The sequence below is a fragment of the Maniola jurtina genome, chromosome Z, assembly GCF_905333055.1.
Source record: "Maniola jurtina chromosome Z, ilManJurt1.1, whole genome shotgun sequence".
In the NCBI taxonomy this organism is placed as follows: Eukaryota; Metazoa; Arthropoda; class Insecta; order Lepidoptera; family Nymphalidae; genus Maniola; species Maniola jurtina.
This window is the reverse complement of record NC_060058.1, coordinates 16,581,180-16,864,780: the sequence shown is the minus strand read 5'-3', so window position 1 is coordinate 16,864,780 and position 283,601 is coordinate 16,581,180. Positions and strand designations below refer to the sequence as shown.

Genomic DNA, 283,601 nt, shown 5'->3' with positions numbered 1-283,601 from the left:
GTTGACAAGGATAGCCGTAAGAAAACACCGGCGTGCGTCCTCTTAACAGCGGTCTCTCCGTTGCTCGCTCCATACAGACGTAGTTTGGTTATCGTTTGAATATTGACCAACCAAATTCGATGTCACTTTGTAGACACGTTCTAGTAACTTATAATATCTACATCTGTGCCAAAGTCCCGTAAAAATAACTAGTTTTAAAATTACACGCGTTTTTTAATGTAAATTCTTGAGATCGCGTAACCTTGAAACTGAATATTTTAACGGAAATCTGGAAAACCACAGATGTTAACTATCTTACAGGTCTATAAGTATGCGTTGCCTGGAAGAGATCAAGTGATAAGGTCGCCCTTTGTGTTTAAATCTATCCTGTATTTTATTCTTTGTCATAGCATTAAGCAATAAAGATATTTAAGTAAATAAAATAAATTAGTTATACCTAAACTGAATATTTGAAGAAGGAAAACGCCACGTTTTTGCTGGTTCTTCTCAGTAAAAATTACATTCGTAACCAATGATCACTTGGCGATTTAAACACTTGCAAAAGTTTATTTGAATAAAATGTATTTCAATTTGAACCTACGGAGGTGACATAGTCATTTTGGACTAAGCCCCCACCAAAAAATAAAGAAAAAAAAATTAAATGGTATTTTCTTAATATAGCAAATAAAGATGGCAGTTTGTACCGCTTCAGAAACTAGAGACAGACGGATATAGAAATGTGCGACCACGATAGTCACGATTACTAACCGATGTAATATTATATACATGTTAGGTAAGTATCCACAAATCACACAAGGTGTGAATGTTATAGTACATTACATTACACAAGTCTAAACGCAGCTTTATGTCACGATTAAACCTATATGTTTACGCATCTAAGTAGCTTGCGTAGTTAATTGACAATGCGGTAAATATACGAATGTTTACATTGGTAAATTTTTCAAAAATTAATCACATTGATGACGGATCCACGCACCTAAGCTACTTACGCGAATAAAACTTAACACACGTGTAATTACGGCTTTAAAACATGGAACTCTAAGCATGGAATTATTAATCAGCTTAGTTCATTAGAGGATGTTGTTTACCCCAAATCTCATCAACTGTAGTAGATAAACTTTGGCAAGTGAATGCAGCACAGTCAGAGACTATAGAAAAACGGTACATGGAGTTGTAGCAAACAAAATTGTTAACACAACTGTCACCCAATAAATAAATGAAACAATAAGTAAAAAATTAATTTAACCAATGAATTAATATAATCAACTTTAAACAACGTGACTAAAATATTAGGTTAGTTTAGGGCTTAGAGGCAATTTTCAATCGCCAATTAATGTTTAACGCGGAAAAATTGATTTTTTGATTTTGTTTTTATTATTAAAATATAAAATGTATTAATCAGTTAAAATTTATTTTATGATTGAAAAACCAGCCCGTATCATATAATTATTGATTAATGACTACCTAAATACCGAACACACACACTCACAGAGTGAATAAAAATAATTTGAATTTGAATTTGAACCAGTGGTAGATTATTTTGACGATTCGAAAGCACTTGTAAAAGTTTACTTGAATAAAAATAATTTGAATTTGAATTTAATTAAATGAATTATTTGCATTTTTTTTTTTTGGTTTCATTTCAAAATTCATTTGATCGCCTCGTGGCCATCTTGTACGTTGATGGTATGCCAGAAACCTTCACTTAAATTTATCATTAAATTACCAACACAACCACTGTACAAATTTTCAACTCAGTCGAATGAACTTTACGCGAACGCATAGAACACGAACAACCAAACATTATTTTTGTGGGAAATAATTCTAAACTAAAATTCATTTCTTTAAAATTGGCTTCTTCGTATCTTTTTTTAATTTATAGACTAGTGCTTGGTTGCAATCAGAGCTGATAGCAAGTGATGATGCAGCCTAAGATGGAGCGCTAATTTTACTGTACAAGAGTACCTCAAATGAACTTTCGTACTGTCTATTTTCCCCTTCATCTGTGAATTGTACAACTTTTGTACGACACATTCCTGTATGTTGATGTATAATTGGTTTGTTATCACACATCAGTTTTGCCTCGTGGATGCATTGCGACATTGAGAACTTGGATAATTGGCAAAGTTAACGCAGAATATTTGTCGCTCCGTCGCATCGCTTCTTAATACCTTAGCCACGTGTACGGTGTAACTGAGCACGTGTTGAACTTGTCACACACGGGACATAATACCTATAAATATTTGCACACCCACATTTATTAATAGTTCATACTAGCGAACTAATTTAATTAGATAATATTATTACTGCTACCGGAACACGCGCCTGTTCCTGTATATGCTTCTATATGCTTCCATATCCATATATGTATATCCATTTTGATGGATGGCACGGAGTTAGCTTACATCCCGGGGATAGACATAGGCTACTTTTTATCGGGAAATTAAATAGTTTTCACGGGATTCTTAAAAGCCCATCCGTTTAACCAATTTATATGAAAGGTACAGAGGTAGCTTGCGTCCCGAAAATTTACATAAATAACTTTATATCCTGAAAAAGCTGAGAATTCCTGTGGGATTCTTAAAAACCTAAATTTGGAACTGCAAATATCCATGGGGGTAATCACTCAACATCGAATGAAACGTTTGATGTGTGTGCTTGTTTGCTCAACTCTGTCATGTCCCGGCCACACGCCATGGGTCCCGTTAAACGTAGATGTAGCCACGATCAACTACAACGGCATTCACGATGCCGTTTGGCATTAGACGATTTTAATCCCAATTCAATTGGCATTGGACGTTAACCGTTCAAGTGTGGCCACTCAGTTTAACGCATTGATTATAGCGATAAATTACTATGGCGTTTTTTGGCATTGACGTTAACTCTAATGTAGCCACAACATCAGAGTGAACTTGAGTGAGGAAACTCTCGGTTTGATCCTGAATCTATGATACGTCAAATATTAGGCTCTGGTGACGTAAAATCAAAGATAATTAGGACTACTTTAGGGCTACTTGCGTCAAACGCACTAACATTTGACGCCTGCCAGTGACGACGTAGATGTTTTGCTAGAAGTTCCCTAACTGCCATGAAGTGTGACTCTGTCACTATTCTAAAAAAGCTATCAATGTATAATCACAATTATTACACCAGTACTGTTCCAATAAATTCGAATGTCCAACCTAATCGACACAGAGTTGGTAACAATTAGCTTACTACAAGCAATGGTTAAACCAAAAACCAACCTAATACTTAGATATAAAAGACATATTGCAATGATGGTGCCTGTGCAGTGTAGAGGATCGATCAATTTGCTTCTTGTCAATATCGCTAGCATGTATCGATGATACTACTTTATTGTTATCAAACTAGTTTTATTGTGTTCAACCCTCAGAATAAACAAACTATTCCACTATTTGTTCAATTATAGTTGAATCGAAACTTTTTTAACTTAACCGTGTATATGTACTTAGTACGGGCACGAATCCTAAAAATCCTATACCCTATAAAAATACCCTATCTACATCTTAACACCCCAACGTCTATAAGTTTTTTGAACTATGTGCCTTGCCCATTGCCACTTCCGCTTCACAACCCTCTAGCTAAGATGATTACTCTGGTTGTCCTATACGGATCTCCTTATTCCTGATTTAGTTACGTACCTAATAACTCCAAGCATAGATCTCTCTTTCGGCCGAGTGTGCCTGGGTGCTGCTGGTCCCTTTTGGAGTCATCCGAGGGGAAGAGCTTAGAGCAGTATTCGGCCGGTTCCCGGTGGAGGATGTCGCTGGCTGGGTCGCGGTTGCTTGCTTCGGCGTTCCCGTGACTCAGTCGCCAGGCGACGCGCAGTAGCGCCGCTGGGGTTTAGTGGGTATTCCGGTCGCCTCTCGGCCGGTAAGTCCCACATACCCTCCCTCAGCTGGCTGGTTGGCTGGTTGGTCTACGGCTGGCTGGCTGGCTTCCGGGGAGGGATGCGTAAATGCATTCCCCAGCGATAAAAAAAAGGGGTACGGGTTTAATTAAACTTCCATAGCTCTTCCAAATTAACCCCTTGCAATGTTAGACTGCATTACCACATACTGCCCAAGTGAGATTGCAGCCTCGTGTAGAAATGTGGAAACATTATACCTGGCTACAAACTAGGTAGTCCAAGCATTTTTTTAATATCTCTCTTGCAAATTGGAATAGCTTATTTATTATGCAAGAAATTTTTTTCATGCTTTCAGAGGCATTCTCCTGTGTGAACGAGAAAACAAAAAATTTCATTAAAATTATTGTAATTTTTATAAGATAACATATTTCAGTATGCTTAGTACGAGATTTTACATCTCACCAACGATGTTATAACTCGAGAGGCAAAACATAGCAACGTCAAAAAACCGATTTTAATTTCGCTGTATAATAAATTTACCTCAGGTACTAGATTTAGGTTTTGAAAAATGGCAATTCTTTGAGTTGAATGCATGTGCCGTGAAAAGCTAGCAGAAAGACAGACACACTTTATGATTTAATATGGAGGATTAATTAGATATTATAGGCAAGCAGTCGATGCAGCATAATTTCTTGTTTCTAAAATCTTTGACATGATGCGACTTTTTACATATAAAGAACAAAATTAAATAACAGTGTGAGAAAGCTCACGATCTAGGGTTCCGTAATCACTGTACACATTATTTTTGCCAACTGTGTTCTTTTTTTCTCAAGTTGGGTCATCTACAGCCATTAATTCACGCATGACGTTGTGAAATTAAAATTGGTGGACTAAATTTTTAACTCGAAATGAAGTCCATTTACACTTTTGATTACTACATTGACGTGGTTGTGTTTCGATTCGATTTCTATCAACATTGGTGAGATGTAAAATCTCATACTAAGCACAAAGGATTTCTTGTTTTACTACAGAGACCCAAAAAGCGTAATGGAATATACGAGTAAACTGTAGCAATATCAGCCGAAGCCGACACGTGTAAGGTGGAGACCTTTATCTTTATAGAGGTGAAAGCTTATAGTGTCAGAGATGACGGACAAATCGTTGTATCCTACGAATAACGACACTATTACAAGAGGCCTGCATTTCAGGAGGACCGTTTTTATGTAATTAAATACTAATGAACATGCGATCTTATAGTTTAAATCAGTATTAGACGCATCAAAATCAGTAAAGCCGTTGAGTAGTTTCGAGCAGACATAGGAACTTTCATACGTATTTATTTTTTTGATTGAAATACAAACAAGTTAAATACATAACCTTCCTTTTGGGCTTCGCCGTAGTTGTAAGCTCTTAGAAGTCTGCCAATCAAGTCGGCACCGTTGATATACTCGTAGTTCATGGCCAAACCCTTCTCATACTGACAAGCGACCCGTGCTCATTAAGCTGGCGATGGATTGATGAATGATGATTCCACGTTAAACAAGAGAAAGTGTTTTGCTGGGCTCTCTCTGGTGCAGTGGTAAGCGCTGTCTTCAAGGTGTTATTAGTAGGAGGTCCCGAGTTCGATTCCCAGCAGGAGTTAGGAACTTTATAATTTCTTGAATCAATCACCTCATTCATCAAAATCGGCCCAGTAGTTTAGACGATACGGTGGTACACACAGAATCTGGATAAAAACATGCATAGTGACATACAAACATACACACACATACATACGTACATACATACATAGACTGCTAAAATCATAACCCTTCCTTTTGGCTTTGCCGTAGTCGGGTAAAAACATCCTTCTCTTAAACTATAATAATATAAATGTTCTTGCAATAATAAAGTCAGGTCGTGCTTAATATTAAATTAATATGAAAGGAAGAGAGGTATGGAATGAAAGTAATTCGCCTTTGTTTACAATGTCAACTTTATTTGTAAAGAAACAAGGTTTAGACTTGTTCTATTTCAAGTAGAAGTGGCCTTAGATATATAAATAATTTTATACACCATTTACAAAATAAAAGATAACACGAAACAATCACAGGACATCGGGTTATGAATAATTACTTAATTATAAAATACTAGTTAGTGCCAGCCGTGCAATGCAATGCCTTCTTAAATTTCATAGGTATAATAAAACGACAGGTCGAGATGGCAATCAGAGTGAGAGACGTCCCGCTTATAAGACCACAGGCCAGTGCAAAAGATGCATGACGCGAGCTAAAGTACGCGTCAATAGCTTATGTTTCATATACCTATTATTTAAGTACTTGTATGTATCTATTATATCTGTTAAGTCTTTTGTAATAATTAAAGTTTACTGGCGCTCTACAAAAATGTTGTGGACGCTAGTTATTGATATACATATCGGTCATGTAATAGTTTGTAAGTAAGTATATATAAAATGTTAAATATGTATATTGTTAGCGTTCCTTAATAAATAAAATAAAAATAAAAATAAAAATAGCTGTGCTCCATACTTCCCACAGCTACACCACTTACACATCTATCCACGGAAAGAAGTTAATAAAGGGCTCTCTCTGATACTTTAACCCATACAAATAACAGAGCCAAAGATCTCAGTCGGCGTTAACCATTTTGAGTGACCAACCAATCACTAATATGTTTTCAAAAACGTTCCAAATTCAATACGAAAATGTTTTCAAGAAACATTCGAAAACAAAGTTTCTATTGTGATACTGTTTGTGTGGCTCTGTCATTTGTAAGGGATTACGTAATTGTCAAAACTTACAGTAAAAAAAACTTAGCTTCTTTGTACCCCTTTCCACATGTATTAAAAGCTGTGAAAATAAAGTGATTGTATTTGTAGGTTTGACACACTTCGGTAGCTTAGCAACGTAGAACATCTCTGATGGAAACGCAGCCTTACCAGAGCCACCAGAGCCGTATACCACTGTTATACATGCTTTATAGTCTCTTCAGGAACTGGGCTGTAAAATGTTTAGGTTCTGCTAGTAAGCCTATCATTGGTTCCGCAGATGGTGGGGGCCCATTGCATACTATCTTGTACTTCTGAAGGATCCCCACAAGCACAATGAATATGAAGGACTTTGCAAACGACTCGCCCAGACATCGTCTGCGACCTGCAAACAATAAAGACTTTAAAAAAACTGGCCAAGTGCGAGTAAGACTCGCGCACCGAGGGTTCCGTACTCGGGTATTTTTTCGTCATTTTGCACGATATATCAAAAACTATTATGTATAAAAATAAATAAAATTCTGTTTTAGAATGTACAGGTAAAGCCCTTTTATACGATACCCCACTTGAAATAGTTATCTAACTTTGAAAATTGAAACACATTTTAATTATTTTTTACAAACACGACGGACCGACGGACGGACGGACGGACAGACAGACAGACAGACAACAAAATGATCCTATAAGGGTTCCGTTTTTCCTTTTGAGGTACGGAACCCTAAAAAAGAACCTTTTTACAGCGCCACCTATGCTTAAATTATTGAATTGTTTTGCAAAGCCTTACCGCCCTACTATGTACACATCGCCTGAAAAAGATTTGAAACCTCCGGTACAAAATTGGTTCAAAGAGTTCACACCAAGCCCGCAATCTGGCATGGTGTGACGAATTCAAGGCAAAGTCCATAGTATAAGCTTAGATTAGAACATTTCCTCCCCTAGCACATTGGGTTTTGCTGTAATATGATGAATCAGGCCTTCGCCCTCACTATTACGCTACTTTTGACCACACAAATCAGAATTCAAATTCAATTCAAATTCAAAATATTTTTATTCAATTAAACTTTTACCGAGAAGAACCAGCAAGAAACTCGGCGGTTGCACTTTGAAGAGACCGGCACTTTGTCAGAGACAGCGCAGTACTGCCACTTTTAAGTTTTATACTAGTAAGGCAAAATTCGTTTGCGCAAAAAAATTCAACATAACGCCGTCTTAAACGAATGGCCACCGACATACAGACCTTACTGCTTGACGTTAACACTTTAAACACAACAACACGCAGATAAGCGAAACAATAAAAACAGACATTCTTGCTATCTCACTCATAATGTAATAATGTATATAAAATGACTATGATTATGGTATCAGTTACCGACAAAATGTCGCTGGTCTGAAAGACTAAAAAATTGTCGCAACATCCAAAATATGCTGTGCTTCTGTACATTCCCTAACAGTTCTGGCTTTGCACTGCAAATTGCAATATAAAATTACTTAAGATCATGAAAAAAACTTACCCATACTAAATGGATACACATTGGTAACAGTCTTCAATTTTCCATTTTCATCAATAAATCGTTCTGGCATGAACTTATCAGGCTGCAGCCAAACATCCGGGTCTATATGCAAGTCGCCCAAAGACACGAGCACAGTTGTTCCCTTTGGTATAACATAGCCATCTAATTCGTAGTCGGTTAAGGCTCTTCTTCCGCCAGCAAATGGAGCAACTGTGCAACATCTGTGCACTTCACTGATGAAAGCAGATGTGTAAGGTAATCTAGAACAAGTGTAAACTAAAAATTTATAACACCCCCGACAAGTGAAGGCTACAGTAACTAGAAAAGAGCTGATAACTTTCAAACGGCTGAACCGATTTTCTTGGATTATAGCTATGAACACTCTTGATCAAGCCACCTTTCAAACAAAAAAAATTAAATTAAAATCGGTTCATTATTTTAGGAGCTACGATGCCACAGACAGATGGACACGTCAAACTTATAACACCCCTATTTTTGGGTCGGGGGTTAAAAAGTTATGTTAGAAAATAATTAAAGTCCATAACTAACATTATGAATGCAATAGTGTGTCTATATGTCTGTTACTTTTTCAACCGCTGAGCTGATCTTGACAAAATTAACACACAGATAGGTTATATCTTGAATACCATGGCATAGCATAGAATGGAATATATTTTATTCAAATAAACTTTTTCAAGTGCTTTTGAATCGTTGGAATATTTTACCACTGGTTTGGACTACCCACACCATGCTCTTCCAACATCAATGGGACTATCGTTCCTACCGAGAAGAAACTCGGCAGATGCTTTTTCAATTGACAATTATACTATGCAATACGGTATAACTCACACTATATCATTGATTTTAGAAGAGAGCCAACCCTTATTCTGAGCTGTATATAGTATTATAAAAGTGAAAGTTTGTTTATATGTGTATGTGTGTATGTTTCTTACTCTTTCACGAAAAAACTACTGAACAGATTTGGCTGAAAAGGAAATAGTTTACTCTACTTTTTATCCCCTAAAAATCCCACGGTGACCACTGGATTTTTAAAACAATATAATATTCACGCGGCTGAAATCAAGTCTATATTATATAATCAAATCTATTTATAATATTAGTATGGTTAAAGACATAATTACCTTGTACTGTCAGCCCAGGTGGGTAATTTATCCCCTAAGACATTTTGGATCTCCTTATACACTTTCTGCTGCACATCCGGATGACGTAAGAGCATGACGATCGCGAAGTTCAGAGCACTGTTTATGGTATTGGAACCCGCGATTATAATATCCAGACATATGCCTGTTAGTTGATCCTCTGGAAGTAAAATAAAATATATTCGTCCAAAAATCGCTCCGAAGAAAAAAAAGTTATCCGCCTAATCCGATTCGACTGGGCAGCGTCAGGAAGGCCAAAGTCTTCGAACAATGCGTGTGATAAACGAACCCGAGACATTATGGTATCTATAGACCCTTAAGAAAGCTCAGAGTGATTTAGCGGGAGATGAAAAAAGCCATGTTCGGATTCTCTTATACGAAATCAAATTAGAAGAATACTACGATGACATAGCTTAACGGGTTGCGAAATTGAAGGCAAAGTAGGATGGGGAGCGGGGGCATATAACTATCTTCCTCCAACACTACTCACCTGTGTATAGTTGTTTATTTTCATACATTTCTTCTAAAAATGAGTGAATTAAATCATTTCCTGCAACAGTTTTGTTCTTGTGTCTTATTATAGAATCCTGGAAAAAAAATAGTTGTTACCTATAAAAATGAAATTATAGCTCAAAATTTAAAAATTCCCGACACAAAAACCTATATAAGAAAACTAGAAAAGAGCTGATAACTTTCAAACAGCTGAAACGATCGAAACGCTCTCGATCAAGCCACCTTTCAAAGAAAAATTTGAATTAAAATCGGTTCATTCGTTTAGGAGCTACGATGCCACAGACAGATACACAGATACACAGGACAAACTTATGACGCCCCTCTTTTTGGGTCGGGGGTTGATAATTATTAACTCAACCATTAAATAAAACCGGAATATTATGGGCATTCAATCCAGGATGCTTTGGAATGCGCCACCACCCACTGACCTCTTAGCTATACAAGCACGCTGGACGTCTATGAAAATGAAAAAAAAATGAAAAAATATTTATTAACCAAATACAAGTTATACAATTTTTCTCTATCCAATGGTAGCCACACTAGGTAATCCTGTGTCGTGGGTACCTCTTTTCCAAGTAACTTCATTTTGACGCTGATGCAGTAGTGGGTGTAAGGTGAGAGTCATCAGCGTCATGTCAGCGTACGTGGAACTGCCCCCCTATCGGCTAAAAATATATCAATCATTAAAGGACACTATCAATGTCAAAACATCGTTTTTAGCCAATGGGATTGGTCAAAAACCATGTTTTGACATTGATGCTGCCCTTTCATGATTGATATATTTTTAACCGATAGCTCCCCTGAATGTCAATGATGAGACATTTGTCAACATAGTGTCAACACAAAAGTCAGATTATGACAGTAAGTGTCAATCTTAATTCCCGGTACGCTTGAAAGGAGGCTTCTATCAGCACAAAAAATAACTCTAATTTAGCATGCCACACCATTTCCAGCATACTTGTATAATGTATATTAATTTCAGCGTCACCGCCTCTTGTAAGAGGTAATAGTACCATAAAGGTGAACGCACACTTATCCGAACCGAACGCGTCGAATGAGCCGAACGAAACGAATTTTAGAATCCTGTATATGAAATCTCATGAAACCTTGCACACTTCCCCGCGTCGAATCGTCCGAATCGGAAGTAGATTTCATATAGAGAATTCTAAAATTCGTTTCGTTCCACTCCTTCGACGCGTTCGGCTCGGATAAATGTGCGTTCACCTTAGGCGGTGAGAAGGTTTCTGAATTTAAGCAGGCTTTAAATTGATGGTTGATCCAATAGAAATACCTGAATAATATCTGCTATCTGTGTGTTCAGCTTCATGATGATGGAGTACCCTGTCCAGTTGGGTAAGATGAACCTTAGCCATGGCCATTGGTTCAAGTACCCGCCAGCCATGGTGAAAACTTTGCTCCTCAAACTAATGGAATGAAGTAGTTGCTTTATCTTGTCCTCTTCTATGTGTTCACCTAAACAATATTATAAAAACTTTTAGTTTCATACTTCACTTTCTCAGGCTAGGTACTAGCTTATCTAGAGGTGTAACATGTATTAAAACAACCTGAAAGTGAATATGAACTCATACGTTACTAGAAAATATTAATGCTAGTTGCTACACCTCCAAATGACTACTTGGCTCTATGGGCTCTACCAGCATCTCTCTCTCTCATCGCCGGCCCACTTCTAGAACGAGTTCCTCCTCAGAATGATAAGGACTTAGGCCCATCATACTGGGCAAGTACAGATTAGCAATTTTCTTTTCCGTTCAACCTTCAAAAAAAGCTCAAAGCATTTATTCAACTTTATGATTTTCAATTGTTGACATTTATAAGATAGTGATTATAATTAATTTCGTAATATTTAAAGTAAAGTTATGAGGAGTACAAAAGCGGGCAAGTCTGAGAAGAGCTCACAACAAACTCAAGCGGGTGTAAAACTCTAAGAAAAATGATAACATTATGGGCATACCTGCCACATATTTCCATAATACGTTCAACACGGACATTGCGATAGAGGTTTTGACGCTTATGGAATTGCCTTGGCTTCTCTCCAAAATGTTCAATAAAACATTCAGTTGCTCGTGAATATTATCATCTTCTATTTGTGGTCTCCCGAAACCATTGCTCTTAAGACTTTTCAACGTAAAAGTTCTATGTTCCCGCCATAAAGGTCCATCGACAAATGTTATACCTGTAATAAGATAATTGGGGTAGGGGGAGAGGCGATTTAGAGGGTCTAAATAATAGTTATTTGTTATGCAAGGCTGCAAACATGTTATTTTGTCGCGAGAGTTTTTGTTGAATTCCGAGCCAGCGAAGGATTCTAAGGTTAATAGAAGGTTAAATAAGGTTAAGAAAATAGAATCCTGAGCGTAGTGAGGAATTCAAAAGCTCAAGCGCAAATAAATTTGCAGCCGTGTGAAATACACAACTTTGCATCTCACTACAGCGAGGAAAACGCTAGATGCTTTATACAAGAGGCGCCAGCACCATGGAGTTTTCAATAAGTATTTCCATATTAATGGGGTGCAAAATTCAGAGCGTGAAAGAGGTTCTACTTTAAGAAGATTATATTTTATGAATAAAGTTTTTTTTTCTTCAGAATTAAAAAAACATTATTCAACGAATATCATTATATTGTTTACTCAAAAAATCTGAAACGGAATAGGTAAGTACCTATTTTGTTTGATTTGATTTAATAATATAAATTTATTTTTATTTAATTTAATGAGATGAAAATAAAAATAAAGTGTTCCAACAGCTCACTTAATACTTATAGTAGTAAAGACCTAAAGACTGTAAGGACGAACCGAATTTCATGTATTTTTGATAGAAAGAAAAAATGTAAGTACATGTAAGTAAGCCAACCATTGAGCACAGTTCGTCACGTTCGAATATCAACTCGTACCTTGCACGCTAGTGAGCAAAATTACTACTTTCCACTCAGATTTCAAAGGGCAAACGAATCTTTTCCGAGCGAGTGAGATGAAAATTATTTTTTACAGTTTTTGCATTCATCATTTTTTTTTGATTATTAATATCTAAAATATTGCACCTGCAAATCTGCATTTTAGGTGCAGGTGCTCCTTTAAGTTTGTGAAAAGATTCACAAAAGTGGCATAACACCCTGTAAGAGATTTTATAGTGTAAACGCAGCTCACCTGTCCGCTTCCCAAAATTCCTCAGTCTCAAGAAGAAACTATCCGGTCTAGCGTCAAATTCTTTCTCCGTAGTAACAACTCTTATGTTCTTCTCTCCGTACACTACTACAACCAGTTCGCTACCAAGTTTCAAGCCGAGGACTTTTGTCGAGTATTCTTTTGCCATTTCTGAGAGGACTTTCCATTGAGAACCATGTTTGCTCATCCGGTTGCTTATGATACCGTTGCAGCCAAAAAAGGGATACCATCCAGGACCTGGAAATATGGCAAGTTAGGTTTCAATAGATTCTTAGACGTCTATTCGGTGATAGATTCCGCTTCAATCATGGTTCAAGAGTGATGCTGAAAGAAAATCATACTAAGAATATAAAGGTGATTTCTGTCAGTATCTGAATATAAAGGCCTTTCTGTCTGTCGGTCACCTTTCAAAGCCATACTGTTTAAGTGATTTCGACGAAATTTGGTACAGAAGTTGCTTTCATTCCGGAGAAAAAACTTTTATCCCGATATGAAATCAAAATAACTAAATTGAGCCCAGTCAACCTCGGGTTTCCAACATGTGGTGATTTTGAAGTCAGCCTCAACTGGTATACATTTTTTTTTATTTTTAGGGTTCCGTACCTCAAAAGGAAAAACGGAACCCTTATAGGATCACTTCGTTGTCTGTATGTCTGTCCGTCCGTCCGTCCGTACGTCGGTCGTGTCTGTCAAGAAAACCTATAGGGTACTTCCCTTTGACCTAGAATCATGATGAATTTGGAGAATTCGAAAACCATGATTTGTGGTTACATCATTAAAAAAATTAAAATGTGTTTCAATTTTCAAAGTAAGATAACTATACCAAATGGGGTATCATATGAAAGGGAAACCTGTACATTCTTAAAACAGATTATTATTTATTTTTATGCATAATAGTTTTTGATTTATCGTGCAAAATGTCGGAAAAAATACCCGATACGGAACCCTCGGTGCGCAAGTCTGACTTGCACTTGGCCGGTTTTTTCGACTTGTCGAAAACAATTAATTCAGCCATTCGGCCAGCCTTTTATTTCCTTTCTCGGAAAAAAGTGCACGTACTTTTTCCGAGATAGTTAATTTTTTTTTTAAGTAGTGTTGGAATGTTAGTGACCGCCATCTATCAATTTGTAGTGCAGAGCAAGGTGGAGGGCACCAGAGGGCGAGAAACGCCGCCCATACGATGAACCGATCAAATTGAGTCTACTGTGGGTGGTCCCTCTGTGTACCTGAGTGTCGATACGTGCCTCAAAGACTAGTGATGGCTCGACATCTATGCCAGGCGAAGAAAAAGTGCCGGTGTGTAGTAGAGAATTGGCCAAGCTCGTTTAGTTGGGCCCACATGACAACCACCTCTATGTACTATGAACTAGATGGGTCGATCTGAACAAAATCTTCTACGAAGCTGCCAAAATTAGTAACCCTGGCCATCAAGAAAGAAGCAAAAACGGATTGCGGCAAGCTAACGTTTTTTTCGGAAGGGTCCTTCCGGCAATTTTGAGGTGGCTGATAAAAAATTAGACTCGCCGTCACGGTAATTAAATTTTCCTCATTGCATAATCTACAAGATTTTAATCTTTGACAGTAAATTCTGGTAAAGTCATCAGTGTCCCAATATCCGTCAGATTGTAGAAATGGCCAGCTATTCATTCTAGAGTGAATCAGCACAAGCAGCTATATGTATATTTAATTTAATTAATTAAAATCACAACTTGGAAATGAAATTAACATAAACCTTATTTCTAAGACAATAGAGTTTAAATTGTTAAAAATTGACGAGTTCTGGGACGTATTGACGATAATTAGGACAAATCTGACGAATACTGGTACAAATCACTCATTTTTGTATTTTTAATTATCTAATGACATTAATTCCAAAATTATATTTAAAGAAATATTCGAATATCAGCTCTCTTGTCGTATAATTATTTGTTTTGCTCTAAATTCACTAACAGCAAGGTGGCAAAGCTGCAAAGACAGCTAAGTTGAGAAACCGACGAGTATTGGGACTTTTCCCTTATTTCTTTAGGTGTGTGCATCCATCATATCAAACTGATCTACGTAAAACAGCATAATATTTATCTAATTCTGTATCAGTGACGTCAGACGGTTCTGTTTTTCGGTATTTTTTACCGCCTGGATTTTTTAAAATTGAAAATATTAATGTGCTAAGAATATTGGCTACATTTCCACGCTAGGCTAAGCCTTCGCGCAAAAAACGATGAGGCTGTTTATTAAACGCGATGTTTCGTAAATTGTTTTTTTGCACTAAGATATAAATGACTAGAGGATGCCCGCGACTTCGTCCGCGTGGATTTAGGTTTTTAAAGATCCCGTGGTGATTGATTTTCCGGGATAAAAAGTTGCCTATGTCAATTACAGAGACGGTACCAAATTTAATACAAATCGGTTAAGCGGATGGGTCTTTAGAAATCCCGTGGGAACTCTTTGATTTTCCGGGATGAAAAGTAGCATATGTCCGTCCCCGGGATATAAGCTGACCCTGTACCAAATTTCGTCAGAATCGGTTAAACTGCTGGGCCGTGAAAAGGTAGCAGACAGACAGACAGACACACTTTCGCATTTATAATATTAGTATGGATAATGGAACCCCAGTGTGGTTTAATATTTTTTCCTACATAGACGCTTTAAATCGACTTCAGGTAAAATGTTGTATGAACTTTGCCATTAAAGGAATAGGTACGTACTTAATTATCATAAAACTACTAACAAGTAGGTGTAAATAACTATCAAAAACCGGCCAAGTGCGAGTCAGACTCGCGCACCGAGTTACTATACCAAATGGGGTATCATATGAAAGGAATTTTTTAATACAGTTGCTCAAAAAGTGGCGTATTGCAGGGACGTATAGCGTTCGGGATGTGGGCTATTACATACTCGTGCTTTTTCTTTACCTTTCCCGCACTCGTGCTTTTTCTTTCCCAACTGTCAAAATATTAAAAAGAAAAACCAACCATGAAGTTTTTACTAAAAAAATTCATAGAAGTTTTTATGATTCATGCAAATACGTATTTCTAATAAGAAGCTACTAATTTGTTTCAATATCAGATTTAATGATTTGATTGAATGAGTTTGGTTAGGTTTCATTTCATTTCATCTCATTAAATTTCATTTTCATTTCATATCACTAAAAAACTTCTACTGAAGATTTGGCTGTATGGCATAGTTACCTTTGCCTACCAGAATGGGTGAAGGAAAAAAAACTCTGCTTATATTCTACGGTTGGCGCCATTTTTCAGAAATTTTCTTTGCGAGTTTAGTTGTTGGTTGCCTAAAATGAGTAATTTCGACCCTAGTTTTTTATATCTATTAACAATAAAGTTGTTTTAAATTAAATTAAATTAAATTAAGTTAGTTGAGTTTATTGTGTTTTTATTATTTTATTAAATTGCTTCATTTTTTCGCAACTGTATTAAAAATAGTCGTTCAGTACACGTGCGGAACCGTCATTGCAACTCGTTCCGACTGTCAACCCTCGCCTTCAGCTACGGCTCGGCTCGGGTAGACATTTGTCGGAACTCTTTGCAATGACAGCCTTTCCGCACTTGTAATGAAATATACTATACCTGTACATTCTAAAACAGATTTTTATTTATTTTTATGCATAATAGTTTTTGATTTATTTTTATTTTTTTTATAATTTTTTTGGACTGGACAACTTACACAGGCGAAGCTTATAAATAAATAACTTCCTTAAATACCCAAAGCCAAAGCGAAGTTTTAGTGAAAATCTAAAATAAACACTTACCGGGTGGGTATTTCTTCGGCTTGATGACCGACCTGACCATGTAAGTTAATATCAATAGAAAAATTAGAAACACGAAAGCTAACATTGCAAGTCGATTCAAGTATGTTAAATGTGTAATAGCGAGCCGGTAAAGCCTTCGTCTTCACAAAACATTCGAAACTTTGTTGCAAAAACGCCTTTGAACCACTGATTTATATATTCTTGTCTGCCTGCTCTTTGCAAAAACCCAGCCATAAAAAGTAAATGAATGGTATTACGTGCGTTATTATTGGTACCTATCGTTTTTTATCTTTAATTTTTGAATTTTTCAATTCATTCTTCTCTTGGAATGTGTCACTTTGTGAGATTTAAAATTATATACTCAGTACGCGTCTTGTTGGATTTGAAACAATTATTTTCCGTAGTTTTTGGAGATTTTAAAACTAGTTGAAATGTAAGAGTTGAAAACACTTCATAATTATAAAGAAATTTCACCAGTATCATTATATTTTTTATAGTTTACCTAACTAGGTATCGCACGTATGTTTAAAAGTACGAAAGTGGAAGGTATTCATTCAACATGTATTAACCGTATTCCTAAAATACGTCATAATAATTATAAAAAGTAATTTAACTAATGGTAATAACCGAGCCGATTAAATAACCAAACGACATTGGTAATTAATTTTTATTCTTCCTTTTCTAGTGCCATTTCCTATCGGAGGTTGGCAATCATTAAGGCTAACTGGATTTTGTTCACCGCTGCTCTAAACAGTGACCGTGCACTCATATTGAACCACTGGCGAAAGTTCTTAAGCCAGGATGTTCATCTACAGCCATGTCTACGTTTGCCTTTTATCTTGCCCTATATTATAAGCTGTAGCAGGTCATATTTTGAGTTGCGCATTATATGGCCCAGATATTCGAGCTTTCTCCTTTGCACACATTTGAGTAACTCAGTGGACTTTCCCATTCTCTGCAACACAGTGGTATTGCGAACACGATCATTTTTATTAAGGCTTAAAATATATAAAAACTTGAACCTTAATGGATTTCTTAATATTTTTGCACAAAAGCTCTAAAAAAAGAGTCCCGGACAAAAACCCCTGAATTAAAAACCCGAGGAAAATCCCTGAGGAAAGAAATCCTTGTGGACAATATGGCCAAACCTGTATGAAGAAAGCAGAATCAAAGTATGTCATGTTTTTAATAGGCTATGTCAGAAGACTCACTAAGTCTGCCCTTCATTCAGCTTCACATATTTGACATTCATATTACATCATCGACTTGTTTGGTTAAAAAATTATAATATAGGGCTTTTTCTTAAGGGGGTTTTTCTTTTCTAGATCTGGCTTTCCTCATCACCATGATCAACCCACCACCGGCTCACTACAGACTACAGAGCAGCGTCTTCTCTCAGAATGAGATGATCATAGTCTACCACTCTGGCCAAGTGCAGATTGGCAGAATTCACACGCCTATGAGGGCTGGCTCATTTTTTGCGCAACGGATCAGCCTGGCTGTCCAGCGTGGAAATGCAGCCAATATTCTTGGTAACATTCCACGCGGGCATGATTTGTATAGTAATTAGATAAGGCTAGCTTGTAATATTTTCTCCCTATGAGAACATTATGGAGAACTCTCAGGCATGCAGGTTTCCTCTCGATTTTTCCTTACGTGATTACGTGATTAAGTGTTATTAGTGATACTTGAAACGCGCATAACTCCGAAAAGTTAGAAGCCTGGGATCCCCCGATCTCTGATTAAAAGTCATATGGATGTCATAACCATCAGTGGTATGATTTCTAATAAACGTGATTGAAGGACAAACCAATAAACCAACAAACCAAAAAGAAACACGCTTTCGCATTTATAATATACTAGCTGTACCCGGCATGCTTTGCAATGTTACTTAAAATAAAAAGTGTTCCCTTGTATATTTTATTTATTGAAATGCTTTTTTCTACACAATATTTTTAGTTTCTCCGTCTGGTGCATATGTGAATGAGACGCGCGGTGTCCCGAAGCGTGAGAAAGCCACATAACAGTTTTCCATGTGAGAAGCATGGATTTTTCATACTCAGAGTACAGTAGGTACCTCGCAGCATCAAAATTGAGGGCTTGGATTTCAACGATGTAGTCTTATGCTCGATATTTGTAATACTATTTCACCTGGAAAAGTTCCTGAATCTGTATGGTTTAGGAGTGCATCAGGGTTGAAGAGTTGGGACTTACGAGTTTAATTATAAATAGGAACTCAGCACCTTGCAGCATCAGGATAACAAAGTTGGGACTTAGAGTTCAATGATGAAGTCTATGCTCGATATTTGAAATATTATTTCACCAGGAACAGTTCCTGAATCTCTATGGTTTAGGAGTGCTGTATCCTGCATCATCAGGGTTGAAGAGTTGAAGCCTTTGTGACCGCCCTCGCATATTTGTGTAGGACTGCGTAAATACTTACACGAGCGGTAACATCGTTCGACATCAAAGGCGTTGCGCAAGTGTAACATCGTATATTAGCTTTTACTATAAAACTCCAAACATTGATTAATCACGCTATATTAACTAAAATATTCCTCTACTACCAAAAATCCTACCCCGCTCAAAAGACACACCTCCCTATCCAAATATAATCCTACTCTATGTCCCTATCCTATCTCCAGTGTTGCCAAACATTCCCCCGAGTGCAAGTGTTGCCACGTTTTATTCTTATAAAATTGCTTCTTTAAATATCTCGGTGTCTCTCAACATAATATTTTACATAACCTTCGATGACTTCAAAGTAATTGAAAATTAATGGAATAATAATCGAACGTTACAATCGAATAACAGTGATATGACCCTGTTAGAGTGAACGACCCTGTGGCATGCCGCAATGTCAAACTAGTATGTCGTTTTGGCGTACATATACGTATATGGAATTGACTTTTATAGTCTCTTCACAAATTGTGCGGTAAACTGTATTGGTTCTGCGAGGAGACCGATGACTGATTCCGCGGATGGTGGAGGCCCGTTGCATTGGAGTCTATATTTCTGGACGATTCCCACTAGCATTATAAATATGAAGCATCTGCCTAAAGGTTCACCCGGACAGCGTCTACGACCTGTAAAAGATAAAGGAATACATCACATAAATAATTATTTATAATATTTTCAATAATAATCTCTACACTTTTTTACATGTTTTTTGATGACTCAAGAGGTAATCAACTATAAGCGTCACTCAGAATAACAGTTAAGTAGGTTAAATAAAACCGTTGACCTAGAAACATGAAAGGCAGGTAGGCACGAGTAGGTCTTATAGCAGAAGTAAAGGAAAAAACCATCAATTTCCAAAAGATAATCCGAAAAGAGTGAATTTGTGGTTATACAACAAAAAAAATTAAAATGTGTTTATGAACAAATAAAATTAGTATTTTCAATTTTCAAAGTAAGATAGATAACTAAACCAAGTGGGATTTCATTGCAAGGGCTTTACCTGTACATTCTAAAACTGATTTTTATTTAATTTTATGCATAATTAAATTAATTAATTTAATTAGTGTAATTGGACTTAAGAGGTCCGTTCTAATTAAATAATTAAATAAATAAATAAATAAATAAATAATAGTTTTTGATTTATCGTCATGACAAAATGTCGGAAAAAATACCCGAGTACGGAACCCTAGGTGCACGAGTCTGATTCGCACTTTGCCGGTTTTTTAAAAATAATCTTACACAACAAATGCTTAAAAAGCCGGCAATACATAGGTGGTTCTTTTAGTGCTGCAAAGGTTCACAACCCAGTCATCCGCCTGTTGTTTATTTGTTATCCTCGTCTATTGGTAAAAAAAGTTTCACATACCTAGACCAAATGGATAAAGATTCGCCGGAGTTTTTAGGGCTCCATTTTCGTCGATAAATCTTTCTGGCTTGAAGGTGTTCGGTTCATCCCAAAGAGTCTCGTCTTGATGCAAGTCTCCTAGCGATACGAGGATAGTTGTCCCTTTAGGTATTAAGTACCCCTCCATTTCAATGTCAGTCAATGCCCTTCGTCCGCCCAGGAAAGGTGCTACTGTACAAAGTCTATGGACTTCGGAGAGGAACGCAGATGTGTAGATGAGTCTATAACATTGGATTAATTTGATGATCAGCTTTAGATTCAGTTACCGATTAACTATTATTAATAATATTTTAATACATTCATCATGATCAACCCATCGGCTTTAGTACTACAGAGCACCATAGTCCAAACTTCATAGTCGCTGATCGTTCCTCCCTTTGTTGCACAGAACACAAGTGGTCTGTGCTTTGTTGGGAACAATGCGCGAAGAAACTTTCAATTTTTATAAAAATTAACGAAGGTCTGGCACGCGCTGGCTCTCTCTCTATTATTTAGTAGGTACCTAAATAATATATTTTATGAGTGACGTTGACTGGAGGTGTCAAACTTTAGCTCTTAGCATTTGAATGGGTTTATAGTAGGTATACCTTCCATTGTCCGACCAACTTGGTGTATCATCACCCAGAACTCGACTGATCTCTTCATAAACTTTATTCTGTACATTTGGGTGACGTAAGAGACAGATGAAAGCGAAGTCCAAAGCACTGCTCCCTGTGTTAGACGCTGCGATCAGGATGTCAAGGCACACGCCCTTTAATTGATCCTCTGAAAACATGATTATAGTCATATTCATTCCTATGAAGAGATGGCGTCAGCTACCTTTAACTAACGTCCAGCCTTCGAACAGTGCGTATTGCTAGTGATAACATACGGATCTCAGACATACTCGCTAATTTGGCGTAAAATAAACTATGGGACGCGTCCTAACAGCTGCAACTTGATAGGTGTACACTTTTGATTATAGACAAGAAAATTGTATGTCTATGATTATAGAAGAGGGCCGCTCCTGTGCACAATCGCCTTGAGAGATGTCTGAGATGTCCGCGGACGTTGAGCGGTCAAGATTACGTCTGCGACTTACCTCTGTCAGTCTGAATAGTTCAATGAATTAGATTGTCTAGAAATCTATAAGCCATAAGCAATCCGGGTATCTTTAAAACAAGAGTGAATAGGCACCTTCTAGGTAAACACGTCCCATCTTAGACCACATCATCACTTTCCATCAGGTGTGATTGTGGTCAAGCGCTTACCTATAGGGAATAAAAAAAATATATATATATATACTTTGTTTCTGCCTTTATTGGGCCTCATTGAGGAAAGCTCAGAATCATTTAGCGGGAAAAGGAGGGAACAATGCTTGCAGTTTCTTTATTTCTCTACGTCATCAAATTAAATTTCAGAAATGAGGAGATCCGTAGAAGAACCAAAGTACCCTACATAGCTCAACGGGCTATGGAGATGAAAATTTGGTAGTGGGCGAGCCACACACAAGAACCGCTACACGTGGCGATCCCAAGGTGCTACAAAGGGGTTTTCAAACAGGAATACACATCCCTCTCCACTCCCACTAAGTGGACAGATTTGAGCCACGGGATTCAGCGACACAACCCCATGGCCTATAAATATATACGTTCGTCGTCCAGCAGTGGATGTTTATCGATTGACGATAATGACAACGACGACAATGACCAAAACGATGTGAGCGACGACCTTGAACCTGCGCAGTAAGCGATTGATCTATTTATTTGATAGGTACTACCAAATAAGCGTCTGCTCTAAAAGCATAACGATGGATTCTAAACATCGATGTATAAGGATAAGTCATTCCCATATAAATCCGTTTACAAAAATGAGCCTATAAAAAAATAAATATTACGTCATTGAACTCGTCAGTGAATTTGACGCGAGCGTCAACTCTCTACTATAAAAAAGAACAAGGATGGAATGGAGCTGTTTTGTGCAATATTTCGTCAATTTTATCTGCAAAATCGCTAAAATATAGCTACGTCGTACGTACGACGTATACATACAAAATACACACATCGTAAATACATACATAAACATACATAGTTAAATACATAAAAAATACATATAAGCATGTATACACTCAAACATACATATATAGTTTTCACGACTTGCAACATCCGCATCCGCGTGACTATCCGCATTGATTATTATTATTGTAGATGCAGATGTGGATGCCCAAATCAATGCGTAAGCTTCACAATTGCGGGTGAGGATGCGAAATATACATACATAGTAAAACAGTTAATTATATACAAACATACATAGTTAAATACTTACAAACATACAATCATAGTTAAATATATTCATGACTAGCTGATACCCGCGACTTCGTTCGCGTGGATGTAGGTTTTTTAAAATTCCCGTGGGAACTCTTTGATTTTCCGGGATAAAAAGTAGTCTATGTGCTAATCCAGGGTATAATCTATCTCCATTCTAAATTTCAGCACAATCCGTCCAGTAGTTTTTGCGTGAAGGAGTAACAAACATACACACACACACACACACACACACACACACACACACATACAAACTTTCGCCTTTATAATATTAGTGTGATCATAAGTAGTCTGTCATACGCGAATAAAAAGTTTTACTTCAAAAAAAATAACACGACTCCATTCTTTCTGTATTCCAATTGTACGATATTTTTGCGGCAAAAATTTAATCATAACAAAATTAAAAACATACCCAGCTTATACGTTAAATTAAATGAGAAAACGATATACTTACGAGTGAAATGTTATTCCATCTTTTTTTTGATGGATTTCCGTACGGTTTTTGCAAGATTTGACCGCACATGACGGCATTTTCGACAGTCAAAAACACGTGCGATACGATAAAGCGTGTGCGGCCGACTGATGCGTGATGCAGAGACTTTTGCCAATTCTCTTTAACTTGTGAGCGCATTTTTTTTTCTCATCCATATACATCGATGATTCTAAAGCTGTAAGTACAAGTATATAGAGACTTACCCGTATACGTATCTTTGTTGTCGTATATTTCTTTTAAGAATGAGTAAATATAATCATTGCCTTCAACGGTGCTGTGATGTCTCCATATAGCATCCTGAAAATTCACTTCTTCTAAATAATATATAAGTAAAAGGAAGAGGCAACAGACTGACTGACTAATCAACTAAAGCACAGCTCATACTCATGCTGGCCGGATCGGGCTGGGCATACAGATAATAGTCATAGATATCCGCCAAGAAAGGATTTTTGAAGAAGAAGAATTTTTGGATTTTTGAGAGTAGCTACGCTACAGTGGTTTGCGCAGACGAAGTCACGGACATAGTCATATTATGAAGTTATTATTTTTAATAATCACCACTAAGTAAGTAAGTAAGTGAATAAGTTACTAAAGTATACCAAAGGCCAAACGGATGCATTTTAGTAATTGAAAGTGGATTTTCCAGAACTCTACTTTGTCATTCTAGTGGAAGTCAATTAGTAATTTTATTATTCTAGGAAATAAGAATAAGAAATATGTTTTTCCCCTAGTTTAAGTACTAAATACATTATATGAAATGAGAATCTGGCAATAATCATAATCATCATCATCATCTACATTAGATGGATCGCCTGAGTCTACCCTGGTGACGGTGCGCTTCCGATGTGAGGTCGCCTTGCTGCACTTTGCACACAATACCTCCTCAAAACTTCAAAAAAAAAGGAGGAGGTTCTCAATTCGAAACCCCCGACCCAAAAAAGGGGTGTTATAAGTTTGACATATTATGTATCTGTGTATCTGTCTGTGGCATCGTAGCTCCTAAACTAATGAACCGATTTTAATTTAGTTTTTTTTTGTTTGAAAGGTGGCTTGATCGAGAGTGTTCTTAGGTATAATCCAAGAAAATCGGTTCAGCCGTTTGAAAGTTATCAGCTCTTTTCTAGTTACTGTAATCACTTGTCGGTGGTGTTATAAATTTATTGACATTACGCGATTACTCCGCCAATTATGAGCCGATATTGATGATTCTTTTTTGTTTGGTAGGTCATGTAACCGACATAGCTCAACGAATCTGCAAGCTGAAAAGGCAGTGAGGAGCCATGTCTGTCACAGAACCGACGGCCACACTTGCTGTACGTGGTCTGACGCTTTAGAAGGTAGGGAGAAGTGGGTGGTTGAGGGAGACGACAAACCGTGTGTGTTGGTGGGCTCTCGGGAAGGCCTACGTTCAGCTATACACGCAAAAAGGCTGATTGATTGGTTCATACCTCAATAATGTCCAATATCTCTTTGTTCATATTCTTTATAATGTTATAGCCAGTCCAATTTGGGAAAATGAATCTCAGCCATGGCCATTGGTCTAGATAACCTCCTGCTAAAGTGAATGCTTTAGACCTGGCACTGGAGAACTGCAGAAATTGTCTCAACTTATTTTCCTCTATGTGCTCACCTGCAAATATTCCACCATCATTTTATCCATACCTTCTTCTACTTCTTCCTTATCAAACTTTTGGCAAAATGGTCGTGTTTTTCGAGGACAGATATTACGTGCCTCACGAGCATTCGACCACTTGTTTTATATTAATAACTAGATGATGCCCGCAGCTTCGCCAGCGTGGATTGGTCAGACCCTCTGTAGCATCAGGATTGAGGAGTTGGAATCCAATTTTTTTATGGAACAATGTCCCAAAGTTTCTTTATCGATGAAAAAAAAAATTTGCAAATTGGTTCAGAAATCTTGGAGATATCAGTGTACATAGGTAGAAAAACACAATTACTCCATTTTTCAAATTCGGAGCCTAGCCTGTGAAAGTCCCGTCAAAATAGGTTTAGCCATTTCGAAGATTAGCCCGTTCAAACAGACAGACACTTCAATTTTATTTATTAATACAGATAGTAAAAGATTAACTAGCTAATGACTGGCATGCGTTTGTAGCATTGATTTTAGAGCCACGTTTGTAGGGTACCGTACCCGAAGCGTGCCAAGGGTCCTCGGTCAGTCTGTAAGTGAGCTTTTTTTTAAAAAAATTCTTTTTTTAAAAAAAAAAAAAAAGAATACTAGCCATGCTAATCATGACTAATACTCCCCTTTCCCCTCCAATTAAGCGTAAATCTTGTCCCAGGAGTGGGTACGACAATAACGCAACGGGTTAACGGGTGGGGTTTGAACCGCCGACCTTTCGGAAGTCAGTCCGCTCCTCAACCGTTGAGCTATCGAGGTTCTATCGAGGAGGCTTTGTAGCGTAGATATAATTTTGGCCATTTAGTAACGAATGTAACCCTCACTGACCGTTGTGCCGATGCTGCCGGGTGGTTCTCCGTATCCTTGGGGTACCACGTTGAGGAATCCACATGTCTGTGGCGTTGTTAAGTACTGGTGGCTTCAGTTAAAGTGCCGAAATTGAGAATTCACACCGCGCCGCATTACGAGTAAGTGCGAAATATACTTTGATTTCATAATAATTAGGTACGTTGCACGCAAGTTGCACGTGTTGCAGAAAGGTAACAACTGACTTGTTTTGTTTTGATAGTAGGTAGTTGTGCTAGACACTCGTTCGGAAATTGTGACATAAGGATAGGTACACATTGTTTGTTCTCGTGAACAGGTAGAGCGTTGAAATTTTCACAGAATGTGTATTTTCTTTTAACAACAAGTACCTATAGTTTCAAAATAGTCATCATGTAATTAAAAAAAAGTTTTGGTAACGAACAGACAGACAACCAAATATATTTAACATACCTATAAGATACTAGCTGATGCTTGCGACTTCGTCCGCGTGGATTTACGTTTTTCAAAATCTTTGATTTTCCAGGATAAAAAGTAGCCTATGTGTTAATTCAGGGTATAATTTATCTCCGTTCCAAACAGCCAAATCCATCCTGTAGTTTTTGCGTGATTGAGTAGCAACATACACCACCAGTTTCCAAATATCCACACCTTCACATTTATAATATTAATAGGATTATACCTGCCACATATTTCCATATGATGTTAACCAGGGCAATTGACATAGGAGTTCTGATGCTGATCGAACTGCCATTGCTCTTTCCCAAAACATCCAATATATTGTTCAATTGTGCTTGAATGTCTTGCTCCATCGGCGGTTTTCCAAAACCTTGCTTCCGCAGGTGCTTCATTGTAAAAGGTCTATGCTCTCTCCATAGCGGACCATCTACGAATGTTATACCTGTAATGATATTATAAGGCCTTACCATCGCCACATATCACTAGCTATCTCTAATACTGGACTCAGATGTAATAAAAAGATCTAGGAAAAATAGATTTATCTTTTTTTAGAGTTCCGTTCGTCAAAAGGAAAAACGGAACCCTTATAGGATCACTTTTTTGTCTGTCTGTCTATCTGGCAGGCTGTCCGTCTGTTGTCTGTCAAGAAAACCTTTAGGGTATCTACTTACCGTTGATCTAGAATCATAAAATGTGGCAGGTAGGTAGGTCTTATAGCACAAGTAAAGGAAAAAATCCAAAAAAAGTGAATTGCTGGTTACATCACAAAATAAAAATTCATGAACAATTAATAATTTATTGATTACCTATTTTCAATTTTTAAAATAAGATAACTTTACCAAATGTGGTATCATATTTAAGGAGATGTTAGGGGTGTGACCAATAAATAATTAATTCTTCAAATGTTTTACTTTACTTTTTATTGGAACGTACCTAGCGCACGTGCAAGCGACCCGATTAACATTGCATACGATTTCCAATAACGGACATAAGTAGGTAGAAACATTTTTGTGTTTTATTATATTAAAAATTATGTACTCCGTAACACAGTCATATTTTAAACACGATTCGTAGTACAACAAAATTACATAACAGTTTATACAGGTCTCCTGAAATTAAGATTAACATAAAAGTTTTTACCTACACGTTTACCAAAAGTCCGTAATTTCAAAAAGAAGCTGTCTGGTCGAGCATCGAACTCCTTCTCAGTTGTTACTTGTCGTATGTTCTTCTCTCCGTAGACAACTACAACCAATTGATTGCCAAGTTTCAAGCCGAGAACTTTCGTGGAGAATTCCTTCGCCATTTCCGAGAGCACCTTCCATTGAGAGCCATGTTGCTTCATCCTACTATTTATGAGGCCAAAGCAACCGAAAAATGGATACCATCTTGGACCTAAAAAACCAAATGCATGGAACTGGACGTAGGTAGTACCTACCTACTTTTTGTATGAGGGATAGATCCGAATTTTGTTTTCCGAAGCCGATAATAAAGTCTCATTGATGGCGCAGTTTCATGCCCTTCCAAGGAAGTAGGACAATGATGTTACTTATTATCCCGAAAAATGTAAGAATACCACGGAATTAATCCCTCGGAATTTTTAAAAACTGAAATCCAAAAGAAAGAAGTCGCAGGCATCAACTCTACCGCACAAAGAATAGTAGAAGTACATCGCTCACTTAGTTACGTAAAACTACAGATTGTAGAGACAAAAAGTTGAAAACTAAAACCCGACTGCGATCGTCTTAGTAAACTTTGAAATCTTAGAGGAAAATTGTTTTTCAATCGCTTATAGTATAATTTTTAATGTTGTTGTACATTTATATTCGTGAGCTCAGAATTTTCTCCTCTTTCATTTGACATTCCACTCGATACAATAGCAAAAAAAATTTTTGTTGATCTCCGCTTTTTTAACCCCCGACCCAAAAAGAGGGGTGTTATAAGTTTGACGTGTGTATCTGTGTATCTGTGTGTCTGTGTATCTGTGTATCTGTGTATCTGTCTGTGGCATCGTAGCGCCTAAACGAATGAACCGATTTTAATTTAGTTTTTTTTGTTTGAAAGGTGGCTTGATCGAGAGTGTTCTTAGCTATAATCTAAAAAAATTGGTTCAGCCGTTTAAGAGTTATCAGCTCTTTTCTAGATTCTTATACTTTGGATCGTCGGGGGTGTTATAAATTTTTAATTTACACTTGTTATTGATGTAACATCCGTTAGGTCAATTTATTTCGTATAAATATATCCACGTCACCCGGACCTTTACAACGAATCAATTGACACCTTATTCGTCAAACTCGGCTCAGTAGTTTAGTTAGGCACTACGGTGGAACATACAGAATTCGGATACAAACATAATATGTACATGCATACATACATAGACTGCTAAAATCATAACCCTTCCTTTTGGCTTTGCCACAGTCACGGGTAAAAAAAATATCTTCAGTGATAAGGCTCATTTCTGATTGAGTGGTTTTGTTAACAAGGTGAATCGCCAGATTTAGAGCGACGAAATCTAAGGGGAATTCATCAGATGCCACAACGAACTACGAAAATATCACTGATTGGTGTGAATTTGTTGATTGTGCCTCAATTTAAGCGAAAATATCGTTAAAAATTGGTCCAGCAGGATACACCACGTCTGCAGTAGAGATGCGGCAGCCATTCAGCCATATCTAATGTCACTAAATGTCCTTTAAAATTAAACAAAATTGTGGTAATATCACTTACACAGGGTGTTTTATTTGATTTCAAAGTTCGAGCGTTCCCTTTATTTACATAAAAAAAAATTAGTTACTTTTGTAACTGTTTTGAAAATAAAATTCGCATGAAAATTAACACGACACTAATTAAAATGGGTAAATAATGACTTTCTAGTTTTTAAAATTAGCTATTAAAGCAAATGTTCGTCGACTAACGTTCGTCATTAGTAATAATCAATTAATCAGTCTAATTTTGTTATGTGTATGATAATAAACCACTTACCTGGCGGGTATTTCTTCGGTTTAATGACAGTGCTGAAGATGTAGACAAATATTAACACAATACTGATAAATACGAACATTGGGGAATATAATATTAATATAGAAGTTAGTACACAGAAGACCAGTCAAGTCAGGCAAGTCTTTGCAAGAGATGAGATTTATAACTGAGGAATTTCGTGTCAATATTTACCTTTATACCATTAATTTATATAAAAATTATTTACATTATTATTTACAACCTTTACAAGATTTCTCATTGCGAAAAAGTCATAATCCTTGTAACTAATGTGTGATGTATGTATAGTAATGTATGGAATTAAAGTAATGTACATTGTACATATAATATATAATTGTACTGTGTTTCCATAAAATAAATAAATTAACTAAAAAAAATTAAAAAACTAAGTAAAAACTAAAAAAAAAATCAAAAGAAAAAAAAACTTAAAATGTTTTACCCTTTCAATTCTATTCCGGGATAGAAAGATGTTTATTTTGAAGATATAGGTCTTCACGTCTGCAAATCCCTAAAAGCTAAAAAAAACTTAAGCTTCTTCATCATCGTTGTCAGCCTATAATAATATGAAAAGGTCTCCCTAATGAGCGCTACCACACTCCTTCCTCATCCAACCACTTCCTACCACTCTTTTCATAATACCGTCAACCCATAGGTAATAGGTAAACTTCACTTCTTATAAAATTCGTCTGCGCAACACTGGCAAAAAAAAAATGATTAAAAACTTTGCTAAATAATAATTCACTAAGTCTAACAGATCTATTTATTTATTTAGAAGCTGATGCCCGCAACTTCGTTCCCGTGGATATAAGTTTTTGAGAGTACGACATATCACATAACCACTGTGCTCCCACGTGGCCGGTGGTATCCATGAAGGATAAATCTTAAAACTGAATATTTTAACCACATAAACTATGTTTTAACTGTGTACTGAAAATAAAGAAATATGTACAAGTGTAAATTAAAAATTTATAACACCCCCGACAAGTGAAGGTTACAGTAACTAGAAAAGAGCTGAACTTTATTTTGCTAAGACTTAAGTTTCAATTAAAACGAGACAGATTTATGCCAGCGGTACAAAACTGAGACAGTTTTTTAAGTGTCTTAGCAAATTCAAAGTGCCCTCTATAGATCTCAACCTAATTGTCACGCGAGCAAGGATAGTGTGACGATCGCAATCATCTCTAATTGGCCGACACTTGCTAACTATTGGCTACTATGCATTGTTGCGACAAGAATTCCATAAATTCAGCCAATCACAACAACCAATCGATCTGCTGATTTTGCGTATAGCGTTCTCCTGGTTGACTTCGCTCAGAGCACAGCCCTTCTGAGTTACCCTTACTCACCTTGTTCTTATGCGGACATGGCGGTGTTCCAGTAGTAGTAATAGGTAAAATTAAATCTGTTTGCTTGTACGGAGTGTCAGAGGTGTGATGAAACTGTATAGCTATATAATTATTATCAAACGAAAATTTGATCAATAAACTACTAATTCGATCGACAAAGACAAGACTATTATATTATTATCGGCTTATAACTTTCTGCAGATTTCCTTGAAACAAAAACTTGTTAGAGATTATGAGCAATAAGGTAATTAGGTGGTAGGTATACCTAAGCGTCTTAATATGTACTTAAAGATATTTTTCGAGATGCTGCGACGTTCGTGTTTGTATTTTAGTTTGCATATGTAGTTGTTCGTGTTTATATAGTGGATTCGTGAAAAACCAGCCAAGTGCGAGTCAGACTCGTGCACTGAGGGTTCCGTACTCGGGTATTTTTTCCAACATTTTGCACGATAAATCAAAAACTATTATACATAAAAATAAATAAAAATCTGTTTTAGGATATACAGGGTAAGCCCTTTGATATGATACCCCACTCGGTATAGTTATCTTATTTTGAAAATTGAAACACATTTTAATTTTTTTTAATGATGTACTTAACCACAAATTCGCGAACGGACGGACGGACGGACAGACAGACAAACAGACAAAGTGATCCTATAAGGGTTCCGTTTTTCCTTTTGAGGTACGGGACCCTAAAAAAATCATAAATCGACAACCTTGAATAGGTCTAAGAATCCATACTAATATTATAAATGCGAAAGTGTTTTTGTCTGTTTTTCTATGTGCTAGCTTTTCACGGGCTTTTCGTTGGAATGATTTTGGCGGAATTCGGTATAGAGGATTTACATCCCGGGGAAGGGCATACGCTACTTTTTGTTTCGGAAAATTAAAAAGTTCCCACGGATTGTGATATAACCTAAAGCCACATGGAATAAGTTGCGGGCATCATCTACTTGATACAGAGATGGCTTGCATCCTGCACTACCACTACCACGGATGAAGTCTCTGATGATCCCGGTAAGCTAGTCTAAATATAAAAGGAAAAGCTGACTAACTGACTAATCTATCAACGCACAGTTCAAATTACTGGACGAATCGGGCTGGCATGCAGAATAGAATAGAATAGAATAGAATAGAATAGAATAGAATAGAATAGAATAGAATAGAATAGAATAGAATAGAATAGAATAGAATAGAATAGAATAGAATAGAATAGAATAGAATAGAAAAGAATAGATTCAAGTAGACTTTTACAAGTGATTTTGAATCGTCAAAATAAATTACTTACCGCTGGTTCGGAATGCCGTCCCTACCGAGAAGAACCAGCAAGAAACTCGGCGGCTGCTCTTTTCAATTCTTAAATTTACGATAATATTCCATACTATAGAAGCAATTGCAGCCCCGCGCATTGCTGGAGCGAGTCAAATCCATGCTTCCTTATCATTTACATAAGTAATCTTCGATTGTATAATATACATAGTTTTTATGGATTTTTAAACTTTGTGAAGGCAAGTCAAATATTGACTGTGGAATTTTATTATAAAATATTACACTCATTTTAATAATAATGTATAAGACAGAAAATACAAATCGCAAGAGATAGAGAACGCTCTACAAATGTGACCCAAGTGTCGTGGTTTTGCTTTAGATACGCATGTTACGCATATCTACTTCTTTTTAACCGACTTCAAAAAGCAGGAGGTTCTCAATTCGTCGCAATTTTTCGATTTTCGATTGATTTTGATTTTTTTTTTTTTTTGGATGGGTATACTTTCCAGGTGGTCCCATATAGATTTCGTGAGGATCTGATGAATATCTTCGGAGATGGAGAACAGAAATCCTCAATAATAAAAAAACATGGTAAAAACAGTAGGTTTTTAACTAGGCATAGCATATTTTAGTACACTAAATAATATAAATAATATACAATAATAAGTGATTAAATGTTGTAAGTGATAATAATACCTACATATTTCTGAAATAGAGATCAAAATCGTAGATAATTAATTATTGGCTGCCGAAACGAGGGTTTTGAAAATAGCGGACTTGTATGTAGGTGCCAAGTATAGTGCGCGACAGGTTGAAATGGCAACAGGGGTGGGGACGCACCGCACACCCGCACAGCCCCCGCGCTGACCCGCTGCGGGGTATGAGGCGGGGCGTCCCTCCTCCTCATACCCCGATTGCCATCTCAACCTGTCGCGTACTATAAGTACTATAGTTTGATAGAATCCTATTTTTGTAATGAAACTATAAAATTATTTACATAACATTTATTTATTTACAAACTTACCAGCTACTTAAGAAATAGAAATAATAATATTATAGCCACAAATGAGGTTTCTTCCTTTAAAGCAAAATTAATGAAATTTTTAATAGAACAAGGTTACTACTCCATTAATGAATATATAACTGACAAGGTATAAGAAATGTAAAATATTTAGACTAGAATTACTTAGTACTTCTTAAAATATGTAGAAATAATATTTTAATAACAAGACATGACTGATTGATGATGAATTGTATTGTATTGCACTGTGATCTTGATATTGATCATCGACGATGCGCATTACTTTAAGTGATGAAGTTAATAGACTCAAGAAACCTGAGGTCAAGCTTTACATGAAAATGATTTATATAATTTGGAAGAGGAATACCGAACAAACGATAATACTGCTTTTGGTGCACTTCCCTTTACAGCTCCACAAGTTGTGCCAATGATGATTTTGTAATAAAATTCTATTTTGTTGTGAATTAATAGTATACAGCTAATGGTAATGGGATAACAGATAAATCGATAAATCCACACCAGGTGTTAATCTTTTAGCCATAGTTTCACCGGCTAGGGCCTTGTCTTGGCTTATGGCTTTAGTGTCTGACAACTAAAGTTATTTGCTGTGAGCGTAGTTGACTCTATAGGCGTAGGTTCGAGAATTGCGGCATGTGTATTAGAATTACAACAATTTGTTACGTTCGGTCACACACACACATACAACTAAGGAGGAGATGGTGTTACACATTATGTATACGTAACAATACTACCAACGTCCATACCATGTTGAACACACCGGTTCTCGTCCGATTGCCGAAGTTATACGTAACAATAATATTACTAATAGTACTTCTTAAAATATGTAGAAATAATATTTTAATAACAAGACATGACTGTATTATTGTATTGTTGCATGCCGTAAGGTAGAATTTGGCAGAACACTAACAATATATATTAAGATCTGTAAACTAACCCAAATTCGCAATAAAGAAAATTGAATTGAATGGACGAATTTACACGTATAATTTGACATTTGTATTGTATTGCACTGTGATCTTGATATTGATTATCGATAATTTAATGATGATGATGCACGTTACTTTAACTGATAACGTTAATAAACTGAAGCCATAATTTCACCGGCTAGGGCCTTAATAGCAATTTTATATATTATAATATTAATAGCAATTTGAAGCTACAGAAATAACCTACAAAGTGATTTTGAATAGTCACATAAATCTACCAGGATTCCCTAGCAGCGGACGAGGGGACTGGAGGCCTGACTACTGCACTGACCACTATTAATAGCCATACGCTTGACCACAATCCACCTGACGGGGCGTGATGATGTGGCCTAAGATGGGACGCGTTCGCTTAGCTGCCTGCGGTAGGGTGCTTGAGATGCGTGGATATCCTTGGGATACCTACCCCGTTCAGGTCTCCACAGGTCTACGGCGATTATAAATAGGTACTGGTGGCGGTGGTAATGGCATAAACGATAAATCCACACCAGGTGTTTATCTTTTAGCCATAGTTTCACCGGCTAGGGCCTTGTCTTGGCTTATGGCTTTAGTGTCTGACAACTAAAGTTATTTGCTGTGAGCGTAGTTGACTCTATAGGCGTAGGTTCGGGAATTGCGGCATGTGTATATAGAATTACGACAATTGGTTACGTTCGGTCACACACACATACATACAACTAAGGAGGAGGTGGTGTTACACATTATGTATACGTAACAATACTACCAACGTCCATACCATGTTGAACACACCGGTTCTCGTCCGATCGCCGAAGTTATACGTAACAATACTATTACAGTAGTATGGCGGACGGACGGACACACTTTCCCGTTTTCATCCGTTCGTGTGAACGACTATCGCGCCACCTGCCAGTATGATGTGCCAGTGAAATATATTTCTTTTAGTGGTATCTTATTGTCTTAATAATATTTCTTAATCTAACCTAAATTTCGATCGCCTTTCTTCTAATTCGACCCGTTTCCAGATTGGCAATCTCACCCGGAAAGTGCAGCGTTGGAAGACGTAGGGGACAGAACGGAGCCACGAGATTCTGACGAGCAAGACCGTGCTATCGACTGACGATGATGATTGTGGTGAGACTGTTTAACAGTTGATATTGTGATAGCATTCAGGAAACAATCTAACACCTGTAGCCGCAGGCAGCGTCGCAACCACTGAAGAGGACCAACGCCCTAATCAGTTAACCTGGGACTCGACAGGATTCCCGGATGACCTGACATCCTTTCAAAAACACTTAAAAACACCGAGGCGAAATTACCCGGCCGGTAATTCCTATATTTCGGGTTTGTTTGGATTGGATTGATCGTGAACGTATCATGAGAATTGAAAAGCTAAAAACTAGCAATAACTATATTATTACGCATGTTCTTCTTCTTTCTTCTTCTTATTTCTTCTACATTCTTCTTTTTACAATTTTTTCGCGCGCAGATGAGTTGTCTTCTGTAAAAAAGGAAATATAGTGTTAGTTATGTAAAAGCTCCATTAATATTTTTATCTTGTAATGACCTTGTATTTTTTTTCTCTCTCTCGTCGTCTCGGCTTTACAAATATTAGCCAATGTCAAGTTTGTAGTTATTAACTATACAGGTATGGACCCCGTCTGTGCCGGCGCTCGCCGACACACGCACGGCACCTCCTTAGAGTGCTTTCCAGTCAGTTTTAACAAAAAACAACACTCCAAAAAGGCAGAGCACGCCCGCCAGCTAACACCAATACAGACGAAGTCCGACCTTGAATTTTAAAAGTGAGGAAGAATCAGAAGAAAACCCGATCCCCTTCAAGAAGGGTTCCGTACCATCGTAATAGAAAGAGCATTTTTTTAATTTGCATGTCAGCCATTTCAAATTTTTTAATTTTCAAAAAATACAGCCCGCTGACAAACGGCGAACAGACAGACAGACAGGTTTAGTAATAGGGTTCCTTTAGCACCCTTTGGGTACGGAATCCTACACAGGCCAGATGATGCATGTCAAACCAGAAAAATAATGAAAAAATTATTGTAGGTAAAGTTGGTAAAAAAGTATGAGAGGAAAAATATTCCTGAATTATTTCGAATATAATGTAAAACTATGAAAAACTGGAACTTTATTTACCTTGTTTTTTACAACTTGTGCAAAGCGCCTTTTCTTATTAGATCCTCTTTCTTCTATTTTTTCTTTCTTTAGTATCTTTTTCTTCTTTATTCTATTTTTTTCATTCTACAGTACCTATATCTTTTGTATATCTTCAGTATCTGTAGTATTTTCACAGGCTTTATGGGGCCTTAGGATCCTGTGTCAAAGTGAGAAATTGTTTGCCCTGAGTGTTTCGACGCAGAAGAGTTGTCTGTAAAAAAGAAGATAATATAGTGTTAGTTATGTAAAAACCTCTGTCAATGTTTTCAAGGTAAGGTATTTTTATTACACATTTTTTGTAGGTATTTAATTTTAAAGTTTGAAAAAGTTGAATCATCAATAACACTTCAAACGGCAACCAGACCAGAAAGAAGAAGAAGATCACATCAAACCATTGCCAGCACACTACTAAGGATGGGTCTCCTCACGTAAGGGTAAGGCCATAGTCTGCCACCCTAGCCCAGTGCAGTTTGGACAAATTCGCATATCTTTTAGAGTATTATGGAGAACTCTCAGGCATGTCGGTTTCATCACAATGTTTTCCTTCACTGTTAAAGCAAGTGATATTTAATTGCTTAAAACTTCTACGAAAAGGCGCCTTAGCCACTAGACTATCACGGCTCCTCCAACATACCAGTTGGTAATAAAGCGCGCTGTGTATTTTGAACCACTAAAACAATGCATTAATTTTGAACCACTACGGCAATGCATTAGGCAATTAGGGTTCCGTACCTCAAAAGGAAAAATGGAACCCTTATAGGATCACTTTGTTGTCTGTCTGTCTGTCTCTCCGTTCGTCGTGTCTGTCAAGAAATATATGGGGTACTTGCCATTGACCTAGAACCATGAAAATTGGCAGGTAGGTAGGTATTATAGCACAAGTACAGGAATAAATCTGAAAACCGCGAATTTCACAGTAAACCATACAAATGTGAGCTTTATATTATGTTATCGCATTTATAATATTAGTATGGACATACTGTTACTATGAAAAACTATTACCTTATGTAACGTGTACCTTAGCGGTCCCGTTACATCCTTTATTTAGATCGCATATTTTTATTAACATAACCTGAAATCTGTTAGTAGACCTTTTATACGTCATATGTCAGTGTCCCAAACTTCACCATGACGTTTCTAAGGCGTGACGTTTGGGAATGTAATTCAACGATCTGTCAAACCTTCTTTCATATTGGAAAAAAAAAACTAGTAACATTTTTGACAGCTCGTTTACCGAATGAAGTTGGCATCTTTCGGTGGCCATTTTGAAGGTTCACTTTTTCTTCCTACATAGACACGCAAACATTTGCTCGTCAATTATTAATTTTTAAAAATGTGAAAGTTAAACTAAATAAGTATAATACATATTTATGGGCCAGAGGGCTATAGAGTGGTAGGACACGGCGCTTTTAGCGGTAAGTGTTCATTTTTCTACCCAATTTCGCCATTAGAACATTGAATTTTCCAACAAGAAAATGAATGAAAATTTTAACCTAACATTTCCTTGTTACAGCCGTTGATCCTAGATCTCCGTTGATCCTAGATCGTTGATCCTAGATCGTTATCATTTAACGCCTCATTTGAGCATTTATCATGAGGATTTTCCCGTAAATTTCATTTTGGATCGTACATGTTACGTTTTATATCGGATTCCATCCCGGAATTGGTGTGATGGAATGCAGTTTTCGGCCTGTGGAATTAGTTAGATATTCGACATGTGCCTAGCTTATTCTCTATTTTAACAAATTTTGTGATAATTTGGACTTTATTTTTTTTATAACCTAGAGTGTGGCCATGTGGCCCAGGTACTATAAGTTTGTTTATTTTTGATCATTGTATCTATATATATGACATATAAAATTAAGACAAGAACAAAGGGGCGATACCTATTATAAATTGTCATATTTTTTTTTCCTCTTTAATAAATAAAATTTGTATAAAACTTTAGAAATTTAATAAATTAATTTTTAATAATAATCTTTGTTACAATTGGCAGCCCCGAACAGGGACTGATTTTTATTTGGGAACCTAGTTGTGTTGATTCTCATAGTATTAGTGAATAAATATTTTAATTGTTCTCGTTCTTGTCTTAATTTGTATTTTTTGTAATATTTTAAGGTGTATTGTATTCTTGTAACTTATTTTTTTTATTGTATGCCTAGATACTAAGATGTTTGTTTTAGCATAGCTAATTTAAGTGTGCTCGCAATAAGTTAATAAGCGTAGTTTATTTTGAGGCTTATATACATTTTTGTTATATACAATATCAGCAAAAATGGATGATAAACCTGAAAATGTGTCCGTTGACCCCGACCACATGATAACTTTAGATCATGATACACCGACCATGTCTAGGAACGATCATAGCCACTTGTCTCATCAAACTGTGAGTAATTACTATGTGAACAAGCGTTTTGACTTCTCGAAGCTTAACTTAACATTTAACGGAAAGACCTGCCCGATAGAATTTTTAACCCGCATCGAAGAGTTAAAACCGGTGAAAGGTTTTACAGATGAACAATGTCTCTCAGCATTACCAGTTCTATTGACTGATGTTGCTCTTAAATGGTTTCGTGCCAGAAAACCATACTTAAATAACTGGTCTCATTTTAAATTAGAGTTTTTAGATCACTTTACCCCCAGAGATTTCAATTATCAATTAGAATATCAAATTAGGACCCGTAGACAGAAACAATCTGAAAGTTTATCAGAGTTTATAGTAGAGTTGATGGACATGTCTGCCAAATTGCAAAACCCTTTACTAGAAACAACTTTGTTGGACATTGTTAAACATAACATGCTTCCTCAGTACTCTTACCACTTAATTGGACGAGGAATTTTATCATTGAATGAATTAATTCAATTGGGAAAAGAAATTGAGTCATATAAAACTAGTTTAAAATCTTCTCATGATTATAATACCCCTACGACAAGCATAAAAAAGGAAATTAGTGTACCGTCTGGCAGTAATTCAAAAATTAAACCCAATGTTTTTCAAAATCAGAAAATTATATGCAAAAAATGTAACGGTAGTGATCACATATTTTTGAATTGTCCTGTTTACCCTGGAAAGCTTTGCTTCCAATGCAAATACCCGGATGTGACCACAAAAGATTGCCCAAAATGCCACCCACCTAAAAAGGCCATTTCTTTGTTAGAAACGGAGCCAAAAAACTAAATAGGCGTCGCCGTGGCCGGTTTTCTTCAGAAAATGACAGGTGCACGACGACAGAAGACTTTGAATATTTTTCTAAAAACCCACTACATGTAAATAGTAATAATTGTAATTTAATGATGCAAGTAGCTTCCCTATTGCAATTTAAGGATTCTGATAATCGCCCTTACTTAGCATTCTCTGTGAGAGGTAGAGAATTCCTAGGCTTAATGGACAGTGGAGCCCAGATAAGTGTTTTAGGTAATAACTCTCACTTATTATTTCAAAAAATGGGATTTGACATGACACCTTCATCCTTCTCTGCTGCTACAGCTGATGGAAAGCACCAAAAAGTAATCGGTTGCATGGAATTGCCCATCAGGTGTGCTAAAAGAATCAGGCAGTGTAAGTTTGCAGTCATTCCTTCATTTACCAGTGACGTCATTCTTGGCATTGATTTTTGGATTAACTTTGACATTTTGTCCAAATTGAAAAAGGAAATTTCTATTATTAATTGTATAGAGAATGATTCCCCTTTTGAAATTTCATCAATTACCCCAGCGTCTAGTCTATCTGTCGAAGAGAAACTTAGATTAAATAAAGTAACTCAATCCTTTGAAAATATTTCTTATGAACAAAAAGGTTTGGGAAAAACAGATTTAGTCCAACATAAAATTGTAACTTTTGGTGAACCTATTAAACAACGTTATTATTCATTAAGTCCTGCTAAATTAAAAGCTTTAAATTCAGAAATCGATAAAATGTTAGCGGAAGGTATTATTCAACCCTCTAGATCGCCATGGAGTAGTCCGTTGGTTATGGTGACTAAAAAAGATGGTAGTCTTAGAGTTTGTTTAGATTCCAGGAAGTTGAATTCTGTAACTGTTCGAGATTCTTACCCTTTACCTTATATTTCTAGAATATTAGTAAACCTTAGGGATGCTAAATTCCTTAGCTCTATTGATCTCTCTAAGGCTTTTTATCAAATTATGTTAGAAGAATCTTCTAGAGAAAAGACAGCGTTTGTAGTCCCAGGTCGTGGTCTATTTGAATTCGTTAGGATGCCATTTGGTGTGACAAATGCGCCCGCCGAATTACAAAGACTTTCTGATCGTTTGTTTGGACCAGAGTTTGATAACAAACTTTTCTGTTATCTAGATGATATTATTTTAGTTTCAAAAGATTTTGAAAGTCATTTAGCATTGTTGGATAAAGTATATCAAAGATTAAAAGATTCTGGACTTACAATTAACCTAAGTAAATCTGAATTTTGCAAAGAAAAACTTAAATATCTTGGATATATTGTAGATAAAGATGGTTTACATACTGATCCTGAAAAATTAGAAATAATTAAAAATTATCCTCAACCTAAGTCTATTAAAAATGTTAGAAGTTTTATTGGTATGTGTTCTTACTATAGGAAATTTATTCCAAACTTTTCTCACTATGTAGCTCCTTTGACTAAATTGACTAGCAGTAAAAGAAATGTTAAAACTACCTTTACTTGGAATGATGATGCACAAAAGTCTTTCGATTATCTTAAAAATGCTTTAGTGACCGCCCCAGTTTTACAATGCCCTAACTTTGAAAAACCCTTTTCTATACATTGTGATGCCAGTGGTTATGCAATTGGTAGCGTCTTGATGCAAGATGATGACTCAGGTCAACAACATCCTATTGCTTACTTTTCTAAATTATTGTCTAAAGCTGAGCAGAATTATAGTGTTACTGAAAGAGAACTTTTAGCTGTTTTGTTGTCCATAGAACATTTTCGACCCTACGTAGAAGGTACTGAATTTACAGTAGTCACTGATCATGCTAGTTTAAAATGGTTGATGAATTTAACTAACCCCTCTGGTAGGTTAGCTAGATGGTCCACTCGTTTGTCACAGTATAAATTTAATATTATTCATAAAAAAGGTAGTAGTCATACAGTCCCTGATGCTTTATCTCGTATAGAAATTGCTGAAATTGTATCATGTCCAGAGGATATCCATGATCCATGGTATTCTAAAATTTTTGTAGAATGTCAGAAACATCCTTCTAAATTTAAAACCTATAAAGTAGATAACGATACCTTATATAAATATGTAAAGTCTAAATCCCTTTTGAATAGAAATTTAGCTTGGAAAATAGTAATACCTAGAGAAAACATTTTGGAAACTATTAGAAATAATCATGATGATTTGAATTCTGGTCATTTTGGTATACATAAAACTATTGGCAAATTGCGAATGCATTACTTTTGGCCTAAAATGTTTAAAGATGTTAAAGATTATATAAATAGATGCGATAAATGCAAAGCATATAAACATTCCCCTTCAGCTCCTTTAGGTCTTATGTCTAATCCTAAGTTGGTCGATCGCCCTATGACAATGCTGTCCATCGATATTGTAGGTCCATTGCCAAAATCTTATTCTGGATGTGTTTATATACTTACGGTGGTAGATGTTTTTTCAAAATTCTGTTGGATCTTACCCATGCGTAGAGCAACTACAAGGACCATAATAAACTTACTACAAAAAGAAGTCTTCTTAAAATACGGTGTCCCAAAAATTTGCATCGTTGACAATGGTGTCCAGATGACATCCAAAGCTTTTAAATGTTTTGCTAAAGAATATAATATTCCAAAAGTATTTTATAACACTTTATATACCCCTCAGAATAATCCAGTAGAACGCTTTAACAAAACTATTGAGACTTGCTTAGCATGCTATGTTGAAAGTGACCATAGAACGTGGTCTAAATATTTACCCCATGTTCAGGCAGCTATTAATGGCACTATTAATTTAGTTACAGGATACACACCTAATTTTCTTATGTTTGGTAGGGAAGTTTTCCTTGATGGATCCTTACATAAATTTTATTCTATCTCTGACCCTTCAGAGTTAACTATTGGTAGTCGTTCAGATTATTCGGACGCACTTCTTACTTTGAGTAATATTTTTGATAAAACTGTTAGTAATCTGGCCAAGTCATATAGACGAAATGCCAAATACTACAATGAAGGAAGAAAAAGCATTTCTTATTGTGTTGGAGACACAGTTTGGAGGCGCAACTTTGTGCAATCCAATGCTGCTTCTTTCTTTTCCGCAAAATTAGCCCCTAAATTTGTTAAATGTAAAATAATAAAGAAAATTTCAGATAATGTATATTTATTAAAAGATTTGGAAAAAAATAGTACAGGTAGATACCATATAAAAGATATTCTTAAAATTTGACAAAATTAAAACTTAAAATTAATTTTAACAGGAAAAGAATCTAGCAGAAGCTAACACAATAAGGACTCATTATTATTTTGTGTAGGATTTTTGGCTCCTTTGTCAGTCCTACCGATTTGTAGGTTGCGGCTATGCAGTTGCTCCGCATCACCTCCTTTTTTTTTGTATATATTGTATATTTTTGATTTTATAGTTCTGTTTATAAGAGATCTTTTGGTAGCGGTTATGCAGTTGCTTCGTTTTACCAGGCTCTTGAAGAACTCATTTTTGGTTGCGGCTTTGCCTTTGTTTGCACCGTATTACCTAATTTTATTGTAAATATGTATAGTTTTCTTTTAAGGGATTACGGTTTAGCACATGCCCCGTATTATCCTCCTGCTTGTTCTGCTATAGTCAGTCAGGTAGTTTTGTAAATATGTACAGATCTTTTGTGGGATCATGGTTGGCACATGCTCCATGTTATCCTCCTGCTTGTGTCTGTTTTATCGGCAAGTAGATGTTTATATTTTTTTCTATGTGGGTCTTTAGTACTCATCCTTGGCCTTGTCTCACACATGTGGACATGTTCGCTAGGTCCTTGCTTTAGGCAGGACGATGTTTTAGGTGTTGCTCTTTTGTAGCGCATCTTTATTTTGGATGGTTCGACAATGCGCGGCGAGGGTGCCTGAGTGCTTTGTTCGGTTGCATACCATTCCGAAAACCCCTTAGCTAGGTTAGTTCGTCAATACGCGGCGAGGGTGCCTCAGTGGATTGATCAGTTGCATACTAACTCTAGACTCTTTTTATTTTGGCTTATGTTGTGTTAGGTTGGTTTGCCATTTCACGGCGTTGATGCTTAGTGTCTTGGTCAGTAGTATACCAATCCTAATCACACACTCTTTAGAAAGTTTTCTTCCCTTCTTCGCTAGTTTGGTTTGCCATTTCACAGCGTTGATGCTAGTGTCTTGGACAGTAGTATACCAATACTATGCAAATCTAGTTTAGGAATTTTGTTTTAATGGATTGCTTCTCAATCTGTATTTATTAATGATTATTTGGTTGTTTTGGCTTACATAAATTTAGATATTTAACTTTCCTTTTGTTTGGTAGTTCCCTTTGTTTTGTCTTATAGAATTGTTTAGGGTAAAGAAAAAAAAAAGGTTTTTTTTCTTTTCTCTAGAAAGGGGAAATTGTAACGTGTACCTTAGCGGTCCCGTTACATCCTTTATTTAGATCGCATATTTTTATTAACATAACCTGAAATCTGTTAGTAGACCTTTTATACGTCATATGTCAGTGTCCCAAACTTCACCATGACGTTTCTAAGGCGTGACGTTTGGGAATGTAATTCAACGATCTGTCAAACCTTCTTTCATATTGGAAAAAAAAAACTAGTAACATTTTTGACAGCTCGTTTACCGAATGAAGTTGGCATCTTTCGGTGGCCATTTTGAAGGTTCACTTTTTCTTCCTACATAGACACGCAAACATTTGCTCGTCAATTATTAATTTTTAAAAATGTGAAAGTTAAACTAAATAAGTATAATACATATTTATGGGCCAGAGGGCTATAGAGTGGTAGGACACGGCGCTTTTAGCGGTAAGTGTTCATTTTTCTACCCAATTTCGCCATTAGAACATTGAATTTTCCAACAAGAAAATGAATGAAAATTTTAACCTAACATTTCCTTGTTACAGCCGTTGATCCTAGATCTCCGTTGATCCTAGATCGTTGATCCTAGATCGTTGATCCTAGATTTTCGTCTCTAGATCGTTGATCCTAGATTGTTATCATTTAACGCCTCATTTGAGCATTTATCATGAGGATTTTCCCGTAAATTTCATTTTGGATCGTACATGTTACGTTTTATATCGGATTCCATCCCGGAATTGGTGTGATGGAATGCAGTTTTCGGCCTGTGGAATTAGTTAGATATTCGACATGTGCCTAGCTTATTCTCTATTTTAACAAATTTTGTGATAATTTGGACTTTATTTTTTTTATAACCTAGAGTGTGGCCATGTGGCCCAGGTACTATAAGTTTGTTTATTTTTGATCATTGTATCTATATATATGACATATAAAATTAAGACAAGAACAAAGGGGCGATACCTATTATAAATTGTCATATTTTTTTTTCCTCTTTAATAAATAAAATTTGTATAAAACTTTAGAAATTTAATAAATTAATTAATAATAATAAATTTTAAATTCTTTGATTTTTATTCACCAATATTTATTTCTTGAGGACATTTGGCGTCCCGGAATAGAGAGCACGGCTAGGTGGACCGAATCTCTGACTTGCGATTAAAAGTCCAGGCCTCGGCAAGTCTATCTGTGGAGATTTCTATCCAGCTGGCTGGCGCCCGAAGGTTTTCCCTATATCCATTTTATATATATATATTTTGTCAGCTGGAAGTAAAAGTAAGGAATTAATTCTATTGTTTTGATTTTTTTAAATAAATTTTATTTTAAATTTTTCACCTATTGGGTGGTGAAAAATTTTCTTTGTTACACTTATTTTTTTACAACGTGTGCAATTTTTAATCAAATCTTCAGTATCTGTAGTATTTTTCATATCTTTAAAGGCTATACAGGATCTTATAGGGCCTTATGTCAAAGAGATTTGATCAAAAGACTGTTCCCTCAGTATCCTTCTTCACAGACAACACGCTTGACAAATATAATTCTACAAATGTTTTGTCAGACACCAAAAAAATGATATCTATTGATAAATCGTGTGCTTCTTTCTTCAACAGTCAACAATCTTGCGGCACAGATGAGTTATCTGTAAAAAGATGTGTTATAGTTATGTAAAAGCTTCTGTCAATATTTTTATCTTGTAATTTGAACTTCAAGGGTAATCTTGAATCATCATCGTGATCAACCCATCGCCAGCCCACTACTGAGTATGGGTCTCCTCTAAAATCAGAAGGGTCATAGTAGTAATCTGCCACGCTGAACCAGTGTGGATTGTCGACTTCACGCAACTTTGAGAACATTATTTTATTTGCAAAATAAATATGATTGTGATTCTGATTAACTCTCAGCCATGCAAGGTTCCTCACAATGTTTTCCTTCAACATTAAAGCAAGTGACATTTAATTGTTTAATCTTAACCACCGGACTATCACTTACAGAATATCTACAACTAACTCTATACAAATTGGATTAATTTTGAGTAACTAACTTTCAATTGGTTCCCCTATAGTAATAAGCTTTATATTGACTTAAATATTAAAATCTAGTAGGTCTGTTTTTCAAAATTTTGAAAATGAAACCAGTAACTCATCCGAAATTTACTAGAGGGGAAAAGTGCATTCTAGTCCATTTATTGTTAACTATTGTCATTATAATAGTATTACTAATAATATATTTGATACATATACTAGTAGTTGATCATAGTGCTCATAGTGTTTTTGACACACGGCGCGCCTTGTTACCAACTGGTACGTTGGAAGAGCCGAGTGGTCAAAACGGTCCTTGGCACGCAACTTTAGCTCTTTGGTTGCTTTAACGGTGAAGAAAACCATCGTGTGGAAACCTGCATACGTGAGAGTTCTCCATAATGTTTTCAATGGTGTGTGAAGTCTGCCAATCCGTACCTGTCCGGCGTAGCGGACTATGACCTAAGCCCTTCTCATTTTGAGAAACTTGTCCTCAGTAATGGGCCGGCAAAGGGTTGAACATAATAATGATGAAAGGCTGATGATTTTTGTCAGCCCTAGCACAGACTATGGTCTATTTGGACTGCAAATTGCAAACACCAGTCTCAGTTTGTGTGGTTTGGCCTACTGTAAAATGTTAACTTTTTGTTAAGTCTGTAAATAAATAAAAAATAAAATAATAATGTTGGGCATAGGATCTTGCTTTTCATCAGGTGGGATTGTGGTGAAGCGTGTGCTATCACACTTAATATTACAAAGCCGAAAGTTTGATGTATGTGTGTGTATGTTTATTACTCTTTCACGTTAACTACAGCTGGACGGTTTTGGCCCTTCGTAATGAAGGTAGATTATACACTGGATTAACACATAGGCCATTTTAATCCACGTGAACGAAATCGCGGGCATTATTTAGTAGCGAATAAAACAAAAAGTTTACAAATTGTAAACAGCAAATTAGCCACACTGTACAACCAAACCTCCATTATTACAATTACAGACTATGGGTTACACAGATTCCCAGTTGGATTATTATATTATGTAAATGTAACACCAACAAGAAATATTTGTAATACCCTCCTCTTAACTCAAGAATGGTCAGTCAGTGCAGGACATTGTGTGGCTATGCGAGCTGACCCAGATTTATCCAACCTGTTATATGATTGGAAAATCAAGTATCCTTATGATATTCAAGGTATACAAGTTTTTCAATATTTTATATGTTTGCTATACCATACTGAGTCTAAAATTGGTTTAATTAATTTGATTTGATGTGCGGCTGAAAAAGATGCAGATGCAATGCAAAGTGCAGTTGGGGTTTTCCGAAAACTTAGAAAATCAGAGCAAACACAAAGAACTATAGACCTAAAATATAAAGATTTTACACTAAAACTAAGTATGAATTTGTTACAGGAATTAAAATCATAAGGAGCATCATCCATCCACATTTCAATAGAGACACATTTGCAGATAATGTAGGACTGGTTCAGCACAATCCAGTTCCAAAAATACAGAGATACAAAAGTAAGTACCTTTAAGATAGTAATCCGAGCAATGTTGGAGACTGCAGCAATAACTCAAAATTTAAAAAACCCCGACAGAAAAACCTCTATATGAAAACTAGAAAAGATAACTGATAACTTTCAAACGGCTGCACCGATTTTCTTGGATTATAGCTAAGAACACTCTGGATCAAACGACCTTTCAAACAAAAAAACTAAACAACAACCTTAACACCGTTTTCAATTTTTTGTACTAAGCATAAATTTAAGTAATCATTGACTTTCAGCTCCTAAAATACACATTGATAACTTTTACAATGGTGATATAGAGAAGAAAAAAATGATAATTATAAGTTGGGATCATGGTTCTAAAGGTTATTATTCTTTGTATTACATTACCTAACCAAATCCAACCTGGATTTTTAACTATGTAGGTACATACTATGAACAAACTAAATAGATAGAAACATATATTTTGGAATAGTCTAAAATTTATTTAAGACTCACCCTTTTTCAGGGGGAAAAGACAAAATAGAGGTTCATAATGTTCAATCCATGGCAATGGAAAACTGTACATCGTATGTTGTTTCAATTAGAGAACTGAGGACATACGAATTTTGTATTGTATTGAAGAAGAAAATTGACATTACTTTAGGTAAGTAACAGAATGCATTACTGTTTATGCAGCCCAAGAATGGTTAAGACGAATGACAATGAACATAAAAGGCAAGGTGTTCCACATAACTGACACATTTCTCCCTCGCAGCAGTCTCATGTCAAGCTGTAATGTGTTAAGTATACTTATTTCTATCACAAGGTGGTCTTACTTTTTTACAGGACACGGAGCTGTCATTGTAGACTCAAAGGATTTTACTGTTTTCGGAATTTTTGCTTGGGGAGAAAGGCAACAGAAAACTTTGCCATTGACTGTGCTAAATTTATCACACTTCAAGGAATGGATAGAAAGTGTTACATTGTTCATGGATACCCTTAATTAAATACACTGTGATCACTTTTTTGCGGCGCCAGAACAGTAATAATAGTTTACCCAAGAGAGCCCAATTAACTGGTATCGGCAACGAGCCCTTCTTGCTCTGCTGCTACCTACTGAACACTGAGTGGACCCCTCAATGGTCCTGTTAGGAGTTCCACGACCCCTACATTCCTGCCCATAACCACCTTGGCAACTCAGTGCACTCACCCAGATCTCGACCCTGCAACCCGAGCCCAAATTGGGGTGGCGAGGTTACCTATCGCGTCGCCGCTACGACACAATTACAGGCAAATAATATATACATTAGAGGGTGACTTACCAAGAAAATAATCTTCCTTGATCCGAGAACACAGTCGAGATCGTACCACTAACGATCAAGTCTTACGCGCCGCTCGCTATTTCTATCGGTTGACAATGACATGGAAAAAGGCGGTTAGCGCATAGAGATAGCACAGAAATAGTTTTTTTTTTTTTTTTTCTTTAAATCTGGCTTTACTCTGATTTGCCAATGTCAAGTTTGTGATATTTTCAAGTTATTGAATTTATACAAGTATGGACTCCGTCTGCGCCGGCGCCCGCCGACACACGCGCGGCGCCCCTTTAGAGTGCTTCCCAGTCAGTTCCACCACCAAAAAACACCAACTAACACAAAAACCAGCCACTCTTAACAAAAAAAAACACTCCAAACAAGCACAGCACGCGCGCCAGCAAACGCCATCGCAAACGAAGTCCCAGAAATAGTTTAAAACCACGATAATAAAACCCAATAAAACCGTGGCAGGGTAGTGCCAACTTCAATGTACTCTGTGATGCACTTCGCCAATGTCGAGTAGCTAGGGAGGCGCGTAGGAGATTCGGTCGATTATAATCCTTCATCCAAGCGGTCGATAAAAATGTGCCAGCCAATTTACTTTTCTGTAATACCTAGTTAGGGTTTAAATATTTGTTAGCATAACATAATATAATATTATTTAAATAACACAACACGGTCAACACACATAAAATTAAGTTTTTTTTTTTTTTTTTAAGTTGAAAATATTACAATAAAACTTAAACAATTTAAAATTAAGATATTGTTTTGACATGGTTTTGACCATGACATATTGACAGCTATTACGTATAATCTATGATCACAGACCAATAAAACACATAATAAAACATGTCCATAGTCTATGATTGACTTTGTCTGTGGTGGCGTTTGTTGGCGCGCGTGTTGTGACTTTTTGGAGTGTTTTTTTGTTAGAAGTGGCCGGTTTTTGTGTCCCGCTGGTGTTTATTGGTGGTGGAACTGACCGAGGAACTGACTGAGAAGCGCCCTAAAGGGGCGCCGCGTGTATGTCGGCGGGCGCCAGCACAAACGAAGTCCATACTTATACATATAGTTTTCCTAACTTGTAAATAACTACACACTTGACATTGGCTAATCAGTGTAAAGCCAGACGAGAGAAAAAAAAAAAAAAATCTATGATTGACAGTGTGACAACCATCAATCAACCACCTATCCACAGAGTACATTATTTATACAGTCCGACAAAGCTCTCTTGGCACTTGAGTAGGGCGCAGTTGTAGTTGTAGCAAAGGCTGCCAGTAAATAAACTCTTCTCAAGTTTAGGGAATATCTTGAAAATACGAGTTCCATCGTGGCACCAGTGCTGCAGAAACGGCTCCAAGGATTAATAATGTATATAGCGGCGGTGTCGCAAAAGAAAACACAGTGCGTTTTCGGTTCCATTTTCGTTCTGGAACTTTTAACCTACAGAACAAGACCCGTGGACGGCAGGAGACCAAAGTTGATTATGAAGAATTGAAGGCTATTGTGCCAACGCACACTGCACGACAGACGGCTATCAAATTAGAGAAGCTTCAATAATTGGAATGTCACCGTACTCCCCGGAACTTGCTCCAACAGATTACAATTTTTTTTAATTTGGATAACTCCTTGCAAGGGAAAAAATTGAACTCCAATGGGGCAGTCCAAAACGCTTACAAAGATTTTATCAATTCCCGTCCTAATGGTTTTTTTATTAAAGGGATCAATGAACTAACTAAATGTATAAGAAATTAGCTCTAGCATCGACTAAAATTTGTGAGAATAGTCGATACTAGACCTAATTTCTTAAACTGGACCCTTTCAAGTAAAAATTTTTTATATAAACCTGTGTGGATGATACTGCCATTGTCGCAATAAAAATACCTTAAGCCTACGCTGTCGTATTATTTTACAAATTGCTAAAAACCAAATTAAATTTAAGTTTTTCGGGCAGACCCGTCGCTTCCACCTTATGCACAGGATGTAAGCAACACGGCAATTTTATGTTTTTCATTTATAAATATACGGCAATCTAAAGTATCGGATAGGGCAACAGTATCAAAAATGATGGCAATACTGCTCCTTCTTAAAAATACAAAACAATACAAAACTTTTCAAAACCTTTTAACGTAAAATAGAGAAAAACAAAATATTATTGATTTTAGACAATTACAAGCCCAAAATTTGTTTGCATTAGTATACAGCAAGTTATTATCAGCGCTAATCCTGTAAGATATCAAAATAATTTAATAATAAACATAAATTTTAACAAAGTTCAAATTTGTATCAGCAGTATCAAAGGCGCGATTATGTTGACCATTGACATTCAATATGGCGGTATGTCGTCAGTGCTGTGCTGTGTCGTGGTGAGATTTTATAATTTTATAGAATGTGTTTATGTACTTCCGCGATCATTTCTTTAAATTTAATTGAATATACAACCGATCAGTGATATGATGTGTGCCACAGAATTTGTCCTTCTTACGTCGATTGCCGTCGGGCTGTAGGGTTACAACTTTGCTCATCGCCGCGGTCGGGACGGGCCGATACCTACCTAGATAGCAATAATAAAATGTGGAACGATATTCCGATGCATCACTTTGTGGTAATTTCTCGTGTAAAAGTGGAGATAGCTCGAAATTTGTGATCAGTACAATTCAAGAATGGGTATATTTCGTGTGGTATACTAATAGTTCTCTCGGTTCGATATTTTGATTAGGTAGATTTTATGTCGCTGATCGGGACTGTTGATTTCAATTGAACAGTGCCGTGTACGTATACGTCTGAGTGAGCTAGTTGGTGCTAAAGGAAATACTATCAGACGTACTACGACGTTCGTAAGCTGAAATACATTCGGAGTTATAAAGTATGTTCCGGCCCGCGATTGCTTGCACTTTAAATTGTTGACTCCGTTTCGATAATAATTGCCGATGTGTAGGGATGACTTTATCCAATTGAGCGCGCAACTCTTTGTCAATATTGTTGTTAGTTGTTCATTTGTTTGTTAGTCAGAATGTGAAATAATAAGTAATCATATTTGCAGTAGGTAGTTGGGAGGTACCAGCCAACAGTAACCAGCCACAAACAAAAGGAACCCATGCATGGCTGTGCTCCGAACCAGCGAGCATTGAGAACATCTGAGGATATAGTGTACATTATTGCATATAAGTAATTTTATTTTGCAACATATAAGTCTTATTTTGGTGTTAAAATCAGTGACCTCTGGAGTGTAATCAAGTGCAAAGACGAAAATGTGATTTTGACTTGTAAATTTGTACTCCCATTGGAAAGGAAGCTTCAACGCAACACACACTTTTTCTGTGATAATATATTGGTACATAATACTGAGATTTTCGACTTATATACAAAGTGAGATACTGTTGGAAATGTCAAGCAATCCTCAGTGGAAGTTGTTCCAGCCGCCAGATTCACACTCCCCTTCACATGATATTTTAGATATCCAGCCTTCTAATATGCAAACAAAACAAGTTTATCGTAATGGTAAGTTGTCTAATAAACTTTTCTTAGTATAAGGTTCCTTAAAGTAGAATACTGAAACATTCTAAAACAATGAATGCCCTAATCACAGGATTACTGTTTTTGTTGTATGAACATTATGTGGTATAAAGATGTATTTTTTTCTTAATGAACCTGGCTTTAGATTTAATCAATTTAGATTTAATACATAAAACAACATATCCATAATATATTTCACTATTCAGCCATTACTTCATTAAATATTATAGTTGTTAGCACTAGCTTTATATGTTTCATATAAGATCTAAGAACTAAGCTTTTGCTGGGTTCATGGTAGTAAAAGGATAATTAAACACAATGTTTAGACCATTCAACATTGAAAAATACTTTTGAAAAACACAAATCCCATTTTCATTTATTTTCCAGGATTTTCCTATGTGTTAATCCAAGGTGTAATCAATCCAAATTTATAATACAATAGAGAGATTTTTAAAATGATAGAGAGATAATACACAAATGAAAACCTAAATATATTTAGATTAGGTTATGTTAATACTAATAAAGAACAACTACTTACTTACTTACTATGCATTTCAACTGAGACAGTGAATAAACCATCACCACGGTTAAATATGGCAATGTTCTTCTCATCGTTATTATGTTTTAACCCATCTACTGAAAACAGCTTTCTTCTCAGAATGAGAAGGGTTGAATGTTATAGTACTCTACATTGGCCAAATGCTGACTTCAATACATTTGAGAACATTATGGAAAACTTTCAGGCATGCAGGTTTGCTGATGACGTTCATTGTTCACCTTCAATGTTAAAACAAGTGACAATTTAATTAGTTGATTAAAATGCAGATAACTCTGAAAAGTTAGTGGTACATGCTTGTAACTGAAATCCGGACCCCCCAAATAAGGCTAAAATTTGAACCACTAAGCTATTATTGCTATACCCAAATGAATGAAGAATGAATTATTTAAATTTGTCCATAGGTACGTTTAGTAGTGAGTACCCCAGTTCACCGAGAGAGAATTTCAATAATGTGCCCAAGTCTAATGGTGGCAATAGATTCAACCTCACCAACTATAACCTGGATACGTGCCCCATTGGTGACTCAATCGGCGTATACTCCTCTAGCTCTACCAATAATCCACCACAGTACGATTCATTGAACCACCCACCAATAAGGGAAACAGGCATCATTGAGAAATTACTGGTAACTTATATAATATCATCTTTTCTTAAGGACATCACTCAAAATGAGCTACTCTTGTATTGCCAGTCAACAGGAAAGTCTGATATTGTTATAGTACTTTGCAATTATAATGTACATTGTTTAATATTACACCAATATTTTAAATTAATTTCCTGTAACTAAAGTTATTAGAAGTAAAATTTCTTTGTAACTTCTATAAAATTTCTTTGTAACTTTTGTAGGTACTAAACACTTTGTGGCATTAGTTTTGCTTGCTTTTCATTTAGGCCGCTGTTTTCATTTTTAAAAAAGCCTGGAGATATTGTACAGTAACATTAAAAATAAGCAGAACACTAAAGAAAAGTCAATTATAAATTGACATTTGTAATATAGTGGCACTCAATGATTTTTAAGTACTTACATATATTTGAAACATACAATTAAGTTCTACATTATCCCACTAAAAAGTTTAAAAAAAGATTATATTTTTGATAATATCACAGCACATATGAATAAAGCTTGCAAATCAAGATTACTTCTCTCAGAAGAAAATCTAAATTCAGATAACTAATAAAACATGCTTAGAAAGGTTTAGTCTAATGTAAAATTTTATTTGCTAGCAAAAAGTAGGCTGTACTTGTATGAATTTTTAAATGATGCCCTCTTGTTATCTTGTCTATATTGATGTATAATTTAGCCTAAAATTGTTTGATTCCAATTGAATTCACTTTTAGCATTCCTATGGCTTTATACAATGCTGTGAGAGGCAGGCTCGTCTGTTCTTCCACTTCAGCCAGTTTGGGGGGAACATTGACCATTTGAAGATAGGCGACCCTGTCGAATTTGAGATGACTTACGACCGCCGCACGGGCAAACCTATCGCATCGACTGTCACCAAGATAGCCCCTGAGGTGGTGCTCAGTGAAGCCCGGGTCACCGGCGTCGTGACCACAGAGGTCAAAGGTGAAGGCTCCGGAGATAATACGGGAAGGATCTCATATGAGAACAGAGGCGAATGTTTCTTTCTGCCTTACACAAAGGACGATGTTGAGGGAAACGTCACCTTACGGACTGGGGATGCAGTGAGCTTTCAAATTGCTACTAACCAAAGGTAAGTTTTGATAAAATGTTGTACTATAAGCACCTTTAGGCAATTGTCCCACCAATGTGATATATAGTACAAGTAATATTGATCATACAGTGCCTTTAAAAAATCAATCCACCAATCCATTTTCATTTCAAATTCTAAATTCTAAAAAGTTCGACTGGTATTTTTCGTAGTATGCAAACGTCCGAAAGCGGTCGATCGCTTTGATCCCCTTTATTTGATTACATCATGTAGAAGTATGCTAGATATGGACTATGCAGTATGCGCGCCTCTCGACACACCCTAGGGATGTAGGGAGAATCAAAACAACCAATTTGTTTACTTTGATAGACAGTTTAGTTAGATGTTATTGTTATAAAAAGTAACCTGTGATAATCCCATCTCCATTCAAATAGTTAAATGCGTCTAGTAGTTTTTCCGTGAAAGAGTATCAAACACACATACACAAACAAACTTTCGCCATCATAATATCACACACAGTGTGATCGTCCTAATCTATAATACTGATATGTATTATGAATGCGAAAGTGTGTCTGTCTGTCTGTTACATTTTCACAGCCCAAACTAAAACAAATGATACATAACGTCATAACATAAGCTACATCTGTGGAAAGTTTGCCTCGGTTTACTCCTAGATACTAATAGAACATTCGTCCTCACAACTGTTTCTGTGTCCTAATGGGGTATACAAATAATGATTATGTATAAAACACAAAAATGTTTCTTCCTATATCCGTTAGAGACTTTGAAACCAAAGGCAATAATGCGAACTTTTTTTAGCGTAGTAACACACGCCGAGTATCCGCTTTGTTGAATGAATTAAGTAATACTAGAGGATGCCCGCGGCTTTGATTTTCCAGGATAAAAAGTAGCCTATGTCCTTCCCCGGGATATATCCCAAGTCTGTACTACATTTCATTAAAATCGGTTCAGTGGTTGGCCAGTGAAAGCGTAGCAGACAAACAGACAGACAGATAGACAGACACACTTTCGCATTTATAATATTAGTATGGATTGGAATGCATGGAATAATGAGTAAATATCTTATATTTGCCTCCATGTGTTGGTAGGCACTCATCAGGATCAACCCACTGAGTGTGGGTCTCCCCTCGGAATGGGAAGGGGCTTTGTAGTGACTAATGAGACATATAATTCCAGAGGCACCCTCGGGGCGTGCCACGTACGCTTCGAGAACCCCGCACACCCGGTGAAATACCACGGAGTGGTTTGCTCGAAGAAGGAGAACTTTGGCTTTATCGAGCGCGCGGACGTCGTCAAGGAGATCTTCTTTCACTACTCCGAGGCGAAAGTCAAAGAGGAACTAGCTCTGGGCGACGACGTCGAATTTATCATTCAGACTCGAAATGTAAGCTCATTTATTCTATTACCAGACTGAATTACAGTTAGGAAACTCTCGGTTTGATCTTCAAATATTAGGCTAGGGGTGATGTGAAATCCAAGCCTACCTAGCGTCAAATGTAGGTAACATTTTTACCTGCAGTTTTTAATTTACAAAAGCACCAAAACAGCATACCTAACATTCGTGAACTGTGCTTATGTCCAAAAAACAACCTGAGTTACTGTAACTGTCAAGTCATACCTTAACAATTTTAACTTTAAAACCAGGTTATTCTAAAAATACTGGGAGCTCTGTATTTCTCAGAAACGGAAAAAATAAAAATAAACTGTTGTTTTCTAGTTACATAGCTCATGCAAGTCCATACCCTACGGCTATTTGCTTCGATATATTCGAAATTTGAATGAAAGCATATCCATTAGTCCAAAATACCAAAATCAATTTTCAAATCCACAGAATAGAGCCAACCGGCAAAGTGGTTTTGTTTAAATGTAACTAAATGTAAATATAGCCTAGCATTATTATTAATTCAATAAGCTTTGAATTCATTTCAACTATCCCTAAGTTCTATGTAGCCTTGTAACATGTCCTTTTTTCACTGATTAGTATATTCTCTGCAACATAGTTGCCTGATAGAAGTTGCTTCTAAATAATCAGCCCACCAATTAAACTTATAGCTTTTAATTTTATCTCTGTCTTTATATTTCATGTTCCATCTTGTTACATGACCTAAAAAAAGTTCCTTCTCATAATATGAACAGTTAAACATTTTTCATTATTAATTTCATATTCATTCATGTCCGAACTAATTCCAGGCTGGATTTTACACATACAACACACATGAAATTCCACAATGCCTTTTAATTATCCACAAATAATATTATATGAAATTAATCGAGTATGCGAGATGAATGTTATGAACGCCCGAGCTGTGCTTAACTCATAACAATGAACCACCCATATGCATGCGGTTATACACCACCGTGTAGCGAACGTACAGTTGAGATACAAACACCTGCTCAAAGCAGAGGGACACCTTTGGTGGCATCCTTAGCGCAGTGGTGAGCGCTGTGCTTTTACAATGGGGAGAACCCTTTTATTTCTTGCGTAATAGGCTTGCCCATGACGTATATAATGCTAAAAAAGTTGAAAACTAAAACCCGACTGCGATCGTCTTAATAAACGCTGAATTATTATACAAAAATTGTTTTTCAATTGCTTGGTATATTTTAATGTTGTTTGTACATTTCTATTCGTAAGCTCACAATTTTCTCCTTTTTAATTTGACATTCCACTCGAAATAGCAAAAAAAATTTTGGAGACCCCCACTTTTCTTGATGTAACATCCATTAGGTCATTTATTTCATATAATATATTGCCTAAGTTACCTGGACCTCTACAAAGAATCAATTGACACCTCATTCATCAAAAGAACTTGTAAAAGTCTAATTGAATAAAAATATTTTGAATTTGAATTTGAAAAAATCAGGCTAGTAGTTTAGGCGCTACGGTGAAACACACAGAATCTAGATACAAACATACATACATACATAGACTGCTAAAATCATAACCCTTCCTTTTGGCTTTGCCGCAGTTGGGTAAAAAAAAATTATGAGGTATGTTTTGGTGCGCGCTTGGCTGGAAGATGCACATTCACTCGTGCCCTGAAAGTACTTAGGTTGTACGTGGCCGCGTAGTAGAAAATACGGATGGCGAAAGGGCATTCCACACCACCACCTCATATGGAGAAAATTGCCCTCTTCACATATATATTTTTAAGACCATGATCCACTACCCTTTCTATTAACGTTACAGTGTGTTATATGCTTGCCAAACAACATGTCGGCGGGCATTCATTTGCACCGTAGTTGCTGCACTGTACACTCGCTAAACTGCGGTGCACAGCAGCGTAAAGTATAATAGATAGCGTATTAATTCATTACTTGTTAATTTCACGTTAACACGTCCGAGTACTTCCCTGTTGTTACGATAATATTCATAAAATGGTTAATTTTCAGAATATATTAATACTAATATTAGCTGTTGCCCGCGATTTTGTCCGCGTCCCGTGGGAACTTTCACGGGAAAACCCGTGAATTATTATTTATTCATGCTAACTTTTTAATTTTTTTGTGATGTAACTCTCACGGTTTTCGGATTTTTTCCTTTACTTGTGCTATAGGGCCTATCTACCTGCAAAAGTTCATGATTCTAGGTCTACGAAAAGTACATCCAGTGTTAGACACTGAGTTAGCGAATCTTACTTAGGAACTTAAGACGGCTTAAGTTGACGGCTTAGATTTGAAAGCATACACTTGTAAAAAGCTGCGTTTTTCCCAGGGCAAAGAGGTAGCGTGCAATATCACAAAGCTGCCCAGTGGCTCAGTGGTGTTTGAGGACGTCAGCCCTGAGATGATGCGCGGGCAAGTACTGAAGCCTCTCGAGCGCGGACCCGTTTACCGGACGAGCGATCCGCTGCCGGGCCGGATCCGGTACCGTGCGGCGGATCACTCTGAAGTTGAGGTGAGTAATTCCATATTATACATTAACATGACGATATACTGTTAATAGATACAGCATAAATGAATCTGCATCTTATAACTTATATTTAGCACTACGTAAATATAGTATTTGAGCAGGTAAACATGACAGGTTGCAAGTCCATAGCTAATCTATGGTTTTTGTTATTCTTTCCCGCTGTGGAAACAGAGAGGTCTTTCCCAATTTCTAATTCAGTTCAAAGTAGATAAAACTCACTCGGTTTTCAACATTAACATTTTCAACATATTTATTCTCTAAAATTGAGGATATTTTAATTGCTGGCATCCATTTTTTTACAACTACACCCACCTGACAATGTCATTCAAGTGCCAAAAGATCCTTGTCGTACTGTATGTAGACGTAAGTCGCGAACTACCCTCAGCGCTCGGACGTCCGAGAGATATCTCGAAAGCCGTGTTTCAAATGACTGTGCACACCTTTTAGGCCAATTCACGCCAATTGCGTACACGTGACACGTGCGTAGTGACGCGCCTAAACCCCTAACATACCGCGTTACGCATACGTCCACGCTTTACGCAAGCGGTGTGCCATGTTTCATACAGTTCCATACATTACAACGCAATGGTACGCGCTATGTCTACGCTTACGCAGCCTTTGTGAACGAGCTGTTCAGCCACGGCTAACGCGACACAAAGATTGTTTTACGCTTCAAGGTCTACTTTGACACTATTTGGTTGCAACCAGGTGCCTTTCGGCGACAAAGACCAGATCGGCGAGTTCACACTGCGCCACGGCGACTGGGTGCAGTTCCAAGTGGCCACGGATAGGCGAGACCAGCTCAAGCGCGCGACCAACATATCGCTGCTCGACGAGTCCTTCAATGTGTCTGGAGAAAGGTAACAATGGGGAGTTACTAACATTTTTTGGAGTAAAATTTCTTGAGGCAGGCTTGAGTAACTCTTATCGCATCGTGGCCGCCAAACAGAATAGCTGTTTTCAGGCTGCGATGCAAGGAATAAAGAACAGTCATTTTTCCTATAGAAAAAATGTCAAAATCTCAAATTTATTCCACAGATAAAAATTATTTGACGATTGAACTGCACTGAAGGCTCCATTTTTCCAAAATTTTGCACGATAAATCAAAAACTGTTATGCATAAAAATAAATATAGATCTGTTTTAGGATGTACAGGTAAAGCCCTTTCATATGATACCCCACTTGGTGTAGTTAGTTATCTTACTTTGATAAATGGAAACACATTTTAATTTATTTATGTTACATAACCACAAATTCACGGTTTTCGGATTTATTCCTTCACTTGTGCTATAAGGGCTATCTACCTGCCTGCTGGTGAAATTCATCGTGCCTCTCACCGAAAATTCGACTCCGCGCGGATGGTAGAGGGAAGGGCCAGCCGGGCATCTTTATACCGGGGATCTCTTTCTCACAATGTTAGGTGAAATAGCAAACAGATTACCCACGTGCACCGGCATTTCGGTCGAGCGTACAGCGTCACCTTAAGTTGTCGTTTGATTTGTGACAGGAGGGAGCAAGGCGTGGTCTGCCTGCTGCGGAACGGATTTGGGTTCATCCGTTGCGCGGAGCGCGACCAACGGATGCCTTTCCAATTCCACGAGGTTCTGCGCCAGGGGCAGGAGCTAAACGTGGGTGACGAGGTATGCCGCTAACTTCTTCTTTCTTTACCAGCGTTAGGAGACGACAAAATTTAATAATTAACTAGCAGATACCCGGCGTGTGCTCTGCGCTAAAAAAGGAATACATTTTGTTTAATTAGTCTTAAACCATCTTCACCTTCTTTAGCCTTTCTAATGAAACCCATTTTGGGGCACATCGGGCGGATGGTTTCAAAATCTATAAAGAACATAGGTAGAAACAAATTTATTGAGGTGAGAACTGCTTTAGGCGATTTTGGTATGGGTAAAAAATTCAAAGTCGTTTCAACTATATGCTAATGTCAATAGTGGTTGAAGCGCCGATAGACGGTCAAACTAAACGAAAAATTAATTTAGTTTTTGAAATTGCAGTAATAAATGGAAATAGTAAAAAAATTGGATTACAGCTATTAATGGCGCCGATTCTGTTGTCTTACTCTTAAACTAAATTTAGGTTACCAGCATCATTTTAATATTGCTAAAAAAGTACGGAACATGTTTTTTTTTCGGATTCTTAGATAGCCGGGTGTACAAACTTGTAATTGGGCCGCTGGCTTTCAAATCAATTGTGTATGTGTGTGTGTGTGCGTGCGTGTCTGCGGGCTTACCTGCGTGTCTGTCTGTGTGTAAATACAATATTTCAGTCACGATACTTTATTAGTATGGATGCAGTCAAACGTATGCGGTGTCTTAGACAGAGATCTATAGAGCGCACTTTGACTTTGCTCTGAATAAGACATTGTTAAAACGAGACAGCATTGTACCGCTGCCATAATTCTGTCTCGTTTTAACTGAAACTTCAGTCTAAGTAAAGTCAAATAATGCTCTATAGATATCAACCTCACTCTACGGAACCCTAAAAATGTAATAATCCATCCATTTGTGTGTTAGGTGGAATTTGCAGTACACCCAGTGACGACGTTCGCCAACTCGAACACCAGTCAGAGCGCCATTCGCATCAAGCACCTCCCGCCCGGCACGGTCAAATTCGAGACTTTGGTGGAGCGGGGCGTGCGAGGCATGATCACGAGGATGCCGAATGCATACCCGAAGAAGACCAGCAGCCCCACCAGAGTTGACCCAACCGTGAGTACTGGCCCTTATCTCTCAAATCTTCTTTCTTGTTTCGAGTTTCTTTCTTGAGTTTCTTTTTGGTTCTTTTCAGTAGGAACGGCATTCCGAACCAGTGGTAATTATCTTGACGATTCAAAAGCACTTGTAAAAGTTTAATTGAATAAAAATATTTTGAATTTGAATCTATCAAGATATAAAATAGAAACCAGGAGACGTTCTCCACAGTGAATACCATTATCTATCTCTCGCAATAAAGAAGGCATTTATTTTACTGATCGCTTCAATTTTCGAGTAGTAGAGTACGATTATATATTTTTTCTATCTTAAAAGAAATAAAAAAATGAGGGGCCGTCAAAGTTGGCAGTTTCAGACCATTTTTGCGACTGGGGCTAGCTCAAAAACTAAACTAGTTAGGGATATGAATTTTTACGCACCTACCATATACGGTTTTATACAACAAATACTGAAAACAAAGATTTATTAAATAATTTGTAAGCTGTGATCAAAACAAATGAACATATTTTGGGGTTTTTGTACACGATTCACTGCGATGTTCTAGCTCAGAAAAGAAATATTTCATACACCCAAAATATGATGTTCATAATAATGTACGGAATTTTAAGAGTTTATCTTTCTTCTTCTCTTTATTGTTACAACTTTATGGTACAGATAAAATAAAAAATAAACAGACAGACACAAAAAAAAATGCGGATGAAGCTGCGAGCAAAAGCTAGTATAATACAAATCGATGGCTCTTCCGCTCTAGATCAAGTCCTGTGGGCGTCGACTGCTATCAAATTCGCCTTTGAAAGCAACCATGTTATTTCTGCTTATCTCGTTTCTACGGAAGTATGGTCCGACGGATTGCAGACGTGCGCAAAGTTGGCCGACAATAAGGCTTACTTAGAAAATAAATATATTGAATGAATTTCGCATCTGTCAGTAGGTATAAAATTCAAAACGGTATCTTTAATGTTGGAATATATGTATTCTCTACATAGTATATTTATGTTTTGCTTCTTAATAACTGAATATCATTCTCACAAAGTTTCAAACTATTGTAAAAATCTGGAAAGAAACTCAGCAGCTAATTTCGTATAAACAATTTGATGACAAATTAGAAAATAGGTGACTGACTGACTGATTGCGCACAGCTCAAACTAGTGGACTGGTTAAGCTAAAATTTGGAACTTAGATAGATATGACGGAGACATCCGCAAAGAGGGGATTTTTGGAAAACAATTCAACCCTTAAGAGGTGTAGTCCACGCCGACTAAGTCGCGGGCATATCAATACATATCAGGGGATGTCTGTCTGTATTCGTAGCAGAAATAGAAAAATTCGACGTGAGAAAGTTCGCTCAAACATTAGGTACGGGAGTAAAGTTTTAGGTCACGTGCCGTGTGTCAAGAGCTTGTTCTACAATACCTATGCTTCTATGTTCCAGATTGAGACCACTAACAGTTCACTGAAATACTCTACTGTTACCGGCTTCAAAAAAAGGATGTTCCCAATTCGAACCATCTATAATGGTATCATTTTGAGGGTTCACGCGCTATTTTAGCTCTATATGTCAACTGTCATGTCAACCGTTCATCATTAATTAAGGACTAAAAATCGTACTTGTACGACAAAGTCGCGGGCAAAAACTAGTGAAGTATAAACTTGGTAGTTTCCATCTTGGACACATCGTTATTTATTTATCAGCAGTTGAGATCGCGGTCAAGGGGAAAGACTGTAATGAGTTGCTTTTCCATACAAAATTGTTGGTTAAAATTATGCTTACACATTTGAAAATTCTGTGATTGACAAAAGACCTTGAAATAAAATTGCGTGTACGGTTTTTGAAACAATTCTGCGAAAATAGGCACCCGCAAAGTTTCGCAAAAGAACGACGTGTTTGCTTTATATAACAGTTCCGGCCTTACCGCAACTACGATTCTGCTGGATAAATAGACCAAATGGTCAATTTAAGTATGCGAAGAGACTGCGATGTATGCGTGATTCATTTCAGGCATTTAATTTTCACGAGCTGAGCGTTAACGTCCCTGAAAACATTGTGTACTTACGCCTTTCAGAATAAGTGTTAACAACTGAAAGATTTTACATAATATTATAGGCTCTCTTGTGTAAGGTTGAATTCAGATTCACGCATTTTTAACGTCTATAATTCTTACGTGCGAGAATAAATTCGGTGTCAATTATATCGTATCTATTGCAAATTTTATGTCACATAACTTTTAATCATCTTTCCTTAATAGCAAGGGTATTAACTACCATACTATACTTCTTAGCTATTGCTCATTTAGCGAACTGATTCACAAAGAATGAACAAAAGCCAAGGGTAAAAGATTGCGCAACCCTGTACTGAGGGTATACCTATTGCTCATTTATCGAACTGTGAATTTATGGTTCAAAAAAAATTAAATGTGTTCACGAAAAAATTAACTTACTAAATCACATTAGAATAGAATAGAATAGAATAGATTTTTATTCAAATAAACTTTTACAAGTGCTTTTGAATCGTCAAATAATTTACCATTCATTAACTTGCAGTGTTGTACATAAAAGTCTTAAGTACGTATATCTTGTACGAAGGTACGGGACTCTTGTTGTGCAAGTCCAACTCGCACTTGAACAGTTTTTGCTGTTCAGCAGCTATTTTTTTAAAGCTACGACTAGCGTCTGATACGATGCCGTGTAGAAACCGATCAGGGGTATGGGCTTAATGAAACTGTCATACCCTTTCCAAGTTAGCCCGCTTCCATCTTAGGGCCGGCGCACATATGGCGGAGCGCAGCGCAGAGCATTTTTAACAGTCAAAATATTATCGACATTGTGCTCAGTGAAATAATATCTAAAATCAATTGTGCATCCGTGCGGATACTCGCGCATCTGCGCGCAGTCCCGCGCGCACTCGCGCATTCTCTGGTAGAAATTCGCGTAATGTGTCACGCGATTAGAAAACTTCGCGGGGATGCTCTGCGCTGCGTTCCGCCGCGCTCCGCCATATGTGCGCCGGCCCTTAGACTGCATCATCACTTACCATCTAAAGTATAAAAAAAATATGAATAAAGAAATGTATAGATTATTTTTCTGTTTCAGGAAACTGGTTTAATAACTTGCCAAATCAACAATTCTAATAAAAACGTCCCGTACACCACCAAGGCGTGCGGGGGCACAACGGGACCACGGGTCGGAGTTAAAGTAATCTTCGATCTATACCAAGTAACTATCTACTACACTATTTAAGACCCAATTTCACCAACAGTGGCGTTATCCGAGAACACCTATGCCAAGAATAAAATTAATACTCTTGGACAACTTATAATACGTTTTACCAATTTATTCATACCTTAGATTAGCTACTCTTTGAAATAGCTGTTTTTAGTTGTCTATGGCAGGTTTGAGTGAGTCAAAAGAATGAGTAAACAAAAACTAAGATTACATATACGTCAGTTTGAATAGGTATCTATCAATGTCATTGGTTGCCTTGTTAGTTGTCACCGTTACGACGTCAATTTGATTTTATCCAAGGAATATACCATCTAAATTGGCGATATCGATCTATTCTCGTATATCTTTGCTTTGGTGAAATGAAAATTTGATTATCTGAGAGTAACTTACGACTTTATCTTGGGTATAAAAATATGGAAACATTGAGGAAACATTTCTATCAATGTAGACCACAAAACAATTTTTTTTAGATTTTTTGTCTGTTAGGATAGATTTATTTATAATAGCTGTTAAACTACTTAAACTCTGTGGAAGTCACCAATGCAACATTTGTATGAGATTTTGCATTTCATCTAGGCCTAGTGCGTTTGATTTTAATACTTTTATGATGACCCGAATACTGGCAAAAACAATAAAGTAGATTGTAAGCTGTGACCGAAACATCATTATGTACGGAAACCTAAATCTTTGTGCTGAGTGACGGTGCACCACGCAGGCGGAAAATGGCGCATTAGGGCCGGTGCACATGTGGCGGAGAGCAGCGCAGAGCATGCCCGCGAAGTTTTCTAATCGCGTGCCACATTACGCAAATTTCTACCAGAGAATGCGCGAGCAAGTGCGGGACTGCGCGCAGATGCACGAGTATCCACACGGATGCACAATTGATTTTAGATATTATTTCAAAGAGGACAATGTCGATAATATTTTGACCGTGAAAAATGCTCTGCGCTGCGCTCGCCATATGTGCGCCGGCCCTTAAACAAATATTCGACACGTTTGAACCTGGCCGGAGTCCAAACGAGCGCACACTCCCCCGCGTGCAATAAGGACAAGTATGGCGTGTGAACCCGCCGGTGGGCCGTCGTTCAGGACGCACACTAAAAGAGCGAGCTCCACTCCCACTTAGCCGGTTTTTCATGATGTGTTCCAGGTAAAAAGGACTAAAGAGCTGATTGCTCTGAATATCCAGTGCGACTTTACCAACGGCACATCCAACGAAGCCACCAACCAAAGGCCCATCCTCAAGGGCTTCATCGCGGCGCTCAAAGACGGCTTCGGCTTCATCGAGACTGTTGACCACAATAAGGAGGTCTTCTTCCATTTCAGGTATGAACTATAAACATGTATACAGTATTACCACTTTTATAAATCGGCAAATTGGTGGTACCATCATATTGTGGGCAAAACCGAATGTACGCCAAGGAAATATATAGACTTTATTGCTTAAAGTTAAGATTTTAAACACAAGAACAATAAAGACTCGTGTTGATAATTTATCATATCGCTCATAATTCGCAACTGGTGTATCTTATAAAAGTGATAGTATTGTAACTCCTTTTTACACTAACATACAAATGTAAGACTACATGCAAAACGCATATTACACCCGTATTCACAAACGTTACTATGAGGTCTCATAGTGTGCTCGAACGCACAGGGTACAGAAAACCTATTCATAAACAACACTTGAGGGTCGGCCGATACTATGCGTCCGTCAAAACGAGCGCACAGCAAAAGTAGCTCGCTAGCTATTTTAACCTACGCATAGCAAACGTCAAACCGTAGTCAAACTAATGACAGGTACCTAATATAGGTTACGTTTGATTGTTTTTGCCTTTTTTAGGGAGTAAGTACTTATTTACCCCATTTTCGGTCAAGATATACTATAAGGACATGCTAGGAATTTAATTTGTGATGTAAAGACGACGACGAAACTAGATTTGTAATACAACTAAAAGAAAGAGAATATAAAACCTTATCAACTACAAATTAAAATTGTCTTGAGTAATATCAGTTGACAATTTTTTTGACGTTTGTATCTATTATCTGACCTGTCAGTCGACTCGAGTGAAGTTGCGACACAACAGTAACCAATCACAGCGCTCCATTGAATGCTATGCGTCCGCATAGCAAAGAGTCCTTTAAGTATTGTTTATGAAATGAATGGCTTGGCATACCGAACGCATAGCAAAATATCGTACTTAGCATAGCATTGCTGCTTCATTCAAGCAAGTAACGTTTGTGAATACGGGTGTTTGTATAGTAAGTAGTATCTGAAACAATGGGGATGACGCCTATGTCAAAAATAAATTATTTCTTGATAATTATTAAATAGAATGTCTTCCAAAATTCGTAAAATCCACATACGATGCTAGTTTTAAGTTTGCTAACCATTTTAAATGATCGATTTAAACAAAAAAGGTACGCCAAATGTTATGACGTCACATCTGTGACATACAAGCTCCCTTACTAAGAGAGTTTTGACGTTTGATAAAAAGTCGCTCACTTGACTAGTAGTCATCATCTCTATTGTCACAGAAAAAATTTAAATTTAGAACTAGTTATAAGATTATACTAATTGCTATGAAGATTTGTGAAGGTTAATATTGTGATGTGCAATCAAGCACGTAATGCGAACATGCCAGCTCTTGTCAACCGATGTTACTTGTGACCAAGAGAAAGCCCATCCATTCATCTAAGGCTGTGATCTTATATTGCGTCTTTGACTTTGCTCCGACTTAAGCTTCAGTTAAAACCAAACACATACATACATATATAAATATCAGCGATAACGCTGTCTCGTTTTAACAGTGTCTTGTGTCAGCAAAGTCAAGCTGTGCTCTATTTTGAGGTTTAGTGTGAGAATAAATCTGCTCTGCGTTTATATTTGATTTCTTTGTGAACGAAAATTTCACTGCTGTGGTCTTTGCAAAATTTCAAATGTTTTGTTTTTTGTTTTATTGCTGTGCGCTGCAGTTTTATCATTGACATCATAGAATGTATGCTTTTATTTTTTTGTTCCGCCATCACTTTATTAAATCAAAGTTTATAATTTACAGCTACCACCCGTATTCACAAATGTTACTTGCTTGAGTGTCAGCAATGCTATGCTAAGTACGATATTTTGCTATGCGTTCGTTATGCCAAGCCATTCATTTCATAAACAATACTTAGAGGACTCTTTGCTATGCGAACGCATAGCATTCAATGGAGCGCTGTGATCGGTTACCGTTGTGTCGCAACTTCACTCGAGTCGACTGACAGGTCAGATAACAGATTAAAACGTCAAAAAATTATCAACTGACATTTCTCAAGACAATATTATTAACTGACTTTACTCAAGACAATTTTTTAATTTGTAGTTTATAAGGTTTTATATTCTCTTTCTTTTAGTTGCATTAAAAATCATTGCGTTGTCGTCGTATTTACATCACAAATTGGTTTCCTAGCCTGTTCTTACAGTATGTCTTGACCGAAAATGGGGTAAGTAACTACTTACCCCTTAAAAAAGGCAAAAACAATCAAACATAACCTATATTAAGTACCTCATATTAGTTTGACTACGGTTTGACATTTGCTATGCGTAGCGTAAAAAAGCTAGCGAGCTACTTTTCCTGTGCGCTCGTTTTGGTAAGTAAAACGATCACAAAGTATTAACCATAGACAATTAACACCATGAATTACTGAATTCCGTCCATAGACAATTGAATTTTTATACTGATCTATGACACGCTCCGTTGTTATCCATTCCATCCGATCGGCTACGGAGCAGACCAAGAAATATACAAATACCTACTTATCGCTCTCCCACTTCGACTAACCAATTAGAGCGAGAGATCGGACGGCGGACCCCAGTAAGGTGCGGTCTCCTGTATTAGGTTTTGCTTAAGTAGATGGATAGATAGATAGATACATAGAGAACTTTATTGCACAAATAATCAAGACAATGAATACATAAAAAATTAAAAACTACAAAATGTTGTATGCAAAGGCGGCCTTTCAACCTTCGGTGAAAGGAGAAACTAGGTGTGTTGGATAGTACTAATATAATACTAAAGTAACAGATATTTTGTATGTGTATAAATGAACTAGTATGGCGCGTGGGTGCTCATGCAGAATTAGTTATTAAAAAGCGGACCTTATCTGAATTCGATATTTTTAATAGATTGGTCTTTCATATTGAACAATAGATTGAATTTTTGATATCTTGAATTTTTTCTATTCATCGCTCGTAGAGCTTCAGGTCCTGATCATCTTTTGTCAGAAAACCACTCATCTTTCATGCTTTCTGAGATTCAAAAGTTAATACAAAATACAGGAGAGGTGAGTCAGTCAGTGTTTCAGCATGAACAGCTATATATATATTAATCAATAGGTTTTACAAGTAAGATATTCCAGTATAAGATTCATGGAGCAGATCGAACCCACAGTGCATTCAAATTATCCTTATTGGCAGTGGCACCATCACAGAGTAGCGAACAGAGGCAAAGCTTCTAAGAAGCGAGCAAAATTTACAACTATTTTAGTAGGTTTGGCACAGGAGGATACAATTTAATAAACAATAGTTATTTGTTCAACAAGATGGCAAAGTTTGTTTTTTTGTGATTGCCTAGTTTAAATATCGATCTTTAAATATCGATCGATAGATCTAAATATCGATTTTGAACGAAATCGGTCAATTTACAAAGAATTGCAAAATGGTACCAACTGTTTTAAATTTTGGTAACAATTTCCTGTTTTGTTATCCTAGGGATCCTCAGATATCGATTTTGAACGAAATCGGTCAATTAACAAAGAATTTCAAAATGGCGTCAACTTTTTTAAGTTTTGGTAACAGTTTCCTGTTTTGTGATCCTCAGATGTTGATTTTGAACAAAATCTATGACAGTTCAAGAAAATAGGTTTTAAACACTATTTAAATTATTATCATTAATATTAAATTAAATGAAAACACGACGCGCGACGTATACTGAAGCCCCTGAGCTTGAGCATAGACCGAGCCGGTATAAACCGATTTCTCTCCGTACGTGACGTAGCGCCTTTGCTTACGCACACACGCGCCACAAGCTTGTAGTAGTGTACCTATCGTTCGCTCCTCATGTGGCACGATTACGCTAAAATGATAGCTACAATGTCGCGATCCCAATCACCTCTGATTGGTTGACGCTCGCTAACTAGCTATTGGCTGCAATACGTTGTAGGGCCACTGTTAAAATGAGACAGCGCTATACGGCTGGCATGAATCTGTCTCGTTTAAACTGAAACTTATGTTTAATAATTAAAACTAATAACGCAAAGTCAAAGTGCGTTCTATAGAGTTGAATGTAGAAACGCTTTGCTTGTGGTCCAGCAATAGAATTCTAAACACAACAAGGAATTCAAAGGCACGAGACGCAAATAATTTTGCAGCCGTGCAAAACACAATTTATCATCTCAATACAGGGAATAAAAATCTAGTGAGATAAAAGTTACTTAGTTGCTTTATATCCTGAAAAGTAAAAAGTGTGGCGGATACGCCTCTATGGCTCAATGCCCATGATATGTGTTTAGGTGTCTGCGTAATCAGCGCTCATTCTCTCATTCCAGTAATCTGGAAGGCAACCCAGACGGGCTGGAGCTTGGCACGGAGGTGGAATACAGCCTGGGGCGCGCCAACGGTTCGGGCGGGGGCTGTGCGAGCGCGGAGTTCGTGCGCGTGCTGCCGCGCGGCACCATCCCCGTCGCTAAGCCGCTAGAGCCCGAGCTGCACGGCACCGTCACGCGCACGCTGCGGGCCCTTAACCCGGACCAACTCAAGTATTCAGGTGTGTGCTCCCTTTAGACTCATTCGGGGAGATGCGGGGCCTTGTGCGCCCTCAACTCGGACCAAGCCAAGTACTCAGGTACTTGCCCGCTTTAGGCTCATTCAGGGAGATGCAGGACCTTGTGCGTTCTCATCTTAGACTAAGCTAAGTACCCAGGTACGTGCCCCTTTTAGGCTCAATTTGGGAGATGCAGAGCCCTTGCATCTTCGACCCGGACCAAGCCAAGTACTCAGGTACGTGCACTCTTTAGTCTCATTCAGGGTGATGCGGGGCCTTGTGCGCCCTCAACCTGGACTAGGCCAAGTACCCAACGTGCACCCTTTATGCTCGATTAGGAAGATGCAGAACCTTGTGCGTTCTCATCCTAGACCAAGCCAAGTACCCAGGTACGTGCCCTCTTTTGGCTCAATTAAGGACATGCAGAGCCCTGTCCACCTTCAACCCGGACCAAGCCATGTACTCAGGTATGTGACCGTTTTAAGCTGATTCAGTGAGATGCATTGCTTTGTGCTTTCTCATCCTTGACCAAGCCAAGTATCCAGGTGCATAGCACCTTTAGGCAAACATGTTTTAAGCTGATTCAGTGAGATGCATTGCTTTGTGCTTTCTCATCCTTGACCAAGCCAAGTATCCAGGTGCATAGCACCTTTAGGCAAACATGTTTTAAGCTGATTCAGTGAGATGCATTGCTTTGTGCTCTCTCATCCTTGACCAAGCCAAGTATCCAGGTGCATAGCACCTTTAGGCAAACATGTTTTAAGCTGATTCAGTGAGATGCATTGCTTTGTGCTCTCTCATCCTTGACCAAGCCAAGTATCCAGGTGCATAGCACCTTTAGGCAAACATGTTTTAAGCTGATTCAGTGAGATGCATTGCTTTGTGCTCTCTCATCCTTGACCAAGCCAAGTATCCAGGTGCATAGCACCTTTAGGCAAACATGTTTTAAATATGAAGTGTAATGAAAGAGTGTAATTTGTTCATTATGCAATGATGAGAATGGTTAATTTTTTTAACAGAAGACGTTTGGGTTTATTGAATTTAAAGAGAATATAAGGTTTGGTTTGGTATGCATATGCAGTTGGAATTAAAAGATGGAAAAAAATTGTAGCGTAATATAAATGTGAGTTACCGGTCCTTCTCTTGATCATGTTGTACGCTAGTACTGTGTGAAAGACTGGAGCAAAAGGTACGAAGTAATGAAAATAATATATGAATGACTGAAACAAAGGCATTTGGGAATGGTATTATGGAAATGGAAATGGTTTGGGAAAGGTGTAAAATATTTGTGAAATGATATGGTATGAAAATTATTGAAGATAGTGTTATTAGATAACACATGGCAAAAAAAAAATAGAAATGGGAAAGTGTCAATAAGTTTATCGATTTTACGGTTCAACATATTTAACATCACGGTAACTTACCGTGATGTTAAATATGTTGAATAATTGTTACAACTAATTTTTTTTACAAGTTGTTGTGTTTGGAACAGTAGTTGTCTGGGTGAGAGTAATTGAGTTTAGGGGTATAAAAATAAATAAAAAATGAAAGAAATGAAGTAAAAGGTAACTAAGAAGTTATGAATAAAATAATTATATGATGAAAGATGGTTATGCCATAATTATCATTAGAGTAAGATGATAATAAAATGAAATTAAAAATATGACTTACGTAATAGAATAGTGCGTGTGTACTTGGATAGTCATGGTTAGTGGAGAAATGGAAAAAGGATTTTGATTGATTGACTTATTAAATGCATGGCCAGCATGTGACGGAATGAAACGGATTAATTGAATTTTTCACCTCTCGGACTTGACTTATTTTATTGCTTTTCTTTTTGTATTTTTTAACTTGTGTATTTTTTACTTGTGTATTTTCAACTTGTGTATTTTTACTGTTTTTTTTACTTTGTGTAATTTTTTATTGTGTTTATTATAATCCAAAAAATCGTCTACGTACCAGCGGATGGTTTACCAGAAGATGCGTACCTCAACCCGCACTTCCGCTTCCACGAAATGGGGTACCACGTGTATACCACGGTGTGAAGTTACTTTTTATAATTGATTTGAATTGTCACGGCGCTTGAAGCACATAAATAATGTTACGCACCATAGACTAATATCAGTACAATTATTAAGACCCAATTTCACCATACTCTGTTTGTTAATTTGATATCCTGTTAAATGGTCACGCACTAATAAGGCATTACTTGCTTAACAAGGCATTTAATCACAGGTACAGAAGTCCGTTAACTTTGTTACAGACTATTTATTATGTCAATTGACAAATTTGAAACTGTCAAAATGGACTTTGACTAGATACGTAATTATTTATTTGAAAATGATGTTTTGGAAAACTCAGGTACTTTCGTAGGCGGGGAATTTCTAATTTATAAAATATTATATTCACAGCATTTACAGTTAACCGAGAAAATATCAAACAAATTATAATATCAACGGTCAACCAAAAGTCACAAACAATCAATCCAAACCATAGTCAATCAATTTTTAGGGTTCAGTAGATATGTTTAGAAAAAAAGGAACCTTTATAAGATTTTGACTGTTGCAGTCGCGTAGTTGTTATGGCACCATTAAATATCGTGTGATGCGACGCCCCCCGCGCGGCTGAGGAACCCGCTTCGTAGTCGCTTTGCTTTGGTCGCGCAGGTTGAACGATGCATTAGGCACATCGTTTGTAGGTTTTCAAGATCTAGTGAAATGGCACCGCGCCTTTTATAAAACAAATAAAATGAAAAACGAGCCAATTTATTCCTTATTTCATCGGGTGAAAGTTGATTTCAATTTAAACGTATAACTTATCAAACGATATATTATACAGCTACGTAAAATGTATATATTTTTAAAGCAACAACAGATTAGAAACATTTCGTTTTGGTTGTTATAAATTACTGTGAGTGAGTGCTTTGTGAGTTGTGAGTTTGATTTATTGATGACCTATCCAAAATATTTCATAAAATGTATATTAACATAACAATGCTGTTATTTTTGAAGAGACATTAGCTAATGCCTTGTTTAGAATTGTTTGGTGAAATTAGGCCTGAAGCATGCTCTGCACCAACAACATTTTTATTGCTTGAGCCTCCAACATTACAGGGCGATGCAGAGTGCCATGCATCGTGCACTGTCCGAATGAAGCAAACTTATCAGGTACGTGCCGCCTTTTGCTCATTTAGGGAGTTACAGGGCCTTGTGAGTGTTCAACCCGGGCCAAGCCAAGTACTCAAGTATGTGGCCCCTCGCCAGTGTAAGTCCTTAATTCCCAACAAGCCGAATACTTGGATATGTGCTGTCACGCTTCATTCAAGGATTCGCTCGGCGTTGTGCACACTCAATTCTATGTAAAGTACTCAGATAGGTACCTTCTGAAGTCTCGCTCTGGGAGACGCTCGCCGCTTTGCTGGGGCCGATACACGTTTTTAAAAAAAAATGTGTTTCAACTGTTTTAAGTCTTCCCACCACTACAAAGATTATTTTCTGGTTTACTATTGAGTTAAATGAGGTTTCGCTCAGTTATTTTATTATATTATAATATGTGCCATAGTAATAAATTTTCTGGTCACCAGGTCTCATCCAAGTAGGCGGTGGGATGTCATATGAGTTCGGAATAATGGGATTGGCCTGCAAGCGCGAGATCCTGCAAGTGGGCGACCCGGTAACCTTTCAGTCGGACCAAGAGGGCCGTGCAACTAACATCGTGCCTATCCGGAAGAAACGACGCGCCACCGTAGATGCTATCAAAGGTATTTTATAAAACACTAGTTTTTCAAAATCCCGTAGGAACTCTTTTATTTTCCGGGAGAAAAAGTAGCCTATGTGTTAATCTAGGGTATAATCTATTTCCATTCCGAATTTCGTCAGATCCGTTCAGTAGTTTTTGCGTGCAAACATGCACAGATAAATACATACCCACAAACTTTCGCCTTTATAATATTAGTGTGATAAATAGCGAGCAAATAAGCAAGTGCGTCAGCTACGGGCTGATTCACTAACTCAGTCTTCAACGATGAATGATAGCCACCAAGCTCATTTACCATTGGTTGGTTCTACATTGCTGTTTCACTCAGTGATACTAAAATGATTTTTCATTAAAACCTTCAATGGATTAAAAATGACAAATAAGTTAGGTGACCACTGAGTTAGAAAATCACCCTGTTGATGTTTAGTGATTAGCGCCACCCAAGAACCAAAAGGATCACCAAGGTATTGTCGGCTTTTCAGGATGTTAAATGAAAGCGGAGAAAATTCAGAGTTCATGGATTTACAACAACATTAAAATATACAAAGCGACAGAAAAACAATTTCACTCTAATATTTCAGTGTTTACTAAAATCATCACAAGCAGGTTTTAGTTTTCAACTTTGTCTTGTATAGTAACAAAAATGGATTTTATTCGACAGGTGGCTTCGGTTTTCTGTCCATGGAGGCGGAAGACTCGAGGCGACTATTTTTCCACATGTCTGAAGTGCGTGGCAACCCTGCGGACTTACAGCCTGGCGACTCGGTGGAGTTCGTCATGTTGACCAACCCTAGAAACGGCAAGTCCTCAGCTTGCAACGTCGTCAAAGTCGCGTAAGTAAAAATAAATCTCTATTGTAATATCTTTTATTATATGTTATATATTTATATTATAGTCCGGGAGCCACCAATCCTAAAAGCTCCGTGATCACGGATTCTAATATTTTTAATAAAAATAAAAATTTTATTTATTTTAAAAAATTAAAAAAAAAAGACGAACAAGATTTGCTTGGTTGGTGGATTTGATTGGCCCGAAATATTTTAATTAAATTATTTATTATTAAATTTCCATATTTTTATCCGTCATCACGGATTTTGATCAATCTTATATAGAATTGTGTGAAATATTATGTTCAACAAGAAAAAATCCGGCCGACCAATGATTTTTAGCCGGAAAGGTCACGCATACCTATTTGAATGGTGTGATAAGGGGTAAAACTTATCCATTATCACGGAAACCTCTTTTTTTAATTCACGCGTTTTAATGTCACATTTATTATTTCATTTGTAAATCTTTGGACTAAATCTGTCTTTTCTTTATCATTTATGCCTTCCGGATTTGTCAAATGCTCGAACATGTTCTGATATTCTTCATTTTGTAACAGGAGGTTGTTGGCTTTAATTTTTCCTTTACGAACAAAAGCCGCTGTATAATCACAACCTGGAAAAGCATGGAAGCCCGGTAGAGCTCGACAGACTGATGAACCTAGCTTTTCTGCGAGTTGTGTACAATTTACGTAATTTATTTCGAAATTGGGTTTGGTTGTGATCCGTACTTCTTGCTCTTTTAATTTATGTATGTTTCCGAGACAAATAATTAACACGTCAGTATCTAATGATTTTATGAGGATTTTTTGTTGAGGCGAACATTTGTTTAAGTGGAAAAAAAATCTTTTATCAGCTTCTTCATGGTAGCATTTATAATTTTCATCTAGTATTCGAGTTATTATTTCATTACTATGAGTGTACACAAAACACTTGTCTTCAACTGTTAAAAAAACTTTTTTGTCTTTAATAATTGAGCTACATATGTAGTGTCCGTCCAAAAATCTGCCTCACTCACTCTTTACAGAAATATAGAAACCGTTAAAAAGCGAAGAGTTAAAATTTGGTATGCGCGATACTTTTGGCAGTTTGTAAGCACGCATACCAAGATAATTATAAATGTGACATTAAAACGCGTGTATTAAAAAAAAAAAGATTTCCGTAATAATGGATAAATTTTACCCCTTATCACACCATTCAAACAGGTATGCGTGATCTTTCCGGCTAAAAATCATTGGTCGGCCGGATTTTTTCTTGTTGAACATAATATTTCACACGATTCTATATACGATTGATCAAAATCCGTGATGACGGAAAAAATTATGGAAATTTAATAATAAATAATTTAATTAAAATATTTCCGGCCAATCAAATCCACGCCGACCAAGCTAATCTTGTTCGTCTAAACGTTAACTTTTATTTTTTATTAAAAATATTATAATCCGTGATCACGGAGCTTTTAGGATTGGTGGCTCCCGGACTATTATATCTTTTTTGCCTTACGTCCAGGTTTCATGCTGAGCCCATGATCTTTGATTCTTAATATTTTTACCAGACTACGGCAAAGCCAAAAAGACAGGTTATGATTTTAACAGTCTATGTATGTATGTAGGTTTGTATTTATGTGTGTTCCACCGTAGCGTCTAAACTACTGAATCAATTTTGATGAATGAGGTGTCAATTTTATATTTCATATGAAAAAAATCGACCTGACGGATATTACACCCAAAAACGTAGGGGTTTAATTTGACAGCAATCATACTGGTGATAAGTGTTGATGCAGTCTAAGATGGTAGTGGGATAATTTAGGAGTGTGGCAGCTTTACTTAACCTGTTCTCCTTATCGTTTTTTTTCTTATCTCTTCTATCTGCGATCAGTTCTTGGACTATAAACAGATTTGAAGTCCGTAAATGTGTTAGTTAACCATTTAGGCTTTGCACATGCGATGTGGCATCCCTCAAGATGAAGTGTTTTATTTTTATTTTATTTATTACATGAAAATCTACAGCGAAATTATTCTAATAAATTTCATTTAAAGCTAATTACACAAATATCGCCAATTATCGATTTTCTCTTAAAAATTTACAGTTTATGTGAGTAATTTAAAACATTAAATAAGAATGTTTGTGTGTGAGAGATAGTGATCATGAACGTGAATATGTAAGTTGCGTTATGATGTATATATTGATGATAGTTTGTACGCGTTTTTGACGTGTGAATGAATGCTGTCCAGTAGCAAGCCGGTGAAGGCGCGCTGCGAGCGGCCGGAGCGGCTACTGGCGCGTCTGCGCACCTTGTCGCTGGAGGACGCGGCGTCGCCGCGCGTCTTCGTTGTGCGGCCACCGCGTGGCCCCGACGGCAGCCGCGGCTTCCGACCGCGGCGGCCACTAGCCGGTGCGTTATCAACCATATTTTTTAGAATTCCGTACCTCAAAAGGAAAAACGGAAACTTAAGCCCTAATTCGCGCGAGCGGTAAGAAAGCGTTGCGTTAAAACCCGCCGTTGCGCTGACAATACAACAGTGCGCGATAAAAAAGCGTTGACGTGTGAACAGATACTTGGGAATTGTTCTATTTGAACGCTTTTTTAACGGACGTTAAAAAAACTCTAGTGCAAATTAGTCTTTATAGAATCACTTTGTTATCTGTCCGTCTGTTCGTCTGTCGTGTCTGTCAAGAAAACCTACAGGGTACTTCACGCTGCGCTAGAGTCATAACATTTGGCAGGTAGGTAGGTCTTATAGCGCAAGTAAAGGGAAACATCTGAAAACCGTGAATTTGTGGTTATATCACACAAAAAAAATATTAAAATGTGTTCACAAAAAATTTAATTCACTAAATCATTAGGTATATCTTGTACGATGGTACGAAACCCTTCGTGTGCGGGTCCTACTCACACTTGACCGGTTTTAATTCTGATATAAGCCCTTAACTGCAACTTCGCATTTTATTTTATTTTTATTCCTATACAAGTTAGCCCTTGACTGCACTCTCACCTGATAAGTGATGGTGCAATCTAAGATGGAAGCGGGCGAAGGAGTACGGCAGTTTTTATTAAACCCATACCCCTTTGGTTTTTTCACGGCATCGTACCAGAACGCCGAATCGCTTGGCGGGACTGGCACAGTTCACAACAGTTAGGGAACTTCTAACAAAACGTCAAGGCTCTGAGGCTCTGATAGGTGTCAAATGTTAGTACATTTGACACAGGTAGCCCTATTTTTATATGGTTTCACGTCCCCATAGCCTAATATTTGATGTATCATCACTCACTGTTCACTCTGACACTGGTATGTACGAATAGCACGGGCCCACAGTGTACTGGCAGTTACCTTCATGCTTGCTTTTCTGTGTTTTCAGACCAACTTGGCGAGTAAGAAGACAATGACGCAACAAGGCCTGAAAAAAACAAAGCTATTTTACTGCTACGTAGGTAAACATCCTAGGTTTGATTTAAGTTCAAGGAAAGGTAAACTATACAAAGTGCGGTACACTGCAAGTACAGACGGTCACTATGCGATGTAAAGGCGGTGATAGTGCTGGCATTCTAGACACTGCCAAGCTGGTATGACTGATACTGATATTCTTTGTCGCAATAGTACACATGCCAGTAGTTTCCATGCCAGACATTGGCAAGCTAGCGTTCTCTTTTCACTTGTTTGTAGTTGGCAAGCGGGCATTTGATTCCAAAGATCATGTTATTACAAGATTCCATGTAATATCGACTTTATCCATCTGTTAACCAAATCAAAATTATTTTTCATCACTAATACACAAACTTTAACTTTTAAATGTTTTATTTTTACTTAAAGCAAATACGTGCCCATTATATTATCACGTTCTTAAAATATGTTTGACAACGATGTCAAAATGATGAATAATAAATCACAGTCCATTGAAATATATATATATATATTTATTAAAAACAGATATATAATAACTATTAAATTTTCAATTATGACATTTTATTAAGGATAGTCTTGATCTGATTTCATGCTACCGATTCGCGGGGTATGTTCGTTGATGTGTTATGTTTGATAAAAAATACTTTTGTATTGTTTAACAGATGGTGTGTAGGTCGATACTATGGAATTTTGGATAATGTGGTTGATCCCCTCCCCATTTCCTTGAAGGGGCAAGATCAAATGGTTTACAATATCCAAAGTATTAGCTCATAAGAGCTACTAGCAACACTTGCACTTGCCAGTATCTGGCATGCGAGCTACATGCATGTCTACTGTGTATTGCCGTCATACCAGAGCGCAATAACATTTTTAATTAAGAGTTTTTATAAATCTTTTTGTTGACCAAACTAGTCTATGAATGGCGTATAATGTTGACTTCTTATGTTATGTTTGTATAAGTATATTTTTAGCGAACCGGCGCATTCAAGGAAAAGAAAGAAAAGAAAAAAAACTTTGAGGCTACTAAGTAAATTATGCATGGTATCAGTTATTTATGTTTATTTTATATAAATTAATAATAATCTATTCTATCCGTAATCTGGAGATAAGTTAGTTGGCAACGTTATCATTTTTTAAAAACACCATACTGTTTTGAGAAATAACAACATTGCTAAGTAACTTACCTCCAGATTACAGATATGTTAAATGTTCAAAACGGACGTAATACAATAAAGGCGTACCGTGTGCGAATGCGTTGGTATGCTAAACACGTCAAATACGCTTGAAGTTACTGTTACATTGCCTTCCCTTGTGTAGTTTACCTCGATCGTCATTTTGTATTCACGAGAGACTGAATTTCTCTCGAATTGACTTCGAGAGATCTAAATTTTGATTTATTTCTTTACCAGCATTTAGAAAATTGTTTTGTTAATAGTTCTCAAACTGTGAACTATAACGAAAGTTCCGTGGTCAGACTTAAAAAGATTCAAAACGGAATAAGAAACGCTGATTCTGTGAAAACTTTATTTTTATGTTCGCTAAATTATAGTTTGTAAACGAGCAAAGAACATATCAAATGTTTACCCAGTATGATAACATACATTGCTGGTTATTGTTTTCTTTTTATATTACATATATTTAATTGAAATGTGCGTGAGGTTCTTTTTCGCATACACGTTGTTCAAAATTCCGCAACCATTCCTTGAAAAGCTAATAGGTATATGCACAGCTCGCCTATACACGTTATATAAGCATACATCAAACGAAGTTTACATTTATAGAATACTATACCCTATCGGCGGAAAGAAGTGAGTATACCGCCCTCTCTGTTACGTAACCCATACAAATGATAGAGGCTAAAATGTCAGTCCATCTCCATTCGAGTCATCAGAATCCGAGAAAAGCGGTGGCGCCAACCGTGCCGTCACAGCTGACGTAGTTGCACATACTACATCTGGCACAGAAATGGCCAAGCGTGCCAGGCCGGATACCTCACCATCGTGGTCTGATGACCAGGAGGATAAGGGAGTGAAACTTAGTCACGTTCCCACTTTGCTGCCACCCGAATCCGCCGCATCGCAGAGCCCGGCGAGAAGCCTTCCACCACAAGAGGCACCTCCCATGGCACTAACCCCAGAAAAGTCCCCATTACTGGAAGCGCCCCCCTCTGCTTCTGTGTACCTCACCACACATCTTGAGCCTCCCCGCTCCCCAACAGCACAGTCAACTGCACACTTCGAGTCCTCTAGCTGGCCAAAAGACTCAACCAGCTATGCAGGACTCGCCTCACCCACTAGCAGAGACGCCAAGCCTGGGGCTCGCGTGTCAATACCACGACCGGAAGGCAGCTACTCGAAGACAGTGAGCGCCACCATTATGGTATTTTAGGACCAGGATCACCGACCAATATACCATCCAACCATCACCACCAGCCCGACGTCTTGGACGTCGTGTTGCCTATTATTTGTATCAGTAGGGTGTTGATGATGCGTGCGACGTCGTCCGCAAGGATTTAGGATTTATCGTTTTCATACAACACGTAAATTTTGAGAAAGGAAACCAACATCATAAGTATGGTTCACTGTATCAAATCGTACTTTTGACTTGACAGTTGACACACAGCAAATATGCTGGTATCTCTGCCATGCTGTCGACAGATATTGTACAAATAAGTAGTATTTTTGTTGAGCAAAAAGACCAGTATATATTTACCGGCAATATTTTTTTGTGTTTAATGAATATTGCTATAATGCGTAAATTTTGAAAAAGGACTCGCCATATTTGCTATACATATGTGTCACCTATCTGCTTCGGTTACCCAGATCTTGGAACAAAAAGAAAAATTCAAAGAACAAAGATTTATATTTAGATATTAAACGTTATCGGAATAGAGAATTAGGCCGCAATTATACCTGTAAGTTTTACTCACGTGAATACAGTACGTCATTGACAGCATATTTACTAAGTGTTTACATTAGTAAAGCCGTAAGTTAATCATGTAATTTACTTATTTGAGTAAAACTTACAGGTGTATCTGCAGCCTTAGATCGCCCCTATTATGTTCGCATCAAAACCGTCGCAAGCATCGAAATTTCTGCAAAATCGTAGCGTGTGTACTGCGGGTTAGTGAGCAATGTTGCTTATGCTTCGAATTGGGGAAGTCCGATGCGTACGGCGCGTTCGATTCGACTTGTAAGCTTAGTACGAGTTTGCATATCTCGCCAACGGTGCCAGATTTCGAGTAGCGAAACAATATGACTTCAAAGTAAAATGGACCCAGAACCAAATTCAACTATTTGTCAAAAAGAATAAACATTGGCTGTCAATGGTATTAATTTACACTTTCCAACGCTATAATAGTAACTACAAATGTCTATACTCTATCATGCTTGTATTTAAAATTGAACCTTATGTCACCGATGCGACCTTGAAGTTGTTCTGCCCACTTCACAATTGCGATTTTAAGATGAGTAAAAAAGTTATCATTTCAGAAAGTATGCTCTCTAGATCTCAATCTAAATCTGTCCCTTCTTTTTTTTTTTACTTTCGGAGAGCATAAATATATTTATATGTATTTGGTTTCATCACTTTCTTGAGATCGGCCCTTAACGATTTAGATATTTTTTTTATCTTTGACTTGCCAAGTTTATATATTTCTCATTGAAAAAAAAAACGAGAATGTTGGAAAGGTAATAAAATAATTTGGGGATAATTATTACTCTTGCCATTATATCGTTTCGATGCTTGAAATCTATTGGAGTTATCAAGATATGCCAACTTGTACCAAGGGTACCGATATGCGATCAGTTTTAAAGTTATGTTATGTACTTGAATGGAACCAAAGACTGAGATAATATTTATTGCAATAATAATATTGGTATTAGAAGAATTTAATTAGCGGTACGTTTAAAATAGTCGTGATGTTGAATGTTTGCGTAGCCATTATCAAGTCCTCAATATATATTTGACAATCGATATCAAAATGACGAATAAAAAATCAATGAAAAAAATCAATCATGAATAAAAGTTTTAACATTATAATACTGTTTACATTAGTAAATTTGCCGTAAGTTAATCATGTAATTTACTTATTTGAGTAAAACTTATAGGTGTATCTGCAGCCTTAGATCGCCCCTATTATGTTCGCATCAAAAGCGTCGCAAGCATCGAGATAATATTTATTGCAATAATAATATTGGTATTAGAAGAATTTAATTAGCGGTACGTTTAAAATAGTCGTGGTGTTGAATGTTTGCGTAGCCATTATCAAGTCTTCAATATATATTTGACAATCGATATCAAAATGACGAATAAAAAATCAATGAAAAAAATCAATCATGAATAAAAGTTTTAACATTATAATACTGTTTACATTAGTAAATTTGCCGTAAGTTAATCATGTAATTTACTTATTTGAGTAAAACTTATAGGTGTATCTGCAGCCTTAGATCGCCCCTATTATGTTCGCATCAAAAGCGTCGCAAGCATCGAGATAATATTTATTGCAATAATAATATTGGTATTAGAAGAATTTAATTAGCGGTACGTTTAAAATAGTCGTGGTGTTGAATGTTTGCGTAGCCATTATCAAGTCCTCAATATATATTTGACAATCGATGTCAAAATGATGAATAAAAATCAATGAAAAAAATCAATCATGAATAAAAGTTTTAACATTGAAGCATCAGTCGGGCCAGGAAAAAAATAAGAACTGTAGATTATAAAATATAAGGTTTGGGTCCATTTCTGGGTCCTCAAATTGTAAATAGGTAAACAAAAATTAATTTTCATATCAAAATAATAATTAATAAGAAAATGAACGAAAAATCCACGCGTGTACTAAGATCGACACTAGTCGGCAGGAGTTGTCTGAAATATATAATTCACATGTACATCGACATATTACTCCATGAAAAAATCCACGAAATAAAAAAATCGCTACAAAATACATCACATTTATTTCATAGTTTAAATTATTTATTTGTTCGTATTAGGGCCGCCGGTTTTTCAATCGCCAGGTAATTTTAAACTGAGGAACAAATTTGAAGATTACCGTTTTTGTATTAGATCAAAACTTCGATTTTATTCCTCAGTTAACAATTATTTGGCAATTGAAGAATTAACAATTAGGTAATATTGATTAGTTTCTTACTTTATTTGCAATCTATTGACGTGAGTATAATCAATCGCTAACCGAAGAATTTCCCGCATATTGCGACATTCTCACACACGGTCGTTAATTCTGTGAAAAGGAAATTAAAATAAAAGTGTTTATTAATTAATTATTATTTATGAATAATTCCAAAGAGATAGGAATTTTGAACAAACGTCATATGCTTGTACGCTTAACGCCACATACTGTTGTCGCTTGTATCATATATGCCCATGTAACCATATAGATAATAGTGAAAACAACGATATAATAATCAGGATATTTGATGTTGTAGTGTTGAAAACAAAGTATGACCCAGATTGTTCGGGTATAAAGTGGATACCTATTAATTTTGTCTGCAAAAGACTGTACAGTGGCAGCGCGGTGACTCTTAATTAAAAAAGAAACCTGACTGCGCAGAAGCCTGCGAAAAAAGTGAATAAAATAAGATTATACAACTTCATTAAACTTCAGTAATAAAGATTATCTGAGCCAGTGGCATGTAAAAGTTCAAACTTGATTATTAAAAAAGCCCATGCCTGCGACTCTTTAGCACTGAAGTCTATAAAGTTGTTATAATGTAATTTTTTTTAAAAAACTCAACTATAAGATTCGCACTCTTCTGCACGATTCAATTTTTGTTTTTTTTAAATAATTTAATATGGATTCTCATATAGATTTTTACGGTTTAGGAAAAAATAACAGTAAAAAGTACGCAACAGGTTGAAATGGCAATCGGGGTGGGAACGCTCTGTGTGCCTAGTGGGAGATTTTTAACCTATTCTATCAGCTATTGAAACAGCGCCATCTTCTTGTCACTAGATGGCGCTGTTTCAATTCCATACAAAACGCAGTTAACTTTTACGCGATCGAATAGGTTAAAAATCTCCCACTAGGCACACTGCACACCCGCACAGCCCCCGCGCTAATCCGATGCACGTGAGCGCGGGTGACGTGCGGGTGTGCGGGACGTCCCCCCGCCTCCTACCCCGATTACCATCTCAGCCTGTCGCGGACTATAGTAATGTTTCAATATTGTTTTGACATTTTCATATTAAATCTCGTATGGAAATCTCAAAGCAATATTAAGACATTACTACTAGTAAGGCTTCTGAAATATTTTCTATGACGTCACGTTGTCGCAGAAGGACATATTATTGTCTATTTTGTTATTTTTTTTTTTTTAATTATTGAGTTCAGTTGAAGTTATCGGCTGTGTGCGATCTTGATTGCCGTACTAGCTTTGTTAACCATTTCACATAAAGTTGATCTAACTCGAATCATTCCGGTCGATTACGTATCTCGTACTTTTAAATGACCACAAATTAAGTATTTACTTTTTAATTTTTTTAAAATAAGTCTCGATGAAGGTAATAACTTTAAAGAATTTCAGAAATATCATGATACCTCATTGACCGGAATAAAATCATGATTAATTGTATTCTATTAGAAACGTATGAGAATAATTGTAAACTGTCTCAAATATTAATTGAAACGAAGATTGTATATACAATTCTGCGGCAACGCGAGCTAACTTGGCTTGCATAGCATTATTGTGAACCTCCATAAAAGAACTTTTCAAGCAGTGCCTAAAAGAACCTCGAAGGGATAAATTCGTGAGAAAAGTGATAATAAAACAAAAAAGTGAATTTTTTTCTCATAAATACAAACTTTGGAATTACTATAAGAGTTTATTTATTTTTGAGTTGGTTAGTTCATCGTGTATCAGTAATGCCTCCACTACACGTTAGAACAACGCTCTCGACGTTGTTATTAAAACAAAAAAAGTGATTTTTTTCTCATAAATACAAACTTTGGAATTACTATAAGAGTTTATTTATTTTTGAGTTGGTTAGTTCATCGTGTATCCCTAATGCCTCCACTACACGTTAGAACAACGCTCTCGACGAGTGCTGGTAAATGTGTGAACGCTGTTTGTACTAAAAAACCACGATTTACGTTTCTCCGATACTAATCGGCAAGCTGGTGCCGCGTCATCTGAATGCGTTGGCCTAACGTGAAGTGGACGCTGAGGCAGAGTTATTTATGCCAAATGTTTATAGATCCTTGTACATTTTTTAATGATTGTGATTAAATTAATCCTTCGACTTCTTCCCGCTGTTAAGGGGCGCCTTCCATCAAATTTACTGAACGAGATTTTGGCAGCGTTCACTGATATGAATATAAAACATAAGGCTTCCTTGGTGCTAGCGCATACATGCCATGGGCAAACGAAAAAATCTAATACTATTTAGTCTGATTGTTTGGTTTACATTGTACCTGCTACGTAACTTGATAACTACTAAGGAAATTGTGCAATCATTTGTATCCAATTCGTATTTGCTGTCGTAAAAAAACGATTCAAAGTGGCCACCATACAAAACGTACGTACGCGTGTGCACTCATTCGTATTTTTACGATTCGTATTTGATGTCATTTTATTTTAAAAGGTGTGTGTACAGGTATTACCCCGTTCTGTAGCATGTGTACACTAGTTCAAGAGATAATCTTTTTAGTTATGTGATTTTGATCTAAAAGTAAAGCATTTTTTTTTTGAATTTAAGTTAGTTTCCTGAAAACTTGTGATTTTCCACATACCGGAATTTTCATACGCAGCGACGTGATGCACCTTCGCGCCACGATACCGCCTCGTCTTTGAGCTAAAATATTATATAGAGCGTACTTTGATTTTGTTCAGGCTTGAGACAGTTAAAAAGAGAAGAAAAAGAAAGAAAGACAAATGTTGCTTCAAGTCAGCAATGTCAAACTATGCTCTATAGCATAGCTCTATAGGCGTTGGTTCTGTGAGCGATCAGAGTGAAAACTCTACTGGTGCTGACTATATTAGTTATTAGCCAAATTTATTTGAATACGCACTGACCGCTGCCGAAATGTCTCTATAATTACAACTTGCGGTTCAACATTTGTGATACGTCGGTTTCTAAAGTATATGTGTTACGCTGGCGACAGTCGACCGACTGATTGCCGCCATATTATAGCTATACGATTGCAATAAAGTTATGAAACATATACTAATAAACGATGTCATTATATCATTTGAAGGTTTTCTATTTTTTTCTTCATTTTACGCTGCACGCGTAAAACGCAGGGCGACGATCAATACACTTGCACCCAGAATAGATACCCTTTCAAATGCTAAATAGGTAATAGCTACAGCTACATATTGCCAGATGCTGATAATAATTTCAAACTTCTTCGGTAAGTTGCCAATCATTTAAAGAATGTGTGTGAAGTTAGCACGACATTTTAGGCTGAGCTTATTACAGGCCTAACGCATAACTGAATAGGTTCCTGCTGCAGCGGAGTGGTAGGGGAGGGTGTTTTAACTGACGGAGAGCTGTGACTGGTCAACCTGTGACAACTGTCCCCCTCCCGCACCGCTCCACTCACTATAACTAAATAGAGCAACATCCCATTGCCGCCAGAGCTCCCTTATTTTCTGAGCAACACAAGTGTAAATTAAAAATTTATAACACCCCCGACAAGTGAAGGGCACAGTAACTAGAAAAGAGCTGATAACTATCAAACAGCTGAACAGATTTTCTTGGCTTCTAGCTAAGAACACTCGATCAAGCCACCTTTCAAACAAAAAAAAACTAAATTAAAACCGGTTCATTAGTTTAGGAGCTACGATGCCACAAACAGATACACACGTCAAACTTATAACACCCCTCTTTTTGGGTCAGGGGTTAAAAATGAGTGGGATAGAGTAGTCCTAGTACGTACTTTTGATGTACGTACGCATATTTGCTAGCTTGAACCGTGGGCTAATTTATAGGTATCAGCAACTGAAAGTACCTATTTAAAAAATTTACTCACTTTTATTAGTCTATTCTAGACTGCTGATTTTTAACTCCCGACCCAAAAAGAGGGGTGTTATAAGTTTGACGTGTGTATCTGTGTGTGTATGTATCTGTCTGTACCTTAATGTTATGTACCTTAATATCATCCAGCTATAGGTACCAACTAAAATGCCACAAGCTACAGAACTGGCTTTAAAAGCCAAGGACTGCTCTGTGAATATCCTCAGTGACTCCAGGTCTTTAGAAATACACCCCTTGGCATTTGACATCAGGAGAAATTTAGCTCTTTTGAAGGCAAACAACAAGAGGGTCAGCCTCTTTTGGGAACGAGCTCACGTAGGGTTGGCTGAAAACGAGAGGGCTAACTTCTTGGCCAAGGAGGCTGTCACAAAACTCAAGACCGCCCGAGATCGTTGTGTCTGATCCGGTCAGGATACCTGAAGACACTCGATACACGTCCGGCTTTTTCTGAACTCAGTCGTTCCCAAGTGATCGTCCCGAGTGCTTGCATAGGTACGGACTTGCGGAGCAAAAAGAAAATAATATGGACGACGAGTTACTCATACTTAGTGCGTATCTACTCGTGTTGACGCGAAAGAAGAAAAAACCTTCCAAGTGCGAGTCAGACTCGCGCACCCAGGGTTCCATACTCGGGTACTTTTTCCGACATTTTGCACGATATATCAAAAACTACTAAAAATAAATAAAAATCTGTTTTAAAATGTACAAGTAAATCCCTTTCATATGATACCCCACTTGGTATAGTTATCTTACTTTGAAATTTGAAACACATTTTTATTTTTTTTCCTGTAATGTAACCACAAATTCACGGTTTTCAGATTTATTCCTTTACTTGTGCTATAAGACCTACCTACCTGCCAAATTTCATGATTCTAGGTCAATGGGTTTCTTGATAGATAGACACGACGGACGGACGCACGGACAGACAGACAACAAAGTGATCCTATAAGGGTTCCGTTTTTCCTTTTGAGGTACGGTACTCTAAAAATGTACGTATCTACCTACGGTTTTGCTATCAGGGTTGAAAAATAAAAATAAAGAAAGCGATTTTCAATAAAAACTTGTTGAAAAGAATTTATTTAAGCTGATTGTTTATCTTTCAGGATTCCCCTGAATGAAATTATCGACCTTTGCTAATATGGCTAATCGAATCAAATCTAATCTACCTATAAAACGTATCTAATAATAATAATATATATTACAACTAGTGTAGTGCGTGGGTGCGTGCACGCATACCCACATTGTCTGTCTTACACATTTTTATATATTTTTGGGTTTTTAATAATAGTTTTTGAAGGGGTTTGATTTGTGTATTTTTAACGGTTCACCAATTTCCACATTCGAGTTTTCGTATATAATCGCATTGTTCTACCTATTTAAAACCTTTAACAGAAAATAAGTTTTAAAAATAAATCCAGTACAAAAATTAGGATAGACTGACCAATTTTATTTAATTTAGTATAGGAATTATTTAATGTTTCAAACAGTTATTTCAAACACGCAGACTATAAAATCTACAACATTCTCTATTCCTAATAAAACTGTAAATATAAAGTTTCATAATTGCGAAAATGTCTCAAATGTGAATATAAGTATTTAGTTGTTTGATTAATAGTTAACTATGTACTGTATACTATTTAATTTCAATTTAGTGTTACTCTGTTTTCTTAAATAATAATAATAATACAATAAAATATGAGGCTCCTTTTATTTCCTCATAGAGGGTGATGAAAAGTAGAGTGTATCACTCGGGCGCTAAATATTTTTTGGCTCGGGCGACGTACTTTGAATCCCTCGCTACGTTCGGGATTGTACTAAAGAATCCCTTGCTACGCTCGGGACTCTACTCTGTAATCCCTCACTTCGCTCTGGATTCAAAAAAGCGCCCTAGCCAAAAAATATTATTTTGCTCCCTTATGATACAATCTACTATTTTTCATGTGTGTACAAAAACTTTTTTCTCAATACATTATAATATGTATGGAAGTTTGCTGTTGCTCCTAGTTAGTTATTAGGCCTGAGAGATCATCTGTAAAAGCCCGTCCCCGGGATGCAAAATATCTACATACCAACGTAAAAAACATTATTAAACGGATGATTAAAAATCCCGTGGTATTACCAGGTTCTAGGAATCCAATTCCTTCCTTAGAACATCAGGGTTGGGAGTTGGGTCCTCGAGGTAAACGACAAAGTTTTTAGGCATAGATACCTTCAATATCAATTTATAACCGACAGTTTCTAAATCCCATCAGCTTTGGTGGTAAGGTCATCTGCAGCATCAGGATTGAGGAGGACCTTGGATTAACACATAGGCTACTTTTTATCCCAGAAAATGAAAGAGTTTCCACAGGACTAAAAAACTTATATCCACGCGAACGAAGTCGCGGGCATCAACTAGTCTATTAATAAATAATTTGATTGACCTGCGCCCATCTCTGTTTTAGTGGATACCGGGCTATAGTCTCGTTTCTATTTTACTCCGTAAGTGTGCGTTGCGCCTTAGAATTATCTTATGTCCTAGTATGTGCTAGTAGGCAAAGAGTATGTAATCTAGTAGGTAGTTATTCTGCGAGACAAAACGTACGTACATCTTCCCTTAGATATCTAGCTTAGAAAACGAATATCTGTATTATTCTAATTTGTGATATTGCTCTACGTATTATAATGTAGATAACGGGTACATGCCAGTTATGATTAATAACCATCGATGTATAGTAATATATATGATTAATTTGATGATGATTTTGTCCCTACAAGGAACAAAATACTGGATTGTACTCCTCACCCCCCGAGTTCTTTCCACGCCACAGTACACCCAGGTTAGTGCGCGAAGCGACTGAAATTCGCGAACACCAGGATTTCAATTGGAATTATGCAAACCAGGACAGCATCGTGCAGCATCCAAAATGAATAGTGACGTTGTGAGTGTATTTTGCCGGACAGCTCGTAAAGTTCCAGCAAAAAGAACAAGAAGGAAAATACTGCCCATGACAGCTCGAACTTCATCTAATTTAATTTAACAAGGCTCTCTCCGTCACTTGCTCCATATAATCGTAGTCCCAATTTCATTTGAATATTAAGCAACCAAAGTCCATGAAATTTTGCAGACATATTCTAGAAACTAATATCTGTGCCTGTGGTGTTTTAGATTTTTCTAAAAATGTAGTTTTAAAATTACAGGGGCTCAAAGATTTGTATGTGAATTTTTAAGACCGCGTAACTTTGAAACCGAATATTTTAACGGAAATCTGGAAAACCACAAGAATAGAGTTTCCGGAACGTTACTACAAAATTCCATTGAGTATGATTGGTTAGTATTCTAATGAGAGACGAACTACTCTTGTATGGAGCGAGTGACGGAGAGACCCTTCTTCCTCCAAGTAAAGATTTTTATATAAACCTGTGAAGGTGATACTGCCATTGGCATTATTAGAATGCCATAAGCCTACTTTGTTGTATTAATTTACAAATTACGAAAAACCAAATTGGCAGACCCGTGCTCTGCACCCTAAGTGCAGTCCCAAATCAAAATCATCAAATTAATCGTGATATGTATCCGTTATAGTACATTATAATATTGCTCTACAGTCTACAGTTCTACATTCCCGTATTTATCCTGTATTTGTTCACAATTCATGCCCACGAATCGATTTTGGTGGTCGTAGTTGTCCCATTTTCTTATAGCGTTGTAGAGGTTAGAGCCTGGACTAGCTGTATCGCGGAGATCCTTTGCTCCAACGACCTGGAAGAAGTAGCATAAAGTAATATATCACTCTAAGGGCACCTACGCACTATGCGGTTAGCTGGAATGCGGCCAGCCGTTCGGCTGACCGTAATCTAATATTTGTACAAGAAAGTCGTTTTTATACGCACTGCGATGCGGCTGCCGGCTGACCACAGGCTGACCGCTCCGGTTGTTCTGAGCGGTGCGGCCCGCCGCCCGACTGACGGCCAGCCGGACGGTTGCCCTCATAGATATGTGTTGCCCTACAGTACACACTTGACACTACGCGGATAGTGCTAGTTTGCGGTTGCCCGCCACTGACGGTGAACGTGTTTATCGACGCTAGCGCATTAACTATGGATTTCGATACGGAAAAATTTATAATTGAAATTCAAAATAGGCCCGCTATCTGGAACACAAAATCCGCATAGTATTTGGATGAAAATTTACGTTCAAAAGCACCAAAGTTCAAAAGCTCAACATGAGTCGACCCAACCGCATACCACGACGGTTTCTAACCGCACATTCCGGTTCCGGTTGCGGCCCTCCACCACCCGGCTAACCGCAAGCGCAACCGCGTCCTGCGGTCAGCCGCACGGCTGGCCGCATTCCGGCTAACCGCATATTGCGTAGGTGCCCTAAGTCAACAGAATTACCCACAAGGAAAAGTTTAAGGAATCCTTGTCCTTTTCCTGTCAACCCTGGAATAAATAATTTGTCTTAGCGAGAATACTATTGCAATAATTATTGCCATCAGTTGTACCGTTTGTCAATAAGTAAGCCAGCTTACGTACCTCCAACTGCTAAACCGAACTTGGTCAGCGTTAGATGTGGAGAATATGAATCATTTATTGAAATGAACGTATAACAAATCATCGAGGCTTCGATATCACTGGCAGGCGTCAAATGTTACCTACATTTGACGCTAGTAACAGAATAATATAATAGTACTCTATACGTACGCTAGGTAACAAAGACTTGAATCTAGGTAACCTATAGAACCACCATTTTTCTTCATTTCGCCAAAGAATTATTACTTAGTACGTCCATGGAGTTCACGTTACCACTAGCAGGGTGAACTAGAGTGAGGGAACTCTTGGTTTGACCCTGAATCGATGATATGTCAAATATTAGGCTATGGCTGTCAAAGAAAAAAAAGGTTGAAAATGCCGTGTCGTGTGTATTTCTTATCCGTGATGATTTTATTTGCCTACTAAATTAGAATGTTTTCTTTTTGCTATCGATAACGCACGACCACGGCATTTGTATTGAATCTTACTCAAGATGATGATAGATAGCACCTATCTTGTTTCTTTCTTTTTAGTTTATTTTACTTGTACCAAGTCGGGTTCAAGTTGTTTCATTCTTCCGTAGTCGGGTTATAGTTTTCCAACTTTTTTTTTTTGAAACTTTTTCCGTTTTAGTGTAGGTTTAAAATGATGCGACGACTAACCGAGGTCTCGTGAATGGCAGTGCCACCAGGTGGCGTTAGCAGTATGAATAATAATTATAGAATTAAACGTATTTTGAAATCCAGTTAGTATCTTTTACTAATATAAGTATTATATCTGTTAATTAAGCTTATTTTCATCTATTTAATGGTCAAATAAGACATAAACATCCTTTCTTAAATGAATTTATTCTCATACTGCTAGCTCCACCAATAGGTGGCGCTGTATGATAAATTATAAAATTATAGTAAAATGGGGTCTCTGTCGCTTGGTATATTTTAATAATAACTATATTTATATTATATTTGATTTGAAATAAATAAATTTTCATTTTTCATTTCATTTATAAACTCAAATTTTTTTCTTCTTTTGTTGGACATCCGATTCGAGTCTCGATACAATAGTAATTAAATTTTTTTAAGACATTTTTTTCGTATAAAATATAGCCTATGTCACTCGGGCCTTTACAACGAATCGATTGACACCTCATTCATCAAAATCGGCCCAATAGTTTAGCCGCTATCGTGGAATACACAGAATCCTGATACAAACATACATACATACATATATAGACTGCTAAAATCATAACCCTTCCTTTCAGCTTTGCCGTAGTCGGGTAGAAAACGTTTTGTTACAAGTTCCCTAACTGTTATAAACTGTGCCCCTGGCCTAATATTTGGCAGATGCCGATTCAGGAGCGAAACCGAGTTTCCACACTAGACAACTCGGACGAAGTGCCAATGCGATGTCTATCGGTCAATGAAAATGGGCCTTAGCGCCAATATTGCGTATTTTGGGAAAGTCCACCTGAAATTGTACCTACCTTGAAGTCTGGCCGAAGAAAACCACGTCGAACGCCTTCGTCGAACATCATCCTAGTCCGGTTCAACTGGGATGCAGTTACGCGCGCGTGGTTAGGTATCTCCTCCCTATAATCACCTGTAAAAATGTAAATGAGCCATTATTAGGGTGCTCGCATAAAGAAGCAGGTTTCCGGTACCGACAGGTTGGTGCGGGTCTGGATCGCTTATGTTGTCTTATACCTATCACCTGTCTCTTCATGAGAGAGCTCATAAGATAGTATGGGGCTACCTATTATAACCGCACCAACTAGTCGGTAGCGGAAACCTGGCTCTTTATGCCAGCATCCTTAAACCTGAAATACATACTAAGAGTAATATTATAAATGCGAAAGTGTGTCTGTCTGTCTGTCTGCTACGCTTTCACGGCCCAACTGCTGAACCGATTTTAATGAAATTTGGTACAGACTTGGGATACATCCCGGGGAAGGACATAGGCTACTTTTTATCCCGGAAAATCAAAGAGTTCCTACGGGATTTTAAAAAACCGAAATCGAAGCGAAGCCGCAGGCATCTTCTGGTTTATAATTAACTAGAGGATGCCGCGACTTCGTCCGCGTGGATTTAGATTTTTATAGATCCCGTGGGAACTGTTTGATTTTCCTGGATAAAAAGTTGCCTATTTCGATTACAGCGACGCAAGCTACTTCGGTACCAAATTTCATACAAATCGGTTAAGTGGATCAAATACAAATCTGTTTTCTGAAACGTTGATAGTCATGACTTATTAAACTATCATGGCTGTTTTCCATTACCTTTTTCATGTCACCTATCTTTCTTGCCATCGATGTCAATTCATCATGATCAAACCATCGCCGGCTCACTACATAGAACGGGTCTCTTCTCAGAGTGAGAAAGATTTTGACCGCAATCTACCCCACTGGCCAAGTGCGGATTGGCAGACTTCACACAGTTTTGTGAACATTTTGTAGAACTCTCGGTCATGCAGGTTTCCCACGATGTTTTCCTTCATCGTTAAAACTAGTGATATTTAATTGCTTAAAACACCGAAAGTTAGAGATGCATCCCGGGATCGAACACCCGACCTCGCGAATAGAAGACCGACGTAGGCATTGCCGCTTAGGTAGGTATACATATTTATATTCACCACCAAAAACGGAATTTGGACATATTTATTTTGACTACACACAGTCCTGAGGAGGCGTTCTGAGGAGCGAATTCCAGGCCGAATGGTTTAGGACTAGGCCATCATCATCCTGATCTTTCAGGCCTAGGCCTAATAACTAGCAGTGTTTCAATATTCAAAAAATCAGAGATGTGTGCCTGGAATCGAGTCCCGACCTCCGGATTAGGCTATATTATCAGCTTTCAACAGCAAAATGACAATTCAAAGCAAAACCTACCAATAAATCCTATGCCAAGCGAGCAGCGGTTGTAGCCGAAAGTATGAGCACCTTCGATGTTCCACCCTCGACCTTCGTAAACGCGTCCGTCATTACCAATGAGGAAATTGTATCTGCAAATGGAGTTAATGAAGCATCACTAATGTGCCCAAACCTGCTCATTTTGTGAAAATTTTGACTCCCTGCCTATTAGTACTTAGACGAGTTCACAAGCGTAGGTAATAGTTATGCCCCAACCACAATAATTATAATGTGCAAAAGTTTCGGGATTCTTGGCTTCAAGAGTCAAGACCTACATATTTTAAGAGATTAGCTATTGAAAGGACTACTCTGGGTAAGTAGCAAAATGCAAATTTTGTGGTACGATTTTAAGGAGCGACTCCATAAACCAGAGTTTATAATAACAATACCTAACTCTACCTTAGTAATATTGAAAGATTTGAAATCTGGGACTCCACTGACAACAACCCCATGAAGTCACAAACTTGAACAATGACGTGATAACGACGACGGCACAACTCACGATCGTATTCCACGTCTTTGACGAAATAGCCCTGCGTGGGAAGACCTCCGACCCGCTGGACTGAGGACCTTAAGAGAATAGTGGGAAGTGGGTGAATGAGGAAGGCGGAGGATCGTGTGTGGTAGTACGCTCTCGGGAAGGCCTTTGTCCAGCTGTGGACGCAAACAGGCTGATTGATTGTCAACGTCGACTCACGGTATGTCGTAGTCCATATCTTTGATGTAGTAGCCCTGTATGTTCCTCAGCTCTGCAGCACACTGCGAGTACCCCGTGCACTGAGAGCTGACCGTGTGCTGGATGATCGCCAGCATCACTGGCGACATGTTGTTTGCTATCTGCGTGTGGTTGTAGGGTTGCGCGAGCCACATGTCGCGGGTGATGTTCCACTCGTGAGGCGCTGGGAAAGACAACATCATAGACATTATCACATCACACTTCACACTAATATTATAAAGGCGAAAGTTTGTATGTGTGTGTGTGTGTGTGTGTGTATGTTTGTTACTCCTTCACGCAAAAACTACTGGACGGATTGGGTTGAAATTTGGAATGGAGATAGATTATACCCTGGATTAGCACATAGGCTACTTTTTATCCCGGAAAATCAAAGAGTTCCCACGGGATTTCGAAAAACCTAAATCCACGCGGGCGAAGTTGCGGGCATCGGCTAGTAGCTATAAAAAAGGCGTGATAGCCTAGTGGTCAACACGTCTGCCCCAAATCCGGAGGTCGGAGGTTTGATCCCGGGCAGGCACCTCTAACTTTTCGGAGTTATGTGCGTTTTAATTAATTAAATATTTTTTAATAACTTTAACGGTGAAGGAAAACATGTTGAGGAAACCTATACATACCTGAGAGTTCTCCATAAGGTTCTCAAAATATGTGTGAACTCTGTTAACCCACTCTTGGCCAGCTGTGGTTGAGTGAACGGTTAGGCTGCAACGCATGCATCGTCAAAGATATATTATGTTCTACGTGAACGGGGAAAATGAAATTATATGATTATTTGAAATATGTGTAGTCCACGCGGATATAGTTGCGGGCATAAGCTAGTCTAAATATATAAAAGGAAAAGCTGACTGTGACTGATCTATCAACGCACATCTCAGACTACTGGACGGATCGGGCTGCAATTCGGCATACAGATAGCTATAATTATGACGTAGAGATCCGCTAAGAAAGGATTTTTTAAATTCTATCCCTAAGGGGATAAAATAGGGGTTTGAAATTTGTGTAGTCCACGCGGACGAAGCCGTGGGAATAAGCTAGTATGGTATAATAAAACAAAAAGGTGACTAACTGACCAATCAACGCACAGCTCAAACTACTGGACGGATCGGGCTATTGGCATGCAGATAGCTATGACACATCCGCTAAGATAGGATTTTGGAAAATTCGTATATTCTAAAATACGTAAGTGGATACTTAGGTATTTGGTGGCTTAAGTGGGTTACCTATACCAGTTTGGTTCAGACAATTGTATTAGGTATGCACTTTACAATCAGCATATAATTATTAATATCTAGAACATCTAGAATGATATTTACCAACAAGCAAATTTCTTATCGTATTTTGTTGATAACAGTTATTTTTAATTGCTAGCTCTTATCTGTATTAAATAGGCATTCGAAATAGACAACAAAGGAAAGGCTTTCTTAGTTCCAAGTAAATTGTGGTTAGGTAGGTACTGGTAACCTATAATGCTTGTGTTGTGGCATTGTTTTCTCTACTAGAACTAAGTCTACGTTTCTCTACTACTTTTGTCTACTTTTAGAATTTATTTTTTCATTCTCATGTAGCTACGATGTTATATGCATAAATATACACTTATTTCACCAATATTTTTTGATAATTTCCGAGGTTGCAGAACAGAATTCCGGTTTTTTTTTTGCCGTGATGCGCATTGTTAGATCTAAAAGTTCATTCAATGCTGTACCTAACATTGATACTCGAAAATAGCTCGAAAACAACATAAGGAGTTAAGTATTAATTATTAATATTTATTATTTATTGAAGTACCTACCTAAGTAGGTAAACAGTAAGATTACGCGTGACCTTATTTTGCCCTCACTGCCGTACTGTATATACTTATAGTAGGTACGTACCATGTAATGAATTGGTAGCGGTCTCAATATTTCATAATAACTAATATGTAATTCGTTTTACATAATGTAGACTATTGGATACACATGGTACGCGACAGGTTGAAAGGGCAATCGGGGAGGGAACACCCCGCAATTCCGCACATCCCCCGCCCTAACCCGATGCGGGCGAGCGCGTGTGAGTGCGGGTATTAGACTACAGGCCCATGTTCAAAAATGGATGGGTCATATGAACCACCAGGTGACGTATACAGGACGATATAAGAGCATAAAATAATAAGATTCAGCACTATGCCGTAGAGAAAGAGAGGGGGTTGCTACCCTCAATTTTTTCCCCTTGTCGCATGATTTTTGTACGGCGTTGCGGAATAATGGATTAGAGGCTGTATTGAAACAGTATGAAACTAGTGCCGTACAGAATTAAATGACCAAATTTACCCCGGAAATTGTCAGAAAATCAAACAATTTACTGACTTTGTGGCGCACCATTTTTTTACGGCACTGCGCGCTTTCTTATTATTTTTCATGGATCTATCGATGGTAAAAATGCCGTACAAAAATATATGACCAAAATGTACTCACTCTACCTGCACTTTTGAATTCTCACCAGCACTCTGTTGGACAGCTTACAAGTGACGGCATAGTGCTGAATCTTATTATTTTATGCTCTTATATCGTCCTGTATACGTCACCTGGTGGTTCATATGACCCATCCATTTTTGAACATGGGCCTGTGGTCTATATGCCTCATACCCCGATTGCCATCTCAATCTGTCGCGGAATTATACTTCACTCTGCTTATACCTACTCTATACCTATTATAGCCAGAACGGATTTCACACGCCATGTAATAATAATAAGTAGGTATGAGTTTTCTGCATTGAGTCTTTAGTTTTAATAAAAATTTTAGTAAAAATATGGATGGTTGAGTCCTATCCTATCATTGCGCCACAATGACTGAATGAATAAATCGGCATATCCTACGATGACGAAACTGTTACACTGTTACTTTTCAGTAGGAGCATTATTGTCACAAATACCATACCATAGTGGTAGGTACTAGTAGGTACTCCGCGGAGTTGTGCAAACCTATAAGCGCTAGATTGAATTATAGAAAAAAAATCGTATAATCAGAGTTCTCGCGGATATTTAAAAACCTATATCCACGCGAACAAAGTCATAGAGCTCCGCAAGTAACTTGAACATTGACGCCATTGATTTCTTCGTGCCCTAGGGCTCACTCCCACCCGTTGACGCTGTGGTAGAAAAAAAAATTTGTAATCATTTAGAATAGATAGAGGGACTTACGTCTATCTCCGAAGCCACTCGCTTTGCTGCTCTTAACAGAGAAGTAGACGATGAGAGTAATGCAGACAAGGAGAGCGACAAGAGCCGCGCCGCAAGACAGCCTCTCGGTCCGAGAGCTGTTCTTGATTATGTTCCACAGGTACAGCGGCAAGGGCAACTCTGGAAATGACGCGACAACTCGTGAAGTATAAGGTTCAAATCCATAGAGCGCACTTTGACTGTGCTTAGACTTAAGTTTCAGTTAAAGTGAGACGGAATCAGATATATGGCAGCGGTATATCGCTGTCTCGTTTTAACAGTGTCTTAAGTCTGAGCAAAGATAAAGTGCGCTCTATAGATCTCGGCCTAAGGCTTTGCTCAGTCGTAGGATTGGCGTAATAAGACCTTTATTAAAGGAACAACAAGCTTAATTACTACCCATTTTATAAATGAGAAAGTGTTTCTTGTTGGTTTGTCCTTCAATCACGCCGCAATGGAGCAACGGATCGGCGTGATTTTTTGTGTGGATATAGTTATCCCGGAAAACGTAGAGTTCGCAGAGGATTACAAAAACATGAATTCACGCGGACGAAGTCGCAAGCATCATCTAATTTGCTGCTAAAACAGACAAATCTGTATCAACTGTTAATATGTATGTAGTTGTGCCCTACCTACGCGATATGCACCGCCCGCTCTGCCACTACTAAACCTACAGGAAAAACGAGCGACTAATTACAAATCTTTTGAAACATACTCAGAGTAGTTACGTACTTAGGTTTGCATTGTATTTACTCTAATGCACAATTGTAAAGTAGCTTCCCTGTATGTTTACTAGGGATAAGGTGGGCGGTGCATATAGATATGTCGCATGCTGTAGGTATGTTGTACCTACCTGCTATACAGATTTGTCTGTTTTGGCGTATTGTTTTTCCTTGTATATATAATAATTATCATGGATTTCCGCAAAATAACGCCTGTTTCTATCCAATGCAACAGCTCTGGACAACAGTCCTAATAGGTATCTACCTTTGCGGGTACAGGAAGCGCAGAAAATATTGCCTGCGCATTGGTACTGCTACTTCATATTGCGTGCGAAAGCTTGACTGATACACCAATCGCGCGGCGGAAAGCATAGCTTAGCAATGACGCGTGGTTATCAAAATTTGAAAGATGTTTAGGGTTCCGTACCCCAAAAGGAAAAAGGGAAGCCTTAACACTTCGTTGTGTGTCGGTCCGTCTGTCAAGAAAACCTTTAGAGTACTTCCCGTTGACCTAAAATGCCAGCTAGGTCTTATAGCACAAGTAAAGGAAAAAATCCGAAAACCGTGAATTCCTGGTTCCTACCACAAAAAAGTGTCATTTTTGTACGATGGCACGGAACCCTTCGTGTGCGAGTTCAACTCGCACTTGATCGGGTTTTTTGTACAAAATAAGATGTGTAATAAACAGTACGTCAGGCGTGAAAACCCGATGCTATTCGACTGATTCATTGTACATAGCTGTTAATGTATTAAGTACGTACCTATCGCTTGAATTGTAGGTAGCTTAACTTACACAGAGTCACATAGTGCGATGGAATATGTTGCAAAAAGGTTTCCATTCCACTTCCATAAGGTAGCATGCCGCATTGTCCAATGTTGCCGGCGTAAAACAATTTTTAAGCAATACTAGTGATAATAGGTATTATTTTAATTATGTTGGTAATTATGGTGGTATGGCCCAACCTACCTGTACTTGAGCTATTACTTCATACAATTGTTCATCATCATCATCACCAACCCATCTCCAAGGGTCTCCAACTTTCCACTCAGAATGAGAATGGTTTGGCCATAAACCACCACACTGGCCAAGTGTGGATTAATAGACTTCAAACTCCTTTGACCACATTATGAAAAATTCTCAGTTTACGATTACAATTCTTTGAACCGTGCGCTTCGTACTACGGGCATGGGCCCTTCTAGTTCTTAAGTTAAATTAATTAATTAATTGATAGACACATTACACTAATATTATAAAGGTCAAAGTTTGTGTGTATGCTTGTTACTCTTGGCTTGGCTGCAATCAGATCTGCTGGCAAGTTATGATGCAACATAAGATGGGGCGCGCTTTCCTAGAAGATGACTATTTATTCTTGACTTGAAGGTAGCCATATTAAAATTGAAGGTAAAAATGATGTACGAAGGGCTTTGCCTACTATCATAGCGGTTCAAATTAAAAACGAGAAGGCAATCGGTTCGTAGGTACGTGAATAGAGACTATTTTTAATGATTATAACATGATTATATATTATTTTGCTTGCTAAAGCAGATGTATTATATTTTTTGAACAATGAGCTAATTCATTTATAATATTTATGTTGGCTTGTATTTATAAGTTCCTAATAGAGGAGAAATGATAGAAATTATCATTTTAATATTGGAAAAAAATTTATTGGTGACAGTACAACACATATACAGTTAAACATAAAAACCTGTTATTTTTATGTTTAATAATTTTTTTCTTATAATAACACTTCTAATACATAATACACAACATACCTACTACTTACACTATTGATAACAGTTTATTATAAACTGAGAATTGAATTGAAAGTTATTAAATATTCACATTAATTTGGCAGCATAAAAATAAATTTAGAATTAAAGGAATAGATTCTAGATATTTAGTTTTTGTCTTTGTCATTAGTATGGAATTACGTAACAGAGAGAGCCCTATACTAACTTGTCTCCGGAAATTGAGTACCTATAGCTTATGGCTATTGTATATCTGTGACGGCTCTTGGTGCGCCCTGATCAGCTTTACAACACATCTATATATTATGAAAAATTTGAAGTATGTCAAAATTCCTTGTATCGAGACTGTTTGTTGTTATTGTAAGTACCTATACAGTATAATCAGAGATTAGATAAATGTAGGCCGATAGTATATTATATACCTAATATAATTAACTAGCTAATGTCCGGCACGCCACTGTGTCACTTCGTATGAACGACTCTATGTCAGAAACTTTCCTGCAAGTTCAAACAAAAACTGTACAAATTTTCATCGCGATCGAATGAACTGTATTAGAACGCGGGACAAACAAAATAAAGCTACGTTCTATTAAAAAGAGTGTACCTAATGTGTTTTGTTTTAGTGGTCTAAAACCATCTTTGCATTATTGCCTTTCTAATGAATGTTGGATGGTTTCACAGTCTATAACGGACATAGGTAAAAACAATTTTTGTCTTTTATACATATAATATTAGGATTATAGTATATAGACAAAACTATCTCATCGTCATCTCATCCCACGGTTGATCCACTACAGAGAATGGGCCTCTTTTCAGAATGAGAAGGGTTAGGTTGTAGTCCACCTCGTTGCCCAAGTGCGGATTGGCAGACTTCACACACCGCCGAGAACACTGGAGGCCTAAGACTAGAAATATTACTAAGACTAGGTACACATAAAATTAAAAATAAATCAGACCAACAGAATTCTTAATAGGTATAGAAATGGTACGTCTCTCGCTGTCTAAATGTTTAATGAAGCATCAGCAGGTTGGTCCCACTTGGTCACATGACCCGAGATATATGCCTTATTTACCTACATAATTTAGATTAGATTTTGATTTGTATGTTTTAAATAATTACTGAAATGCCTATCTACGTGGTCTGTGAGTAGCTTAAAACCACCGACACGCACGGTATTACCAAAAAAGCAGATACCATTTCTATTATAGTATTTAGAATTCTATGTTCAGCCCAGTGGAAATGGATTCATAAATGAATCAAGTTAATTTAAGGCACTTTTCAAATAGTAAATCTATATTTCTTATTGACTACCCAAAGACTTTTAAGCTGTAATACCGATCGCTATCTACGAGTACCAACACCGGCGAAACATCATAGTAATATAGTTTTGATTCGATTTACAACACTTTTTGTTCCAGTGCTTTCAAGACAGCTTTAAGTAATATTTTTTCTTTAAGTTTGAGTAAAAAATCTTCACCTAAATATTGACAAAGATGGGGTTCACTTCAGTTTTTCTTAGTTTGCTTAAAAGATCGCAGTAACCTCCTCGTAGAAACGCGTAAAGGACGCGATACTCCCGGCGCTTTAGACCTTCTGGAGCTAGTATTGTAATTTCGCGGTAACAAGTCATATGGATAGCGTACAGTGCGCCATTTCAGACAAAAGCTACTTGTTTTCCTTTTAAGCAAAGTAAGCAGAAGTAAAGTTAACATTACACTATTATAGCAACTATTTATGACTAAATAATATCCCACAGTATGCGGAAAAAACGAGATTAACATGATATGCGTAAGACTAAGGCCTGAGTGGGGCATTCAAGGACGTGTAGCGTGTGTTTAGCCAGAGACTCAGACAAAGAATCAAGGTGGACTTGTCAGACGCGTATACCCGAAAGGACAAAACAACAAAACAAACCATACTTACGAATAAAAGGTTATGTTTTTCATTTGCGCTCGCTACAACTCTTACAGCTATCACGTAGCAATGCACATAATATAACTTTCTAAACACCTTCAACACTAAATTTAAAACAGAAAACCAAATAAGGACTCGTAATATTCACAATAAATTAATATCACAGAAGCTTGTTGGGCACGGATGACAACTGTGCCCAGCAAAAAGCTAAATTATGACAAAGACAAAAAATGGTTTTCACTCTTCAGAGCTTTCCCATACACTTAGCTTGCTCTAACAAAGTTATTTCGATGTCGAGTCCATCTTGATCCTTTGTCTGAGGCAAAAGAGTTTTTAGGGTTTGGATCTGGATGGTACTGCCATTTAGGACGCTTAAAGTGCACAAGTAGGCTAAGCGTATAATGAGACGCAGGTCGGAACACATTATAGTAGGGTGTAACCAGAACACTAGCAAAACCGAAGACAGGTGCTACTACTGATGTTACTAATAAGGTACCACAAAAGAAACGCGAAAAGTCTATAATTAATATTATAAATGCGAAAGTGTGTCTGTCTGTCTGCTACGTTTTCACAGCCCAACAGTCTAACCTATTTTGACAAAGGTATAGAGTTAGCTTATATCCCGGGGATGGACATAGGCAACTTTTTATCCCGGAAAATCAAATAGTTCCCATGGGATCTTCAGAAACTGAAATCCACGCGAACGAAGTCACGGGCATCCTCTAGTAAAATATAAAAAACCTGTATTTTTAAAAGTTTACAATATATTACAATTAAAACGTCTGACTGACGCTAAAGGTCAACGAACGTTACGTAAATAGGCAGTGGCCTATCGAAGTCAATGCCAATGCCACGTTGTAAGTGCGGCATTGACCCTAGTTTTGCACGCTATACACTATAGGTTTAAAAAATATTAAATCACCAAAACTAATAACTAAGACAAATGGTTATTGGCATTAACAAACCTAAATTTTTACTAGCGTCCTGGTTACACCTGTATTTTGTGAGCAGGGCAGTTGAGGTAGACATATGCTGCAAGCGTATGCTACGACGCAGCTCAATGACACAGACTCTTTTTACTCGACTGCGGCAAAGCCAAAAGAAAGGCTCTTAAAAATATCTGCTCAGCCTGCACTGCTCTGAACTACGTCATTTGCGTCTCAGCATACGCTTAGCGTTAAGAGCCGAGAACGCTGCATGTCTCGATGCGCCTGACCCTCGCATGGGCACTTAGGCCTTACATTTAAAGTTCGCACAAAACACTTGTTCTTCAACCTGGTAAACAACCCTCTATTCCAGAGTCGTTCCAGTGGGAAAAACGCTTCAACTCAGCAACCAAATGAGGCCCAGGACTGACCGTTAGCGGTACCAATTGACACTGGCCGAACAAGATATAATCAGGTCGCAGCACACCTTCATTCACCAGCGTGTCGAGCAGAATGATTGTATGATTGAACTGCGCTTCATCAGGCCTATTATTAACGTAGTTCCCTAAAAACATGATGGATATACTCCTTCTATTCCATGAGGTCACCATAGCCCCAAAAACATTCGCGCCTCTCCCTTCGAAGACATATCCGTTGCCGCCAACCAAAAAGTTTGGCCCGATATCTGCGAAGCCTCGTCGCATATGATCTGCTTGGATGACGAGTATTTGCTCTACACATCTGTATCGTTGGTTGCAATAGTTGGCAGCTGAGTGACCAATGACTACGTGGCCAACTGGCAGCCTCAGGAAGTCTTCGCCGTAAGAAGGCATCGCCATCCATTCGTCCCGGCGCAGGTACCAAGTCTCATTTAAACCTTGGACAAAATAATTTCATGTGAGGACTGCGAATGGTTTCTTATTATGCTATACTTTAAACGAGCGATTTTTTTGAATAATTCTTATTGTTTAGTTGGCATTTAATAATGTTTTATTTTCCAAGTTTATTAAGATAGGTGTCTGAATCTCTAAGTTCCCGCAGGAAGAACTCTGAGTCGTACCCAGATACTGAAATACAGAGTAAGCTAAAGCTCAAAATTAATACATGAGAGCGTTTCTCTGTCAAATTAACTAAAATAAACTGTTACAAGTGCTATTGAATCGTCAGGATAATTTACCACTGGTTCGGAATACCGAGTATTAACAATATATACTATCTACCTATATAAGGAGGCCTTATCACAAGTAAAGTTATCTCTTCCAGACAACCTTTAATAAAGGATTGTTTTGCTCACTGTGAAGATACATTATGGTCAATATGTACCTATTTCATTTACGTACATTCTGTTCCATCTGATATACCTACTGTAAATAAAATTTAGAGGAGACCTTTGAGAAGGACTGGCGCTATATTTATCGTATCATTGACCTTATACCGAAGTACGAAATAAAGCTTAGATTGAGTTGTTATCAAAAACAACGCCACACCTCGGCCCCGCTCCACTCTGCAAGTGCGCGTTGCACTAAAGTATATTTACCTATGTCTTGTCGTGTTTCTTTGGGTAACGCGATATATATGAGGTAAAGAATCAGGCCCGATGCGACCAGAAACGCCCAACACACGAAGACGGCGACGCTGCAGCGCAGCCTTCGAGCGTGTTTCGTGGACACCAGTTCGAGGCCTAGGAAACGGCCTGAAACAAGGAAAAACCATTTCAATTGGTAAAGAAAATGAATTTCTTACAGTCACAACAATAAAAACAATTCGGAAAAAACAAATGTCTCAAAACAACAATACAAGAAACAACACCAAAAATATTGAGTGAACAAAATAATTTAAGTATTAAAATGGCAAAGAAAAAATAATGCTTGTTTGAGAAAAACATCTTACAAAAATGTTACAAATGTATGTAGAATAAATCATTTCTTAAAACAATTATTGTATAACAATAAAATTGCGTTTGGTAGAGAAAATTAATTATTTCTTACAGTATCTCGCTACGGTGATCTGGATGAGGTTTTAGATTTAATTATTTCAGTTTTAATTTAGATTTAAGTTCAATTTATAGAATGCATTGTTTAATTAAATTAACTATCCCTTAGAACACTAATACAGTGTTGTAAGGAACACTGTCACAACTTAGAGTTTATTAGGCGAAGTTTTGGCTTTGGACTAAGAGCTAATGGCGATATGCCCGCAGTTCAGATTTGGACTGTAACATGTTCACGTAATATACTTGGAATGATAATATAAATAATATTGTGCTTTATATTATTTATCTTAGGAAGTTAAGTACGAGTTCTGAGAAAAAATATTTCATGGAATAGGGGTTTGGTTTTGATGTAAACAACAAGCCACAAAATAAATAGGTAATAAGTAGATGGAAAATTCCATTAGGTCATTAGGCACAGAATCAATTAATTGCCTTAAAGTGATGGAGATAGATATTTACTTCAAAAACAGCTATAGTAATATAAAAATTATTATGATGATCCATACTAATATTATTTATGCGATAGTGTGCCTGTCTGCTACGAGTAGCTTTTGACGGCCTAACAGTTTAACCGCTTTTGATAAAAAGGTACAGAGTTAGCTCATCCCGAGGAAGGACATAGGCTACTTTTTATCCCGGAAAATCATAGAGTTCCCACAGGATTTAAAAAGAACTAACTCCACGCGGACAAAGTCGCGGGCATCGTCTAGTATTATTATAGTTAATTTAAAGTGTGTTAATAAATCCGAGAGGCTATGCGAAATCAAGCCCTTTATCACAAATCCAAGGGTTAGGACGCGTGTTTATTTTAAATCTTAGTTTTGCCCGATAATACGGGTCATTGAATAATGAGTAGATACAACGATTCTCTAAAAAATTTGCCAAACACATTTTACATATTAGCCGTATCCCAATAGTCAACCTATCAAAAGAATTGCCGGAAATCGGATCATTTGCCGTATCCCAATTACGGAGCCGCACCATAAGGATCACAAAACATTGCATTTGAACTCGTACGTCCCCGAGTTTCCTTATCATTGTTTTCCGTTGTCGTCTGATGCGGATACGAGAAGATTTACAACTGAAATACGTTTCGCGTTATAAAGTAGTTGAGCAGTTTTTTTTATTAAATAATAATATTCTCAAAGGTGATTGAAATCTCATGCCAATCCGCACACTTTTTTATTTTTTTACTTTATTCAAATACCAGTTAGGCCTTGACTGCAATCTCACCTGGCGGTAAGAAACAATGCATTCTAACTTCTAACTTGTAAGGACTATGGCAGTTTTTATTAAACCCACACCGCTTTGGTTCCTAATTTCTTAAACTGAACACTTTCAAGTAAAGATTTTTATATTAACCTGTGGAGATGATACTGCCATTAGCGCTATTAGAACGCCATAAGCCTACTTTGTCGTATTAGTTTACAAATTGCGAAAAACTAAATTAAATTAGAATTTCGCGGTTAGACTCGTTTAACGAACCTTAAATGTGAAGTAGCTTATATTATTGACAAAAACATTGTATAGCTACCTAATCTTAGTTTAGAAGATAAAAATGGCGAGCATATTATAAGCGAAAGTGAATATCAAAACAATCAATCGCACGAGAATAAGGCATTCTGATAGACAAAGATAACAAACTATGTTATTTAGTATCATGAATTTGTGAATCATGAGTGACACATATCAAACTGCATGTAAATAGAAGTAGAGGTTACATTAAATAATGATACAACGAAATACAGCAACAAGTGTAAATTAAAAATTTATAACACCCCCGACAAGTGAAGGTTACAGTAACTAGAAAAGAGCTGATAACTTTCAAACAACTGAACCGATTTTCTTGGATTATAGCTAAGAACACTCTCGATTAAGCCACCTTTCAAACAAAAAAATTTAAATCAAAATCGGTTCATTAGTTTAGGAGCTACGATGCCACACACAGATACACACGTCAAACTTAAAACACCCCTCTTTTTGGGTCGGGGGTTAAAAAGATGTGAGGTAGATATGCGGTATGTTAGTTCTATCCAGAAGAAATCCAGAAGTTCTATCCAGTAGAAATTCTATCCAGGTAGGTCCCTACAGCTTACTTTGTTTTGTGGCGTTTTATCGCCACGCACGCGTTCGTATCGTTTTACAATACGCTCTGGGAATCTGTTGTTACGTCAGTAAATAAGGAAAATCTTAACAATATGGCGCTAATTTGTATATATGTTAGACCACCAACTCAACTTGATTTCTCATAACTATATAATCATAAAGTCTTTGGAGGTCAAACTTATAATTCATATCTACTTCGTTGTACATCTTTCTATAATAATAAATTATTTGGTATAGGTAGGTGCATATCGTGTAACTTACACGTTGACAAAATCTCATAATTGATATTTTCGATAAGATGTTGAACTAGCTGATGCCAGCGACTTCGTTCGCGTGGATATAGGTTTTTAAAAAAGTCGTGGGAACTCATTGATTTTCCGGGATAAAAACTAGCCTATGTGTTAATCCAGGGTATAATCTATCTCTATTCCAAACAGCCAAATCCGTTCAGTAAGTAATTTTGTGTGAAAGAGTAACAAACATTCATCAATCCATACATTAATACAAACTTTAATGTTTATAATATTAAGTAGGATTAAAAAATAGGATTAAATTAATTAGTGTAATTTAATTTAATTAGTGTAATTGGACTTAAAAGGTCCTTTCTAATTAAATTAATTAAATAAATAAATAAATAGCATAATAATAATCTGCCTAGTTGAATTTAGCACACCACCTTATTTTATGCCGCCATCCGCATTCAAAGTTCAAACGCGCTATCTTGCCCAACAAGGCAATCATAGTTTAGACTTTAGGATCATGAAGTTTTAGTGCAAAAAATAATTATGAGACATTTCATCGTGATTAATAGCATAATTTGATGGAAGGACTGGCTTATTTTTACCCGACTGCGGCAAAGCCGAAAGGACGGGTTATGATTTTAGCAGTCTATGTATGTATACTATGTATGTGTGTATGTTTGTATACAGATTCTCTGTGTTCCACCGTAGTGCCTAAACTACTGGGCCCATTTTGCCATTTTGATGAATGAGGTGTCAATTGATTCGTCGTAAAGGTCCGGGTGACTAGACTATATTTTATACGAAAAAAGTTGACCTAACGTATGTTACAGCAAAAAAAGTGGGGGTCTCCAATTTTTTTTTATTGTATCGAGTGGGATGTCAAATGAAAGAGGTGAAAATTCTGAGTTCATAAAATATAAATGCACTACAACATTAAAATATACCAAGCGACAAAATAATATTTCAGCGTTTATTAAGACGATCGCAGTCGGGTTTTAGTTTTCAACTTTATCTTGTTGCCACAGGATCAGCAGAGCGGTTCAGCGCGGAAATGCAACCTGTATTCTTGGCACCATTGCTCGCGAGCATGATTTGTGTAGCAATTAGATAAGGTTTAGCAACAATTAGGCAAGGATTAGCAAGCTTTAAATTTTAACTGTTACAGTTTACATTTTTAATAAAAGAAGCTTGTATCCTGGAAAGAAATTAAAAATAGATAACGTCAAAAATTTGCGCAACGGTTCAAAGAATTAGTTATTTACACACATAAGTGGTTAGATCACTAGGGAAATATGTTTGCATAGCACGCTTATCACTATGTAAACAGCTTCGTCCTATACTTAGCTATATATATATATAGACGTGTATTTTATATAGATATTATGTCATTTAAATGTGAATTCGCAGTGCGCTTTGCTCTATAACCGTGCATTTACATATTCGCGACATGTCACGCATAGTGCTTTCTACACTGAATTGGCTATCAAATTGCATGCATATAAATTAGTTGGTAAATTGCGCTACGATACAACTTGATCGCAAATTCGGGTAGATTGTTAAGTCGCCAAATTAAGCTTGCCACTGTGTGATTACGAGATGAGGCCGGTCACTCCATAGTAATATGTTATCAGGAAGCTGGCGTCCTGTCTTGTCGAATATGTAAACGCGCTTTAAAACATTTACATAGATTGTTTGATTGTAAATGATTGCAGTTTTTTGTTATTTAAACGCAAGCTGCAATACTAGCATGTATACTTAATGTATGTTTTAACGTTAGCGTAGTAAATGAAATGATAAATATAAATATCGCTTTAAACATTTAATAGGTATGCTATGAAAATAAAACATGCAGTTCATTGTTTATAGGAAAATTTACGGCTAAATCTAAGTTTTTATAAGTATAGGTTATTATTTGACTGAGATTGCTCGTAGGGTAAGATTCGGATTGCGGGACAGTCTGGCGAAGATTGATTTTTTCTTTAACTGTCACCCTCCCGCAATTCACGCCCTACCTCACGAACCATTTCAGTGAAACATTGTTATTATATCTAATATCTATAACAGCTAAGTTTCACTTATATAGACTCCAGAACGAACTGCAAGAGTTGTTGACCAAAAATAATAATATAAATCGTTGGTTCCAAAGCTAGAAGTAGAGATAGCTTTTCTACGTTCCGAGTGTGATGATATCAATACACAACAAAAGTTGCTAATCGTGCAAAAGCAATTTGACATAGGCGTGCTTGATTAGTTAGTGACTTTGGAAGACCCTACTCAGAACTCTGGGATCGCCGCCTTAAGAAAGGACAAAGGCCTGCGCCTGCGATTACCTTTAAGCATTTCCTTGTTGTGAACATTCTGCGTAATTGATACGACTTTTGTACCAACGTGTACTTTAGATGACTTTGTAACGTTGATAGTCTCTATGTGAGAGGGCGGGAGTGCCGCAGCTATTGCCCTTTCGTCCACCACCGCGACATCGGATACAGGCTCAACCCGATGTCCTCCATTCGAAACAACACCGTTGGAAACCCACATCACTGCACCACTTGTATATGTACCACTTATATATTATATGACGCAATCAACACAATCGGTTCGAGACGGCAGCGCGCGGCGATGTCCCTTGTGTGACTAACTTCAGCACTAGTAAGTTTTTTGTACCAACTTCGTTAATCGAAGTACATTACACGGTACATACTACCTCTTATCATGAACCGCAGATTTGCGACCAAAAATAACCTTATTTTTTTGGCTCGTGCATTCAATAAAAGAAGTGATAATATCATTACTCTACTTAAGAAGCGTGCTACAATAATCTATTGTGAAATTGCCGTCTCTTGGTCAAGAGACAGCAGTCTTGACTACAATTTATTATACATGCGACTTTTTGAAACATTTAGCCAGTTTTCAGAACAGTTTGAGGACAATTATTCCGAGCTGATTTGCACTTTCGAATCCCTAGAGCACCATGAAGACGAGAGCTCTCTATGTGTGTGCTGTCGACTCTACAATGGGCACCGGGGCAGTGCCCTGACGAGTTGTTTGAACTGATACCTAACCACCTTTCCTGTTCTCTGATCGCTCTTTCATCATTCTTGTCACATAGATGCTTGCTCAGATTAATCGGCACTTGGTATAGAGTGTGCAAAGCAAGTAGTCCAATCTGAAGATAGTGGTTTGCTCAAGTCATAGACCAAGTACGTATTTAAATAGACAAGCTTGGCTAAGATCTGTTCTTAACTTCTTATACAGTGCGCATACAGCTCGTGTACAGATTGAATAATAATAGCAAAAAACTTTTTAACAATAATCCATACCTGGCAGCCAGGATGCAAAAAGCGGTGTTGCTAGACTCGGCTGGATAGTCCGCCTGTCGCCCTGACCCCTGGCCGTTTGGTCTCCCTTGCCGGGGTGTAATCCTCCGCCCGGTACAAATATTATGTATTTATGTAATGTGTATGTAGGTATGTAAGTATATTATTATTAGTCTTCTCTTAGTACAATTTATCGATAAATGACAATGACTGTTCGCCTAATTTACCGTAATCTCTTGTAAATGTTACAATATTTGAGATATCTATTGTCTGATAACATTGTTAGAGCATTGATCGATTGTTAGAGGTATTTGACTTCGGCATATCGGTAATCCATTAGCTACTACCTAGGCAAATATGTAATTTGCGTCCGGTGACAATCGGTGGTCCTCAATCCGTCGAGGCGCCAAAACTCTTGGTTACCTACTTCTTCATCGTTAAGGCTAGGTTTGTGATTTCTTCTATTGTAATACCTATAAGTAGGTATTTGTCATACTGTTTATTAAAGTTAATGATAGTTATAATAATTGTTACTAAAATGTAAAATAATTTTAAGTTCATTCGTCAATACAGCTTCATTGATTAAATTTATCATTTTGAACATTCAGATGTCGATACAATAACTTACCTCCTAGCTTTTAAGAGGGCTCTCTCCGTCACTCGTTTCCACTCGTTTCATACAATCGTAGTTCCAATTTCATTTGAATATTAAGCAACCTAAGTCCATGAAATTTTGCAGACATATTCTAGAAACTAATATCTATGTCTGTGGTTTTCCAGATTTCTGTTAAAATATTCGGTTTCAAAGTTACGCGGTCTTAAAATTTTCATACAAATCTTGGAGCCCCTGTAATTTTAAAACTACATATTTTTAGAAAAATCTAAAACACCACAGACACAGATATTAGTTTCTAGAATATGTGTGCAAAATTGAACTTGAAATTGGAACTGCGATTGTATGAAACGAGTGGAAACGAGTGACGGAGAGAGCCCTGTTAAACTAAAACTCCTACGCCTATTTATTAGCATGAATAAAATGTTACGAACACCTTATTGCATATCTGTTTCAACAAATAAATAGATTTTGATTTTGAAGGGATTCTTAAACCTAGTCATGCTGTGAGAAATCTTCCTTCCACATACGACTTGACTGACTTCTAGGGTCTGATTTACGCTTCGTGAAGTGCAGGTCCGGGTGACAAGTGATTAGTTTAACAGGATCACTTAACCGTGTCTGTGTACACCCTGATTTTACTGATCACTTCACATTTGCACTTATCACCTGCACTTACTTCATGACAAAGTGGAAAATCAGATATATATAGATACCTAATGTACGATTTCGACTTAAAGTAGAAACGGAGATACGATTTCGGCTTATAGGTTATCGATTTTATATCTACTAGCTATCACAATTTATGATAATAACCGGAAGCAAAGGCTTATTGTGCTCTCAGAGTCACGGAGGACAGGTATTTGGCAATTTATTAAACGCTGATCATCGTTAATAAATAGAATAGATTAGATATATAGAAATACAAAGTTTTTTATTCAAATATAAACATTCAAAAATGCTTTTGCCTTTTTAAAGTCCATTCCTTCTGTTTTGAACTTGGGACTAGGTGGTAGAGTTACAGGCGTAGCATAGGAGGCACTAGGTGTCCTGTATCAAAATAAATAAATTTTGAGTTTTGATATACCTAACTACTTACCCAAAGTAAGAACTAAAACATGTTTGCAAACATAATTATAGAATAGGTTAGCAAACTGTAAGTAGGTATCTATATTAATTCGGCCATGGCCGCAAGATAAACTGGATACAACATGGATAAAACACAAGTGTATGTAAGTAGCTGTACAAGGACATATTATGACACATCAAAATTATTTATTAGTGTATTTTCACTCGGTAAGATTTAACACGGACAGTTAATGCAAATGTACTTGCTATTGTTTCAAAATATATATATTAAGAAACTAGCTGTGCCCACGACTTCGTTCGCGTGGAATAGTGACTTTCAGCGCGCTTTATATAACCACCGACGCTCAGGCGCGAGGCGTGTAGTACGTACTCTGTACGTTAAAAATGTTCGCCGTGATTCTTTAAATTGACATAACTTTTTTGTTTATGAACCGATTGACATGAAATAAACACTAAATATTAAGTGAAGCTTACTACAATATATTAGTGAAAACCGTATCTAAATCGAATAAGCCGTTTCTGATATTAGCGTGCACAAACACACAGACAAACAGACAAACAGACAAAAAAAAATTAATTACAATTTCGGGTTCGGCATCGATATAATAACAACCCCTGCTACTTTTTTTTATATATTTCCATTGTACAGACACCACTTTTCTACAATTTTATTATATGTATAGATTGTATTACTTTAGGTTAGTGTTAGATTAGTTATATTCATAAAATGCAACTATAATTGACAACCGTACTAAAAATTATTTTGTAAACTTTATTGTCTTATCTGTATGGAAGTTATTGGTGAAATAAATAAGTATAAAAAAATCGCGTGAGACGCAACAAAACGCGTTTATTTTTAACCAGCCATCAAAGGTTTATTATACGTATAAGTTACATTTTATAATAAATTAGACTACTTTTTGGGTATTATTTGGTATTATATTATCAACAGGTAACAGTGGTTCAGTCCATGCCCGCACCGGGTTAGCGCGGAGGCAGTGCGGGTGTGCATCCCTCCATCTAGATCTGTCTCGTATTATAGGTACCTACAACCAGGTCGTCGCTATAGACTATTAAATAAAACAAAATATTGACCAAACATCTAAGTGTTTATTTTCATCACAAATTCGTATATAATATTATAATTAATTAGTATACTTAACTACTTTTAATCTAATTCATAAATGTTATTAGATAAAAACAATGTGTATATATTTTACTCATAATATAATAGCCTTAGATTTACTTAAGAACTAGGTACGTTTCAAAATTTAATTTACAGTAATAATAAAATAAGTTTACGTTTGTTTACAGCTATAATGTTATCACGTGGTTTATTTAACCTTACAACAATAAAGCCGCGTTATCATTATGCAAGTGACTTGCATGCAAGTTGCATGCAGCTTTATTAGTTGAAAAGTAAACCTGCAATTATTGAGTTGGGGCGTAGGTACGCGTAAGTAGTGTTTTACGTGTAAATAATTCGAGTAACAGACTCACTTGCGTGTAACCGTTATGCAAGTGATTAAAAAACTGGCGTACTAGTTTTGGCGCACTAATTTGCACTTAAGAGCTTGCATGCCAAGTACAAGCTCTGGCAAACATATTTCTAATGCACGTAACTTGTAAAGCAAGTAACTTGTAATGCAATTAATGTAATGGGATGTCACGCTTGTACGCAAGGACTTGCATAATGAAAAAGCGGATTAAGGGCGGATACATACTTAGAAAGAGCAAGCCGCCCCGATGTCACACTATTAACGCTTGACGTCGCTGCACAGAAGTTTAGGGTTGGTCTTCTTCTCACGCTGACCATCAGCGTTGATAGGTCAATAAATTCACTCAATATGCATGCATTATTCTGAAGCGTTCCTATAATTAACGCTAACCGGCGCCGGCCGTATGCGCTTTATGCGTCATTAGACGATGCCCACGACTTTATCGGGGTGGATTACGTTTTGGGAAATCCCATGAGAGTTCTTTGATATTGCAGAATAAAAAGTGGCCTATTTCCTCTCATGGATGCAAGCTATCTTCGTCAAAATCGGTTAAGCGAATAGGCCGCGAAAAGGTAACAGACAGAGTTACACACTTTCTAGTATGGATAATATAAAATACATTATCGCAGTTTATTGAAATAACAAAATATGAAGTCCTTTCAATACGCTTCATAATTGCCGCTCGGAACGTTTATGTAAATTTTTTACTGTAAGTAAGAATTTATTCTTACTGCGCTTTAACACACTTGACAATAAAAGATGGAGTAAGCACGTATAAAAGCTTTAAATTTCCGAATTATAATTTTTTTATTACTGTCAAGTTTTTTTTAATATAATAAATAAGTAAGCTCCACATTATTTTGTTATTTTAAATAAATAATCATACAATATTTTTAAGTAACATAATTACTAAAATATTGACGATATAATTTAATAATTAATTATCAATTACTATCAGATCAACAGTTTATTAAACTATAATATTAAAATATATAATATAAAAAAATGAAATGGTCCAAATATAAGTATATACCTACCTAATAGAAGAATAATACTTAGAAAAGATACACAAGTATTTTTGATATTTGAAAAAGTAAAAAATATATTGAAGTCTATAGCTGTCAAAATGACATACCTAAGCCATAGCAATAATGCATAATATAATTATTAAAAATCCATTGTGCGCAAATGCCCTCTAAGTTTGAGTTTCGTATTTTACTATAAAAAGAAAACTGTCAATTACATATATTATGTATATTGTTAAAAATATTATATTTTACTGAAAATATTGATAATATATATATATATATATATATATTATCTATTCTAACTTATTTCCTAAATATTTATAATCTACATTAATTTATTTGATCTAACTGCCTTATAGTGAATCTGCTGCCTCAATAATTACTATGAAAATATGCTTATTGCTAACAAATTCACATTTATTTATAATATTTCATTAAAAAAATTAACACGTTTTTATAAACACGATAACTCTATGTAATTTCTCATTTTTGTACGAATAATATGCTTTAGGTGGTATTCAATATTTTAATATTTTTATTTATTATAATATATTTTCAAGTCTAGGACAAATAAAGTCAAGTTTAGGATAATATAAATAAATAAAGGTCAATAATTATAAAATATGAAATATATAATAATTTCCCTATCTAAAATAAGTGTAACTACCTATTACTTAATTCAAAAACAACATCAATTCTCATCGGTAAAAAATGTTCAATTTTAATTTTAATACGTCCATAAAACGGTAAGTACCTAAAATACCTTAAAACATTGGTGTCATAAGATTTGTTGTTATTAAAAATATTAAGGTAAGTATAATAACTATATAGTATAAATATTTTACTGTAGGTATATATATATATATATATATATATATATATATATATATATATATATATATATATATATATATATATGTAGGACGGAAAATGTTTCCTGTACCGTATCCATATTATTTTTATACCAAACAAAGAGAATAAAATTCCAAACACAATTTCCAACTGACAATACAAAGTGATTAATTATTATTATTTATTTATATTGTATATATAGCCATTGGTAGTAAACTAAACACAGGTGTTTTCATCAAAGCTAAATTATTTCCATTTTAAATTTTTTAGGTTAAAGGTCTGTAGGTTTTATAGCAATTATGTTGTAACTTAAAATTAGTAAACTTGGTTTTTAAATGTTAATTTTACCTTTGTTGTATTTCGTTCAATAAATATAAAATGCATCAATGGGTTAGTCTATTTTTTATATGCATACATGATTTTTAATAAACATGATTTTTTAATCCACTTGACAGGGCTCTCTCCGTCACTCGTTTCATACAATCGTAGTTCCAATTTCATTTGAATATTAAGCAACCAAAGTCCATGAAATTTTGCAGACATATTCTAGGAACTAATATCTGTGTCTGTGGTGTTTTAGATTTTTCTAAAAATATATAATTTTAAAATTACCGAGGCTCAAAGATTTGTATGTAAATTTTTAAGACCGCGTAACTTTGAAACCGAATATTTTAACAGAAATCTGGATAACCACAGACATAGATATTAGTTTCTAGAATATGTCTGCAAAATTTCATGGACTTTGGTTGCTTAATATTCAAATGAAATTTGAACTACGTTGGTATGAAGCGAGTGACGGAGAGACCCCTCTCAAGGCTGTGGACAAATGTAGAGGAATATCGCGCGCGGAATTCTTCATTTGCTCATTAACATCGTAGGCGCAAGGCTGGGTCTAGACGTGGCGTCTTTCTCGATGCAACAAATCAATCTAAGCTTTATTTACTTTGGCATAACGGCGGCGACGCATACAACGTTCCTTCGCACGCGACATTCCGCTAAAACATTCCCTGTCTAAAACGGCACATTGATAACATCAACCTATTTCTATTACATTGTAGTTTTCTATGAGAAGCTACGATTTGTCATAAAAACTGCTTGTAAAAATACAATTTGTCATAATATTTTTCCCGACGTTTCCCCGAGTGTATATGTCATTTACCTGACAGACGGTTTAAGTTACGGTTACTGTTTGACCACCAATAAAAAGCAAAGTGGGTTGCTACTAGGCATACCTCTATGATTAAGGTAAATCATCTAAAGTAGACCAGACTCATGAAACCCATTTTGCTTTTGTTTAAAGGTGAACGTAAGTAATTTTAATCGCTTGTCATTCAATTGTATCTCAATTACAGATTTACGCAGGGTTAACGTTAACTTGATAGTTACTCAAGAGTTGTTGAACCTTACATAATAGGTTTGGTTGAAGTCCTCATAAAGCAACCTCAATATAAATAATAAGGGCGCGTTTCCACTGACGGAGTGGGGATTTCAAGCAATGTAATTAACCAATTTACGGGCAGCTCCCCTCCACTCCACCCAGCTCCACCTCCAGTCTCCATCAGTGGAGACGTATCCTAATGCTCCTAAATATGAAGCCTAAATAACTATTGGATACATATTACATACTCGCATTTTTCAATCGCCAATTAAACTTTAAGGCTACGTTCAGACGTAATCTCGCAATTAATTTTCTCTCGTATTAGACTCCTTTTAACGTACGTTAGGATTGAATGGAGTAGTCGTGTGAACGACTGACTCGTATACGGTAAAACTTTATACGTAAAATCTATTCAAATGAACTGCCGTATGAACGTAGGCTAACTGACGTTTTTTTTTTGATATTGTGTTTATTTGGTTGTAGGTATACAATCTTTATAGTCATAAGACCAATGATATTATATATGTGAAAAATAATATATGTTCCTTTAATTTAGGTACGTGTCTAAAATGGAGTATAAATTACATCGTAGCCTTTGGGTCACGTTCCTTGATAGTTAGGTATAAGGTATCTCACCTATTCTCGTGCGTTTTGTCTTAATCATCGGCGAGAGTGGATTTTATACTCCTTGAAGTATAAAATCCAATATCGGCGATGAAGATATCGCTGGTAATATGACCATATACCATATCTATGGTATAATATCACTGGACAAGTCTATGTAAACGTATTACATTTTCACAATAGTTGATGAAAATAAGAACTAAAATCGTACTTTTGACATGAGATTTGACACATAAAGTTAAAATGGCGCGTGAGACGTCACTTTTCATGCATCATAACGATACTTGATCAAACTAGCGCCTTTTTGACAGATTTGTAACAAAACCTGACAATGCGTCAATTGGCGATTGAATAATTGGGCCTAAATAGATTAAATTCGAGTTAACAACTCGAGATTTTGTACCTAAAAAGTGGGTATGGCAAATTTTTGGCGCTTTAAAAGCGCTGGATTGTCGTCCGCTCGATGCTTACAGATGCGTGATGATCAGGTCATCATCAATATCGTCCTTCTCGTCATCCTCTTCTGGTGGCTGCTTGGCGGCTTCGGCCGCTTCTATCGGGTTCTCGGCAATTGCTTTTAGACGGAGGGCCTGGAAACAACAAAATAAGTATATAAAATAAAATATAATAAGTGAGTATATAATATAAATAAAACTCAACAGCAATGCATGTAAGACAGAAGATAAAAACGCATGAGAGTATAGAAGAGTCTTCTCTTTAGGTCTTCTGTGTTTCCTACCAATTACAATCCGGGTATCTTTAAAACAAGAGTGAATAGGCACCTTCTAGGTAAGCGCGTCCCATCTTAGACCACATCATCACTTTCCATCAGGTGTGATTGTGGTTAAGCGCTTGCCTATAGTGAATAAAAAAAAAAAAGATACGTATGTAATCAGACCTCAGCTTTACCGTCACCCACACACAGAAATTGTATGCGGACACGCCGGTGTTCCGGTAGTAGTAATGGGTAATTAAATCAGTTTCTTATATTATGGAGTGTGTAATTTGTTACCTAGTACGAACGGGCAATCGTCGCGTTGTGATTCGAAAACTTCATATAGCAGACTAGTAATCGCAGTAAGGAAAAGAAACTTGTAAAAACAGTCTCGCAAACTTTACGATAAGCGGTATATTTAATTTGTTCTCTATCTGTATTTTTTTTTTTCGTGTAAGTGTAAGCAACTTAAAGGCAACAAAGTTTATGATGAATGATGATGATGATGAACTCACCTTTCTCTTGTGCAATATCTCAACGATGATGTACCCTATGACTCCGAGGAGCAGAGCGACCATCAGCACGTAGAGCTTCATTCTGGCACAGAGGTGGGTGGAGTAGGCGTAGGCAACCACGAAGCCGGCGCTCTCCCACAGCCTGTAGTTGGAGAAAGCAGCTTCTTTGTTGCGCCTAAACAGCACGCCGTACAACCCTGGAACAATTATACAACTTATATAATCCATTAGGTTAATGCCTGCTACTTCAACCGCGTGGACTACACTTTTGAACCCCTATTTTTAACCCCTGAGCCAAAAAGAGGTGTGTTATAAGTTTGACGTGTGTATCTGTATACACAGATACACACGTCAAACTTATAACGATATATAGCTACATAGCTATATAGCTACATAGCATAGCGATTATATAGCTACGATGCCACAGACAGATACCTGTCTGTGGCATCGTAGCTCCTAAACTAATGAACCGATTTTAATTTAGTTTTTTTTTTGTTTGAAAGGTGGCTTGATCGAGAGTGTCCTTAGCTATAATCCAAGAAAATCGATTCAGCCGTTTGAAAGTTATCAGCTCTTTTCTAGTTACTGTAACCTTCACTTGTTAATTTACACTTATACCCCTTAGAGGTTGAATTTTCAAAAATCCTTGTCTACGTCATAATAGATATCTGTATTCTGCATACCAAATTTCAGTCCGATCCGTCTAGTAGTTTGAGTAGTCACCTTTTCCTTTATATATTTAGATTAAATACTTAACACGAAGACATTAAGTACTTAAATGATGAATACACTCCAGACACTCTAGAAAGATAGAGTTAGGAAGATAATTTTTAACAAAGCTCAGAAACCCCAGTGTGTACCTACCATTCAGCAAGACAAAATATAATGCAGGTATATAAAAGCGAAAGTATGCCAATCTGTCTGCTAGCTTGTTTCGGTCCATCTGTTTAACTAATTTTGACGACATTAAATAAGACAGAGATAGCTTACATCCCGAGGATAGACGCAGGCTACTTTTTGTCCCGGAAAATGAAAGAGCTTCCACGGAATATTTTAAAAACCGAAATCAATGAATCATTTATTTGGAACAGAGATAGATTGTACTTATTTCGGAAATGGAAATAGGATACTTTTTATTCCTGAAAATTAATAAGTAAAACGGGGTTTAAAATAACAGAAGAACAAAGAATCAAAAGCTTGATTTGCTATAGTTCGCTGAAAAAGGCAAATCTGTATGGTACAACATGCAGCATGCGATATGCACCGCCCGCCCTCCCACTGCTAAGCGTGCAGGAAAGGCCAGCCACCACACAAAAACAAATCCATGAGAGCATCCTCAGGAGATATTATACCGTACAATGCACAATTGCAAAGACTTTTTTGGATTTCTTTGAAAGACTGAGCGGATTTTAGCAAACTAAGCTTTTGATTCCTTGTACCCCATAATGTGCTCAAAAGTGTGTGAAGTCTGCCAATCCGCACCTGGTCAGTGTGGTAGATTACTCAAAATTCTGAGGAGCGACCCGCGCTCAATAGTGAGTCAGCGGTAATGATGATGATAGACATTCGACGAGAACAACTAGGATCCTAGTTTATCATGGTTACTGTTATACATATATCTGTGCGATGTTGAACGTGTTACTACCCGTAGGGTAATTATTATCGAGTGCGATAAAAACGTGCCTACAAAACCGCACGTGACTATTCAGTATTGCTAGATAAGTTATCGAAGCGGCGAAAATCTCTATGACTTAGCTCATGGAACTAGGAATCAGCTTAGCTTACCAGCTTTGCAGTAAATACTTCAAGCAAAGTTAGTAATATTAACTTATAAGTATAATTTATTTGGGCTATGAGATGTGAGTCTCAATCGCGACGCGCAGCGAGCTGAGTCCCTGTGAAAAAGGACCCCGGATGGATTCGAAATTCGTCGGACTTGCATTGACTAAATACTTACGTGAGTATAGCCGTAACAACCTATACTTATAATGGTAATCACTTACGATAGTTTAAACGTTAAAATATTAACTTAACTTGAAGTGTTTGTATTCATCTTGTGTTCGGAGTAATGTGAAGTACGGTACAATTAAAACCAAAACACCACTCACTGACTAATAAGTAGTCACAATATCGCAGGAACTACAAAGTCCACAACTACAAATTCACACTAGGTACATAAGTAACCCATATTATAAAAGAGAAAGTGTTTTTGTTTCTTGGTCTGTCCTTCAATTACGCTGAAACGGAGCAAGAATCGGCTTGATTTTTTAACCCCTGACCCAAAAAGAGGGGTGTTGTAAGTTTGACGTGTGTATCTGTGTATTCGTGTATCTGTCTGTGGCATCGTAGCTCCTAAACTAATGAACCGATTTTAATTTAGTTTTTTTCTTGTTTGAAAGGTGCTTGATCGAGAGCGTTCTTAGCTATACCTAATCCAAAAAAATCGGTTCAGCCGTTTGAAAGTTATCAGCTCTTTTCTAATTATGTAACCTTCACTTGTCAGGGGTGTTATAAATTTTTAATTTACACTTATATTGATATCCTTAGGCGATATACAAGACACACATTAATATCTAGAAAATTAAGATCTAATTGAATGCCATCCATGTAAGTATTCCAGGCAAGCACCCGTAGGGACTAAAATAGCCAGGCCGCTAATGGCTTCTATTCTCGGACATAGGCTTGAGCCGGTCGCCTACAGTTATAATAAGAACTTAGCAACTCTATAAAAGTTTTCTTGCCGTGTGATTGCACTGGATGATTTATAATAGCTGTGGTATTTTATATGCCTGCTTATCTAGCTAGGGACATACCACGGGGTAGATAAAGACGTTTAGGGCCGAAACATTCAGACGAAATGGAGCGGAGCGGAGTCTTTTTGATAATAACTTAAATTCAGCTTTATTTATATTGACATACTGTTTTAATTGATTTAATTTAAAAAAAAATCGGCGAGCACCCGGAGAGCGCGCGGTGCGCATTTTTGGATGAATAGGTACAGACTACAGAAATGTGCAGATAAATTTAAAAAAAAAAATTTTTTTTCGTTTGCCAACAGATAATACACATTAATAAAATAGAAAATACAATGCACAGAGATAAAATATGTGTCGTGACGTGTGGGCGTGCGGGGCGTCCCCAGTCCTCACCACCTCATACCCCGATTGCCATCTCGGCCTGTCGCGTACTGTTTGATACACGCTTGACCATTTATTTAATTGTTATCGTATAGACGACTTCTATAAAAACGAGATGTTACAAAAAACACTGAAATTAAAGCAATAAGCACCAAATAGCGAATCGCGAGTAGTTAGGTATAATTATTTTATTAGCGTGAGCGTCCCGAGTGCTATTTTTTTGTTTGTTAGTTAAGTACTTTTTTACATACTCAAGAATATGTGAGTAGTTAGAGCATAATATTACGTTGTTGCAAAGATTTTCTGCTTGTACTCATAAATCGGACAATACGAAGACAACTAAAGGCTTATGCTTCGTCCGCGTGGATTTGGATTTTAAAAATCCCGTGTGAGAAGTTGATTTTCCAAAAAAACCCAAAAACCACTGGATGGATTTGGCTGATATTAGAATGGAGATAGATTACACCCTGGATATGAGCTACTTTTTATCCCAGAAAATTAATGAGTCCTACGGGATTTAAAAAAAAACTATATCCGCGAGATCGACGTCGCGGGCATCAGCTAGTACAATATAATTTGTACGAAGCCACATGATAACATCAAATAATATAAGAATATTTTTATTGCGGTTGAAACATGTTATAATATTTATTAAGCGCAATGTATGTGTAATTGAAGATACAGGAAACCCGGAGATAAGAAGGTCAAGTCGTGTTTCTATGATGTTATTTATTTGTAATACAATTTCATTATAGTTATTTATTTACCTGTATATAATATGATGTATGATTAGATGCATTATGTTATGCTACGTGTAACAAGCGTAAATTAAAAAATTATAACACCCCCGACAAGTGTAGGTTACAGTAACTAGAAAAGAGCTGATAACTTTCAAACGGCTGAACCGATTTTCTTGGATTAGGTATAGCTAAGAACACTCTCGATCAAGCCACCTTTCAAGCAAAAAGAAACTAAATTAAAATCGGTTCATTAGTTTAGGAGCTACGATGTCACAGACAGATACACACGTCAAACTTATAACAGCCCTCTTTTTGGGTCGGGGGTTAAAAAAGAACATCGAAGGACGTATGAGACATGGCCGGTACGTATGAGCTCAGAATCGCTAAGCGAGCGATAGAGAGCTATGCTCGGAGATTATGCCTCTACATTCTAACAGATTTTTATTTATTTTTATGCATAATAGTTTTTGAGTACGGAACCCTCGCTGCGCGAGTCTCACTCGCGCTTGACCGATTTTTTAATAAAAATGCTCCTACAAATTCCTTACCTAAATGCTTAAAAAATCTAGGTAAAATCTAAAAATGTATATCAGGTAGGTAGGTCTAATGCAAACAAATCGTGAGCTACGTTTGATTCTTTCCGTGTTGATTAAATGATTACCCAGTATTATAACGATGTTATAAATAAAACAAGGTTCTCCTTAAGTCAAAAATATAAGCACGTATCATTAATAAACATTTAGCAAGTGTCTGAGTGTGCTGACGAGCAGGATAAAAACGTATTCAAAGTATAGAGTATTATTTGTTCTGTGTGTAGAGACAACTGAAGTAGAGTGAGTGAGTTTGATCTCTCTCGGTTTGTTCCTGAATTGACATGCTGACAAATATCAGTTATTTCAGGACTAGGGCTGAGGTGAAATAATAGATTTAAAAATGTTATAGTATTTAATAAAACTCTTTACGCTGTCCCGATAATCTTTGTCACATACCTAGTCGTTTCATAGCCTATATCTGACAAATGAAGCCTCGAGGTTTTGTTACAAGTTTCAAAAGTTTCGTGAAGTATGGTATAGTCATAGGTAGATAGCATTCAAAACTTACCGTTAACTTGAGTCTGCCAAACGGCATCACCAACTCCCCACAATCCGGAAATCACGAAGAACACCGTAGGAGACTCAGGGTTTGGTCTCCAGATGAGGAGCCAAACTATGAGACCAAGGTGCAGGGCCGCCCCCATCACTAATATCGGGAACCGTCCGATGTACTTCATGGCTGATCCGAAGAGAAGAGAGCAGAGCGCATTCACTACGCCAAAGCAGATCATCACGTAGCCTATGGAACGGATGCCGAGGGCGCACGAAACGTAGGCCTACAACAAAAAGATGTTCATTAAAATTTATTTAAAACAATATAATACTACAAGCTGAAGCCCGCGACTTCGTCCGCTTGGATTTAGGTTTTTCGATATCCAGTGGGAACTCTTTGATTTTCCAGGATAAAAAGTAGCCTATGTGCTAATCCAAGATATTATCTATCTCCATTCCCAGCCAAATCCGTCCAGGAGTTTTTGCGTGAAAGTGTAACAACACACACACATACACACAAGCTTTCACTTTTATAATATTAGTGTGATATTCCTAACCGAATTTCGGCCTTGGCGGCCAATCTTGATGGAGAATTCCCTGCCATGTACCTATTATCTAAATACAAGTACCTTCAAGGCAAGAGTGAACAGGCATCTGCTAGGCAAGCGCTCTCCAGCCTCTAAGTTAGACCTCATCATTGCTTTTTATTAAGTATGATTGTTTTCAAGCTATAAAGAAGAGTAGCATATAATAAATATAGCGCACAACTTTGTGCACAATCATAATAATATATTCGTGCCTATCTTTCTCTATGTACCCCCATAATTCTATGATATGGCAATCCCACGATTTCTGCTCTGAACACCCCAATTGTTTTAACCTAAAAAAATCTCACCTGGAACCATCTCAGTTAAATAGTAGGCCCACAAGATAGTCTTTTAAATATTTAAAATTATTAAGTGGATAGAAAACTCACTTGCGTATAGTCAGCGCCAATAAACGCTTGCTCCATTCCAATCCACAGTGTGATCGGGATGAGCAACTGCTGATTCGGTTTCTTCAGTTGGTAAGCCGTAGCAGACAGGAGTTGGATGCCTGTCAACTTGTTCGACTCCGATGTTCTCTGCTTCTCACCATACCTGAACATAATAAAAGTCTAAGATCGAGCAGGCTAACCTGTAAAGAGTATGGGTTTATTAAAGCCATGCCCAATCTATACAATATTACAGATGTGTCTGGTTGGTATTTTTTAACGGCTCATCCGATTTTCATGAGTTTTGCCACAAAGATAGCTTGTATCATATTCATGTAGGTAGTTATTACACCGTAAAATTGATCTCGAATAATAAGAGTTCCTAAGGAATTTTTTAAAGACAATAAAATTATATTCACGCGTACGAAGTCACTCAGGTAGATCTAAATATTCTATTGCCAAGTTTGGTAACAACACCAAAATCTCTGTTTTTTTGCACAAGATGATGCGGTTAGTGCTAGACTAATATATCAGGCACAAGTATACCAAAATTACTATCCGAATCACGTACCCAAACTAATGATTCAATGGGCCACTTTATATCAACGGTTACCACGTGTCTCTACCAGAGTAGATCGCTGGACAAACATGAAATACATACAAATATAACTTTGTAAAGACTTCAAAACTAAGTGGTGAGGTTGAAATCGGTCAATTAACAATTGAAAAAAATTCTAAAAACGACGATGCGTCAACAGCAGTGCTTACAATTTTGTATTGGGCATGAAATTAATTTTCAAGGCAGTAATTACGGTACTTTTTCTTCAGACTTCTAGAAATATAGAAGGATTTTCATAGTAGAATTCAATTTAGCTCCACAGTTTAAATACTTAGGTACATAAGAAATGAAAACGGAAGCATAGCAAATTATGAAGAAGGGCTTGTGATCACTTCGTTGTCTATCTGTCTGTCTGTCGTGTCTGTCAAGAAATCTATAGGGTATTTCCCGTGCGAGTCTGACTCGCACTTGGCCAGATATTTTGGTATGTAACCACAAATTCACGGTTTTCGGCTTTCCTTTAATTATTGTGCAGTAAGACGTACCTACCTGCCAATTTCATGATTCTAGATCAACGAGAAGTACCCTATAGGTTTTCTTGACGGACATGACAGATGAACAGACGGACGGACAAACAGACAGACAGAGAACGGTGATCCTATAAGGGTTCTATTTCTCATTTTGAGGTACGGAACCCTAAAAATGATATAATTTGATCAGCTCTCAGGGCTCACAAGCGCACCAAGTAAGTAGGTCATCAAAATGATGATGAAACGTTGAGGTGGAAACGATGGTACGTATGATGGTACATAAACTAACCTTGAAAGAGGATCAACCAGAAAAGCAACCATCAACACGGCGACGACGACACAAGCAAGGTATATGGCACTGATCTCATATATCTCGCTTTCTGGCGGCCGGTGCAGATTCCTGTTGTCATGGTGACCACTTCCGATCACGCAGAAGTCTGCCCCACAAGCGAGAACTGCGCTGCTGACATTCTCCTTGGCTGTGGCTCCGCTGTGCACTCCCGAAGAGAATACTGTGGAAGAATCGGAAATATTAAACAAGTCGGCCAATGCGAGTCCGATTCGCACATAACGTACCATCAAGGAATAACACTTATTAATTTTCTTTGATTTTCATGGCAGCAATTTTGAAATTTTTATTATATGTTTATTTGTTCATAATGTACTGTCCTTACAGGGAGTCCTAGTCTAATTGAAAATTTCAATTCACATATTATATACGGTTCACGAGATACAGCCTACTGACGGGCGGACGGACGGATGGACAGCGGAGGTTTAGTAATTGGATCTTTTTGACACTCTTCATGTACGGAACCCTAAAAAAGATTTTCAATGTATTATCAGTCAACTTCACTGAACCGCTAAACCGATCTTGACAATGCAAGAGAATTGTTAATTTTCATAATACAATACAAATTTTTTTAACTAAAAAATGAATCAAACTGGTTAAAAAAAAAAATGACCAGAATATCATAATTGTATATGTTAATAAGGTTGTAGTATTTATCTTTACAGGGCTAGTCTCGTTGCAAAAATAATATTCTATACAAGCTAGCACCATGTTTTACATCACATTGAAATTAACTTAAGCGTGAACGACTCACCTACTCGCATTATCATAAAAATTAAACTAAGAAGGTTATTGCAAGATAAAAAAACCTCATTTTATATCATCAGAACGGCGAACCCGGATGTTTCGGTAAAAACTTATTTATACTAACGACTGCAGTAACGACTAACATGTTTAAGCTCATGAAATTACATCGTAAAGTTATGAAGGTAAGGTCTTACCTAAGCTGGAGATGAGATTTCCCCATAGTTCAGCAGTCTGCCACGCGAGGAAGAAGAAGCCAAAGAATCGTACAATAATGCCGTCTACGGCTTGATCAGTCAGTTTGGCGTAGACACTTCCCGCTTGAGTCAAGTACGTGGCTTTGGATGTCCACATGGGAGCTGCCCCCAAGCCGACGACGACTCCAGCCGGCACCAGCGTGTAGAACTTCGGGTAGAACTGGGCGGCAATGTATGGCGCGTAGCACATCATGGAGAGACACAAGGTCCATTTGACCGTTAGCCTCTTGATAAGGAACGTAGGGACAAAAATACATGATACTACGAGCGCAGCGTAAATGGAACTAAGAGAGACCGTGCCGAGGCCATCTGCGGCGTTAATCGAGGACTGGAGGTTAGCAGTTCCCTGGAAGGCGGTGAACTGGACCATGAACGCGCAGCTGACGGCCGCGACGTTCTTCAGTATTCTCCATTTCTCGTTTCTGGATAACTTCACTTTCCCTGAAGCGTATGAATCGTCCTCCGTGGGCAGAGGCGGCGGTTTGACGATGTCGTCGTTCGAATCCTTCTCGTGCTGGTATCCGTCGTTCTTGAAGCCTGTCTTGATAGTGTATACTGAATCCTTATCCGGCCGGTGATCTTCACCGCCGCCTCCGTGCGTTGCTGTCATGCCGTTTTCTCCTTTTGCCCTGTTAAAGAAAACGACTGTTAGATTATCCTGAATAAGGGATGGGTTCTTATAATCTATTCTAAAATAATTTATTTGAGCAGGTCGTCTCTCGTCATCATGATCAATGCATCGCCGGCCCACTAATGAGAACGGTATCCTCTTAGAAAAGAAAGGGTTTAGGTTAAAGTTTACCTCGATGGCCGTTTACCGTTTAAGCAATAGATATTGAATTGCTTAAAATGCACATAACTCCAAAAAATTAGAGATACGTGCCCCCCACTCCACAATTGAACTTGACCCCCTATTTTGGGTGAATTGAACCCCTTCCCAAGTACAAGGCTGAGGTCTTAACTTTTAGGCTATCACCACAATTTTATGCATTTACGTAGGTAAGTCATAATGATCATGTTGCACTTGTATTACATCTTTCAAGAACCTCGTAGGAAGCATTTTCACCGCATTGTGTTTTTTAAGCTGAACAAAAATGTCCGCAACGCTTACGTTACATGGTTATCCAATAGAAGTTTCCCAGAAATTTCCACAGTAGGTACTAGCCACATTGCCATTGTCCCCCGCGTTTACAAATTAAAGCGTAAACAAACTGGTAATCGACAAAAGGTGCCAACACATCGTTACCAATGTAACAACATCGACGTACATACATATTAAGTTACACAATGGAACATTGAATGGCTGTAGGTTTTGGATGTGTACTCGAATAGAATAACTATGCTCGAGTTTCAACACGGTAGGCTTCATATAATACTGTCTTCCCACGGTGCATGTTTCTGCGGATTCTCACGCACGACCGATAGCCATACACCGCGCACAAGGCTCGGACGACGGTGATGACGTATCTGCGCTACCACGGATCTGCGCTGCGGATGGCTATTGCAATGGTGCGACGGTACGGGTTGATCCGCGTCCGTCCGCCATATCACGCACCGTGGGAAACCGTTATAATATGATGCTGTCTTTCATTGTATTTCGGTATGTATGGATATTGGATAGTGTATAGCATCCAAAATATGAGAAGGATGCTACTCGTATGTTATCTTTTATTTAGGACATGAAGACTTAATTGAATTATTGAAAGTATTCAGATTTTGTAAATTAAACATTTCAATAGAATGAAAATTTTCAATAAATAAACTGTTGGATTTTTTGTTGGTTCTGCTTGTTAGGCATTACGACCCAGTGCACAGTGGTAGATTTACTTGATGAGTGAAAAGCACTTATAAAAGTTTATTTCTAACAAAAATCTTACTATTTCTATTCTTACAGAAGGAAGGGAGAAAGTGGGATCGATTTAAGGAGCATCATATCTAGGAAAAACTTGAGATCTAGTCTAATGTTATAAAAACCAAAGTTTGAATGTGTGTATATGTATATTTTTTACTCTTTCACGCAAAAACTACGGACCAGAATAATTAACGCATAGGCTACTTTTATCACGTAAAAATCAATGGTTCTTACGGAATTTTATAAACATATCGTACGAAGTCGCAGGCATTATCTAGTATGTATTATTGTAATTTCAGTGTATTACTAATGAGACAACATAAGCATTGAAAAATATGTATCGCGAAGGTCTCAACGCATTGTGCACACATAAAATATAAGGTCGGTTGTTATATTATGTAGAATGAAGGCTGGACAGTAAAATTTATAATTGCTACACATTTAGCACATACTGTGTTTTCTCTGAAGTGTTTGTAACTCTTCAATTAAGCCTGAAGGAACGACTTTGTGAAATCGCCCACTTTGAGTAACAATATGGCTGCACAACCCGAATGGACGTCTAATACCACTTCCCACGATGCGTGATATTACCAACGGACGTGAAGTAGCCCATAGCACCACTGACGCACCATGACAACAGTATGGTAGCGCAGGCAAGTCGTCATCGACCGAGCCTTGTGGGCGGTACGTGATTGTCCGTAGTCATCGGCCGGCCGTGCGTGATAATCTGCAGAATCACGCACCCTGGGATGCTAGTATAACACTACAGACTGGTATATTTTGATGATCGCAATCACACCTGATTCTCTTCTCTATTAGATAGAATGCAAGATTGCTGTAAAAATTCAAATAAATTCAGCCAATTACAACAATTCTGATTATCGCTATATCATAATCCCGCGGACACTTGCGAAAATTAGTCGTCGAAAGTTCGACGGCTAAATTTTCTGTCGTATACACTTTTTGTGAATAACGCATAAAAAAGCACGCGACAGAATTTTATGCAGCTTCTTTTTCAGCGCACTATAATATTATATTCCGCCATGTAGTGGAAGTCAATGCACTTTGGCGTAGGTGCACCGGAAGATACGGATGGCTTATTTTCGGACGCGTAGCGCAGTTTTATGCAAAATACATTGAAATCAATCAATCAATCAGCCTGTTTGCGTCCACTGCTGGACATAGGCCTTCCCAAGAGCGCGCCACCACACACGATCCTCCGCCTTCCTCATCCACTCACTTCCCGCTATATTCTTAAGGTTGTCAGTCCAGCGGGTTTGAGGTCGACCCATACTGCGCCTACTGATACGTGGTCTCCACTTCAGAACACGTCTGCCCTAGCGGCCATCAGTTCTGCGGCAGACGTGGCCTGCTCACTGCCCCTGGCTATGTCGGTCACTGTGGTTCTTCTACGAATTTCCATGTTACAAATTTAGTCGCTCAGAGAGATCTCCAACATAGCCCGCTCCATGGCATACTGAGCGACTTTAAACTTGTGGACAAGTCTAACTGTTATTTGTCCACGTCCCGTCGCTGAAATATGACCCGATAAAAGGTAGAGGTTACGCCGAACACGATGTTGATTCCGTTCCGTAGATGGGTCATAGCCAAAAACATTTGCGAGCAAAAAAATCGGCAACGTGATTACGCAGGTGTGTCGCTACTCTGAGCACCCTGGAAGCGCTATCACATAGTTCTGACATATAATAAATTCTGCCTTTTGAGGTCAGTCTACATGCTTACTGATATCAGAATAATAAGTCGTTACGTCTCAAATTGACCATGCCGTGAATCGAACCCTTGGCCTTCCATTTTATAAGACCACGCGGTCACCATAGTAGGCCTTCAAAGCACTGGCATTGCAACGAACACCTAAACTGGGTTTTGAATTCTATCCCGCGAAGATAAAACATTCGGTAGTAAGGCCAAAGAAAAATCACGCGTTAAAATTCATACGCTGAAATTTTCTTCAGTATTCATTCACTTTGCAGACTTATCATCCATCATCACTAGCCACTAAGGGAGGGGGGAGGTGTGGAGGAGGGAAGGGGAAGGGAGGTGGTGACAAATGTATTATGACCAGCGGTCACCACACTCAAACTTATGGTGGGTCCAAATTATTTCAATATTGTGTTGCATTATATTTTATTCAATGGATTGAGTATAAATAAAGGGGGTAGCAGGAAGTGGCTGGATGAGGAAGGCTGAGGATATGATGTGGTGGCATTCATTATAAAAGGTCAATGTTCAAGAGTGGACATCCGTAGGTTGATATGATGATGACTGTGTTCCACTCAGGGGATTCTGGCCGATTTTCCGCTAGACTTGTCCCTGACCTAAACTGTCAAAAAACACAAATAACCAACCTCCGGATGCTGCGTCAGCTTTCCGAATATTGGCAATTTGGTGGCCTCCAAAAGCCTATTAGGCTACGTTACCGTGGGGAGCTGACAGGAAGTGGCATGACACCGTGGGAAACCATTGCGAATTGCTCATTTGATTTAGTTACGCTAGCACGAAAACGCTTTGCCGCTAACTGCAGCGTCAGTGCGTGTCCACGTCCACTTGTGGGAGCGATGGCAGCTCGCTTGCCAGTTTTACTTTACTGGTAAACCACAATCATAGACATTAGTTTCTAGAACGTGTCTACAAAATTACATCGAGTTTGATTGCTTAATATTTAAATGAGAACTAAACTACGTTTGTATGGAGCAAATGGCAGAGCGTCCTCTGCTAAGTCTTGACCGCTATTTGTTCTGGCAGCTCGTTTAATTTACTGTTGCGAATCTAATATTTTATCGCCTTGACAGGATAACTAAAGGTTATGTATCCACGCATACCTATACTGTACGCAATAAAAGGCATAATTCAACGTTTGCATGTAAAACACCTACCTGTAAAACGGATCAGCATTTCGTATTATTTTGGTGTACGAGATGCAATACACCGAATTTATACATAAGAACAGGCATAAGTGGATAAAAGTTGTTTTTAAAATGTAGAGACCACTATGAAAAGCGGTGGTAGCCTAGTGGTTAAGATGTTGGCTTTCTATTCGGGTGGTCAAGGGCTCGAGCCCAGGCAGGCACCTGTAACTCTCCGGGTCTATGTGTATTTTAATTTTAAGCAATAAAATATGACTTGCTTTAATCAATTAATCAATTTAATCAAAAACATCTGCCTGCCTGAGAGTTCCCTATAAAGTCATCACAGGTGTGAGAAATCTGCCAGTGAATTATGGCCAAACTCTTCTCATTCTGATAGGACTGTCGTGCTCAGTAGTGAGCGGTTGATAGATTGATGTTGATGATGGTGAAAAGCTCTAGTTCCAATACAACGTTCCATTACAATAAGGGGCACAACGAGTATTAGAGCGTCCCAAGCACTAAAATCTGCAAAAGAACGAGCTAACTGATATTGATTTGAAAGTGTCCAGATCAAATACCAATTGCAACCTCACGAGCTAGGTGCCTGGTGCACTTCGACCGCCTGTTATGCCGTATCCTTTTTTCCACGCACATGCAAACTGTGTAACCAACTTCATCGGTGGTGTTCCCACACTAAATTGGGGTGGTTCATGGGGTTATTCAAGGGGCGGACTGACAAATTTCTGAAAGGCCTGCAATGCATCGGCGGTTCCTCTAATGCTGCAAATGTTCATGGGCAGCGGTAATCACTGATCAACAGGTGACCTGCTTGTTAGCTCGCTATTTTTATTATAAAAAAGATGGTCAGGGCATATCTTTAGGACTGCACATAGCCGATGGACCCGTTCGCTGCTAGAATGGAGACCACGAATCGGAAAAAGAAATGTTGGAAGATAACTATCTCGTTGGTCCGACGACATCGCCAAGCTTGGGGATAAAGTAAAGAAAAAAGTATGAGGAGCCCTATGTCTGAAAATAGATAAATAAAGGCGAAGAAGAAGAAGAATACAGATTGACTTTCAGAAATTTCTGAAAATCCAATTTCTTGTATAAGGGAGAATCTATATCATAGAGAGAGAGCCTATATGCAACATCATAAGTTCCAGTCGTTTGATTTGTATGTTGATATGTCCTTAAAGGCATCCTTTTATATGTATGTATAACAATTAAACTAAATATAGCCCACACTAATGTTGTGCAATCACTCTTCAGAGCTGACAACACTGATTGTCACATAAATGAGTGTTATTTCGGTCTTCACAACTGGCAATCATAGGCTCAAGGCCGCGAGCAAAAGCTTGTACACAAAGTACCCACCACAAATGTACATAAAGTACAAAGTGCGGCCTTTGGGATTAGTTCAGACTTCAGAGAAGCGGAAGAACCAGAGACTGAATAAAGACAAGGATGGCAACTATTTTTTTTGGGAGGGAGACTTTGGCAGTGGCTAGTTCACACCCTACTGGCAAAGCCGTGCCGCCTAGCGATTTAGCGTTCCGGTACGAAGCCGTGTAGAAACCAAAGGGGCACGGGCTTAGTAATTAATGGGATTAAAAAATCAAAAATAAAAGTGATAAAGGTCACCTTAACCACTAAGCTATCATAATAGCCTAGTGGTTATGAACTCGGTCTTTTTCAGGAGAGTCCAGGGTCTGGTCCCGATTTCCGGAGTTATGTGCATTTTAACAATTCAATATAACTGAAATTAGTTTGATGGTTAAGGAAAACATCGCGAGGAAGCTTGCATGCCTGAGAATCCTGAGAATTCTATATGATGTTTTCGAAGGTGTTTTAGCCGGACTCTTACCGGCCAAAACCCCTGCTGTCTCCTTATTGGCTGTGTACCCGCCTTGCAGCCTAAAACACAGCTCAGCACTTTTGCCCCTTCACCTACTTTTTCCCCTCCTTTTCCTTCATGACTTCGGCGTACTTTGCAACAGAAATCCAATTTTCTTCTTTTGCTAGCATCTTTTTAACTAATTTTTTTGCTGTTACATTTCCTATTTTATTTACCATTTTCAACTATAAAACAAGTTTAAATTAATAATTTATAACAGCGCCGACAAGTGAAGGATACAGTAACTAGAAAAGAGCTGATAACTTTCAAAGAGCTGAACCGATTTTCTTGGATTATAGCTAAGAACACTCTCGATCAAGCCACCTTTCAAACAAAAAAAAAATTGAATTAAAACCGGTTCAGTAGTTTAGGAGCTACGATGTCACAGGCAGATACACAGACACACGTAAAACTTATAACACCCCTCTTTTTGGGTCGGGGGTCAAAAAGTATCTCATAGTAAGTATAGCATCTATTTTTCTATACCTACATAATACAGGGTTGTCACAACTGGTGTTTTGGAGAATAATGCACATACAATTTTTCATACCGGAAATAATGGATTATTAAATCGTCGCAATTTGTATCAATTGTCCAAGGTTGCAAGACAATGTCTCTCTAATTGTCACATTGTACAATCTAAAGGTATAATACGGAATCTATTTAAAACCCCATATTAAGACATGGTTATACAATCGTGAATATGAGGGTACAGATTTTCATTACCCACTCATGGGCACATACACACAAGCATAACAACTTAATGTTATCAAAGAATACTAACTACATATTACAGGGTAAAGAAGCGACACTCACTCCCCCGTGCTTGCAACGTAAGGTTAGGCTTATTAGTATTATGTAAAGCGCTGTCCTTGTCCCGCCCGATTTACTCATATGCAATGACAAATACGACGCAAAGAAAGAAACATGTTTTTAGGAACTCAGGGAAAACCAAAAAACAAAATTTCACGTGCGTCACAGCAGTAAGCATTATGATTTAAGACGGGTCTCTCCGTCACTTGCTCCATACAAACGTAGTTCCAATTTCATTTGAATATTAAGCAACCAAAGTCCATGAAATTTTGCAGACATATTCTAGAAACTAATCTATGCCTGTGGATTCCCAGGTTTCCGTTAAAATATTCAGTTTCAAAGTTACGCGGTTTAAAAAAATTCACATACAAATCTTTGAGCCCCTGTAATTTTAAAACTACATATTTTTAGAAAAATCTAAAACACCACAGGCACAGGTATTAGTTTTTAGAATATGTCTGCAAAATTTCATGGACTTTGGTTGCTTAATATTCAAATAAAATTGGAACTACGTTTGTATGGAGCGAGTAACGGAGCGCCTCTTAAGGCCATTTGTTTTCACCTATCCAGTTTTCGTAATCTGTAAATTAACGGATATTTTACCTATACCGGTAAACAACCGGTCCAACCTCCGAAACAATTTCTTTATGATAAAGTTTTTCCCCGTCAGCTTAATTTGAATATTTGAAACATTGAAATAAATGTATGGAATAGCTAATCTGATCAAATATCATGTTCCGTAAGCCGTCTAATTTGTTGTTTTATTTTGTCATAAGTCCGAAATTATAATCACTAGATGATGCCCTCCAGTTAATTTTTAGATAAAACTGGCCAAGTGCCAATCAGATTCGCGCACCGAGGATTCCGTACTCGGCTATTTTTTCCGACATTTTACACGATAAATGAAAAACTATTATCCATAAAAATAAATAAAAGTCTGTTTTAGAATGTACAGGTAAAGTTCTTTCATATGATATCCCAGTTGGTAGTTATATTACTTTGAAAATTAAAAAGACTAATTATTTGTTCATGAACACGTTTTAATTTTTTTTTTTTGTGATGTAACCACAAATTTACAGATTTTGGATTTTTTCCTTTATTCGTGCTATAAGATCCACCTACCTGCCAAATTTCATGATTCTAGATCAACGGGAAGTACCAAAACTGTAAAGGCTTTGTTTGACAAACAACAACATCGCTAAGGTTATAATGTGTCGGTATAGCTCACATCAGCCTCGACCACTGCTGCAATCATCAACATTTTTTCGATCTGCCTGATGCAAATGAATCTGTTATATTCATCTGATTCAAGCCTTTTTAGAACTGAAAGTTTTGCAAAACTCGTTAATTTTTTATCGATACTAACAAACATTTTATGTTTCCTCAATCAGAAGTACCTGAGTTGTAAACTGGCCATTATCTATACTTTATGTCACGGAGGTATCTGCTAACTTCCATTCACTAGTTTTTATGCCCATTTCGTACGCCATTCATACAAAACCTAAGATATTATACCTATCTATTATCTATTTTTCCTTAAACTAGCTGATAGGTAAACAGATGATTTCTTAAAAGAAACGTGGCAACGATTAAACACTCTTACTGCGAAAAAGCACTGAAACCGTGGTATAAGGAAAATAGGAAAATTCTGACAGCAAGTGTAAATTAAAAATTTATAACACCACCGACAAGTGAAGGTTACAGTAACTAGAAAAGAGCTGATGACTTTCAAACGGCTGAACCGATTTTCTTGAATTATAGCTAAGAAGACTTTCGATCAAGCCACCTCTCAAACAAAAAAAAAACTAAATTAAATTCGGTTCATTAGTTTAGGAGCCACGATGCCACAGATAGATACACAGTTACACAGATACACAAATACACACGCCAAACTTATAACACCCCTCTTTTTGGGTCGGGGGTTAAAAACTGAGATGACGCCAAACTTTAGGCTTTATTTACCCAGCAATAAAGAAAGTAAATTATGATGTTGTAGAAAGAATAGTTGAGCTGCCCTGATGGCACAAATGCTTCTATAAAATTTTTACTATTAATATTAAACTTTTAAAGAGCCAATGTTATGTTTTACTTTTTAGAGGTGTTTGTGTCGGGGGTTTTAATTTTTAAATTTAGTTTCGAATGTAGTCCAATAGTTTGAGTTTCTACCAAGAAATAGATCGCGCTGCCGGTGAGCATTGTTTAAAAAACACCGCGACAATCTATCTATGGCGTGACCTGCGAATCATATTTACCTTTTGCTTGATGACGACAGCGATGATAACATTTTTTACTGTAGTTGTAAATAATATGCTCGCAATTGCATTTGCAATAGTATCTGAATGAATGATATTGTTTGCTGAGACTGAAATCGACACGACGGATATTAAACTTTATTGGTCATAAAACAATACAAAGATGCAGGGCATAAAACTGAAGGAAACGGCACTTAAATTATTAGTCTAAATAAAAAAGATATTTTATGTTTTTTAAGAAAACAAATTTACATTGACTATTGATCACGAGAGTTTCCTGTTTTCGGCCTCTCTGGTGCAGTGGTGTTCTGGTTTTACAAGTGGAAGGTCTCGGGTTTGATTCCCAGCAGGGAAAGTTTTCCATTTGTAATTTCGATAAGTCTGTTTGGTCTGGTCTGATGCAAGGCTTCAGCCGTGGCAACCACGCTATCGGCATGGATGTGCCAACATTATGATGCCTTGTATAAACCGATTATTATAAGGCTACTAGATGATGCTCGCAATTTTGTCCGCGTAGGATCAGGTGTTTCAAAATCCCGTGGGCGCTTTTTGATTTTCCGGGGCCAAAAGTAATCTATGCATCTTTTAGGAACGCAAGCTATCTCTACGCCTTTTGTCAAAACCGATGAAAAGGATGGACGATGAAAAAGACACACTTTCGTATTGATTTAATTAAATTTGAACTATTAACGAACTATCATAATTAGCAGAATATTTATAATGTGTTATATCGTTCAGAGTGTAATGTTCTGATGCGATTGATGTACAATAAAGAAACAGTTTACTATGAGAAAACGACTTGAATAGATCTTTGTTCCACAGACATACAATAGGTGATGTCGATATTGTTTTAAAACAACTTAGACCAGGTTTGGTATGGTATATTATGATGATCAATTTTTTTACCAGATTGGCACTCTCTAACTACAGTACCTATATGTATGTGGGGTCAGCGATAAAGCTAGGTCTGGACCCCTGGACATCGCTTACACTGGCGGGTGTTGTCGCTGTTTGTACATGCACCACCTACCTCTAATATCTATAACTAAGTGGTTTTCATCTTCGCAACATTATAGAGAACTTTCAGGCATGCAGGTTTCTTCACGATGTTTTCAGTAAGTGGTATTTTAATTGCTTAAACGCATATAACTTGGAAAAGTAGCCCGGGATGGAACTCTGGATCCCCAGGTCGACATCTTAACCACTAGGTGCCTGAACAATTAGTAAGTGGTGACAGAAGGGTTGGCTCATTTTTTGCGCAACGGATCAACCTGACTGTCCAGCGCGGAAATTCAGCCAGTATTCTTGCCAATACTTCACGCGGGCATAATTAGTGTAGTAATAAGATAAGGCTAGCTTTAAGTTTTATTGTAATATTTTTGATTTAAAAAATGTAAGTAATTAGTTTTGGTCATAGCCGTAGCCAGGGGGGGGCGGTGGGTTGGAGGTTCAAACTCGCTAATATTAATATGGATTTTCTGTAAATACATCAAAAATTTCGCGCTCGCTTCGCTCGCGCTTTAATTTTAATATATTAAGTGATACCCGGAACTTTATCCTCATGGATTAATCTTTTTGAAAAACCCCTAGAAACACTTCGTTTTTCTGGGATAAAAATATGAAAAAAGTAGTGAGTGAGGTGCTTTGAAATATGAAATTTGGTTATGGCTGCGCTTGTTAATCTTTCGCTTTTTTATCTGTACTAAACAAAACAAATTGCGCTCGCTGCGCTCGCGCTCCTATTTTTTCTTGTGTTCTGTCTTGCTATCAAATTGGAAGGTAAAATTTCACTAACCAACCAGTCCACTAAAAGTCAAGTTGAGTAAAAGTTTTTTTCTCATGAAAAGATTCGGTTAAGACCCGGATAAAACCCCCCCGAAACCAATTCCTGGCTACGGCCTTGATTCTGGTCATAACGAATCACTTTTTACATTATTGTAGGTAAGCCAATTCCAAGTAAATTCTTCCTCTTCGAAACTGGTTCACCGAAACCTGTATACGCTTTTTTCTCTACACAGAAGCACTTAGTAATATTCTTCAAAGTGACATTTTAAAAGGTTTGACTTGGCTAATTAAAATGTAATAATAAACTTAAAACACGTAGCCGCTACGTACTTTTGTTTATCATAGGTAATTTAAAAAAGTTGATGTTTTACAAGCTTTTGGACGCTCGAAATTTTAATTTAAAGTCTGCGCATCAATTATTTGTTATAATATATCCAACGAACTCTATGTGCTACGCACTAGATGGGTTATTCTGAAATATTTTTGCGGGCAGCAACTCGCTTTTACTTATGACTTGATGGCTAGTGTCCTACTAATTTTGACAGCTCCATAGAATATTATTTTTGGTCGGAATGACCCATCTCGCTCGTAATAATAGAATAATTTTAACATGAATATTTTTAATACTAGGTGAACCGCCAATGCATAGCCGGCCTTTCAGGAATTTGTTAGTCCACCCCTTGAATATCCCCATGTTGTAATCTAATCCTTCTAAATCCCTTCTGCGATGTACCCAACATCGCAGAAAAGAGATGATTCCACAGTTTGTTGTGGGCTTCTCAGACCTGGGCGCGTTTGGAACCCTCATTTAGTTCTAAGTTTACGTAATTAATTATTATCACCACTACATTAACATCTTCCAAGTCTAACGATCTGACCATCAAAGGTATACAATATTAGGTACCTACTTTGAATAAATGATATTGAGTTATTTTTAATTTTTTGTTTGCATGTGCGTGGAAAAAAGTGGTTATAGTATTCAATTGAGAATGAAACTACGTTTGTATGGAGCGAGTGACGGAGAGTCTCTGTTACCCATATAACAATCTACGTATATCATATCTCCGCAGTGGTCAGCCTGCATTTAATAGCCGTGGGTTCGAGGCACAAGCTCTTGATTGTCGCTTAAAATAACCTTAGGGCAACGACTCATCATAACCGATTCGATCCCGATTAACCGTCCAGCATCAGATTTATTTAGTTCCAACCAGCTGTGGCCGGTGGATTAATTGCTAACAGGAATTAACGATGATATGGCGTGATGATACGACTGTATTCTTGTGGAACTATGTTAGTGCCTTAGCGGCTAGCTCACTCGGCTACGGATCACGAGATACCGGGTTCGAGTACCGTTTGTCATCAAAAAACCGACCAAGTGCGAGTCAGACTTGTGCACCGAGGATTCCGTATTCGGGTATTTTTTCGACATTTTGCATGATAAATCAAAAACTATTATGCATAAGAATAAATAAACATCTCTTTTTAACCCGCGACCCAAAAAGAGGGGTGTTATAAGTTTGACTGTATCTGTCTATGGATCGTAGCTCGTAAACTAATGAACCGATTTTAATTTAGTTTTTTTTTGTTTGAAAGGTGATTTGATCGAGAGTTTTCTTAGAATTCAAGAAAATCAGTTCAGCTGTTTGAAAGTTATCAGCTCTTTTCTAGTGTAACCTTCACTTGTAGGGGGTGTTATAAATTTTTAATTTACACTTGTAGAATGTACAGGTAAAAGCTTTTCATATTATACCTCTTTTGGTATAAAACTAAGGGAAGAACCCAGTTATTTGAATGGTATTTTGTTTGAAAAACTCAATACACTTCTCGTTTGTTTCACGAGTAAATTGCACCCGTGCGAAGCCGGGTTGGATCGCTAGTAGGTACTAATAGCACTCCTATACAATTCAGTACCTATAAATACATAATTAAAAAAGCTATATATACATAGTAAACATTCAATACGCATTTATGAATGAAGTTTTTTTTTAATTCGCTTAGACTTAAGAAATTATATTGGCCATTAAAATGTATATTACTCGTCAACATGCACATTGCACATGTTTATATATTATGTAATGTGTATATAAATACGCCCATGTGCTTCAAATCTCGCACGATATAAGTTATATTCATTCATTCAATCAATTAGTCCATGCAAATTATACCTACATGACTCATTTCTTAAAGACGCTCATAAAAGGGCTAGATTTTCTATAATTTCTAGACAGAATCGACGTCAGACATAAAACTTGCGAAATAAAATAAGCCTATATATAAGCCATAATAAATATGTATCTACTTTATGATGCCAACGACTTTGTCCACGTTGACTTAAGTTTTTGAAAATCTCACAGGGTTTTCTGGGACAAAAAGTATATCAGTGATTGAAATGTAAGCTATGTCAGTATTTCACATAAAATGTGATACTCGCGACTTCGTACACATGGATTCAGAGTTTTGACCCCCGACCCAAAATGAGGAGTGTTATAAGTTTGACATGTGTATCTGTGTATCTGTCTGTGGCATCGTAGCTCCTAAACTAATGAACCGATTTTAATTTAGTTTTTTTTTTTGTTTGAAAGGTTGCTTGATCGAGAGTGTTCTTAGCTATCCTAGAAGCCATAGCCTCGATTACAAACAATGATTACAATTATTGTTGTTGTCACACCATAGAGCCAGGTCCCAGAACTGCCAGACCTTACTTATTTTTAACCCTCGACCCAAAAAGAGGGGTGTTATAAGTTTGACGTGTATTTGTGTATCTGTGTTCCTGTTTGTGGCATCGTAGCTCCTGGGCTAATGATTTTAAATTAGTTTTTTTTGTTTGAAAGGTGGCTTGATCGAGAGTGTCCTTAGCTATAATCCAAGAAAATCGGTTCAGCCATTTGAAAGTTATCAGATCTTTTCTAGTTACTGTAACCTTCGCTTGTCGGGGGTGTTTTAATTTTTAATTTACACTTGTTGAAAATCCTGTAGGAACTTTTTGTCTTTCCGTGGCAAAAAATAGTCTATGTCCTTGTCCTTGGACATGTGTTGGTGGATTAGTTTGCAACTCGAATGGTGACAATGTACGGTTAGAGAAATATAGGAAGACTATATGGCTGGTTTGGCGACGTGAGAGGTTTTGGCATAATACCGGAAAGTCTATATCCAAGGATATCTATCGATGGACGATCAATAACAAAGAAGAAAGCTTCTAACCAAAGGTAGATGCTCTTTCCAAGTAGAAGATGAATCAATTTAAATACGAAACAGATGTACAAACAAAAAAAAATGAAACACTTGTTTTCCACGGAATCGCCACAAGTGTTTCAGTACGTCTAATCACTACCATGTCTTAGTCTGCCCCATTCATTGCTCGTGTTCTTATATCTATATACAAATATATCATATAAGGAATAATTGACTGACGACGTTATTAATCTTAATCTAGCTTAAGCTAAGCTTAATTCATAGCTATGAATTATTGTATGGAGATAACTTATACGCTTTTTTTTCTTTTCGTGAGGAAAATCCGTCATGGATACCACCGGCCACGAGAGAGCACGGTGGTTATGTCGGACTCCTACCGACTAAAAACCTCACGAAGTTCCATCCCACCGCTGATGACGGAGCACAAGGAACCCACAACGCCTCGTTACTCCCAACAGTCCCACCAATGGACACGGTGCCCCCAAACACCGTTAGAGGCATGCCGGAACCACAGCACGGCAACAAACCCGAGGACCACACTGTGAAATACGGACTGCCCCGTGTCTATGATCCACAGGTCTTCCTGAGGGCTAGAGTTCGCGGGGAGGGCTCTCTACGTTCCCCATCCCCAACATCTCCCTCGCCTGTTAACAAACTGGAGAGGCGAGAAACCGGTCGGGCGACAGTGATTGAGATAGCTCATACCCTGAATTTACCGAAAGATAAAAAAGTCTAGATTCTCTGAGCCTATTACGTACTTAGCGCACTAAGTAAGTACTTAAGTAATGAATGAATTGAAATTCCAGCATAGTAGTGACAAAGTAGTCATTTCTAAGTATTGTTAGTTTAAATATAAGCCTCCATAGCTGTAGTCTACCTATTCGTGACTAAATTATGCTGTTAAAGGATTAAATTTAGACATTGAAAGTTTAATATGTTAAGTAGACACGTGCATTCGGAATCTGCCACGCCCTGGGCGCGTATTCAGGTATTTACATGAATATTTTAATAGTCGTCTCAAGGAAAAATAAATGCATAATTTTGTCGACGAGCTTATTTTGTTAAATAATATGACTTTTTTGGAAGTTTCTTTAAAACTGAACTTTTTTGGAAGGTTATATAAAAATAGCCACAAACGGATTTTTTTTTTAATTTGCTCTCTAAGGCGAGATTGATAATATTCAATTTTTAATAAGTGTCTAGTGTGTTATTAGTCATTTAATAATGTAGACATTGGAAAATACACCACTATCAAAACACCAAAATATGCAAGCAAATATGCCCAAAAATGGTCCAAATATGCACAAATTATGCATTATCCGATATCTAATAAAGACAAATATGCTGCTCGAAGTTATTAGCTTTACAAGTGTAAATTAAAAATGTATATCACCGCCGACAAGTGAAGGTTACAGGAACTAGAAAACAGCTGATAACTTTCAAACGGCTGAACCCATTTTCTTGGATTATAGCTAATAAAAATACTCTCGATCAAGCCACCTTTCAAACAAAAAAAAACTAATTTAAAATCATTAGCTCAGGAGCCACGATGCCACAAACAGGAACACAGATACACAAATACACGTCAAACTTATAACACCCCTCTTTTTGGGTCGGGGGTTAACAAGTGTAAATTAAAAATTTATAACACCCCCGACGATCCAAAGTATCTGAGTTTTCCAAAACATCATTTTCAAATAAATAATTATGTATTTAGGCAACGTCCATCTTGCCAGCTTGACATTTGTCTATTGACATAATATTATGAACCTAACGGTTATCTAACCTTCTTTTCTACAAGAAAACTAGAAAAGAGCTGATAACTCTTAAACGGCTGAACCAATTTTTTTAGATTATAGCTAAGAACACTCTCGATCAAGTCACCTTTCAAACAAAAAAAACTAAATTAAAATCGGTTCATTCGTTTAGGCGCTACGATGCCACAGACAGATACACAGATACACAGATACACAGATACACAGATACACAGATACACAGACACACAGATACACACGTCAAACTTATAACACCCCTCTTTTTGGGTCGGGGGTTAAAAATAAGTAAGGTCTGGCAGTTCTGGGACCTGGCTCTATGGTGTGACAACAACAATAATTGTAATCATTGTTTGTAATCGAGGCTATGGCTTTTAGGATATTACATAATTACAACACGCAGGTTCGTTCACATTTACAATATTATTTTATGTATAAATTAATCTTTAATGTAAACATTATTGTAAAATCATGTATAAAGGTCGTGCGAAAACTGGTAGCTTGTCTAGTATGGATTTAAATATTTTAATTAGATACTAGCATTTGCTCTCGACTTCATCCGCGCTTTTATAAACCTATTCACATGCCGCTACACATTTTCTTCATAATGTTATATCTATATATACATTTCTATTACTGAGATTCCGAACAAAAGCTTTGTCTCTCATCTTCTTTTCCTTCCATTTTTTTGTATTCTTGTTAAACAGCGCAGTAAATTTTTGAACAAGTGTAAATTAAAAATTTATAACACCCCCGACAAGTGAAGGTTACAAGTAACTAGAAAAGAGCTGATAACTTTCAAACGGCTTGGATAAAAGCAAAGAAAACTCTCAAAAAAACTTTCAAACAAAAAAAAAATTAAATATTGGATAGAATCAGGCGTTACTTTGCGGAAGTTCATCCTGATGCTCCGGTGTCGGGGCGAAACGTGCGTCGAGAGTAGTGGAAAAGTCTTGTGTGGTGTTGCATGTGAATGGTGGTGGCAGTGCTTGCTTGGGAACTTGGCTTTATTGCTTGGTTGGGGAGGTAAGCGGTGCTTAGCTTGTAACTGCATGTTTGACCATACAGATTTATCCTGTTGGCGGATTATAGCAAAATAATTTTTAACTGTTTCTTGCTAAAAAAAAATTAAATTGAAATCGGTTCATTAGTTTAGGAGCTACGATGCCACAGACAGATACACAGATACACACGTCAAACTTATAACACCCCTCTTTTTGGGTCGGGGGTTAAAAAAGTAGCTAAGTACCTTGTGACGGTGTTTGTCAATAGAAGAGATACAGTTTCCGGACCAGTGGTTGAGTCTTGACTTATTATTCAATAGCAGGGAAGCGTTTTCTTCCGTGCCACAACCGGGCAAGGAGGCTACGTCTCGAGGCCCATACCCCCATATTGAGCTAGGCCAAACGGTGAAGCCCCCGCTACAGACCTATAAGCCGTGACAACCGTACATAGTATCAACTCAGTCGGATGATATAAGAACACGTAAGGACAAACACACAAACAAATTAAATAATTTTTATAGACAAATTGTTGTTGATAACATGTATGTAATTGTATAAATTATTGTAGTTAGGTATAACGAATATCTAAAAAATTTACTATGGGAAATTATGGAAATATCCAAATTAAGTATGAATTCTATACTTTGCGAATTAATAAATTAAGTAATTAACTTGTCAGCTTAGCATTTAGCTTGTGGTTTTTAATTAAAGATAACATTATCTAATAGTAATACTGTCTTGTTATTTAACTATAAAACATAAAAATTAGCTCTATATTATATGAATTACTGCTCAGGTGCCATTTATCTAGTTGTTCTACATCAGTTTTTTAATTACAATTACTTATTCATAATTTAAAATAATTATAACAAAACAATTACAGATTATGTTATTTTGAACCACATATAAAGATTTTTCTTAGAAAAATGCATTACTTATTAGAATAATTAAAAATTGGTCAACACACTGCCCATGTGAAGATCGGCAGACTTCACGCACCTTTGAGAACGTTGTGGGTAATAACTTTATAGTTATGCAGGTTTCCCCAGGTATGAAGTTTTCTTTCACCGTTAAATCAAGTGATATTTAATTGCTTAAAACACACATAACTCCACTAAAAAGTTATAGGTGCGTGCCCGGGATCGAACCCCTGACCACACGAATAGGAGGCAGAGATCTATCATGCTATCATGGTTACATTACCTATTTGTTACTCCTAATCGTCCCACACCCTACCGCTAGTTTTATAAGGCTTCCGCACCTCAAAAAGAGAAATGGAGCCCTTATAGGATCACTTTGTTATCTGTCTGTCTGTCTAGAAAACTTGTATTGTACTCCCCGTTGACCTAGAGTCATGAAAGTCAGGTAGCTAGATCTCCAGCACAAGCACAGAAGTAAAGGAAAAAATCCGAAAACCGTGAATTTGTGATTCATCACAAAAAAAAATTAAAATACGTTCATGAATAAATAAATAATTAGTATTTTCAATTTTCAAACTAAGATATCATATACCTGTAGGTACATTCTAAAACAGATTTTTTTCCCTTCTCTTTGATTTTTCGTGCAAAATGTCGGAAAAAATACCCGAGTACGGAACCCTCAGTGCGCACATCTGACTCGCACTTTGCCGGTTTTTATTTATACTCGTTCAACCACAGTATCTTGACTTGCGAGGTTTAAATGCGAATCAGTCTATTTTTAAACCACATTACTTTCTTACAGCAAATGCAGTTCAGACGGACGCTAACTAGTTTGTCTAGTTTCCATAAGAGAGCTAACGCTCATATACAGGCTGTAACAGTTATAAATAAATAAATAAATAAATGAATCTTTATTAACTTAACAAAACGTAGTGTTTACAAGCTTTAGTGTGAGGCCCTGCCGTCTGATGAAGTAAAAACTGTGTTTCAGAAGGCAGTGCTTTCCCATATTATATTGTAACAACACACAACCACTTATTATATGTATATTCATTTTAAACAGATAGAACTCATTCTAGTTAGAACATTCTCCCAAAACTCGACTAAAATCCATAAAAGCATTTTGATTAATTTTTAGGGTTCCGTATCTCTAGACAAAATAAAGAACCTTCATAGTTCGTTGTTTGTCTGTCTGTCGTGTCTGTTAAGACCAGTCAAAGGAACCAAAACCTATAGAGTACTTCCCATTGAACAGGTTATAGCACAAATAAGTAAGGGAAAATACGAAAACCTTGAATTGGTGGTTACATCACAAAAAAAAAATTAAAAGTACGGAATCCTTCGTGTGCGAATCCGACTTGCATTTGACCACTTTTTTAGACTGATTGATAGATAGGTTGCAAAGGTGACTAGTGCCTGTTATTTCGTCCTAGTTAAATAAAACTAAAACTGAAACACTCTGTATAACAAAGGTGGAAATTGCGTTTATTTACGATTTTTAGTACATCAAGTCAGCGTTTAACTAAGGCCGTGCTTATTATGCTGAAACAGCAAAGCTTTGAGTAGGTATACTGTGCACATACATGGTATAATGCAAAACTTATATACCCGTTATCCAGCGTATCACTTAAAAATACAAAGAACCAAGCAAAAAAATGTGAGAAGAATATATTATTTATTCACTGAGAAAGAAATGACAATAAAAAAATGTTAGCCGCCCCGCGACCAAAAATTTTTAAAAATAAACTATGTAAGTAAACAAAAACAAGTGCGAGTTGGCATATGAAGGGTTCCGTACAATCGTACAAGAAATAAATTTTTTTTTTTGAGATGTAACCACAAATTCACCGTTTTCGGATTTTTCCACCGATACCTGCCAATTCATGATTCTAGGTCAACGGGAAGTGCCCTATAGCTTTTGATTCCATTGCCGGGTCTTAACAGACACGACAGACAGACAAAGTCAAAGTCAAATCATTTATTCAAATTGGGTACCATTGTATAATTTTTGATGGTTGAATTTGTAATATGTAATGAAGACAATAAATAAGTAAACTTAAAAGTAAAGCTATGAGAGTTCAAAACTCAGCCGAAGTCGAAGTGATCCTATAAGGGCTCCTATTTTATCTGGAGATACGGAACCCTAGAAACTATTCGTTACGACAGCGGCGGCGCCGGCGCGGGCGCAGTGAAAGTGTCCCTGGTAACGCCTTACTTTATGAAAGTCTATTCGGCTGCCTTTGAAGAGGAGACTTTTAAAGAGATTTTTTTTTATAATATCTAAATATCTCTTTTGTACAACTACTCCGAAACTACTAACATTACAAATTAATACGAAAGTGTGTCTGTCTGTCTGCTAGATTTTCATAGCCCGTACGTTTTGACACAAAGATAGCATGCGTTCCAGAGATGGATATGGGTACTTTGTATCCCAAAAAATCAAAGAATCCCTTCGACAAGTTTTGACTGACATTCCCCTTTCCCCTCCAACTAAGCGTAAAGCTTGTGCTAGGAATGGGTACGACAATAGTGCAATGGGTGGGGTTTGAACCGCCGCGCCGACCTTTCGAATTTCAGTCCGCTCCTATAACCGTTGAGCTATTGAGGCTCGCTGGGGGCAATGTGTAGAGAAACTTCCAGTATTTGGTTTGATTTGGGCCCTCAGGGTCCAAATCTAACGATGTCTCGCTAGGTAAATTTAAAAATCAAACACAAAGGTTGGCATATTATTATGTGCACTGTTTGTTTACCCTTTGTGCAGCATCTAATGAATTTTATGTATTTATGTCACGTTTTCTTTAACAGTCTCCAAGTTAAATTCCTTACGGCGATAATTATTGGCCGGCAAGGCCATTCCCTTCAACGGCTGTTTCAACTCTAAACACTTATGTATGTGGTGAATTGTGTTTCATACATATATTAATAAAATTATACACGTGATTATTTTTTACGGTCTACGAATCTATCTATATACTTTCAAGTTAATAATATTATAAATACGCAAGGGTCTCTGTCTGTTTGATAGCTTATCATGGTATCATCCGTTTAACCGATTTTGACGAAAACCTGCATCCGGCGTCGGACATAGGCTAATTTTTGTTTGGGAAAATCAAAAAGTTCCCATGAGATTTATAGGAAACTTAAATCCACGTGGAAATTTAATTACTGGTCCGATTAAAACTAAAAAACATGTAGTTAATTTTAGAAATTTTCAGTTTATTTTTCTATTGAGAAAATTGTACCCAAGCATACTGCTGTTTCATGACGAATTTAAATTAAAGACCTAATAATCACATGTGAACACAAAAAGAGAACGCTATTTCAAACTTTCTCTGATGCAGGTTTGCTTATGGTGTAATCCGAATATTTAATTTTATAAACTGCGAAAAATTAAAACTCAAACTATAAACTCAAATCAATAATTCAAAATACGCGATTACATTTTTTGATTGTCATTTTTGGAATTTGTAAGATAATGATGTAATGGTGTTGGATACGCGTGCCTGGGATCGAACTCCAAACCTTCAAGGCTGATGACATAAACTCTTAACCTTTAGGCTATTGCCCCTTTATCCGATCAATTCGAAAACAATAGTCGCTAATTTAGAATGGCGATTGTAATTAGGACTGCGACCCGCAACTGACACCTCGGATCTGTAATGCAAATACATTAATGATCGGGCAATACTTGATAATGCATCGGCTTGAATTGTTATCAAGTCGTGATGGCTAATGTTGACTTTGAATTTTCCTTTTTGAACGGAACGCGGCTAGAATTCAATTGAACATCGTTAAATTAATACTCGTTATTTCTTTGCAAAAGGGGTTAAAGAGGAAGCGCACACATACGTTCAGATTGTCTTGAATTCAAATTCAAATTCAAAATATATTTATTCAATTAAACTTTTACAAGTGCTTTTGAATCGTCAAAATAATCCACCACTGGTTCGGAATGCAGAACCAGCAAGAAACTCGGCGGTTGCTCTTTTCAAGTATTCAATTTACAATAATATGCCATACTATATACAAGCAATTGCAGCGCCGTGGAGCGAGTCAAATCCAAGCTTTTTTGACATAATCTTCGATTGTATAATAAGCTTTGAATGAATTGCTTGAAGCCTATCATCGTTACACGACTCCCCAAAAAAGCATATAACATTTTCTCAGTTATGTATGTATGCAGGTAATTATGTGTGTATGTACGTATGTGAGTTTCTTTATTCCATTACAACTTCTTAATGCCTGAACAGATTTGGATGCATAAGCCATGCATCGTTAGAATCCTTACATCATCGCGAGTACTACTGGCTATGAAATTATGGAAAAGAAATCAATATGGCAGATCAATCGTGTTTTTATTTTAAACTATTTATAACTTATATACCATTTTTTAGAACTTATATTATGATTCTAAAGAATCTGTCATTGCCAAAGTTGATTGAAAAGAATTGTTATGTTTGTACCCTATGCGTATCGCTGGCGTTGGCGCTACGCGAGCACTTTTGCATACCTGTGGGAGCGCATCGTGTAACCGGCCGGCAAGGCGTCAAATGATGGAATATTACACGAACTGGAAACCCAATTTCTACTAATCCTAACGTCTGTGAACTAAATATTTCACACACTCTAATTTATAAGAGCGTATAAAAATAAATACAATTATAGAACAATCCGGTTTTATTGTCCATTGCGAGCTTCCGTAATTGGGTATTAAATAATAATAATAATATGTTCTCACTATAATATAAGTATAAACAAGCGTCAAAATCAGCATGACTAAAATTTATGAATATAAATGCAATTTCATTAACCTTTTATCGCGCAACACAGAGGAAAGTAAACATGAGACAGCCAAAGTTTATTCATCTGTTTCTAATTAGGCCTCAGCTGTGACGTCGTGCCCGCGTCATTATGACGCAGGCCGCTGAATATGCATTACGACGACCCCAAGTAGATAAATGGCGTAAACGACTAAATATGGTTCAAACTAATGGTCTGGTGCAATGTGACTGAAGTAGCTACCGTTTATTTCCTTATGCGCTTTTTCAACATATAAATACATATAGAAATACTTGTTCCTAGTACTGATCTATCAACGCACGGGCACAACCTATACCGCTGGGGATAGAAACTTTGACAGGAAAGAACTGATTAAGAAAGAATTTGGAAATTTTACCTCTAAAGGGTAACATCCTAGGATGAAAGTCCGTCATTTTTCAAGTTATGCCGATGAAAATTGGCTATAGGTGAAAAGTAAAACATTAGGTACGTGTTTCACAATTTTTGAGCATTCCACCCCCTTACTGATTTTCAAAAATGTGTAATTTTTGCAAATCGGCGAGGGCGTCCAGCGAATCGCAGCTAAGGTAGTTGGCAATATGTCGTCTCTGACAGTCGACAGTCTTGTCGGACGTGTGCGCACGCAGAGTCATTGTTCTCTTCTTGTAGTTGATTGTGTTAGTATTGCATTCGCGTAGATCAATCAATAATCACATTGCATTTTCACTTTTCGTTTGACTTAAATGAATTCCATGACCATAAATTTGTCTGTTGTCGTCAATATGGCTTCGCTGTCGTTAGGTGATACCTATTAATTTTATTTTAGCCGCCTCGCTGGCTCTCTATTCACGGAGAGGAGTAAGTATAGAGCTCTCCCTGTTACGTGCTCCCATACAAATGACAAAGACAAAAACAGTGGGCGTAAACCATTTAAGTGACCAACCCAATACAAACGAACCTACGTTTTCGAATTGAATTTCCAATGTGTTTTGAAAACATAGGTCTTCTAATAGAGCAGTACGAAAAACTCGTGAGGTTTTCCTTCACCGTTAGAATAAGTGATATTTGATTGCTTAAAATGCACATTACTCCGAAAAGTTAGAGGTGCATGTCTAGGATTGAACCTCAAACCTCCCGAATAGATGGTTGTTATGTGCAGCTAAAAAGCTACGTTTGATGAAATTCTGTTCAATTGTTTGGGGGCTATCAGTCATTTTCTCAGCCAGGATCTCACTCATACAATTGGTATTTATTTTACACTTATCAAGTATACTTGGTATTTTGTAGGTATAATAAGTAACCCAAATAACAATAATTCAAAATTTAAAAAACCCCCAAATTTTTTTAATGTGTGAAAAGGCATATTATTATAATTGTGTAAGGAAATAGCCTATCTATAGGTTTAGTTTAGAGAAAGCAAAAATAATAGCTAATTCATGACCCTTATAATATTTCAAGACTTTACCACTGTTTGGAAAGACAGTTTCATTAAGAAGAGACGGAGGAAAACTGCTGTTTTTGAACTTTTTCTTGTTTACTTGATGGTAATTTTTTATTGTTATTATATTGTAAGAATATTTCCCAATAGCTCGGTCAAATGGCCCATTGTATGACATTGTTGAAGTTAGTAAATTTTTTGCCGTAAACGTAGCTACCATGGCAAGTAATTGTATGAGCCGCGACGATGCCATTGTTTTTTAATTGCGGTAATTTCCGTAGTAGCTGTATCATCATCATATCACGCAAATGATACCACTTGAACGAGTAGTTTAAATCCGAACAAAATTATATTATTATCAAAGTCAGTTGTATCAAGTCACTTGATAAAAAAAAATTGACGTGTCAGTCAGGACTGCCGATAGAAATGAAAACTACAACTATGAAGGTAGAAGGTTGCTTTTATTCTGATATAACTGTAGTGATAATAGGCTGCCTTTGTAACACTATCATTTCTTCATGTTTTTATGTCTATGTAGTTTATAGCAACAAATATTTATATTCCTACTAATATTTAAACTGCACCTAAATAGTTTTAACAATTTTAACTTACTTTAGAGACAAAATAAGCAACATATTTTATGGCAATCGTTTTAGATTGTGAACGCGATAATAGTGTTAATATTAGCAAATAATGGAACGACTAAACACGATCGTGATTGTTGGTAGGTACATAAATATTTACCATCAGAAAAAAACTGTGTATTCAACTCAGTTATTTACTCGTCCAATTTTGAAGATTTGAACAAATGTTTGTGCCATTATAGACCCAAGTCAAGTCGTCTATGAAATGATGAGGATTTTTAGCATTCCTTAATAAAACAAGGATTCCCAATAGCTTTGATTGTACTAAGTAGTTGTAGGTACACCTAGTTGGTATCACATAAATCGCGACTATGTATACTTTATCCACGGGAAAAAGTTAATATAGCGCTCTGTCGGTTACGCAATCCCATACAAATGACAAAGACAAAAATCTCAGTGGACGTTAAACATTTTGTGTCACCAACCAATCACAAACATGCTTTCAAAAAAAAAATGGGAATTTTTTTTGAAAACAGTTTCGTTAGTGGTTGGTTGGTGCCCCGAAATGGGTAACGCCCACTGAGATTTTTATCTCTGTCATTTCTAGGAGATTGCGTAACAGAGAGAGCGCTATACTAGCTTCTTTCTGTAGATAGAGTATAGCTACTACCTACATCATAACAGGTATAAATATTTGTCGCACCAGTTCACCGCACAATATTACAGTGGTGCTAATTTATCTCGACAATATTTAACGACAAGCGATAAGTTGATCATTATCGCCAATTGCCTTCACTTATCACTTCATATGTAATTAATTTAGCTAAGGGCTATTTACATTATGATTAAGTATAGTTAAGAGGGCTTTGTTCGTAGTACGCTCCAAACATTCAATAAATAATAATCAAACACGATGAAGTTTTGTAGATGTCTTCTAAGAATCTCTATCATCTATCAAACTCTATCTCTATAAATACATAAGTATTTATATTATATGTATTTATGTAATTATAAATTATATGTCCGTAATTTTCCTGATTTCCATCAATATTAGACATTAAAATCCGCGAACAGAGGGACAGATGGCGGGAAGTGACTGTGTTCGCTAAGAGATATAAAGCTCAGGTAAATTAGATGAATAGGTGTTCCTTTAATGCGTAGCTTAATATAAAATGGTACGTACTACGTGTTTGTAGGTTGCTCGGTCTTCGGTAGGAATTCCCCGCGGCTCGTCGGCGGGTCCCTGGCGAGTGGCAGGCCAGCCCTCGGCGGCTACAAACCAGAGCATACTGTGAGTGCTGCGCCGTCACCTCGCTTCGCAGCGCAACGCACAGCAAAACACAATCGCTCGCAAAAAATACGCAATCGCAATGCATAGTGTGACCTAAGCTTAACATTATACAGTGTGTTTTTTTAACTGGGTCAGTTAAAAAAATCGCAATGCATAGTGCAACTTAAGTTTAACATTATACGGTGTATTTTTTTAACCTGGTCAGTATAGGTAAAACCAAAACCGTAGAAGGTACAAGGAAACTGTCTTGTGAAAACAGTTTTGGTATAGGTAGCAATTTTTTTGTCAAGTGTGAGTTGCCTATAAAATAAACTGATTATTTTTTATAATGCTGATCGACTCAATTTCGGAGAAATCGGAAGAAATTATTTCATTGTATTGGAAGAAGAAAATCGGGACAGCAGAAATTGGTCTATAATTTTTCAGATAGTTTCCCTGCGTCTCCTATGGTTTAGAATTTCCTCATAATATCCCAGTTAAAAAAACACACTGTATAAATGAAATTGATGTATGTAACGAATATATTCGTGTACTGCCATTTTATAACAAAACACAATTTTATTAGTATAGAGATGTAGAGAAATTGTGATAAACAATAATAGATACTATTTAACCTTAATGAAGTACCTGTACGTCAAAAATAAACAATTTAAAATAATAAACGGATTGTAGAAGATTTTTTAAAATGCTAATGAGAGCAATACATAAATAATAATATAATATACTACACAACGAAAGCATGAAGTTTTGGAGTAAAATATAACTTTGTAAAATATACGAAGTGCGAGTTGTGATATCAAAAGTGAGTAAGTGCCAATAACACTTAGTTGATTTTATAACACACTACATTGTTATACTATCTAGAATACGATGCGACATTCCGTAATCATAATAAAAATTCTAGACATTTGTGGCAGTAGTTAATGTCAGACTTGAAAATTAACATAATTATTATCGTCAATAACTTTACGAACAACATCAAAATAATTTATGTGTATAATATTTTAATTCAGTATTTAGTTTTCTGTACCAAGGACAGTACACATAAAGGAAGGTTTGAAATGCACTGGTCGTGGTATTTTGTATTAGTTGGTAGTAATTACTGAGTATACCTGCATCCATATTTGCTTGGGGTGGAGCTTAACGAATAACATAACATCCACGATATTTTAAGTTTTATGATGGTTATACAATATCTTACACTTTATACAAACTCTTCTGCCCTCATTTCAATATTATATTTTTTTTTTATTTGTATGCCAATATAATTCTCCATGAACGATTCATTGTACCATAACAATATCTGTACTGTAGTGATGTAGTGTATGAACTTAGATTAGTAATAAACGTAGCTTGGAACTTTACACACGTGTCTCATTTAAATATCCACTCTACGGCCATCACCACAGTACAAGCGATTCAAAAATACAAAAGTTTGAACTGGGTAAGGTGACTGACTTTTTGACTGATCTATCAATGCACAGCTCAAACTACTGGACGGATCGGATTAAAATTTAGCATGCAGATAGCTATTGTGGCATAGACAGCCGCTAAGAAATAAATGTTGAAATGTTGAACGCCTTGGAGGGTAGAATTGGGGTTTGAAATTTGTCTAGTCCACGCGGATCAAATCACGGGCATACGCTAGTTTTAGTCTATAATTAATCACAAAGAAAATATTATAATATTTTTATTTACAATATAAATGTTTATGCCATGATGTTGACATTTAATTTTTCCTCATTCTTGCGTCCCGTTTGATTTAGCATAAATTGTGCCACATTTATTGACGGCTGAAATATCTTGGAATATATTAGCATTTAAGCTTCGCCCGCCTTTGAGACTATACACACGTGACCAACTCTACCAGTATCATGTCAGTCATATTATAGGTAGGTAATTATAACCACGCCTGTATTAGTATATATATATATATATATGAGAAATCAAAGGCAAAATGTTTTTGAACATGCGTAAACTCCTGCACATTGTCACGCGCTGCTTGTACGAGCTTAGACACACTTAGCTCATATACACGCGAACCGTAAAGGACTTTAATCCATATTACTTCTAACTGATCCACTGGTTCGAACAAATACGCAGGAATTAGTTTTATCGAAGCGCATAATGTAGAGCGCGTGTTAACGAGCAAAACGCGCAGAACTTGGAACAAAAAATAGTCTGAAACCACCATTACATGATAGAAAGTCCTCTTCACTTATAATACAACCAAACAATAGTAGGTGATAATATTTATTTTGGCTTCCATTCGGAAGTAAGTCGGGTCAATTGGGAAAAGGAACGCTGCGAATCAGGGCAATTGGTGTCAATGTCGGACATTAGCTTCAAAACTCAGTTTGGATGTGATTTGCGCTTGGCCGTCTTGTTGGTACCATGTGTAGCGAGTTTTTGCCAGGAAAAGTATCATTAAGCATGTTCCACATTGAAATACAAAAATGTTTTTAAATATTGACACTAAACGGAATAGAGTAGGTATGTACCTACTACCTAGTTAGGTTAGTTTATCTAGCAAAGAAATGAACTTAGTATTATGACAAAAAAAAATCATAATAATATTATTATTAGCTCAGTTTGCAATGTTTTTAGTATTTTCTTTAATTTATGCGTGTTGTGACCGTTAGAATCAGTAATTTACATGGAAGTTGCCGTGTTATGCGCACGGAGGTGCGGCGACTCCATGCGCATAGACACAGCGACTTCCATATAGGCACGGCGACTTCTAAATTGCAGATTCTTACGGTCGCCGTCAACTGAATTGCCGGGCGACTAGTCGTCCGTGCGTAATGGGTCTAAAGTAGTCGTTGGTTAAAACATTTTGCATGTCATGTAGAACAACATCAAAGTCTCGGCCAAGGATTTAGTTTGTGTGAATAAGTCGCGTCATGTAAATACCATTAAATAATCAATATTCATTGTATTGGGAATGCGTTGAAATGTTAGAGCCTACGCAACTGTTCCGTCATTTAATAATACCCACCGCACTTTATTATATTACTAGCTATTGCCCGCACCTTTGTCCGCGTCCCACAGAACTGTTCTCCCGTGATTTTTCTAAAAAAATCTTTCATGCAAATCTTGTCCTTATAAAAACGAACACAAAAACAAAAGAATTATCCAATTTGGTGCAATCGTTCGAAAGTTATGCGCGAACATACATTTCGGCCATCCATTTTTCTATGTGTAGATATCTTCGTAGGTATATTTTAATTTAATAATAATTTTACATAGGGACATAATTCATAATATACAGGTACATAATATAGGACATAAGGTAGGTAGGCTACCTTCCGAATTTCATGATTCTAGGTCAACGGGAAGTACCCTATAGGTTTCTTGACAGACACGACGTACGGACGGACAGACAGACAGAATGCCAGACAGACAGACAACAAAGTGATCCTGTAAGGGTTCCGTTTTTCCTTTTGAGGTACGGAACCCTAAAAAACGCATAACGTAAGTATTATGATCAGTGTGCAGGCATCTTTAACACTTGAACCTCAAGAGGTCGTTCTTTGGCACCGCGGCTTTTGTCAAGGTCGCAGACGAATCCAAGCAATGAGAACCGAAACCGGATCCAAAATGTTAAGTTTTTGCGTTACATCACCCATTCAAGTGCTTCGTTACAAATTAGCACATTTTAGCAACATAAATGTAATCTTTTATTCGTCTTTGATTGACTACTGAACATGAAGAACACATACATATATGTAATTACATTAAAAAAACCGGCCAAGTGCGAGTCAGACTCACGCACCGAGGGTTCCGTAGTACAGAAGCAGCAAAACGGTAAGAATCACTTTTGTTAACGAACCGCGTAACTAACTTTGTTTGTAGAGGTAATTGTTAATATCAAAAAATTATTATTTAGAATTGGTAACTTCAGATCTAAGAAAGTTCGGAGATAGTGGGGGGCGCTCTTGGAAAGGCCTTGTCCAGCAGTGGATGCATACAGGCTGATTGAATGGAATGAAACATACTATGATAACATTATGGAGATCTCTGAGACATTCCAACTTTCTCACGAGGTTTTCCTTCGCTGTTAAAGTAGGTGATATTTAATTAAAAGGCCAAAGTCTTGATCACCAGGTTAACACCGTTTCAGATGGCAGTGTTAATTTTGTACAGATACAATAGTGTTAGAGAATTATAAATCAATTTCAAATTATAAAAAAAAGTTAATCATCATAGCGTCATAAAAAAACTAAGTATTCAATCGCAAAACCTAGCAACAATAATTATAGTAACGATTTTTGACCACAAACTCATAAACTCGAGTTACGTCACTTTTGTTTTCTTGTGTCGATCCATAAAATATCAAGTTTTTTGATGCATCAAATTGGATTTAGCAACTTTGCGTTTTTTGTCGATTCGGTATTTCCCGTAATTGGTATTTTATGCAGCTATACTTAATTAATCTGTCTTAATTGTCAAAAAAGACCATAAACCAACCATTACACTTCATTAGTAACAAAGATGAACAATTTTATTCACTTTACGATTTATTTTTAAAAGACTTGTCTTGACTGACTGACTGATTTACCAATGCACAATCAGTCAGCACCGGGTAAGCGGGTTACATTTTACAAAGTTCAATTTTGACGTAGGCATGTCATACGGCCGGTAGGCATGCCATACCATTCTCATTTTGAGAGGAGAATGGAGACATACTCCTTTTACAATGAGAAAGGCTTAGGCTACGTCCACGATTGTGACAAAGTGTGGATTGACAGATTACATACACCTTTGAGGATATTATGGAGAACTCTCAGGCATGCAGGTTTTCTCACGATGTTTTCCTTCTCCGTTAAAGCAAGTGATACGAAAAGTTAAACGTGCGTGCCTGGGAATCGGACTACTACTTTTTAACCCCCGACCCAAAAAGAGGGGTGTTATAAGTTTGACGTGTGTATCTGTGTATCTGTCTGTGGCATCGTAGCGCCTAAACGAATGAACCGATTTTAATTTAGTTTCTTTTGTTTGAAAGGTGGCTTGATCGACAGTGTTCTTAGCTATAATCCAAAAAAATTGGTTCAGCTGTTTAAAAGTTATCAGCTCTTTTCTAGTTACTGTAACCTTCACTTGTGGGGGTGTTATAAATTTTAATTTACACTTGTTATTATAACTGTCGCTATCTATCGGCAGTTCGCTGGTAGTAGTCGAGATTTAGTTAACGTTTTGATCACATGAATGTTCCGTTCATTATTTTTCGAATACGGAAAACCATGGTTACAGTGATAATTGTTTACTTATGCACATTGCGATCGCGGAACAAGTTCAATAGCGAAACGCATAACGCCCAACGCATCGCTGATACAACATCTCCAAGACAATTTACGACACCACTTAGTTCCGCTATAACCTCCACAATTATACGTGCTTTATGCTTGTTTACTTTTAACCTGCCTTCAGACTTCCGCTACAAGACGTGCCTATTACCTAGGCACGAATGATAAGAGTCGTGGTTCATAACCAACCACAAGCTTTCTTAATTATCCGTATTTTCAGAAAAAAAAGAAGCCAGGATTAGATCATTGTCTGTCTGTCTGTCTGTCAGGGACAAGGGGATCAAAACCTATAGGCTACTTCCCTTTGACCTAGAATCATGAGATTTGGCAGCTAGCAATGTTTAGCACAAGGAAACGAAAAATCCGAAAACCGTCTATGTGTGGTTACATCACTGAAAAAAAGAGTTTATTTAATTATATTATATAGATTTAATTATAATATAATATATTTATACATATATTATGTAGTATGTACCTACCTCTTAGAGTGTAGGTTTATGTATGTAGGTATGTTTACTCTTTGTAATTTTGTTAACTATGAAGTTTTTTAAATAAAATAAATAATAAAAAAGATAGTACGGAATCCTTCATGTGCAAGTTTGACTCGCACTTGGCTGATTTTTATTCAGGACATACATACTTGCGCTCGACGGTAATCATGCCTAAGGAGAGCAATGATGAGGTCTAAGTTGGTTGCCATCTTACCTATCGCGTACTATAGATATATCAATCACTAAGACAGCTATGTTCACAATAGAAATAGCTAATTATTCCGTCTATAATAAAATATGTACACTTGTCTAGATAAGGACGTTGTATCTCTGGGTCATTTGCTATGCAAATTTAGTTTGGCTAGTTAGCGGAAAAACAATTATTTTAGATTGAATGATCTTCACTCGAAGACCTCTAATCTAAAGGTCATGATCAAAGTCTTTGGAAGTCTTAATAACTCAGTGTTTAGAGATCGAACTGAAATCTGAAAGGTTTAAAGATTCAAATTTCACTCATTGAACTTTGGACTTAACTACAGTACCTACGCGACAGGTCGAGATGGCAATTCCGACACACCGCCACCCCACACACCCCCCACGTGGGGGTGCGGGATATATCGGTTGCAGGTGTGCGGGGCGTCCCCACCCCGATTGCCATCTCGACCTGATGCGTACTATAAGGTACTGCTGATAAACTATTTTCCTAGCTAAGTATGTATAACAAGTATACATTAATGTTGTCTGTCTGTTCCTTCCATGTGCGCATCAAATTGAAGCTTCACTTAGTATAACAAGTGTAAATTAAAAATTTATAACGCCCCCGACAAGTGAAGGTTACAGTAACTAGAAAAGACCTGATAACTTTCAAACGGCTGAACCGATTTTCTTGGATTATAGCTAAGAAGTTCTTAGCTATAATCCAAGAAAATCGGTTCTTAGTAAAATTCTAAATACTTCGAAAAGTGTTCTTAGTAAGAACACTCTCGATCAAGCCACTTTTCAAACAAAAAAAACTAAATTAAAATCTGTTCAATAGTTTAGGAGCTACGATGCCACAGACAGATACACACGTCAAACTTATAACACCCCTCTTTTTGGGTCGGGGGTTAAAAACATAATATAGTACGCGACAGGTCAACAGGGCAATCAGGTTGGGGACGCCCCGCACACCCGCGGGGCGTCCTTCGGGAATTGAACCCAGGACTTCGTCATCTGCAGTCGAACATGTTAACCACTAGACCAATGAGGCGTGTAGAAAATACGAAAGCGATGAATGAATATTCATTTGTGAAATAGAGATAAGATAAGATGTGACTGACTATTTATCAACGCCTAATAAAATGTTTATCTTATAACGGTTTTCAAACAAATAATTAATTTAACGCCAAAAGAAATAACAGGAAATCATAGATTAACATAAATAGATAAGAAAGAAAAACGCTACTGTTAATTTACGGTTTTTATATGTTAAAAATGATTGTGAAGCTGTTTGTGTTTGCGTTCGGACATCGTTCATCCGATTGAGTTGAAACTTTGTACACTTGTTTTTGGCACTTGCACCAGCGGAATCTTCGTGGTTTGGCCTAGACCAAACGATACATGACACTAAGTTAAAAGTTTCTGACATAGTACCGTCAACGTAAAATAAGTGTTTAATTTTTCCATTCCATCAGCGTGTATGCGTCCATTGCTGGACATAGGCCTTCCTAAGAGCGAGCCACCAAACTGCGTCCAGCAGTTTGGTGGCTAATTATTAATGGGTAATTTTAAGTTAGTAAAAATATTCTCTAAGGCTCTGACAAAGCGTGAAGAAGCAACATGCGACATACTACACAGGCAATACGTCACACGAAACCGTGGGTATGCATTTATCATTATCATCTTCTTCATATTCTTCATCTTTATCTTCTTCATCTTCATCTTCTTCATCTTTATCTTCATCATTATCATCATCAACCTATGATTGGCTCACTGTTAAACACGGATCTCTTAAAATCCCTTGCGACTTGGTACTATCCAACCCTAGCACTTCTCCTTTCAGCAAAGGCGGCCTTATGGCTTCAAGCAGTAAGGCCGCCTTTGCACACAATTGTTTTTTTTGTTTTCTTCTTTCTGTGTTGTGATCCTTTACATGCGTTTTTGTGTGCAATAAAGTGTTTCTATCTATCTATCTATTTATCTCTTCTCAGAATTGTAAATTGTAATACACTCTTATCTATACATTGTCTGTTTTGGTTTACCTAATTTTCAATCCGGCAAAGCTAAATATCGCCAGACGCCAAGTAATTTAGTTTTTTTACTCGTAAGTAATTATCCTGGTATATTTTATTATCAAAAATCTTATTATCTTACCTATTACGATTTTATTATTTTGGCTATATTTTCCTGGTTGGGTAGGGTTGTAGACACTTGTAAGTTTACCAGATATTTTTCAAATGATTGATAAATACTTGACTTCAAGATGAGTAAATGTTTGTTATTTTTTTTTTTGGAATAATTTTAACTCAGTTTCTTGCCGGCTTTTAGTAGAATTTGCTTACCGAATCAGTAGTAGAGTCACATAAGTGAACTTGTCATAAAAGCTAAAAAGTTTGCCTATCTACATAAAATATCCATATAATATTATATTATAGATGCAAAAGTGTGTATGTCTATCTGTCTATCTGCTAGGTTTTCACCAATTTTACTAAAATTTAGAGATAGCTTGTGTTTCCTGGGAACGAAGTAGGCTACTTTTAGTCCCGGAAGACCATAGAGTTCCCACGGGATTTTCAAAAAACCTAAATTAGTAGGTAAGTATCAAAGTCAAAGTCAAAATCATTTATACAAAGTCGAAATTGTTAAATTTGTACGATATAGTGGTGATAATTAATTACGTAACTTAAAACTAAAGCTACGAGGGTTCCAAACGCGCCCAAGTTTTAGAGAACTATCATCTAGTTTAAGAGAACTACAACAATGTGGAAATTGCAATATAACCATTGAAAATATAACCAGCTACATAGGGCTGATGTGTGTAAGTAGATACTTACCTACTGAGTTACTTATCAACTTTTCTCTTGATAGAATAATTCAAAACCGGTTAGAGTCATTCATCAGATACCTTGATGATAATAATATTAACGATTCTACAATTCTACAATCCATTCAAAAGATCTTTTTTAAGAGATAATTAGCTCCGCCCAGACTTCACTCGCTTGATTTTTCTCAGTAAAAATTATTAACGCAGGAGTCTACATTTTATCTTAACCTATATGCAAAATTTCAAGTTTTTAGACTCACCGTTTTGATCTATATAGACATTACTCAGTCCTCCTGAATTTTGTTTTCAATATACCAAATTCAACGGTAATATATGCAAGATCTCCATCTGATCGTGTCGGATTGTGGGCTATGAGATTGAGGGGATAGAATATATTTGCGAACATACTTGTACATTATAATATTTCCCGCGCAGTACCTATGCTGAAGAAGGCGGAGGACCGTGTTTGTTGGCGCGCTCTTGGAAAGGCCTATGTCCAGCAGTAGACTGATACAGGCTGATTGGAATGGAATGGAATGGCTGTGGAGATTGACCACCGCCGTGGCCAAAATTCGGCAGATAGTTCACATAGTTCCCTATTTTCTTGTAATGACATGCATACACGTGCTTTGTGTGTGGCCTACTGTACAGATTCCGTCGCGCTACAATGTTGCCACGCGATCAGTTTATTTCAGCCTTAACTATCAACGCCTTATAGGATGTGCTGAGTTTTTGTACCATGCCAGAACAATAGTCAGTTTGTGAGTGACTACGACTTCGTGTGTGTCCAATCTCGGCCCAGGCGCCCTTTAGACGATACTACATCAATCAATACAGTCAGTCAGTCAATCAGTTAAAAGTGATGAAAGATTGATGAAACAGACCAAAATCTATCTTATAAGATCGGTTAATCTACGATACGTTGGAATTTGGAAACACGTGTGGCTTGGATGACAATAGATGATTATGGTATCATGAGCGTCTCTAACGCGCGTGGAGATTGGAGATAGATATTATCAGATATCTTTAAGTCTAATGGCATATGGCAGAACAGTTCAATTTGGACACGCTTCAAACACTATGATGATTTCAAAAATATAATGATAGCCTGATGATGAAGATGGAAGATAGGCACTTCAGACAGGAACTTCCTAGTGGCCATATAGCGGCGCTGCAGTCTTGCTGCGCGTCGCGGCATAGAGAATATTTTGATGCAAAGCGACGCGCCGCGCGACGCAATTGTGTGGTCCGTCCTTAACTCATCGCACGTTATCACACTAATATCATAAAGGCGAAAGTTTGTATGTGTGTGTGTGTGTGTGTGTGTGTGTGTGTGTGTGTGTGTGTGTGTGTGTGTGTGTGTGTGTGTGTGTGTGTGTGTGTGTGTGTGTGTGTGTGTGCGTGTGCGTGTGCGTGTGCGTGTGCGTGTGTGTGTGTGTGTGTATGTGTGTATGTGTGTGTGTGTGTGTGTGTGTGTGTGTTTGTTACTCCTTCACGCAAAAACTACCAGATGAAATTTAGAATGGACATAGATTATATCCTGGATTAGCACATAGGCTACTTTTTATCCCGGAAAATCAAAGAGTTCCCACGGGATTTCGAAAAACTTAAATCCACGCGGACGATGTCGCGGGCACCGGCTAGTTTATTATGAAGGCGAAAGTTTGTGTGGATGTATGTGTGTATGTTTGTTTCTCCTTCACGCACAAACTACAAGACGGATTTGGCTGAAATTTGGAGTGAACATAGATAATACCCTGGATTAGCACATAGGTTACTTTTTTATCCCATAAAATCAAAGAGTTCCCACGGGATTTTGAAAAACCTAAATCGACGCGAACTAAGTCGCGGGCATCATCCAGTAACAAATAAAGTTAAAGGTGCGTACCGGGATCGTACCCCCGACCTCCGGGATAAAAGGCCTACCTCTTAACCACTAGGCTATTACGGTTATTTTATATTAACGGTATTCACTGATAAATAACCTATCGTCTATTGAACCCTATGGACAATGCTCATCGACAATCATTAGTTTTTGCAGAGCCGTCAGCACACGAAACGTGTCGAGGTGAAGCGAATTATAATATAATGAGCTCTGTCTGCGCGCGTTGAGATGTTCAACATTATCGGTTTTATTATGTACCTACTAGCTGATGCCCGGGACTTCGTTCGCGTAGGTATAGGTTTTCTAGAAATCGCGTACGAACTCGTTAATTTTACCGGATAAAAAATAGCCTACGGTTAATCCAGGGTATACTCTATCTCCATTCTAAATTTCAGCTAAATCTATTTAGTATTATCTGCGTGAAAGAGTAACAAACATCCATACATTCATCCACCCATACATACAAACTTTCACTTTTATAATATTAGTACGCGACAGGTAAACATGGCAATCGGGGTGGGGCGCAAAAAATCGCACAGCCCTCACGCTAACCCGGTGCGGGATAGCGCGGTGAGCGAGGCGTCCCCCGCCTCATACCCCGATCGCCATCTCGACCTGTCACGTACTGTACTTGTAAGGCCCTGCCAGGAGCTTTAGTATGGTATACACTAGAATAATTATATTTTGAACAGTTTATTAGATTAAAAATAATAAAAATAGAGATATACTCAGCATTCAGATCAGATCAGACTCGCTCCAGTATAAGTTTTCAAGTTCGTTCAGTTTTTGTTAAAAAAATTAATAGGCTCAGGGCTCAGTACAGTAGGTACCTACAGTAAATTGATAGGCTCCCACTTTGCTATAGGAGTTTCTGATGCATACAATTTTAATTACTTATCATAAAAAATGCTATAAAAACACAAGTGGTCAAACACAAACAAAATTAAATCTAAAATGCTTACGTTATATATTTTGCGTTTACTTGTCTAGTTGTGATGCTTACCTGAGAACAATAAAAGAAAAATATTAATAACATAACATTATCTTTAATTTAAGAATACATAATACTGAATACATAATACATTCTATTGGTCATTATAGTGGTTTTTATAGTTTTATTACATATATTATATTAGGTTATCGCGGTGCCCAGTAAAAACGACTGTGGTTTTTGTGTAAACAAAAATTATGCCATGTACATTTTATTACTTTAGTAAATAAAATATAATATAACTCATCGAGAAGCGCGGCTGCAGCGCGGGTGTAGCGCTGCTGTCGCGCGTTTTTAGGGTTCCGTAGCCAAATGGCAAAAAACGGAACCCTTCGTCATGTCTGTTATTTATATGGATTTACAAAGCAGCGCTGCAGCCACGCTGCCTCCTCGCGGCGCTTTGCGATTTTGAAGAGACCCTAAGAACGCCATTTTTTAATAAATAATAACGTTGTTAACCTATCGGCAGATTAATGATACATAGCTAATGTTGGCTATTGGACGATTGGTCATCAGATGTCAGTCACAAATAATGACAGTAGCAAAATCTCTTAAAAATGAAGTAACAACCAACAACCGTTCGGTGTGTGTGTGTGTGTGTGTCTATGTCCAAACCTTTTTCATTTGAGAGGCGATGGGTTGAGATAAAATTATGATTTATGTTCTTAAAATCGGTAGGTATGCAAAAGTGTTTATGATTGCAAAAATAATCGCGACCACTTGTAAGTGAACAGACGCTAAGCTTTAGTACCCATAAAGTAATAGGTCCATTATGACTAATGCCGAATCTAGTTGCGGTCAATAGTGCGAAAAGTAAACACTTTCGACACACCCGAGTTTTGTGTGTTTGTCTGCTAAGGCCGACACACAGTTACGCTGGGGCTTGAGAGAGTAAATATACGTATAATTCACACCTAATAACATACAAACCTTATTATGTACGTACTAGTTTTAACTAGGTAGCAAGCGCACTGTAAAATTGGCGATCTATACGATAGGCAAAGTAGAACTACTAAGCTGGCGACTCAAGAAAGTCCGAAAGTCGTTAGTTAGTGGGAATGATTGTCATCATCATCATCATCATCATCGTGAAGAACCCGTAGCCAGCTCACTACTGAGAACGCTTTCACCAAAGTCCGCCACGATAGCCAAGTGTGGATTGGCAGACTTGAATTTACTACTAAATACTGAATCTAATACTCGATAAAAGTTTAAATATAAATAAATGAATAATCTTCATTAACTTTACAAAAACGTATTAACTAAAAAGTTTAAAGAATCTATTAAATGTATGCTCCTGAAAAAAAGCATAATACACCATCAGAGAGCGAGGCATTGGCTCGCTGCCTTTAATAAGGTATCGCAGATTGGCCAATAGTCAAAAGCATATCACATAGACGTAAAGGTTAAGGTACTAATTTAACTTGTACCTAATAAAAATTATGTCTCAAGATATTAAAGGCCTAATGATTATAAGGCCACGAGATAATCTAAAGTTATTCCTAACCAGTTCATGGGATGACTTTTCAATGACCAAGGGTCTATCTACATTTAGTCGGAGAGGTTTGGCGCTAACTGGTTTCATTTCAATTTTCAGTTCACACTGTCCGAACTTGTTTGAACCGATTGTAACAGATTGATAATAAAAGTGATATTGATTCTAATTGATATATCTACCGAGTTCTGGAAATTGTTTGGAGATTCGATTAGGAATATTTTATCTATTTTATCATCACAATTTTGTTTCGCACTTCTTTATTCGGTGTCGAAAACATTTCCTGATCAAATTTCAGTCATGACTACATACTACAGTCAAACTACTCAGAAGATACTATAGTGCGCGGGTGCAAAGCCACAAAAGAAATAAAATTAAAAATCGAAAGATGTTTTTTTACAAATTTTAAAAGTGGCTTTTAGAATCTTCACTGAATACGGGTTCCTATCGACAAAATCAGAAACTCGGCGGTTGCTCTTTTCAAATATTCAATTTACAAAATAATTATGCCATGTATAATACATACCTACCGGGAATAGCATCCTGCTTATCACTGGAGTGAGCTACAAGTCAATTCTTAATGCTTTCTTATGAATTAAATAATCTTTGACTGTGTTATATGTTTTTTTCAGGAGCACACTTACAAAAACACTCCCCATGTCTTTCAGGCTTTCTTTTTAACTCGATCTCTGGACTTCATGATCCTCAGCCATTTAAGCTAGACATTTGACCAACGAAGCAAAACGGCCAAATGTGCTTAGACCCTGAACGTTATTCTCGATGTGACCGTAACCTGCACATCGTTTAAGTGCCTCCCGAGGTAACGGCGACATCGCACGCTTGTATACAAGTATGTAACGGACTATTTATTTTAATTAGAACCAATCTGCCCGGTCCGCTGCCGTCGCGGGTCGTCTTTGATCTCCTGTACCTACAGTATCTAATGAAAATGTATCTGATAGCTTCTTTCGAATGATCTTCCGGCGTTCCTGTTTCCCACATTATATCTTATACCTACACTATATATTATACTATACCTTTACACAATTATCATTTGCTTCAACGGTGAAGAAAAATATCGTGAGGAAACCTGCCTGCTATGCCTTCATATGTTCGCAAAGATAATATGGAGTCTACCAATCTGAACTTGGCTAGCGTGGGAGCTTATAGCTAAACCCTTCACGTTCTGAGATGAGACCCGTTCTTAGTAGTGAGCCGGCGATGGGTTGATTATGATCATAAGTTTACCACTTCGAGTACTAACTGGGTTTGTGCGCCTCCAGAGAGCCTGGCTGGACATGGCTGGATGAGGAAAGCTGAGAACCGGTTGTGTTGGCATTCATTAGAGAAGGCATATGTCCAATAATGGACGTCCACAGGGTGATGATAATGAAGACAATAGCTCGTGGAGGTCCTTACAAGAGACCTATACCCAAATATCTATAATCGAGTAAGAATAAATAAACCATTCAAGCAGTTTTACAGTTTACACAAATAGTAACACAATAGTCAACCTCATTATCAATTCAATGAAGCGATCCGCGAACGACTTTGCCCGTGTAATGGATACCTTATGAGGAGTTGAGGAAAATCACAGCCCCTCTCTCATCTGATAAGGAGACTCGGACCTCACACGTAAGGGCAAGGGACCTACCTTCAGGCCGATTCAGAACCCTTCGATAACATAATTGTCGATCGATTCGGCAAGTTGTCGTTCGATAAAATGTATTTTCAATTCAGAATAACCGAATCGACAGTGAAATTGTCGAAACCGAAACCGAATCGAACAGACGTAGATATCGTTCGATTACGACTATCAAACGCTATTCACAACAACCTAACCGAATAATATTTGTCGAACGTCCGATAATTTTTGATGTTTACTTATCGAAAGCTATAGGGCATTCGATATCTTTTTGTTCACCTAGTTTCGTACCATCGTACAAGAAACAACAGTTTTGAAACTTTGAAATTTAATATTATTTGTTGTTATAGCGGCAAGAAATACACATTTTGTGAAAATTTCAACTCTCTACCTATTACGCTTCACGAGATACAGCCCGCTGACAGACAGACGGACAGCGGAGTCTTAGTAATAGGGTCCCGTTGGTGCCCTTCGGGTACAAAACCCTAAAACCAGCGGACAAAAATCACAACACCAAGCTTAAAAAAGCTAGAACCCAGAGCCGTAAAACCAGTTAATAAAAAAAACCAAACTTGCCATTGATTGACAGACGTAATTGATGTTTGACATTTGTGTTGTATTTACGAGGATAGCTTTAATAAAAATTCACTTGTACATTTCGATGTTTTTCTCTCGAAATCAATAATTTAATAAGCTATCATTTTAAGTAATGACTTAAATTACCTTCAAGATAAATAAAAGTTATTTTTTAATGTTTAACTTGAATTTAAAAACAAGTAAAATTTTGGTAACATAACATACTTTATAAATGCACATGCAATCGCAATGTTTCTAATCGAAAACGGTATCGTAATCGAAATCGAATCGAATCCTTTTGTCGAATGTTCTGAATTGCACGATAAAATTTGTTCGATTCGAGATCGATGCCGAATCGAATCGATTCGTTATGTTATCGAAGTGTTCTGAATCGCCCTGCAGGCCGATTCAGAACCCTTCGATAACATAATTGTCGATCGATTCGGCAAGTTGTCGTTCGATAAAATGTATTTTCAATTCAGAATAACCGAATCGACAGTGAAATTGTCGAAACCGAAACCGAATCGAACAGACGTAGATATCGTTCGATTACGACTATCAAACGCTATTCACAACAACCTAACCGAATAATATTTGTCGAACGTCCGATAATTTTTGATGTTTACTTATCGAAAGCTATAGGGCATTCGATATCTTTTTGTTCACCTAGTTTCGTACCATCGTACAAGAAACAACAGTTTTGAAACTTTGAAATTTAATATTATTTGTTGTTATAGCGGCAAGAAATACACATTTTGTGAAAATTTCAACTCTCTACCTATTACGCTTCACGAGATACAGCCCGCTGACAGACAGACGGACAGCGGAGTCTTAGTAATAGGGTCCCGTTGGTGCCCTTCGGGTACAAAACCCTAAAACCAGCGGACAAAAATCACAACACCAAGCTTAAAAAAGCTAGAACCCAGAGCCGTAAAACCAGTTAATAAAAAAAACCAAACTTGCCATTGATTGACAGACGTAATTGATGTTTGACATTTGTGTTGTATTTACGAGGATAGCTTTAATAAAAATTCACTTGTACATTTCGATGTTTTTCTCTCGAAATCAATAATTTAATAAGCTATCATTTTAAGTAATGACTTAAATTACCTTCAAGATAAATAAAAGTTATTTTTTAATGTTTAACTTGAATTTAAAAACAAGTAAAATTTTGGTAACATAACATACTTTATAAATGCACATGCAATCGCAATGTTTCTAATCGAAAACGGTATCGTAATCGAAATCGAATCGAATCCTTTTGTCGAATGTTCTGAATTGCACGATAAAATTTGTTCGATTCGAGATCGATGCCGAATCGAATCGATTCGTTATGTTATCGAAGTGTTCTGAATCGCCCTGCTTGAGGGATAAAATAATCTATGATTTGACTAGTAACCTCAGTTGTATCGTAATAATTTGCGGAGGCGCGGCGTTAATATTTTATTTTAATCTTTCCTATTGGAAAAACAAAATTGGCATTATAGAACGAGAGCCAGTGCATGCCAGACCTTCGTTTTTTTAATATTCATTACAGGCAAGCGCTTGACCACAATCACATCTGATGGAAAGTGATGATGCGATGCGCTTTCGTTTCGTTATTTTATTAAAGCTATTTTCTCTGCGTAATTTCCCCAACACAGGGAGGGACGATCAACAACTATGAAGTTTGGATCATGGTGCCTTAAAGTTTGAAACTTAATAGAACTATTTGATGTTCTAGTAAGTTTTAAGAAATACCTGATTTGGAATCGTGACAATAAAAAAAGAATACAAGGTTGAGTTTTTGTGGGCATCTTCCTTGCCTCCTATTTAACTTTTAATACTATTTCAAATTTTAATGTTATTTTGAAAAATCACGAATTTAATTTGCCTCTGCTCATTCCACTCTGCGGGTGCTACGGGTATGCGTTGTGGGCAAATGATGACCTCCGGCCTCCATGAGTTGCCGACCTGCGGTTGACGGGCGTAAGGGGCGTTCGACAGCCGATACATAACCAGGTCAGGAGGTAGCGCGCCGTGTTCCGGGTGCGCTTCTGAGACGGAGCTGGTAGCAGCCAGCCTAGCGATGGGACCCGTCCGCTTGGCGGTGGGTCAAGTCCTGGCGGGAGTGCGGTGAATACTACATTAGTGATACCCGCGCAACCGCCAGTCCGTTGAGGAACAAACACAGGTTTTAGTGGGTGCAAGCCCCACATAACCCCTCCGTTTCCCCTGACGGAAGGGTATGCGTTAGGCATTTCCTGTGTAAAAAAAAAAAAAACGGGTATGCGTTCTGCCTTACTCGGTAAAGTCGGCAATATCAAAGTGATTTCTTCTATAAATAACTCTGACGATCACACGACAATTGCTATTCACTAATAAGAAAACGCGGCTGTCCTTTTATAAATTAGTCCATATCAAGCATCAAGCATGAGTAGGTACACCACTTGGTAGGTAGGTATAGTGCGCGCAAATTGGGTTGGGTTAAATGAAAACTGTCATACCCCTTCCAGATTAGCCCGCTTTCATCTTAGACTGCATCATCACTTACCACATGGTGAGATTGCAGTCAAGGGCTAACTTGTATAGTTTGAATAAAATAAAAAAACTGTATCATAATACCACGACTTTTTGAGGAACCCCTACGAGATTAATCTTTTATCTCAGCGGAGTGCATGACGACTTCAGATTATGACTTCTTGGATGCCCTAATGGATTCCGCAATTTTGTTATTGAGTTGATGCAGCGATGAAGTCATCCTTTATTGTTGTATCGATTAACTGAATTCGGTTGTTTTCTTTATACGTACCTAGTAAGAAGTTATAAATAAACATTTTAACTATGTCAAAGCCTCAATACCTCAATGGTTAAGGAGCGGACTGAATTCCATTCCGAAAGGTCGGCGGTTCAACAACTACCCGTTGTCCTATTGTCGTACAAGTACCTAGCACAAGCTTAACGTTTAGTTGGAGGGGAAAGTGGAATATTAGTCATCATTACGACACCTGCAATTTAAAACATTGTAACTCACTTTTTAGCGAAAATGACCTTTAAACACAGGGTTAATAAGAAAAAAATGCTCTTTTTTTTGCGCTTACCGTCGTATCTAAATTCACTCCCGTTACGATTTTAGCCAGCATAAAAACATTGTAACTAGTCGTCCACTAACGATGAAAAAAAGGTATCTTTAGTTACACACACTTGCCCGTGGTAAGTAATAATAATTTTACAAAACAATAATTGTAACATAAGATACAATTTTTTTCTTGGTAAGATTTCTTACATAAATGAAAATATTTCGTAAACTTTCATCGTAACTTGAGTTACGATGTTTTCATTCTTAAAATATAATTATAATTTCAAATAAAAAAATTGTTACCATTATTTATTCCGCCGTATATTTACGTTCCTGTTCTAATAACTAAACTTAGAATGCATGCAGTGTCAACCACATCTCCCTGCGACCCCGCACTTCTTGTTTTGATCGAGTTACAACGCGTGCATTGCCGGCGTTTTACGCATTGTTAATTAATTTGTACTGTTTTAATGTTAAAAATAGCTGTTATCATTGTACAAAAATTGGGACTGCGATATTAACAATGTGAAAGTAACCTGGAGTAAAATTATGCACATTAAATTTATCAGTAGCTTACCAAACATAATTACTTTTCAATATGATTCTTTAAGTGACACTGAGATGTCTATAATTAATATAGCTCAAGTTTCTGTTCGATCAGGTACTCGTCATAATGTAAAGGAACCTCAAAACAATGATCAAAATATTAACATTCCAAAGGCTTATAACGCGCTCTTGCCTGTATCTGCTGCAAAATATAAAGGTTTAATAAATTTGTGCAATAGCAAAGCTATTCCAGATATCTATCATGATTATTTTATAAATTTACCTCATTTGAGCTCAAACGTACCAAATGCAAGTGAGTCTGATTAATAGGTACCTAATTGTGTCTATTTTTTGATGCATAAATTATAAAGAATAAGTTTTTTGTTGCTGTACTTAGTTCCCGTCAAACATATTTAAATGTGAGTGCCAGTGAACGGAGAAGAAAGCAACAGCTCTTACTCATTGTTCTTTAACAAAATACCTTATCTTTTGTAAAAGAAACAATGCACCACCACCAGCACCCACATATTTAAACATGTTTAACAGGATCTTTACATTATATTGTTGAGGTTGATTATGACTGATTTTAATTAGTTGAATAAAAATTAGAAAGTGATTGGTTGATATCCCTAGTTCCCATGAAGATTCGAAAATGTCTGTGTTACATTCCTGTCAAGCTTTATTGTAGTTGCTTGAACTGGAAGGAGAAGCAAGCAATCGCTCTGACTCAGAGTTATAAGACAAAGATAGAGCGATCATTTTCCCTCCGCTTTCACGCAAATAATTTATAAACTTGCGAGAAAGCATAGGGAAAATGATTGCTCTGTCTTTGTCTTAAAACTCTGAGTCATAGCGATTGCTTGCATGACTTGCTTCTCCTACCAGTTTACGCAACTAAAATAAAGTATGACAGGAATGTAACACAGACTAAATGTAGAAGGAATGTAGTTCTAAATTGTAAAGGCTGATTCATTAATGGTTAATTTTCAATGAAGATTTAATATTCACAGTTTACAGTTTTTGTCTAACTTTAATGTAGCTGCGTGAAATTGGAGGGTAAAGCAAGCCATCACTCTGTCACAAAAGACAATTTTCCCCTACTTCCACGCAAAAACAATAAAGCCTAATGGCAATTGTTGTACGTCCTTAAACGCTTATTAAAATAATTGAAAATCTATGATTATTGTTACTTTACTTTGTAAAACTTACACCCTATGTAAACCTAAATGTAAAGATTGATTAACTTTAGGTTTATTTTGATATTTTGGAACTGTAATAATAAAAACAATGCAAATTAATTCATTTTTTATTTTTATGGTAACTCCAACTATGTATTAAAATAAATATTATCCATTGTAACTCAGACTTACAATTATTTTTCTCGGTAAATTTGTTATTGCCCTACTAAATTGCACTGTATGTCTGAGTTACAACTTTATTTGGAAACCAGTTTTTAATGAAAAATCATTGTAAGTCATAAAAACATATAAAATACATAAGTAAACAACAATTTAGTCATACAGAAATGTAGATAATCCCTTTTTACTTATATTTACAAAATTGGAAGACGCTAGGACTTTTAGGAACAAAGTGAGAATATTTTGAATGTTTAAATCGCTCTCCTGAAAAGTAGTGAAAAATGAGTTACAATGTTTTAAATTGCAGGTGTCGATTTAATATGACGGTTTTCAAGTTAGGGTTTCGATTACGGGCATGCACCTCTAAAACTAAAAAAAACTAAATATTTGGCGCAGATTTTGGATTTCTTTCCAATAGGGATGGTGCCTACTAGTCAGATCAGCAAATTTTTATCTAACGTCAAAACGCTCTTTTAGCTTTGGTAGTATTAAATATTGTATTAAATACAAGATATGACGTCATTGACATTTGATTTACTTTAAATCGATAATTCATAATCGTAAGCAAACTTAAAACTAACAGTGGACGTGGATTTTACGAATTTTTGACAGAGATTTTCTACAATAAGAAACAATTTATTTGTAATATCAATAAAATCCCAATTGTTTTTCTATTTCTATTTTTAAATACCCAAAAAGCACATGATAAAGCATTAAAGCTATTATTTTTATAGTTTTTAAATGAATAGATGATTTAAAAAAAAAATAACATGGACTATGTTTAATCTGCAGAGTTCCCGGATATCGAATAAGGAAATAACATATCATTTGTGACTGACAAGTCCACACAACAAGAAAAATAGTGATGGCACACATACCCAATTACTCAGGGATCGTTATCTATAATCACATAATTGGCCTAATATTGTTACAACACTAGTTAGACTGAAACCATTCAGAACACAATTGCTATCCATTATATTCATTAATATTATATTATTAATTGTTTCCGCTTGTCCGTCCTTGTACTAATGCTGTGAATAAGATCCTGATGACCGCGCGTTCCTCAGATTTTTTTTTTCACTTACAATATGTACATTTCACTAAAAATAAACATTTTACCAGCTTATTTTGATGCCAGGTTTGCTAATTTTTAATTTATTTTTCGGAGACGGGATCATTTGTTTTCTAGGTCTAAAACTATCGGTTCAACTCTACAGAAAAGTGCGCATTAGCACTTGCTTTAACAGTGAAGGAAAACTCCGTGAGGGTTCCTGCTTGCCTGAGATTTCTCTATAATGCTCTCAAACGTGTGTGAAGTACTCAGTAGTGGGTCGGCAAGTTGAGATTATGACGATGATCATGATTTTGATGGAAAGGCATCAGGGAAGGGGCTAGCTTATGTGGGCAACGTTCATTCTTAACGAGGTACACAAAGGGACCACATAGTAAACAGAGGTGTCGTGGAAATGTACCTTCGTGAATATTTAATATGTTTTTTACTTATAATATTAATTTGCTTCGTATTTACAAAAACTTTAGAAACTGAGTTATGTCTTCTGGTAGAACGTTTGAATGGACGTTAGTAGGTAGGTAGTAGCTTTGAATTCACATAATTACCATTATAGAGCAAGATTCCACTGCCGCCAGACCTTCCTTGTTTTCTGAGAAACAAAATGTGTGGGATAGAGTAGTGCTAGTGTGTAGCTAGTTTGTACTGTGGGCCAATTTATAGGTATCAGCTACGAAAGTACGGTCTATTTAAAAAATTTACTCACTTTTCTTAAAGTCTGACTACTGATTTTCATGTATGTTTTACAGCTGTTAATAATTAATATTCAATACTGCCAGACACTTCCTGTTGGTGGTAATTTCTGCCAGATGCTTTAAAGCTCGCAAAAAATAACATAGTTTATCTAACTTACAGTCTGAGTCGTAATTTTAATATTATGATACTCAGGAAATATACATAAATAAGAGCACTCAGACTTTAAGAAAAATGAGTAATATTTTACGTGCCTTTAGTAACTGATATCTTTGGCCCAAGGTACAAGCTAGCAAAATATTTAAAAGTACACACTAGCACTACTCTATCCCACGTATTTTGTTTCTCAGAAAATAAGACAGTTCTGGCGGCAGTGGGATCTTGGACCATTAGAATCATATCGCTGTGTGAAATCGAAGAAAAATAGTTGTTCCATAGCCTACCTAGCGTCAAAAGTGGGTAACATTTGACGCCTGTCGTGAACTGTGACGGTAGAATACTGGAGTCTAGATAACTTCTCACCGTGTCATGTTTTAAACTTGAAATCTCACACGAAGGCCTTTGTTGTTTATAATAATGTTCATAATAATATATATGTAACTACATAATTATTTGCAAACGTACTTGTAACCCGGGTATTTACTTATGCTTAAAGTAAGCAATTAAGTTATTAGGTACCTATCTGTCCAATTTACGGCTCATAGTTTAAATACAATAAAGTCTCAGCAGGATATCCTCTTGATTTTCATACGAGATAAAAATACGTACTTTATATTTTCCGTCACAATGCCTCGACTTGACATTTCTATAGAAAATTAGTTTGGACATTGAGATAAACTTTGTGCAAAAAAAATACAAGACATTTAGTCAAAAGGAACTTATTTTTTGTTAAATGAAAAGATTCATAATTCGTAAATTTTTTTGAATGTTACAAAAGCGAATATTCCTCCGGCCATTACTGCACCATTGCACTTATGCTTAAAATTGGATTTCTCTCACTGGGATAAAATCCAGAACGAAGAATTCGTCGCAGAGCAAAAGCGGCCGACATAGCTCAAAGGATTAGCAAGCTGAAGTGCCAATGGGCAGGTCATATCTGTCGCAGAACCTACGGCCAATGGGGCAGACATGTTCTGGAGTGGAAATCACGTACCAGCAAGCGCAGTATAGGAACGACCTCCAACTCACAAGACTAATGACCTGAAGAACCCGGAGGGAAGCGGTTAGATGAGGAAGACCGAGGACTTTGTTCGGTGGCGCGTTCTTGAAAAGGTGCATCCAGCAATGAACGCATACGTCTGATGGAATAGAATGGAATGCTCTTAATTGAATTCCAAATTATTACATGAAAGCACCCTAATATTTAGTCTGCTTTTGACAAAATTCAATTGTATAATTTTATTATTTTCAATGCCATGAAACTGAATAAAACACGTAACTTGAAAACACATTTAGCATAAAATTAAAACGATTACACGGAGTTGGTAAACTGCAGAATAATAGTGTGATAACATCTAGATGGCGGCGTAATTGCTGCTGAATGAGACCGTGCCATAGAGTAAATTATGCAATCAGATGCGAATATGATATTTTCAATTTATACCTACATAGGTTCCACAGTGTATATGTGTTGTGGGTGGCTATACTTTAGTTTTCCTTAGTTTATGTAAAGGTGAACAAAAGAGACAGGTACTATAATATGAAAATCATGATACGAGTGAAAAACATAACTCTAGCAGGTCTACTCATATATATTGTTTCCTCATTTAGAAACATCTACGTCTTATTCCCAAGGGCATGGACAAGAAATTTGTAAATTTTGTAAATGTCTATTTTTGGTAGTTACCCTATAAAAGAACCAAAGTATCTAAATTTTTTAAAACAACCCACCCCGGCACAATGGAACCATGAACGGAATGGAAAAGATAATGTTGTTAATTAATTTAAAACATGTAACGTCACAGCTCATAAATTAATTTGTAGTTCTTTTATAATAAATATGTTTTTATGTTGAAACTGTTCGTTTTGTTCGGATATATCATTAGTAAACAAAGCGATAAAAGGAATGTTTTTGTTGAAGTCTAATGGAAGTTTTATTCGAAGTGCCACTTCTGACCGTATTAGTTAATGTGCTCGGCTGTTGTATGCGGAAAATAAATGCATAATCTCTGAATGGTAACCACTGAAGTACTTGTGCGGGCTCATTTGCATTGTGTAATTCGAGGAACCTTTTAATACTTAACAAAGACTCGCTAAGCACTTTTGGAGTTGGAACACCGCAAATGAACTTACTTAGGCTGATCGCTCATTGCCTTACGTCCTAAACTGCGATCAACATATTGTCGCCTCACTACTGAGGCATATGATAAGGGTTTGATCATAGTCCACGCTGGGCAAATGCAGATTAGCAGACTGCATACGCCTCTGATAACATTATTGAGAACTCTCAGGTATGCAGGTTTTCTCACAATGTTTTCCTTCACAAAGCAAGTGATATTTAATTGCATAAACACACATAGCTCCGACATTCGAACCCACGACTGAAAAGAAGGTGGAAGTCCTAACCAGGCTATCGCCGCTTTTTTACTTGTTATTAGAGCCTAATTATTTAACAACGATGAATGATATCCGTTTGGTACTGACAAGTTTCTCCAGTGATAACAGTAATTGTGCGGTAAGCATTACAGAATTCGATGTCATGCTTAACTGTGCATTTAATTCACACATTTTGATGTTATGTATCTGTGTCATGTTTGTTTCATTCTGACTGTTCACGTTGCCGAACCTGGCATAATGCGCAAAAGCATTTCAGTCCTTCTGCCACTTATATGTATATGTATATGTCTAAAGCCGCGGATACACCTGTAAGTTTTACGCACGTAAGTAGCTTACATGATTAACTTACGACAAATTTATTAATGTAAGCACTCTTATAAGTACCTACACCTAAGTTAATGTGTTGTCTAATAATTTAAATTTACGTAACCTACTTATAGTATGCAGATGATTTCTCGACAGATCGAGATGGCAATCGGAGTTTGAAGTGGGGCGACATCCCGCAAGTCACCCACGCTGTCCCTTACTGGGTTAGTGCGGAGGCTGTGTGGGTGTGCGGTTGTCCCATCCCGATTGCCATGTCGACCTGTCGCTAACTATACTTGAGTAAAGCTTACTGGTGTTATAGGAATGATGACTATTAGTCAAATCAGCGACTTTTTATCAAACGTCAAAACGCTCGCTTAGTAAGGGAGCTTGTATGAAATTCACAGATGTGACGTCATAACATTTGACGTAATTTAACGTACTTTTTTAGTTAGATCGATAATTTAACACGATATTATCTTCCTTTTGGAAACATCGTGAGCAAACTTGCATGCCTGTAAATTTTCCATAATTTTCGAAAGTGTGTGAAGTCTGCCAACCAGCATTTGGCTAGCGTGATGGACTATTCACTTTTCGCTGAAACCCTTTACATGCTGAGAGGAGATCTATGCTTAGTAGAAGGCAGAGGATGAGTTGAGATGATAATAACTCCTATCTAATCAAAGTAAATGATAAACGAAATTCGGTAAGTACCGTGACAGCTTGCATCCTGGGACACTAGGCTATTTTTATCCCGGAAAAACAAACAGTTTCCAAGAAATTTTTAAAACTTAAATCCACGCGGAAGAAGTCACGGGTATCATCTAGTAATTAAAATTATTCAACGTAGCATAAAGTTTAGTTACTTGACCACGTACTAATGATACGGGCATTGTTTGCCGAAAATTAGCAGGCAAAGTTACACGCTACTAACTGGATAATGGTCGCAAACAAAAAAAACCGGCCAAGTGCGAGTCGAAATCGCACCCAAAGGGTCCCGCTTCCGTACCATCGTACTAACACTTTTATATAGAACACTGGAAGTTAATGATTTAGTAAATTAATTTTTTCGTGAACACATTTTTTTGTGATGTAACCACAAATTCACGGGTTAAGGGGTTTTTCCTTTACTCGTACTTGTGATATAATATGATCCACCTACCTGCCAAATTTCATGATTCTATAGTCATCCGGAAGTGCCCTGTAGATTTTTTTGACAGACACGACTGACGGACAGACGAACAGTGTTCAAAGTGATCGAAGTGATCCTATAATGGTTCCTTTTTTCCTTTTGAGGTACCTACGGAACCCTAAAAAACCATCACATAAAAACATGATCATTCCAAGATGCTACACCGTAAAAAACTTATAGATGTATGGGAATTGAACACAATGCTATGGCAAAAAACGTAATGGTACTTTACTTATTTACGAAAAAAAATAAACAATTGCGCAATTATGTATATTATAATTTTAATTAAATTAGCGGAATTTTTGGACTTACGAACGATTTTGATATTATGATTGCTTTACTTGGATGAATAATCGAACTGACGGACCTTAAAAGTATACGTAACAAGTGTAAATTAAAAATTTATAACACCCCCGACAAAGTATCTGAGTTTTCCAAAACATCATTTTCAAATAAATAATTATGTATCAAGGCAACGTCCATCTTGACAGCTTGACATATTTTGTCAATTGACATAATATTATGAACCTAACGGTTATGTAACCTTCTTTTCTACAAGAAAACTAGAAAAGAGCTGATAACTCTTAAACGGCTGCACCAATTTTTTTGGATTATAGCTAAGAACACTCTCGATCAAGCCACCTTTCAAACAAAAAAAAGTTAATTAAAATCGGTTCATTCGTTTAGGCGCTACGATGCCACAGACAGATACACAGATACACAGATACACAGATACACAGATACACAGATACACAGACACACAGATACACAGATACACACGTCAAACTTATAACACCCCTCTTTTTGGGTCGGGGGTTAAAAATATGTCCTCTCATCCACGACTTGCAGTACTAAGGATATTTTGTCATTTAGACGTTTTATACTTTAACATTAGGTACTTATCTGAATAACGCAAGTTCTACAATACATACGATATGTAGTACAAATCTTTACATCGTATATTTTATTTTTACAAGACTCGTTTAATTTACAACAATCTAATTTTGTTTTGTAAACTTGCGCCTTTTGAACAGGTGCATAAAGGTTTAAAGTTGATTGAAGGAAACTTTATTTTTTACGCTTGTTTTTTAGTTCTACGCTAAATAAACTCGAATAGGCAACTTTTTCAGTCAGATTTTGTGAGTGACGACGTCGTATCTTGTCACAAACATCACATGCTTTACGTAACATAATAAATCTTAGTAGGCATAAACTGCATATTATAAAATATATATAAATTAAGTATGCACAGTAAAAAATACTGGAAAAATTCCATTTTTTATTTTACTAACTCAAACTATACTCGTTGTTGTTTTGCACAAGTTGAATAGTTTATGATCGTCAACAGTTTAACGGATTCTTTACTTTAATAATAATTAATTATCATGTGGAATTAGACCAAAATTTTCAGGATAAAATAACGAAACTAAATACAAAATATAATAAGTAAAATTTTAATCAGATAATTATTTAACCATAATAATTATTCATAACCAAACTCAATAAAATTTTGTAGATATTTTCTATAAACTAATATTAATTGTCTGTAGTTTTACAGATATCCGTTAAAATATTCAGTTTCAAAGTTACATGACATCAAAGACTAACACACCAATCTTTAAATCCGTGATAAGTATTTTAAATCTAGTTAAACTGGCAAACCACAGCATAGACATACTAATTATAGCACGCACCAGGTCAAGATGGCAATCGTGGTGGGGACGCCCCGCACACCCGCCCCTCCCCCGCGCTAACCCTGTGTAGGATATCGCAGATGACGTGTGAGTGTGCGGGGCGTCCCCCGCCTCATACCCCGATTGCCATCTCGACCTTTGTGTACTATAGATATTAATATCTAGAACGTGTTTACAAAATTACATATAGTTTGATTGGTTAATATATCAAATGAGAATCAAACTACGTTTGTATAGAGCGTCCTCTGTTGAACTGTGCCCTGCTTTATCAAATTTCGACACGGCAAGGCTGTCATAGGTTAAAACATAAACACGTTAATTGGTTTGTTTTTATCCGTGTCGATGTGAAGATTGTGTTATTCTGACCTAAGCAGAGACAAGGTTGTCTCGGAGAATTCCGGCCTTCGTTTTTTAAAAATGTTTTGGGCACAGCCTTATTTGACGCTTGGCTTATTTTTTTTTAATATTTGCTATATTTTAAGCGTAGAAAAGCTCGAGCGATACAGATCGAAGGAAATAGGTAATTTGTATGAAAAGTAAGATTTAAAATGCAAGCCTATTTCTATCTCAATTTATCTAATTCTTTGGACACAATGTCTTAACTAAACTACAAAACCGACTTAGTAAAATTTGTATTAATATAATTTTACCCCTTGCATAATTATAGTCCCCGCAGAAAAGAATAGCAAAGGATTTAGACATACTTCACGAAAGCAATATAACCGGGTCTCTGCCTATTTGACGGAGAAAAAACATATTCAGTGTGCGCACTCAATTCGTACGACCAGTATTCATACGTTACGTACGATACAAATCCGCATCCAAAGTGCGGTAACCTAAGTCCGTAAGACGGATACGTACTAAGTACGTGGGGAGAACTCTGCATATATAATTTGTTCTAAAACACCAAAACCATCAGAAATATGCGGCTGGCCTAATAGTTTTTACGATGATCGCAAACAACGGCAAAACTTCCGCAAGAGGCCAATAAAAGAAAACAGACCATCGGAGAAAGTAAAATGTGAAATCTTTGCAAATGAAACTCGAACGCAAATTTTTTTATTTGCCTTCACAGTTCACAAAGGACATTGCCATTTGTCTGTTTACAAAATAATATCGACGAGGAAAAATTCTACACTACAGTTTTAATCTTTACGGCTTTCCTGGCACCTTATTCAATAGGTCACTCAAATCAAATATTCTTAGCTTAGCTTGTTTTTAACCCCCGACCCAAAAAGAGGGGTGTTATAAGTTTAACGTGTGTATCTGTGCATTTGTCTGTGGCATCGTAGCTACTAAACGAATGAAGCGATTTTAAATTAGTTTTTTTTTGTTTCAAAGGTGGTTTGATCGAGAGTATTCTAAGCTATAATCTAAGAAAATCGGTTCAGCCGTTTCTAAGTTATCAGCTCTTTTCTAGTTACTGTAACATTCACTTGTCGGGGGTGTTATAAATTTTTAATTTACAATTGTATGATATAAATATTAACACCATTCAAACAAAAATCATCAGTCTCGAATTTGGCGTAATATCAACAACATTGCAAAACTACGCGCGTGGTAAATTAATAAGCAATTAAGGGGACAACTTTCCCGGTTGCTCAATTCCACCATTTAAATAGGTATAATAAGGTCGAAATTTGCCGTAATGCGACCGCGGCGCTCTGAGCATACTAATGCCAATTCGTAAAAAACTTCGCGTTATTCTAATGAAATCGAAACGTATTTATTACGTAACAATAAAGCGGGTCTGCATCTAATATTCTATGATCCGTGAAGCGCTATTCATATATTTTATTAATATTTTTTTAAGTAATAAAAAATAAAATAAATTCATTCATTTTATGCTATATTAACACAAATATTACTATCATAATTATTAGTTATTACTTTTATTTGTTTTAATGAATATTATTTGTTTTAAAGATATACCAACCTATTTAATAAAATATTTTTAATTTGTGGCTCAGCAGAATTGGTATTTCTAATTGTTCCAAATTAGGTGTAACAGTTTCTAATTCATAATCTAAATACTGATGTGCTAATTCAAGTATAAAGTTTTTTCACAAACACAATATATTATAGGTAAGCAAAATCATAAGCGCTGCCTCTCTGATATTTCAATTACCACGGCAGATATCATGGATATAATACCAAACGAAAAAGTGGAGCAATTTATTTTAATAGTATATTATTAATAGTAGCGATTTTAAATAATGAAAACAAAACTTAATTATTATAATTTATAAATAAAAGCCTTTGCAAAATAAGATATCACAGTTTAAGGAAAACTAAGTAAGGTGAACTAAGGCGCTATTATATTTTTATTTGCATAAACGATGTCACATTATCTAAATAAATAGTAAATTATCGCCATTATTTGCTAATTTAATTTATTCAGTCATTTCCAAGGTATAGAGGAAGCTCGTATGTTAAAACATACCTATATGTATAAGTGCAAGATGTTCTTTCACAGTCAATTTTCCGTACTAAAAAAAACTTTTTGTAATTTCGTTTAATATTATTCTAGAATTATATATTCGGACATCACAAATAATAAAACCGGCTTCCCACGGTGCGTGAATCAGCGGATCATCACGGACGACCACGGGCATCCACGCACTGTGCACAAGACTCTTCCAATGGTGCGTGTCAGTCTGTGTGGATTTTGAGAGTCGAAGCCATTTTTAAGTTATTGACGACTCGCCGCGGATTGAGCGCACCGCAACGGACGTTTCTGCGCTACCACGGACGATACCCTTCCCGTGTGATGGTGCGTCGGTGCGGGCTTATACGCGTCCGTCTGCAATATCACGCACCGTGGGAAGCAAGTATAATAAAGATTTGTATAGACTATTAGTCACCCAATTTTATTCTAAGATGGCCTTGGATCTGATTACTTATTATTTACATTAGTCAATTTAGCACTTCCTTTACTGCAAAGACAAAAGGTAAATTATATAATTCGATGGCTTGCCAATCAAATAGCTCGCATTATTTGAACAATGTGACATAACAGTGGGGCCACAACTTTTAGCGATCCCACAAGCAGAGTAAAACTATTAAGGGAAGTATTCCAGCATATTCCATAAAAAGGTAGTTTGGTTCACATTTGAATATTGTTTGTTACTCTTTCACGCAAAAATTACTGGATGGACGGAGATATATTATACCTTGGATTACATATACACACATACACAAACATTTTATCCCACGGGATTTTGGAAGACCTAAATCCGCGCGAATGAAGTAACAGGCATCATTTAGTTAAACATAATTTCAACATTATGTATTTGTTTTGGTAATTTTCCACATGTTCACAGCGGCCGATTATTTTTAACCCCCGACCCAAAAAGAGGGGTGTTATATGTTTGACGTGTGTATCTGTGTATCGGTGTATCTGTGTATCTGTGTATCTGTCTGTGGCACCGTAGCGCCTAAACTAATGGACTGATTTTAATTTAGTTTTTTTTGTTTGAAAGGTGGCTTGATCGAGAATGTTCTTAGCTATAATCCAAGAAAATCGGTTCAGCCGTTTGAAAGTTATCAGCTCTTTTCTAGTTACTGTAATCTTCACTTGTCGGGGGTGTTATAAATTTTTAATTTACACTTGTTTATTATTCATTTGACGAGAAAGAAAGTCATGGCCCAATGATAACTGCTCATTGTTTAAACTAATGCGACACCATAGTAGTACAGTTTGATGAGCCGACCTACCTCTTAGATAAATAACTTGAGGCATTTTTCCGCATTTTTCCTCATATTTTGATTTAGTTGGTGTCTTTTTGACGTTATTATGTCTCAAGCGTCTGTGAGTTATCTTGATGTAACGGTCGTATGATAAATGATGACAAAAAACTATTGAATAACCTAGAGTTATAGCTCATATTCTAACCATTAAATGCTTACTTATTACCTATTAATACCTATTGTCATAAGTATTATTTTAGGAATAATCAGTGAGGAGATAAATTTAACCCACCCAAATTTCATACGCGCTTCTCCATACAAACGCATTACGTCGATTATTTATTTTTAGTTGGTCTAGATCTAAAACAAAGTTAATTATCGATTCATATGTTCATTATTTATGCTCGACAACAGTAAATAAATATCTCTTGAAATATCTTGAAATTCCTCTATTTTAGGCCTAATTTTGAGGCAATTTCGTGCGTAAATAAACCATATAAAAAGAAAAAAATTGCAAAACTAATGACTTTATGGCAAACTTTATGAAATTTTTATTTTATACATGTAAGGTTCAATTAAAAATATTGATTAGTTTTTAACGTACTAACGCAATATCAAAATGTGTGCGTTGTAAAAACGTCGTCTGTCTAACTCTTGACTACATCTCGGTGCCCGTGAACTTAGCAGAGCATATGCCAGCAGATCAAAAATAAAAAGGAGTTCCCTTCGCATGCAGAAGAGTTCTATAGTTCCTGATACTTTTTGAAGATAGTTCTGGCGTTTTTGCTAAAAAAATCGCAGTTGAAATAATGCTCTGCTAACTTCCGGTAGCAGATCATTTTCGAGCAAAGCGAAAAAAAAAGAGTTCTCTGTACGCACGTATCTCAGTTCTATAGTTCCTCATACTTTATAATGATAGTTCTGGCATATAAACCTAAAAAAAGTCAAATGAAAAAATCAATAAATTTTCAAATTTAGTCATCATAAGTAATTTAAAAAAATTCTAGCAGCTAGAACTCTAATCTCAGAACCTAGAACTCTACGATTTCTTATAGCTCATTAACTAAGCTATAAAATACAGCTATTAATTAGCCCAGAACTCACAAAGAAGTCCCAGCAGAGCATAGAAGAATAGTTATAAACAAAAAATTTTCAAACTTCACACCAAAAGTTGTTAAAAAATTTCCAGCTGCTAGAACTCTCATCTCAGGGGCTAGAACTCTTCGATTTATTATAGATTATTAACATAGCTATAAAATAAAGCTATAAACTAGCCCAGAACTCTCAAAAACGTGCCAGCAGAGCATACCAGAAGAGTCATGATACACTAATTTTCAAACTTATTATCATAAGCCATGAAAAAAAATCCAGCTGATAGAACTCTGATCTCAGAGGCTAGAACTCCTCGATTTCATTAATATTATTGATAAAGCTATAAAAGAAAGCCATTAACTTGCCCAGAACTCTCAAAAAAGTGCCAGCAGAGCATACAAGAAGAGTCATAAACGATAAATTTTCAAACTTAAAAATCACAAGTTACTAAAAAAATTCCAGCTGCTAGAACTCTCATCTCAGGGGCTAGAACTCCTCGATTTCTTTAAGATTATTAACATACCTATTAAACAAAGCCATTAACTAGACAAGAACTCTCAAAAAAGTGCCAGCAGAGCATACAAGAAGAGTCATGATGCACTAATTTTCAAACTTATTATCATACGCCATGAAAAAAATTCCAGCTGCTAGAACTCTGATGTCAGAGGCTAGAACTCCTCGATTTCTTAAATATTATTGACAAAGCTATAAAACAAAGCCATTAACTAGACCAGAACTCTCAAAAAAGTGCCAGCAGAGCATACAAGAAGAATCATAAACGATAAATTTTCAAACTTAAAAATCACAAGTTACTAAAAAATTTCCAGCTGCTAGAACTCTCATCTCAGGGGCTAGAACTCCTCGATTTCTTTAAGATTATTAACATACCTATTGAACAAAGCCATTAACTAGACCAGAACTCTCAAAAAAGTGCCAGCAGAGCATACAAGAAGAGTCATAAACGATAAATTTTCAAACTTAAAAATCACAAGTTACTAAAAAAATTCCAGCTGCTAGAACTCTCATCTCAGGGGCTAGAACTCCTCGATTTCTTAAAGATTATTAACATACCTATTAAACAAAGCTATTAACTAGACCAGAACTCTCAAAAAAGTGCCAGCAGAGCATACAAGAAGAGTCATGATGCACTAATTTTCAAACTTATTATCATACGCCATGAAAAAAATTCCAGCTGCTAGAACTCTGATGTCAGAGGCTAGAACTCCTCGATTTCTTAAATATTATTGACAAAGCTATAAAACGAAGCCATTAACTAAACCAGAACTCTCAAAAAAGTGCCAGCAGAGCATACAAGAAGAGTCATAAACGATAAATTTTCAAACTTAAAAATCACAAGTTACTAAAAAAATTCCAGCTGCTAGAACTCTCATCTCAGGGGCTAGAACTCCTCGATTTCTTTAAGATTATTAAAATACCTATTAAACAAAGCCATTAACTAGACAAGAACTCTCAAAAAAGTGCCAGCAGAGCATACAAGAAGAGTCATGATGCACTAATTTTCAAACTTATTATCATACGCCATGAAAAAAATTACAGCTGCTAGAACTCTGATGTCAGAGGCTAGAACTCCTCGATTTCTTAAATATTATTGACAAAGCTATAAAACAAAGCCATTAACTAGACCAGAACTCTCAAAAAAGTGCCAGCAGAGCATACAAGAAGAATCATAAACGATAAATTTTCAAACTTAAAAATCACAAGTTACTAAAAAATTTCCAGCTGCTAGAACTCTCATCTCAGGGGCTAGAACTCCTCGATTTCTTTAAGATTATTAACATACCTATTGAACAAAGCCATTAACTAGACCAGAACTCTCAAAAAAGTGCCAGCAGAGCATACAAGAAGAGTCATAAACGATAAATTTTCAAACTTAAAAATCACAAGTTACTAAAAAAATTCCAGCTGCTAGAACTCTCATCTCAGGGGCTAGAACTCCTCGATTTCTTAAAGATTATTAACATACCTATTAAACAAAGCTATTAACTAGACCAGAACTCTCAAAAAAGTGCCAGCAGAGCATACAAGAAGAGTCATGATGCACTAATTTTCAAACTTATTATCATACGCCATGAAAAAAATTCCAGCTGCTAGAACTCTGATGTCAGAGGCTAGAACTCCTCGATTTCTTAAATATTATTGACAAAGCTATAAAACGAAGCCATTAACTAAACCAGAACTCTCAAAAAAGTGCCAGCAGAGCATACAAGAAGAGTCATAAACGATAAATTTTCAAACTTAAAAATCACAAGTTACTAAAAAATTTCCAGCTGCTAGAACTCTCATCTCAGGGGCTAGAACTCCTCGATTTCTTAAAGATTATTAACATACCTATTGAACAAAGCCATTAACTAGACAAGAACTCCCAAAAAGTGCCAGCAGAGCATACAAGAAGAGTCATGATGCACTAATTTTCAAACTTATTATCATACGCCATGAAAAAAATTCCAGCTGCTAGAACTCTGATGTCAGAGGCTAGAACTCCTTGATTTCTTAAATGTTATTGACAAAGCTATGAAACGAAGCCATCAACTAAACCAGAACTCTCAAAAAAGTGCCAGCAGAGCATACAAGAAGAGTCATAAACGATAAATTTTCAAACTTAAAAATCACAAGTTACTAAAAAAATTCCAGCTGCTAGAACTCTCATCTCAGGGGCTAGAACTCCTCGATTTCTTTAAGATTATTAACATACCTATTAAACAAAGCCATTAACTAGACAAGAACTCTCAAAAAAGTGCCAGCAGAGCATACAAGAAGAGTCATGATGCACTAATTTTCAAACTTATTATCATACGCCATGAAAAAAATTCCAGCTGCTAGAACTCTGATGTCAGAGGCTAGAACTCCTCGATTTCTTAAATATTATTGACAAAGCTATAAAACAAAGCCATTAACTAGACCAGAACTCTCAAAAAAGTGCCAGCAGAGCATACAAGAAGAATCATAAACGATAAATTTTCAAACTTAAAAATCACAAGTTACTAAAAAAATTCCAGCTGCTAGAACTCTCATCTCAGGGGCTAGAACTCCTCGATTTCTTAAAGATTATTAACATACCTATTGAACAAAGCCATTAACTAGACCAGAACTCTCAAAAAAGTGCCAGCAGAGCATACAAGAACTGTCATAAACGATAAATTTTCAAACTTAAAAATCACAAGTTACTAAAAAAATTCCAGCTGCTAGAACTCTCATCTCAGGGGCTAGAACTCCTCGATTTCTTAAAGATTATTAACATACCTATTGAACAAAGCCATTAACTAGACCAGAACTCTCAAAAAAGTGCCAGCAGAGCATACAAGAAGAGTCATAAACGATAAATTTTCAAACTTAAAAATCACAAGTTACTAAAAAATTTCCAGCTGCTAGAACTCTCATCTCAGGGGCTAGAACTCCTCGATTTCTTAAAGATTATTAACATACCTATTGAACAAAGCCATTAACTAGACCAGAACTCTCAAAAAAGTGCCAGCAGAGCATACAAGAAGAGTCATAAACGATAAATTTTCAAACTTAAAAATCACAAGTTACTAAAAAAATTCCAGCTGCTAGAACTCTCATCTCAGGGGCTAGAACTCCTCGATTTCTTAAAGATTATTAACATACCTATTGAACAAAGCCATTAACTAGACAAGAACTCTCAAAAAAGTGCCAGCAGAGCATACAAGAAGAGTCATGATGCACTAATTTTCAAACTTATTATCATACGCCATGAAAAAAATTCCAGCTGCTAGAACTCTGATCTCAGAGGCTAGAACTCCTCGATTTCTTCAATATTATTGTTAAAGCTATAAAACGAAGCCATCAACTAAACCAGAACTCTCAAAAAAGTGCCAGCAGAGCATACAAGAAGAGTCATGAACGATAAATTTTCAAACTTAAAAATCACGAGTTACTAAAAAATTTCCAGCTGCTAGAACTCTCATCTCAGGGGCTAGAACTCCTCGATTTCTTTAAGATTATTAACATACCTATAAAAAAAAAGCCATTAACTAGACCAGAACTCTCAAAAAAGTGCCAGCAGAGCATACAAGAACTGTCATAAACGATAAATTTTCAAACTTAAAAATCACAAGTTACTAAAAAAATTCCAGCTGCTAGAACTCTCATCTCAGGGGCTAGAACTCCTCGATTTCTTAAAGATTATTAACATACCTATTGAACAAAGCCATTAACTAGACCAGAACTCTCAAAAAAGTGCCAGCAGAGCATACAAGAACTGTCATAAAAGATAAATTTTCAAACTTAAAAATCACAAGTTACTAAAAAAATTCCAGCTGCTAGAACTCTCATCTCAGGGGCTAGAACTCCTCGATTTCTTAAAGATTATTAACATACCTATAAAACAAAGCCATTAACTAGACCAGAACTCTCAAAAAAGTGCCAGCAGAGCATACAAGAAGAGTCATGATGCACTAATTTTCAAACTTATTATCATACGCCATGAAAAAAATTCCAGCTGCTAGAACTCTGATGTCAGAGGCTAGAACTCCTCGATTTCTTAAATATTATTGACAAAGCTATAAAACGAAGCCATCAACTAAACCAGAACTCTCAAAAAAGTGCCAGCAGAGCATACAAGAACTGTCATAAACGATAAATTTTCAAACTTAAAAATCACAAGTTACTAAAAAATTTCCAGCTGCTAGAACTCTCATCTCAGGGGCTAGAACTCCTCGATTTCTTAAAGATTATTAACATACCTATAAAACAAAGCCATTAACTAGACCAGAACTCTCAAAAAAGTGCCAGCAGAGCATACAAGAAGAGTCATGATGCACTAATTTTCAAACTTATTATCATACGCCATGAAAAAAATTCCAGCTGCTAGAACTCTGATGTCAGAGGCTAGAACTCCTCGATTTCTTAAATATTATTGACAAAGCTATTAAACAAAGCCATCAACTAAACCAGAACACTCAAAAAAGTGCCAGCAGAGCATACAAGAACTGTCATAAACGATAAATTTTCAAACTTAAAAATCACAAGTTACTAAAAAATTTCCAGCTGCTAGAACTCTCATCTCAGGGGCTAGAACTCCTCGATTTCTTAAAGATTATTAACATACCTATTAAACAAAGCCATTAACTAGACAAGAACTCTCAAAAAAGTGCCAGCAGAGCATACAAGAAGAGTCATGATGCACTAATTTTCAAACTTATTATCATACGCGATGAAAAAAATTCCAGCTGCTAGAACTCTGATGTCAGAGGCTAGAACTCCTCGATTTCTTAAATATTATTGACAAAGCTATAAAACGAAGCCATCAACTAAACCAGAACTCTCAAAAAAGTGCCAGCAGAGCATACAAGAAGAGTCATAAACGATAAATTTTCAAACTTAAAAATCACAAGTTACTAAAAAATTTCCAGCTGCTAGAACTCTCATCTCAGGGGCTAGAACTCCTCGATTTCTTAAAGATTATTAACATACCTATTGAACAAAGCCATTAACTAGACCAGAACTCTCAAAAAAGTGCCAGCAGAGCATACAAGAAGAGTCATAAACGATAAATTTTCAAACTTAAAAATCACAAGTTACTAAAAAATTTCCAGCTGCTAGAACTCTCATCTCAGGGGCTAGAACTCCTCGATTTCTTAAAGATTATTAATATACCTTTTGAACAAAGCCATTAACTAGACCAAAACTCTCAAAAAAGTGCCAGCAGAGCATACAAGAAGAGTCATGATGCACTAATTTTCAAACTTATTATCATACGCCATGAAAAAAATTCCAGCTGCTAGAACTCTGATGTCAGAGGCTAGAACTCCTCGATTTCTTAAATGTTATTGACAAAGCTATAAAACGAAGCCATCAACTAAACCAGAACTCTCAAAAAAGTGCCAGCAGAGCATACAAGAAGAGTCTAGCAGCTGGAAATTTTTTAGTAACTTGTGATTTTTAAGTTTGAAAATTTATCGTTTATGACTCCTCTTGTATGCTCTGCTGGCACTTTTTTGAGAGTTCTGGTTTAGTTGATGGCTTCGTTTTATAGCTTTGTCAATAAAATTTAAGAAATCGAGGAGTTCTAGCCTCTGACATCAGAGTTCTAGCAGCTGGAATTTTTTTCATCGCGTATGATAATAAGTTTGAAAATTAGTGCATCATGACTCTTCTTGTATGCTCTGCTGGCACTTTTTTGAGAGTTCTTGTCTAGTTAATGGCTTTGTTTAATAGGTATGTTAATAATCTTTAAGAAATCGAGGAGTTCTAGCCCCTGAGATTAGAGTTCTAGCAGCTGGAAATTTTTTAGTAACTTGTGATTTTTAAGTTTGAAAATTTATCGTTTATGACAGTTCTTGTATGCTCTGCTGGCACTTTTTTGAAAGTTCTTGTCTAGTTAATGGCTTTGTTCAATAGGTATGTTAATAATCTTTAAGAAATCGAGGAGTTCTAGCCCCTGAGATGAGAGTTCTAGCAGCTGGAAATTTTTTAGTAACTTGTGATTTTTAAGTTTGAAAATTTATCGTTTATGACTCTTCTTGTATGCTCTGCTGGCACTTTTTTGAGAGTTCTGGTTTAGTTGATGGCTTCGTTTTATAGCTTTGTCAATAACATTTAAGAAATCGAGGAGTTCTAGCCTCTGACATCAGAGTTCTAGCAGCTGGAATTTTTTTCATGGCGTATGATAATAAGTTTGAAAATTAGTGCATCATGACTCTTCTTGTATGCTCTGCTGGCACTTTTTTGAGAGTTCTTGTCTAGTTAATGGCTTTGTTTAATAGGTATGTTAATAATCTTTAAGAAATCGAGGAGTTCTAGCCCCTGAGATGAGAGTTCTAGCAGCTGGAAATTTTTTAGTAACTTGTGATTTTTAAGTTTGAAAATTTATCGTTTATGACAGTTCTTGTATGCTCTGCTGGCACTTTTTTGAGAGTTCTGGTCTAGTTAATGGCTTTGTTCAATAGGTATGTTAATAATCTTTAAGAAATCGAGGAGTTCTAGCCCCTGAGATGAGAGTTCTAGCAGCTGGAAATTTTTTAGTAACTTGTGATTTTTGAGTTTGAAAATTTATCGTTTATGACAGTTCTTGTATGCTCTGCTGGCACTTTTTTGAGAGTTCTGGTCTAGTTAATGGCTTTGTTTTATAGGTATGTTAATAATCTTAAAGAAATCGAGGAGTTCTAGCCCCTGAGATGAGAGTTCTAGCAGCTGGAATTTTTTTAGTAACTTGTGATTTTTAAGTTTGAAAATTTATCGTTTATGACAGTTCTTGTATGCTCTGCTGGCACTTTTTTGAGAGTTCTGGTCTAGTTAATGGCTTTGTTTTATAGGTATGTTAATAATCTTAAAGAAATCGAGGAGTTCTAGCCCCTGAGATGAGAGTTCTAGCAGCTGGAAATTTTTTAGTAACTTGTGATTTTTAAGTTTGAAAATTTATCGTTTATGACAGTTCTTGTATGCTCTGCTGGCACTTTTTTGAGAGTTCTGGTCTAGTTAATGGCTTTGTTTTATAGGTATGTTAATAATCTTAAAGAAATCGAGGAGTTCTAGCCCCTGAGATGAGAGTTCTAGCAGCTGGATTTTTTTTAGTAACTTGTGATTTTTAAGTTTGAAAATTTATCGTTTATGACTGTTCTTGTATGCTCTGCTGGCACTTTTTTGAGAGTTCTGGTCTAGTTAATGGCTTTGTTTTATATGTATGTTAATAATCTTAAAGAAATCGAGGAGTTCTAGCCCCTGAGATGAGAGTTCTAGCAGCTGGAAATTTTTTAGTAACTTGTGATTTTTAAGTTTGAAAATTTATCGTTTATGACAGTTCTTGTATGCTCTGCTGGCACTTTTTTGAGAGTTCTGGTTTAGTTGATGGCTTCGTTTCATAGCTTTGTCAATAATATTTAAGAAATCGAGGAGTTCTAGCCTCTGACATCAGAGTTCTAGCAGCTGGAATTTTTTTCATGGCGTATGATAATAAGTTTGAAAATTAGTGCATCATGACTCTTCTTGTATGCTCTGCTGGCACTTTTTTGAGAGTTCTGGTCTAGTTAATGGCTTTGTTTTATAGGTATGTTAATAATCTTTAAGAAATCGAGGAGTTCTAGCCCCTGAGATGAGAGTTCTAGCAGCTGGAATTTTTTTAGTAACTTGTGATTTTTAAGTTTGAAAATTTATCGTTTATGACAGTTCTTGTATGCTCTGCTGGCACTTTTTTGAGAGTTCTGGTCTAGTTAATGGCTTTGTTCAATAGGTATGTTAATAATCTTTAAGAAATCGAGGAGTTCTAGCCCCTGAGATGAGAGTTCTAGCAGCTGGAATTTTTTTCATGGCGTATGATAATAAGTTTGAAAATTAGTGCATCATGACTCTTCTTGTATGCTCTGCTGGCACTTTTTTGAGAGTTCTGGTCTAGTTAATGGCTTTGTTCAATAGGTATGTTAATAATCTTTAAGAAATCGAGGAGTTCTAGCACCTGAGATGAGAGTTCTAGCAGCTGGAATTTTTTTAGTAACTTGTGATTTTTAAGTTTGAAAATTTATCGTTTATGACTCTTCTTGTATGCTCTGCTGGCACTTTTTTGAGAGTTCTGGTTTAGTTGATGGCTTCGTTTTATAGCTTTGTCAATAATATTTAAGAAATCGAGGAGTTCTAGCCTCTGACATCAGAGTTCTAGCAGCTGGACGTTTTTTCATCGCGTATGATAATAAGTTTGAAAATTAGTGCATCATGACTCTTCTTGTATGCTCTGCTGGCACTTTTTTGAGAGTTCTTGTCTAGTTAATGGCTTTGTTCAATAGGTATGTTAATAATCTTTAAGAAATCGAGGAGTTCTAGCCCCTGAGATGAGAGTTCTAGCAGCTGGAAATTTTTTAGTAACTTGTGATTTTTAAGTTTGAAAATTTATCGTTTATGACTCTTCTTGTATGCTCTGCTGGCACTTTTTTGAGAGTTCTGGTTTAGTTGATGGCTTCGTTTTATAGCTTTGTCAATAACATTTAAGAAATCGAGGAGTTCTAGCCTCTGACATCAGAGTTCTAGCAGCTGGAATTTTTTTCATGGCGTATGATAATAAGTTTGAAAATTAGTGCATCATGACTCTTCTTGTATGCTCTGCTGGCACTTTTTTGAGAGTTCTGGTCTAGTTAATAGCTTTGTTTAATAGGTATGTTAATAATCTTTAAGAAATCGAGGAGTTCTAGCCCCTGAGATGAGAGTTCTAGCAGCTGGAATTTTTTTAGTAACTTGTGATTTTTAAGTTTGAAAATTTATCGTTTATGACTCTTCTTGTATGCTCTGCTGGCACTTTTTTGAGAGTTCTGGTCTAGTTAATGGCTTTGTTCAATAGGTATGTTAATAATCTTAAAGAAATCGAGGAGTTCTAGCCCCTGAGATGAGAGTTCTAGCAGCTGGAAATTTTTTAGTAACTTGTGATTTTTAAGTTTGAAAATTTATCGTTTATGATTCTTCTTGTATGCTCTGCTGGCACTTTTTTGAGAGTTCTGGTCTAGTTAATGGCTTTGTTTTATAGCTTTGTCAATAATATTTAAGAAATCGAGGAGTTCTAGCCTCTGACATCAGAGTTCTAGCAGCTGGAATTTTTTTCATGGCGTATGATAATAAGTTTGAAAATTAGTGCATCATGACTCTTCTTGTATGCTCTGCTGGCACTTTTTTGAGAGTTCTTGTCTAGTTAATGGCTTTGTTTAATAGGTATGTTAATAATCTTAAAGAAATCGAGGAGTTCTAGCCCCTGAGATGAGAGTTCTAGCAGCTGGAATTTTTTTAGTAACTTGTGATTTTTAAGTTTGAAAATTTATCGTTTATGACTCTTCTTGTATGCTCTGCTGGCACTTTTTTGAGAGTTCTGGTTTAGTTGATGGCTTCGTTTCATAGCTTTGTCAATAACATTTAAGAAATCGAGGAGTTCTAGCCTCTGACATCAGAGTTCTAGCAGCTGGAATTTTTTTCATGGCGTATGATAATAAGTTTGAAAATTAGTGCATCATGACTCTTCTTGTATGCTCTGCTGGCACTTTTTGAGAGTTCTTGTCTAGTTAATGGCTTTGTTCAATAGGTATGTTAATAATCTTTAAGAAATCGAGGAGTTCTAGCCCCTGAGATGAGAGTTCTAGCAGCTGGAAATTTTTTAGTAACTTGTGATTTTTAAGTTTGAAAATTTATCGTTTATGACTCTTCTTGTATGCTCTGCTGGCACTTTTTTGAGAGTTCTGGTCTAGTTAATGGCTTTGTTCAATAGGTGTGTTAATAATCTTAAAGAAATCGAGGAGTTCTAGCCCCTGAGATGAGAGTTCTAGCAGCTGGAAATTTTTTAGTAACTTGTGATTTTTAAGTTTGAAAATTTATCGTTTATGATTCTTCTTGTATGCTCTGCTGGCACTTTTTTGAGAGTTCTGGTCTAGTTAATGGCTTTGTTTTATAGCTTTGTCAATAATATTTAAGAAATCGAGGAGTTCTAGCCTCTGACATCAGAGTTCTAGCAGCTGGATTTTTTTTCATCGCGTATGATAATAAGTTTGAAAATTAGTGCATCATGACTCTTCTTGTATGCTCTGCTGGCACTTTTTTGAGAGTTCTTGTCTAGTTAATGGCTTTGTTTAATAGGTATATTAATAATCTTAAAGAAATCGAGGAGTTCTAGCCCCTGAGATGAGAGTTCTAGCAGCTGGAATTTTTTTAGTAACTTGTGATTTTTAAGTTTGAAAATTTATCGTTTATGACTCTTCTTGTATGCTCTGCTGGCACTTTTTTGAGAGTTCTGGGCAAGTTAATGGCTTTCTTTTATAGCTTTATCAATAATATTAATGAAATCGAGGAGTTCTAGCCTCTGAGATCAGAGTTCTATCAGCTGGATTTTTTTTCATGGCTTATGATAATAAGTTTGAAAATTAGTGTATCATGACTCTTCTGGTATGCTCTGCTGGCACGTTTTTGAGAGTTCTGGGCTAGTTTATAGCTTTATTTTATAGCTATGTTAATAATCTATAATAAATCGAGGAGTTCTAGCCCCTGAGATGAGAGTTCTAGCAGCTGGAAATTTTTTAACAACTTTTGGTGTGAAGTTTGAAAATTTTTTGTTTATAACTATTCTTCTATGCTCTGCTGGGACTTCTTTGTGAGTTCTGGGCTAATTAATAGCTTTATTTTATAGCTTAGTTAATGAGCTATAAGAAATCGTAGAGTTCTAGGTTCTGAGATTAGAGTTCTAGCTGCTAGAATTTTTTTAAATTACTTATGATGACTAAATTTGAAAATTTATTGATTTTTTCATTTGACTTTTTTTAGGTTTATATGCCAGAACTATCATTATAAAGTATGAGGAACTATAGAACTGAGATACGTGCGTACAGAGAACTCTTTTTTTTTCGCTTTGCTCGAAAATGATCTGCTACCGGAAGTTAGCAGAGCATTATTTCAACTGCGATTTTTTTAGTAAAAACGCCAGAACTATCTTTAAAAAGTATCAGGAACTATAGAACTCTTCTGCATGCGAAGGGAACTCCTTTTTATTTTTGATCTGCTGGCATATGCTCTGCTAAGTTCACGGGCACTACATCTCGTCCGTAAATGTTGTTTGGACCAGCATGCGCTCACGCTCGACTAGGAGCGACCATGGAGAGCATTCTTCTGACTGTGACAGTATTATTTTATAAACAGACTAGCTTATGGTCACGACTTCGTCCGCGTGGACTACACAAATTTCAAACCTTTGTTTTACCCCATTAGGGGTTGAATTTTCAAAAATCCTTTCTTAGCGGATGTCTACGTTATAATAGCTATCTGCATGCCAGATTTCAGCCCGATCCGTCCGATCGTAGTTTGAGCTGTGCGTTGATAGCACGGAGTCAGTCGGTCAGTCAGCTTTTCCTTTTTCACCCCCGACCCAAAAAGAGGGTTGTTATAGGTTTGACGTGTGTATCTGTCTGTGGCATCGTAGCTCCTAAACTAAGGAACCGATTTTGATTTAGGTAGTTTTTTTTTTTTGTTTGAAAGGTGGCTTGATCGAGAGTGTTCTTAGCTATAATCCAAGAAAATCAGTTCAGCCGTTTGAAAGTTATCAGCTCTTTTCTAGTTTTCTTATATAGGTTTTTGTGTTGGAGGTTTTTAAATTTTGAGTTATATATATTTAAGATGATTCACTGATTATGACTAGATACACATACCTATGCCATTAGAGCTATATATAAATTAAGTAACGAGCTAAGTCTAGCTATTTATAGGCAGCCACGATGCCTTCAGCAAATACATCTCGCGTGTGGTCTTAGGTACTGTCGCTGGGGTCACCATATCATAGCCGTTTTCTCTCTTTCACAGGACCAGACACCGTCCTCGTGTACAGTGGCGAACTTATCGTCGTAGGCTAGACCTCAGACTAGATCGGACGGACATCATCTCCGCGCGCGGCGGAGAAATTATGAGAAATAACGTCATGCCTTGCCAGAAACTTAGTATACGGGCAACCGCCTGCCAGACACCTTTGCACTTTAACATTTTAACTTAAGGCAGTTCCGATCGTGGGAAAACCTGCATGCCTGAGAGTTCTCCATAATGTTCTCAAAGGTGTGTGAAGTCTGTCAATCCGCACTTGGCCAGCGTGGTGCACTATCGCCTAAACCCTTCTCACTCTAGGAGTAGACCCGTGCTCAGTAGTGAGCCGGCGCTGGCTGTATATCCTCCTCCTCATATATATTATCACTCCTCTTTGTCTCGCGAAGATTTCAGATAGTAACTAATAGCAACTAATAATAGGTAGGTACTAGGTACGTACAGTTTATTTTGTTACTTTTTAGGGTTCCGGATGATGCGCGTTTCTCGCCGCAGTTATTGGCGATTTGTTTACTTGCTAAGCAAGGTGAGGAAATACAGGTGCCATGGTAACCCTACGCTACAGCGTACAAATACAAACGGTACATAAAACTCGTTTACCCGACGGACGGACACTCAAGCGAGAACCTACTTTCCAACTATATAGCTGGTAAATATCGGCACTTCTGAGAACGCTTCACTTTATCCTTTTGCACGGTACTAGTTCCTCGCGAAATGGCTGCTTTGAGGAATTATTAGAGTTAGGTCTATTTTGTGTTTCTAAATGACGCGCCCCACTACATAATTTTGTGTAGTAGTGATAAGTAGAATGCGGTGGTGGGGCGCGTTATTTCAAAATAGACAAGGTCTACATAATAAATTATTCAATTCTTTAGGCTAATGGAAATTCTACCGATATTTCGAGAACGCAAAAGTGCACACAGAATTTTATTTCAAGTATTTTATTATATTTAAAAAAAAATTATATAAAAAAAAATTTAAAGGAAGCCAATGGTATACAAACTATACAAAGAAATAATTCTCACAATTTATTTATCTTATGACTATGAATGTATGTATACTCACTTACAGACTAACTCAAAACGTGTAGTCTAAAACTTCTAAATAATAGTAGGTACCTACTTAAACTAAGACATACTTTATCACACTAATATTATAAAAGCGAAAATATTTGTTACTCTTTCACGCAAAAACTACTGAACGGATTTGGCTAAAATTCGGAATGGAGACAGATTATTTTCTGGATTAACACATATACTACTTTTTATCCTGGAAAATCAAAGAGTTCCCACTAGATTATGAAAAACCTATTAGATTATACTACAGGATTGTATGTTTACAGCTGTTTTTTCATGAGACAATTATTTCACAAGTGTAAATTAAAAATTTATAACACCCCCGACGATCCAAAGTATTTGAGTTTTCCAAAACATCATTTTCAAATAAATAATTATGTTTTTAGGCAACGTCCATCTTGACAGCTTGACATTTGTCTATTGACATAATATTATGAACCTAACGGTTATCTAACCTTCTTTTCTACAAGAAAACTAGAAAAGAGCTGATAACTCTTAAACGGCTGAACCAATTTTTTTAGATTATAGCTGAGAACACTCTCGATCAAGCCACCTTTCAAACAAAAAAAACTAGATTAAAATCGGTTCATTCGTTTAGGCACTACGATGCCACAGACAGATACACAGATACACAGATACACAGACACACAGATACACACGTCAAACTCATAACACCCCTCTTTTTGGGTCGGGGGTTAAAAAGAATAAGACAGCACGTTCTCTCAGAGATGAAAGTTCTCAGTTGGCTTGATTTGTTCTTGAACAATTATCATCATTGAGCCATGGAGTCTTAGTGCTAAGAAATTTTTACGAGACATTTCACCGCGTTTAATAGCCTCATCGGGTGACAGAAGGGCTGGCTCATTTTTTCGCGCAACGGATCAGCCTGGCTGTCCAGCGCTGAAATGCAGCCAGTATTCTTGGCACCATTCCATGCGGGCAAGATTTGTATAATAATGAGATAAGGATAGCTTTAAATTTTATTGTAATATTTTCATTAAAAAAATATATCATCATATTTCAACAAATTACCACAAAACAATATACCTGCGTATAAACCTTTACCTTGAATCACGCTATCTATTGATGAAAAGAAAATCCCTTGCGTAGTTTAAAAGATCGACAGGCGGCGCGTGAAGCTACACTTTGTAGAGATGTACTATGTAGAGATGTACTTTGTAGAGATGTACTATGTAGAGATGTACTATGTAGAGATGTACTATGTAGAGATGTACTATGTAGAGATGTACTATGTAGAGATGTACTATGTAGAGATGTACTATGTAGAGATGTACTATGTAGAGATGTACTATGTAGAGATGTACTATGTAGAGATGTACTATGTAGAGATGTACTATGTAGAGATGTACTATGTAGAGATGGAACACGGTTTACGGTTCATGGGCGCGTGGAATAAATCCCGCGCTAACACAGCCGAGTCTCACGGATTTGCAAAATATATGCTGAGAAGAGATTGTACGGTGGTATGTGTGCCGCGAGGATGTATCGCGGCGCCAGGCGGGGACCGGTTGGCTTGCGGGGTACGGTGACCACACAGCCATACTTCACGACAGTTAGAAACTTGTAAAAAAACCGGCCAAGTGCGAGACAGACTCGCGCACTGAGGGTTCCGCACTCGGGTATTTTTTCCGACATTTTGCACGATAAATCAAAAACTATTGTACATAAAAATAAATAAAAATCGGTTTAAGAATGTACAGGTAAAGCCCTTTCATATGATAACCCACTTTGTATAGTCATCTTACTATAAAGATTGTGTTTGGTAATGGACGTTTCTTTGTCTTCCCTTAAATTTCTTGATTTTGATGTAGATTGAAGGTTCACAACAAACTTGAATTTCTTCACTACTTTGGGTTTTGTATTTAAAACACTGAGGTAGATAACATTATTAGTTTAATGATCCAAGGATTAATTTACAAGAAAATAATTAAAAATGATGACGCGACGTATCGCTGTGTTTGATCTAGTGTTCAGTTTAATATGGCTGCTCCCTTCGTGTACGTTCGGGCGCTGTCGTATTTCTTCGTTGGTCCGCGCGCCAACAGATTGAAACACATTTTTATTTGTTTTTTAAATATGTAACCACAAATTCACGGCTTTCGGATTTTCCTGCCTTTCATGATTCTAGGTCAACGGGAAGTACCCTATAGGTTTTCTTGACAGACACGACAGACAGACAACAGAGTGATTCTGTAAGGGTTCTGTTTTTCCTTTTGAGGCACGGAACCCTAAAAACGGCAAGATTTCACCTACACTGGCAGGCGTCAAATGTTACTTACATTTGACACTATAGTAGCCTATAACACGAATACGTATCTTTGATTTCACGTAACTCTAGCCTAATATTAGACAGATGTCACATGTTACATTTTTAGTAACTTGTGATTTTTAAGTTTGAAAATTTATCGTTTATGATTCTTCTTGTATGCTCTGCTGGCACTTTTTTGAGAGTTCTGGTCTAGTTAATGGCTTTGTTTTATAGCTTTGTCAATAATATTTAAGAAATCGAGGAGTTCTAGCCTCTGACATCAGAGTTCTAGCAGCTGGAATTTTTTTCATGGCGTATGATAATAAGTTTGAAAATTAGTGCATCATGACTCTTCTTGTATGCTCTGCTGGCACTTTTTTGAGAGTTCTTGTCTAGTTAATGGCTTTGTTTAATAGGTATGTTAATAATCTTAAAGAAATCGAGGAGTTCTAGCCCCTGAGATGAGAGTTCTAGCAGCTGGAATTTTTTTAGTAACTTGTGATTTTTAAGTTTGAAAATTTATCGTTTATGACTCTTCTTGTATGCTCTGCTGGCACTTTTTTGAGAGTTCTGGTTTAGTTGATGGCTTCGTTTCATAGCTTTGTCAATAACATTTAAGAAATCGAGGAGTTCTAGCCTCTGACATCAGAGTTCTAGCAGCTGGAATTTTTTTCATGGCGTATGATAATAAGTTTGAAAATTAGTGCATCATGACTCTTCTTGTATGCTCTGCTGGCACTTTTTGAGAGTTCTTGTCTAGTTAATGGCTTTGTTCAATAGGTATGTTAATAATCTTTAAGAAATCGAGGAGTTCTAGCCCCTGAGATGAGAGTTCTAGCAGCTGGAAATTTTTTAGTAACTTGTGATTTTTAAGTTTGAAAATTTATCGTTTATGACTCTTCTTGTATGCTCTGCTGGCACTTTTTTGAGAGTTCTGGTTTAGTTGATGGCTTCGTTTTATAGCTTTGTCAATAACATTTAAGAAATCGAGGAGTTCTAGCCTCTGACATCAGAGTTCTAGCAGCTGGAATTTTTTTCATGGCGTATGATAATAAGTTTGAAAATTAGTGCATCATGACTCTTCTTGTATGCTCTGCTGGCACTTTTTTGAGAGTTCTGGTCTAGTTAATAGCTTTGTTTAATAGGTATGTTAATAATCTTTAAGAAATCGAGGAGTTCTAGCCCCTGAGATGAGAGTTCTAGCAGCTGGAATTTTTTTAGTAACTTGTGATTTTTAAGTTTGAAAATTTATCGTTTATGACTCTTCTTGTATGCTCTGCTGGCACTTTTTTGAGAGTTCTGGTCTAGTTAATGGCTTTGTTCAATAGGTATGTTAATAATCTTAAAGAAATCGAGGAGTTCTAGCCCCTGAGATGAGAGTTCTAGCAGCTGGAAATTTTTTAGTAACTTGTGATTTTTAAGTTTGAAAATTTATCGTTTATGATTCTTCTTGTATGCTCTGCTGGCACTTTTTTGAGAGTTCTGGTCTAGTTAATGGCTTTGTTTTATAGCTTTGTCAATAATATTTAAGAAATCGAGGAGTTCTAGCCTCTGACATCAGAGTTCTAGCAGCTGGAATTTTTTTCATGGCGTATGATAATAAGTTTGAAAATTAGTGCATCATGACTCTTCTTGTATGCTCTGCTGGCACTTTTTTGAGAGTTCTTGTCTAGTTAATGGCTTTGTTTAATAGGTATGTTAATAATCTTAAAGAAATCGAGGAGTTCTAGCCCCTGAGATGAGAGTTCTAGCAGCTGGAATTTTTTTAGTAACTTGTGATTTTTAAGTTTGAAAATTTATCGTTTATGACTCTTCTTGTATGCTCTGCTGGCACTTTTTTGAGAGTTCTGGTTTAGTTGATGGCTTCGTTTCATAGCTTTGTCAATAACATTTAAGAAATCGAGGAGTTCTAGCCTCTGACATCAGAGTTCTAGCAGCTGGAATTTTTTTCATGGCGTATGATAATAAGTTTGAAAATTAGTGCATCATGACTCTTCTTGTATGCTCTGCTGGCACTTTTTGAGAGTTCTTGTCTAGTTAATGGCTTTGTTCAATAGGTATGTTAATAATCTTTAAGAAATCGAGGAGTTCTAGCCCCTGAGATGAGAGTTCTAGCAGCTGGAAATTTTTTAGTAACTTGTGATTTTTAAGTTTGAAAATTTATCGTTTATGACTCTTCTTGTATGCTCTGCTGGCACTTTTTTGAGAGTTCTGGTCTAGTTAATGGCTTTGTTCAATAGGTGTGTTAATAATCTTAAAGAAATCGAGGAGTTCTAGCCCCTGAGATGAGAGTTCTAGCAGCTGGAAATTTTTTAGTAACTTGTGATTTTTAAGTTTGAAAATTTATCGTTTATGATTCTTCTTGTATGCTCTGCTGGCACTTTTTTGAGAGTTCTGGTCTAGTTAATGGCTTTGTTTTATAGCTTTGTCAATAATATTTAAGAAATCGAGGAGTTCTAGCCTCTGACATCAGAGTTCTAGCAGCTGGATTTTTTTTCATCGCGTATGATAATAAGTTTGAAAATTAGTGCATCATGACTCTTCTTGTATGCTCTGCTGGCACTTTTTTGAGAGTTCTTGTCTAGTTAATGGCTTTGTTTAATAGGTATATTAATAATCTTAAAGAAATCGAGGAGTTCTAGCCCCTGAGATGAGAGTTCTAGCAGCTGGAATTTTTTTAGTAACTTGTGATTTTTAAGTTTGAAAATTTATCGTTTATGACTCTTCTTGTATGCTCTGCTGGCACTTTTTTGAGAGTTCTGGGCAAGTTAATGGCTTTCTTTTATAGCTTTATCAATAATATTAATGAAATCGAGGAGTTCTAGCCTCTGAGATCAGAGTTCTATCAGCTGGATTTTTTTTCATGGCTTATGATAATAAGTTTGAAAATTAGTGTATCATGACTCTTCTGGTATGCTCTGCTGGCACGTTTTTGAGAGTTCTGGGCTAGTTTATAGCTTTATTTTATAGCTATGTTAATAATCTATAATAAATCGAGGAGTTCTAGCCCCTGAGATGAGAGTTCTAGCAGCTGGAAATTTTTTAACAACTTTTGGTGTGAAGTTTGAAAATTTTTTGTTTATAACTATTCTTCTATGCTCTGCTGGGACTTCTTTGTGAGTTCTGGGCTAATTAATAGCTTTATTTTATAGCTTAGTTAATGAGCTATAAGAAATCGTAGAGTTCTAGGTTCTGAGATTAGAGTTCTAGCTGCTAGAATTTTTTTAAATTACTTATGATGACTAAATTTGAAAATTTATTGATTTTTTCATTTGACTTTTTTTAGGTTTATATGCCAGAACTATCATTATAAAGTATGAGGAACTATAGAACTGAGATACGTGCGTACAGAGAACTCTTTTTTTTTCGCTTTGCTCGAAAATGATCTGCTACCGGAAGTTAGCAGAGCATTATTTCAACTGCGATTTTTTTAGTAAAAACGCCAGAACTATCTTTAAAAAGTATCAGGAACTATAGAACTCTTCTGCATGCGAAGGGAACTCCTTTTTATTTTTGATCTGCTGGCATATGCTCTGCTAAGTTCACGGGCACTACATCTCGTCCGTAAATGTTGTTTGGACCAGCATGCGCTCACGCTCGACTAGGAGCGACCATGGAGAGCATTCTTCTGACTGTGACAGTATTATTTTATAAACAGACTAGCTTATGGTCACGACTTCGTCCGCGTGGACTACACAAATTTCAAACCTTTGTTTTACCCCATTAGGGGTTGAATTTTCAAAAATCCTTTCTTAGCGGATGTCTACGTTATAATAGCTATCTGCATGCCAGATTTCAGCCCGATCCGTCCGATCGTAGTTTGAGCTGTGCGTTGATAGCACGGAGTCAGTCGGTCAGTCAGCTTTTCCTTTTTCACCCCCGACCCAAAAAGAGGGTTGTTATAGGTTTGACGTGTGTATCTGTCTGTGGCATCGTAGCTCCTAAACTAAGGAACCGATTTTGATTTAGGTAGTTTTTTTTTTTTGTTTGAAAGGTGGCTTGATCGAGAGTGTTCTTAGCTATAATCCAAGAAAATCAGTTCAGCCGTTTGAAAGTTATCAGCTCTTTTCTAGTTTTCTTATATAGGTTTTTGTGTTGGAGGTTTTTAAATTTTGAGTTATATATATTTAAGATGATTCACTGATTATGACTAGATACACATACCTATGCCATTAGAGCTATATATAAATTAAGTAACGAGCTAAGTCTAGCTATTTATAGGCAGCCACGATGCCTTCAGCAAATACATCTCGCGTGTGGTCTTAGGTACTGTCGCTGGGGTCACCATATCATAGCCGTTTTCTCTCTTTCACAGGACCAGACACCGTCCTCGTGTACAGTGGCGAACTTATCGTCGTAGGCTAGACCTCAGACTAGATCGGACGGACATCATCTCCGCGCGCGGCGGAGAAATTATGAGAAATAACGTCATGCCTTGCCAGAAACTTAGTATACGGGCAACCGCCTGCCAGACACCTTTGCACTTTAACATTTTAACTTAAGGCAGTTCCGATCGTGGGAAAACCTGCATGCCTGAGAGTTCTCCATAATGTTCTCAAAGGTGTGTGAAGTCTGTCAATCCGCACTTGGCCAGCGTGGTGCACTATCGCCTAAACCCTTCTCACTCTAGGAGTAGACCCGTGCTCAGTAGTGAGCCGGCGCTGGCTGTATATCCTCCTCCTCATATATATTATCACTCCTCTTTGTCTCGCGAAGATTTCAGATAGTAACTAATAGCAACTAATAATAGGTAGGTACTAGGTACGTACAGTTTATTTTGTTACTTTTTAGGGTTCCGGATGATGCGCGTTTCTCGCCGCAGTTATTGGCGATTTGTTTACTTGCTAAGCAAGGTGAGGAAATACAGGTGCCATGGTAACCCTACGCTACAGCGTACAAATACAAACGGTACATAAAACTCGTTTACCCGACGGACGGACACTCAAGCGAGAACCTACTTTCCAACTATATAGCTGGTAAATATCGGCACTTCTGAGAACGCTTCACTTTATCCTTTTGCACGGTACTAGTTCCTCGCGAAATGGCTGCTTTGAGGAATTATTAGAGTTAGGTCTATTTTGTGTTTCTAAATGACGCGCCCCACTACATAATTTTGTGTAGTAGTGATAAGTAGAATGCGGTGGTGGGGCGCGTTATTTCAAAATAGACAAGGTCTACATAATAAATTATTCAATTCTTTAGGCTAATGGAAATTCTACCGATATTTCGAGAACGCAAAAGTGCACACAGAATTTTATTTCAAGTATTTTATTATATTTAAAAAAAAATTATATAAAAAAAAATTTAAAGGAAGCCAATGGTATACAAACTATACAAAGAAATAATTCTCACAATTTATTTATCTTATGACTATGAATGTATGTATACTCACTTACAGACTAACTCAAAACGTGTAGTCTAAAACTTCTAAATAATAGTAGGTACCTACTTAAACTAAGACATACTTTATCACACTAATATTATAAAAGCGAAAATATTTGTTACTCTTTCACGCAAAAACTACTGAACGGATTTGGCTAAAATTCGGAATGGAGACAGATTATTTTCTGGATTAACACATATACTACTTTTTATCCTGGAAAATCAAAGAGTTCCCACTAGATTATGAAAAACCTATTAGATTATACTACAGGATTGTATGTTTACAGCTGTTTTTTCATGAGACAATTATTTCACAAGTGTAAATTAAAAATTTATAACACCCCCGACGATCCAAAGTATTTGAGTTTTCCAAAACATCATTTTCAAATAAATAATTATGTTTTTAGGCAACGTCCATCTTGACAGCTTGACATTTGTCTATTGACATAATATTATGAACCTAACGGTTATCTAACCTTCTTTTCTACAAGAAAACTAGAAAAGAGCTGATAACTCTTAAACGGCTGAACCAATTTTTTTAGATTATAGCTGAGAACACTCTCGATCAAGCCACCTTTCAAACAAAAAAAACTAGATTAAAATCGGTTCATTCGTTTAGGCACTACGATGCCACAGACAGATACACAGATACACAGATACACAGACACACAGATACACACGTCAAACTCATAACACCCCTCTTTTTGGGTCGGGGGTTAAAAAGAATAAGACAGCACGTTCTCTCAGAGATGAAAGTTCTCAGTTGGCTTGATTTGTTCTTGAACAATTATCATCATTGAGCCATGGAGTCTTAGTGCTAAGAAATTTTTACGAGACATTTCACCGCGTTTAATAGCCTCATCGGGTGACAGAAGGGCTGGCTCATTTTTTCGCGCAACGGATCAGCCTGGCTGTCCAGCGCTGAAATGCAGCCAGTATTCTTGGCACCATTCCATGCGGGCAAGATTTGTATAATAATGAGATAAGGATAGCTTTAAATTTTATTGTAATATTTTCATTAAAAAAATATATCATCATATTTCAACAAATTACCACAAAACAATATACCTGCGTATAAACCTTTACCTTGAATCACGCTATCTATTGATGAAAAGAAAATCCCTTGCGTAGTTTAAAAGATCGACAGGCGGCGCGTGAAGCTACACTTTGTAGAGATGTACTATGTAGAGATGTACTTTGTAGAGATGTACTATGTAGAGATGTACTATGTAGAGATGTACTATGTAGAGATGTACTATGTAGAGATGTACTATGTAGAGATGTACTATGTAGAGATGTACTATGTAGAGATGTACTATGTAGAGATGTACTATGTAGAGATGTACTATGTAGAGATGTACTATGTAGAGATGTACTATGTAGAGATGTACTATGTAGAGATGGAACACGGTTTACGGTTCATGGGCGCGTGGAATAAATCCCGCGCTAACACAGCCGAGTCTCACGGATTTGCAAAATATATGCTGAGAAGAGATTGTACGGTGGTATGTGTGCCGCGAGGATGTATCGCGGCGCCAGGCGGGGACCGGTTGGCTTGCGGGGTACGGTGACCACACAGCCATACTTCACGACAGTTAGAAACTTGTAAAAAAACCGGCCAAGTGCGAGACAGACTCGCGCACTGAGGGTTCCGCACTCGGGTATTTTTTCCGACATTTTGCACGATAAATCAAAAACTATTGTACATAAAAATAAATAAAAATCGGTTTAAGAATGTACAGGTAAAGCCCTTTCATATGATAACCCACTTTGTATAGTCATCTTACTATAAAGATTGTGTTTGGTAATGGACGTTTCTTTGTCTTCCCTTAAATTTCTTGATTTTGATGTAGATTGAAGGTTCACAACAAACTTGAATTTCTTCACTACTTTGGGTTTTGTATTTAAAACACTGAGGTAGATAACATTATTAGTTTAATGATCCAAGGATTAATTTACAAGAAAATAATTAAAAATGATGACGCGACGTATCGCTGTGTTTGATCTAGTGTTCAGTTTAATATGGCTGCTCCCTTCGTGTACGTTCGGGCGCTGTCGTATTTCTTCGTTGGTCCGCGCGCCAACAGATTGAAACACATTTTTATTTGTTTTTTAAATATGTAACCACAAATTCACGGCTTTCGGATTTTCCTGCCTTTCATGATTCTAGGTCAACGGGAAGTACCCTATAGGTTTTCTTGACAGACACGACAGACAGACAACAGAGTGATTCTGTAAGGGTTCTGTTTTTCCTTTTGAGGCACGGAACCCTAAAAACGGCAAGATTTCACCTACACTGGCAGGCGTCAAATGTTACTTACATTTGACACTATAGTAGCCTATAACACGAATACGTATCTTTGATTTCACGTAACTCTAGCCTAATATTAGACAGATGTCAATTCAGGATCAAAACCAAGAGTTACTCTAATTTATTCTGATACAACTGTCTTATACGGAGCTATCTCATCTGACAATAAGCTACATTTACGTTAGAGCTATGTGGTCTGACATTGCGGCATACCAAAGGGCTAGGTAACATAATAACTTATCTGTACTAATATTATAAGTGTCTGACTGTCTGTCTGCTAGCTTTTTACAGCCCATCTATAAAAACGATTTCGATAAAATCTGTACAGAGATAGCTTGTATTTCATAGAACATATGATACTCCTTATCCTACGATTAAAAACATAAGTCCACGCTTACAACTGGAAAATAAAATCATCTCGGTGTCTGATTGTCTGTTACTAAAACAGTAAACAGTAAACTATTAAGGCTAAAAATAATAGTATTTGTTCAGCCACAAATAGAAAATGGGAAATGTCCCGAATTAATAAACAAAGTACAGACACCCTACACTCGGTCCTCGCCGGTGAAAACTGAACATCGTACCGACGAGCGCTACTCCGCCAAACGTTGCATAACACAAACAACACGAACGCAAGTGTCTTTGGCCCCATTCGTATTTTATATGAGTTCAACAACATAACATATACCTACTAATCGCCTCGTTAGGCTACTGCCTAGCCTGTTTGGTTACGGATTCCAGGTTCTAGCCCCGGGTCGGATTAAAAAAATGTTTGAAAGTGAAAACTTCTATATGCGGGCTATTCCCCCGACCCAAATGAGGGGTGTTATAAGTTTGACGTGTTTATCTGTGTATCTAAGTATCTGTGTATTTGTGTGTCTCTGTATCTGTGGATCTGTGTAGGTCTGTGTATCTGTCTGTGGCATCGTAGCTCCCAAACTAATGAACCGATTTCAATTTAGTTTTTTTTTGTTTGAAAGGTTGCTAGATCGAGAGTGTTCTTAGCTATAATCCAAGAAAATCCAACATCGGGGGTGTTATAAATTTTTAATTTACACTTGCATTATGGGATGGGTAAAAATGTGCCCGATAGACGTAGATACTAAACTAAACAGCACGGTATTTCAAGTAAAGATCGTGTTCTATGATGCTTTCAAAATTAGTATGACGCTGGTTCGTCCAAGCACACTGGACATAAAGTTGTAAGCAAACAAGTGTAAATTAAATATTTATAACACCCCCGACAAGTGAAGGTTACAGTAACTAGATAAGAGCTGATAACTTTCAAACGGCTGAACCGATTTTCTTGAATTATAGCTAAAAACACTCTCGATCAAGCTACCGTTCAAGCTACCTATCAACTCATTCTGATGACTGTATGTTCAGCCAATTAACTGACATCATTAATATGAGATTAATCAGATTAACCTTTCAAACAAAAAAAAAACTAAATTAAAATCGGTTCATCAGATTAGGAGCTACGATGCCACAGACAGATATACAGATACACACATCAAACTTATAACACCCCTTTTTTGGGTCGGGGGTTAAAAAGAGTTACAGACCGTAATTTTTTTTTGTTTAGAATCACATGTCCTGGGGTAGTAATAGGTGTAGCGCATTACTGAGGAGGCTCTTGCGGTACTGGAGCGATGCGTAATCGTGCTGTATAATCAATTGTATTATACTAAGCAATAGGCGAATTTCACCGTCTATGGGGAAACAAGGAAAATCTACTAAGGTATACGAAATATCGAAGCTACTAGATTTTTACAGATAAACACAAGTCACCAGTCGTAAGTCGCAACCGGGTTATGTCGTAAGAGTTAGCTACTTGGAAAAACACGAGAAAGAAACAATTTTTCTCTGTATTTAATTTCTTTCCTGCTTCCCTATTAATTTATTAAATTTTTTAAGTATTCAAATCTTTACTTAATTACAAAATCGACATATTTGGATCAGTTTCCATATTTTCTCTATCGAGGAAATTGCATCCAAGCGTGTTTTGTTTTCATAAGAAAAAAAATCGGATGAAAACTGACAAACCACGAATTGAAACATTAAAATTATCGTATAATTATAGTTTGCAAATAAAAAGGTTCCAAAAGTCACAAGTTTTTTTATGGGCTCGCTAACTGGTGTTCTAATCATTATGATTGACTATAAGTATATTATTTTAATTTGTTCCCATTTCTATTGCTGCTATAACAACAAATAATAAAAAATCCAAAACGGCCGCCATGAAAATAAAAATATTTAAAAATCTGCGAAATTTTGGTTACATCATTAAAAAAAATTAAAATGTGTTTCAATTTTCAAAGTAAGATAACTATATACCAAGTGGGGTATCATATGAAAGGGCTTTACTTGTACATTCTAAAACGGATTTTTATTTATTTTTATGTATATTAGTGTTTGATTTATCGTGCAAAATGTTGGAATAAATACACGAGTACGGAACCTTCAGTGCGCGAGTCGCACTTGGCCGATTTTTTGGTGGCGGTTCTGCAAGGCTACTAAAGATGCGGCGCACGCGTCGAGTCGGCTGCCAACCTTGCGACAAGGTTCTTCTGGTGCTTACGATCAAACCGGCCGTGTGCTAACATTTGACACGAACTCATCGGTTTTGGGGCGAGTTTAACAGCGGTCTCTCCGTCACCCGCACCATACACACGTAGTTTGGTTCTCATTTGAAAATTAATCAATCAAACTCGAAGTCACTTTGTAGACACGTTCTAGAGTTTTTTTTATAGAAAATGTTACAATAAAAGTTAAAGCAAGCCTTATCTCATTACTGAATAAATCATGCTCATGTGTAAAGGTGTCAAGAATATATGTACTGGGTTCAGTTACCCACTGGACAGTCAGGCTGATCCTTTGCGCAAAACATGAGCTTGCCCTTCTGTCATCAAATGAAACTAGAAAACTAATCTAGAAACTAATACCTATCTATGCCTGTGGTTTGCCAGATTACCGTAAAAATAACTAGTTTGAAAGTTACACAGGTTCAAAGGTTTTTATGAAAAATCTTCAGTTTGCGTAGCTTTGAAACTTATTTTAAAGGAAATCTGGAAAACCGCAGACTAAGATAAAAAGTATCTACATAATCCATTGAGTTCAATTTGTTAGTATGTATATTCAAAAGAGAGCCAAAGTACGTTTGTATAGAGCGAGTGACAGAGAGACTCCTCTCAAACAAAATACCTACAATAATACTAATTACGAGTATCTCCCACGGCTATCACGCTTCGACGCTTATTATCTTTTGGTACATCTATCTACACATCGGTCCTAACCTCAGCTTGCCGGGTGTTAGGAACATTATCTAACACCCTGTATATAACTATAATTATTTTTATAATTTATATTATATAAAAGAAAACTCATTGCGATTATTTTTGAAAGTTTTAGGCAATATGTATTTAAACAAAAACGTTGCATATAATAAAGCCTGCTTGCCAGTGAAATATTCTAAGTTAAATAAATAAAAAACATCATAAAATCGTAAAGGTTTATCTTCCAAACATCTTCCCATCTCGCACGTAAGTTAAAAGTTAAAAAAAGTAAAGGGCAAAAAGCTTCCAAGGTCCCAACAGGAAAATACCTCGCGAATATGATAAAAGATAAAAATAAGTTGTAGCCGAAGAACAGGTGGTAATTTTTGAGGAACTAATTAATAAAAGCTGAAAGTTTGTAATATACATATGCACCATATGGAAAAAGGAAAGCTCAGGTGTTTTATTTTTGCCAATTTTTTCAACAATTATCATTACAGTTCGGGCAGATTACTCCAAACCCTTATATATTTATGTAGTCTAAGATAGAAACGGGCTAACCTGGAAAGGGGTTTGATAGTTTTTATTAAACCCCTCTAGTTTCCACACAGCATCGTACCGGGGCGCTAAATTGCTTGTCAGTACTTGCCGGTAGAGTGGTAACTTGTCACAGCCGAAGCCTCCCACCAGACCAGACCAGAGAAAAATCAGAAATTATCAATATCCAAATTTTCCCTGCCGGTAATCGAACCCGGGACCTCCCGCTTATAAGACGTCGAAAAATATGTTGATGTTTAAGAAACGTTAAGTTGTGTTAATAACTTCCTCTATTTCTCCACAAGCTTTTGGACTACAATGTTTGCAATACGTCGCGCCTGCGCGTGCGTTCCCAATACGTTGTACAAACTTTCGTTTCTTTTGTCCCTTTATTGGCTCTGTACTAACATGTTAAAACTAAATGTTAAAACTAAAATGGAAATACTTACGATTACGAATCTTACTCCTATTATATATCTTAATGCACTAGTATTAGTAAGCATATAGGTAATTCCAAAATTTTAATTCAAGTTATTAAAGGACCATGCGTCATTTTGGGCCAAATTTTTCATCATTGTCTAAGAGCTCTACGGGGCTTTTTTTTTTTCATTTTATAGCAACTAAGTGAAAAACAAAAAAAACGTCTAAACGTCATAAAACTCTTAAAGAAATAAAAAAGTAACTGCACGGTCATCCATAACAACTTAAATCTCTGAAAACAGCAAGATTTTTCGCTCTCCTGCAAAGTTGTTAATTTTGGCTTACGTGGTGTTAGTATAACGACGATATAGTCCATACCAACTGAATTATTACGCGCCATTTTGACTTTATGGGTCAACTGTCATGTTAAAAGTACGGTTCACCTTTAAAATAAGGACTAAAATCGTCCCTTTGACATGATAATATTTGACGTGAGAATTCCAATTTCATTAGCGTAAATCTTTGAATCAATATGGTAGAAAAGAATCTTCCCGAATATATTTCTACAGAAAATAATAATATGGAGATTGTATTATGCCTTGACTTCTTTTGGGTTTATTGTGATTCACACATTAAACGATTAAAATAATTGACCGATTTTTGGTAATGAGTTTTCTAATTAAAGCCAATTATACACAACACGAGCACAAAATAACACTATAATGTGTACAAAATGAGATGTCACTTGCCATTTTTAACTTTGTGTCAACTATAATGTCAAAAGTACGATACGATTTTAGTCCCTATTATAATTATTGTGAACCATACTTTGACACGACAGTTGACATATAGGAAATTATTGTAGTCAGTTTTGTGGACTGAATAAAAAAAAAATGGCGAGTGAGTTCTCATTTTGTACGGACTATAGTATGTTTTACTGCATGTGACCTTTACGTGTTAAGTGAAGTGACTTAGACCTAGATTGTTTCTACGTTTATTCCCCAAAACAAATGTCCTTTGATAGATAGTTACAAGTTGAGCTTACGACATAGATTGCGTCGAAAATATCCAAAAAAAATCACCTCTATCATGCAAAGGTGATACATTGCAGTCGTATTTAAAAGATTTATACTTTGAATGAATAAGGTAAGTTTTACATGCAATGTAACAGACTAATGTATTTTATTATTTTTTGGTTCAACCGCAAAAAAATCAAGTCTAAGAAAAATTAAAAACCAGTATAGTCTATTATTATAAGTTATCAATACTGTAAAATAGTACTTACTTAAGTGAATTCCATAATAATTTTATTTTAATGTAGGTATATTTTGCCATACCTTAACAGTCTCATATTAATATACTTAATGCTATTCTTGTAAGTAGTATACCTACATGTGAATAGCAAAAAAAAAGATTTTTCGATAAAATCACTTTTGCTCAGTATGCAAAGTGTTTAATGAAATAGGATCGTCTCCCACATGTTAACATGATACCGAAGAATAATACCTACTAAATTACTTTTAAATAAAATTATTATTTAAAAAAAAAGAATTTTGTTCAGGTTATAGGTAAGTTGATACCTACAAATAAATTTGGTTAAATTACGAAATCGGCGTTGCTTTTGTTTAAACCTATCTACTTGCGGTTTATGAACAATCGGTTTGAAAAAATTTCCTTAACGTAGCGTCTAATACGGTTATATGAGTTATGACGCATAATGTTATTGTACAAAGTTTTCTTTACTCATAGCTACCAAATATTTACAATAATTATAATGGTTTCAATGATTTGAACTGAGGGTTTTCTTTCAATTTGCTTAGATAAAGTATACGTATCTTATAAAAACTTATAAGATACGTATTTCATATACATATATATTACAAAATCGAACAGAAAAATCTAATGAGTTGATACGCGAGTAAAATAATACTGTTTTAAACTATGGTTTAGCTGTAATTAAATAAAATTAACAAACCTGGGACTTACATAATTTTCTTTGCAGCAACTAAAATTTCAATTGTAGAATCCTAATAGCATCAACTGTTTTTGAGACTTACCTGTAAAGAAAATTAAAATAGGTAAATATATATTTGCAAAAACATGGAAATATTAGATACACTTTTACTGTCAAAGGTGGAATAATAATATTTTTAAAAAAACCTTTATTTTTATTTAAAAAAATATATAATATGATTTCAGTAGGTAATATGAAGTCCTGCCATAGGTATATGTATAAAAAACTGGAACAAAAGACATTGGCTTCCTTTTAATTTAATTTAATGCACGCTGTGACTGCCCGTAAGTAGAGTTGCATAAGAGCCCTAGAATTTAAGGAACAACATGTATAATTTAAATGTGTAACTCTGTGGGCGGTACTTTAGTAAATAAATAAATAAATCAGATTTGAAAAGTAAAATTAGGTAATTTAAAAAATATTACTGTTAATACCTCTATAGGTCGGTACTATAGAAAAATGCAAGACAAAAAAACGGTAAATAACGCTAAGAAAAAGGACTTAAACTTCTAAGTCTTAAGATAATGGGAGAAAAAAACGAAAGAGAGCTAAAATAGTCGTAATTATCATAGTCTTAAATGGATTAGGCACGAATCTTTAACAAAAAAGAGACCTAAGTATATATATTATAATAATAGACAAGGTGAGTAAATAAAATTGTAATTTTTATAATAATAAAATTTAACACACAGTTAATGGTATTTTAACGCTAACTTAACCACGGAAGAGGAATTCATTTTGCAATCGCATCGCAGTGGTTGAATAGACTCACCTTTTGAACTCGAATTATTACTTGTAAAGTTCAAGCATAGGGCCCATCTTATGCTTCAACATAGAATCTACTCATTATTATTTCATAGTGTAATTACAAATAAATAATCATATTTACGAGATGATTCCCGCGATTTCGTCCGCGTGGATTTGGGTTTTTAAGAATCGCACGGAAACCATTTCACATTCCGGGATAAATTAATATCTAGCCTGCAGGTAGGTATTTATTTACCACACATACATACATTTAAATAGTTCTTAAATAACAAGTGTAAATTAAAAATTTATAACACCTCCGACAAGTGAGGCTTAGAGTAACTAGAAATGAGCTGATAACTTTCAAACGGCTGAACTGATTTTCTTAGAAAAGCTAAGAACACTCTCGATGAAGCCACCTTTCAAACGAAAAAAACTAAATCAAAATCGGTTCATAGTATAGGAGCTACGATGCCACAGACAGATACACAGATACACACGTCAAACTTATAACACCCCTCTTTTTGGGTCGGGGGTTAAAAAAGAAAAACATACTTATTTATTATTTACATATGCCCAATACGCTGGCGCTAGGTATTACCTCGCTAAATGGCAAAGCCCCGTTGAGCGAAAAAAGTCAGCTCTTGTTAGGTTAGTTCCCAATTTTAACCAAATCCATCAGCGTAAGAAGAAAACCAGGCTTACATTGATGATATACATACATGATTTGAACTTGTACCTTGAAAATTCAAGTTTTAATAATCCAGCTACTCAAAGAAAGTAGTTTCAATACCATTCAATACACATACATTCAACCCCTTCCATAACAGTTACATAGGTGAGCGCGTTACGCGTGTTAACTAAGAAAAAAATCAGCATACTAACTAACACGCAACGTCCATTGATATTTGACCGATGATATTTTCCAGCTAGAGTGGCTATTAGCGAAGAGATGAACGTGATCCAAACCGAACCGATACAATAAGAATAAAATATGACTTTGACTTTTGTTTTTGACTTGGACTTTCGCTGCACTGCGTAACGTAAATCACGCGTTCATTTTGTCCTATCTGTGTAATATTTGAACGATTACAACTCCTTGATGCTCCAATAAAAGCGTGTATTTTTAACCCCCGATCCAAAAAGAGGGGTGTTATAAGTTTGACGTGTGTATCTGTGTATCTGTGTGTCTGTGTATCTGTGTATCTGTCTGTGGCACCGTAGCGCCTAAGCTAATGAACCGATTTTAATTTAGTTTTTTTTGTTTGAAAGGTGGCTTGATCGAAAGTGTTCTTAGCTATAATCCAAGAAAATCGGTTCAGCCGTTTGAAAGTTATCAGCTCTTTTCTAGTTACTGTAACCTTCACTTGTCGGGGGTGTTATAAATATTTAATTTACACTTGTTACGTGCGTATTTACAGTTCTGCGTGTAATCAACCATTTACAATTTCCGTTCGGCCATCTTTTTATATACAACGACACGATAGCGACGTTATTACGATCTAAACTGCTCACACGCTTCTTCGTACGAATGTATTACGCTAAATATTCTCTTAACGAGTTATTGATCTACAACTAAGCTTAGGTATATTGATTTATATATTGAAGGTCAGTGAAGAAACTAAAAGAAGTGTTTATTAGGAACTTCTTCGCCGACTGTCTACAGTGAATTTAATGTTTGAAGAATATAATTAGTATTGGATAAGGAAGGTAGGTAAATATAAGTAGTTTATATTAGTAAAATAAAATAATATATTAGAGTAAGTATTACCTATAGACAAGTTAAGGGCACGGTGTAATTTTCATGAGCGCTAACTCGCGAACAGACTGCTGTGCAGTTTGTTTGTTGTTGTTAAAAACGTGAATCTACGCGGACGTGATCGCGCGCAACAACTAGTATAGATAAATCACCAATTACACCGGTATATAAAGTCGATATTTGTCGTTAAATATAAATCGTATCGGACTGCGGTTAACCAATTAGTTTTTTAACCCCCGACCCAAAAAGAGGGGTGTTATAAGTTTGACGTGTGTATCTGTGTATCTGTGTGTCTGTGTATCTGTGTATCTGTGTATCTGTGTATCTGTCTGTGGCATCGTAGCGCCTAAACGAATGAACCGATTTTAATTTACTTTTTTTTGTTTGAAAGGTGGCTTGATCGAGAGTGTTCTTAGCTATAATCCAAAAAAATTGGTTCAGCCGTTTAAAAGTTATCAGCTATTTTCTAGTTTTCTTGTAGAAAAATAGGTTAGATAACCCTTAGGTTCATAATATTCAAGTGTCAATTGACAAAATAATGTCAAGCTGTCAAGATGGACGTTGCCTAGATATACATTATACATAATTATTTATTTGAAAATGATTTGTCGGGGGTGTTGAAAATTTTTAATTTACACTTGTTAAGTATCGTAACAAATTGTAATAGTCTCGTGTCATAGAATAGGAAGTATGGACGGCCTCACGTTTTTCTAAGTATCCATATTAATCCATATCCATACAACCATCATTATCATGATCAACCCATGGCCAGCCGACTACTAAGGACAGGTCTGCTGTTAGAATAGGAATGGTTTAGGCCATAGTCTACCACGCTGGCCCAGTGCGGATTGGCAGACTTCACACACCTTTGCGTATATTATGGAGAACTCTCAGGCTTGCATGTTTCTTCGCGATGTTTTCACCGTTAAAGAAAGTGATATTTAATTGCTTAAAACGCACGAAACTACGAAAAGTTAGAGCGCGTGCCCGAGATCGAACTCTTGACCTCCCAAATAAGAGACCGGGCGAAAATATTTTTGTGTCCTACCACGCCTTCGCAGTTTAACCACAGGATCGATTTTGATGGGCACTGAAGTCACCCGATATAACATATTATGTTTATCCAGGGAAAAGTGACGGAAAACGAAGTTTCTAACGAAATTTGTAAAGAACCTAATTTCACATGGACAAAGTCAAAAGCAAAAAGCTAGTTCGCTTATATTTTTAAGCTCAAACGATTTCCATACATAGGTACCTATGTATTTGCCATTATTACTCAGTACCTACTAGCGACCGCATGCGGTTTCAGGCGACCATAATATAAATCTTCTTTATTCCCTACCCCGTAGAGTTTCGGAAAATCCGGCCCTATCCCTTTTCCATGTAATAAAGGGTCTATTTTATATTGTAAATATTTTATTAGTATTTTGTATACTATACTATTATAAATATTCTAGGTCTAGGTTCAAGGGTTTGACTACTATACCATTATAAATAATCTAGGTTCAAGGATTTGACTGACAAGACTGGGCGTTGATGAATCCGTCAGTTAATCAGGACTTTTTTGATAAGTATTGATTGATTTTATGAGATTATATGAATAAATCAATAGTTAATGAGTGAATGAGCATCTTCTAGGCAAGCGCGCTTCATCTTAGGCTGCATCGTCGCTTGCTAGCAGGTCTGATTGCCAAGCATTAGACCTTAAATAAATTTAAAAAAAAAGTTGTAAGTATATTTGGAGTCCACACGTGCAAAGAACGGGCGACTCAGCTAGTTAAAGGAGATCGTCCTAAGCGATGTTGCGTGACTAGTTTCTAGGTCCAGTATCTAAGCGCTAAGATATAAATAAAACAAAAATAAACGTTGCATTTGCGTAGGAAGTTTTAGTTTCTGAGCCAGTTTGTTTATAGAACTTGATCTTATAATGTTTATACTATCGAGCTCCTATTAAAGAATCTAGAATGGGTGGGTGTTTTTGATATAAATGCAACAAAAATCTAGATACTTATTGGATGTTACGAAATTGATTCGTAGGATATTTTTTTTATTTTTTTTCATGTTTTTTTTTAATTTACAGACTAGCGCTTGGCTGCAATGGCTAGCAAGTGATGACTGATGATGCAGCCTAAAATGGAACGCGCTTGCCTGAAGTTGCCTATTCATTCTTGATTTGAAGGTTCCCATATTAAAAGTGAAAGGCACAGCTTTGCTGACTGATTGGTAACTAGCCATGGCATGAATTTGGAAATTGTCGATTCACAAATTGCCTCAGCTGGGAATCGAACCCGGGACCTCCTACTCAATAGACCACAGCACTCGATCACCACTGCGCCAGGGAGGTCGTCAAAGGTGAACTCGATAAACGCTCTCGTGATTAAAACTACGATTGCGAAGTATGATCTTACATTCTGCAGATAAAACTTGAGCAATGTAAAGCCATATTTTCTACAAACTGGTTCTCAATGAATCCTTTGCCGTTATGAAAATTGTCTGAAAATCATTGGAATACACAGCCTTATTAATTTATTTACTCGTATTAATATATTTAACTAGCTGACGCCCGCGACGCTTTTCGTTCGCGTGGATTTAGGTTTGTGTTTCCAGGATAAAAAATAGCATATGTCACTGTCCAGGTCGTTTATGTATGCATGCAAAAAATCACGGCGATCCGTTGCTCCGTTGCGGCGTGATTCAAGGACAAACCAACATACAAACACTTTCGAATTTATAACGATATGGATAAGATAGTGATTATATTATTTTTACGTTGTGTTTTATTTCTATGTGCGATTGTAACATGTACGTGTTTGTGCATAACTAATCTATAATATACCTATCTAACTAAATATATAAAAGGAAAATCTGACTGACTGACTGATCCATCAACGCACAGCTTCACATTTTGACAAAAGAGAGGGTTTTTAGACACTTCACCCTTTAGGGGTTCAATAAGGGATGAACAGCGGGTATAAAAGGTTGTATCCACCCCTTCACGGATTTTTCAAAAAATCTACTCAAGCGAGACCCGAGTAGGTCGTCTAGTAAAAATATAGAATCAACAATCTAACAAGAATGAAATATAGGTACTATATCTGATATCTACATTTAAAATTCACATGTATTTTACGTTATGTAAAGTGATTGTTCGAATTGTTATATTATATGCAAGGTAATTACAGGAAGTGAATACGTTTGTTCAGACTTCTGAGAAGGTGTACTGTAGCTGGCAACCCGTCTATTCTTAGGTTAACTTCTCAATATAAGGAAAACAAGCACTAAATATTATACTGAGATTTTGAGAGACTTGATTGCGCGCCTTATCCTGAATTTTCTATTTATGCATTTTTATATTCATTATTGCATTTTGTAAACCTATCGTACTTATTACAGAAACTCGGCGGTTGCTCTTTAAAGAACTTCCACGCTTTCTCTATAACGCGGACCTAAGTATGTAAACTAGAGCGATCCAATTCAATGATTTCAATTACAATAATTTCATAATTAATTGTTAATAAATTAATAATTATTATTATTTTAATATTATGCGATAGATAAAACTTTACTGGAAAAAATATAGAGTTAGTACCGGCCGTAAATCTTACATCTACATTGATCATTGATCTATCAACGTACAGCTCGAACTACTCGACGAATCGGGCTATTGCATGCAGATAGCTATTGTAACGTAGATCCATCAGGAAAGGATTTTTAAAAATTCATCCCCTAAGGGGACAAAATAGGGGTTTGAAATTTGTGTAGTTCTCGCAGACGAAGTCACGGTCATAAGCTAGTTATGTATAAAGGCGATGAAATGTGTAGCTTTTAGCCTTATACCTATTTTTGAGAGCCCGTATAATAGAAACATGTTGTAATCAAGGACATACTCATTCTCGGTTCGGCTATCTGGTATTGACAAAGCTATAAGTCTTAGCAACACATTACAAATATTGACGTAATATTAAAGTAAATAGGTTTTTAATTCAATACGCTGCAGTTTATAGTTAGGGCACGTTCCCACTATGTCATTACCATTGTCGTTATCTTTGGACGACTGTCGTCTTTAAATTGTTCCCACATTACATGTCGCCAATTTGTATCGTTGAACGACTGTCGTATCTAATTGTTTCCACTGGATCTTGAGAACGTTTTATCGTTTTACTGCAGTTGCCTTGTCGTTTGCACATCAGTCGCCTCTAAGTCCTTTTGGAGATCAATAGTTTGTTTAAATGCTTTCGAGTACAATGAATGAAGATTATTAAATGAATTATGATAATTAAGATTATGGAATGGATGGAGTAGTTATGATGAGATATTAAGATGAAGCAAGCGAAGAAAATAAAGTTTTGGGCAGGTACCTACATCCAACCGTCCAATACACTGTGAACGTTGAGACGATATTTTTATCTTGGCTACGATATACTAGCGACTGTCATGCTAGCTGTTTCTATTATCACGACATTCTGCCGTCATGTCCCAGAAAAAAAAAAAAACAGTTAATTCTGCCATCCTATATTGTATGAACACCTCCATTCAAATATACAAGCCATGATGCTTTAAGCTGCACGCTTATCTGTCGTCACGGCACAGTGGGAACGCGCCCTTAGAAAAACAACGCGCTATGTCGAATGGTACCGGGCACAGCCGGTATACTACGTCACCAACGCTGTGTCGTTAAATATCACTTATTTTAACGGTGAAGGAAAATACTGAGGAACTCTGCAAGCTTGTGAGTTCTCCATAATGTTCTTAAAGGTGTGTCCTGTGGCTCGGAGAGCACACACCTAAGTTCGTCGAACCTCTGTGGGTGAGATCTATAGAACGCACTTTGACTATGCTTACACTTAAGACAGAGTTAAAACGAAACAGATGTATGTCTTACATAAATCTGTCTCGTTTTTAACCCCTGACCCAAAAAGAGGGGTGTTATAAGTTTGACGTGTGTATCTGTGTATCTGTCTGTAGCATCGTAGCGTAACGAATGAACCGATTTATTTATTTTTTTTTGTTTGAAAGGTGGCTTGATCGAGAATATTCTTAGCTATAATCGAAGAAAATCGGTTCATCCGTTTGAAAGTTATCAGCTCTTTTCTAGTTTTCTTATGGAGGTTTTTGTGTCGGGGGTTTTTTAAATTTTGAGTTATAACTCAATCTTAAGTCTCAGCAAAGTCAAAGTGCGCTATATAAATCTCAACCTGTGAGTATGTAAATAATAACTACTGACATTTTCTTACTCTATGCCTCTAGGCTAATACCGCTTTTATTCTATAGAAGTCGTTGCTTGCTGTTCGTGTTATGTAGATAAGATTCAATAAAATTGTCTGCTATCGGTATAAGTTCAAGCTGAATGAAGCATTATTTATTTACTTTATTTAAACTTCGCAGCACCTGTTAATACCTACCATGTGAAACGAATATGTGTATCAAGTATTGTTACGATGGCAGGTGAACTGAAATACCTAGTTTCTCCTTAACAATTAATAAACTTTGAACCAACCACAGGCCAGACAGTAGGTCTGTTTATAATAGTCAGGTGACTTATAAACGTGTTATAAAATTTCAGTTTTTTAGTGTAAAGAGAAGGAAGAGCCAAAGAAGAATAAAGAACATAATTTCTAAAGAATTATCAATACGACTGCAGCAATGTGGAAGTCCCTAGAAGATACCTATCTCGAGAGCGTGCCATCAAACAACTCCTTCCTCATCCATTCGCTTCCAGCCACCTTCTTAAGGTCCAGTGGACTCAAGGTAGTCCGTTTACAGACCTCTTCTCCAGAACGAAGGGTCTGGTGTGGAGGCCAGTGTTATAGCACACTGGCAAGACGTATAGTTCTGCGATAAACCTGATCCACCACTTCAGTTGGCTTCGAATTTCTTCGTTCAGGATTTTACGCTTGAGAGAGGTACCCATCAAAGTTCGCGATGTTTAAGTTGTGGACGAGGCCAATTGTCAGTATTAACGTTTCCGATCGTTCGTCTATTCATATAAAAATAGCTTCTAAAATGCCTCTTCTTGATTTCCCACGCACTCTCAGTCTCGGCATATAATATCAATGGACACGTGGAAGACCGATCAAACGCATTATGCTAATGATGTGAACGCACTGAGAGATTTCAAAACAATTTCACTGTAATATTTATTATGTTAATTTCATTCAATATGCTACAAGTGTTCTATAACATGACTATTAATTAAGTTGGTATTTCTATTATAAGTTCGACGTGTGTATCTGTGTATCTGTCTGTGGCATTGTAGCTCCTAAATTAATGAACCGATTTTAATTTAGTTTTTTTCGTTTGAGAGGTGGCTTGATCGAGAGTGTTCTTAGCTATAATCCAAGAAAATCAGAAACGGCTGAACCGTTTGAAAGCTATCAACTCTTTTCTAGTTACTGTAACCTTCACTTGTCGGGGGTGTTATAAAGTTTTAATTTAAAATTGTGTGAAAATGTTCTGTATAATTTGTTGTATTGTTAAGTATTAATTTGTAACACCATAATGTATAAACAACTTGCCGGCTAAAGGAAACCTGGTCTATCTACAACCTTCTGGAGGTGCACCGAGTGGATTCTCGTTAAACCATATCAAGACCAATGAAAAGAGGGCATTGAAAATATTAAAATATTGCTGTCACCCTATGTTCCTGCGGGTGTGCGGGGCGTCCCCACTACGCTTGCCATCTCAACCTGTCGCGGACTACAGATGTCAAACTTTAGACTTTTAGAACATCCTAGGCAAAGAGTAATATCTGAAATATTGCCCTAATTTCAAGAATTACTAAATTATTAATTAATTAATATTAACTTTAACTTTCCTCAAGAAAAGTGGTAAACGATTTTTTCGATTGCATTGAAATCAATTGAGAAGTTTATTTTACACTAGAAAAGAATACTTATATATTATTATTTGGTAATTATGTTATCGTGTATTGTGATACTTAATTTCAGTAGATTTACTCACCATTAAAACATCATTAACGGTCCATTTGTTCTATTGTCACCACATTCACGACAGGCTTTACTACGTTTAGGTACTGTGTTCAAGGATCAATCTGTGACGGCGTTTTGTAAATAACAAATTCAAGACAGAATTATTATGCTAATGAAATTAATGTTGAAAAAAACCGGCCAAGTGCGAGTCAGACTCGCGCACCGAGGGTTCCGTACTCGGATATTTTTTCCGACATTTTGCATGATAAATCAAAAACTATAATGCATAAAAATAAATAAAAATCTGTTTTAGAACGTACAGGTAAAGCCCTTTCATATGAGATACCCTACTTGGTAAAGTTATCTTACTTTGAAAATTGAAACACATTTTATTTATTTTTTTCTGTCATGTAACCATAAATTTACGGTTTTCGGATTTATTTCTTTATTTGTGCTATATAACCACCTACCTATATAACCACGATTCTAGGTCAACGAGAAGTACATAGGTTTTCTTGACAGACACGACGGAACGACAGACAGACAGACACACAACAAAGTGATCCTATAAGGGTTCCATTTTTCCTTTTGAGGTATGGAACCCTAAAAATGAAAAAAAAAAAAACTATAAAAACTTACACGCGGAAAATATCTTGATTGTAGGATATGATATAAGTTTCCTATTGCTGTAATTAAAGTCCAAGTGGCCATAGCCGGTGTTTAGGAAGCCGTAACGGCGTAAACACTTTGTTAGTAGACTACTAACTTTTAGGTGGACATATGACATCAAATTAATGAAATAAGACCGTAGACTATAGAAATCTCTAGAAGAGACCTTTATCTAGATGTATACTCTATCAGTTAATATGAAGACAGTATACGTAATAATAAGGTAATGGAAAGTGGCTGGGTGATGAAGGCTGGTGTCCGGGTTTCATGGCAGTTATTGGGGAAAGGTATGAATTTCACATGCTAAAATAATGTAAAGATGAACTTTATAGAAAGATGAAATCAGGTAAACTAATCAAACTAGAGTATTATAATAAAACAGATTTAAGTGACAGAAAAAATGGCATTCATTTATCACGAATAATAAGATTCCTCAAACTCTCTACGATGAAAGAAGTCACTTGGTGCCCATAATAATATGCATCACAGTAATATTATAAAGGCGAAAGTTTATGTGTATGTTTGTTACTCTTTCACTCAAAAAGTAATGGACAGATTTAGCTGAATTTTACAATGGATAATAGACTATACACTGGATTAATACATAGGATACTTTTTATCCCGGAAAAACAACGTGATTTTTAAATACCTATTTTCACACGAACGAAGTCGCGAGCATTAGCTAGTTGGACAATAAAGTCGAGGCAAAAAATTACAAATAAAAAATCAGACGGACAAAAGGATACCTACTACCTATAAGACTAAAGGTATTTAGTAACATTAAAGCCAATAAGTGGACAAAGCAAATTAACTGCATCAATCGATTAGACAGAAACTAGTTTGAAATTTAAATGCATGTCTATTCTGTTGCAGACATGATCTCTGCTTAACAATGGATTAAGGATAACAATAACAATAACAAATATCAAGCAATAATAAACGACGATTGTCAGTAAACGATAAGGAAGATAGTTTTATAAATTCATTATGCAATAATAACATTAGCACAAAATAAATCTTCAACTGAGTATATTATGTTTCAATTTCTTTCCGTATTGATGAAATGAAATCATATATCCAATAATAATTACAATAAGTAAGTCAAAACATCCAATAATAATATAAAAATATGGCAATTAATGTAATTTTAATGAAAGTGAAGAAATCAAATTTAAAATCCTATTCATTAAAGTGTTTAAGTACCTACTAAATAAATTTTCAATTACGGTAGAGAGTTTTTATAGTATCTGCAATATACTGATGAAATTGAAGGGGAAGCTCGTTAACACATTTCAAACCCCTATTTTACCCCTTTAGCGGTTGAAATTTTAAAAACTCTCTTTATGTGGATGTCTGTGTCATAATAGCTATCTGCATGCCCAATTACAGCCCAATCTATTCAGTAGTTTGAGCTGAGCGTTGATAGATCACTCAGTCAGTCACCTTTTCCATTTATATATATTTAGTTTTAAAAAGATACCAGTTCACACTTGACGAAAATACAGAGTAACAGTAACTGAAGTTAATATTTAGATTTAGATATAGTAAGGCCTTTACTATTACCTATCTGAAATCTAAATAACAATAATAAAATAATTGACGTTAAAATATATAATACTGAAAAGTATCACAATACAAATATGAATAAGAACGGCGGACGGAACGCAACAAACGCGAAAACAAAACGGGACTCCAGAACAAAACTCTTAAAGTTTATTGGCATGATTGACTCCAATTGAAACGTTGATGAGTATGCAAAAAGTACAATAAAGTTACATTCAGATGGACCACAACAATAATGGTAAACCACCTGGTAATAATTGGAAAAAAATTCAAAAACTTCTAACTGCGGCTTACATTGCATGTTTTTCAGCCCGTAGAACGGAGATTTTCTATGATTTGTCACTCTATACTGTATTCGTCTGCAGGGAATACTCAGTGTTTGAGTTGAGACCTAGTTCCATTAGTGGCTGAACGATGTCAGGCAATGTTATTTGTGCCAAGTTAACGGTTTGTATCCTCAATATTGTATTACCAATCTTTCAAATGAATTTTTTTAAAACACTCAAATGGCTACTATCTGAATACATTTTGTCACTGTGATGTAGTCGGTCTGAATGGATACTAATATACGATATTAACTGAATACGCTCAGTCTTCGAGTTGAAACCTAATTCCATCAGAGCTTGTATGAGTCAGACAAATTTATAAGTGCTCTCTTAACGGTTATATCCTCAACTGTTATATTCACACCCGACCACTGTCTGAACTTGAAATATGTTTGTCGCTGTGATGTGGCCCGTCTAAATCGATACTATGATTCGATGCTAACTGAATACGCTCAGTCTTCGAGTTAAGACCTAGTTCGATCAGTGCTTCAACGATGTCAGGCAATGCTATGTGTGCCAACTTAACGGTTCATACCTTGAACATGTGCTTTGTCAAATTTTTAAATGTACGCTTACATTTTTTCGAGGCCACATAATGAGCATTGATATTTTGTAGACCAATAGATATAGAAAGATTTTTTAACTAAATAATCTTTTACAAATGCTTTTGAATCGTCAAGTGAATCTATCACGCACTGGTTCAAAATGCCCTTTTTATCGAGAAGAACCAGCAAGAAACTCGGCGGTTGCTCTTTTCAAATATTCAATTTACGATATTATTTTGCCTTGTATAAATAAATACAGTCCCACGCATTGCTCGAGTTAAATCAACCTTTTTAATCATTTATATACGCGCAATTTCCGACTGTAAATAAAATACATATTTAATGTTTTTAGGAGCATATTTTAATAATTTTTATTTATTTATGTAAATGCAAGTCTTAAGTTGGTTGTGTGGAATCTCTTTATTGAGTTTACACTGATTCCCACAAATAGGCTGGCGTGGCATGGGCATGTAAGGCGGAGGGAAGAAACGCTAGAAGCTTGTTGAAAAGGAATAAAAGGAGAGGAAGATGAAAGAAAAGAATGGATGATGAAGAAACTAATTTAGAAAATCTTTTCCTCTAAATGTTTTACTGAATAATTAATAATGAAAAACACACGCTTTAATCGAAAGGCCGTTTAGCTTCGTGATTTACAATTTAATTGGGTTTTCCCCTTTTTAAAATACGTTATTTATGTTAAAACTATAATGACCTATGCTACAACAGGAAGTGGATAGACTAAATTGAAGATGATATTGAATTAGAATATTCATTAGGCGTAGCAGTTGACCTCATGACTGTAGCCTGTAACTGATGAGCATCGAATCTTCAATGTTAAAGTAAAGAGTATAGGGGCAATAAATATTGTTTTATTGCTCGCCGAGTATGCTTTACGAGAAAATCGTGTTCCGCGATAAGGATTTTAAGTTTTGCGTAGTAAGTTGGTGCAATCAAATTTTATTGTGCCGCAAACATGATTTTCATAACCTTACTATTTTTTAAATAATCCTAATAGCTTTAGTAGTTGAGAAATCTAACTTTTATTCGGTCGGGGTTTCGAACCGGGGCACGCACCTCTAACTTTTCAGCGTTACTCGTATGTGTTTAAGCGATTAAAATATAGGTATTACTTGCTTTAACGGCCAAGGAAAATATCCTGAGGAAACCTGCAAGCCTGAGAGTTTTGGGAAGGGGAGAAAACCGCTAAACTTTAATGGAGAAGTCAAATATGCAGTTTTCTGTGAGTTTCCATCTAAGATCTACCTACCTGCCAAATTTCATGATTCTAGGTCAAGGTCGGGAAGTACCATATAGGTTTTTTTGACAGACATGACACAAGGACAGACAGACGGACAGATGGATAGACCGATAGACGGACAGACCGAAAGACAGACAGACAACGTAGTGATCCTTGAGGGTTCCTTTTTCCTTTTGAGGTACGGTACTCTAAAAATTATCTAACCTAGTCAAGTTAAAAAGAAAATGGTTACATAAAATTTCTTCGCTAAAGTAGGTATTATTTCACACAAATGGTTGCCGATAACATTGTATGCACTCGCCTTGAGCTTAAATGTCACCAATAAGGCATGCTTGTTTTGGACGAGCGATTAGTTTCCTTTCCGCGAAGAAAACCTTCGACTAGACCGATATACATGATGTTTTGTTGAGCGACCTCCGCAATTATCTAGGAACTAATGAACTTTACATAACTTTTGTTTCGGCAATTTGAGCGTAGATGCTCGAAGCGCTCTCTACACAAACGGAGTTTGATACTTATTTTAATGCTAACCAATAAAACTCAATGAAATTTTGTAGACACGTTTTACAAGTTGATATTTGTGTCTGCGGTTTGTCAGATTGCCGTACAAATATTATGTATAATAATTTCAAAGTTACACGACCGCAAACATTTATTATTTATTTTTACATACGAGTATTAGGTACATTCAAACTTACCACAACAACCAACCTACACCACCTTCCACATACCTACCATACCCTTTCCAGGTTAGCTCGCTTCCATTTTAAACTGCGTTCCCATAACTTCCTATTTTTTAACTGCTCGTATTTTTAGGGTAATAAAACTCCAAGGAGCCATAGACCTATGCATTGACCTACTGAGGCATGTGGCTTTTATGTGAAGTGGTGGAAGCGGCGGGATAACCAGCACTTGGTATAATATGTAATGTATGGAACAACTTATAAATTTAACATTTTTCCTGCTTTATTCTTTCTTATTTGATCATCGCGGCAATTTTACATACATGATATTTAGGTATCTGTTCTGATTCGTACAATATCGCTACTAGCTCTGTGCATTCGTAACAAACACTTTTACTAAAATTTAAATCATCATGATTGGCTGAATTTATTGTATTTTTGCTGTGACAGTGAATTTTACCCACTAGCGAAACAACGTAAGCCATTCAGAGATGATTGCAATTAGTCAACCAACCTGGTTTTCGATAACAAAAAGGTAGGGAACTTTTGACAGTGGAAAACGGAGTGATCCTATAAGGGTTTCTTTTTAACCCCCGACCCAAAAAGAGGGGTGTAATAAGTTTGACGTGTGTATCTGTGTATATGTCCTCCTCTGTCTCCTAAACGGATGAACCGATTTTAATCTAGTTTTTTTCGTTTGAAAGGTGGCTTGATCCAGAGTGTTTTTAGCTATAATCCAAGAAAATCGGTTCAGCCGTTTGAAAGTTATTAGGGGGTTTGTGTCGGGGGTTTTTGAATTTTTAATTTAATTTTACTTGTTTCCTTATGAGATTTAAAACCTTCAAAAGTACCTGAATTAAAAGGAAAACAAGTGTAAATTAAAAATTTATAACACCCCCGACAAGTGAAGGTTACAGTAACTAGAAAAGAGCTGGTAACTTTCAAACGGCTGAACGGATTTTCTTGGATTATAGCTAAGAACACTCTCGATCAAGCCACCTTTCAAACAAAAAAAAACTAAATTAAAATCGGCTCATTAGTTTAGGAGCTACGATACCACAGACAGATACACAGATAGGCAGATACACAGATACACACGTCAAACTTATAACACCCCTCTTTTTGGGTTTGGAATTATATGAGTATGAGTAGGTACCTAGGTATTGGCGAGTCACTTTACAAGCAGACGAAGTTGGACTGCATCATAACTTTGCCGTTGATCGCGGTCAAGAACTTAACTGTCACTGATAAAAAATATACTTCTTAGGGTTCCGTAACCGAAAGGTACCAAAGGGAAGGTTACAAAACCTCCGATGTCTGTTCGCCGATCAGCAGGGTGTATCTCGTGAATAATAGGTAGAGAGTTGGAATTTTCACAGAATGTACATTATATACATTACATTATATAATGTACAGAATATACATATATTGCCGCTATAACGACAAATGATAATTTCTTTATTTTTTCAATGTAATTAAAAATTATTTATCAAGTGACCGCCATGCAAATCAAAAAATTTATAATATGTTATTTCTTGTATGATGGTCCGGGACCCCCTTCGTGTCCGAGTCCAACTCTCAATTGGCTCTCTGATTATTTCTATTCAATAATAGCTGATAATTCAATCTAATTGCATTTTCCTCAGCGGAAAAAATGTGAATAAAGCGTATAGGAATCATTCATCCGTGCGTATAGGTATATTTTAAAGTGAAATGTCGGTCAATGTCAAATCGATATCGCACTATACTGTTCTAAAATGTAAATACTGAAAAACTAAAACTAAGTACATAACATATTCACGAATACACATTAGCTACCTATTTTATATCGGTGTGTTTGATGTTGTATGTTTCGTATTTCATAATAGCCTACTATTTACTAACCTACACAAATATTTACGTTTACATAACAATTGTTGTGTTTTTAGTTTTTGTTTGCTTTGTTGATAACATGCTTAGCAGACAGTTTTTCTACTCAAATTACAATAAAGGTTATGTTATGGCTAACTCAACTTAGTGATAAGTAGGCATTTAAAACTTTTTTGTGTTCATAGAAAACAAAATAAGCGAATCTAATTAGATAGAACCTAATGGATAGAACAACTCTTGGCTCACTTAAAATTAATTCCCTTCTGGAACAGTGTCATAAATAAAGGCTGCAATTCCTATGAATTGTATCCAACTGAATAAAATTCCTTTTTTTTCTTTATTCTTGACTAGGGGATACCCGCGGCTTCGCCTGCGTGGATTTCGATTTTTTTAAATCCCGTAGGAACTCTTTGATTTTCTGGGATAAAAAGTAGCCTATCTCTTTTCCCGGGATGTATCCAATGTCTGTACCTTTCATTAAAATCAGTTCAGCGGTTGGGCCGTGAAAACGTAGCAGACAGACACACTTTCGCATTTATATTATAAAGTATGGATTTTTTTACGCACTGAATATAAATCTGAACTCATTCCCAAGCACATCGGATTTATACTTTGATAAAATTGAATCCAAAATTATATAATTATGGTAAAGTGGGTACCTAAACACCTTTTCTTCAGATTTTTCTCTTCCTGTAAATTTCATTTCGTGCAGTTACCTACACCGCACCGTTTAGATCGCCAGCTCCTCATTTTATATCCTCTGGATAAAAAGTGCGTTTAAAAACTTTAAAAGGCTGATTACGGTTGCATATTAAAAGATTTCATAGCCATGAGTCGGAGGTTTTCTTCTTTTTAACAAACGAAGTATGAGAAAACGTAATAGAGAAAGAGCCCGTGAGGGTTAGACCTTCGTTATTTTAAAAAGATGAAGTTTCTATGCGCATTGTCACATAACATGACACAGGGAACTATGAAGTTATGATTGTCGTGGCTTTGGCATATAATAGGTAATAAAGACGTATAAAAAATCTTACGTCAAAGTGCAGCCAGACATCCAAGACATTTTAGAGTTCAAGGATGTCTGGTAGGCGGTTGCCACGATATGACAATTGTCTGGCATTGCATGACGTGATTTCTGACACTATTCAGAAGAAATAAGAAAAAAATTGATCATACTTTGAGAAAGATTTTATACTTCTTTGTTACCTGTTATCTGCCAAAGCTATACCACAATCTGCATAGTCGCTGATCGTTCCTCCAGTTGGGAACAATGCTTATATAAACTTTTAGCTTTTATAAAATAACGAAGTTCTGGCTGTCACGGGCTCTTAGTCCATATATAAACTTGCCGCGATTCATAGCTGCCGCGAGGTGAACCACATGCCTTGGGTAAAGTAATACCACAGAATCCATATCCATACCAATATGAATGCGAAGGTGTCTGTATCTGTTTGACGAAATTTAGCATAGAGATGGCTTCTATCCTACAGGCGAACATAGAGAAGGTACATTTCCACCGGTCTCCTTGCAGATTGGAGGGGTTTTAGGCCATAGTCTACCACACTGACCAAGTGCGGATTGACAGACTTCACACAACTTTGAAAACATTATGTACAACTAGCTGACGCGCGCGACTTCATCCGCGTGGATTTAGGTTTTTCGAAATCCCGCGGGAACTCTTTGATTTTCCGGGATAAAAAGTAGCCTATGTGCTAATCCAGGATATTAGCTATCTCCATTCTGAGTTTCAGCCAAATTCGTCCAGTGGTTTTTGCGTGAAGGAGTAACAAACATATATACACATTACACACACACACACCACACATAACTACACACAAACTTTCGCCTTTATAATATTAGTGTGAAATGTGATTCTCAGGCATGCAGGTTTCCCCACGATGATGGTTTCGCCACCAATAAAGCAAGTCATATTTAATTACTTAAAACGCACATAGCTGCGAAAAGTTAGAAATGCGTGCCTGGAAGCAACCCTCCCGACCTCTGTTGAGGAGGCAGACGCCCTAACCACTAGGCTCTCCCCGCTATCCATATCGAAGAATATTCCAAGCCCACGGGAAAACATATAAAAATTAACTCCACGCTAACGTGATTTCAACATAATATCACTATGTTTAAACTATTCAAAGATTTCAAAAATACAAGAACCTGAATGTTGGTTTTACTCGTAATTAAAATCCATACCTATCTCTGATCGGTATCATACTGACATTCTTTATAGTTTCTAGTATGATTCAAGTTCGTATAAACTACTTAGAGGTGAATTGAAATTCGTTTCACATTCGGTAATTGCGTGACGACATAAATTTTTTAATTTAATGAAGTTAGTAAATAAATCATGTGGCGTATTTGGTGACTAAGTAGTGAAAACAGCGTTGTCAGATGATAGAGTACGGCTACTACAGGTCTATATGACCAATCCTACATCTCGTTCATACAGTTACTTATGATAGTAGTATTAATCTAAGCGTTTATAGAATTAGTCATAATAAGTACATCTACTGTCATCTAAAAAGATACGAAAATCTTTCTGCCTCAAAAATCATAACCCTTCCTTTCGGCTTTGCCGTAGTCGGATAAAAAACATACGCCGCTAGCAGTGCCGCTAACTATGCCAAAAAAAAATTGGACTGTATATAAAAAGTTAACTACGTCCATCTACGTCGATTTATTGAAGTATAAGAAAAGACTAAAATGACAAAACTAACTATGTACAAAAATAAGAACTCAGAGACGAAGGTACGAACATGACCCAAAAAGTACGTATTTCATGTTGGTGAAAATAAAAGACGTTTCGGGCGATTGCAAAAGAAGCGTTCATTATTTAGATCCTGTCTCCGTTATAAAAACGCACGGGTATCAACTAAAAAAAAAAAAAAATTGGTACCTTTTCTCAGTGACGGAAACAATTAAATACGGCTTTCATTATCATTCAAAACATTTCACGAGGAAGACTCAATGGAATAGGTAAGCTCCCGTCAACTAATTATATAAAAATATCGATAAAGATCTTTAAAAATATGTTATTCATCAATACCTAATATAAATAATAATATATTGTTGTTGCAACATACTCAACGCGTGTTCAGTATTGACCAAGTTGAAACTGCTTTATTCCGGTTTACTAATAACGTTCTAGAAGACAAAACTCGGTCTATTTATAAGTTATTGGCCTAACGCAGATATTCTACCACTGAACTCAGAGAATTCTCAATTTCTTAACAGAAATAGAATCTACTGTTTTTAATGCCACTATCACTTATAGAGAAAGAAATTCGGAAACAAATATTAATATTATATCTGAAGTATCCAAGCAGGGTAAATTAAGAGGTCAGAACCAAGCATAAAATGTGAGAATAGATTTATTCGCTGTAATATACCTACCAAGAATGATTTGGCAATAAAGCTATGGGAATAAAAAATCAAGATATAATATAGTCTTTTTAAAATAAACATATATAATGTGTTAAATATTATAGTGATATAGATCAACAATTTTTTATCACCACTATAATTAGAGCCTCAATAGCTCAACCGGTAAAGGAGTGGACTGAAAACCGAAAGTCGACGGTTCAAACCCCGCCCGTTGCACTATTGTCGTACCTACTCCTAGCACAAACCTGACGCTTAGTTGGAGAGGAAAGGGGAATATTAGTCATTTAACATGGCTAATATTCTTTTTAATAAAAAAAAATAGTTGAGTAGTTATTTAACACTTTTACAATATTTCCGATATATTCGTTGCCGGGCTTAAATTGAAAACATTTGGACGATGAATAATAATATTGCCGACAAGTTGTCGCAATATTGTTTCCGTTACTGAGTGAATATTGGTTCGACACTTCCTCATTTGATACCTACTATAAATTGCCTTTTTAATATCGAACAAAATTATGCCCATCTTATTTTTAAGTGGAATTCGACTACTTTATTTATTTAAACACTTTATTAGATACAATAAGAAACGACAATTACACAGAACATAAAATATATATTAAATATATTATATACACGAAAGGTAAAGTGATTTCTATCACGCAACGAATGTATTTCATAAAAAACCCGGTGCTTAATGAGAGAATGGATCTATGTAAGTTAATTGCATGATGTTTTTACTGAGAAAGGCTCACTGTAAGATCGGAAGCGTATTATGGCTTCGGTACACATTGGACTAATGTATCCGGCAAGTGCCGGCTAGTGTGTAAACGAATGCGCCACGAATCAAGATCCCTATGGAAATCTAAAAATACGTCGGCAAAACGGCCAACGCTGGCCGATCGCAGCAGAACGAGGCCCTGGCACTTTTTCCAACGCCTTGGGCCAATGTGTATTAGGCTCTTTACACAAACAACTGCTCACCCTAATGCCGACACGGTATTAAAATTATTTTGTCATTACACGTAAAATATTTATTGCTTCACAAGTCATTTCAAAAACTATTACAAGCGAATTTCATCTTTCAAACCTTTGAGTTAATAGCGATATTCGTTTGCAGATAACGTGTCCTATCGGTTGCATTAAAAGGAAAACGAAAGTTACTCAGTAGACGTCCTATGGCACTGGTTATGGTTATCTTATAGCTGTATTTTTCTAATTATATCCGACCGTCTGTACGTCTTTTTTTAGTACCTTAGAGAAATATAAATATTTGTCGAAACTAATAATTTTAATAAAATCATATTTACCTATATTATAGATGCGAAAGCGAAAGGGTGCTTGTTTGTTAGTCTCAAATCAAAAATCAAAAATCACCGATTCTGTCCTTCAATCAGCGCGATTGAAGGACAGTATCGGTGATTTTTTTGATTCTGGAAAATCAAATGTTCTCACGCGATCATTGGAAATTTAATAAACCAACACGGATGAAGTCTCGGTCATCATCCAGTTTATAATAATCTGTATATGCAACAAGACTTTTCCAGACTGATTGATTGATTGACTGGCTGTTCTATTAACGCACAGCCGAAACCACTAGGGTCATAAACTTGAAATTTTGGCAGTAGGTTCTTTTTATACCTTAGGCACTAAAAACTTTGCATGAAAGTCGTAATTTTGTTTAAAGTTGAAGTTAGAGCAATGAAAATTGATGTCGGTTAAAAATGAATAAATACTAGTTTTCCAGTTTTTGGAAATTGTTGAAGGTTTGTATGGAATTCGTCATTTTTCAAGTAGGTATAAATGAAGTCGGTCTTTCGGTCACAAATGAAGAAGTGTACAGACATACATCTTTCAAGATTTTTGGTAAAAGATAAAAATAAAAATGATGTCTTTATTATTTTAGGAGGAAAAGTGAGGTCGTAAGGTAAAGGACACACTTAACTCGCATCACGAAGAACCAGTCTCGCGAAAATAATCGCCATGATAAATCATTACGGACCGACCTAGTTCGTGATCCCGTTGTACATGTCGCCTTATTAATTACTCTGTAGTCTGTACCTGAGTGTCGATATCATTTGGGTTCCGCACCTCATCTAAAGTAATCCGTACCTCCCTATCTATACTACCATACTTCCATACTCGTACTTTCCATACTAATATTATAAATGCGAAAGTGTGCCTGTTTGTCTGTCTTCTGCTAGCTTTTCACGGCCCAACAGTTTGACCGATTTTGATGGGTATTTCTTTCGCTAACATCCTGGGAATGGACATAGGCTACATTTTATCCCGGAAAATCATAGATTTCCCACGAAATCCTTATATTGCCCATCCATTTGATCAACATCAAACGAGTCACAAAGAGCCGCTAGAACATGGTGAGTAGAAGTTCCCACTAAAGACGTCATATACCCAGCAGTGGATGTCCATAAGAGGAAAAAAAAATTATTGAATCACATTGTTGTCCATTTGTTAGTATATCACGGCCATTGTCTCAGAAATGGCTTGAGATATCAGACTGAAATTCTATCGAATTCTAATCTATAGCATCACACTGTTGTAAAAACGTTTCCACTTTAAAGCAGCAAAAAGATGGAACCCTTCAAAGCTCATTTTGCATATTAAAATTTAATTCGCTGACTGATATCAAAACTTATACAGAACTTCTCAATCGCTGACTATCTCGAAATCACATTAATAATAATTTATTTATTAATCGGACAACTAAGATCCATAGTGTTAGTAACAAAAAACTTAAAAATTATGTTAGTAATAAAGGCGAAAGTTTGTGTGTGTGTGTGTGTGTGTGTGTGTGTGTGTGTGTGTGTGTGTGTGTGTGTGTGTGTGTGTGTGTGTGTGTGTGTGTGTGTGTGTGTGTGTTTGTTACTCCTTCACGCAAAAACTACTGGACGGATTGGGCTGAAATTTAGAATGGAGATAGATTATACCCTGGATTAGCACATAGGCTACTTTTTATCCCGGAAAATCAAAGAGTTCCCACGAGATTTTTAAAAACCTACATCCACGCGAACGAAGTCGCGGGCATCAGCTAGTGACAAATAAGTCCGAAGCGCAAGTGAACGAATAAATCCGAAAATCAAAATTCAAAAGTCAAATAAAAATTCCTTGTTTACAAAGAATAATGTAAACCATAATATGTATACGGAACTCTCTCAGGGTGCGTGTCCCACTTGCACTTGATCGTCTTGTTTTTTATTGGCGCCACCTCGGATGAGCGGTAACCTCAATATTTGTTCAATGTATTCGAATATCGTTTACACTCTCGCCGCGGATTATACTGACATTACATATTACTTTTTTTTGTTAGTAAATAATATTTCTCCGTGTATATAAACTTAGGTATTACTTTATACTACTCATATCAAATGCAAAAACTGTTAAGTTACTTAAAGATAGTTTTTTTTTTTTAATACAAACCTTAACAACTATTATTCTTCCACTCGCATGTTTAATGGTAATATTCCACTCAAGCAAAAACTTGCCTTCGCAGAAATTGTTCTGTGCGCCTTGCAAATTTTTATGGCGAAAAGACGGGTTAATTTGAGGAGTTGTGATCTGGCGTATTGTTTGTGAAAGATTGGTGCCCAGGCGCTCGCTGCATACCAAACTGTTGGTTCTATAACAGTAACATAGATAGTACGTACTATTTCTGGATTCAGACCCCATGTTGCCTTGGCTGATCTGGCAACAGCTTTATAAATATTAGTTGTTTTGCTATATATTTTGTCGAGATGTTTCCTGAAGTTTAGGATAGGGTCAATTGACAATCCTAGTATAGTAAGGGAGGGTTGTATTTCTAGGGGAATATCGTTCAATTTAAATATCGGTATGTCATATTTGATTTTCCTCGTTATTAGTACCACCTGGGTTTTATGTGCTGCAAATCGCATTTTATTCTGAAATCCCCAATCGGCTATTTCTTTTAGAGCATCATTGACTTTTTTGCTCAATTCCTTTGCATTGTGATCATCTGCTATGACAAGGTATGACATCCGCAAATGCTTAAAGATAGTTTTAAAATGCGTTACCAAAAAAAATATTGAAAAAATCGTTAATATCGGCTCTACAGTCTTGTTAAAATTCAAGCATGGCTTAGGGTTATGACCCAAGTGGTATGTCCAATTCAAACACGAAACTATGTAAAATATTCGACCCGATACTTGGGCCTTGTGCCTCGATTCGCATGAGTGTGTATCGCCAGTTAGAAAGTGATCAGGATAAATCTGAATCGCTTGATCAACCTCAGTTCGAATTACTTATAGATAGCTACCTATATTGCTTTAATGGGATTTGTGAGATCAGTAATAAACGATCTTCTATTTATAAATGACTAGCGATTCGCCCCGGCTTCGCAGAGGTACCTCTACATACTTAATTTTCGAAAAGGTCTCTAATTTTTTTGGAAAATTCGGTTCAGTAGTTCCCGGGTTTACTTCCAACTAACAAACGTACAAACTTCACCACTTTATAATATGTATCAGTATATTCAGTATAGAAGAAGATTAGCGTAGTCACTCCGCCTTTAAGTAATAAAAGTATAAGAACGTTAAAACATTAAAAACAAGATTTTATCAAAGAAAGCTCCAATAACTAAATAATCTAAATATATTCTGAAATTGATTTATTTATGAAAATATGAAAGTGGAGAATACAATGAGTGGAATCAAGACTATGCAGTCTGCGTGAAAAATCATTTTCAGAAAATCCCATGGGGACTATTTTATTTTCCGAAACAAAAAGTACCTACCCTGCTGCGTAACTCTCCAAGAGTGTACCCAATAATTATATCCATATAAAAAATCACATCGATCCGTTGTTGAATTGCTGTATGGTTGAAGGATAAACCAAATACTACTTAGGAAGATTTCCGTGGTTGTAAATTATAAAATACATTATGGTTATCTTAATTTAATTTTAAGTTTTGCCTTACTCTCAGAGTCAAATAGAGCATTAAAATCGTAATAGTTTGAGATTTTTAAGAGAAATCAATACTTATCTTTGCTCTAAGTAAATATCTTCATAAATTCGACATCAACGCGCGACGGGTGACGACATGATACCTCCTCGTAGATAGATAAACTGATAACCAGGGGGGTGTCACTCTCATGGTTTGTTGGTATATCTCTGGAACTACTGAACCGATTTTAAAAATTATTTCACCAATAGAAAGCTACATTATTCCTAGGTAACATAGGCTTCATTTTATTTCGAAAAATTGGAGATCCCTACGGAAAACTAATAAGCTACACGTACGACGCTAGGACGAGTCATTAGTTATATAGTATTGTGAATTGTAATGCAACCGTAAGACTGTGACTGCAACTTATATTGCCCTAAATTTATATAATTTTTATTAGTTTCAGCTTTTCACCAGGCACGAAACCTACCATTACTTTTAGATGAATCAATTTTGAGTCAATCTTCTGCACATAATGCTGGCAACTCAGCAAATGTATCAAGTAAGTTTTGTTAATATATTAATTCATTGTGTTTTAACTGACACCAGCAGATTATTGATTGATGTGTTAATTTTATAATAATATTTTCTTTTCATAATGGATTCGTCAGCTAAACACGTCTGCATATGTCTACTTTGATTGATACTGGTCCGAAGTCTGGTTCAAATTGAGGGAACTGGTGCCAAACCGCGATCCAGAAAAAAAAAATTATACAGCGCCATCTATTGCATTATTATTGTTATTGTACTACTAGCGACATCTTTGAGGCAGCAGAGTAAGCTTTATTCCCTTTTCCTAGTTATATGGTAGGAGTGGCTTATCTATACCCGTTATTAGTATATTATCTATGGTGATAACAGTATTTATTTTTGAGCAGGCCGCACTGTGGTTACTTTCGCTTAAGCGATAATCGCTCGAGCTAATCATAATCGCTTAAGTGACTAGCCAATGTTTTTAATGGAATGCTTCGGCCGTGTCTGGTTGTCCCGCAAGAACCGTGTCACCTGAAGATTTATTAATATAAATTTTAGAATTAGAAACGAGATGATGATGATGATGATGGCCTTGTCTACTGCCGTACAAATGACATTTCGTAAGTTCAAATACGATTTTTTTTATTTTATTGAAGGCTATGCACTAGTCTATAACTAAAAATTTAAAAACCTCCGACACAAAAACATCTATAAGAAAACTAGAAAAGAGCTGATAACTTTGAAACGGCTTAACCGATTTTCTTTGATTATAGCTAAGAACATTCTCGATCAAGCCACCTTTCACAGAAAAAAAAAACTAAATTTAAATCGGTTCATTCGTTTAGGAGCTACGATGCCACAGACAGATACACAGATACACACGTCAAACTTATAACACCCCTCTTTTTGGGACGAGGGTTAATAAATGTAAAAAAATCAGACCTGCTGGCAAGTGATGAAGAAGAGTTTACGAGTGCCGTGCGTTATTTAGGTAAAGAACTGATAAGACTAATGACTAACAAGCGGTGACCACAGACAACCAGTCTCGTTAATATTTAATTAAGTACTGTACCTACTTATCTCTTGGGAGAAAACATTACTCGGTCTATCTGGTCAAGTTTATCTTGATACAAAAATATTTTATATTAGCTGTCTGACTCTGTACGGGTGAGAATGTGTTAACAGGGCTCTCTCCGTCACTCGTTTCATACAATCGTAGTTCCAATTTCATTTTAATATCAAGCAACCAAAGTCCATGAAATTTTGTAGACATATTCTAGAAACTAATATCTGTGTCTGTGGTGTTTTAGATTTTTCTAAAAATATGTAGTTTTAAAATTACAGGGGGTCAAAGATTTGTATGAAATTTTTTTAAGACCGCGTAACTTTGAAACCGAATATTTTAACAGAAATCTGGAAAACCACAGACATAGATATTAGTTTCTAGAATATGTGTGCAAAATTTCATGGACTTTGGTTGCTTAATATTCAAATGTAATTGGAACTACGATTGTATGAAACGAGTGACAGAGAGAGCCCTCTTAACTATGCGTTTCAAATTAGACGAGTTGATGCTTCAGATATTATGGTGGTCCATATTTGAAATGTAATATCAAACTTTGTAGATAAATTCGAGATTTCTTTATTGGTCTAACAATTTTATATGTAATTTTCGTTTTTTGTGTTATCTTAAAGAATTGAAATAGAAAAATTTATATCAAGCAAAATTTTTTGTATTTAGGTAAGTATAGCGTGAAACTTTTACCAAAGTTTGGCGAAATGAGTAAGTAAATATTATAATCCGATAAAATATAATTTCTAAATGATGATGGAAACTACACATGGAAATCCATGAAGAGGTCTTATTTTAGCGAATATACAAATGCGGATTACGACTTTGTTTTTAACCCCCGACCCAAAAAGAGGGGTGTTATAAGTTTGACGTGTGTATCTGTGTATCTGTGTATCTGTCTGTGGCATCGTAGCTCCTAAACTAATGAACCGATTTTAATTTAGTTTTTTTTTTTGTTTGAAAGATGGCTTGATCGAAAGTGTTCTTAGCTGTAATCCAAGAAAATCGGTTCAGCCGTTTGAATGTTTTCAGCTCTTTTCTAGTTACTGTAACCTTCACTTGTCGGGGGTGTTATTTATTTATTTTTAATTTACACTCGTATAGTTTTATATATCAGTAAAAATTGATAAAATAGAATATAATATTATATTGTAGAATTCTTTCGTAATTTGTTATTGTCAGAATAATGGCTAACTGTGTCACCGATGTGCTAAATCCTTCGCCTTTCGTAACGAAAAATATATAATCCATGCTAATAGGTAAATAAGAAAGTGTGTCTGTTTGTTTGTTAGCTTTTTACGACCATTTTTTGTTGTGATAAAGGTGAAGTGATAAAAATTTGTGATTCTCGGATTCGACATTGGTTGCATTCACCATGGGAAAACACGAAGTGTGTCTGTTTGTCTCACTGTTGGTGAAAAGGTAAGAACCGCCCATCTGTTTAATTGATTTCAAAGAAATTAGGACAGACATAGCTGGCATCCCGGAGACGGACATAGCCTACTTTTTATACTGGAAAATCCAAGAGTTCCCGGTATTATACAAGTACCAGACGATCTAGATTCTAGATGATGCCTGCGAGATTTTCTGCGTAGATTTAAGTTTAATAAGGAAATATCCCGTGGGAACTTTAATTTTCCAAGACAAAAGTAACATAAGCCCAACTCCAGCTATCTGTACTTACCAAACGCCATTAATAGTTATACGGATGAAGCGGAAAAGATAATAAACAAACAGACGCACTTTCGCTTTTATAATGTTAGTCTGGACTAATGATCTTTACACACTTGCATTTATACATTCAACGTGTAATAAAGCCTTGTATTAATTAAGAAGTGTGGATAATTCTGAATTAAGCAATCTCTCAACTAAACAAAATGTTAATTGGCAGATTTCAGTCTAGTGCTATCTTTATCCGCAAGGAGAATTAAGAAAGGGATAGCAAAACATAGCCAGGGAGGTCGTTGCAAACGCTAGTAAACATTTAAAATCCGTGATTCATTCGATGCGAAATCGATAAGGCTGCACGTAACATGTTTACGGTTGTAACAGCTATTCAGTGGGTCAACGAAATAGATCTAATTGGCATCCAGTGACATATTCTGTCTTTGTGTATTCCATCGGTTGCACAACTGTTTAGGGTGACCACATACACGACACCTTTAGCATCGGATTAGATAAAAGAAAATCGGTAATAGTGACTTAGACGGAAGCGTGCTTTCCGGATTTGGGATCCGGTTGGATCCCGGTCAGGCACCTTTCGGAGTTATGTGCATCTCGAGGAATCAACACAATATATACAAGTGTAAATTAAGTTATAACACCCCCGACAAGTGAAGGTGACAGTAATAACTAGAAAAGAGCTGATAACTTTCCAACGGCTGAACTGATGTTCTTGGATTATAGCTAAGGACACTTTCGATTACGCCACCTTTCAAACAAAAAGAACTAAATTAAAATCGGTTCAATAGTTTAGGAGATACGATGCCACAGACAGATACACAGATGCACATATTTACGGTTCCTTTCATCCTCTTGCCAGCAAGTCTGGTTGCAGCCAAGCGCTAGCCTATTTTAAAACAAAAACAAGACCGTGTGCACTTAAAGGTTGGTTAGTTGATTTTGCATGTCTCCAAGACCTGTTTATCATTAATGATCGCGGAAACCAGAAACTGTTTATTTTTATTTTGCCCCAGTACTCGCGTATGTATTTTTGTCATTACTCATATTTTACTCGAGGAATGTATTCTTATCGATTAGAGGGTTTGGGTTCTTTTTACTTTTGTTGCATTTTGTAAAATATTTTGGTTTTTTTTCTAGTTTTACAAGGGGTGCGTCTGGATTATCACCTATAGTTATGACATCTCAAACTTATGTAGGTACAAAACTTGTGTGGACTAGACTATACTAAAGGCATCCGTCAGGGCATAAAGCCACCCCACTAGTATCTAAAGCATCGTCAATCAGTATAATATTTGTATGATTTAAATCATGATTGGTATCATAATACAGCAGGGGTTCATCATAACACAGTAAAGTGCTTAAGATACTAGTCATATTACCTTATGTACATATTTTTAGGCGAAACAAATATTTAATGATTACTGCCATAAGGCTCTACCATTAATATTGATTACAACCCATATTATACATACTAAAGTGTGTTTGTTTGTTGGTTTATTAGTTTGTTGATTTGTCCTTCAATCACGTCGCAAAGGACCAACGAATCAACATGATTTTTTGCATGTTTATAGTTAAAAACCCGTAGAGTGGCATAGGCTTATTTTTATCTCGGAAAATTAAAGAGTTTTCACGGAGTTCTTAAAATCCAAATAAACGCGAACGCAGTCGCGGGTATCAGCTTGTTAGATTATAAACATATTAGGTACTCAAACATAAGGCCTATGAATATGCGGAATACTTCTAAATCGGTCATTCAACAACTAAATAAATAAACTAGGTATGTACTTTGAAAGCAAACCAATTTGTGTTAACAAATTGTCCTAGAAAAAGCGACGTTGCTATATAAATTCCACTAAATATCGCTTGTGAGTGTCGCAAAGATCTTTAAAGCCGTAGTTGTTACATTTCGCAATGTTTGGAACGGCTGAATTATTTTGTTGGTATATAATTGGTTGGTATTCAAAACCTTGACTGCCAGTCTAGCTGTATCAAGTGCATTTAGGTTACCAAATCTAAGTTTATAGTTAGCCTGCTGGTGGCAATTGTTGAGGGGTTGGGATGCATCCAGTATGTCATTTTAAGGTAGGACTCGCTATATTTGCTCTGTCTTTGTTTCAACTTTCATGTCGAAAGTACCATTTTAGTCCTAAATCTGAGGCTAAACGTCGTAACCCACTTAGACGACACTGCTGTTATACAGCTAGCAGACAACTCGCCGACCCCTCGCCTACAGCTATTTTGTGTTGTCACTGTAAAGTGCATCTCCAGAGCACAATGTTAAGTCCATATTTGAATGCTCATACTTTTGATGGGTGAGAGCAGAGTCGTGTAAATCAGCTACGACCTTAAGCCCAAAATACTTATTACTCCCTACATCAATAGGTAAGTCGTACTTTTGACATGACAGTTGACCAGCAAATATGGGAAGTCATTTCTTAAAATTAATGCTTTAAGTACGTCTACATCTTTGCATTATAAAGTTAGAAGAAAAAAAACATGTGTGCGGTTCACACGCAGTAGAAATTACCTTCAGAAAATAAACCTAAACTTTGGGAGAATTTTAAAAAAAGTACCTTTGCTTAAATATTTTTATCAGGTGATTAAAATAATTCTGTATCAAATATAATGTAAAATAATTAATACCACCGGCTCCCAATCTACCATCGAACCGGTTTTACTTATCGCTGAATATATTCGTTTCAAATACCGGTCCGGCCAACTTTGCTAAGATTTACATTGACATGAAAAACTTTTGATTAGGATCACATATTATTACTAGTACTATCTCACACACAGCTTGTGGTCCGACTCCGGAATGAATTTTTTTTTATGTAGCTGTGTGCGTAAGTTTCATTATCTCAAAACGCTACAATTTTAATTTTGGCATACTGCATGCCTGAGAGTTCTCGATGATGTTCTCGGCGGTGCGTGAAGTCTGCTAACCCGCACTTGGCCAGCGTGGTAGAGTATGGCCAAACCCTTTTGATTTTTAAGAGGAAAACCTTACTAAATAATGATCTAGCGATCGTTTGGTGATTGTTATGATAATAATAATGATGTACTATGTTATGTGATACGTATATTGTATACCTACAAGTGTAAATTAAAAATTTATAACACCCCCGACAAGTGAAGGTTACAGTAACTAGAAAAGAGCTTATAACTTTCAAACAGCTGAACCGATTTTTTTTGGATTTCTGAACACTCTCGATCAAGCCACCTTTCAAACAAAAAATTAAAATCGGTTCATTAGTTTAGGAGCTACGATGCCACAGACAGATACACAGATACACACGTCAAACTTATAACACCCCTCTTTTTGGGTCGGGGGTTAATAAACAGATTTTGCTCGCGACTTTCTTTGTGTTGATTGAAGTTTTTTCATAATCATGTAGTAATTCCTTGTTTTCCTAAGAAAAATTACCTAGATGACTTAATATATAGTCATTTATCTACCTGCAAAAGTCCTCAGTAGTGATCAACCGGAGACAGGTAGATCACAATGATGATGATTTTTCTTACCTACCCTCTAGCTAAGGTTTTCTATATGTATGTATCTAGCTATTTGTATATATACATATTAGTTTTATAGTTTTAAATTATATATTATGTAAAACCAACTGTGGTTTTAATGGCATTGAATGTAGCAGGAATAATATGTATTTTCTATTAAAGTTTAATAAATAATAAAATAAAATAAAAATTTTAGTACTGAATAATGGTGTTGTTTAGTTATTTGAGAGACGTGTGTGTGTAATCTATGAATGACGTGTTTCGTAATCCAGTTGGCAGATTGTCAAATGAACACCTTACTTTCTCCTTGTAATTAATAGACGGTAATCAGACTGTACAATTACCATTGCTGCTAGGTTAGTTTTTTATACAAAAATACAAGTTAGCCCTTGACTGCAATCTCACCTGTTAGTAAGTAATGATGCAGTCTAACATGGAATCGGGCTGACCTGGAAGGGGTATGGCAGCTTTTATTAAACCCATACATTTTTTTTTTTAATAAAAATAGCGAGCAAATAAGCAGGCGGGTTACATTAAATAATTGTAGAAAATCACCATATTTTTCACCCTTTCTTGATAAACATGGATTTTATCAGGAAATCTTAGCGTTAGATCTAATAACCCTAACTAAACTTAACCAAAACATTGCTGAAAACCTGTCGTAATTTGTCTCTAGTTGTAACTGTAGGCATACCTGCTCGTACCTAACCCAACTTTCGCTTGATTCTCGCAATTTTGTCATTACATAGTTACGGAACGATGAACTCTGATGGAAACAGTTATAAGTATTTATATGTTATCTACTATATGAACATAATATAATTAGATATGTACAAAAACGGGAATAGAAAGGTAGTTAAAATTTCGGCCTTCGAACGGTCGGAACTAAAATTTTTCATAGTTATGTGCATTTTATTATTTTCTCAGTAATGTTCTCAAGTTGTGTGAAGTCTACAAGTCCGCACTTGGCCAACTTGATGGGCTATGGCCTAAGCCAATCTCATTTTGAGAGGAAACCCGTACTCAGTAGTGGGCCAGCGATAGGTTATTAATAGAGATGATGATGTGTATATATTACGTGTATAGTACATAAACAGATTTTGTTCGTGATTTTCTTTGCGAGTTTTTTTCACAACCAAGCAATAATTCCTTTTTACACAAGAAAAAAAATCCTAGGTCACTTCATACCAAATCTCTACCATAATCAATGCAATGTGATGAACTATTGACTGAAATGAACAGTTACAGAAAGAATAATATTATGCTTTCAGCCAATTACTATACAAACCATTATTACTGTTTTGCAATATACCGTTACAAAAATATCTATTTAAAAGAAAAACATAAAATCATTTAAGAAATCATAAAATCCACTTATTCACTCCAAGAATCACATTAGTGTGATCTTTTATGTATACCTACCTAATAATAATAATTATTATTATGTCCTATGTGAATGTCTTTTATTGTGTGCAGTAAAGTGTTTAAATAAATAAAGTTTAATAAGTCTCTATTTTATGAATAGGTGTCATTTAAATGTGTATAGGTATATCTTATTATAGCTGTGTTGCACATCAATATAGAATTATGTGTTGCGATGTGCACAAAAAATATAAATAAATGCCAATAAATTGCTTAGGTAATAAATTTTAATAAATTTTACGTGGCCAATTTAATCGTTATTTAAACAACAAATCTTTTATTTTACTAAATTGCAAACAGGTGATTTTAAGTATTTTTAGTAACACGGAATAAATTATATTTCTGTGATTAAAATCCTATGCCTGTAGTGTCTGCCTAATTAGCATTTCAAAACTTCTTTTGCTAGGTGATGCCCGAGAATTCGTTTGAGTAGTTTTTTAAAAATCTTGTGGGAAACCATTATTTTCCCGGGATCTCAGAGATTCAAACTATATCTACCAAATTTCGTCAAAATCTGCTCAGCAGATAAGTCGTCAAAAAGTATCAGTTAGATTTTAGTGTCAATAATAAAACTGCGATCTAAAACTGTCAATAATAAGACTTGTTTCTCCAAATTCGGTCACTCATCTGTACCTACTTGGATCAACGTTGCTGAACCAGCAGAAACAATTACATTGATAACGAAGGGAACGGAAAATTAAATCAAATCGTTAAAGACTTAATTAGTCATCGTATAAAAATGCCACTTATTCCGACCACGGTTCACGTTAACACAATAATATAGTTATGCAACCCGTCTACCTTCCTATATCGCTTCCTATAAAGCATCTACACACGAGGCAACAAGTTACCTGCTGAGACGTTCCAACTTCCAACTTTAAAATTTGTCAATTGGATTAAAATTGTAAAATAAGTTATCAAGTTTAAGTTTTCTTTAAAAAATAACTATTAACATGAATTGGTATTGTAAAGTGTTAAATATAATAAACTGTACGTATACATATTCTATACAATCCGACATATTATATTACGAATGCATACAAACAAACATACTGCAGTCACATTAGAGAATAACTGAATCTTGAGGATGTGGCATTACTTTAAACCGTAATGGGACTTCTTTGTTGAAAATTCAGTCGTTGTGAACAATAAAATTGCAGGCTGCACCCACTTTTACTTATAATTTGATGGTTTGATAGCTACTAATTTTGACAACTTCATAGAACACAATTTTAGTTTGGCATAACAAATCTAGTTAATAATACATAGAGATTATTAAGTAAAGCTGGCAGTCTATAAACCGTGCAACTGTCGACTGCCGATCGAAATTGGAATTAGCGATTGGCAAGTCTGTAGAAGTTTTAAAGCACTCTGTATATAAAGTACTATCCAGATTGAGCTAGTTAAATCCGGATTAGGTTCTTTTGAACTGCGCGTTATATCTTCGATTATATATGCGTTAAAATATTAAATTTTCCAATACTCACAATATAAATATTAACTATTACCATAGAAATCCACTCATGTCTAATAGAATAAATTTTATAATTGCTTCTTTGATAAGAAAAAATATTTTACTTGCGTGTTTGACCGCGATTTTAAAGCCTGGTCGATGCGGAAAAGATGCATTAATCATTGCTACAATCTTAATTGTTGTGATTAGCTGAATTTATGGTTTTCTTTCTGCGACAATAGATTTTGTAGAATAGCGAAAACGCATAGCCAATCAGAGGTGCTTACAGTCTTCAGAAGCTGTCATTTTAGGCAATCGATACTTATCATGAATGTTTTTGGCACTAGTACATAATCTGCTATATTTTTAAGATTGAAAATATACTTGTATTTTTGCGTAATTCATTTACATAAAACAATTTTCCTTTTTACTAATTAATAATAAATATAAATTCTATTTCCAACGATCTTTATCCATCATTTCAAATTCACTAAAATACGTGAACGACTACACACTTCTTAGTGGATTATTTCTAAAAAAAAGCCGGCTAAGAGCAAGTCGGACTCGGACGTACCTACTATCATATACAAGAAACCAACCTGTATTGATTTTTTCACAAACACAAATCAGTCTCAATGTTTTATTTATCTATTTTTATTTAATTTTTATTTATTTGGGACAATAAACAATTACATATTATATATTAAAGCTATAACTTAAATCTATCATTAAATATTAGCAAATATGTAATCAACTACACTATCCACAGCTTAACAATATACAGGGTGGTCAAAAAGTCGTGGATCAAATGAAATAGGGAGATAGAGGAGGTCATTTCCAGCAAAAAAGTTTTCCACAGCATGGCCATATTTAAATTGCCCTAAGAGTTATGAATATTTTTGGGTTTTTTAACAAAATACCAGATTCTCTTACAATTAGACTAATTAAAAAAAAATGAGATAAAAACAATAAAACAAACGATGTTGTATCATTACTAGATAATGTATAAGCACTACAAACCTTCTATTGAGGCTCTGGCTATCAAATTACAAGAGCAATTAATTTTTTTCCAAAACTTTTAAAGCGTTACCAAAAATTAAGTGTCACTTTAAAAGCGCACTGCGAAAAAAAAATGTACTACGGAAAAGTGACCCTGTATCAGAAAAACTTGCTGATTTAATGCCAATTTAAATGAGGTATAACACATTACTCTTTGTTTCGTAATTCTGGTATTATAATCGTTTTTTCATATCAAGGTGCAAATTTCAGTAGATTAGTTTAATTCAAAATAATTTTGAAGATTATCATGCTGCTAGTTAAACTGCTAGTTTTTTGTACGTTGCAATGTTAGAAACATCACTGTGCTTGTCACACTTAAAATTTGTGAAAAGAACAGAAACTCTTCACTACCACCACGTGCCAGAACTACCCAGAACGCCCGTCTTGCAAGTAGTTCATCTTTTATAGGAAACAAAAGGATAAAGAAACTATGCCTCTCGTTCACACTAATCATCCTTTCTATTTGCATTGTTGGAATAAGGAAGGATGTGAAAGAGAGGCATAGTTTTTTTTATCCTTTTGTTTCCTAGAAAAGAGGGCGTTCTGGGTAGTTCTGGCACGTGGTGGTAGTGAAGAGTTTCTGTTCTTTTCACAAATTTTAAGTGTGACAAGCACAGTGATGTTTCTAACATTGCAACGTACAAAAAACTAGCAGTTTAACTAGCAGCATGATAATCTTCAAAATTATTTTGAATTAAACTAATCTACTGAAATTTGCACCTTGATATGAAAAAACGATTATAATACCAGAATTACGAAACAAAGAGTAATGTGTTATACCTCATTTAAATTGGCATTAAATCAGCAAGTTTTTCTGATACAGGGTCACTTTTCCGTAGTACATTTTTTTTTCGCAGTGCGCTTTTAAAGTGACACTTAATTTTTGGTAACGCTTTAAAAGTTTTGGAAAAAAATTAATTGCTCTTGTAATTTGATAGCCAGAGCCTCAATAGAAGGTTTGTAGTGCTTATACATTATCTAGTAATGACACAACATCGTTTGTTTTATTGTTTTTTATCTCATTTTTTTTTAATTAGTCTAAATGTAAGAGAATCTGGTATTTTGATAAAAAACCCAAAAATATTCATAACTCTTAGGGCAATTTAAATATGGCCATGCTGTGGAAAACTTTTTTGCTGGAAATGACCTCCTCTATCTCCCTATTTCGTTTGATCCACGACTTTTTGACCACCCTGTATATATTCTGAAAATATATATATATATATAATATAATATGTTTTGCAGATATATTCTGAAAATATCTGCATCTGTAATTTTTCAGACTTAAAAATGTGTAGTTTATTAGTTACACCGGTTCAAAAAAAAATGACAGAAAAAAACTAGCAAACCACATACATAGAAACATATTTGTTTCAAAAACTTGTCTTAAAAATAACATTGATTAATGGAAATATGTATGTAAAGCGCTGGGAAATGTTAGGGAAACTTCTCTTAAGCGCCATTTTCTCGAATCTTCCATTTCTGACTTACCACCATCTCGATTACGGTAGTATTCACAGCAACTCGTGTAGATAATACACGTTATTATTTACTAAGCAACAGGTCTACATTTCGATAAGTTCATGTGGTTAAGTTGATAAAAACAACAATTAGTCGGTCTATTGATCATTCAATTAATTGTTTACTCAATAAAGTAATATGCATTTAAAGTCGTAGCAGGCCGTGATTATATTTTTGTCTTTTCTTGTAAGGTTTTATGATTATTATGATAGAATGGCAACTTTGTTATACTCTATTTCCGTGTTTTTATCACTAACACCGGATGAGCCTAATAGTTTAAATAAAACTCTTAGTCGAGTCATATGGTCCTGGGAAACTCACCGCATTATTATTCCAAGAATGAATCCCATTCATTATAAAATTAATGCAAAGTGGACACGACCCTCATTAATGAGGAGTACGATGCAAAGAGAGAGAGAGAGAGAGAGAGAGATGATGTTTTTAGAGGATTTATGCGAACCCCCTTCTAGCATCAGTTTTTTTTTTATATTATGGGTTCCTTCAAATTAAGAGTCAATAGGCATTTTATAGCAAGCGCGCTCCATCTTAGTTCTGACTGTAGCCAAGTGCTAGCCTGAAATACCATTTCAGGTTTGAAACTCATTTCGTCTACGAGCTAGGGATCTGTGACATGATCCGGGCAGATAGACAGACAGACGGACGGATAGACAGACAGACAGACAGCAGAATGACATTAATAAGGTTTCGTCTTTACCCTTTGGGTACGGAATCCTAAAAATAACAAAGCAAGATCCCGTGATCGCAAGACCTACGCTATACATAAGCTAGAAGCTACGTAAATATAGGTACTGTATCTACAATGCAGTGGATAGGCACGATACTGAGAACTTTGAATTGCGGCATCTTTGACCGGTATCATATTTTTAACCCCCGACCCAAAAAGAGGGGTGTTATAAGTTTGACGTGTGTATCTGTGTATCTGTGTGTCTGTGTATCTGTGTATCTGTGTATCTGTGTATCTGTGTATCTGTCTGTGGCATCGTAGCGCCTAAACGAATGAACCGATTTTAATTTAGTTTTTTTTGTTTGAAAGGTGGCTTGATCGAGAGTGTTCTTAGCTATAATCTAAAAAAATTGGTTCAGCCGTTTAAGAGTTATCAGCTCTTTTCTAGTTTTCTTTAGAAAAGAAGGTTAAATAACCGTTAGGTTCATAATATTATGTCAATAGACAAATGTCAAGCTGTCAAGATGGACGTTGCCTAAATACATAATTATTTATTTGAAAATGATGTTTTGGAAAACTCAGATACTTTGGATCGTCGGGGGTGTTATAAATTTTTAATTTACACTTGTAGCAAAACAATATGAATAAAAAGAAAACCTACGCTTTGGTATGTAGGTAGGTACAAAGTGTTAGTTCCTACAAACAATAGACAGGTAAACTAATATTATGTAGGTAATATTCTTATTTCTTATTTCCTAGTCATTGTTATTTTCATAGTAATATAAATTTATGTCTTTGTTATATTTGTACGGTGATAAAACATTAATTAAAGTTGTGTTATTTCATACAAAAACAAGACACCTACCTATAGCTAGTTCAAATATTATTATAACTTATAACCCTAGGCGATGCTTAGGTTTCTATTTTCATGTAGTATTCCTGGACCAGCAGAAATCTATATTTCGAAGTGCGCAAAGATTTATACCTAGTTTTCATTCCTCAAGGTCCTGACAGTTTTTAATTAAAGTGGATAAGGAGCCTTAATAAATCAGTAGGTCTACCTGAGCAAAACATACGTAACTAGAGGATGCCCGCGACTTCGTCCGCGTGGATTTAGGTTTTTAAAGCTCACGTGGGAACTGTTTGATTTTCCGGGATAAAATGCCTATGTCAAGTAAAAACATACCGAGGTACCTTTTATACAAATCGGTTAAGCGGATGGGTTTTTAGGAATCCCATGGGAGCTCTTTGATTTTCCGGGATAAAAAGGAACCCATGTCCGTCCCCGGGATAAAAGCTAACCCTGTACCAAATTTCATCAGAATCGGTTAAACTGTTGGGCCGTGAAAAGGTAGCAGACAGACAGACAAACAGACACACTTTCGCATTTATAATATTAAGTATGGAAGTATGGATCAGCTTATGCCCACGACTTCGTTCGCATGAACTACACAAAATTCAAACCCCTGTACTTGTTACTCCTTTAGAGATTGAATTTTCAAAAATCCTTTCTTAGCGGATGTCTACGTCGTAATAGCAGCATGCCACAGCCCGATCAGTTCAGTAGTTTGAGCTGTGCGATAGATCAGTCAGTCAGGTTTTCCTCTGATATAATATAATATACAGACTAGCTGATCCGTCACAGCTTCGCTCGGGTGAAATTTCGAAAAATTCTAAGGAGGCTCTGCCAGACCCAGCGGCTTAAGCGGTTATGTTGATAAGTCAGTCAATCAATCTGTTTCTCTATTTATAACATAAAGATATATTTTTCATCATTATGTAGGTATAACCTAGTTATAAAAAAATGTATTCTAATTACCAAACACCACATATCGGAAAGTAACTAGGTGTAATAACTATCAGAAGCACGTACTGTAGATATGAACTGTTAGTCATTATTTTCTATCGTAAAAATATTTCAAATTACCTAGACAGAAAAATCTAGAATATTTCACGTTCTGACTAACCAGCAAGGAAATATACAAACCATACGGGTGAAAAGGTACAAACCTGACACAGATATTAATTTTAGTTAGGTATAAATTTTTTGAAAGGATAGGTCGGTAGGTATTTGTTGGTTTTTAAATATAATGTACAAAGGCGAACTTAACCCAGGGTACCTATTCTCTGTGAGTTTACTTTTGGTAAAGAGGACAGTGTGTAGATAGAGTAAATGAAGTAAAAAAATAAGAGAAACATACTTAAAAGTTAATAGAGTGAAATGTAGCATAACTTAAAGCAGAATTTACAGAACCGGAATTTATAAAAAATATACATTATTTAAGTCTTAGGTGCTAGGGTGCTAGGTCAACAAATAATTCCATTTACAGGCGGCTTCATTTTCATTTCATATCAATAAAAAACTTCTACTGAAGATGGCTGTATGGGCATAGTTCCCTTTGCCTACCAGAATGGGTGAAGAAAAAAAAACTCTGCTTATATTCTACGGTTGGCGCCATTTTTCAGAAATTTTCTTTGCGAGTTTAGTTGTTTGTTGCACAAAATGAGTAATTTCGACCCTAGTTTTTTTCTATCTATTAACAATAAAGTTGTTTTAAATTAAATTAAATTAAGTTAGTTGAGTTTATTGTGTTTTTATTACTTTATTAAGTCGTTCAGTACACGTGCGGAACCGTCATTGCAACTTGTTCCGACTGTCAACCCTCGTCTTCGGCTACGCCTCGGCTCGGGTACACATTTGTCGGCACTCTTTGCAATGACAGCCTTTCCACACTTGTAATGAAATATACTATTTAGTGTAAACTAAGTGTATAAACGAAATTTCAGCTACTTATACCTAAACTACATGACCTAAATTTTTAATCATTATAATTTAGTTTTTAGGATTACGTCTAAACAGCAATGTTACTCTGCTGTGTGTGTGGCTGTCAGTCCGTATGACATGGATCTACTAGTTAGAAATTTGAAATTTACATAACATAATACGAAAATTCGCACTAGTTCAATGGTTGAACTGATCCGTTGAATTAGTGGGATCGAGTGATATGAAATACTGTATTTAAAGAACAGAAATAAAAATATCTATTGACAATAAATAGTTATAAATAGAAATAAAAAGATCACAACGAACATATTTTTACCATATGGTTTCAATTTACCTCAGAATTCAGGTAGAAAAATTTATTTCCTATTTAAATATTCAGTTTAAACAAAAGTTTCTTGGTTAGGTATATGTCTAATAGAGCAAGACCAAACTCGCACTTGGTCAGTTTTATCGGTAGTTCCAGAGATTAACCCCAACAAATAAACATACAAACTTTACCTTTTTATAATATTAGTATAGATCTATAGTTTTTTTATAATATGGTTTTTAAAATTGCCCACACAGAACAATGCGCAATTTTAATTACTTATTAAGAAGAAATTAAAAAAATTACCTAGTTAAGTACCTGCCTGACAATTAATTGCATAAAAGTTAACCTAGGTAGTTAGTTAAGTATCACAATTGCAAAGTTAATATTTTCGAGGTTGCCTTATCAACAAATCAGCATTCAGCGCTTCGTTCAAGCATTAACGTTTTTCATTATTACCCAACGTTTACGAGCTATAGGAGGTTTTAGGTATAATGGTTTTGTATATTTTCATACCTGTCGCAAGTGAATAGCGCGCGAACAAAAGAATCAAACATTCGCGTCGAATCGCCAGCCGCTTTTCACTGTGACATCGGTATGGAGTATTTAATACTTTAGTGGAAAACAAAAAAAAAACATCAAAAATATCTGTCGACTAAATTCGCGTACGATATTTACAAAATAACGTCCGAACTCCAAGCTGTTCACCTTAAAAACAAGGGAAGGGCCGTGCGAAACGGCAACGTGAGAAATCCAAGGAACTAGTAACTATGTGGTATGTACGAGCAGGTACGACTTTTGGAAAGTCACCAAGACCAGCTCACCGAAGAATTAAAGAAACTCGCTGTGCGAATTCGCTATCGCTGGCGAAAATTTAGAACACTTGGACACTCACCCTTTGTGATAGAGTCGATGCAGCTCCTAGAGATAGCACGAGCAGTCCGGTTTAGCTTAGCAATCTTATTCACGTCTTGGAACACGGTTCGAGCGCGTGAGAGAAAGGGCGGTGCGGGTGTCCGTGTCACTTTGGCTTACTGGCGCGTGGTACCGAGTTACTCGCGTGTCGTGTTGGTGCGGTGCGGCGCGCGAGTGGGTGTCTCGCTAGCGAGTTGGCGGGCGCGTTGAGACTGAAGGCCGCGCGGCGCGGGGGCGCTTTATGTGGCTGCTCCGGCGCAGAGCACCCCGCAGCGGCTGCCCACGCCAGGGCTGCGGACTCGCACAACCTGAAAATCTCTTCGAACTCGAAAACAACTAAAAAAACATATTTTCTTCTAGTATAGAGGTATTTAACTATTGACACCCCTGCGGAAAACTCTCAGATGTGAGGATATATTTTAAACACCCATTCCCTACGGCTACTATACTAGGGTTGTCAACCAAGGCACGCTGAAACACTCTTCAAGCCGTGAAACGTCTAAATACTGACTTTCTGATGTATGGTATGGAGAGCGGGGGCGCTATATGTGGCTGCTTCGGCACAGAGCACCCCTTGGCAGCCTGCCCACGCCAAGGCTGTGATACTCGACCAACCTGAAAATATTTTCAAACAAGAAAACAACCAAAAAAAGACTCTTCTACTCGTAGTGTATTCACACCCTTGTCGAAAACTCTCTTTCTCATGTAGAGACAAACAGTACCTAAATACCCCTTCCGGAACCGTTGGGGTCCCAAGGTGATAGAATGACGACCTCGCACTCGAAAGCGCAGCAATGGTAGAGCGAGATGGACCGACTAGTCGCTGAGAGTCGTTGGATGGAGCCGGTGGAAGCCCCTACGAGACACCTATGTCCAGCCGTGGACGTCTAATGGTGGATGATGATGGTGATGATCCCTTCCAGCAGCGACCACTCCGCGGCGGCTTGCCAGCACCAGGGCTGAAACTTTCTTCGTACAAGCGTGTGTGCAAACACAGTTACACTGTCTAAAAAATCTGTTAAAAGTATGCTCCTGGAAAAAGCATAATATTATACAATCAAAGATAGTAAACAAGTGTAAATTAAAAATTTATAACACCCCCGACGATCCAAAGTATCTGAGTTTTCCAAAACATCATTTTCAAATAAATAATTATGTATTTAGGCAACGTCCATCTTGACAGCTTGACATTTGTCTATTGACATAATATTATGAACCTAACGGTTATCTAACCTTCTTTTCTACAAGAAAACTAGAAAAGAGCTGATAACTCTTAAACGGCTGAACTGATTTTCTTGGATCATAGCTAGGAACACTCTCGATCAAGCCACCTTTCAAACAAAAAAAAACTAAATTAAAATCGGTTCATTCGTTTAGGCGCTACGATGCCACAGACAGATACACAGACACAAAGATACACACGTCAAACTTATAACACCCCTCTTTTTGGGTCGGGGGTTAAAAAGCACCGATTTGACTCGCTATAGCAATGCGCGGGGCTGCAATTGCTTGCATAGAATGGCATAATATTGTAAATTGAACACTTAAAAAGAGCTGCCGCTGAGTATTTTGCTGGTTCTTCTCGAATGGCATTCCGAAATACGGAGGTTACCCGTAAAAAGCAAATTATTTTGACGATTCAAAAGCACTTGTATAAGTTTACTTGAATAAAAATATATTCTTTTCTATTCTCTCACTCTTACAACCTGATGGAACGGAAATCTGACATGATCGGCGAAAGATCAGGCGCAGGACCGGCGGCTTTACATGCTTTCCGAGGCACGGGGGCCAACCTCCCTTTACTCAGTACTCCTCTATGTACACACTAGATGTGTAATTCCGAACAAAGATTGCTGCGGGCTGGTAATCGCTTTTGGTTATGATCGGATGGACAGTGACCATCAATGGTACTGATTCTGATGTCAACTAAATTCCTGAGTATTCTCATCTTTTTCTTACCAATGTAATAAGAAAAGGACAAACAAACTCAATTTAATTTTAAACTGTCGAACCTCGTGACTTTAGCTGCCAGTCTTGAGCATAGTGTTCAAATGTGTAGTGTAGGTAGCACAAAAAATTTTGAGTTTTTAATTTAAAATTCATTTTCCATCCTTTTTTAGCAATTCAAAAAAAAGGCGCAGATGCTCTAAAATTAGTTTAGAGAAAGAATCCAGAATCGACGCCAAAATTTAGAGAGCTCATAGAGTACGATTTTTGTACTGCATAGTAGATAGAGGTGGTTGTTGAAAATGAGCGCCCAAATTTTCCGACTGCTATGAGTTTGGTCTTTGTATGTTTGTCGATTCATCGGTTCCCTCATTATTAGAAAACTTCCCATTAGATTTTAATCAAGATTTCTTAGGCTAATAGTCAGGAAAAGATATTGCATGAGCTTCGCGAATTCAGAGCTTTTTTATTCAATTACAAGTTAGCCCTTGACTGCTATTTCATTTGACGGCAAGTGATGATACAGTCTAAAAAGGAAGCGGGTATGGCAGTTTTATCAAAACTACCACAACATTGTACTTATCGGTTTTTACACATCGTACCAAAATGCTAAATCGCTTTGCGGCACGCTTTTTCGCTAACTAGCTACAGCCCTAGCCTGCCACTAGACCAGCAGGCCGATTCAGAACCCTTCGATAACATAATTGTCGATCGATTCGGCAAGTTGTCGTTGGATAAGATGTATTTTTAACCCCCGACCCAAAAAGAGGGGTGTTATAAGTTTGACGTGTGTATCTGTGTATCTGTGTATCTGTGTGTCTGTGTATCTGTGTATCTGTGTATCTGTGTATCTGTGTATCTGTGTATCTGTGTATCTGTCTGTGGCATCGTAGCGCCTAAACGAATGAACCGATTTTAATTTAGTTTTTTTTGTTTGAAAGGTGGCTTGATCGAGAGTGTTCTTAGCTATAATCTAAAAAAATTGGCTCAGCCGTTTAAGAGTTATCAGCTCTTTTCTAGTTTTCTTGTAGAAAAGAAGGTTAGATAACCGTTAGGTTCATAATATTATGTCAATTGACAAATGTCAAGCTGTCAAGATGGACGTTGCCTAAATACATAATTATTTATTTGAAAATGATGTTTTGGAAAACTCAAATACTTTGGATCGTCGGGGGTGTTATAAATTTTTAATTTACACTTGTCAATTCAGTATTCTGACCAGTGATAATTTGAATCACAAATTCCGAAATTGTCACATCAAAAGAAGTGGGCGTTTATAATTTTTTTTTCGCTCTTGTATCGAGTTGGATGTCAAATAAAAGAGGAGAAAATTTTGAGTTCAGGAATATGTACTACAAAAGCGACAGAAAATAATTTTACTATAAGATTTCAGCGTTCCAGGATTTCAGGATCGCAGTCGGGCTTTAGTTTTCAACTTTATCTTGTTAAAAAATAATTATTTGTATTGATGATATTGATCAATACTTAAGGGCTTTATGCGTGGCCGATATTTTGGAAAAAAAAGTAATAAAGCGGACTACGAGATAGGTCAAAATCCTTAAAGCCTTATGTGTAAATCCACGCAAAGGAAGTCGCGAGCAAAAGCTAATTTTCAGTAATTTTCAAGTGACGGTTGACAGACAAAAGATAACATGGCTATCCCTGTATTAGTTCACACGCATTGTAGGTACGTAGACTGAAGTCATCCCGCAGGCGGACAAAAAGTGAGCCTGGAAAAATACAGTAGATAATTACAGATTATGACTAACTGAAATAAAGACAAAACACATTAGTCACGCGGTATATTTGTCGCAAGTGAAGAGTTATTTAGACAAATACTTCAGAGTATATTTTCTTCAGAATGCAGTAGGTACGCCTAGTAAGAGATCGCATATCTCGATAATGGTTTTCGAGCATCGAAACACTAGTCTACATAATCATCACGGCTGCGTAAAATAGCAAAAGTTTACTGTATTCAAAACATCTCATTTTAACCCCCGACCCAAAAAGAGAGGTGTTATAAGTTTAACATGTGTATCTGTCTGTGGCATCGTAGCTCCTAAACTAATGAAGCGATTTTAATTTAGTTTTTTTGTTTGAAAGGTGGCTTGATCGACAGTGTTCTTAGCTAGAATCCAAGTAAATCGGCTCAGCCGATTGAAACTTATCAGCTCTTTTCTAGGTATTACTGTAACCTTCACTTGTTGAGGGTGTTATAAATTTTTAATTTTTCTGTTCCTCCTTGCCTGAATAAAGTAAAAGGCACCTAAATTATCGGTTGGCAGACCATACTTGATGTGGTATACTTTAATAGTATTATAAATCTCCAAGACTAAACAGCTATTATGAATTCAGTAGACTAGACTTGAGACCAGATTTTCGTCAACTGCTTTCCCCTCGTTTATTTATTATCAAAAGAATATTCTTTATAGAGGATGCCAAGTTCGGGTATGCAACACTGGCAACTACTAAGCCTCCGCTGCCCATCCGTCTCTTTCTCAGCCAGCGTCTGTCAGCTGCCTTTATCTCATGAACCGTAATAGGTAGAGAGTTGAAATTTTCATTGAGTATGTATTTCTATTGTCACTATATAAATATTTAAAAAAACCGGCCTAGTGCGAATCAGACTCGCGCACTGAGGGTTCCGTACTCGGGTATTTTTTCCAACATTTTGCACGATAAATCAAAAACGATTATACATAAAACTAAATAAAAATCTGTTTTAGGATGTACAAGTAAAGCCCTTTCATATGATATCCCACTTGGTATAGTTATCTTATTTTGAAAATTGAAACACATATTTTTTTTAATGATGTAACCACAAATTCGCGGTTTTCAGATTTATTTCTGTACTTGTGCTATAAGACCTACCTATCTGCCAAATTTCATGATTCTAGATCAACGGGAAGTACCCTATAGGTTTCTTGACAGACAAACAAACAGGCAGACAACAAAGTGATCCTATAAGGGTTCCGTTTTTCCTTTGGAGGTACGGAACCCTAAAAACCAAGATGGCGAATTTCATAATGGCCGCTATGCAATAAAAATAAAAAGTACCTCCTGTAGATGCAATATTACGGAACCCTTCGTGTGCGTGTCCGAGTCGTACTTGACGGGTTCTTAATTTCAATAAGTCAAAACAAACTGTAATCTTATTTATCTTTTTAAAAATATGCAACATACCTCACCTATATTACCTACCTATATTTTATTGATGAACTGTTTAAAAAAATGGTAAGGTACTCGAACTCTATCAACTTTGTCGACTTGTGTAAAACTGACACTAAGAGTTCTGTACAAAGTAGCTGGTAGCTACCGTGGACAATCATAATGTACCTTATACTCGGAAACATATCTCCGTATAAAAATTCATATGAAGCTAAAATATTTTCTGGAAATCGGCAGAGCTGTGCGGTGCGACATTTAAGCAGATACATCCCGTTTTAAGTCCACAGATAAAACTGCAAGGTGCAACAAGCTTACTTAAGTTTTTTCATTCCATTCCATCAGCCTGTAAGCGTCCACTGCTGGACATAGGCCTTTCCAAGAGCGCGCCGCCAAACACGGTCCTCCGCCTTCCTCATCCACCCGCTCCCCGCCACCTTCTTCAGGTCATCGGTCCACGGGCTGGAGGTCGTCCTACACTGCGCTTACCGGTTACTTAAGTTTACAGACAGTGAATCTCTATCGAGAGACATGTTCACCTACACAGATTTGCAGGTGCAGCTATTACCATCTTCTACCAGCCGATCTTCACAAGCTATACTACGAGATGTCACTCTTCCTCGCATTCAGCCACAGTAGCTCGTCAAAGCGTTAGCCAATACGTACCAGCCATGGCACAGTGGTTAGCGCCGTGGTCTTATTAGTCGGAGGTCCCGGGTTCAATTTCCGGCAGGGGTTTGGAATTTTATAATTCCTAAACTTCTGGTCTGGTCTGGTCTGGTGGGAGGCTTCCGCCGTGGCTAGTTAACACCCTACCAGCAGTCGTGCCGCCAAGCGATTTAGCGTTCCGGTACGATGCCGTGTAGAAACCAAAGGTGTATGGGTTTAATGAAAACTGCCATACCCCTTCCAGGTTAGCCTGCTTCCATGACTGCATCATGACTTACAACCACTGTATCTGAATTTTAAAAAAAATCCAGATCCTACGCACAGCTCGCAGAGGGGAATAAAGTACGTAGCTACTTAGGTATCAGTTATCAGAGCTGATCCTCACCAAGCCGACAGCTCTAGTATTGTGTGATTTGACTATGAACTGTGTGTGTGTGTGTGTGTGTGTGTATGGTGTGTGTAATACCACCACCTTCCATGGCTCCACCAACCAGCTCTCGGTTATATTATATGCCGAATTGCGCCCAAAGCAACCCCACGGTTGCTCTGGTTGAATTTTCCAAGAGTATACTCTTGACTGTCTACTTTTTAGGGTTCCGTACCTCAAAAGGAAAAACGGAACCCTTATAGGATCACTTTGTTGTCTGTCTGTCTGTCTGTCTGTCCGTCCGTCGGTCGTGTCTGTCAAGAAAACCTATGGGGTACTTCCCGTTGACCTAGAATCATGAAATTTGGCAAGTAGATAGGTCTTATAAAACAAGTAAAGGAATAAATCTGAAAACCGTGAATTTATGGTTACATCATTTAAAAAATTAAAATGTGTTTCAATTTTCAAAGTAAGATAACTCTGCCAAGTGTCATATGAAAGGGCTTTACCTGTACATTCTAAAGCAGATTTTTATTTATTTTAATGTATAGTTTTTGATTTGTCGTGCAAAATTCCAAAAAAATACCCGAGTACGGAACTCTTAGTGCGCGAGTCTGACTCGCACTTAGCCGATTTTTTTTTCTCTTTTTCCTTTTTGTATTTCTTTCCTTTTTGGGATAGACCAGAACACAAACACATCTCCGTGTGCTTCGCGGATTGAGTTGATTTTTTGACCGATTGAATATCGATTACAGTTTCTATTAATAATACGAGTAATTCGCAACCAATAAAGGATCACTAAATCGATAATCATGATGAATATGAGATACTACGTGTTAGTTAAATTCTTAATGGTTTTTGCATATCGGGTTAAGTATCTATACTTCCCAAAATATAAATAAAGTCTCTAGTCATAGGAACAATGGACGATAAAACTTTTTCGGACGGTTGGTGGACATGACAGATCTTAATAATATTATTATAAGTTTCTGCACCTCGGTAATCGTTGTGAAATAAATACCAAGGTTTCGGCAATAGGGTATCTGATTCTTTATTCTGGGGTTTACTGTTTGATATACAGGGTGACGATAACAATCATCTCAGATAGACTTACACTTTCTATAAACCGACTCAAACATGACTCTCTCTCTCTCTGCGTTGTATAGTTCATTGCTGATGGTCTAAATCCCTTTCCTTTAATCATATAACATGTAGGGGTAGGAGTTTTCTTGGGATAATATTGCGGTGGGTTCACAGATCTTTTCGTAAGTATACCTACAATATTGAACTCATAGTTTTTAGGGTAATATTATCAGATATTATACAAGTAATATAATTTTTTTTACTCAATAAAATTCTGCGATTCGGCTCTGTGGCGCTCGTACGCTAAAGCTATTGGGTCTACAAAAAAGGTGACTACGTAAATTGTAGGAAAATGTCTCTAATTTAATTTATTATATAACCATGTTCACCCTAAAATGAGTTTGAAAGAAGTTATCGTCAAAAAACTTTTTTTGGGCGGCATTTTTCCAAAATGGCGTCGCGAGCGGCAAAGATACGAGGTAGCAAAATGAAAATTAGGAAAGAGCACGTCGATATTTAAAAAACCACCAATTTTCAAAACTCCCCAAAAACTTTCCAGGTAACCCTCTTTTTGAGCACCAAATGACTGCACTATCCCCCTTCCAGGTTAGCTCACTTCCATCTTAGACTGCATCGTGACTTACCACCAGTTAAAATTATAGTAAAGGGCTAACTTGCATGTGATTAAAATAAAAAAGATTTTATTTGAATATCTCAGTTTAATATCCAGTCTCATTAACAGTAAACTTTGCGTATTAACTATTTAGTTGAGAATGTTAGAGATACATATTTTTTTACTAAATGAAAATTGACTGTGAGAGAATAGATTATTATATTGTGGTGGTGTAGCTATTCTATTTAAAAAAAAGTTACAAATATTTTCTTATTTGTACATATATACTATGATTATTTAGTTGGTAACTATAACCCTCAGTACTAACTAATCTAGGTAATTATTGTCAAAATCAAATATACAATATTGGATCAAAAAACAATTATAATTTCGTTAAGTAAATAAACAGCTATTTACATTAGTTAGTAGTTACATGTAATAAAGTTTTTTTCTTTATTTTTAGAGAAATCTTGTGAGTGGGTGAAGAGATTTGAGGAAAAAATTTTACTAACCAGTCTCATCGATGTCAGCGTACAGACGTATCCAAAGGATAGTTACCACACATCACACATCACATTTTATTTCGACTTTATATAAAAATAAAATAAATAAATATACTTTTATTTGGGACTATAAGCTAGGCGCAAACACAGTACATAGGAAGGAAATAGATGAAATAAAAATACTAATACTAATAAAAACTTAAATACCTAAACCTTAACTTACTGAGCTTTATATAATATTATGTTATCTTTTTTGTGGAACCATATAAACAGTTTTCTTTCTTCCTTTCACTATCCAATCATAATAGACTTAATTATACTTCTGCGGAAAAATATGAAATAGACTGGTCAATATTCCATACTGAAACAAAAAATGGTTTGAGAACTTCGTACTTAATTGATTCAAAATTCAAAATATTTTTATTCAATTAGACTTTTACAAGTACTTTTGAATCGTCAAGAGCATCTACCACTGGTTCGGAATGCCTTTCCTACCAAGAAGAACCAGCAAGAAACTCGGCGGTTGCTCTTTTCAAAGATTTGATATACAAAATTATGCCATGTATACAAGTAATTAAAGTCCTGAGCATTGCTGGAGCGAGCTGCAGGTCAAATCCACACTCTTTTATCATTTACATAATCTTCAATAGTATAATATGCTTTTCTTAGGAGCATAGTTTTAATAGACTTTTTAAACTTGTGTAAAGGCAAGTCCAAAATTGATTGCGGAATTTTGTTATAAAAGATTATTATACCCATTCCCACAAATGACTTTTGGACCTTCCTGAGGCAGAGCATAGGAGTCGCAAGCCTGTTACGGTGTCTAGTCAGCCTGTTATGTAGATCACCAATTTTCTTGTTCAATACTTCTAATATCTTGCTAGATATGAAACCTTTTGTAGTAAATAAGTACAGTACTAAAAATAAGAAAAGCTTGCATACCAACCTATTATTTCCAAGCCCAATGTGTTTTTATGTGAAAACCAGTTCCTTGGTGGGATGCAGAATGTTTGAAACTGTAAAGAAAGCAAAAATGCTTTTAGATTTTATAAATGAATTCTTATAGTGATACCACTAACAATAAAATATGCCCCGTTTATTCATTTCTGGAGCGAAACTACGATTAAATATAAAAATATAACGGCTGTTTACCACACAAATCCACGGTAATCCTAAAAAAACGTCTTGTTTAATCGTTGTAGTAAGGTAATTTGCCACCTTCATATTCAGCCGAAAAACGCATTAAAACTTTGACAATCACTTCACAGACGCTGCTAAAAATCGTCTTATAGTTAATTGAGCTAAGATTTAGCATTTTTCATACAAATAAACAAGAAATTAGTAAAAACTTTGTTTTTATTAATATATAACCTTAAAACTTTGACAATGACAGCAACATGACATAATTATTCACATTTCACAGAGTATATATCATTTTTTTTTAAATTTTCAACTGACTTTACAGCTCTGGATTCAAGGCTCTCGCACATGAGTCCTTAAATGAATGGAGGAAGTACTAAGACACTAACTTAGACGTCTAAATCTAGACCAAAAAAGAATTATTACATTCCCATACATGCTTAAAAAGCTAGATTCCAAAGTCGTAAGCCTGTTGGAAAAAAAATTATATGTACTCTGTGAAATGTCATGTTGATTGTTGCTGTCATTGTCAAAATTTTAAGGTTATAAATTAATAAAATAATAGTTTTAGTAATTTCTTGTTTATTTGTGTGAAAAATTCTAATTCTTGGCCATATTAATTATAAGACGATTTATAGCAATGTTTGTCAAATGATTTACAAAGCTTTAATGCGTTTTTCGGCCGAGTATGAATGTGGTAAATCACCTTACTACAACGACCGTTTTTGAGGATTCCAGTGGATTTGTGTGGTAAGTAGCCTTTTTATTGGCGTTATATTTTTATATTTAACTATATTATCGCCGTAGAAATGATCAAAATGGGCATATTTCGTTGTCAGTGGTACCTCTATACTTAGGATTTAATAACCGTATTAACGCTTTAGAAATGATTTAACTGTGCAATTTCGTTGTTAATGGTACCACTAAACTTAGAGTTTGATATATAAAATCTTAACCATTTCGCTTTTCTTTTCAGCTTTCAAACATTCTGCATCCCACCAACCAAGGAACTGGTTTTCTCACAACAATCACATTAGGTTACACATTAAAATAATAGGTACACAGTCTTTTCTTATTTCTACTAGTGTAATACAAAAGATTTCATTTATGTAGTATCAGTTTGGTATGAATTTCTCAAATCCTTCTTTTGTTTCAGCATGGAATATTGACCAGTCTGATTTATTATAATTGAAGCTTTCAAGAGGATCGCTTTTATCATATTTTTCTGCACAGTTAAAGTTAAAGTCTTATTATAATGATATGATATATTATAATGATAACTACCCAATGGATTGTTGCGTACATACCAATTATATAACAGAGCTAAAGAAGGACTGATACAGAAAACCTCAATTGAACTTTTTTTGATTGACTTTTTTTTATTTTTGATATTTTTTTATTTATATTAGAATTGACTTCAGTCAATACTGCCTACTGTGTATTAAGAGAGCCACTATATTTAAATGTACAAAAATTACATTCATCTAACATGTTATAGATATCAGAGCCTCTAGCCTTTGTTGTAAATCACATGAAAGCAATCTGATGAATGATCATTATATTGCTTTTATCCAATTTAAATCACCTGAAAGTAGAACTGATGCAGGAAAACTGTTTATTATTTGTTTTAATCTTCTAATACTTAAACTTCTTTAGACAACTACTTTAGACTTTAAAACACCTAGACAAATTATCTAGATTAGTGCCTACTAAGGGCTAGTTAAAGACTAAATAAATCATAGAATAGTGTGGAACTAATAAAATATTTGTATATGTATATATGTAATAAATAAAATACCAAATAAAAACAACATGCTTTATTTATTAACAGCAGACGTGGACCAAAATAAAGTAAGTATTAGCTACATCTAAATATATCATTTTAATATTTTTATTTTTTTTATAACAACACGAAAGAAGTCCACAAAGTACTTCGGGAGGCAGTTCCCCCAACTCGGAACGTGGGCTATCACCCCGACCAGAAGCCTCTAAATAAATTAAACGCAAAAACCCCGCATTTACACATTCGCAAGGCGTCTCATCTGGTTTTTTTTTAAATTCAGTATAGGCAAGCGCTTGACCACAATCACACCTGATGGAAAGTAATGATGTGGCCTAAGATGGGATGTATTTACCTGGAAGATGCCTATTCACTCTTGTTTTAAACATACCCGGATTGTGATTGGTAGGAAACACAGATCGCGGAAGAGTATTCCAAACTTTAGCCAAAAAGGGGGTTGTTATAAGTTTGACATGTGTATCTGTGCATCTGTGTATCTGTCTGTGGCATCGTAGCTCCTAAACTAATGAACCGATTTTAATTTAGTTTTTTTTGTTTGAAAGGTGGCTTTGGCTTGATCGAGAGTATTCTTAGCTATAATCCAAGAAAATCGGTTCAGCCGTTTGAAAGTTATCAGCCCTTTTCTAGTTACTACTGTGACTTTCACTTGTGGGGGGTGTTATAAATTTTTAATTTATACTTGTAAGTTACAAACGTTTCCACTTGGAGTGACTGTAGATATACGGATGAACTTGAGCTTTACAAGTGTAAATTAAAAATTTATAACGTCCATTTTGACAGCTTGACATTTGTCAATTGACATAATATTATGAACCTAACGGTTATCTAACTTTCTTTTCTATAAGAAAACTAGAAAAGAGCTGATAACTTTTAAAAGGCTGAACCAATTTTTTTGGATTATAGCTAAGAACACTCTCGATCAAGCCACCTTTCAAACAAAAAAAAAGTAAATTAAAATCGCTTCATTCGTTTAGGCGCTACGAGGCCACAGACAGATACACAGATACACACGTCAAACTTATAACACCCCTCTTTTTGGGTCGAGGGTTAAAAACAACTAAATCTAGGTATTACATAATTTTCATTTCATTATTGAATAGACAATTATAATATAGAAATAGATTATAATAAATTATCATGAACTGCATTTGAAATTTGATAAAATGTATAAAATAAAATTGCATAGTTACTTATCGACTTAATACAGGTAAATTAATTAATAATTCTAGTCGCTTTGCATGTGCAGCGTATACATACATGGAAACCTAAAGTCATTATAAATTAAAAGCTCAAAAAAGCTTCAAATGATTTTTAAATGAGGAATAATTTAAATTTCCGATAATTTATTTATATTGGAAATCTGGTAAAATGTCAGTCGATCACAGTTTATTTGGCTATTGAAAAATCAACCCTAAAATTCAAAATAAAAGTTGTAAAATTATTTCTATTTGCAATTGTTTATATTGGGTAATATAAAATTCATTTGTGTAAGATACATTACTAAAGGTTTACTGCTAAGGTTTGTAATCAATGTACCTAGTCGTAATCACTTTCGATATAGAAGACAATATAGTGTAATAAAACCACACAGCTACAGTATGACGATCCAATCAATTCCAATACTCACTATTGTAGTAAAATATAGTTTTTCTCAACTGACTCAAAAGGTAAACAAGTAGCTTCTTGCTGAAATGCGTAAGAGACGCACTATACATGGCTCATATGAACTTGTTAACACGAACTTACAATGAAATCATGCCGGTGAAAAAATCTAAAGCGCTAGGCAAATCACGTCGCTTACGCGTTTATTCGGGAAGGTATTTGCGATTTGTTTATATTTTAAGTCAACTAAAGTATATTGGCTAACATGCACACAATTGGACAATCGATTGTCGATTTATTCGTCTTCACAAAAAACAATCAAATAAAATCGACAATCAATTGTTCAGTTGTTCAATTAAATCAATTGTTTTTTTTTTTTAAATTATATTCGTTACGAAGGCGGAGCGCACGGTCTGGAACGAATAAATCGAATATCTAAATCAATTGCGCACTAGCATTCGATTGTTGGTTCATTCCTCCCAGACTGAATTTACTTGATTAAGTACAGAATGATTATTGTGCGTATTAGTTAAACATATTTTAGGGAACATGCGCCTATCTGTGTCAAATACATTTTTCGAAATCTTTGTCGACTGACAAGAAATCAAATACCATAATCTGGTTATTAAACGTATAAGAAAAAATTCACACATAATTTATCTTATTTCTTCGCTACCCTTTCCCAAACATTGGAATGTTAATCATTTTTTTTCAACCAATGACATAATTTTTATATTGATTAAAACACAAAAGCTGCACAAAAGTAAGTACGGCCCCAGAGTCGGTCAGCTACGGTCAGAGTGAAGAAACTCTAAGTTTTGATCCTGAATCGACATCTGTCAAATGTTAGACTAGGGGTGATGTGAAATAAAAGATACCTAGTCGTTTCATACCTAGCGTCAAATGTAGGTTCACGTTTGACGCCTGCCAGTGTCAACATTTGCAATTAGGACGATAAATAATAAATGTCAATAATAAATTATTTCTTAGGAATTATTACATAGGAGGTCTTGCAAAATTCGTAAAATTTACATCCGTTGTTAGTTTGAAATTCGCTAACAATTTTAAATGATCGATTTAACTAAAAAGGTACATCAAGTTAGTCCAATATTTATGATGTCACATTTGTGTATTTCATACAAGCTCCCATGCTAAGCGAGCATTTGACGTCTGATAAAAAGTGGCTGATTTGACTAGTAGTCATGATCCCTATTGCAGATATAAGTTTAACGTGTGTATTCATGTGTTTGTTACACTGTAACGTGTAAACGGCGCCGCCTGAGCTTATTTGCGCCTCGACTTTAGCCTTCAGGATCTATTCTTTATTCGATGATCTGTAAACAAAAAAACATGAGTGTAACATGAAACTTTCAGAAAAGTAAACTTCGAGAGAATGAGGCGTGTGATGCTGATCGGTCTGTTACAATAGAACCAGTACATAGCACACTTGCACTGTAACCAATTGAAACAAAGAGTGGGGCGCGTCGTCTCAACGACATTTGAAAAGAGCAACCGCCGAGTTTCTTGCTGGTTTTTCTCGGTAGTAAAATTATGGTTAATCATTTTGACAATTTAAAAGCAGTTGTAAAATAAATAATTGTTGTTTTCAATTAAAAAAAAATTGTATTGAACTATCTAAGTATAGTATCTATTATGGATTCATGTGAAGGCTTAACCTTTAGGAAGTATATATGAGGCGATGGCGATGGGTCGGGCATATTCTGTGAAGTGAGGAAGGAAACGCTGCTCAAGTGGCGTTTCAATGACAGCCTGCCAGTTGAAGCAGACCTGGTCGACCAACCTGGAGGAGGTCTATTGAACCAGGCCTAAAAAGGACCAAAGGACTCTCGTGGAACCATGTCAAGGCAGCAGCCAAAGATAGGAAACATGGAAAACAACTGCTGCAGCCCTAAGTTTTACAAGGGAATAAAAGGACTCCATCATTTATGTGGAGGGTATACTTACTGTTGCGTGGCAGTACTAAAGCCTGTGAGTCAGACACGGTACAGCAATGGAGGTTGCTGTGGAAGAAGTACTTGACTGTGAGGTGCTTGTCGTCGCCCACGCACGGGTCGTAGAAACCCGGCAGCTCCGACTGGGAAAGAAAAACATAGCTTTACTATAGGCTTGAACAACTAAAAAAAACCGGCCAAGTGCGAGTCGAAATCGCGCGTCAAGGGTTCCGTACCATCGTACAAGACATACGTACCAAACACTTTTATGTAGAACACTGCAAGTTAATGTGATTTGGTAAATTAATTTTTTCATGCACACATTTTAATTTTTTTTTGTTCAAAATTCACGATCCTAGGTCAATGGGAAGTACTCTATAGGTTTTCTTGACAGACATGACAAAAGGACAACAAAGTGATTCTATAAGGGTTCCTTTTTCCTTTTGAGGTACGGAACCCTAAAGAAATAGGTGTGGCCAGTCTGCTCAAAGACTATCGTAGTAAAAAGTAGCATTATAAAAGGGTGAAAGGTCACCTTATTAAAAATTCAAGCAGTGAGTCCTTAACGACGCACTGAGCTGTATGACAACATCAATCGCTTCGTGACCTTTTTGACCCAGTTCCTCCATCACCTTTGTAGCATCCTCCTTATACTCCTCATACCTTCCGACATCAGTTTCCCCCTCCACTTTTTATATGGGTACCTTCAAGTCAAGAGTGAATAGGCATCTTCTAGGCAAGCACACTTCATCTAAGGCTATCATCACTTTCCAGCAGGTATAATTACATCCAAGCGCTAGTCTATACATTAAAAAAAAACTTCGACGTGAGGAAAAGGGCTGTCTGAAGACATGGTGTCACCAGTCCGTTCTGAGCCTATATTAGTAAAAAGAAGCATCATAATACGACAGAAAGTCACCTTGCTAGCTTCCAAAAGTTCGAGCCGTGAGTCTTTGATGAGGCACTGTATTGGTATTGTAACATCTATCACATCAGCATAAGGAAGTGGGCTGTCTGGAGACGCAGCGTCGCCTGCCTGCTCCGAGCTTATTTCGTGAGCTGTTGCACCTATAAAAAAATATTTTCTTATAGACTACCAAATGATGACTCAGTTTTTTTAAAATCTCATGGGAATCCTTTGATTTTTCCGGATACAAAGTCAATGTCACTTTCCGGGACGCAAGCTACCTCTATACCAAACATAAACGGACGGGCCTTCAAGAACCCCGTGGCAACTCTTTGATTTTCCGGGAAAAAAGTAGCCAATGTACATCCCTGGGATGTAAGCTTTCTTTCTTTTTTCTCTCTGGGCTGGTTTCCGCACTTAAACGTTTCTGTGGGATGTAAGCTATCTCTGTATCAAATTATTCAAAATCGGTTAAACTATTGAGTTGTGAGATTACGCTTTTATTTATGTCTGAAATTTTGTCAATGTGACTTATAAAAGTACTAGTACAGTAGTGATTTATTTGTGGACCAATGATCGGAGGAACTATGAAAAATTTCGAAAATGAGTTTTCAAGCTTTTCCTATCGAAAATTCACAATACCCACCACTCATTATAGACTAGTACTACTTTTAGATAATACTAATAGATTTCCTAATACTTTTAGAACCAGCGTTGGAATCTTGGCATGTCAGAAACGCCACTATGTTAGCTAACAGACTTTATATTGTGTTTGTAGTTCACCTGCAGGCAACTTTCCGTACAGCGCTCTAATGATGACCAGTCCTTTCTTCTTTTCTTCGTCGCTTCTTATTCTAGAATATGTTTCCCTCATGAGCTCGATGGTTGCTCTAGCTTGCCTCTGCATTTCTTGTAGCCTTTAATAAAAATCCTAATATATAAAACACAAAAAATGATCCGTTATAGACTTTGAAACCATCCAACCAATGTGCCCCAAACCTGTTTCATAGAAAGACAATAATGTGAAGATGGTTTTATTTTATTTCTTGTAGCCTTTAATAAAAATCCTCACATATTATAAAACACAAAAATGTTTCTACCTATATCTGATATAGACTTTGAAACTGTGCAACTAATGTGTCCCAAACCGTTTTCCAAACCACACCAAACCAACCACTTCCAAACCAAATTAGAAGGTGAAGACAAAAACGTGAAGATTATTTAAGAGCACTAAAACAATGCATTACTTTTTTAGCGTAGTAGCACACGCCGGGTATCCGCTAGTTACAAATATAAACTAAAAAAACGACTTAAACGATGAAATTTAACAATCAAGCTGATAATTAAATTGATAAGTTGACAATTCTTGCATGGGAAATTTGTCAGATTTAAAATAAACACGAGTTTAACCCTTGTTTAATTTCTTTGTGGGAAGACTTAGTGATTAAGGTCTGATGTTGAAGCAGGATAACATGAGCAGCGGCTTAACATCATCATAGGATAACCTCCTCTTACCTAAGCGAGGGACGGAGGCAGAGACGTAGTGTGGCCGCATTACTCGCGTGTTCCTCGTTCACGCCCATCGCTCCCTATTTTGTCGGTAAGTATGCAATAGCGCGCACGCTGCCACAGTTTCGACGTCCATCGTGTTGCAAAGGTAAGCGACCTAGCGCGCGATTAATTGCGCGAGTAGAGCAGTGTGTGGACGCACAGTCACAGGTATATTGGCAACACTATGGTTTGTAATGTGAGAAACAAAGTCCTACCTTTCAAAGTTGGCCTCCATAGACCTCTGGCGCTCCCTCTCGCGCCGCTCGCGCGCGATGGGGTCCAGTACGGCCTTCTTCAGTATCAGCCACGACACCATGGGCACCACGGTGGCATAGAACACCGGCGCGGGGATAACCTCCTCGCACAGGTGTATTGGCAGCACTACGGTTTGTGAAGAACATGACCATCTGGAAAACATTATTTTTTTTCTTTTTTAAAAAGAATATTAGTTATTTTAATCATGACTAACATTCCCCTTTCCCCTCCAACTAAGCGTTAAGCTTGTGCTAGGAGTGGGTACGACAATAGTGCAACGGGTGGGGTTTGAACATCCAACCTTTCAGTTTTCAGTCCGCTCCTATAACCGTTGAGCTATTGAGGTTTGTTACCTTCTCAGAAGCTTTTATAGATATAGTGCATACCCAAAATGAACTTGAGTGAGGCACCTCTCGGTTTGACCCTCAAATCGACATCGATAAAATTAGTCTAGGGCCTAAAGGTGAAGTTAAATCAAAGACCCTAGTCGTTTCATAGGCTATTATAGCGTAGGTGAAACCTCGACGTTTTGTTACAAGGTTCCTAACTGTCGTGAACTGTGGGATGACTGAGGAGGCTCCTGCGGTAGTGGGGCGGTGCGGGAGGGGGACAGCTGTCATAAGTTGACGAATCACTGAGCTCTCGCGTCACGTCATCACACCTCTCCGGCACCGCTCTACTAGTCGCATAGGCCCGACCCAGTTATGCGTTATGCCTGTAATTACGTCTCTTTATTCATATTATGTTGGCATTGCGTCGAATTTGGTTACTGGTGTTTCAGTTACTTCCACTTGTCCGATTGCAGTAGTAAGTGATGATGCAGTCTAAGGTGGTAGCATGCTAACCTGGTACGGGTATGGCAGATATTACGAAACCCATACCCTGTGGTTTCTACACGCCATCGTACCGAAACGCTAAATCGCTTGGCGGCGCGGCTTTTGCCAGTAAGGTGGCAACTAGCTATGGCAGACCAGACCAGAGAAAATTTAGAAATTATAAAATTCCAAATTTCTTCTGCCTGGAATCTATTCCGGGGCCTCCCACCTATAAAATCACAACTCTCACTTCTGCGCCAGGGAAGTCGTCAGGGTTCTAATATAAAAGCAATATCTAACTGACTGACAGATCTATCAATGCACAGCTCAAACTACTGGACCGATCGGGCTGAAATTTGGCATCTAGATTGCTATTACGACATGGTACATCCACTAAGAAAGGATTTTTGTACATAAGAAGTAAAAATAGGGGGTTGAAATTTGTGTAGTCCACGCGGGCGAAGTCCCCGCGACTTAAGCTAATCTATACTAATAAATAAAATTGGAGTGTCTGTCTGTAATTTCGAAATAACTACCTCATATTAAGCTCATATGGTTATTTGAACGATACCAACACTGAATCACACGTTTTTAAAATTTTTGTCTGTCTGTCTGTCTGTCTGTCTGTTTGAAAAGGCTAATCTTGGGAACGGCTGAACCGATTTTGACGGGATTTTCACAGACAAGTAGAGGATTGACCAGGGTGTAACATAGGCTACTTTTTTAACCGACTTTCAAAAAGGGAGTTGTGTTTTTCTACCTATGTACACCGAAATCTCCGAGATTTCTGAACCGATTTGTGTCATTTCTTTTTTAATCGATAGAGGAACATTGCGACATTGTTTCATAAAAAATTTGGAGTCCAACTCCTCAATCCTGATGCTGCAGGGGATCTGACCAATCCACGCGGGCGAAGCTGCGGGCATCAGCTAGTGAGAAATATGACGAAAAGAGAGATAGCAAGGAAACTTACTTAAGTTTGAGCATAACCCCGCTGGGTATGCCAAGCATGACTGCTGCCGACACACTGCTGTTTTGAGACACCTTTTTTTCTGCCCCGTACTCGGCGATCGCGCCGAAAGTGCCGAATCTGAAACATACGTTCACTTGCTGTAGATAGTATGTCAGGTTATGACGCAGGAGGTTAGGTAACCTTTGATAGTGTTTTTAACCCCCGACCCAAAAAGAGGGGTGTTATAAGTTTGACGTGTGTATCTGTGTATCTGTGTATCTGTCTGTGGCATTGTAGCGCCTAAACGAATGAACCAATTTTAATTTAGTTTTTTTTGTTTAAAATGTGGCTTGATCGAGAGTGTTCTTAGCTATAATCTAAAAAAATCGGTTCAGCCGTTTAAGAGTTATCAGCTCTTTTCTAGTTTTCTTGTAGAAAAGAAGGTTAGATAACCGTTAGGTTCATAATATTATGTCAATAGACAAATGTCAAGCTGTCAAGATGGACGTTGCCTAAATACATAATTATTTATTTGAAAATGATGTTTTGGAAAACTCAAATACTTTGGATCGTCGGGGGTGTTATAAATTTTTAATTTACACTTGTTTTAATGTGTATATTGTAACCGCTTGGAACGCTGGCTGTGGATGTATGGACAAACTTAAGCTTTAAACCAAGATTGTTATAATTAATTTTATTTTGCTCAAATTCTATCAACGTCGGTGAGCTGTAAAATCTCATGCTACTACAAAAGTTTGCGCATAGTGTGAAACGGGTATAAACACAAGTCTAGTGTGTAGTACGACTTAGAAGTCGTTCAGGCACAGTAGGAAATTGCTTGCAATTAAAAGCAGTATCAACAAGAACAAGACTTACTTTAGAGCCAGACGTAACTTCAAGTCATGCTGTGGCAACTTCCTCATAAAATTAAATGATATGAAGGAATGAGGGTTTCCTATTTGTACTGCAGTATTCAAATGGTATTTCTCCGAATCCCTCACATATGTAGAAGTCATAGAGGAACCTCCTTGGCCTCCCGCTCTGTATGTCAAGTAACCCACTGAGTGAGCATCTAGTTGTAAGGCCATTGCTGAAACAAGTGTAAATTAAAATTTTATAACACCCCCAACAAGTGAAGGTTACAGTAACTAGAAAAGAGCTGATAACTTTCAAACGGCTGAATCGATTTTCTTGGATTATAGCTAAGAAAACTCTCGATCAAGCCAAGCCACCTATCAAATAAAAAAAAAAACTAATTTAAAATCGGTTCATTAGTTTAGGAGCTAAGATGCCACAGACAGATACACAGATACACGCGTCAAACTTATAACACCCCTCTTTTTGGGTTGGGGGTTAAAAAAACGTAGACACTTATTACTATTACAATTGTGAAAGTGTACCTGTCTTTTCTGTCTATCTGCGTGTGTGTTACTTTCTCGTGGACTACTACATTTTGACCAAATGATTTGGACGAAATTTGGTACAAAGAAGTGAAAACAAACTATGAAATAACACAGCTTATTTTTTTGGATCTTCAAAGTTATTGTAGTATCAAAAATTAAGAGTTTATTTGTAAATTTAAACCACTAACACTAGTGTAGTTTTCACAGACATCAGCAGTGTGAACACTATTAAAATAAACTTAAAACCTAGTTTAGGCACCTCTGTATACAGTGGGTTTATTTTATTTGAAGTTAACATATTTTACTTGGTGCTTAGTCTTAGGGTCTAAAAATTATTTCGGTGAGCATTTAATTTGTGCCCTTAAAATATTAGTCTGCAGTTGCAACCTTGAAGTTTTTAGCCATTTCAAATGACTCAGCCTCGCCTCAAGTCTTCTCTTCAATAAAGTGATTTTGAAACAGAAACTTACTTGATACAAAAGTAGGTACAATCCCTCTAGAAGTAAACTGCAATCCAGTTCCGCAGTTAACAAACATAAGCCTAGATATGGTCCTGAATATCTTGAACCCAAAGACCGGGCCATTTCCTATTCCACATTCCAGCTCAGTCCATCCTCTTTCGGAGGTTAGATGTCTGTTGGACATAGTTAGTGAACCTATACCTGTAAAATAATTTAACTACAATTTAGCAATGGGTCTGGCCAATAATTAATTTAACTATGTAAGTAAATATACAATGAGTCTAATTATTATCAATATTAGTTAGAGGTATCAAAATGATCTAAGAACAATTACAAGTGTTACGTTTTTTTAGACTATTATTTCATACACTTGCGCTTGACGACAATCGTGCTTTAAGGAAAGCAACGATGAGATGTAAATTCTAGTGTGCTTGCCTAGATGGATGCTTATAAGAGTCTTTAATTTATATATTTCTCGATAAGTATTATATTAGTGTTGATAACAATGATATACTTATATGAAATACCTGTGCCATTCTGTGTAGAAATGTTCCCTGATAAAGTGACAGTGTTCCTCAATGTGACCGGAGCGTCTATAGACTGCTGGATTGTCATACCAGACACTTCGATACTAGGAATTATGGCTGAATCTTCCCTGTAATAAAATTAAAACACTATGTTAGACATTGTTCTATACTTTAGTTTAATTTTTATGGTTTCATACTTCAAAAGGAAAAACGGAACCCTTATAGGATCACTTGTTGTCTGTCTGTCTATCAAGAAAACCTGTAAGGTACTTCCCGTTGACCTAGAATCAGGAAATTTGGCAGGTTGGTAGGTTTTATAGCACAAGTAAAGGAAAAATTTCAACCGACAAATAAAATGAAATACGCGCAAATTGCTGTGAATTTTTCATCAGGGCTAGAAGTTTGTGTTTTACATGGTGGAGATAGAAGTCAATATGCTGTGTTAAATTATAAAGATTTGCGCGAATTCGCTGCTAGTATAAATCGACCCTTATAGAAAAAAAAATAAGACTTCTAAAACAAGTTGAAACATACTTACAAAATGTCATATTCATCATAATACTTCATGAACATATCTGTTGCATTGATAGAAAGTGTTATGGTGCCTCTTGGGTTTGCGCTCTGTTGCAACCTTCTCTCTTCTCGTTCCCTCTTTAGTCTAAAAAAATTATAGGATTTTGAACAAGAAAAACTTCAAAACTAAGGACCCGTTGCACGTCAAACAGTTAAAGTTGCTGGTAAACTTGCCTATCAAAAACACCAATGGTTACACAATCACTATTGTTAAGATTAAGTCAAATTTTGATCCAATATAACAAACCCTAACTTGAGCATTCCAATGTGCCTTATTATTGGTGTTCAAGCTTAACTTCAGTGATAAATTTGATTTAATTGTCTAATATGCAACTGCAATTAATACGGACTACCACAGACAAACTAATAATTTTTTTCACATGCAATGTGAATTAGCTGCTTTATCATTACTAACCCATACTAATATATTATTTTAAGTAATGTGAAAGTGTCTATCTGTTCTGCTAGCTTTTAACAACCCATCATTAATCGATTGCGACGAAACTTGGCGCAGACATAGTTTGCATTCCAGAGACAGGCATATGCTAATTTTTGTAGTTCCCGCAGGATTTTTATAAGGTCTAAATCCACCAGGATAAAGCAGCAGAGATCATCTAATTAGAAATTATTTTATTCTGTACCTTTCATATTCCTCTCTAATCTCCCGTGGTGTACGGGTCCGGAATATCACTTCCCACCCATCTACTTCTAATCCTCTTTTTCCTGTAACATAATGTATATTATTATATTTGATGGCAAATTAGCTCATAAGGTGATCCCACAGCCAACCTGGTAGTAAATGATGATGAAGTCTAAGATGAATTACTATTATATTTTGATAAGCTCTACTAAAAATTGTGAAATAAAAAAATTCAATAACCTCAGATTTCAAAAACTATGGAACAACTAAGAGCAATTACGCACTAATCCGATCCAAGTCCATGAAAATACAGATATAAAAAACTCGGACAGAACTTGGGTATTGCATATTATGCACTAATCCGACCTCTGATTAAAATCCAAGCTAATCAGTGGACATTCGAATCTTGAACAGCTTAATAGTTTTAACGATACACCATCTTTTAACAAATTAATTAAAACATTTAGCTTTTATATATTTTGTATTATAAAATTGAATATATATTATATTATTAAAAACAAATAAGCAGTATGAGTTTTTTCTGTTCTGTAACACTAAAAAGTCTTACTTACCAAGGGTATCATAAATTGCCCTTTTGTGTGAATCTGAGAGCACTTCATAGGCCTCCTTCACTTTGTTGAATATTTGTTCAGCCCATTTCTGCTTGTTGGGATCTGTGCTGTGCTTATCTGGGTGAAAGATGCGTGAGAAGCGACGGTACGCACTGTTTATCTCTTCCGGAGTAGCCTGGCGAAAATAAAGTGGGTAAAATATTTGTGGATGTAAGTAGCAGGAAAAAGACAGGATGGGAAGACGGAAGAACAGGTACAAACTACAAATCATAAATGAGTAGACTGGAATAAAAACAGTTAGAGAACTATTCTGCTTAGCCATGAACAAGGACGAGTTTGCGGACCTTCAGTAGTGGAGAGGCATATAAAAAAGAACAAGAAATTATACATAGTTGATATCATGCATCCACATATCTTGTCACCTATTACCGTGACATGTCGTTGATATAGTGACTAGCTTATATTGCTAAATAAGGGATCCCAGGTTGAGTTCTAAATCAGCCACAAAACTTACAGGGTTTTGAGACAAATAGTTGCATAGACCGCATACTAGCAAGCACAGCGAGAGACATTCTCTGGCACCACAAACTAACAATATAATTAGGCTTTTAATATGGAATGTTGCCCACCATTGTTTTACCCACCAATTCCCACATTGGGTCTTTCAAAAGGAGAGTGATTAGGCACCTTCTAACTAGGTGCTCAACTTTAAGCTGCATTTCTACCCACTATACAGTCTGACTTCAACCAAGCGCAAGCCTATTTAGTTAAAAAAGGAAATAGGGAAGACCTATATTCGGCAGTGTAGGTCTAAAGGCTAATTTATGTAAATAGAAAAAGAGATCAATATAGGTACTTAAATAAAAAATCTACATGTAAAAAATTCTGTCAAATGAATTTTCAATAACTGCATCAAGCAAAAGAATTGTTTGAGTAATATATTCACCTACTTCTTACAGTCTTACTCTAAATCATCTATCTATTCTAAAGTAGGCATGTTTGATTTCTATTGCAGGCATAACCTAAAAACATTCATATAAATAATTGTGTAACAGTAAAACATTGCAGGTGAATATATTATGTATGACGCGGTCTATGTTGGGATTATCCACAACCATTTTGATAGCATTTTTACATTTTACTTCCAATGTTATATAATATAGGTGAATTATTAAGATAATTTTAAGGAAAGGAAAAATGGCAAAAAATATTTACCGTTTTAGATACATTAAGTAACTGATAGTAATTATCTTCTAGTAAAATACTTTCACCTTCTTCGTCCATTATCACTAATTTTATATTACGAAAATGCCGAAAATTGCAACCGAGTCACAAAATCACCCAAGATATATCTATTCACATACCTCTATGACCTATCTATCTATAGATAAGGATTTACCACTGCACCATAGAGTATAGCTGACGTCTGACGTACCTAGGTACTGTCACTATGCTGTCTCCGACATTTGGTTTTACCACAGATTATAATGGTACTTTGCAGAAGGACATTTAGTGTTTTGCGGACTTCGTCTGTTTGGCGTTTGCTAGCGCGCGTGTTATGCCTTTTTGGAGTGTTTTTTTGTTAGAAGTGGCTGGTTTTTGTGTTCTGCTGGTGTTTATTGGTAGTGGAACTGACTGGGAAGCGCTCCAAAAGGGCGCCGCGCGTATGTCGGCGGGCGCCGGCACGGACGGGGTCCATACTTATATATATAGTTGCCTTAACTTGTAAATAACTACAAACTTGACATTGGCTAATCAGTGTAAAGCCAGACGAGAGAGAGAAAAAAAAAAGAGTGTTTTGCGTGGTTTTGCTGTTTTGCCGTCTCGATATCACAGAACATTATTACCCTAGGCTCGATATTGTCTTTTTTACTTGCGTTGTTATTATCATTATTAGATTCGTTTTCTCTCCTTATATGGTTT

General features: G+C 36.5%; 7 protein-coding genes and 4 long non-coding RNA genes across 16 annotated transcripts; 5 read left to right on the top strand and 6 right to left on the bottom strand.

Annotated features, from left to right (window-relative positions):
* Positions 1-5,921: 5,921 nt before the first annotated feature.
* Positions 5,922-16,889, bottom strand: LOC123880006 (probable cytochrome P450 305a1). Its single transcript, XM_045927858.1, has 8 exons — positions 16,771-16,889; positions 12,987-13,241; positions 11,795-12,016; positions 11,114-11,295; positions 9,800-9,896; positions 9,292-9,469; positions 8,150-8,409; positions 5,922-7,023 (listed from the first exon to the last, which is right to left on the bottom strand). Exons 1-8 carry the CDS (start codon positions 16,853-16,855, stop codon positions 6,848-6,850), a joined length of 1,455 nt encoding a protein of 484 aa, XP_045783814.1. The 5' UTR covers positions 16,856-16,889; the 3' UTR covers positions 5,922-6,847.
* A 1,806-nt stretch (positions 16,890-18,695) lies between these two features.
* On the bottom strand, positions 18,696-29,425 carry LOC123880752 (probable cytochrome P450 305a1). Of its 2 annotated transcripts, XM_045929051.1 has the most exons (9): positions 29,340-29,425; positions 27,498-27,752; positions 26,581-26,799; positions 24,880-25,061; positions 23,635-23,728; positions 21,223-21,400; positions 20,597-20,856; positions 19,658-19,856; positions 18,696-18,912 (listed from the first exon to the last, which is right to left on the bottom strand). In XM_045929051.1, exons 1-8 carry the CDS (start codon positions 29,416-29,418, stop codon positions 19,681-19,683), a joined length of 1,443 nt encoding a protein of 480 aa, XP_045785007.1. In that variant the 5' UTR covers positions 29,419-29,425; the 3' UTR covers positions 18,696-18,912; positions 19,658-19,680. The 2 variants fall into 2 exon arrangements, with proteins under 2 accessions (XP_045785007.1, XP_045785006.1); XM_045929050.1 differs by having other exon boundaries at positions 18,696-19,856.
* LOC123880755 lies at positions 27,867-31,606 on the top strand. Its single transcript, XR_006799333.1, has 3 exons — positions 27,867-27,923; positions 28,019-28,023; positions 31,595-31,606. It is a non-coding gene; the product is annotated as an uncharacterized LOC123880755 (long non-coding RNA).
* Positions 31,607-34,929: 3,323 nt separating this feature from the next.
* Positions 34,930-36,334, bottom strand: LOC123880754. The gene is made up of 2 exons (XR_006799332.1): positions 36,107-36,334; positions 34,930-35,453 (listed from the first exon to the last, which is right to left on the bottom strand). It is a non-coding gene; the product is annotated as an uncharacterized LOC123880754 (long non-coding RNA).
* A 9,410-nt stretch (positions 36,335-45,744) lies between these two features.
* On the top strand, positions 45,745-48,164 carry LOC123880753 (atrial natriuretic peptide-converting enzyme-like). 2 transcript variants are annotated; one of them, XM_045929052.1, is made up of 6 exons: positions 45,745-45,931; positions 46,647-46,841; positions 47,060-47,170; positions 47,436-47,522; positions 47,666-47,803; positions 47,986-48,164. In XM_045929052.1, exons 1-6 carry the CDS (start codon positions 45,757-45,759, stop codon positions 48,144-48,146), a joined length of 867 nt encoding a protein of 288 aa, XP_045785008.1. In that variant the 5' UTR covers positions 45,745-45,756; the 3' UTR covers positions 48,147-48,164. The 2 variants fall into 2 exon arrangements, with proteins under 2 accessions (XP_045785008.1, XP_045785009.1); XM_045929053.1 differs by having other exon boundaries at positions 45,775-45,828.
* Positions 48,165-50,536: 2,372 nt separating this feature from the next.
* LOC123880750 (cold shock domain-containing protein E1) lies at positions 50,537-82,505 on the top strand. 2 transcript variants are annotated; one of them, XM_045929049.1, is made up of 16 exons: positions 50,537-50,818; positions 51,496-51,953; positions 52,929-53,152; positions 53,866-54,242; positions 55,398-55,605; positions 57,937-58,119; positions 58,843-58,994; positions 59,642-59,774; positions 60,663-60,857; positions 63,951-64,073; positions 65,233-65,408; positions 69,669-69,886; positions 73,467-73,643; positions 74,301-74,472; positions 76,701-76,858; positions 77,824-82,505. In XM_045929049.1, the coding sequence occupies exons 2-16, from the start codon at positions 51,839-51,841 to the stop codon at positions 77,838-77,840; spliced, it is 2,628 nt and encodes an 875-aa protein (XP_045785005.1). In that variant the 5' UTR covers positions 50,537-50,818; positions 51,496-51,838; the 3' UTR covers positions 77,841-82,505. The 2 variants fall into 2 exon arrangements, with proteins under 2 accessions (XP_045785005.1, XP_045785004.1); XM_045929048.1 differs by having other exon boundaries at positions 76,698-76,858.
* Positions 82,506-87,907: 5,402 nt separating this feature from the next.
* LOC123880100 lies at positions 87,908-111,242 on the bottom strand. Its single transcript, XM_045928007.1, has 10 exons — positions 110,198-111,242; positions 105,064-105,219; positions 103,876-104,403; positions 103,628-103,632; positions 98,194-98,350; positions 94,982-95,183; positions 94,264-94,376; positions 92,863-92,978; positions 90,439-90,606; positions 87,908-89,510 (listed from the first exon to the last, which is right to left on the bottom strand). Exons 1-9 carry the CDS (start codon positions 110,403-110,405, stop codon positions 90,454-90,456), a joined length of 1,638 nt encoding a protein of 545 aa, XP_045783963.1. The 5' UTR covers positions 110,406-111,242; the 3' UTR covers positions 87,908-89,510; positions 90,439-90,453.
* On the top strand, positions 100,586-103,912 carry LOC123880101. The gene is made up of 2 exons (XR_006799165.1): positions 100,586-102,977; positions 103,776-103,912. It is a non-coding gene; the product is annotated as an uncharacterized LOC123880101 (long non-coding RNA).
* Positions 111,243-118,069: 6,827 nt separating the features above from the next.
* LOC123880757 (UNC93-like protein) lies at positions 118,070-258,380 on the bottom strand. Of its 2 annotated transcripts, XM_045929057.1 has the most exons (8): positions 258,161-258,380; positions 154,210-154,298; positions 127,812-128,500; positions 126,811-127,033; positions 125,436-125,598; positions 124,476-124,743; positions 119,498-119,694; positions 118,070-118,857 (listed from the first exon to the last, which is right to left on the bottom strand). In XM_045929057.1, exons 3-8 carry the CDS (start codon positions 128,479-128,481, stop codon positions 118,735-118,737), a joined length of 1,644 nt encoding a protein of 547 aa, XP_045785013.1. In that variant the 5' UTR covers positions 128,482-128,500; positions 154,210-154,298; positions 258,161-258,380; the 3' UTR covers positions 118,070-118,734. The 2 variants fall into 2 exon arrangements, with proteins under 2 accessions (XP_045785013.1, XP_045785012.1); XM_045929056.1 differs by lacking the exon at positions 154,210-154,298.
* LOC123880756 (dnaJ homolog subfamily C member 11) lies at positions 248,624-283,068 on the bottom strand. Of its 2 annotated transcripts, XR_006799334.1 has the most exons (16): positions 282,894-283,068; positions 281,679-281,853; positions 281,108-281,189; positions 280,432-280,551; positions 279,894-280,021; positions 279,376-279,567; positions 278,379-278,592; positions 277,524-277,640; positions 275,696-275,887; positions 274,713-274,846; positions 273,942-274,090; positions 273,036-273,165; positions 272,282-272,404; positions 263,395-263,399; positions 260,694-260,705; positions 248,624-248,634 (listed from the first exon to the last, which is right to left on the bottom strand). XR_006799334.1 is itself a non-coding variant. In XM_045929055.1 (13 exons), the coding sequence occupies exons 1-13, from the start codon at positions 282,960-282,962 to the stop codon at positions 272,379-272,381; spliced, it is 1,728 nt and encodes a 575-aa protein (XP_045785011.1). In that variant the 5' UTR covers positions 282,963-283,068; the 3' UTR covers positions 271,467-272,378. The 2 variants fall into 2 exon arrangements, 1 of the variants encoding a protein (XP_045785011.1); XM_045929055.1 differs by lacking the exons at positions 248,624-248,634; positions 260,694-260,705; positions 263,395-263,399 and having other exon boundaries at positions 271,467-272,404.
* Positions 268,182-269,478, top strand: LOC123880759. The gene is made up of 3 exons (XR_006799336.1): positions 268,182-268,417; positions 268,644-268,724; positions 268,824-269,478. It is a non-coding gene; the product is annotated as an uncharacterized LOC123880759 (long non-coding RNA).
* Positions 283,069-283,601: the final 533 nt, after the last annotated feature.

What these genes read in the sequence shown, in the direction of transcription:
- LOC123880100 (XM_045928007.1), bottom strand. Translation starts at nt 110,405, where the DNA reads ATGTGGGTTTCCAACGGTGTTGTTTCGAATGGAGGACATCGGGTTGAG. An exon ending in GATATGGACTACGACATACC is followed by an intron (nt 94,377 to 94,981) that starts GTGAGTCGACGT and finishes CTCCATTTGCAG; the next exon opens with ATACAATTTCCTCATTGGTA. An exon ending in GCTTGGCATAGGATTTATTG is followed by an intron (nt 92,979 to 94,263) that starts GTAGGTTTTGCT and finishes ACATTTTTACAG; the next exon opens with GTGATTATAGGGAGGAGATA.
- LOC123880750 (XM_045929048.1), top strand. Translation starts at nt 51,839, where the DNA reads ATGTCAAGCAATCCTCAGTGGAAGTTGTTCCAGCCGCCAGATTCACAC. An exon ending in GCATCATTGAGAAATTACTG is followed by an intron (nt 53,153 to 53,865) that starts GTAACTTATATA and finishes ATTCACTTTTAG; the next exon opens with CATTCCTATGGCTTTATACA. An exon ending in TAATCTTCGATCTATACCAA is followed by an intron (nt 64,074 to 65,232) that starts GTAACTATCTAC and finishes GATGTGTTCCAG; the next exon opens with GTAAAAAGGACTAAAGAGCT.
- LOC123880753 (XM_045929052.1), top strand. Translation starts at nt 45,757, where the DNA reads ATGAAACCAGTAACTCATCCGAAATTTACTAGAGGGGAAAAGTGCATT. An exon ending in AAAAATACAGAGATACAAAA is followed by an intron (nt 47,171 to 47,435) that starts GTAAGTACCTTT and finishes ATTGACTTTCAG; the next exon opens with CTCCTAAAATACACATTGAT. An exon ending in GAAAATTGACATTACTTTAG is followed by an intron (nt 47,804 to 47,985) that starts GTAAGTAACAGA and finishes ACTTTTTTACAG; the next exon opens with GACACGGAGCTGTCATTGTA.
- LOC123880752 (XM_045929050.1), bottom strand. Translation starts at nt 29,418, where the DNA reads ATGTTCGTATTTATCAGTATTGTGTTAATATTTGTCTACATCTTCAGC. An exon ending in GACTTTTGGTAAACGTGTAG is followed by an intron (nt 26,800 to 27,497) that starts GTAAAAACTTTT and finishes ATATCATTACAG; the next exon opens with GTATAACATTCGTAGATGGT. An exon ending in AGATATTGGACATTATTGAG is followed by an intron (nt 23,729 to 24,879) that starts GTATGAACCAAT and finishes GTGAATTTTCAG; the next exon opens with GATGCTATATGGAGACATCA.
- LOC123880757 (XM_045929057.1), bottom strand. Translation starts at nt 128,481, where the DNA reads ATGACAGCAACGCACGGAGGCGGCGGTGAAGATCACCGGCCGGATAAG. An exon ending in CTGGTTGATCCTCTTTCAAG is followed by an intron (nt 125,599 to 126,810) that starts GTTAGTTTATGT and finishes TATTATGTTCAG; the next exon opens with GTATGGTGAGAAGCAGAGAA. An exon ending in TTGGCAGACTCAAGTTAACG is followed by an intron (nt 119,695 to 124,475) that starts GTAAGTTTTGAA and finishes TAATTGTTCCAG; the next exon opens with GGTTGTACGGCGTGCTGTTT.
- LOC123880006 (XM_045927858.1), bottom strand. Translation starts at nt 16,855, where the DNA reads ATGTTAGCTTTCGTGTTTCTAATTTTTCTATTGATATTAACTTACATG. An exon ending in ATTATGGAAATATGTGGCAG is followed by an intron (nt 11,296 to 11,794) that starts GTATGCCCATAA and finishes AATATTGTTTAG; the next exon opens with GTGAACACATAGAAGAGGAC. An exon ending in TGTGTATCCATTTAGTATGG is followed by an intron (nt 7,024 to 8,149) that starts GTAAGTTTTTTT and finishes TATTGTTTGCAG; the next exon opens with GTCGCAGACGATGTCTGGGC.
- LOC123880756 (XM_045929055.1), bottom strand. Translation starts at nt 282,962, where the DNA reads ATGGACGAAGAAGGTGAAAGTATTTTACTAGAAGATAATTACTATCAG. An exon ending in GGCAATTTATGATACCCTTG is followed by an intron (nt 281,190 to 281,678) that starts GTAAGTAAGACT and finishes ATTATGTTACAG; the next exon opens with GAAAAAGAGGATTAGAAGTA. An exon ending in TATGATGAATATGACATTTT is followed by an intron (nt 280,022 to 280,431) that starts GTAAGTATGTTT and finishes ATTTTATTACAG; the next exon opens with GGAAGATTCAGCCATAATTC.